Raw genomic sequence first — 288,358 nt, forward strand, 5'->3', positions numbered from 1 at the left:
ATTATTATATGTATCGTGGTACTTGCGGTGGCACTCTAACTGGTCTTTCTACTGGGGCCACTCTTGCTAGGTCCTCTGAAAGGACGGGATAAATACCAGCAACGTCAGTATTTCTTCCTCTGTCAGCCTGCACTCATTTCACCTGCTCCACTTCCTCCTGTAACATCTCTTCCTTGGCTTTTCCAGACTCCAGTCTACTTCTCTCTGCTTCGTGAAACACTTACTCTGTCCTCCTATGTGACTCCTTGCGCCAAAACTCAATGGCATCTTTCTGTTACTGTCTGGCTTTCTTTTTCCATAATTCTTCTTCTACTCTCATGATGCAATCTGCATCCCATGTCCCAACTGCGGGCCACCTCTGACTTTCGGCAAGATCCTTGGTGTAGTCCACCCATAAATCAAGAAATAATACGGCATCTAGGCCATGCTTATGGTACATAAAGTACCCTGGGGTGTCCCTAGGTGGAATGGGAACAGCTTCCTCGAGTACCCCTTTTCTAGTTTTGATCTGTCTTAATTTTGAAAAGAACGGCATCTTTAAACTTTGCTACTTGATTTTGAACACAATAAATTACAATAAACACAATAATGAACACTCATTCATACCACAATTTTTAAAACATATTAAAACATTTAGCATTTAACATTTAACGAACGATGATAACTAATAGGAAACTAGTTACTGACATAATACTAACACTAGAGAATACTGAATTATATGCAAGACATACTAGATATACTGCTAAACAGTACAGATACACTGCTGAAACAGTGCAGACCGGATTTGTGTACCCAAACCCGTCTTGACCGGCACAACCTAATGTGCACGTCTAACTGCCTCCCCAGCAACGGTACTCACCGGGTAGCACGGAACGGAAGGCCTCGGAACTGAACTGGACTAGACCAAACTGGACTGGACTGGACTGGACTCGACCCGTGACTTGGATACTTCGGAACTTCGGAATCTGGTGGGCCTCTGTATACCTCGGACACAGCTCTCTCGCAGGTGGGCTCTGGGTAGGACAATCTGCGTTCCTCACCGCCTCGTATGTATGCCTGGTCGCAGTCTGTCCCCTTCGTTGGCCTGAGGGAGTTGGCGGGAAGACCCGCGACGTGCGCGCTTGAAGTCCGTCACGGCTATGGAAGGGGGCAAAACTGGACCTTCATCTCCGGCGTGTGGGGAAAGAGATGTCCCTGTTCGGGCGCCATTATGTGGTAAATAAAATATTACGCTCTATGTATTTCAGAATATCAATAGGATCATGCATAAAGCAAGAGGCTGAGTCTGTGGTATCAGGTTCTAAAAGGGCTTTATTCCAATAACTCGAGTCAAAGGGAGAATATTACCATCACCAAAAAAGGATCTGGAAAGGGACTCAAAAGTATTCTCAATATTCTCAAAACATTATTCACAGAGTACAGTATATATACATTTCTCAATTGTACGTAAGCAAAAGAGCAAGAGAGAATGAGATAAGAGCATGTGGGCGTGTAAGTAGGCGTGAAGGTGGGCGTCCATGTGGGCGTCCACTTGATGATAATGGGTAATTTGTCATGTGTGGGTGGATACCTGGAGGGGGTTGCGTGATCTGCTGGAATTGTACTGGAACTTTGCCTTACTTGTGCTCAACTCGAGCATGACGTGTAACTGACGTGGGGAGGGTTGCTATGCAACCGGACAAGTCTGGAAGTGAGGCCTTCAGTGAGTGAGGCCTTCAGTGTCAAGACGACCAGCACATCTTGTATTATCTGATATCCGATGTCTGGAGCAGGGACTGATTTGTGACATAGGTTGCTCATCACCAAGAGCCGATGTGGCATCTATTTCTTCATTTACTTCATTTACTGCAGAGGCCTTACATGGGGGCTATGGGCTTTTTACTGACGTGAGCTTTGCAATCTCACAAAGAGAGACAGTAGGGCTGGGCTCCCTCCTTGCAGATGGGTCGCGTTCATTCCTCCTTCACCAGGCAAGAATGTGGTTTCAGTAAGAGTAAGCAGATAACCGTGCTCAATACTGTCTCGACACCTCGGTCGGGGCCCCTTTGGCTGAGGCCCAAGTGTGCAAGGCCAAGGATACGTAGCTGGAGCTTTCAGAGCGTTCTGAGGCATGAAACCTCTTTTTGGCTCTGGCTGAGCCATAAACATGGGCTTCATGAAAATGCAGGAAAACATGATGAAAAACGTGTAGGCCTCAATACAGATTTGTCGTTTCTCTCATGGGAGACTGGATGATGGCAGGCCACGTTATAGCATAAGCATCATGATAGAAAGGCCATGGAGGGGAAATACATAGGTTACATGTATGTGCACATAAGCGTTCGGGGGGGGCACATGGGGACACATAGGCCTCATAGATTTTTATTTTCCTCAATGCGGTCAGCTGATATATTGATATAGACAGTGATCCGGTCAGCTGATATATTGAAACAGTGATGCGGTCAGCTGATATATCGATACAGTGATGCGGTCAGCTGATATATTGATATAGACAGTGATGCGGTCAGCTGATATATTGATACAGTGATGCGGTCAGCTGATATATCGATACAGTGATGCGGTCAGCTGATATATTGATATAGATAGTGATGCGGTCAGCTGATATATCGATACAGTGATGCGGTCAGCTGATATATTGATACAGTGATGCGGTCAGCTGATATATCAATACAGTGATGCGGTCAGCTGATATATTGATATAGACAGTGATCCGGTCAGCTGATATATTGAAACAGTGATGCGGTCAGCTGATATATCGATACAGTGATGCGGTCAGCTGATATATTGATACAGTGATGCGGTCAGCTGATATATTGATATAGACAGTGATCCGGTCAGCTGATATATTGATACAGTGATGCGGTCAGCTGATATATCGATACAGTGATGCGGTCAGCTGATATATTGATATAGATAGTGATGCGGTCAGCTGATATATCGATACAGTGATGCGGTCAGCTGATATATTGATACAGTGATGCGGTCAGCTGATATATCGATACAGTGATGCGGTCAGCTGATATATCGATACAGTGATGCGGTCAGCTGATATATAGATACAGTGATGCGGTCAGTTAATATATCGATACAGTGATGCGGTCAGCTGATATATCGATACAGTGATGAGGTCAGCTGATATCTCGATACAGTGATGCGGTCAGCTGATATATCGATACAGTGATGCGGTCAGCTGATATATCGATACAGTGATGCGGTCAGCTGATATATTGATACAGTGATGCGGTCAACATCACTGTTGTTGGGAGTTCTCTGATACTTATTCTGTTACTTTGTTAACAACGCTGAATGTTTCTCAGCTGTGTATGCTGTCTGTGCAACTGTCACTTTGCTGGGACATGAATGTTATCTTTCCACTGGCTAGTTCAAGAAAACATTCAATAATGTAATTAGTGTCTGTAACTATTGCCGATGTGATTGTTTGGTAAACGCTGGCATCATAAACGTGGTTTACTCTAAAATAGATTTTTTTTTGCTGCTTTCTTTTAAAACTACTCTTAACATTCTTGATGTGTGTACATTACCATTTCGTTGTGCGTGTCAGTTTTGTTTACTGCTGCGTGGACCTGCTGATTACAGGTTTCCCTTCAGAAATGCTTGCTTCTGAGCTGTCCTGTAATGATGTGCAATAAAAGTGATCTGTGTCGATCACCTCCCTCTTGCCTCCTCTCCCTTTTCTGGGCTTGTGGTCTTTCTTTTTCATGTTTAACAAATGTTACTCTGTCGCAGTATGATCGCACCGCCCATTGTCCATGTTGCCTTTGCTCCCGCCCGCTCCCGTTGTCTGTGTCGCCATCATCCCTCCTCCTCTCTTTTTCCTGACTCACGTTTTAAATATTTTTGTTTACTTAATGTTACTTTTTTGCGGTAGGACAGTACATGATAGCGCGTCTGCTTACATCAATTAAGGTTTGCCGCTGAGCTCCTTCGGTAAGGGGTTTGTTTAAACCGAGACTGGGTGACAACAGCATATTTATAGAATAAATGATAGGGTAACAGTTCTTATGAAAGCGTCTCTCAGGGTGGAAACAGTGAGAGGGTCCAATTAAGGAAGTAGTGCCCTCACACACCCGTAGGGGTGTCATGCTTCATCAACGGGCTTGGCACCTCATGGGGTCAGCGCTGCAATACCCTACAGGCCCCGCTAGAGGGCTCTTTGGCAGAGATCTTTTCATCAAACAGCCGTGATGGTGAGTGCGGGTGTGTGGGGTTAGTGGAATAGTGAGTTAAAACTATCTAGGGCTACCAAAAAACGAATTTATCCAGAAGTCCTCTTGGCAGGGATAGAAGCATTGTGAGCCCTGTCAGTTCCTAATAAGGAGAAAAACACCTTTTTTACAGGTGTTTAAGGTTTTCTTGAAGGAGTTCTAACAGAATGGATGAAAAACGCTTCATTGTAAACACACTGGCGTGGCAGACCAAGAACAATGTGGGAACTCAGGTGCTTTCGTCAGGCGCCAGGGCGCATTCTTCCAGCCTGAAAGACTCCAGGTTTTGTACAGGGATATTTTTACTTCTATGTCATTGGAGGTGCTCCGAAGTGATTTGTATAAAAACGGGAAGTTGCTGGTATTTGTTCCTAAAATAGACCACACCCAATCTTCCACATGCTGGCCACTGGTATTGTATTTCAGCATTTCATCCCTTCGGTATCTCAATATACTCACCACGCTGATATCACAAGGGCCAGATAGGCTTAGAGCAGGGGGCCCCGTTAACTGTCTTTAAATGGCACCCATGATGTTAGTTCTCCCCTGCGTGTGTAACGCAACAGACAGCAGTGCAATTGTCTTTGTTATTTCTAGACCGGGTATTTTGCAAGTTCAGTAGCATATGAAAGCACTTCAAGATATGCAAGTTCAGGCTCCCAGTTACACAAAAATAACACTTTAAATACGCACTTCTCAACGCACTGCTATAACATACCTGTTAGTGTCAAAGCTTCCATATTAAAACAAGCATTTGCAATGCAATTGGTCTCGCCATTAGGACCTTATATGTATTTAGCTTTGCAGCACATTAGCCTGGGCGCTGAAACATCTACTGTTCTTTAACATGGAGGGAAAGTAAGCACCAAACTGCGTGACACTCCTCTGAACATTCTGGAACAGACAGTGCATCGATTTACACACAACAGGACAGATTTACAAGCCCCTTGCGCCTCTTTTACCGTCACTTTTGTGACGCAGCGGCAGCGCAAAACCAGCGCCATGCTGCAGGGTATTTACAACGTGATGCATCTGGGAGATGTGTCACGTTGTAAAGCCCTGTGCCAGAAGTAGGCGTTCCAGTGCAGGGGGGGGGGGGGCGTTTCGTCACAGGAACGCCTCCTACAAGTGGCTGAGTGAAATCTACAAGATTTCACTCAGTCACTTTTGAGCCCATGCTGCGTCAAAACCCTGCGCCTGCTTGAAGCGGGCGTAAAGATTGCTGCAGCATTGTAACGATAGGGCACCCCAGAGCCTTGCTGGAGCTGTGTCGCGCTTGCGATGCAACTCCAGGAATGCACCGCCTTTACGGCACAGATGCATCACGCATCTGTCCGTTTTGCCCCATGGTGCGCCGCATTGTAAATGCGGCGCATCCATGGTGGCGGAGCCATGACGCACAATAATTGGCGCATCCCTGCATAGCAGGGATGCGCCAGTTATTGTAAATCTGTGCACACGATAGCCTGGAGCACGCGGAGCTCTTTATAGAAGAGGCTGGTGCCTGAGGGACTTTTGAGGCAAAATCACACAAAGTAGGATTTGATTACAGCGGCGCTGAGGGCAAGTGGAGGTGAGGAGAAAGGTCTCTAGGTTCCCCTAATAGCAAGGTATCCTCAGGTCCATTTTCAGGCACCGACTATTGTTTATGGAGGGAAGGAAAGGAAACAAAAATAAACAGGGATGAATACATTGTGGGCAAATTACTTAATGTCCTGGTGCTTAACAAGATTAATGTGCCATTCAGTGACGCAACTGATGCTGATGTAAAGCGCTATAATACCTTTGGGTCGAGTTTGCGCAGTATAAAACAAAAACAAAAAAAATCCCTGCTGCCATCCCCATTTGCAATGGGCAAAAGAGTCGTTAAGATAGTGGTAATACTCACTTGATGAAGAGCTGTTTGTAACCTCATCACAGGTTCGAATCCGTCAAGGAGTGGATAAATAATAAAGGCCAGCAGGTTACATAATTATAAGACCTATTGTTCTGACAGTTAAGGACCGATTAGCCTTGATGTGTGCATTACAAATATGAAATATTATTATGCATCATTGAAATACAGTGGCACCTGAGATCAGTGCTAGGAAATCCCCGCGTGGTATACAGCGCTCCACCTTAAAGCATAGTGCCTGCGGCTGGCCTCCTCTGGGTGTGATTCAGGAAGAAGGGAAGGGTGCCTTGAGAGGCAGAGGGGTCTGTGGAAACAGCCTGTGCTTGTAAGAAGTGGGGGGCCTTCCTCGGACAGACCCCCTGCCCCGCAGGCACATCTGATATTGCTGCCACACTGATGCCTCATTTTTGCAAAGTATTCCTTTCCTGTTATCAGTGACCCCCACTCCACCCGAGTCCCTCCCTTTCATGCACAGCTCTCAAACATTCATTCCCTGCCATTTTAATTAAAACAATTGAACATGAATACATTTAAAGCTCGTTTATTGGTAAAAACATGACGGATTTCAGGGACTTGCTTGTTGTGATTAATCCTTGCCATGCACTAGTGCTGTCACTCCACCAACAGTAAAATGAACACTCGCCCGCTAAAAAGCAGGGCATTTTTAAACAAGGAAAGCTGTTACATATAAGAAACTTAAAAGCGCACGCTTTCAATTCAGGAAATACAACCGTGCGACAGGAAATAAAGATTAACATTTGTACAGACTAGAAAATCAGTTAGGCTTCCGCTATTCCCGTGTTTCAGTTTGTTAAGGTGCCGGGGACGAGTTCCTTTTGGGCAAGGATGGCTGCTAAAAATTATCCAGCAGGACTAGCCCGTTATGTCACTCTCACACAAGACTGAGGTCCAGCCAAACGGCGTTTAGGGGTAGAAATAGGCTGATCCGTACTTCCTAAGCCACACTTGCGCACACTCGAGCACGGCTCCTTCAGGCTTCTTCAGGCAGACCCATCAGGGGGGAATGCTCTGAGGCCATGGGCTTCGGGTCAATAAAATACAACAGTCCATAATCTGGAGGTTCGCAACAGTGATCCGGTAAACTGTACGTGATCACGCATCCCATTCCACAGCTACATTAGACTAATGTTAAAGTTCCAATGTGCGTCCACTCTACATTTAGCAACATGGACTTCCAGTGACCAGAACACGACATGCTGCACCCCACCTGTAATGGTTACACAAACATATGTCCGTTCCTTTTACTTTATTGGCTGGACCGCCGTTATCAGACTTTGCATGGGGACGAGATAAGATATGTGCTTCCTGAATAACCCTTGAACAGCTCACGTGAAGATGCTCCACCCCCTTCATAATTAAGTTAATAAAACAATGAAAAGTTACATGCATTTGTTTGCTGCAGGCAATGTTTGTGGTAATTTCAGGTAAACCAACCTTAAAAACCGGCAAACCTATCCATAGAGGTTCACAAACCTCTAAAAATTGCCCTACACACTGATCTGTCAAATATGCCCACCGGACACTGATAGATTGTGCTATAAACCACTCAGACCCTGGTGGGAATTCCTCCAACAACAAGGGCGTCTCACAAGCAGTAGCACCCTGTTATAGGACCGATTTGCAAAACGTTTGATTACACTTTGTTCGTGGCAAGCCACTTTTCTCTATATAGTTCTGTGATCTGTGGACGTTCACAAAACACAGGACTAGATACTTGGGGGAGATTTCCAAAAGGAAAAACACACTTCAACAACTTTCAATCCGCATACAGACATATTCATTAACAAAATTAGGGGTGCTATACGTCCTTGAAGGGAGCATCACTACACCCCCTTACTTCCCCTAGTGACCCTATTCAGTCCCGTTTTTAGTGTTATCGACTTCCCTCACATCCCTTACCTAATGCCTACCTACGCCCCTGGGACACGCCCAACAACAGCTGAAAAGCCCGGCAGTACGTGTGCTGCGCCTCCCTGAAGAATGCTTGTGTCTCGCGGGCTCTGCTGCAGGCGAGCACGGTACTTCTTGTAATGGATAAAGCTGCGACTCAGTTCCCTGGCCGGGCCAGACCTCCTGCCGCTGCTAGGCTCCAACTCCAGTCACTCCTCTGTGCTGCAAACACCGCAAACAAACCCCTAGCACCTTTATCTTGCGGGACCACTACAGCGCCTGCGCACCTCTTTTTGGGCCTGATAGCCTGTGTAGCCAATCTTCATTGACAGCACAATATAGGCAGCTGGCACGAATGCGCATGAACTTCCTGAGACAGATCTGCGCATGTACAGCCCCACACTGTATAACTAATCCTGCCGTGAAATTTAACGCATGCGCACCAATTCTATGTCAGAACAGGAGGCTCCGATTATGCTTTCTCATTTCTTTACTAGAAATGCTCAGCAGCCAATAAAAACACAGTATATGAAATGAAAAAACTACAATACCCATAAGCACCAGGGTATGACGTATAACCATAGAGTCCACAGTATATAAGGTATTATGGCAAGTACAACATCCTCTTTCTTTGCTGCTCCGCAGCCAGTTAAGTGCTTACTTCTTTTTCTATTATATTTCATTGTGATTTAAATGCCTGTTTGATACTGTGGCCTTTCGCTACCAACGTTTCATTACATTGTAGCGCTCATTGTTGCTTTATTGCCATGGCTACTGCTTGCGCATTGTTTACCGCTTCGCCCGCCGTGCGTGTCCTTTGAGGTGCGGGGAGCATGTGCTTCACCTCCCGTTGCCGGGCGCCTTGCGCCCGCGTCTCGGTTTGTTGTGGAGAGGGAGTCAGGGGCTCGGAGCACTCGCGCTCGCGCTGCGAGGGCTCCGGTTTTCGAAATACTGGGCGGCCGTTACCGCGCATGCGCGGCGGCCATATTTGTTGATTAAATCAGGTGTTTATCGCCTGTCAGAGCGGCCGCTTCGTGCCGCGAGCCCACAGCCTCAGTATTTGCCTCATTTACGCCCATTTTGCTACTTTAAAAATGTTTGGGCTGTATAATTATGCATAGGCATTGCCTAGAGTGCTAGTTTTTGTTTACAGCAAGCCCTCCCTCCACATTTGAATTTATTTATTTAAGGTGTTCAGATTTATCTGCACTTTGGCTTGCTGTGGGGTTTTTTCACTCCCCCTGCATTGTGCCTTTGGCCACTATTGATTTAATTTTATTGTGGGCATTGAATACTGTTACACTTTTGTGTCAGCATGGAAGACTATTATGAAGAGGATTGTTATTATTATGAGGAGGATCCTTCTGGCTCTTTGGAGCATGAATTGGTGGAAGCACTAGATCAAGGGGTGCAACACTCCGTGAATAAGGCGCTTGTGCGCGCTATTAATCCTTTGAAGCGACATTTGTCTCTTTATGCCCAACAGCAGGGTTGGTTACCGTCACATGCTTCAAAGTCCCCTGTCAATCCTCATAAGACTGATTTTCAGCGCTTGGCTAAAACACTGTCTTCGGACACGGCCTCTCCTAAAGGGTCGGCTGGGCCCTCTTTTTCTTCCTACCATGACCCTGATGCTGATGATGCACACTCCTCCTCGTCTGACTTTGATCCACCTCCTCGCAAACGGGCTCGCAAAGAGCATTTTGTTGACGCTCCTTCCAATCCTCCCATTCTTACCTTTGAACCTTCAGAAATTATGCATCCCCATTCCACTTCTTGGCTACCTTCCCCAGCAGTAGCGGATTATGTGCAATCCCATATTCGCCAACCTTTTCCTCAGGATGCCCGAGCTCGCATGCGATCTGAATGTCCCCGTCCTGATCTGGCAGATCATTTAGCTGACACTCCGGAGGTCGACCCTACCATGGTTACCTACCTGAAGAAGTACGCAAGAGACCCCAAAAAGGGTTTGGATAGATCATGGCGTTCCTGCCAGGATAAATTATTGGATTTATTGGGTCTTCTCACCAAAATGTTGGATTTGGGTGTTCTGGCTAAAGAATCATCAGCTCTTGTGAACCCGGATGAACTCATTCAATGGGCTCAGAGGGCCATTTGTCAATTGGGTAATGCCAATTGTGCGCTTTCTTGCGAAAGGCGCCGCTCCATCCTTCTCCGCCTGGATCCGAGGCTAGCGGAGCTCGCCTCTTCTGAGGCCGGTCCTTTGGCCCAGGGACTTTTATTTGGCCAACCATTCCTCAAAGAACTTTCCAGTTTCGTGGCCACTTTCAGTGGCCTTGACAAAGCCCAAGCCTCGCTGCGGCGGGCATTTCGGCCGGTTTTTGCAAAGGCCGGGCGTTTTAGGGGACGCTCGTCCGGCCGCGGATCCCAGCAAAATTCTCACCGAGGATTTCAGTCCCACGGTGGTGGAGGACAGGATTCCGGTTTCACCACCCCGTCAAACTTCTATCCCTCCCGCAAGGGAAGGGGACAGTTCCGGAAGGGTCGCTTCGGCGGACAGCAAGGAGGTCATCACGACTCCAATACTTCAGGTGAGGCTGATTCCTTTTTCCACTGTGGTTTTGGGGGGAAGGCTCCAGTTTTTTCTCCACAATTGGCAACTAATCTCCAGCGATGCTTGGGTTCTCGAAACGGTACAGGGTTACAAAATAGAATTTTATCAACCCATGCCTCAACCACGCCTTCCTACCCCGTTGATTTTTTCTCTTCAAGATCGAGAGATCATCTCATCGGAGATTCTCTCTCTTCTTGCGAAAGGGGCCATTATTCAAACTTCCCGCCATCCAAGAGGGTTTGTGAGTTCGGTGTTTCTCGTTCCGAAACGAGGAGGAGGATCCCGCCTAGTCCTCAATCTAAAGGAGTTCAACGGCGGAGTGGTTTACCGACATTTCAAGATGGAGGGAATCCATCTTTTGCGCGATCTTCTCCGTGCGGGAGATTGGATGGTTCGCCTCGATCTCAAGGACGCCTCTTTGTCAATCCCAATCTTCAAGCCACATCGGCGGTTTCTTCAGTTCCAGTGGCAAGGGAACTGGTTCGAGTACCAAGTCCTTCCGTTCGGCCTCTCGTCGGCACCCTGGTGCTTCACGAAGCTTCTGAAGCCAGTGGTGGAACACTTGCGCGCTCGGGGTCTCCGCATGATTGTCTATCTGGACAACATTCTGATCATGGCAGATTGTCCTCACAAATTGATCCTGCATCTCGATTGGACGATCGATCTTCTCCAATCCTTAGGGTTTCTTGTGAATCCGCAGAAATCTGTCCTCCTTCCCTCTCAGGTGATGGAGTTTCTGGGTTTCCAGGTCAATTCTCTGACCTGTCAACTTCTGTTACCCTCTCAGAAGATTCGTTATATCAAACGGGAGTTGGTATCGATTATCTCCAAACGGATTGTGTCATTGAGATCTATAGCTCGTGTAGTCGGTCTTTTGGCGTCCTCAATTCAGGCGATTTTCCCAGGCCCTCTGCATTACCGAGCATTACAACGGTTGAAAATCCGTTATCTTCAGCAGGGTCTTCGCTATTCAGATCAGATTCCTCTGTCAGAGGAGGCGAGGTGCGAGATGCAGTGGTGGCTGGACCACATGGAGGCCTGGAATGGTCGAGCCCTGTTCGGTTCTTCCCCGGAGATGGTGATCGAGTCCGATGCCAGCCGGTGGGGCTGGGGAGCCCGGTGCGGTCCAATTTCAACGGGGGGTCGTTGGTCCCCGCAGGAGTTGTCTCTTCACATCAATTGTCTGGAACTCCTGGCGGGATCCTTTGCGATTCGTTGCTTCACTCCTCTTCAAGCCAATTGTTGCATTCTTCTCCGCTGGACAATGTGTCCGCGGTTCGTTATGTCAACAAGTTGGGCGGCACGAGGTCCAAGCTCTTGGCAGAGATCGCCAAAGATTTTTGGCATTTTTGTCTTCAACGGAAGATCACTGTTATTGCAGAATATCTTCCAGGCCGCAACAATCTGATTGCGGATTGGCATTCACGTCACCTTCGGGATTTCAGCGACTGGAGACTTCATCCTCGCATCTTTCGTTCCCTCCGTCGGTTTTGGGGACAGAGTCACATCGATCTCTTTGCCTCTCGCCTCAACACGCAGCTTCCCCGCTTCTTCAGTTGGAGACCGGATCCGGCGGCTCTGGCCACGGACGCTTTTCTCCAGATCTGGCCTGCCCTTCTGTGCTATGCTTTTCCTCCGTTCATGATGATTCCGAGAGTCCTGGCTCGCACAAAGCGATTTCAGTCAGAGCTGATTCTGATTGCTCCTCTGTGGAGGGCTCAGGCTTGGTTCCCAGTTCTTCTGGAAATGTGTTGTGCGGTGCCGATCCTTCTTCCCCAGAAGTGGAATCTGTTGCTGGACCCTCTCGGGAATCCGCATCCCCTAATCCAGTCAGGCTCTCTCCGTCTTCTGGCTTGGCGTCTTTCGGGGACCGTTGGTCGGTCCCAGGCCTTTCAAGCGACGCTTGCAAATTCATCAGTGAATATTGGGCACCCAACACTCACAAACGCTACGCAGGTTCTTGGAAACGATGGCGTGATCGGTGTGTTCAACTGGAAGCTGATCCCGCTACAGCGGATGTCTCTCTAATTATTAATTTTTTGGCTTCTCTTGCCTCTTCCGGCTTAGCTTACCGGACTGTTAACAACTTCCGTTCGGCCATTTCCGCAGGCCATAGTCCTCTTGACGGTAAACCTGTTGGTGAGCATCCTTTGATTACTAAATTGCTCAAGGGTATTCGGCTGGCGACTCCCCCTTGTCCTAAATACACTTCTTTATGGGATGTCTCAATTGTCTTGAAGTTTTTGGACGCCTGGCCTTCCAACTCTTTGCTTTCCCGCAAACAGTTGTCAGCCAAACTGACCATGTTGCTCTGCCTTGTCTCTTGCAGACGGGTCTCTGATGTTCGGGCCTTAGATTTGGCTGGTCGTTCCTTTACTCCTGAGGGTGTCACTTTCCGGCTCTCTTGTTGTACCAAAACGAATACTTCATTTATCTCCTATCCTTCTTTTCCTCTCCATCCCAACCTTTGTGTGGTCCAATGTCTCAAGGATTATGAGGTATGTACTGCTTCTTTACGTACTGATTTCCAGGGTCAACTGTTGATTGCTTTGCAGAAACCTTTTCGTCCTGTTACCCCAGCTACTTTAGCTCGCTGGGTTCGCTGGCTTATGTCGGAAGCCGGCATTGATGTGTCCATTTTTGGTGCTCATTCGGCACGGGGAGCTATGGCTTCTAAAGCTTTTTCCCTGGGTGTGACTTTGTCTGACATTATGAAAGCCGCAGATTGGTCTTCTGATTCCATGTTTAAAGCTTTTTATTATAAACCTGTTGATCATGTTGCCTCAGTAGTGGTGGATAAGCTTTGAACAAGCATAATCGGAGCCTCCTGTCCTGACATAGAATTAAAAATTTGCAAACATTCGTGACAAGAATTTTCAATTCTATTAAGGACAAGGAGGCGAGGATTATCCCACCCATTATGTTTCTTCTGATGTATTAATTTGCATTTATACTGATGTTTGCATATGTATTATATATCTTCTGATGTTGTGTTGCTCTTTGATATTTTTCCCCCCCTTGTTATATTTTATCATATGGGATGTATTTTACGGCAGTCTGTCTCTTTTCAGGTTCTGACCCGAAGTGACACTATTACTGCATCTTTTGGTTTCATCTGCATCCGATGGCTTTCGGCTACCAGAGTCCTGTCGCCTTCCAGTGCTGTGCGTTTTGCCTTCTGGACTTCTGCGGCTTCTGATGGTGGTCCCTCCTGTTGGTCATCGTGACTCTTCATTTTGTTTCCTTCTGTTTGAACTGTTCTCCTCACCAAAGAAAGAGGATGTTGTACTTGCCATAATACCTTAGATACTGTGGACTCTATGGTTATACGTCATACCCTGGTGCTTATGGGTATTGTAGTTTTTTCATTTCATATACTGTGTTTTTATTGGCTGCTGAGCATTTCTAGTAAAGAAATGAGAAAGCATAATCCTCGCCTCCTTGTCCTTAATAGAATTGAAAATTCTTGTCACGAATGTTTGCAAATTTTTAATTCTCCCTCTAGTGTCTTAATCTTGTGCCTTTTTTTTCCCTAGAGGTTTCCGTAGTGTTTTCACCGAAATAGGAGTCTAAATCTGCACCACTGCATTCTTTGCATGTTAAAATTCCTCACTCTGTAAATTTGAATACGGCACCTCTGTGGTCACGAGAGAGACACAGAATAGTGACTTGTGTATTTATAGTGGTGCGAAGTTCCAGATTGAGACAAATAGAACGCACATTGGCAATGGTATTGCATTGCAAGCAGAGTGCGTGCGTGCGTGCAACAACGCACAAAGGCGGGGGGGGAGGCCGCGAGAAAGCATTGGGCTGCGGGAGGAGGGGGGCACGGGATAAAAGTAGTCTGTCCGGTAAAGGGGCTGATAGCCATGGAAGGACACAAATGACTTCGTCATAAGGAGGGTCCTGGGGGGACCGCAAAGTGCATTCTGATAGAGAAGCACTCTAGTAGGTCCCTGCTTTTGCCCCAGGGGCACTGTAAAGTGCGCGCAATGGAAACAAAGATAAACCCCTTTAAGGGGGCTTGTCTTGAAGCGAGGAGCAGTAGCGTAACATATAAAGCTGTTGGAGCTGGAGAGCAGAGTTCGATCCTAGACTTGGGCTGTATTAATTATAAATAATTAAAAGAAGGTCCGTGGCGTGGGCTGTATTAATCCTAAATAATTAAACAGAGATCTCAGATAAAACAAGCATTGTGGGGAAACAAATAGAACAAGCATTGGCAGAGACAAATAAAACAAGCATTGGCAGAGACAAATAAAGCAAGCATTGGCAGAGACAAATAAAACAAGCATTGGCAATGTGTGAGAAGGCATTGGAAGAAAGTAGTCTGTGCAGTAAAGGGGCCAATAGCCGTGGACACATGAATGAAGACATGTCCATCATAAGGAGGGACTAACAAGCCTACAACCAATCGAAAGGCACCATTTAGGACACCAGCCAATGAAAATGATGGGTGGAGAGTGGGTGGAGCTTATATTCACTATAGTGTATACTGCATGTCTCAACGAGACAGCGCAAGCGCTGCCTAGGCGAGACCTAAAAACGGTAGACGTTGTAGCGCGCCCAGGATAATGCACTGCATGGCTAACAACTTATGCGGTCCCTATTGTCTATGCCAATGCTTGTTTCTTCAGTCTCTGTGCTTTGATTTCAATGGTTGGTCGGTGTTCACCGCCACCCCCCCCCTAGCATACTGCCTGCACACCACACACTCTGCTGCACACACATCCTTTTCATAACCCTGGAGTATGCCCTATGCAGGATATCGGGGCTTGTGTTGACTTGTGATGTGTCTTGTTATGTTACGTTCTGCTATATAGTATGCTAGGCTATGTAATATTTTCCAGTTTAGAGAATGGCATATTGTGTCTTTCTGCTGATACACGGGCCATTTACACTGGTATGTTATGATGCACTATGTTATGCTGTGTCTACTGCTGGAATGTCACGCGCAGCTCAGTGACCCCGGAGAAGGCCACGAGGGGGCTCTTCGGATTGCTGACATGTGCCAGGGTATAATGAATAGTACGCTACAAACGGGTACAAACACACCAAGCACCTGAGTGTATGTGTCATGGACAGGAGCCCTAGTGCAAAGGCTGAGTGGAAGAACCCATTGTGTAGTACTGTATTGCACCTGCGTTTATATAGTGCTTACTCCCCCTGAAGGGGCTTTGCAGAGCTTTATGATGACTAGCACGCTACTGATGGACTCAAAGTTAGTGGTTAGTCCAATGAATATTGTTGGACTCATACCCCAAAGTCCAACTTTGGATTCCAGCTTACCCTCTGACCAAACTGGTTGCTCTTGGGAAACCACTATACATGACTTGTTATCTGCCGAAAACTTGGGAGCGCCTAGATGCGCTTGATTCCCCTGGGCGCGCTATACACATAGCACATACATTGCGAAGAATACCTTTAGATATGGGTGCTTTCTAATTTAGCCAAGGAGACTTTTTAAAATCAATGCCTCTGCAGCAATGTGAGGTTTACAGTATGCATGCACAGGACATTCCTGGCTGCCTTGCACCTGAAATGCTCATCTAATGTATGAACATTTTTGGTACACATTCTGCAAAACGCTGCACTTGATACCGAGGGGGTGCAGATTGCATCACTAAGTGCACTTTAAAACTATTTTGAGATACACATGTGAGATGTGGTCCAGTGGCTTCATTGAAGTGTTCGAAAGAAGAGACTTGAGCCCAAATCTTGGCTTCCCCCACTCGACCAAACATCTGTGATCCTGGACAGGTCTCGTTGATCGTCTGCCCTCGGTTCTCAAACATATGCCAGTTCCTAGAGGTGGATGGAGTCTGCAGGAAGTGCTGCACGAGAACATGAATTCCATGACTTAATTCATTAGCAACAAGCACAGGGAAGAAGCATTCCTAGTTCACCAGCCATACTTGGAGCAAGAATGAGCCCTTCTGTTGCAGGTTGGACAGTGCGCAGGGCAGCCCTAGAGCCAGTCTGCAGCCTTTGGAGTGTGGAACCAGACTGAAGCAATCTGCCCTCGCGCCTGCTTCTCCCTATTACTACCTTAGCATCCGTTCTCCAGATGCTTGTATGGAAGGCCGCCTTATCACTCCGCCTGCTGTTCAATGCGCACAGAAAAAACGCAATATGGGTTCCTACCGACTCTGGCGAGCATACTGCTTATTCAGCGGTGACTGCACGGATCCCAGATGAAATGCTTTGGAGACAAACAGAAATGTTTAATTCTCCTGCAGAATGTGGTCAATTACCTTCGGTAAGGCGGGTCGTCCAAAGATGGCTGTTTCTGAAATCCCTGAAAATCACCGGGCATATTTACAAGGACTGGCGCATCCCTGCAAATCAGCAGGAATGCGCTACAACACTTGTGACAGGCAAAACCACCCGTGCGCCACCACTGATGCGCCGCATTTACAATGCAGCGCGCCATGGCGTACGGATGGGCAGATGCGTGTCGCATCCTCTGTCGTAAAGGCGGCGCATTGCTGGAGTCGTGTCATAAGCGCGACGCGGCTCCAGCAAGGCTCGGGGGCGCCCTTTGCCTAACATGCTGCGTCACTCCTTGCGCCTGCTTCAAGCAGGCGCGGGGTTTTGACGCAGCATGGCCATAAAAGTGACTCCGTGAAATCTTGTGAATTTCACTGCATCACGTTTACGAGGCGTACCTGCGAGGGTACTCCAACCCTGCGCCGCAACGCCCACATGAAACCTGACGCAGGTTTCATGTGGGCGCAGGGCTTTACAACGTGACACATCTCCCTAGATGTGTCACGTTGTAAATAGGGCACAACGTGACGCAAGGTTTACGCCGCCGCTACGTCACAGAAGTGACGCAACGGTGGCGCAAATGAGGCGCAAGGGGCTTGTAAATCTGCCCCCACATTTGCAGCTCGTCTTGGGCTCCTGGAGATGTGGCGATCGTACTCGTGAAATGTCAGCTCGGCTGGTTGCTTGCTGCTAAGTTAAAACCAGGGGAGCCGGCGAGAGCAGAGGGAGACTGTGAAGTGAGATCCACGCTGTGTAGACAGCTGTTCAGAATTACAAACAAGCATTTGCAAAGCAATAGGACTCACATTTACGCGAAACCTATTGCATTACAAACAGGAGTGCGGGCGACCAGGCGGGGGGGGCCAAGGGGGTGAAAAGACATGGACAGCAGGAGTGTCGGGGAGGAGGCAAGGGGGCAGGGGGTCAAGAAGGCATGGACAGCGGGAGTGTAGGGGGGAAGAAGGCACAGGAGTGCTGGCGGGGGCTTTGGGGGAGAAGGCAAGGGCAACGGAGTGCAGGCGGGGGAGGGAGAAAAACTAGCGCTCTAAATAACACCTACTGTGCAGTGTAACACTCGAAGTAAAGGGGCCAATTTGCCATGGGATGACATTGCCATAATAAGGCAGGACTAACAAGCCTCATAATCAATCAGAAGACAGAATTTACAAAGGACAAAGACGGAAGTCAATGAAAAATATGGGCGGAGAGTGAGGGCAGCTTGTCTCCCCATACTGGACTACTGCATGCCTCGCAAAGCGAGCAGCGCATGCGTGCTGCTGCTAAAGCTCGACCTAAAAATAGACCAAATAAAAATAAAACACAGTAGATCGTTAGGGGAGGGACCAAAGGAGTAATTATATGGGAGTGAAGTGGTCTATAGATGAACTGGAGATTTTAACACACACCAATGAAATCACATGGGGAAAATTCCACAGTCAAGCAGTCCATGATAATGGTCGTTTTTAGGTCTCGCCTACGCAGCGCGCATGCGCTGCTTAGGAAAAAGACCTTTTGAAATCGATTCAGCTTTGCTGGCAAAAACGTGCACGCATTGCATTGCTTTGAATGCAACGCGTGTGCGATTTGGCGATTCCCTTGCGGGAGCGAGCTTTGAAACCATGTGTTTGTAATTAACATATGGTTCCTGCTCGCTCCCGCAAGGGAAACAGGAGCCAGCCCCCTCCTCCCTCCCCTCGCCCTGCTGCCTCCTCCTCTCCTGCCAAACCTGCTCTCAGCTAACATTCGCGATTGCGGGGCCGCGCTGGTCTTTCAGCGCTGGTTTATTATATTAAAACATTCCCTGGCTTTCTCTTCCTGCTGCATGACTTGTGCCTTTAATGCTTAATGATATTTTATTTTTATGTGTGCTTTTCAGTGTGCATCTTCCTCTCTCGGTTTTTACCAAACACCCTTGTTTTCATCTGGTTTTTGTTCCCAACTTGCTGAGATTCAGAGGGCCGTTTGATAGAGCATGTCTTCATGCAGCCATACACTGCCGTTTAGACATCATTTAAATGTTTTTCAGAAGAATGTTGTAAAATCATAACTTGAGTTACCCCGCATGCCATGTGAGATGAGGTCTTTAATTTAGTAAATAGTGAGGGCGGTAAAACCAACAACGCGCTTTACATTGCCATCTCTTCCAGTATTGCGTTAGATCGCGTTGCCACTAGATGGCGACCGTTGCATTTGACAAGGTTTTAGTCACTTACAAGCCGTCACAGAAAGCAGCGCTGACGTGTTTTTTTCTCCTCATATACGATACGAGCGTGCACAGACTGACGTTTGAACAATAAACAATAATTGCGTTATGATCGGTTGGTTACGGCACTGTTTCTTAGGGAATCTTCATTTGCTTTTGTGCCGCATGGAAATGCTGTGTTTGTATTTAACAAAATGAGCCCGAATAATAGCCCCTTATCCAGCGCACAGGGTTGCCACGTGCTGCCAGTTGAAGGATTCTGCGGTACATTCTCTCATTAGATGGTGGAGGGATATCAACCAGAGGTCACTGTGAATTTGCTAAGCACATATGAAGTGAAATGAGTCTTTGGTTACCACCTGAACTCCCCACCCACCGATAAAATCAGAAGTTTAACACTGTCCTTGCCGTATACACCCACCTCTTGGGGGAGGGGGGGGGTCACACACGATCGCGGTTGAAGTCAATTATTTCACAGTGTTTTGAGACTTTTTGGGGCAGATTTACAATAACTGGCGCATCCCTGCATATCAGCAGGGATGCGCTAGTTATTGTGCGTCACGGTTCCGCCACCATGGATGCGCCGCATTTACAATGAGTCGCACCATGGGGCAAAAACGGACAGATGCGTGACGCATCTGTGCCGTAAAGGCAGCGCATTGCTGGAGTTGCGGCGCAAGTGCGACGCAGCTCCAGCAAGGCTCGGGGGGGCCCTATCTTTACAATGCTGCATCAATCTTTACGCCCGCTTCAAGCAGGCGCAGGGTTTTGACGCAGCATGGGCTTAAAAGTGACTGAGTGAAATCTTGTAGATTTCACTCAGCCACTTTTAGGAGGCATTCCTGCGCCGGAACGCCAACCCCTGAGCCGGAACGCCTAAATGTGGCGCAGGGCTTTACAACGTGACACATCTCCCAGATGCGTCACGTTGTAAATACCCCACAGCATGGCGCTGGTTTTGCGCCGACGCTGCGTCACAAAAGTGACGCAATGGCGGCGTAAAAGAGGCGCAAGGGGCTTGTAAATCTGCCCCTTTGTTTTCTTTTTCCACTCAGGCTGCCTGTTAATTTATCGAAGCAAACGTCAGCCCGAGCAGCGTGCAGTCCCTTGTCTGTGCTGCGCAGTCCAGCCAGGCCTTGCCTGCATGTGTGGTGAGTATACACCTGGGCTTGTAAACCCGTATGCCTGTTAGATGACCCGGAAGGGGGAGTATTTGGAGACACGCGTGGCTTTCCGTAGAATGTATATCTCGTTGTATGTAAAGTTGCTGTGAATCTCTAGTACACATGTTTTTGATTTCGTAATTGCTGTAAAAAACAAGGAGTCTTTGGCGTGTCTGCTATCTGCCGTTTAATGGAGGTCGATACATTGGCATAAGTGAGGTGGGGGTCATGGTAGCTTAGTGCAAGTCATTAAACTAGCCCCCCCCCCGTTTGTTATTAAAATACTGTTATACATGAGGTGCATGGCGCCCATCACAGCCCCGGACTCCAGTGCCCCTGCACCTGCTACACTGGTATGATTCACCTCTGCAAGTTCCTCACTCTACTCCTCTTTCCTTCTCTTTTCCCTACTCCCCCCTCCCGCTCTCGCTCTCCTCATTGCTTTATTGTTCTCTCTGTCCCCTTTTCTTTTCCCCCTCTTCTGCCCCTCACTCATTCCCATCTCCTTCTCTCCTTAGATCGGGTTCCTTTCTCTTGCGCTCTTTGCTCCACCTTGTTTCCTTCTCCTATTCTGTCACCTTTTCCTGCCCGTCTCTGAGTTCTTTCATCGTCTCCTTACCCTTCATCTCTCTCCTCTCTCTTCTTAATGTTACTCCTTGAAAAGTAAACACAGCCAAGCCTCTGGCATGCACTGTGCGAAAAAACACAAACAATTCGAACAGGCAGCCTCTGAAATGACACCAGCTGGTGCGGGGAAGACGGGCCCCTCCCACCTGTGGGCCCCGGTGCACTGTACCTGCTGCACCCTTGGTAGCAGGGCTGACGCGATGTCTCTGGACTGATAACGGTTTCTGCACACATTGGGCACGGTTGAGGGCCGATCTGAAGAATCGCAGGGGGAGCGCCAGAAAAATGGCGAAAGATATTACAGTTAATTTCCATACAGTTTTCATTGAACCTGGTGTCATTTATGTTTCAGTAAAGGATTATCAAGTGTAAGGTTTATGTATATTTCCTGAATGCCCTTTTTGTCTCATATCACTGTTACTACACACTGTCTTGATCTCTTGTACCGTGTGTTGTAAAGCTAGATATTACTGATTTGGGGTATTTGTTAACCTTTGACCCTGCTTCAGGTAGGTCGCTCCCCTCACCGCCACGCAGCCCCCTGTGTGCCCTGCAGGCCGCCGTCTGCCGCTCGCTGCTGCCGCTTGCACTGGTTCCTGACTGCCTGTATTCGTTGTGCCTTTGTACCCCAGCTAACTTTTGCCTTTTGTACCCCAGCTAACCTTTGACTTCTGTACCCCTCAGCCAGCCCCGTTTTCTTCTGTATCCACCGCCCTGATTTTGCCTTCTGTACCCCTGCCCGGTTCTCCCCCTCGCACCCTTCCTTCTGCTCCGTTGCCCCCGCCGCTCCTTTCCCGCCGCTGCGTCCCTGCGGCCCCGCCCCCTTGATCCCCATTGGCCGCCCGCTCCCGCCTCCCAGCTGCTCCTCCCTCCCGCTCCCACTTATATGGAGGCCGCGCAGCGGTAGAGAGAGCGACCTTTGACCCTGCTTCAGGTAGGTCGCTTCCCTCACCGCCACGCAGCCCCCTGTGTGCCCTGCAGGCCGCCGTCTGCCGCTCGCTGCTGCCGCTTGCTCTGGTTCCTGACTGCCTGTATTCGTTGTGCCTTTGTACCCCAGCTAACTTTTGCCTTTTGTACCCCAGCTAACCTTTGACTTCTGTACCCCTCAGCCAGCCCCGTTTTCTTCTGTATCCACCGCCCTGATTTTGCCTTCTGTACCCCTGCCCGGTTCTCCCCCTCGCACCCTTCCTTCTGCTCCGTTGCCCCCGCCGCTCCTTTCCCGCCGCTGCGTCCCTGCGGCCCCGCCCCCTTGATCCCCATTGGCCGCCCGCTCCCGCCTCCCAGCTGCTCCTCCCTCCCGCTCCCACTTATATGGAGGCCGCGCAGCGGTAGAGAGAGCGACCTTTGACCCTGCTTCAGGTAGGTCGCTCCCCTCACCGCCACGCAGCCCCCTGTGTGCCCTGCAGGCCGCCGTCTGCCGCTCGCTGCTGCCGCTTGCTCTGGTTCCTGACTGCCTGTATTCGTTGTGCCTTTGTACCCCAGCTAACTTTTGCCTTTTGTACCCCAGCTAACCTTTGACTTCTGTACCCCTCAGCCATCCCCGTTTTCTTCTGTATCCACCGCCCTGATTTTGCCTTCTGTACCCCTGCCCGGTTCTCCCCCTCGCGCCCTTCCTTCTGCTCCGTTGCCCCCGCCGCTCCTTTCCCGCCGCTGCGTCCCTGCGGCCCCGCCCCCTTGATCCCCATTGGCCGCCCGCTCCCGCCTCCCATCTGCGCCCGTCCGCGCCTGGCCCGCGCCCAGCGCCCGAACCCCTGGCCCCCGTGGACCCCAGCCCACCCGCCAGACGTACGACGCCGCCACCCTCAACGCACTCAACACCGGCCGAACCCTGGGATGCTACCAAGCCACCCCGAGACGCACCCACGGACCCTTCAGCTGCCTCGCCTGCAAGTTCACCTGCATCCGGACCTGCCCCGTACCAGCACCCGCCAAGCCGAACACCAGCAGCAACCACCTCAAGTGCATCCTGCTCAACACCCGCTCCATCCACAGACACGCCATCGAACTCTGGAACCTCCTCGACACCACATCTCCAGACGTTGCCTTCCTCACGGAAAACTGGATGAATGACTCCTCAGCGCCCGACATCGCCATCGCCATCCCAGAGGGATACAAGATCACCCGGAGAGATCGCAACAACCAGACTGGAGGAGGCATCGCCATCGTCCACAAGAACACCATCCGCATCACGACCAACACCGACGACACCCTGACTACCGCCGAACACCTACACTTCCAGATCCACACCGACCCCAAGACCACCCTCAGAGGCACCCTGATCTACCGACCCCCGGGACCACGCACACCATTCAGCGAGGACATCGCCGACTTCATCAGCCCACACGCCATCCCCTCCGCTGACTACATCCTCCTGGGGGACATCAACTTCCACCTGGAGAACAACAACGACCGCAACACCACCACCCTGCTTGACAACCTCACCAACCTCGGACTCAAGCAGCTGGAGTCCACCCCCACCCACCTCGCCGGACACACACTCGACGCCATCTTCTCATCCAGCAAAGACATCACCTTCAGCCACGCCACTGGACTCCACTGGACGGACCACAGCTGCGTCCACTTCACCTTCAGAAGAACCACGATCCACCACCACCAGCAACAGGATGCTCGAAGAAGCTGGAACAAGATCACAGCCGACCAGCTCGCCGCATCCCTGAGCCAGCACCCTCCAGCCAGCTCAGCGAACACTTGCCAGGCCGCCGACAACCTCACGAAGTGGATCAGCACCTGCGCGGACGAACTCGCCCCACTGAGGACCCCGCCCAGCAGACCCGGCAGCAAGAAGGCCCCATGGTTCACCGACAAACTCAAGAGCTCCAAGAAGAACTGCCGAGCCCTCGAGAAAGCCTGGAGAAGGGAGCCTACCCCGGACAACATGACCACCCTCAAGCTCGCCACCCGGAAGCACCATCAACTAATCCACGCCACCAAGAAAACTGCATTCAAGGACCGGCTGGACAACAACGCACACAACTGCAAGGAACTCTTCAACATCGTGAAAGAGCTCTCCAACCCCAACGCCGGAAACAACGACATCACCCCGTCGCAAGACCTCTGCAACTCCCTCGCCTCATACTTCCACAAAAAGATCGCTGACATACACAACAGCTTCATCCCGCAAACAACGCCCCCCACGACCGAACCAACGCCCCCCACCACCACCCTCAGCGCCTGGACCCCGATCAACACAGAAGACACCATCCGCACGATGAACTCCATCCACTCCGGATCTCCGACCGACCCCTGCCCTCACCACGTATTCAACAAGGCCGACGCTGTCATCGCACCCCACCTGCGGGACATCATCAACACCTCCTTCGACACCGCCACCTTCCCCGAGAGCTGGAAGCACACAGAACTCAGCGCTCTACTAAAGAAACCAACAGCGGACCCCACCGAACTCAAGAATTACCGCCCCATCTCGCTCCTCCCTTTTCCAGCCAAAGTCATCGAGAAGACCGTCAACAAGCAGCTGGCCGCCTTCCTCGAGACGAATGGATCCCTCGACCCCTCACAGTCTGGCTTCCGAGCCAACCACAGCACCGAGACCGCCCTCATCGCTGCCACCGATGACATCCGAGCCCTGATGGACAACGGAGAGACAGCGACGGAAGGACACAGAGAGTCCGCCTACCACCGTACAAGTCGGAGGCCACCAAAGTCATCTGCGGCGTACCCCAAGGATCCTCACTCAGCCCCACCCTCTTCAACGTCTACATGAGCCCCCTCGCGGCCATCGCACGCCAACACAACCTCAACATCATCTCCTACGCCGACGACACCCAGCTGATCCTCTCCCTGACCAACGACCCCGCCGCCGCCAGAGCCAACCTCCACGAAGGGATGAAAGACGTAGCCGAGTGGATGATGACCAGCCGCCTGAAACTGAACTCAGACAAGACGGAAGTCCTCATCCTGGACTCCTCGCCCTCCGCCTGGGACGACTCCTGGTGGCCCCCCGCCCTGGGCACCGCACCCAAACCGACAGACCACGCACGAAACCTGGGCTTCATCCTGGACTCCTCCCTCTCCATGACCAGACAAGTCAACGCCGTCTCCTCGTCCTGCTTCAACATCCTGCGCATGCTACGAAAGATCTTCCGGTGGATCCCCACCGAGACCAGGAAGACGGTCACCCAGGCCCTTGTCACCAGCCGACTGGACTACGGCAACGCCCTCTACGCCAGAACCACCGCCAAGCTCCAGAAGAGACTCCAGCGGGTCCAGAACGCCTCAGCCAGACTCATCCTCGACACCCCCCGAAGCAGCCACATCTCCGGACATCTGAGAGACCTGCACTGGCTCCCCGTCAACAAGAGAATCACCTTCCGTCTCCTCACCCACGCACACAAAGCCCTACACGACCAAGGCCCGAGCTACCTCAACAACCGCCTCAACTTCTACGCTCCCACGCGCTATCTCCGATCAACCAGCCACGCCCTCGCCGCCGTCCCCCGCATCCGAAGAGAGACAACTGGAGGAAGGTCCTTCTCCTACCTGGCCGCCAAGACCTGGAACTCCCTCCCAACCGACCTGCGCCTGACCCAAGACCACCTCCCCTTCAGGAAGAAGCTCAAGACCTGGCTGTTCGAGCAGTAGTGGCACCCCCCCCCCACCTAGCGCCTTGAGACCCTCCGGGTGAGTAGTGCGCTTTATAAATGGCTTGATTGATTGATTGAACTTGAAATGCTTGGCTAATCTGATGTGCCTTGAAGCCAGCACTAACCGCAGGCCCACACACTTTATTAAATGATGACATATTCTGTGTGAGGTGATTCAATCTTTTAGACTCATTCTATTGCTTCTTCTTGCTCCCCAAATTGACATTTCCAAAGAGACCAGGGCTCTTCTGCTTATGACATTTCCAATGAGACCAGGGCCCTGCTGCTTATGACATTTCCAAAGAGACCAGGGCCCTGCTGCTTATGACATTTCCAAAGAGACGAGGGCCCTGCTGCTTATGACATTTAAATGAGACCAGGAACCTTCTGCTCATGACATTTCCAATGAGACCAGGGCTCGTCTGCTTATGACATTTCCAAAGAGACCAGGGCTCTTCTGCTTATGACATTCCAATGAGACCAGGGCTCTTCTGCTTATGACATTCCAATGAGACCAGGAACCTTCTGCTTATGACATTTCCAATGAGACCAGGGCTCTTGTGCTTATGACATTTCCAAAGAGACCAGGGCCCTGCTGCTTATGACATTTCCAAAGAGACCAGAGCTCTTCTGCTTATGACATTCCAATGAGACCAGGGCTCTTGTGCTTATGACATTTCCAATGAGACCAGGGCTCTTGTGCTTATGACATTTCCAAAGAGACCAGGGCCCTTCTGCTTATGACATTTCCAATGAGACCAGGGCCCTTCTGCTTATGACATTTCCAAAGAGACCAGGGCCCTGCTGCTTATGACGTTTCCAACGAGACCAGGGCCCTGCTGCTTATGACATTTCCAATGAGACCAGGGTTCTTGTGCTTATGACATTTCCAAAGAGACCAGAGCCCTTCTGCTTATGACATTCCAAAGAGACCAGGGCCCTGCTGCTTACAACATTTCCAAAGAGACCAGGGTCCTTCTGCTTATGACATTCCAAAAAGACCAGGGCCCTGCTGCTTATGACATTTCCAAAGAGACCAGGGCCCTTCTGCTTATGACATTTCCAAAGAGACCAGGGCCCTTCTGCAAGGAGACCAGGGCCCTTCTGCTTATGACATTTCCAATGAGACCAGGGCCCTTTTGCTTATGACATTTCCAATGAGACCAGGGCCCTTCTGCTTATGACATTTCCAATGAGACCAGGAACCTTCTGCTTATGACATTTCCAATGAGACCAGGGCCCTTCTGCTTATGACATTTCCAAAGAGACCAGGGCCCTGCTGCTTATGACATTTCCAATGAGACCAGGGCCCTTCTGCTTATGACATTTCCAATGAGACCAGGGCCCTTCTGCTCATGACATTTCCAATGAGACCAGGGCCCTGCTGCTTATGACATTTCCAATGAGACCAGGGCCCTTCTGCTTATGACATTTCCAATGAGACCAGGGCCCTTCTGCTTATGACCTTTCCAAAGAGACCAGGGCCCTTCTGCTTATGACATTTCCAAAGAGACCAGGGCCCTGATGCTTATGACATTTCCAAAGAGACAAGGGCCCTTCTGCTTATGACATTTCCAATGAGACCAGGAACCTTCTGCTTATGACATTTCCAATGAGACCAGGGCCCTTCCGCTTATGACATTTCCAAAGAGACCAGGGCCCTGCTGCTTATGACATTTCCAATGAGACCAGGGCCCTTCTGCTTATGACATTTCCAATGAGACCAGGGCCCTTCTGCTCATGACATTTCCAATGAGACCAGGGCCCTGCTGCTTATGACATTTCCAATGAGACCAGGGCCCTTCTGCTTATGACATTTCCAATGAGACCAGGGCCCTTCTGCTTATGACCTTTCCAAAGAGACCAGGGCCCTTCTGCTTATGACATTTCCAAAGAGACCAGGGCCCTGCTGCTTATGACATTTCCAAAGAGACAAGGGCCCTTCTGCTTATGACATTTCCAATGAGACCAGGAACCTTCTGCTTATGACATTTCCAATGAGACCAGGGCCCTTCTGCTTATGACATTTCCAAAGAGACCAGGGCCCTGCTGCTTATGACATTTCCAATGAGACCAGGGCCCTTCTGCTATGACATTTCCAAAGAGACCAGGGCCCTTCTGCTTATGACATTTCCAAAGAGACCAGAGCCCTTCTGCTTATGACATTCCAAAGAGACCAGGGCCCTGCTGCTTATGACATTTCCAATGAGACCAGGGCCCTTCTGCTTATGACATTTCCAATGAGACCAGGGCCCTGCTGCTTATGACATTTCCAAAGAGACCAGGTCCCTTCTGCTAATGACATTTCCAATGAGACCAGGAACCTTCTGCTTATGACATTTCCAATGAGACCAGGGCCCTTCTGCTTATGACATTCCAAAGAGACCAGGGCCCTGCTGCTTATGACATTTCCAAAGAGACCAGGGCCCTGCTGCTTATGACATTTCCAATGAGACCAGGGCCCTTCTGCTTATGACATTTCCAATGAGACCAGGAACCTTCTGCTTATGACATTTCCAATGAGACCAGGAACCTTCTGCTTATGACATTTCCTATGAGACCAGGGCCCTTCTGCTTATGACATTCCAAAGAGACCAGGTCCCTTCTGCTCATGACATTTCCAATGAGACCAGGTCCCTTCTGCTTATGACATTTCCAATGAGACCAGGGCCCTTCTGCTTATGACATTCCAAAGAGACCAGGGCCCTGCTGCTTATGACATTTCCAATGAGACCAGGGCCCTTCTGCTTATGACATTCCAAAGAGACCAGGGCCCTGCTGCTTATGACATTTCCAATGAGACCAGGGCCCTTCTGCTTATGACATTCCAAAGAGACCAGGTCCCTTCTGCTCATGACATTTCCAATGAGACCAGGAACCTTCTGCTTATGACATGTCCAATGAGACCAGGGCCCTTCTGCTTATGACATTCCAAAGAGACCAGGTCCCTTCTGCTTATGACATTTCCAAAGAGACCAGGGCCCTTCTGCTTATGACATTTCCAATGAGACCAGGGCCCTTCTGCTTATGACATTTCCAAAGAGACCAGGGCCCTGCTGCTTATGACATTTCCAATGAGACCAGGGCCCTTCTGCTTATGACATTCCAAAGAGACCAGGGCCCTGCTGCTTATGACATTTCCAATGAGACCAGGGCCCTTCTGCTTATGACATTCCAAAGAGACCAGGTCCCTTCTGCTCATGACATTTCCAATGAGACCAGGAACCTTCTGCTTATGACATGTCCAATGAGACCAGGGCCCTTCTGCTTATGACATTCCAAAGAGACCAGGTCCCTTCTGCTTATGACATTTCCAAAGAGACCAGGGCCCTTCTGCTTATGACATTTCAAAAGAGACCAGGGCCCTGCTGCTTATGACATTTCCAAAGAGACCAGGGCCCTTCTGCTTATGACGTTTCCAAAGAGACCAGGGCCCTGCTGCTTATGACATTTCCAAAGAGACCAGGGCCCTTCTGCTTATGACATTTCCAAAGAGACCAGGGCCGTGCTGCTTATGACATTTCCAGAGAGACCAGGGCCCTGCTGCTTATGACATTTCCAAAGAGACCAGGGCCCTGCTGCTTATGACGTTTCCAACAAGACCAGGGCCCTGCTGCTTATGACATTTCCAAAGAGACCAGGGCCCTGCTGCTTATGACGTTTCCAACGAGACCAGGGCCCTTCAGCTTACGACATTTCCAAAGAGACCAGGGCCCTGCTGCTTATGACATTTCCAAAGAGACCAGGGCCCTGCTGCTTATGACATTTCCAAAGAGACCAGGGCCCTTCTGCTTATGACATTTCCAAAGAGACCAGGGCCCTGCTGCTTATGACATTTCCAAAGAGACCAGGTCCCTTCTGCTCATGACATTTCCAATGAGACCAGGGCCCTGCTGCTTATGACATTTCCAATGAGACCAGGGCCTTGCTGCTTATGACATTTCCAATGAGACCAGGGCCCTGCTGCTTATGACATTTCCAACGAGACCAGGGCCCTGCTGCTCATGACATTTCCAATGAGACCAGGGCCCTGCTGCTTATGACATTTCCAAAGAGACCAGGGCCCTTCTGCTTATGACATTCCAAAGAGACCAGGGCCCTGCTGCTTATGACATTTCCAACGAGACCAGGGCCCTGCTGCTTATGACATTTCCAAAGAGACCAGGGCCCTTCTGCTTATGACATTCCAAAGAGACCAGGGCCCTGCTGCTTATGACATTTCCAAAGAGACCAGGGCCCTGCTGCTTATGACATTTCCAATGAGACCAGGGCCCAGCTGCTTATGACATTTCCAAAGAGACCAGGGCCCTTCTGCTTATGACATTCCAAAGAGACCAGGGCCCTGCTGCTTATGACATTTCCAAAGAGACCAGGGCCCTGCTGCTTATGACATTTCCAAAGAGACCAGGGACGTGCTGCTTATGACATTTCCAAAGACACCAGGGTCCTTCTGCTTATGACGTTTCCAATGAGAGAAGGGCCCTTCTGCTTATGACATTCCAAAGAGACCAGGGCCCTGCTGCTTATGACATTCCAAAGAGACCAGGGCCCTGCTGCTTATGACATTTCCAATGAGACCAGGGCCCTTCTGCTTATGACATTCCAAAGAGACCAGGGCCCTGCTGCTTATGACATTTCCAATGAGACCAGGGCCCTTCTGCTTATGACATTCCAAAGAGACCAGGGCCCTGCTGCTTATGACATTTCCAAAGAGACCAGGGCCCTTCTGCTTATGACGTTTGTGACAATGTGTGGGCCTAACGTAATTAAGGGGGTGGCTTGAACAGGTAAAGTCACCTCCGAGTTCCATAGGTGGGAGCGTCTATGAGCTTTCTATTTACTGACTGTCAGTTATTGTTAGCTCTTTAAGATGAAGTGCTGTACAAGAGTAACATACGACATGAAAAATTACAGAAAACAACCACCTGTAAATAGCTAACACTCTTATAATGTCTCAAAGGCGAGACCTATTGGCTATGCCAATGCTTGTTTAACCATTGAATGTGGCTTGGTCTCAGAACATGGCTGTAGTTCAAGCTCTGCAGCCAGCCGCTTTTGGTCACAGGTGAAGGCCATGCACAGCAGGGGTTGGTCTTCTGTGGAGTTTTTGCCAACGGTCAAGTCCTGCAGCCAACCCCCTGTGCACCGCCAAAGGCCATGGGCAGTGTGCGCAGGTTGCATACTAAGTAGGCCTGGGCGAAGCACTACGCTACGCTCGCGTAGTTTGCGAAGTTCGCGCTACTTCGCGCTACGCGAACTGCACGTAGCACAGTGCGAACACGCGTAGCGTAGTGTTGCGTAGTGCTGCGGTCATTTTTTGCTTGCTCGCGGTCCTCAACGTCAAGTTGGCGACCGCGAGCAAGTAAAATGACATCCTGGCGAGACTTTTTCCTTGTTCGCGATCGCGAGCATGGAAAATAAACCTCCCGGCGAGATTCCCAACGCGAGAAGGTCAGGTTTCTCATTGCGAGGGGTCGCGTATGCTCGCGACCGCTCGCGATGAGAAACTACCAGTTCGCGTTGAGAAAGCTGCAGCTCGAGTAAAAATCTACTCGAGCAGCAGAAAACTACAGCTCGCACTGTGCAAGATGCCATTTTCAATGATTGCACAGTGCCGGTTGCTTGTCCGCACTGTGCAATCATTGAAAACAACATCTTGCACAGTGCGAACATGTTACTTCGCAGTTCGCGAAGTGCTACGCGTAGCTCGCTTAGTGCGAACTTCACTTTGCGTAGCTTCGCGAAGTGCTACTTCGCGAACTACGCCCACCCTTAATACTAAGGGTTGGACACATTGCCTGTTTTTAGTCCTGCAGCCAACCCCCCTGTGCACCGCCAAAGGCCATGGGCAGTGTGCGCTGGTTGCATACTCAGGGTTGGACACATTGCCTGTTTTTATGGCTAAGCCCCTGGCCCGAAGCCAGGAGTAGAGGTTTTAAGGGGCATGGCCCCAGCTAATGGCATACAAAAGGGAGTGACTAGGAGCGCACACAGTTCCAGCACACACGCTGCTAAGGGGGTATGCGCCTCATTTTATGGCAAGTAGGGCAGGGGAAGGGGCTGCGATACCAGATGGAGGGCTCTGAGGGCTCAGGAGCGATGGCCCTCACACACCCACAGGAGGGTCACGCTTCATCACAGAGCAGCTCGTTGTTGGGCCAGCGCTGCAGCCCAACGGGCCCCTCAAGGGGGCTCTTTTCGAAGCTCTCGTTCTGCTGGGATGACAAGAGTCAGCGGTCCATGTGTCGTGATGAAAAGTAGATTTGTGCTGATGTGAGTCTACAAGTACCTACGGTGTGCCCTCGCGCCTTTAATGTCTCGGTCCCCTCGTTACGGTTAAACTAAGAGGTGGCTGGAGAAGGATGTAGTGATCCTAATCTAGTTCAAATCTGCTCAGCGTGTTTCTTGCAAAGTGCTGTCACTGACGGCCGCTCATCGGGGTGGGGATCTGATCTGCATGGCGCTGGTATGAGTCCACCAATCGCATCACAGGTGCGTGCAATGACCCCCTATTCAAAGAAGCCCACCCTTCCTTGGGGAGCGACAGCCCCATCAGGGGTGGCAGGGCCGGTCTGAAAACAGATTCCTCAGCACACAATCTCGCAACAACCTGCCCCAGTCTCTGCCACCAGCTAATGGCAGCCATATCAATGGGTTTCAGGAGAGGGGAGGGGATTCTCCAGAGGACATTTTTATAAAATGTTACACTATTGTCAGATTTCAAAGGGTACAATACAGTTATTGTTTTTTTTATAAATAATAATATTAGCATTTGCTTAAAACCTATTTGGCAGCATTTTAAAGTACTGCTTATTTTAAAGCACATCCTGCTAGGAACATTAGAGACAAAACATTGCAACTGGGATTTCTGGGTAGTTTGTGGCAGAACAGAGGCTTTAAAGAACTTCAGGCCCATTGGTGAATGCTAGGAGGAAGAAAAATACGAGTTTGTAAAACATACATGGATTCAACCCAGAGCTGAATGTACAAGTCTTGTGTGTGCATGCAGGGGGTTCACTGCCACAGGGGGCTTGAAACATGCAACGAGCTCCCTTGATTGGTCTCTTCAAGTGTGGTTTCTGCAAAGCGTGTGCACTTAGGATGGATAGAAAAGATTTCACACACTCTAGTTGTACGCACACCCTGAAACACCACACCAATTTAAACTCAGTGGATGTGATTTATGCCATCATTTGCCCCTGTGATAAACCATATGTGGGTCAAACCCGTCAGAAGGTAAAACCAGGATCCGTCAGCCTTGCTCCAGGCTCCGGTGCAGGGAGCTCCACTGGCTGAGCGTTTTGGGCGAAGGAATCACACAGCTGAAAGTTTAGGGTGATGGGTCCTAGAGAGTATACTACACAATCCAAGAGGGGGGGGATTTGTCAGCCACCATGAGCCGAAGAGAATGTAAGTGGATTCCCTTACTTGATACAGTAATCAATGGGCTCAATGAATCAGAGGACATTTTCAGACAATACTCTCTCCTGAATATGAGTTGATCAACTCTATCCAGCTCAGGGCTTTCCACTACACAGGTTTGGCAGCTTTAGTTGCTCACAGTTCTTTCCGAGCCCCCCCCATAGGTCCTACAGAACCTACTGATTTGTTATTACAGAGTAAGCATAGAACCCTGCTGTATTTGCTTAAATATGATCTGTACACAGGGCAGTTATGTCTGCATATGCTTATAGCGAACTCAGTTTGCATAACCTTGAGATATATAACCTCTGTAATGACTGCTATGTTGACTCAGTTATGTACCAAACGTACTTTGATTACAGTGGTTCTGTACCCCTATCTGTAATCTACATAACTAATTATATCTTTAACAGTTCTTATGAGAAATGTCAGGTATAGCTTAAGTGTTGATACACTTCGGTACCGAGTTAATGTGCAGTGTTAGACAGGTCATATCGGTGTTCATCTACAAGTAATACAATTTAGATGAGTAGTTTTATAATGGTTTCAATTCTGAAATTATGATAAACTGAATATCTGAATTACATAGCTGTAACACCTCTTTTGACTGACAAATGTTAGGTACAGCTTAAGTGTGGATACACTCCTGTACCCGTTCAATGTGACACATCTTTCCTCCATTCTGGTGCCGGCCATGAAGTTCCTATGGCAACAGACGCCGACGCAAGGAATGTGCACAAAGATGCCATTCAACCCCTTTATAATACTCGTGTCTCCTCTGCTTGGCAGCTTTCTTCTGACTGCTCCAAAGTGGAAGGAGAGTGGACTAATTCGCTCCTGTTCAGGTGAACTAAACAACTACTGTACCCTGTTCAACATGGATTACGCCAACCCCCTTCATTTTTTATTAGTAATTCTGGCTAATTTAATAGTTACACCTGGACTCTTTTTCACGTTTCTTTGTTTCACCAAATCTTTAGCCTCAGTTGTAATGATCAAGATCGTTTACACCCGCACTTTTTAGCTTGAGCCATATATGTGTTCAGAGACCATATTCAATAGTACGCATGTACTGGTCACCAGTGGTTTTTCACCATAACTCTAAACACGATTAATAGCAATTGCATTTTAGCATCTTAGACTTGAGCATTATTTCTTTTAGACTACGTTTTTTTGTATATACTAACTGTTGCACCCCCCTTTTTTAAGTTAACGGTGTGTTTTTCACCACGGCATCCAGATTTTTGTACATACACACTACATTTACAATAATGGTGCTTCACTATTTTTATGGCCAGTGAAGTATTAGAATGTGGCCTCCGTATTGATTATGTACTGGCTTTCCCACAGAGAATCTTGGGGGCATATGAACAATGAGGCAATAGAAAATTATCGCCAATTTTGTGGCCGTTTTCAGCCGAAAAGCGGCGATAATTTTATCGCCTAATTAGCAAGGTCACGCTAACGCGTGAAACCTTGCTTTAGTGTACAAAATCTTAACGCCCATCTAATGAGATGCAAAGTGGGCGTTCCTGACCCAACAAGACAGGAGCGACATTTCTCCTATCATCAAGCCCCACTTTGAAACTGACTTAGCCATGATATCCTATGGAAGGAGGATATCATGGCTAAGTTTGTGAGTCCCTATCAACAAGCTAACGCCACATTTCGTGAGATTATCACTGGGTTTCCAGCGATAATCTCACGTTAGGCAGTTAGCGCTAGGATTTTTATCGATTTGAGATAAGTGCTGCTAATAGCATGCTATCTCAGCGATAAAAATCCACGCTAGCCGGCGATAATTATCCTAGCGCTAAGTGCGCTTAGCGAAAATTATCGCCGGTTGTTGTTGATATGCCCCCTAATCGGATCTCTGGAAATCATTGCTCTAATTTAGAGCTACTTTAGGATCTCATTGTGTATGATTCCCTGGTAGATCAGTTCTCAGGCGTCTCAGGTAAGATCCACTGCTGGACTGAGCTGTTAAATCATTTTAGTCTAATCCACATGGGATTGATAGATTTCCTCCCGTTCCTTCCTTCCTCACCTTGTCTCTGCATTTATGTGAGAGTTATTGGTTCCCTTGTAGACTATCTGACACCTCATCTAAGGTGCGATACAGATAAGAAATATAAAGGCTACTACTAGCTATCTCTACAGGTGAGCCATACATGGAGTAATAACTAATCTCATTGTCTAAATTTGATTTTCCACCACTTGACACAAACACATATTCTCTAACACACAGGCTGTTTTTGTGACCCAGACCCAATCTGATGCTTGCGAATAACACACATAAGGGGTCGAAGTGTTGACAACAATCTCTGGTATTCCTGTAACCTGCTAAGCTAGTTCCACTTACAAATATAGAAAGACATCTGCTTGGATAGGCATCTGTTTCATTGGGATACCCTGAAAGATAATTGTTTATGTAATCATTGTAATTGTGTATGTCCAACGGTGTTTTAAGTCTACAATTCATATGTACTTCTATTTGGTATATGTCTCCAGTCCGTGTCTATCAATGTCTATGTCTCCCAATAGTCCTGTGCTCTTATGTAATTCATCATGATTTGTTATTCAGTCAATCACTTTATGATACATGATTATTAATATACCAGATTTCCATATTTTTGTGTGTTGGTGTCTGTGAGAAGTTGACTTGATATATGCTGTCCACTAATTAAAGTGGGCACCTTGAACCAGTCCAAACAACTCTTACGGTGATTTAAGAGGTCAAAGATAACCTTAGAAAGCTATCCAAGTGGTAGCCATGGAGAGCAGCCTTCAGGCTTAGTCTTGAAGGAATGTTAAGCAGCTTGCCAGAATGCAACCTTATAATATTGATTAAATGAAAGGAGAACCACACAGTAGTTATAAAAATATGTATTTATTAATATAACACTCTTTAGTACAACACAGAATCTCCTACACTGAGATAATCACAAAGCACACAATACTGTAGCACAGAAACACTAGTAAATAGCACTAATACACAGTTGGCTCCGGGGGAGACAAAACCATTTACTAAAATAGTGGTATAAGAACCACAACTCGAGTCAAGACATTGTCTAGAGGACGTAGAATCGCTGGGACCCCAAATAACATCCCAATGTGAGTAAGTAGGGACCCCATGGAGGACGTGTGCAGTGTGGGACCACAACCGCGTCCCCCGTACAATTTTATGGGGAAGTCGCGGTTGAAGTTTTAAAGGTTACGGACCCTTCCCAGTGTACTTGGAAGAAACACTGTGGACCATAGGAGGTTGGAGAGCCAACCCACCCATGGATACCAAAGTACCAGAGATATCTATCCCAGGGAAGCCGGGTGCATAGGGCTAAAGTGGCGACGGAAACCGCTGTCGATCTCAATGGGGGACTCCAAGAAAGTGTCACTGCTGGAAGGAAGAAATGTGTCTGTTGGAATCCAAAGGTGGATTCTTGTTTGAAGAATATCTTAAGACAGAGGGGGCAGGGTCTGGGTCACTCAGGAGTGACTAGGGGATTGGTAGTCGAATGCCCACCGATGTCGAGTGCTTCAGGTGCTTTGAGGCAGTCCTTGACTCTGCAGCTACGGGGACCAGGAGATGTCAAGGATGACCAGGAGCTGGGTATGAGCTGTCCCACAAAGGATGTTGAGTGCTGAGGGGTCAGTGTCCGGCCGGAGCACCAACAAAGCATTGGAAATGACAATCCAAGAAGAAGGTCAAAGAAGGTTATGGTCCAAACCAGCAAGGACCAGGAGACTCCCCACAGCAAGGGGAGTCAGGGCTGGTATGGAGCAAACAGGGGAGCCCAAGAAAAGCAAGGTTGACCCTCAAGTGGACTCACAGACCGGAGGCACAGGAGTCACAAGAGGAGCTCAAGCGAGTTCACAAAGCAGCAGCCAACAGAGCACTCAGTGCAGGGAGGCCGGAGTTATTTGTAGGAAATGATGCCAGAGGTTTGGTCTATTCGTAGCCCAATGAACTTGTTCAGGAAATGCCAACAAGCATATGCACTTGCAAATGTACGCTGTGCACAGGGGTTCGTGTATTGCAGCCCCCACGAGGGATTCTGACCTCAGACTTGGTGAGAGGGCATCTCAAATCTCAAAGTATGTAGAAACCTACCTCCTGTGTTGCTGGACCCTGCAGAGTCAACAGAAGCTCAGGATCAGCAGACTGGACATATGCGTTACGGTGCCTGCAAATGTAGAGGAGTGACTCCTTCACCCAAGGGAGATATCTTTGGTTGTCCTTGATGCTCCACAGGTCCTGCACAGAGCCTGTATGGTGCACGGGCACAGACAATGCTTCAGACTGAGAGGAAGATTAAGTAGGGCCCAAACGAAGTCCAGCAAATTCCAGAGTTTCCAGACGGTCAAAGTTCCCTGGTTTCTTGATCAGAATCTTGTCCTTGTGGAATTTAGGGTCCTACAGCCAGGTATGCCCTTAAGTACCCACATGAGAGGGTTGGACAGATTCAAGGGACACTCCCAGGGGAGGATTTGGACTGTGGGGAGGTTACTCCCTTTTCCTTTGTACAGTTTCGCGCCAGAGCGGGAGCCAACGCCCCCCAGGACTGTTTTGAACTGGACTTTTTACAGGGATACCAAATGTGCCCCTCTTGCAAGCTTTCAGTCACTGGCAAGTGCGCCCACCTAGCCCTAATACACTAAATCCTGGCTGAGAGGTAGTCACACCTCCCTGTGACAGGATGCCTATTGTTCCACCTTCCTCTGCTCGAGCTTGGTTTAGCAGCAGGAGGGCAGAAATGTGTCTCTGGTCAGCAGCAACCATTTTGTGCTGCCCAGGACAAGAAGGCTGGTACTGGGAACACCAGTGACCCAACAAAGTTCGCTTCTGAGGGGTGGAATCATACATACCACACACGTTACTAAACACATTTTAGAGTTGGTCATTACGCAGGGTTGCATAATGCCACTCTATATGTCGTATATAGCTGCTGCACTAACAACCTGGGAGAATGGACTCCATAGTCTTCAGGGGTGTCTTGCTCATGTAGTGGCACCCTCTCACTTAGAACCAAGTACCCTGCTTTCAGGTTTGTTAAGGTCTGCTATAGGAGTGCAAATAGGTGTAGTGACCCTTAAAGATATTAAACCTATCTTGCACCAACTTACACAGGCTGCAATGGCAGACCTGTAGTTCCATTTTGCATGGCCTCATGCGTGGCATAATACATGCTACTGCCCATGGGAGGCTTCTGGGGTACCTATGCCCTGGGTACATGTATACCATATACCAGGGACTGACAAGGGTACCCCAGTATCCAATCTGGAGTGTACCAAAGTACATGTTGTAACAGTTTAGGGAGAACATAGATAGACTGGGGTCCTGATTAGCAGGATGCCAGTCAGACTAGTCAAAAACAGGGCTACATGAATCAAAAAGTATCCATAAGAAGCAGATCCTACTTTCCTAAAGTGTCTTATAATTTGGGGTCTGTTTCAAGGCATGACTGGGTTATCAGACCTACATAAAATATTTGTGAATAAATGAATGTTCTTGAGAAAGAAATACTACTCCCCACATAACCAATTGTTATTGCATACCTATGCATACCTATGTGAACATTACAGCAGTTCTAGTTCCTGATGGAATAATTTGGGATACAGTTTCATATGATGTATTTGGTCCCACAGAACTTTTTAAAAATACTACATGTATTCAAAATGTCTTTAAACTATAGCATCACCTCCAGTACATACTCTGACTATTGGGATTTTGAAACTGTTAATAATATGTTCTCTGATTTAGAACTGTCTGCAGCATTTTCAAAAAATGATTTGTTTGATGGCTCATCTGATTTTGATACCATGTACTCTTACCAACATTATTTTCATCACTTTCTGCATAAAACAAGTGCACCATGTAATGTTTCCACATACCATCAATGGTAACATTGCCCAACACCACCGAAAGGTAGTTCACAAATGTTTGCACAAATGTTTGCTTATTTTTCTGGGTTTAATACATCAGATCCACACTCATATTATTATGAGGTTGCACCTACATCTGTGAAGAAAAATATGCTTCCTAACATGAAACAGATATATTCTGCCTCCTTCATTACCCAACTGTATGAACAGGGTTTTGACTTATGGAAAGACACCATTGACGTTAAATCAATCTGGGGTACTAAGGAATGACAGATTCAGGGAACACAGGCACTATTTAAAGCATGCCTTATCCGACAACACATGATTTTCCTGAACAACACAGTGCAACAGACTTCCTGTCATGGGTAAGCCAAGATTAAGGACCTAAATACGCCTCGTCTTCCCTCTCTAACACACTTTGTGGGGGATCACTAGGTGACATTGTGCATGACGATTTATACAATTCAATAGACCCCATTTGGAAGGGATGGTTAATTTGGCCAATCAACACAAATAGCTTTCAGTCAAGATTCAAGGGTACCACTGAAGGGTTTATTATCCCTAGGCCCTACTTGAGCTATGTACAACGAGAACATCGGGGATGGTGACATCATACAGTGTTGGGAAGCTGTGCCTAGATTGGCAAAGGACCTCAACTGTAACAGGTGAAACAACACTTGTCTCTACTGTCAGATGACATGGATCTTAGGGTGTTTTTATGAGGTCCCCGAAAGCCACGTCAGAAACGCTTTTTATATGCTGTTTATAATGACATTTGGAAAATCTCTCAACAGGAAAATGCGGAGAGATTGTGTGAAATTTACAGGATTAACCTAAATAAGACTTTGGCTGTGGTTGACAATGGCATGACCACACTAATATCCAGGATTTATTCACTGGGCAACATTGTGTCTTCTGCTATAGATATACTAGAACAAGACCTGTCCATCTAACTACATGGACAATCACATTTTTTTTTTATTTATAAAGTTTTCTATAGCGCAAACTTGACCCAAGAGGGTATCAGAGCGCTTTACATTTAAGATTGTTGCGTTAAAAGTTACATCAGTTACAAGAGCATTGTAAGGTACAATGTTGCAAGAATTCGTAGGAGGGAGGGGAAGAAGGAGTCATAGCAGGAAGACGAGGAGGAACTGTGCCCAATGTCTGGCTTGGTAGGTGATGGTCGAGGGGGAAAACCAGGGCCAATCTCCTCAATAGGTGTCCAGCAGCTCCACCGATCATCAGCTCTGGTTATGTGCTTTCACAATATATCAACAGTACGTTTCTGTTCTCTGCATATAATTTAACGGAAAAGCAGATAACAATGGCACAAAGGGATGTGAAATATACAATGCTGCACATTGAAAAATTAGACCAATTACCTTTCACTGTGGCAAAGCGACCGTCCAAAGAATGGTTAATTCATGGCCATATAACATTACCAATAACAACCTTCCAGTTTCAGTATTGCCTGGAACATCACCAGGTAGGCAGGTATGAAGCAATGGGTAGGGACTTCATCTATGGATCTTGGGAATTACCGTATAGATTTCGATGCAGGAACGGGGACACTGAAGTGATTCTCAGCGGTACAGACTGCGAGAATTCTTTGAGTGGATCTCTAATTTGCCAGGATATTATGTTTCACTGGGCCTCTAATGGTTCAGTAGCTAATTTATCCTGTCATTTGAAAGGTTCCCCAGCTGCTGTGATTAATCCAGTGTTCAGGCTTCTCTCAAATGGGAGTTACTTAATGCTGAATAATCTGGGTTGTTATGGGATGCGTCCAGGCATCGCATATCATGTTAATATAAGTTCCAGGGTTACTTATTGTATGCAAGTATTGTTACCACCAACCCAGACAGTCAGGAAGAACCTTTGCTGAGTGTTTCTTTTAAACGGTTTGATACTCTGAGCTGAATGAATGCCATGCTTTTACAGAAAGATGTGCCCTTAACCTCAGCCCAAGAGACTTTTGATCTCCAGGTTGCAAGGACTTCAGCTGAGATACAGGCACTGGTACGAACAAATTGCCCTTTCATTTTGGACAAATGGTACAACATATCTTTAACATGTCTGATATGAGGAGTATTGTCCATCTTTTTAAGACCATAGGTTCTGGACTGTTAAGCACCTTTCAGACTGTCTTCAGAGTGATTCCATCCTTCATACACTCTGTACTTTTAAGAATTTTTGGAGGGCGTCAGCTGATCCTTCAACTGATAGTGGGTATCCTGCTTTTAATTTTTCTGCTCTGCAATGGATGTCCCAGACACCAAGGAAATGGAAAAAGCCCTTTTGGAGCGACATTACTGTGATCGCATGGTACTCCATCCTGGCACACCTCGACGAGTCTTGGTTCCTATTGTTTCGACCAGTCTGGATTGACTGTGTTTTGCCTGTCTTCCGCTGCTTGTTTTGCAGCTATGAATGCGTGTTGGATCTCTGTCTAACACTTCCATCAGTTGTGCCACCAGACATAGAAGCATTGCTGGACCCGTTAACGACCCACGTGCTACAGTGTCCCAAGTGTATTCCAATGTTGATGTTGATATTCTTAGAGCCACCACAGGATGCTTTCGTTCCTGTTGGTTCTGATACCAGCTCTACTACAGGCACACAGGTTTTGGATGTTACAAATGCTTCCCCAGCATCGGCTGTGGGAACTGAGAAAGATCATCTTTGCTCAATTTACCTGATCTGTGAGGAGTTACAGGGACCGTCATATGCGAAAGCAAGCTGCAGTGATGTTGCTTTTCCCACAGAGGACACATAAACATTTGCTGGGAAAAATATGGCTTTTTTCCAAAACAACCGAAAATGGAATTTTAAACAAAAATGTTTCTCCTCTCGTATTTACCTTTACTGAGCATCATGGCTTTCAGACATACTCAGTTGCTCAGACTTTATATATGAACATATTTTAAAGGATTTTTATATAATTTTTTTTAGAGATTTTATGAAATGTTAGAAATTTTTGACAGCCTTTTTACAATGTTTAATGCTTGGTTTTTAGTATGTCATCCAGTCGGATGAGAAGTGGATGTTATGTTTCATAGGGTACCCCAATATAGGCTTCAGTAATTCCCTAACACTTCGCCTCCATTTACCGTACCATTACATTGCATAACGGGTTTTGGTACTGACCTTTGAACTAGTTAAGCGCTGCATAAATGTTGGGTGCTTTTCCCCGAAAACTAGCCTCATTAATTATGCATGAGGATTCTCAGAATCACAGCAGGATTACCATCTTCTGCATATTAACTATTTATAAGGGTTATTACTTCCGTCATCCTCGGCCGACATGACACAGCAAGGTAGAATCCCCTGAGGGTAACGTTTGGGTATATGTACACCATATCTTTGTTGGGGTTCACTGATAGAATACTGACACCCAAACTATCCCCATACACAAATATCGAGTCATAAATATTGATGTAAAAAATATCAACATCCTATATTTATAACGGAAGGTATAAAAATATTGAAAAAAATATATAGATTTACAAAATATCATTTTTTTGATATCTATATATATAACTAATGTTAAATATATTAAATAATACAATTAACTTACAAAATATATTTGGATTTAATTTACATTGTAAAAAATATAAGAAATAAATGTAATTAAAAATAAAATAAGCATACCTCCATAGAATGCAATATATATTGAGGGCTCCAACGTGTTGCTGGCAGTTACGGGACGAAGGAAGTACAGCGCCATTGCAGGGTGGTGCTGGCTTTAATGCACGGAGTTCACAACCACAAAGCGTGACAGGCTGGTTTGAGTACGTGGCTTCCACCCACTTGGATTTTATCTAGTTTTACTATTATTGAATTAAGAAGAGGCCGCCCCACAAGGGGAAGATTATAGCGCACTACAATGCCCAGAAAACCATGTGAATGGCCACGCCCACTGGGGGACGGCATTTGGAATATAAATTGTGTGCTTAGAGTGCTCGGACTATCTTCAAACAACGCCACTGAGGAAGGGATCTTTGTGATTCCTGAAACGCGTCTGGCGTAGAGAAACATTTGTGAAACCTGTACTTGAATGCTGACTGTTTGCAGGTTGTGAATTAAAGCAAGTGCGATTCAGCTTCGTGTGGAGTCACTCCTTGGGGCTTACCTGTACGATGTATATATATATATATATATAGATATAGATATAGATATAGATATAGATGCAGTGGAGTTCATCAGAACCCTGAATGTAAATGACCGTAACTTGCAATTTACCAGTTGCATTAGTAACAAAGAGGTTGTTTACCTAGATCTGAAGGTCTGAGGGAGCTGTCATCCTAGAAGTGTGGTAAACAATATTCCCCTAGGTGAATTCCTTAGGATGAAACGTAATTGTTCCACCCCCTCAGAATGTAACAACAGCTATAAGTCAGGCCAAATTGAGATTTCAGAAAATAGGCTATTGTTGGGGCATCTTAGATAAAGTGAAATAAAATGTGATGCTACAGAGAGAAGCCAACTACTCTTGGACAAGGAAAAAAGTAAAGACGAGAATATCAGGGTCATCACCAATTTCACTGAGAAATCATCAGAAGTGTTTCAAATTCTCAGAAGAAATTGGAAGATACTGAAATCTGACAATGTAGTGGGAAAAGCATTACCAGAGAATCCTTTAGTGACATACAGAGGAGGCCGTTCCTTGAAAGATCATTTGGTGAATAGTTATTATGAGCCTAAAAAGACGAAAGTAGCACCCATCAAGGTTTTTTTTCCCTGTATGAAGTGCAAGGCATGCAAAAACAGCCATAAAGTAAAAGATTACCTTATACCAGGGAAAAAGGTGAAAACCCCTATCTCAATACTCTTGAACTGCAACTCAGACTATACGGTCTACTGTTTAGTGTGCCCCTGTGGAAAACAATATGTGGGTAGCACTATCCATCCCACTAAAAAAAGAGTCCTTGAACATCTTAGGGCGATGAACAACAGGGATCACAACTATCCTGTTGCACGTCATTTCGAGATGGAACATAATAGCAACAGTAATCTTCTCACATTCTTCTGCTTAGATCAGATTATGAAATCTGAGAGGGGAGGGGATCATGTGAGAAAACTACGCACACTGGAATCTAAATATATTATCAAGTTGCAAACCAAAAGGCCTAGAGGGCTTAACAATGAAGAAAAAATGTGGGTCCATATAGCCTAAAATTTGACTCTAGCCAGGTGTAACATCGCTCACTATGTTCCGGAGTAAGAGAAAGGGGGTGGTAAATACTAATCATGGCCTCATAGTGACAAGGGGCTACTGAGCCAATTAGGTAAAAACTGTATATTCGAAGGATGACTCTTTTCTGGTATTCAATGTGTTGAGTGTACATAGACATGTACATTAAGGGCTGTTGATTTAAGTAAAATGAATTTACATTCACTATTGAAATGTCCACAAAATGAAAACAGGCTGCGAGACTGGCCCATACAGGGCGTAATGATGGTATGGCAGCTTTGAAAAAGGCCAGAAACTTTGGAGATTTAAAAGCGGAATATGAAATAAATTTCCGCTCATGGCGGCTTCTCGTAGATCAATGATTGAAGCTAAACTCTCGGTTTAAGTGACCGATATAAATTGTTTCTTAAGATATGTTTTTTGTATTATAATGTAAATATGAAAATCTGCTAATAATGACAGAGTAATTTAGTAAACAAGGAAAATGATGTATCAATATGAGTTTGGCAAATTTTCGCAAATCAGACCTTTACAATATGGCCGCCATAGAAATGAACCCTTTTTTTTCATTTACCTTTCAGAATCACAAGTCACTTTCTATGTCTATGAATTGTACAGCACATCTTTATTTAAACACACAATGTGAAATGTTAAGTTGACACTGACAAAGGCGGCAACGCCAAAACGCGTTTGTTAACTTTGATGTAGAAACGAATAAATAAATTGAAAATTAATCTTGGACATCGTATTTGGCTCAGAAGTGCGCTCTGTTGGAGAGGTTCCATGTATGAGAGAACCTATTTTGTGGAATAGAACGCGCATTTCCCCGTGCGCTGAGCAAGCACCCACGGCGTTGTGGTGCAACGGCTGGTGGACTCGTGTTTTGGAAAATATATATATATATATATATATATATATATATATATATATATATATATATATATATATATATATATACATAAATATATATATATATATTACCTACTGGCGGTCGCCAGTAGGTAGTTATAGTTAGGACCGTGTTTCCATAGGAAATCCGCAACATTCTATTTGGAATAACTTTGGCGCCGGTTGAGGAATCCTCGCAAATCTTTCAAAACTAATGGGGCGCTGCGCTCCGCTCCTACCCTGAAAGTCTCGGGGGGATTCGTCAAGCGGGGGCTGAGAAAAAAGGGGGGTCCCAAAACGCGTTTTCCCCATGCATTTTTCCATAGGACCTTTAGTCCGAGCTACAGCCCGAACGGCTGAACAGAATTACTTGTAATTTGGCAGAGAGTTAGTCCTCAGGTCAAGGATGTGCCTTTTGTAGGTCTGGTGTAAATCTGTTCAGTAGTTCCTGAGAAAATAGCATTTAAATCAATATATATATATCTGTAAGCGCGCTCCGTGCGCTTACGGTAAGCTTACCGTACGCGTACGGTGCCGTGCCATGCGCGAGCTCAAATCTGATTGGTTGTCACATGACTGTAAACATTCGAATCGGACGAAATCAGGAGGTGTCGGCCGCCATTTCGTGTGTTTCACACAGAAATAAAAAGGGAGATAACGTGAAAAGGGGGCAAGGAAAAGAGTTACAGACCCCCTAACATTTGAAAGGGGGTCAAAGAAGGACACAAAAGTACGATAAATACATTTTTTAATTTTTAAAAAAAATCGCGTAGTACGCGTACGGTAAGCTTACCGTACGCGTATGGTAAAAAAAGAAATAAAATTCAGATTTAAGTGTTTAGATATTAGGGGGCTCTAAAAAGAGCTGTTGTGTTTATGAAGTGATTTTTCAGTGGTACCTACAAGTAAGTACCGATGCAGAGTCTAAGGTTCAAGAGGAAGACTCTGTTCCCTTCATCAGTGAAGTATACACCATCTCCTCTATAAATGTCTTGCATGTTGTAACGCAAGTTGTTTTGGTAAATGGAACCCATACCATAGTCTCGGAGGAAAGCAGAAACAGATTTGTTGAAGTGCTTTCTTGCTTTGTCAATCTGTGGACAAAATTGATTGGACCAGTTCCATTTTTGCCTTTGGCATATGTTAGAATATACAAAGGCAGATTGAGGAAAAAGCGACATCAATTGCACAAAGGTGTCCTTCATAAGCATTTCCAGACCTACCCCAGTCAAAGTGCCTAGGTCATTGCCACCACAGTGCACTATTATGAGGTCAGGGTGTTGGATTTGCATGAAGGATTTCACCAATGGCATCAATTGGTGCCACTTTAACCCTCTCTGACCAATCCATTTAATGTCTACATTTGGCAAAGCAAGGTCTCTCACCATACCTGTTTTCTCTGCATACTTTTCACTCCAGAAGACATAGCTGTGCCCTACAATCCACACTGTGAACATCTTTCAAGGAGATCTGGATGCACTCAGGAGGTGTATTTCAGTAGAATGGGAAAAAGAAATGAAAGACAGTTTGGAAATGGAGGCATACATATTTATTTAAATTAAAAAGAACTCATTGGCTGTTTCATACCATTCTACACTAAAAACTAGGCTGTATGTGTAAATTTATAGAAGCATGTTTTGTATTTGTACAGAAAAATGTGTTACCAAAGAACATTACTATGGATTTGCTGTTAGGTTAGAAAAGTCAAGCACTCTTGCTGTTTGGAAATGAAACATTGTGTGGTGAACTTCTGACCTGACTCCACACAGCAGTGTTCCATGAGCTGTTGCTATGGTAGCAGGCAGAAGTCAAGTTGGGGGAAGGGTACTTTTGGAAAAGGGTTGGTTTTCAACCAATAGAAATGTGTGATTACATTTGAAAAAAAGGGGGAAGCACTGAGATTTTAAATTAACATGTATATGTGTGGAAAAAGAGAGGGAAACATTGCCATTATCTGGTTCTGCTGAGAGGAGAGAGGTGTACAGAACAGAGATCCTGGCTCTGATAATCTGCTGTTTGAGTGCCACATTTCTTTCACAACTAACTAATTTTAAAGATGAGTTATGAGTTTGAGAGGGGGTGTTTGTGGTTAATTTAGATATAAAAAAAAGAATTGTGATTATTTGTTTAAAGTTGTGATTTACATTTTCTGTTTTGGAAGATATTTAACTGTTTTGAATATGTAAAATATTATGGTGTATGTTTTCACCATAAGTTAATGTGTACTGGTAACAATGAGGAATACTGTTTTATGCCTACCATCAAACCATGAGTCTGTGTGCAGAGAAGAATTGTTGACAGAGATTTAATTTGTGTTGCTGTTGAAAAGTAAGACTTGCAGTTGAAAGAAAAGGACAGCTTCTTTTTAATTGTGATGGTTAGCATTTAGCAGAAATCACTTTGAAAGAAAAGAGAGGAAAATGGCAGCACATTTGAAAAAAGCATTAGTTCTGTAAGAATTGATAACCCAGGAAAGGGGCAGCCTGTGTTTTGTGCCTACCAACACATGAGTCTGTGTGCACACTGGAATTGTGGGCAGAGATTTAATTTGTGAAGATGTTGTTCAGTAAGAAATGCAGTCCCAGGAAAGGGGCAGCCTGTGTTATGTGCCTAAAATAATGGCAGGACCTTGTAATGTGGTAATTGTTTAGTGTTTTAAAAAAAAAAAAAATTACGCTTACCGTACGCGTACGGTAAAAAAAAAAAAAAAAAGTTTTAAAGAAAAAATTAAAAAAAGATGAAAGGTAAGGTTGGCTCTTAAAAGAGCCGTTGTGTTCATGCAGGGACAGAGGAAAGGAAGAATGGGAATATTAGCTGGTAGGGCAAATGTGCTGGTCTATTCTGTTGTTAATTAGGGGAACGCTGGTCTCCCCATGAACAATTAGACCATGGCAATTTGAGCACCGCATTGTAACCCTCGCAAATCAATGGTTAGTTTCCAGAGGACCAGAAAAAGGTGAATCTCCCCCCACAGATGAAGGGCTTAGCTGAGCTGCCGAAGATGGACTCGGCTGAGCTGCTGTGGATGTGCTCGGTCGACTTACTGAAGGGTTTCCTCCAGTATGTCGAGCATGTGTCCTAGGGTGTACATCCTCAAGGTGTCTTAACATAGTGTGATTCCCGAAGGAATACTTCTTGTTAGGATTACCTCTAGAAAGTACACGCTGGCAAAGCTTGCAAGTCACTAAAGCAGCATTTACTTTTTTCTGGCCCTCAGGAAACGTAAAATACTCCCATATAAAAGAGCTCTTCTGTTTCCTCCTTCTCTGCCTGATGGTGGTGCTGCTAGCCTTACTCTCAGAAGAAGATTGCTGGTCTGCCATCGTATCCCAAAGACAACTCAGCTCCTTCTCCTAAGGGATCACAAGCAGAAATGAGGGGAATGGGTGTGGTGTAGGAGAGTTCTAGAACTGAAAGTACTTTAAACCAATCAAAAGTGTTGTTTCTTGATCACATGACCCACCGTGCGCGTACGTTACGCTTACGTTACGCTTACGGAGCGCTTACGGTAAAAGTACGCATGCGCGTATAAAAGACACGCGCACGCGCGCATGCGCATAACAGGCACGCCCCAACACTTCCGCGTAACGTGCGCGTGTAACATATGCGCTTACGCGCCGCGTACGCAGCACACACGTCTACGTAAATTACGTAACCATACGCAAAAAGAGTAGAAATATTACGTACATTGCGCAAAACGTACGCTTACCGTAAGCTTACCGTACGTGCACGTAAAAAAAAAAAAAAAAAAATTAAAATTGGAAAAAAAGAATCACTATGTTATACTAATATATCTTACCTGTTTGGTAAAAAAAAAATTGAAAAAATAATATATTGCAGAATTTTTAAAATTTAAGCATAGTGTTTAAAGAGAATATAAAGTAAAAATAAAAAGATGTAAAAAACCTTGCAAAAAAAAAAAACACACGTTTAATAAAAGAATTTGTATTTAAAAAGCATACAAAATCACTGAAAAAACCATGGGTTTCACACACGTTATAGGTAAGAATTAGCATTTAAAAAACCATACAAATTCACTGAAAAAACCATGGGTTTCACACACGTTATAGTTAGGAATTAGCATTTAAAAAACCTTGCAAATTCAGTGAAAAAACCATGGGTTTCACACACGTTATAGTTAGGAATTAGCATTTAAAAAAACATGCAAATTCAGTGAAAAAACCATAGGTTTCACACACGTTATAGTTAGCTGGACATTTCACTCGTAAAAAACCAATGAAATTCCCCCGTTATAGTTAGTTAAGCTAACTATAACTCGCGCACCCGCAATCCACTGCTGATGACGTCACATATTACATCACTCATGACATGGTCAGTGACATCACTCATGACATCACTGATGACATCTCAAATGACGTCAGATATTACATCACTGTATTTAGACACTTATTTACCCATGTCTTCTTCCATTAATTTTTAGCTATACATATATTACAAATATTTTTTTTTCCAGAAAAGACACATATGTCATCAGTGATGTAATATCTGACGTCATCAGCAGAGGATTGTGGTCGCGTGAGTTATAGTTGCCTGCACTAACTATAACGGGGGAATTTCAATGGTTTTTCACGAGTGAAATGTCCAGCTAACTATAACATGTGTGAAACCTATGGTTTTTTAAGTGAATTTGCAAGGTTTTTTAAATGCTAATTCCTAACTATAACGTGTGTGAAACCTATGGTTTTTTAAGTGAATTTGTACGGTTTTTTAAATGCTAAGTTATGTATTTATTAATATTTTTATTTTTTCAGGTTTTTCACCGTACGGTGCGCGCACCCCGCGATTTTTCTCCCAAAAAAATATTTTTATTTTTATCATTGGGGGTCCTTCAGTGACCCCCTGACAAAGGCTAGGGGGTCAGGACCTGTCCATCCTGCCCCCTTCTCACGTTTTCCCCCTTTGTTTTTCATTGCCTCAGACTGCGAGAGACAAAATGGCGGCCGACACTTCCTGATTTCGACCGATTCAAATGTTTACTGACATCTAACAACCAATCAGAATTGCGCTCGCGCACGTCACCGTGCGCGTACGGTATGCTTACCGTACGCGCACGGTGCGCGCTTATAGATATATATATGCTTTTAACTGCAATTTTCTCAGGAACTAATGAACAGATTTACACCAGACCTGCAAAAGGCACATCCCTGAAGTAATTCTGTTCAGCCGTTCGGGCTGTAGCTTGAACTAAAGGTCCTATGGAAAAATGCATGGGGAAAACGTGTTTTGGGACCCCCCCTTTTTCTCAGCCCCCACTTGACGAATCCCCCCGAGACTTTCAGGGAAGGAGCGGAGCGGAGCGCCCCATCTATTTTGAAAATTTCGCGAGGATTCGTCAATCGGCGCCAAAGTTATTCCAAATAGAATGTTGCAGATTTCCTATGGAAACACGATCCTAACTATAACTATCTACTGGCGACCGTCATTTTAAAGAAGCACATAGTAGTGACAACAAGGGGTTAAGCTACTATGTCATTGATTCCATTGAGCCCAGCAGGAGGGGTGGTGATCGCGAGTCCAATCTCCGCAAATTGGAAACCCGATATATTCTGCAACTTAACACCAAGGTTCCGTTAGGACTGAACATGACGGAGGACTTGCATACATGTTTGGCTTGATCAAACAGGGTTGCTTAATATATTTTTGACTATCAGCCAAATATTATATCTACAACACCCTGTTGATGTTAGCATTACTCAGATGGCACACTGTGCTAGTCTTCCCCCCTTTGATCAAAAAGTTTTTACATGTGGTTGTGTCTACTTGGGAATTTTACCATGGGATACTTTTTATCTGATGTGTACATAGCAGTATTTTACATTTTAAGTCATTTGTCTTAACCTCAAGAAATGTGCAAATTTTTAGGTTATTTATTTGGTATTTTACTATTTATTATTGACAATTTGTACTTATATATGTGATTTTTGCGTATTTGCACATCCCAATCCCTCCATGAATCCCCGAGTATTATCTCTCTCCTTTTTTTATCTCTTGAGATTCAACTCTAAAACTTCCATCTATCAACCCTCCACACCCTACTCTGAGGAAGCTTCCTTGTTGAATAAACATTAATTATTTCGGATTAATTTAATCCGTGCTAATGCCTTATATGTCCCATATTACCCTAATATGAGTTTCATAAATAGAATACTATGTCCCTGTGTTACATCGGGGTGAGTTCCATTTCTCCATATGCATTGTTTAGGAAATATATATTTTTTTCTGAACATTTAAGCGCAGGCGCTTTAATTGTATTTCTTACTTTATTTCTTATTTTTTTTTTATTTACTGCACTATTCACTTTTCTGATAGCACTGGTCAGAGGGATAACCCGGAGTTTTTAAACATAACATGTTTTTATCACAATATTTATATATTTATATGAGGAGTGTTATGTTATGTTCTGAGGACTGGCTGAAACAGATTGATTCCGCATTTGGCAACTTGGTTATTAATTCAACTGTAATTCCGTGGAGTTTACAAATGCTTATTATGTATTTTTTAAGGCTGTATGGGCATTCATGCCGTCATTGCAACACACGACTTACTAAAGTATTCATTTACATGTCTTTTATGGATAACTTGTTAGCCTGTGATTTGATACTCCGGATCCATTGCCAGCGATTAATTGTACTTTTCTATCCATCCATGTCCTTGTACCCATGTGATTCCCCCATGTGACCTGCAATATCACTTTAAATTTGTGACATCACGAGCTAAACGCTGTCATGTGATCAAGGCTCCACGGAGCCGAAACGTTATGGCCGTCGCTCTGGGCATTAAATGAAAATTGCACTATTTCCAGGCTCGTGTACTTACTTCTTTGGCATTTGAAGAACCTTCAAGGCTGGTGGGAGTAGTCTATTGGATATATATATATATATATATATATATATCGAGCACGATCCAGCATTAATCCGTAGAACGAAAAGAGCAGGAACGGACCACCACACAGCCAAGTCTTTTTTCAATTTCGAGTGCTTTATTCCATACTTTCAGCCAGCATGACGCGTTTCGACCAGGGAACCCGGTCTTGATCACATGACATGCCCCGATCACCCACGTGTTTAAATACAGGTATAGTTGAACATTAGCTCCTCCCACGAGTGAATAGAGACAACAGACTAAAGACTCTAGAAATTTCTTATTTCCTGATCGCTGTTATGTATACACATTAGATCCAATATATATTTTTTGCAATTTCAGGAATAGATGTGTAAATATAAACAATTATAAATATAAATATAAATATAAACATAATAGCTTTTAGGTCATAGTGGGCAAGTGCCCATTGTTCAACATTTATACACTTGTTTGTATCAAAAAGGGAACACGAATATTCATATTCATGAACCAAAATTAATATAAATGTAATAACAATTATGTTATAATGGGCAAGTGCCCAATATTTAACATTTGTATCTTTGTCTGTACACAAGAAGGGGAGCATGTATATTTATATACCAGCATTCACTTTTTGATTATTTTTTTTGTATATATATACACGTGATATTCCAAGATTATATCTTTGTAAAAGTGCAAGTAGAATAAATTCTAAGAACTAATGTTCTGTGAAAATAAAACTTTCTTTTGGTATTAAAGAGGTATGCTGCATAGATCCGCAAATGAATACTAATTCATTTTGATTTCTGATTTTTTTCTTTTCTCTCTTAATTTCTTTCCGATATAAAGTGCTAAGTGCAAAAACAATAATTATCTAAGTGCAACACATTAAGAGTTTCCTCATTGGTGTTTAACATTCATACTGAGATACCAGTGATTAAATTCATAACAATTTGTTTCAGCGAAAATCATGTTTCATGCTCAGTTTCTCTAGTTCTTTTAAAGCTCCTTACCAGTACAGTACATAACAATGGTAATTAAATAAGGATAAAAAAACGTGTGCAAACAGCAATTAACAAAGCCACCCACCTCATAAATATCAGATAAAAACCAGTAAAAACAAGTAAAACTAGTTAATATCCAATAAAATGAAGATCGTAGCTCATATAAAAATCATCCTTACACGATTAAAATATCAATCCTAAAAACCATTGTCATAAATAGTTGTTAATAGACTTCTAATTCTTTGATCAAGGGTTTTGCAGCAAGTTTGAAATACAATGTTCAAAGATCAATTTTTACCCTTTCACGAAGTCCTTAAATAAAATTGTACAAGAAATACTCCATAAAATATCTACAAGAAGTTGTGTAGGTCTTCCCCAGTGTTTAAACCGTTTGGCATTTTAGTGTCTAATTGAACTATATATTGGCTTTCTAGTTTATGTAATTGCTCCTCTCTATTACCACCCCTGATGGATTTCGGTACGGCATCTATGACAAAATATTTAAGGTCATTTAAATTGTTCTGATGCACTAATTTAAAATGTCGGGCCACAGGGTAGTTGGAATCGGAGTTGACAATAGCCCGTAGATGCTGAAGAATACGGTTAAAAACTTGGAGTTTTGTACTGCCAACATATTTTAATTGACAAGTGCATTCCAGGACATAGACCGCATAATCAGTTTTACATGTAAACTGCCCTTTAAATTTACATGTATTTGTGGAGAAGGCGTCTAAAAACTCAATTTTGTTAATGCCAAATTTGCAAGCCCTGCACGAGCTGCATTTGTAAAAGCCTGTCTTATTAGTTAACCAGTTTGTTTTTTCTTTTTGTACTTCTGGACTAGTCTTTACAAGTGCATCCCTCATAGAGGGTGCTCTTCTAAATGTAATAGATGGTGAATCCTGTATTTCTGATGATAATGAAATGTCAGATTTTAAAATAGGCCAATTTCTTGTAATAATACCTCTGACCTGTTTATGATGACAACTATACATGGTTATTAATCTGACCGATGATTTTTCTTTATTGGATTCATCATTGATGCTCAAAGGAATCACATCTTTTTCAATGTTTGTTGTTGTGTCTGGAGGGCTTTGTATTTTGGCTAAAGCAGTTTTAAGATCATGCATTTTATAACCTCTTGCTAAGAATCTCTGTACTGATTCATTTAGGCAAATAGTTAAATCTTGTTCATTGCTGCAAATTCTTTTAATTCTAAGAAATTCCCCATAGGGAATACTTTTGATCAAATGTCCAGTGTGGGTGCTGCTAGCATGGAGAATCGAGTTCCCCGCAGTTGTTTTTCTATGTAATGTTGTGCATATAGTAATGTTAGTAATATATATCTCAACATCCAGGAACTCTACTCTCTCTTTGCTTATTTTTGCTGTAAATTCCAGGTTGAGATTGTTGATATTGATAGTATCAACAAACTTTTGTGCGGATTCAGTGGTGCCATGCCAGATTTTAAAGACATTGTCAATAAAACGCCACCATCTTACTATGTTTGACATGTCTGAATTTTCCAAGGTGTGGTTCAGGACATGCTCCTCCCACCAGCCTACATGGAGACATGCATAGCTTGGGGAGAAGCATGCTCCCATCGCCACACCTCGTAGTTGTTGATAAACTTCTTTGTTGAACAAAAAATAATTGTTATTTAGGCATATATGTATCAAAGTCAATAACATTTTGTTATGTTCATTACATTTCACATCCCTGCTTTCGAGATATTGTTTTGTAGCATTAAGGCCATCTTTATGATTGATGCTGGTGTAAAGGGAGCATATATCCATCACAATAAAACAATATTCACTGTCCCATGTAGTCTCCCTAAGTTTGTTTAAAAAGTGGCCAGTATCCTTTATATATGAAGGAAGCATTCCTACAAAGTCCCTAAGAAAGAAATCAACATACTTGGACATAGTTTCCAATAGTCCACGTTGAGCGGATATTATAGGGCGCCCAGGCACAGCGTTTATTTGTTTATGTACTTTAGGTATAAAGTACAACGTCGGAGTATATGGGTGATCAGTTTTCAGGAAATTGTATTCTTCTTTACTAATAAGACCCATTCTCTTCCACTGTGCTAGTTCCCTAAAGACCAGATCTTTTACTGCTCTTAATTCAGAAAAGGTTGCCTTCCTATAACATAATGGATCCCCAAGATGTCTATAGGCCTCTTTAATATAGGCATCACGTGGCCAGAGCACAATATTGCCCCCTTTATCTGCATTTTTCACAATTATGTTGTTATGCTCATTGATTTTCTTAATTAATCTCGAATATTGTTGTTCATTATAACTTCTGTGTTTATTTTTACATAATATATTTCTGTTCAACGTTTTCAATTCATCAACAACACAGTCACTGAAAATGTCTATAGCATCCCGTGGCATAATTGGGATAAAAGATGATGGGGGACGGAAAGGGCTGGTGGCGGGGCTGGTGCTGATAATCCCCATTTCACGAAGCTCCTTCTGTGTATTCCCCATTGTTTCATCTGCATGGCCTGCTAATGAATAGACATTTCTCAACATAGGCACATCTGATACCTGAAATTGGTTACTCGGTTGATTCTCTATATTGATCGCTGTAGCTGTGTTGGTTGCATTCTTAAGTTTGTGAAATTTTATGAGTTTCAGTTTTCGTATAAATTTAAAAACATCAATTCGCGATTGTATGTATTTAAATCCTGATTTGGGACAAAATGAAAGTCCTAAGGCTAAGAGTTGAGTTTCTGCCTTGTCAAGGTTCAAGTCAGTCAGGTTAATTACAGTGTTGTTGTTTTCTTGATTTTCTTCTCTATATATATATGTTTTCAAAGGTGCCCAGAAAAGGCCAGGCCAGGCCGTGGAAGACTGCACCGCCATGTAAAGAAATATGGGGCTGAGGCTTGAACCCTTCAATGCGCAAGGACAGTACAGTGGATGCCTTTGAAATACAAACCGGATTTGACTCCTGAGGCCCACTGGAGGGTAAAAAGGTTTGTTTTATTATGCTTTATTGTGGCAGAAATCACGGGACCCACCGAAGGGAGAAAAACACTTTACACATACTTCGAATCCCAGCATGCAGCACCAGCGCTAATTGAAAGAAAGACCCACCGGAGGGTAATTATTTATTTAAATGCAGAGGGGAAGAGAGGGTGTGTGAAGCACTCGTGAACTGCCAGCATGCCTTTGAGAAAAGAGCAAGTGCTCTGAAACGCGTCAGGCTACAAGATTCATTGGGAAGAAAAATGCCGGTTTTGAAAATTAAAGTTCGTGATGAATGCATCTACTGTGAGTGCGTCTTCATTTTCTGGGCACCTTTGGAAACATATATATATATATATATATATATATATATTTTTTTTTTTGTTTGTTTTTTTCACCAATTTCCTCAGAAAGGAAGCACTGCACGCCAAGGAAGTTGTTTGATTTAGGATTTATTTTCCGTGCAAATAGTCACCAGCCTCCACCACCACCAACGCGTTTCAACCACAATCGGTCTTGCTCACGGTGTGTGAGTCCGTTTTCAATGTTCATTATTTATAGTTAGACCCATATTATCCATTATGAGGAATTATGGGAGATGTAGTTTGGCTTCATTATACCATTTTAGGCATGGTTAAATTGTATTCCTTAGTGGATAGGTTATCATTTTAACATTGAGGGAACTTATTCCATCCGTGTTCTTCAGTTCTTCGCATACAGTAATATTTGACACGATTGTAATATATCCAGTAATTAATACTTAGTGTGTGATGTAACTGAATTCTTCTCTATCACAATCATGAATTGATCAGGTATATGCTCAGTGCATAATTCCTCATAATTGTTTGCTCAGTGCATGATATTTAACACGGATGCAAATTATTGATGAAATTGCCCTTGATTATTAGTCCCTTATAGATTCAAGTCGTGTAGCAGGTTCACAGATGGCTGTATAACTTCTCATCCCCATTGAGACCATGAGGGGCCTTTGTTTTAAATTGTATAATCATTTTGGATTCTAGTCTTCGTAGTTTCAGTGTTCTGTTTCCTCCCCGCTCATTCTTCGGCACAGTTGTCAGACCAAAGTATCTTATGTTCTGTTTCATATTTTCCTTGTGAGTTTTGAGATGTTTGGCAATTGCGTAGTTGGTGTCTTCATTCTGTACCGCTCGTAAATGTTCCAGAATTCGCTTTTTCAGCGGGCAGATGGTGCTGCCTATGTACCAGAGTCCACATCCGCAAACAATAACATACACAACATACGTGGATTCACAATTGATCTTTTCTGTGATGTTGAATGTGTTGCCCATGAAATCCACCGTTTGTTTCATGTTCATGCCATGTTTGCATGCTTTGCATGTGTTGCAGCGGACAAAACCTGTTTGTTTGGTCTCCAGCCAAGTTTTTGATTTCTTGATGGTTGACATGTGGCTCTTCACTAGTTTGTCCTTTAGAGAAGGTGCTTTGCGATATGAGATGTTGGGTTGGTTGCCAATTTTATGTCCAATATCCGGGTCCTTTTTCAGGATATCCCAATGTTTTTTTTAGGATATCTATGATTTGATAGTTTTCTTTGCTGTATGTTAAAAGTACTCGAATAATGGCATCCTCTTCTGTTTGTTCTTTTTGATATTTCAGAGTCTGTGCTCGTGGTGTCGCTCTTGCTCTTTCTAGACCCTGTTTTATATTTTTATCACAGTATCCTCTTTGTTGAAATCTAGTAGCTGTTTCTTTGAAAGTTTTTTCCATTTCTAGATCATCGGAGCAGTTGCGTCTCATACGCAAAAATTCCCCATAAGGCATGCTTTTTTTCAATTGAGGGGGATGGAAACTTTTCCCATGTAAGATGCTGTTGGTCGCCGTTGGTTTTCTGTATAGTTTTGTTTTGAATATTTCACTCTCTATGTATACAGTTACATCTAAGAATTGAATTTCTTTGTTGCTGATGTTATGGGTGAACTGTAGACCTATTTCATTGTTGTTCAGGATGATCTTCAAATTCCTTCTGGCTGCCACTCCAGATAAGGAATAGGTCGTCAATATAACGCAGCCACAATTCTGTTTTGGTGGTATATGTTTCATTTTCTTCTCTCCAAGCTATTAGTTTTTCCCACCAACCCATGGTGAGGTTGGCGTAGCTTGGAGAAAATGAAACTCCCATGGCAGTACCGCACTACTGGGAGTATATTTGGCCATCAAATATAAAGATGTTGTTGCGAAGGCAGAGCTCAATCATTTCTAGGAGCATCCTTTTATGTTTGAATTGTTGTATGCTGCGTTGTTTCAAGAAGTATACAACAGCTTGTAGTCCAATGTTGTGTTCAATGGAAGTATACAATGATACTACGTCGATTGTGGCTAGATAATAGCCCTCATGCCATCCCAGATTTGACAGAATTCTTAAAAAGTCCCCTGTGTCTTTTATGTATGATGTTAAGTCTGTGACTAGCGGCGCCAGGAAGAAATCCACGTAGTCTATTACATTCTCGTATAGTGCATTGCAACTTGACATTATTGGTCTTGCTGGGGGATTGATTAGAGTCTTACGTATCTTCGGTAAGAAGTACATCGTGGGCATCACTGGGCTTTCATTCCTTAGGAAAAGAGATTCTTCTGATGTCAGTAGCCCCTCGTCTTGCCACTTCTTAATCATTCTTTCTAGATTCAGAGTTAGTTCATTTAGTGGATTGTGGGTTAGTTTGACATACTTCCTGTCATCATCCAGTTGTCTTGTTGCCTCTTTAATGTAGTCGATTTTATTTTGAATGACCACATTGCCCCCCTTGTCCGCAGGTTTGATTATGATCCTGTCATTGTTCATGAGAGTGTCAATTGCTTGTCTTTCCATCTTATTCAGGTTTTCTTTCCTATGGTTGTTGTTAATTTTGGTCATTGTTTCTAGGTCACTGACCACTAGATCGTGGAACGTGTCTATTCTGTTGCCCGGACTCAGGACAGGACAGAATTTCGATTTTGGTTTGAAAGCAGTCGGTCCTCTTTCATTGGTGCGAATCTGTAGATTTTCCAGAACTTGAGATTCCGTTGTGTCATCGTTGTTAATCATCAGTTCATGTGAGGTAACTAGAGCAGGTATGTCTCAATTGTAAGGCCACTGGACTCTGATGTTGTCTTTCTTTTGATTGGAGTTTTTGAGTTCGTGAATTTGGCAAGTTTCAACTTTCTGACGAATTTGAAGATGTCAATCCTAGTATCTACGTGATTATAGTGTTGTTCCGGAAGAAACTGAGTCCTTTGTTGAGTACATTCTGTTCATGAGAGTTCAGTTCGTAGTCAGATAGATTAATAATTAGATTCACCTTCTCCGTAATTTACTTTGGACTACAAGTCTGTTGTTACCTTTTATTGTTTAGTAGTTCAACACGTATTACGTTCACACGCAAAGCTTATAATGGCGGCAAAACTTTATGGAGACCGTTAGTGAACAAGCCTGCGGGACAAGCGAAACGCGTCTAACGTTGTAGCTGACTGAAAATAAAGGATATTTGCGCATTTGACACGGCGTCGACTCTCCTGCTTTGTAGGAACTTTGTCAAATATATATATATATATAATATATATATATATATATATATATATATATATATAGGTAGGACATGTGAATGATAACATGTACAAAGATGGTGCTCATAGAGGAGCAATAGTCCTTTGTTTGTTGTAATGAATTTGATTTACGATTTAAGTTGCCATGCCAATGACGCCCATCGACACTGATGGTGGCTGACGCTGAAACGCATTTGTTGTTAAATTAATTCGCGAATAAATCGATAAGAAGATTTGACCTAACGTGAGTGCTGGCCCTATTTTACTACAAAGTAAGGAGCTGGAGATATAGCGGTTTGCCACCGCTGGACCGGGCACCCGCTCACGAGTGCAGTAACCAAGGCAACATACGGAGCAAGGATATATATATATATTACCTACTGGCGTTTGCCAGTAGGTAGTTATAGTAGTTATAGTTAGGACCAAGTTTCCATAGGAGGAGCATTTTCTGTTTTGCTTATAACTTTGGCGTTGTTTGATGAATCTTCATGAAATTGTCCAAACTAATTCTTTGTTCATATATGTTGAAAGTTTGGGGGTGATTCCTCAAGGGGGGGCTGAGAAAAAAGGGGGTCCCAAAACGGGTTTTCTCCATGTTAATTTCCATAGGAAACTTCAGACAAGGCTACAGGTCGAACGGGTGAACGGAATGACCCCAAATTTGGCAGGGAGAAGGGTCTTGACCTAGAAAGAACGCTTTTGTTTATTTGGTGTAAATCCGTTGAGTAGTCTTGGAGAAATATCAAATTTTACAGATATCGATATTTGGGAATTCTGACTTCTGATTGGCTGAGGCGTTACGAGCACGAGCTTGCTGCTTATTGGCTGCAAGCGGTTGCAACTAGGAAGTGTTGGCAGCCATTTTGTGATTCAGTTGAAGTGAGTAAGGGAAAAAAGGGCGAAAAGAGTAGGAAAGAGGAGGGTAGGTGCGCTGTGAGGTCTGTGGGGTGGTTAGGGTGTGCTACACAGGGAGTGTGAAGCGATGTATTCACCCCTACCGGTGTGAATGTGCTATTTTGCTCAGAGTGAGATGGTGCAACCAGGAAGTGTTGGCAGCCATTTTGCGATTCCGTTGCAGCGAGTAAGGGGAAAAAAGGGCGAAAAGAGGAGGAAAGAGGAGGGTAGGAGTGCTTTGAGGTCTGTGGGGTGGTTAGGGTGTGCTACACAGGGAGTGTGAAGCGATGTATTCACCCCTACCGGTGTGAAAGTGCTGTTTTGCCTAGAGTGAGATGGTGCTGAGGTGAGGTGCCGGTACACTCGGGGATGAAACCGTGAGCTGATTGCTGTAAACTGATGTGCTCTGGGCACTGTAGCATACTGGCCGCTGTAGCATAGCTGTGCAAGTGGTGTTAGTATGGGTATAGACTATAGTGGGAGTGGGAAGCAAGCTACTCACTCCCACCAGTCTGAAGACTTGAATTGAGTGTTTTAGCAAGCAGGAATAAAGAAATAATCGTGAAGAATATAATGCAGAATGTTGCAATGCCACAGAAGACAAATGGTGAAATCAGGTGTGTTTAAGATAGTGGGTGTGTGGGATAAAGTGATGGAGTCTGCAAGTTATATAAAAAGTGTCTTTATTTAAGTGCCATAAATGGACCCACTGGTGCAAGAGCTAAGGCATCCAGCTAAGGCAAACTGCAACCACTTCTGTTGTATTCAAACCTAAGCTCCTGCATCAGTCAATTCCACATTACATGTTACAGTTCCATGTGAAATAAACAATACCAATTAAAAAAGGGTTGACTCCAAATTGTAGAATGAAAATAAAGGTAGGATACGATTACCACACTGTGCCAACCAATTTCTAAACAATGCCGTGTTTTTTTATCTTGATCGCCAGTTCGTGAGCAGAGGCTGAGGATGAGTTAATTTGTGTAAAAGTGCTTTGTGGATAAGAGGCAGGCAGAGAGACGTGTGTACAAAGAATAGATATGGTTTCAAAATGGATGTCGGGTTTAGGCTAATTTAGCAAGTAAATAGCGTATTTTCATAGGCCATACATCATCCACCTTGGTTAGTGTGGAGAGGCACAAGCCAATAATGAAAACAGAGTTCAAATGCCTAAGCATACTTAATTGAAGTATATTAAAAAATTTAATAGGAAAAAGTAAAAAAAAGTTGGAAAAAATCAATCCAAGAATAAAGTGAATTCCTTACAAGTCTTGGAGATTGCAGTCCGGAATTTCTTCAACAGCTTGAGATGCATAATGTTCCAAGAGGTGATTGTTGCCATTGTGTGAGAAAAGCGAAGTGATCCAATTCATATCCTCGAATGTTGGAGCAGCAATTTGAATTGGTAGGCAATCTGCGATGTTGTCAAAGGTCGTACGTAGCCGGAGATCTTTCGCGGCTGCGTAGAAATCCCATTCCGCCAGTTTACCTTTTTGCGTTGCATCCGCCATTGCTCCACTGCCCGAACAATCAAGTTCATGGTTTTCAAGATACTCCATTACCTGCTGGATATTGGGAGCGTTTGCTGGGATGTTGGCAAAGCATAGATCCATTTGCCAGTCGATTGGGCAAGTTTTGCAATAAAAAGATGGTTGCACGCAGATTGTGTATGTGTAAATAAATGTCATCTTGTAGCTGGCTCCGAAAATAGATAGAGGCAGGCAGCCGAAAAGTTGTGCCATTTTTTCACGGTATTGATGTAGCTTCGCGTAGAGGCGTGTTCTGTTGGACATGCTTCTTACCACAGGGATCGTAGCCATTTTCAACAAGCTAAAATAGTAGTAGGATGGCCGCAAACAGAGCGAGAATTATGGGCACTGTTGCTGTTATTCCAGAGATGATCGAATGAATGAAGTTTGGTATTAGACTAAAAACAGTTTGAAAGCCTGTGAGAAGGCCAGAGGAGACAATGTTAAAAAAGTGTGCCAGACCTTAAATGTCAGATGTGTTGAAAATTGTGTAACAATTTACAAAGTGTAATGGGAGGTTCGTATTTAAAAGGGAGTGTAATTTACTTGAAGTTTGTGCTATCTGCAGTCGATAAATTACGTTTGGAGGAGTGAGGGACACTTCTGTTTGAAACAAAAGCGCTTAAAGTTTGCTCCGTTTAATAAAATCTGTTTTCAAAGTAGGTATTGAAGGCCAAGTTGAACTTTGGGAGTTACTTTGTGTGAAAGGGAATAGAGATTGCCAGAGGAAGTTATCCGGTTTGAAACAGTAAGGAAATATGGTATGCCAGCTCACATTGTGTAGCAGTCTCTGTTATTAAGAACCAGATAACTGCCGTTAGAAAGCTGTGTGAATGTTGGTCTGATTGTGGGAGTTTGCATGCTTTTAAGAAAGCACGCAAGATTAGGGGCTGTAAGCTTAGAAGCGTCGTGCAGTTGGACATTCTTGCATAGTAATGAATGATTGCCATTGTGGTCCCACTTTTCACCTGTGAGAAAAACTTCGGTATCCTCTTTAAGACAGCGATATGTAAATGGGAGAAACCACTGCTCATGAATAAACGTGCTACCCTTTATAATCACATACAACATGACAAACAACATGTACACCTAGCAAACACAACAACACTATGTACTGTGGGAACCGTGGCTAGCCATGTACACAAACCAAACAGGGCATGGCAGCTCTGCCACACAATGCAGAATGCGTGGAGAGATGGGAGCAAAGTATGTGCGAAGGTGGCAAGTGATTCTCGATTATGAAAGTATACAATACACAGTGTTGAGGGGATGTGCCGGACAGACTTGAGTATGCAGAGCACAGACATGTACATGTCAACATACACTGATGGTCTATTGAGTGAAGTTGACAGTGGACGCAACCATGATAGTACAATACGTAGGGAAGATTATGAAAACATAGTGTGTATGTGCCCCCCCCCCCTAAATCTTTAGCGTAGTGGGCTGGCTCGGCGTACGCAAGGCTAGCGTAGGGGTATGAATAAAAGGCGCGCTTCTCTGGGTGTGGTTCTCTTCCGGAATGGCGAACATGTCTGTCAGGTCTGCGCACCTTACACCGCCACGAGGCTGACGCCGAGAGTGAAGGTGGTTGCAGGAATAATGCTCTCATCCTGCTGTTACCCACAAACCGTCATGGCCGCTGCGACGCACATATGCCCTACAGGTCACCTTTCTACACCGTCATAAGTGAAAGAGGGCCCATCACGTGCCGACGGAAGCTCCTGGGCCGAGGTCTGCGAGTTGGGAAGGCTCCTGAGATCAACGCTGGCTACCGCAACACAAGCAGACAGCGCCCAGCCTGAGGCCCAGCACCGTGGAGTGCTCTGTATACTACTAACACAGTAGTCCAACAGGTACCAACAGTGGAACGGTGTCTTGATCCCACAATGGAAGATGTTAGAACTGCATCTGAGAGTGCAGATGAAGGTACTCCTCTCGACCAGCTGTAACCAACTCTAGGTCCCAACAATGGAACAGTGTCTTGATCCCACAATGGACGATGTTAGAACTGCATCTGAGAGTGGAGATGAAGGTACTCCCTTCGACCAGGTGCAAGCAACTCTAGGTCCCAACAGTGGAACAGTGTCTTGGTTTTCACAGAACTCCCTCCGTTGAGGTGCATCGCTGGAGTACACCGCGGTACAACAGATCCGAAGAGTGAAACAGGGTCTTGATCCTACAATGTACGATGTTAGAACTGCATCTGAGAGTGGAGATGAAGGTACTCCCTACGAACAGGTGCAACCAACTCTATGTCCCAACAGTGGAATGGTGTCTTGATCCCAAAATGGATGATGTACAATATTACGTGCTGATTGGTTTTCACAGAACTCCCTCCGTTGAGGTGCATTGAACTCTGTGCTTCCGTAGCTAACTGCTGCACATGAATATTGGGCTTGGTTGACTGCAGTCGGTGGAGTACACCGTGGTACAGCAGGTCGGAACAGTGAAACAGGGTCTTGATTCTGTGATTGAGGATGTCAGAAGTTAAATTTTGTGATGATTTTTGTGTACCCCCTTGGATCAACTGCGTGCTTCCGAATCCAACGGCTCGTGGCTGTGAGCCGTTAATGACCACTGCCTCTGGCCTACACTGCGGTCAACAGGGCTCACAATCCAGATCGAGTGTTGATTGTTTAATTACAGAATCAAATAGGCAACTAACTACAACGTCTATTGAAATATACACAATAGCCTTCTAGTATACTTGCTTGAAGAAGTTTTTTAAGATGACTTATAGGTCTAGTACAATGACCAAATTCTTCTTGGTAGTGGTAAAGAACACTGAATAACAGTGTACACAGTGGACAGCAGAGATCACAATTTAAATTGTTTTGATTTATTCATTGCAGAGGTTTGTGTACTTTATGTTGTATTTTGTGTAGAGGAAGTGAGAAAAAGTATTCATGGAAGACTGCTCACTACTGCCTTCAATTTACACTGCAGACAGCAGTGTTCACAATTCAGATCGGGTCGCTATTGTAGATGACGCAGTCCTGTAGGCAAAAGACATTGCTCCAGTGCGCTCTGTCCGCACCACGCATACACATCATCACAGGGTCTGCACACAGTTTTTGTTGCTTCGCGTACGGCAAACTGGACAGCTCAAGTCAACGCCACGTTGCTGTGGGCCCTTGATGACCACTCTCTGGCCTACACTGCAGACAGCAGTGTTTACAATTCTGATTGAGTCGCTATTGCAGATGATGTAGTGTTGTAGGCAACAGATATTGCTCCAGTGCGCTCTGTCCGCCCCACGCATACGCATCATCACAGGCTCCACACACAGTTTTTGTTGATTCTGTAAAGGCAAATAGGACAGTTCAAGTCAACGCCACGTGGCTGCTGGCCCTTGCTGACCACTTTCTAGCCTACACTGCAGACAGCAGTGTTTACAATTCAGATTGAGTCGCTATTGTAGATGACGCAGTCCTCTAGGCAAAAGACATTGCTCCAGTGCGCTCTGTCCACACCACGCATACACATCATCACAGGGTCTGCACACGGTTTTTGTTGCTTAGTGTACAGCAAACAGGACAGATCAAGTCAACGCCACGTGGCTGCTGGCCCTTGCTGACCACTTTCTAGCCTACACTGCGGACAGCAGTGTTTATAATTCAGATCGAGTCGCTATTGCACATGATGTAGTGTTGTAGGCAACAGACAGTGCTCCTAGTACGGCTCGCTCGCAGCACGCATCGTCGCTGGATGTGCACATGCTGAATGCTTTTGATGTGGCTATCTGAGTGCACTAAAACTGATGGACCCTTTATGATACAAACTTTTTGTGTATTATTTCAGATCTACTGCCTGTATCTTAGTATACCACAAGTTATGGTTCTTTTACGATAGAATCTTTTCTGTATTATTTCACATCTAGTGTCCCTACCTTACTGCAGCACAAACTATTGACCCTTTTATTATTTAATCTCTGTGTGTGATCCAATGTTTACTGTTGTAGTTGATGCTAGCAGCAACCATTCCCTGAGGGCTGGTTTACACTCACCCCACACGCATCCAGCACAGACGTCACTGGATATGTGACCCTGGTAATAAAAACAAGTCGAGAACACATGCCCGTACCCACTTCCACTATCTATCTGTGTCCGTGTGTTCATTAGTTATGCATGATACTGCCCCTGGGCCGTGCATTGTGCTGTGGACAACGTATGCAACCATGTTACCTATGGCAGTGGGAAAAAGTTCTGTAATGTAGCTTTTAGATGCATGAATATTGATGAAGATGATGGTTGTATGTTGTATGTAGTGTCAGATATGTGTACACAGCAAACAGTTTTCAAAAAAGCTCTGTAAGCAGAAGAGGAGTCTCTCATCAAACGCTGTAGAGAGAATGGCTAAAATGGGTGGGGTCCTCCAACTGTTACAATGGGAAATGTTATGAACCAATCAAATGCTTTTCTTTAAGGTCACATAGCAATCGAGCGCGTAAGGAGGCCGCACCCGTCGTGATTTTGAGAAAATATTACCATAATATAAGTTTATTACAGTTAGAAATATATAAATCTTTGAAATATTTTAGATTATCACTTCTTCTCATATACACTATAAACTTATTTAGACTTAGTTTTGAGACAAAAAAAAAATGAGGGAACGGCATTCCCGGCACGACACCATACGTCTATGATGTAACACAGGGCCTGGCAGCGTGCTCTCGTTGTATATGTAATGCGCAGCGAGCATGACCCCATACGTACATGACGTAAGGCGCGGCTTGGTGCTGCGTACCCGTCGTATACCAAAGTAGCAGCTGGCACGACCACATACGTTATGATGTTACGCAGGGCGCGATGCCACAAACCCGTCGGATACGAAATGCACATCCTTTACGAGTTTGGCAATATGGCGGATAGGATTCACTTGCTAAAGGAGCTTGGTACACTACTGGTACGGGACTTCAGTTTTCTAAAAAAAAACAAAATAAAAACGATATACATACTTTTTTTGAAGATATAAACATTACATACTTTTCAAATTAAAAAAAAGGATAATAGAGTTCCAAAATATTACAAAAAAAATAGTAAAAGTTTAGGTTTTATAAATATTAAAATATGAAATTAGTATTTAATAAACCTATGAAATTCACTGAAAAAATCATAGGTTTTACAGACATTCTAGTTAGGAATTAGCATTTAAAAATGTTTAGAAATTCACTGAAAAAAACCATAGGTTTCAGGGACGTTATAGTTAGTTGGTCATTTGACTCATATAAAACCAGAGAAATTTGCCCGTTACAGTTAGTTGAGCTAACTATAACTCGCGCGCCTGCAATGCACTGGTGATGACATCACATATTACATCACTCATGACATGGTCAGTGACATCACTGATGACATCACTGATGACATCTCAAATGACATCACTGATGACATCATCCACCTGATAATCTGATGCACATACTGATGGCCTAATATAAACTTTGATACACGCACTCTAAAATACAGACTACTATTTTTGAGATCATACACACAGCAATGCCAGATACTACATACCACCCACTATTTCCTAGTTCTAGACTCACATCCACTCACTTATACATGCAGTTACTCATCAATACAGTACTATAATATGCAGTCATACACCTATACACACAATCACAGTCCGCCACTCATCCATAGAGTTGATCACACACCTAGTCAGTCATGCAAAGAATCAATCACATACCCATTTGCGTTATTTATACACACACCACATCACTTATTTATGCAGATACTAACACATATATTTACTGTCTTCTACAATCACTGATACAAGCAGACACTCTTTTATACACCCACTCATTCAAATAACGTACTCTCACGTATAGTCGTTTATATACTCCAACACTCACATATACTGCCTTAAAACATATGTATAACAAAAAGTTACTCACACATATACCAGTGAGACATTCATTCACTCACCAACACACCCATACACACACTAACTCACACATACAGCCCTTCCCAGATGTACTTTTGAATCCATACAACCAGTGAATCACCCACTCAGACATGTATGGACAGAGTCACACAAACCCCACCCACCCACACAGACACTCAGGCACTCATACAGATACTCAGACAACAAATCAATATCCCATATAGACACTCATGTAGCTACTCACCAACCCATGCAGCTGCTTATACACCAACTGAGACACAAATACAGACTTTCACACACTTTAGTCACTAACCCATACATTCAGTAACACATGTTCAATCACTCACTTATACAGTCAGTCATGCACCTACTGAATAATCCATTCATGGACTTGTAAATTCACTCTTTCTTCAATACACCTTCGCATAGATATATATGATAAATATTTAAACTTTACAGAAACACACATTTACTGGATGATGTCATCAGTGATGTCATCAGTGATGTCATTTGAGATATCATCAGTGATGTCATCAGTGATGTCACTGACCATGTCATGAGTGATGTAATATGTGATGTCATCACCAGTGCATTGCGGGCGCGCGAGTTATAGTTATCTCAACTAACTATAACGGGTGAATTTCTCTGGATTTATATGAGTCAAATGTCCAACTAACTATAACATCCCTGAAACCTATGGTTTTTTCAGTGAATTTCTAATTTTCTATATATATATATTAATATATATCCAACATCAGAGTTACCCCATTTAGAAGAGCCAACTTGCAGGTAGGTAAAATCTTCATTTATTGTGCAGATTGTCAGCGCAGTGGAGGGAAACAATGTCCAAATGCATTAGTGAGTCTGAAGCGTTTCATGATTCTTGAGCATTTCTTCAGAGGCTTTTGTGAACATTTCGTGGAGCACCGGCTGATTAAATCCTAAACACCTGCCCCAGTGGGAACTACTATATTTGGGGCTGCCGGTTACCCCTGCAGGGACCGCCCTGTCAGACAGCCTTTATCTGTATCGGCATTGTGTTGCCATATATACATATACATATATATATTCACTTAAAAAACCATAGGTTTCACACATGTTATAGTTAGCTGGACATTTCACTCTTAAAAAACCAATGAAATTCCGCCGTTATAGTTAGTGCAGGCAACTATAACTCACGCGACCGCAATCCTCTGCTGATGACGTCAGATATTACATCACTGATGACATATGTGTCTTTATGAAAAATAAATATTTGTAATATATGTATAGCTAAAGATTAATGGAAGAAGACAAGGGTAAATAAGTGTCTAAATACAGTGATGTAATATCTGACGTCATCAGCAGAGGATTGCGGTCGCGTGAGTTATAGTTGCCTGCACTAACTATAACGGGGGAATTTCATTGGTTTTTTAAGAGTGAAATGTCCAGCTAACTATAACATGTGTGAAACCTATGGTTTTTTAAGTGAATATATATATGTATATGTATATATGGCAACACAATGCCGATACAGATAAAGGCTGTCTGACAGGGCGGTCCCTGCAGGGGTAACCGGCAGCCCCAAATATAGTAGTTCCCACTGGGGCAGGTGTTTAGGATTTAATCACTACTACTCCCTCTACTACTCACTCTCTACTACTCTCTACTACTCTCTACTTCTCACTCGCTACTACTCTCTACTACTCACTCTCTACTACTCACTACTACTTTCTCCTACTCACTCTCTGCTACTCTCTCTACTACTCTCTACTACTCTCTCTACTACTCTCTCTCTACTCTCTACTCTCTATTACTCATCCTCTACTCTCTACCTCTCTACCTTTCTCTACCTCTCTCTCTACTACTCTCTACCTCTCTACCTCTACCTCTCTACCTCTACCTCTCTACCTCTACCTCTACACCTCTACGTCTCTACCTCTACATCTCTACCTCTCTACCTCTCTCTACCTCTCTCTACCTCTCTCTACACGCACACATATGCACATATATGCATTTATATATATGTATGTGTATATATATGTATATACATACATATATAAACATATATATAATCTGCATATCTATATAAATACAAATATAAATGCATGCATAATCAATCAATCAAAGACATTTATAAAGCGCACTACTCACCCGGAGGGTCTCAAGGCGCTTGGGGGGGGGGGGGGTGCCGCTACTGCTCGAGCAGCCAGGTCTTGAGCTTCTTCGTGAAGGAGAGGTGGTCTTGGGTCAGGCGCAGGTCGGTCGGGAGGGAGTTCCAGGTCTTGGCGGCCAGGTAGGAGAAGGACCTTCCTCCTGTTGTCGCTCTTCGGATGCGGGGGACGGCGGCGAGGGCGTGACTGGTTGATCGGAGATGGCGTTTGGGAGCGTAGAAGTTGAGGCGGTTGTTGAGGTAGCTCTGGCCTTGGTCGTGTAGGGCTTTGTGTGCGTGGGTGAGGAGACAGAAGGTGATTCTCTTGTTGACGGGGAGCCAGTGCAGGTCTCTCAGATGTCCGGAGATGTGGCTGCTTTGGGGGATGTCGAGGATGAGTCTGGCTGAGGCGTTCTGTATCCGCTGGAGTCTCTTCTGGAGCTTGGCGGTGGTTCCGGCGTAGAGGGCGTTGCCGTAGTCCAGTCGGCTGGTGACGAGGGCCTGGGTGACCGTCTTCCTGGTCTCGGTGGGGATCCACCGGAAGATCTTCCGTAGCATGCGCAGGATGTTGAAACAGGACAAGGAGACGGCGTTGACTTGTCTGGTCATGGAGAGGGAGGAGTCCAGGATGAAGCCCAGGTTGCGTGCGTGGTCTGTCGGTTTGGGTGCGGTGCCCAGGGCGGGGGGCTACCAGGAGTCGTCCCAGGCGGAGGGCGAGGAGCCCAGGATGAGGACTTCCGTCTTGTCTGAGTTCAGTTTCAGGCGGCTGGTCGTCATCCACTCGGCTACGTCTTTCATCCCTTCGTGGAGGTTGGCTCTGGCGGCGGCGGGGTCATTGGTCAGGGAGAGGATCAGCTGGTGTCGTCGGCGTAGGAGATGATGTTGAGGTTGTGTTGGCGTGCGATGGCCGCAAGGGGGGCTCATGTAGACGTTGAAGAGGGTGGGGCTGAGCGAGGATCCTTGAGGGACGCCGCAGATGACTTCGGTGGCCTCTGACTTGTACGGTGGTAGGCGGACTCTCTGTGTCCTTCCGTCGAGGAAGGAGATGATCCATTCCAGTGCCTTCTCCTGGATTCCGACGTTGCTGAGGCGCTGCACTAGGGTGCGGTGGCAGACAGTGTCGAATGCTGCGGAGAGGTCTAGGAGAGGTCTAGGAGGATGAGGGCCGCTGTTTCTCCGTTGTCCAGCAGGGCTCGGATGTCATCGGTGGTAGCGATGAGGGCGGTCTCGGTGCTGTGGTTGGCTCGGAAGCCAGACTGTGAGGGGTCGAGGGATCCATTCGTCTCGAGGAAGGCGGCCAGCTGCTTGTTGACGGTCTTCTCGATGCATGCATACATATACAGATATGCATGTTATTTACATGAAATTTTGAAAAACACTAATAAAAGCAAAGCTAAAAAGCCACCTAATTACAAACAGAATTGCTTTAACTTAAACGAGGGCGAGACCTATTGCATATAGAATTTTGAGATTTCCTACCGCCAGTAGATAGTTATAGTTAGGACCGAGTTCCCATAGGAAATCTGAAAATTCTATTTTGAATAACTTTGGCGCCGGTTGACTTATCTTCGTGAAATTTTCAAAACTAATGGGGCGCTCCGCTCAGCTCCTACCCTGAAAGTCTCGGAGTGATTCGTCAAGCGGGGGCTGAGAAAAAAGGGGGTCCCAAAACGCATTTTCCCCATGCATTTTCTAATAGGACCTTTAGTCGAAGGTACAGCCCGAACAGCTGAACAGAATTACTTGAAATTTGGCAAAGAGGTAGTCCTCAGGTCAGGCATGTGCCTTTTGCTTAAATGGTGTTAATCCGTTCAGTAGTTCCTGAGAAGTTCAAAAGTAAAATCACATATATATCTGGGCGGAGCCTAACCACACATCTCGTCATGAGATCTGATTGGCTGTCAGCACTTCATCCAAGAAGTGTTGGCAGCCATCTTGGGACCAATATACATGATAGCACCTCATTAAAAAGCATTGCAGTTAATAGAAGGTTTTAAGACTTTAGTTACATTATAAATCATTTGTTGATGGTACCATACTCATTTTAGGAATTGTGGTGTGTTCTAAGGTGATTTTACCATGTGAAAATGCCTTCTGCTGTGATATCACGAATCATGTTTGAGAGAAAACTATTTTCTCATGCTTTTCTCACAGAGGTTTGGAAGGTGATCTATAAGCTAACTGAGAGCACATTTTCTATAAATTCACATTATCTTTCTCAGTCCTATGAGTATGAAGTCTGACATTCTCAGTAAAACATGTACATCCAACAAGGGCAGAGACTGTCAGTTGATTCCTTTGTGTTCTACTGCAGCTTCCCAGAGTGTTCTAAAGAACAACTAGAGCGCTAACAGTCCTACTTATGACAAAAGTATGGCACACCTGAAGCCATCTTGAATGGAATAAAGTGGTACCACTTAAAACATTTAATTTACAAAGGAACACAATGAGGGGATTCATTTTGCCATAGAAATTATGATTAGTGCTGCAGAAAGAAAAATTAGGGCACGTTTTGACTTCTCAAATCCTCTTCTATGTCATAAAAAAATTCTGACTTGCAGACTGAAACATGCACTTTGAATACCAGCAGCAGACTTCCCTGGTGAGCAGTAGCTTTACTACAGTGATCTAATGAGCAACTAGAGTGCTAACATTCAGAATGTATGGCAAATGTGTGACACATCTGAATGCCTTCTTGATGGAACCAAGTTAAAAACTGAAAGTATTTCCTACTGAGGAGACTGCAGTAAATGAGGAAATTAGGAAACTTCATAAGAAATAAATCTCCCAAGATGGCCACCAGTAACAGAAGAGCCCAAATGTAGCCCAAATATCACCCAGATGTAGCCCAAGTATAGCCCAATGACAGAATGTCCCAGAGTGTTCTAACGAACAACTAGAGCGCTAACAGTCTTACTTATGACAAAAGTATGGCACACCTGAAGCCATCTTGATTGGAATAAAGTGGTAACACTTAAAACATTTAATTTACAAAGGAACAAAATGAGGGGGCTCATTTTGCCATAGAAATTATGATTAGTTCTGCAGAAAAAAAAATTAGGGCACATTTTGACTTCTCAAATCCTCTTCTATTTCATAAACACATTCTGACATGCAGACTGAAACATGCACTTTGAATACCAGCAGCAGACTTCCCTGGTGAGCAGTAATTTTACTACAGTGATCTAATGAGCAACTAGAGTGCTAACATTCAGAATTTATGGTAAATGTGTGCCACATCTGAATGCCTTCTTGATGAAACCAAAATAAAAATCTGAAAGTATTCCCACTGAGGAGACTGCAGTAAATGAGGATATTAGGAAACTTCATAACAAATAAATCTCCCAAGATGGCCACCAGAGACAAAAGAGCCCAAATGTAGCCCAAATATCACCCAGATGTAGCCCAAGTATAGCCTAATGACAGAATGTCCCAGAGTGTTCTTAAGAACAACTAGAGCGCTTACTGTCTTACTTATGACAAAAGTATGGCACACCTAAAGCCATCTGGATTGGAATAAACTGGTAACACTTAAAACATTTAATTTAAAAAGGAACACAATGAGGGGGTTCATTTTCCCATAGAAATTATGATTAGTGCTGAAGAAAGAAAAATTAGGGCACATTTTGAGTGACTTCTCAAATCCTCTTCTATTTCATAAAAAAATTCTGATATGCTGACTGAAACATGCACTTTTAATACCAGCAGCAGACTTCCGTGGTGAGCAGTAGCTTTACTACAGTGATCTAATGAGCAACTAGAGTGCTAACATTCAGAATTTATGGCAAATGTGTGACATATCTGAATACCTTCTTGATGGAATCAAAGTAAAAAACTGAAAGTTTTTCCTACTGAGGAGACTGCAGTAAATGAGGACATTAGGAAACTTTGTAACAAATAAATCTCCCAGGATGTGCCACCAGACACAAAAGAGCCTAAATGCAGCACAAATATCACCCAGATGTAGCCCACATGTAGCCCAATGACAGAAGTGTGCAAAACACCTATTTTTTGTGTATTTGCAGTTTTATATAGTGCAGACTTGTCAGGTGTTGGAATGCTTTACATGAGCATTGGTTACATCATACAAGATCAAATTCATTTTGGTTGTAGACATGGGGAGATTAAGTGATTTGACCACAATCACAGAATGTTGAGCTGAAGCAGAAACTCCAACAAGGTTCCCCAGTTGTAAAGTCTGCAGCTCTGGAAGTAACACCACATCATCTCGCCAAGGTGCAACATTTAATCAAGTGGTCAACTGGATAACAAAACATAAAGATTACAAATAATTTAAAAGTTCTTTGGCGCTATTTGAAAACTCAGAAAATATGTCCTCATTTTAGTTTTTTAGAGCACTAACCATAATTTTGATGCAAATACGACCCTCTCATATATGTAATTTCTAAAGGAAATGCTCTAGGCATTACAGTTTTGATTACATCAAGATGACGTCAGGCGTTCCACACTTTTGTAATAAATATAGAATGTTAGCAATCTAGATATTCATTGGGATAGTTTTGAGAGGCAGAGGCCAGGGGCACGGACTCTGAAAATTGAAGGCAGGTAGGAGAGTGCAGAGGCAACAATTTGACCACACTGGGCAGGCAGGAAGGGCAGTGGCAGCACAACAGACTATGGAGGGCAGTGGAAAGGGGGGCAGGGGCAACAAATCAACAATACAGGACTGGCAAGAGAGGCTGTGGCAATATAATAGTCCATTGTGGGCAGAAGGAAGAGGCAGTGGTAGTACAACCATACATGCCAACAGACCCGTTTCAGCCAGGAAACATCCAATGTTTTTAAGCTCAGATGGGCTTTATTTGATCTGTCTTCTGTCTACAATCTCCTCTTTTTCAATGTAACTCAAAGGGGAAAATCAATACCCCAGTTTTTTTCCAAAATCTCCCTCTTACCCAGTTCAAAATGTTCACAAGTATGGTACATTGAATCATGGTAGGCAGGAGGAATTGGGGTAGGGACATGGACTCGGATAACAGAGGACAGGAGGGACATGGAGAGGTGCACCAAACTGACCCTACAGGGCAGGCATCAGGGTTTGAAGCAGCACAATACACCACACAGCGCATGCGGGACGGGAGTGCAGCACAACAATCCATAGAAAGCAATAGGGAGGGGACAGGACCATGCACATGGACAACAGAGAACAGATGGGAAAGAGGCAATGGTAGCTAGCTGACCATAATGGACAGACAGGAGAGAAAGCTGCAGCATAACATACCATAAAGGGCAGGAGGGACGGATCAGGGACATTACAATGGAACAGACAAGCCAGGAGGGAGGGAATAGGGGGTCTGCACATGGAAACAGAGGGCTGGGGGCAAGGTGGCAGGGCAGGAGCAGCAAGATGACCATGGAGGTCAGGCAGGATGAGCACTAGAAACAAGACACACCATGGAGAGCAACAATGAGACTATGGTGGCATACACACAGACCATGGAGGGAAGATGGGAGGGGGTCAAGGGCAGCTAGCTGACCACACAGGGAAGGTGGGAGGGGCCATGGCAGCACAGAAGACCATGCATGGCAAGCGGGAGGGTTAGTGGCAGCACAATGGCTATGATGGGCAAGAAGGAGGGTGCAGGGGCATGCACAAAGGACCATGGAGGATAGAAGGGAGGGTCAGGAGCTGGGCACAGACAAGAGAGTTCAGGGGAAGGGGCCTCACAACAGACCGCGCGGGGCAGGCAGGAGGAGCAGTTGCAGCACAGCAGATCAGGGAGGGCAGAAGGGTGTGGCAGTAAAATGGACCATGGAGGACAGGAGGAAGGGGATAGGGCATGGCATGTGGACAGGCAGGGTGGAGGTGGCAGGGACAGGTTACAGTCATCTGACAATGCTAGGCAGGTGGGAGGGGAGTGGCAGCTCAACAGAACACTCAGAGTAGATAGGAGTGGCAGGTCCATGGAACATAGTGGGCAAAAAGGATGGAGCAGAGGCATGCACAAAGACATCGGAGGGCAGGGGGAAGGAGAATAGGAGCAGCAAGCTAAGCACAGAGGCTAAGCAGGAGGTCAATGATGGGCCATAGAATTGGGCAATGGAGGGCAGGAGGAGTGGACTGGTACATCATGCTAAATGGAGGGCAGTGGCAGCACATCAGACCATGCATGGCAGGAGGGAGGAGGCTAGTCCATGGATTCAGACAACAGAAGATAGGGAGGAGGTGGATGGGGCAGCAAGCTAACTGTTCAGAGAAGGTGGGTATTAGGAACTTTATTGTTTTTAAAATGTGTGTCGGTGCGAACTACTTAAAATATGAACAAGTATGCAGCATAATCTCACTTTTATTCAGGAAGAAGAGGACGTTTGTGACTGTGACTCCGGGCTCACTTGGCAGAAACACCCCCTGACCCTCCACCCCCATCGCAAAATGTAATGCCCGTGAAAAGGGTAGGTATACGCAGTGTTATATAGAACATAGTCCTGAGAGCACGATTGAAAATGAAAACTAGATGTAGTATATGGTATAAACTATGCACCAAAAAGTGTGATATAAGATGAACCGGGGCGTGAAATATAATATGCAATACATTGTGCGCAATCACAGATTCATTGGAGAGCGCGAGATAGCACAGGCACTAGCGCGTGCTATGCGATATGCGCCTTGGAGTGTAATATGCACAGGGCAGTGTTGTGTAACATAACTAGTCACTAAAGTTGTAATATAAAATATGTGCTGAGGAGTGTAACATTGCATATGCACTGTGACAAAGATATGGATCCCAGATTGTAATATGTATGGCATAGCGCTGTGCGTTATAACATACACATTAAGGAAGGCACGTTAGATGGGGCAATATAACCCGTGCGAAGGCAAGTGTGGCATGACATATTCACGGGGTGGTGTTACAGTGCACATGGGCTAGAGAGTGTCATAGCATACGCACTAGCTGGTGGAATACAACACAGACGTGTGAGGCAATCGGCGGGCACTGGTGGGTGTAACACAGCATTGGGCTCAGCCAGTAGCACGCTGTGACTCTCAAGTGAGGTTCGTCTCCTTTCCAGAGAGTAAAATAAAAAGTATTACACATCCGGCACTGGATGTGTTTTTTATTAACCGTGAGGGGGGTTTCTTGCATAGTTTGGTCGAATTTTTGGCGAATCCCCTTTGAATGGCTTGGTGTGCGTGTATATTAAATGTGCCCGTCAATAGCTACCCATGTTTGTATAAATAAACGACAAGGGTGCCTACTTGGATAGTACCCACTGGCGGGGGCACCGGGATTAGGCAGGGTAGGGCGTCAGACACGTCAGAGCTTAACTAGCGGTGTAAATACATTCCATGTGGATTCATTCTATGCATAGTCGCCTTTTAATGAATATCACGCAAATCGTCATGGTGATAGGTACATAATAATAAAAAACAAAGGCCGGCCCCGGGGGATGGGGTCCCCGGAGCCATAAGTGGCCTGAGTTGGGGGCAACGCAGCCCCCTCCTAAAGAATTTAAATAAAAAAAGGCCATGACCCGGGGGTTGGGGTCCCCGGGGCCGATAAAGGCATTGGGAGGGCCAAATTAATTTTTTTCAACAAAAAAAAAAAAGGTGCAGGCCCTGGGGGATGGGGTCCCCAGGGCCAGTAAATTAGAAAAAGAAGGGGGGCCACACAGCCCTCCTTCTTAAAAAAATAAAATAAATAAAAGACCGACATCCCGCTGGAGGCCACGCCCCCTCCTTGCAGCACTCTGCAAACGCGCCCCCTGGCCAGTTGTAAGTTGGGGAATTAATTTCCCTTTAATACTGAGGGTCCCAGTGTGCGCCAGGGACCTGCGTTGCAGACAGGTGTTCTGAGGCAATGCCCCTTTTTACACCTCTATGCAACGCAGCTCTGTGGCGCTTACTGGAGGTACCTAGTGGGCTAGTTTGACCCTAGGGACCCTTAGGATTCAAGGGGACTTAATCTCTCAACTTAGAACGGCCACAGGGCGTGTTTACACAGTGGTGAAGGGAGGGGACGGGGCTTGAGTTAACATGTGCAAACAAGCCCTGTAGCGCGTTTTAAGTTGGGGAAATAATTCCCCTTCAATCCAGAGGGACCCTGGGGGCCAACTAGCCCACCAAGTGCTTCCAGTAAGCACCACTCCGCTGCGTTGCAGAGAGGTGGTCTAGGCCGTGCCCCTTTTTACATCTCTCTGCAATGCAGCTCTGTGGCGCTTACTGGAGGTACCTAGTGGTCTAGTTGGACCCTAGGAACCCTCAGGATTCAAGAGGACTTAATCTCCCAACTTAAAACGGCCACAGGGCGTGTTTACACAGTGGGGAAGTGTGGGGACGGGGCCTGAGGTGACGTGTGCATACACACCCTGTGGCACGTTTTAAGAGGTAGTTTTAATCCCCTGCCCTATTATATACTAGGGGCTTACAGAGGAGGTCATGCTGATCACAGGGGGACCCCCACTCATAGTGTTCCCTAGTGTATGTAGGTGTTTTCACTGTATTCTGCGTGTCTTTTAACATAGCACTGGCTCTAGGACTGGTTAGTCAGACTCAGTTACCACCAGTATCCGTCTGAAAAAGTTGAGGGTACAGGATGATTTTGCAACAAGGCTTCTTTCTGCTCTTCTGTTTGTTCTTTCTGCACGTTATCCTTCTTCCTGCACTTTTCTTCGTCTTTGAGGACTTCTGTTGCTTCTTTCTGCATTTCTTTTTTTTTCTTTATGTGCGTTTCTCTTCTTTCTTCACATGTCCTATCTCTGTAGGCCTAGTTAGAAATTAGCATTTAAAAAACCTTTGAAATTCACTGAAAAACCATAGGTTTCAGGCATGTTATAGTTAGGAATTAGCATTTAAAAAACCTTAGAAATTCACTGAAAAAACCGTAGGTTTCAGGGGCGTTATAGTTAGCTGGACTTTTCACTCGTACAATACCATTGAAATTCCCCCGTTATAGTTAGTTCAGCTAACTATAACTCGCGCGCCCGCAATGCACTGCTGATGACGTCACATATTACATCACTCATGACATGGTCAGTGACATCACTCATGACATCACTGATGACATCTCAAATGACATCACTAATGACATCACTGATGATATCATCCTTGTGATAGAGTGTCAGACCTCCTCTTCCCCTAATATAACCTTTGATACACACATTCAAAAATAGAAACTACAATGTTCAAAACAATGGACATACCAATACCAGTTACAACAACCTATTCAGTAATTCTAAGATCCACATACACATCCACTCATTCACCAACAGTCCTATACAGTCACTCATACATGTACTCACTCATCATATGCACTCACACACCTATACTTCCTGTTACACAACGCCACTCATCCATAGAGTTACTCACACACATATTCACTCATGCTAATAAAGAATCAAATATTCATTTACTTGCATATACAGTTATACACATACCACCACACTTACTTCTACAGAAACTTACACATACAAAGGTGCCGATTCCGATCCGTTAAAAATATTCCCCGTACGAATCGGATCCGGATTTTTTTACGTACGAATCGTACAAGTCCCGTACAAACTGGCAAGTACGATTCGTATGTTAAAAAATCCATACGAATCGCATTGGGAAAATTCCCCGACACGTCCTCGGGTCGGAAAAATTGTCCGACACATCCCCGGACAGTTTTACGTACGAATCGGTAAAATGAAAGTCCGAGCGCGCAAGTACGATCGGTCCCGTCCGTCCGAATGCACAACCGTATGGAAAAAACACCGTACGGAGCGAACTCCCATGGCAACCATGGAGATGTCCAAACATGTGCCCGCATACGCGCCGAACACCCCCCCAGCCCACCCCCCCAAGTACGCGCCGTACCCCCAGCTACCCCCCCATGTACGTGCCGTACCCCCACCCCACCCCCGTAGGCACGGAGCGTACCCCCACCCCCGTAGGTACAGTGCGGACCCCCACCCCCGTAGGTACGGAGCGTACCCCCAACCCCGTAGGTACGGAGCGTACCCCCACCCCCATAGGTACGGAGCGTACCCCCACCCCCGTAGGTACGGAGCGTACCCCCACCCCCGTAGGTACGGTGCGGACCCCCACCCCCGTAGGAACGGAGCGTACCCCCACCCCTGTAGGTACGGAGCATACCCACACCCCCGTAGGTACGGAGCGTACCCCCACCCCCGTAGGTATGGAACATACCTCCACCCCCGTAGGTACTGTGCGGACCCCCACCCCCGTAAGTACGGAGCATACCCCCACCCTGTAGGTACGGAGCGTACCCACACCCCTGTAGGTACGGAGCGTACCCCCACCCCCATAGGTATGGTGCGGACCCCCACCCCCGTAGGTACGGAGCGTACCCATACCCCCCGTAGGTATGGAGCGTACCCCCACCCCTGTAGGTACGGAGCATACCCCCACCCCCGTAGGTACGGTGCGGACCCCCACCCCCGTAGGTACGGAGAGTACCCACACCCCCGTAGGTACGGAGCGTACCCCCACCCCTGTAGGTACGGAGCATACTCCCACCCCCGTAGGTATGGTGCAGACCCCCACCCCCATAGGTACGGAACGTACTCCCAACCCCATAGGTACGGAGCGTACCCACACACCCATAGGTACGGTGCGTACCCCCACCCCCCGTAGGTTCGGTGCGGACCCCCACCCCCGTAGGTACGGAGCATACCCACACCCCCGTAGGTACAGAGCGTACCCCCACCCCCGTAGGTACAGAGCGTACCCCCACCCCCATAGGTACGGAGCATACCCACACCCCCGTAGGTACGGAGCGTACCCCCACCCCCACCCCTGTAGGTACGGAGCGTACCCACACCCCCGTAGGTACGGAGCGTACCCCCACCCCCGCTACGCGCTGGGGGTCTGCACCGTACCTACGGGGGTGGGGGTACGCTCCGTACCTACGGGGGGCTGGGGGTACGGTGAGTACATGGGGGGGCTGTGGGTACGGTGCGGACGTGTAGGGTTGGGGGTACGGTGCGTTCCGGGCCCCCTTTTCGTCGTGCATCGCGGCGTACTTAGCTTTTCCGGCACTTTTTGGGTCCCGTAAAAATGTTGCCGTGCGAAGTGCTGTGGGTACGAATCGTACTTGCTGATCCGTAAAACGCTGCCTGTCCGGGATCCGAATTGTGGGCATCTTTTAGCAGGTCGGTGTTTTTCACGATTCGTATGGAAATGGTGTTTCTGTACGAATCATACTTGCGGGTTTGTAAGGTGTTTTTCCCGGGTACGAGTCGGACGGAGAAAACGCTCCGTCCGACGGTTCGTACCCGGGTTTTACAGGATCGGAATCGGCACCTAAATGTCAATTAACTAAATATTAGTTCAGTGTAAAAAGTAATACTGTTATTATTATTAAATTACTTCCCACCCTATTCCCCTATAAATACACAACCAGCTCCTAAAAACAATGACACAATTAACACAATTACCAATTAATTAAGTAATAATATTTACCAACTAGTTAATAATTAATTAATAATAAATACATTCCCACAATTAACACTATACAATCTACATTACATAAATACTAATAAATAAAAAATAATAATTAATTTATTATAATTAAATTACTTCTTACCCTATTCTCCTATAAACCAACAACCGGCTACAGAACCATAAAAATGCAAAATGTTATTAAAATAAAATTAATAACTACTAAAACTTTAGCACATATATTAAAAAACAAAAGAAATACTTAGACAAAAAATAGTTCACATACTTTTAGAATATATACTACATAACACTAATTAAAACATCGATATTTTTAACAAATATATTTTTGCAAATGATATTAATGACTTCGATATTTTCAGAAACGATATTTCTTACCTCCAAGTCAATATTCTTGGCCACAATATTCTTACTGTTGATATTTCTGTATCACGACTCAGGTACACGGTACAGGCAGAGGAGAAAGGCTTCCATGCTGACACACTGATGCGAGACGCTGAGGTTCCTGCACCCAGATACTACAGCTCGCAGTGGTCTGAAATCCCTTGCGGGTCGTCCATCTCAAGACCAAGACGGGGTCCCACAGTCTTTCACTACCGGTAATGGGGTTAGCTTCAGTCTAGGGGGATTCTTTGCTGTACACCTACATACATACTAGGTTTCGTAGGTACATCTAGTTAGTATCGCATCATAAGAGTACGCATCATTACTGTCATGTATTTTTATAACTGCCTGTATTCATTGTTTTAGCACTATGGTAGGAATTTACTATCCTTTAACTCTATTGGTTCTTATATTCATTTATATCTGTTTCTGTCTGATAGTTGTTTCAGCACACATATTGTACCCTAGAATGAAGCTGGTTCAATAAATACTTATTGAAAATGTCACCACCGTTTATTCTGTGTATCTCTCTGAGAGAAAGTGAGCATGAGTGACTGAGCAAAAGGTACTGCACTGTTTCCACAATCCCTGATGGGACAGGGTTGTCATGTTCGATATTTGCCAACAACTATTCTCTCCTGTGAACGAGGAGTCTACAGTGACACTATGAGCTAGCTGGTATACAGGTGAGCACACCCGGTGGAGGTGTCTGGAATCAGACTGGACACGAATCCCATAGTCTTTGTTGTTTAAACATGCAGATCCATTATAGGTTAACAGGCACAACACGATAGTTTTTAGTAATTTTTTTGCATCTTTTATATTGTTTATTTAATTGGTAGAAGTTTTCTATTGGCTGCTGTTGTTTCTAGTTTGTTATGATTGGTTGTAATAGTGTCTGTTTAATTGTTATATCAGTTATGTCCTTATTTAGAAAATGCTAATTATTTATAGTTTAAGAAATGTATTTAAAACAAATGAGGATGTTTATGAATGTTATTTGGGAAATACTGCAATGTTTTAAAAAGTGAAATGCATTTATTTGTATTAATGATTTTTTTTATATTTGTATTTATTTTGTAAATGAGAAATTTAATGTTTTATAGTGGTAAATTTTATGTGATTATGCAATATTTCAGTAGTTGATATTTTCAGTCTTGATATTATTGTTATGTGCTATGTTTATTTGATGTTGACAATATTTTTATTAACGATATTTCTGTATTCAATATTAGTGATATTGATGTTTTTCATCAATCTTTGTGTATTGTTTTGATTAAATATAGGTTTACGATAGTTTTGTTGTCTATATTAGTGTCATGATAATTTTGTAGGTCGATATTTGTAGTCACAATATTATGTCAGTGAACCAGCTCTCCGGTCAGCATCTACCGACCTAGCAGTGGTGCCTACGCTTTTGCGCATGAGAAAGGGGGCAGCTTCTGCTCTTACCTATCTATGAAGGCCTGCTACCAGCTTCCTTTGGAACTCCTAATTATTGGTTCTGAAAGTCCATTTCACAAAAAAACTCAAGAGATGGATCTTCCCCTGCCCTAATTGCCTGGTCCTCCTTTTGCTTCTTGACCTGCGAACCCTCGGCTTCAGAACACTCCCAGGAGTAGCCATGCGCTTTACTAAACCGTACATTCATTCATTTATTTAAGGTGACAAGGCACCCAATTCCACAGGATACAAAGCACAATGGTGATGGCCACCTAGGTAGCAATTCTGCAAAGGGTGGACTGTCAAAGACTTTTTTCCAATTTAATACAATTTGAGTATTATAATATCTACATTATAACCATCTGATTTATTTAATGAGAAAGACTTTTTCCCTTTTTGTGTGGTGTATAATTATTTGCATTTTGGACACCCCACCCATCGTCTACACGTACCTATTTTTAGAAGGCATTTGCTCTAACAAAGCATTGTTGCACTTTTAAGATTGGTTTGGTATGCATGACTTATTCTTGTCACAATTGTGCACTGAAGACATGGATAGTTATGGTACATGTGCAAAACATGCGTGTTCACATCTGAGGAAACTGTAAACATGTGATTTGAGCTTTGTAACACAGTGGATTATAATCAATGTTGGTTGTGGTCATGGTTGCAGCAGATGTCTGATTCAAGGTGGCAATGCACATGTTTGGAGCTTAATTTTATTTTTAATTTGTACCAATCATCCTTTTTAAGGTGTTTTTGTTATGGTTGTACAACAGAAGCCCTACTAACACTGGTGGTGTGCATATGATGGTGTTATGCTCCATAACAGTGAATTTTAACTTCAAATTGATTTCAGTATAATGTGTGTTGAATTGTGCATCCTCACTTTGTTGATGTATTACCACTGTTAGGTCTAATGGTAATTGCCCTTGGAATAGAACACTTCAGATAGCCCCTGTCTTCTATTTTTAGAAACATCAGTAAATAATGTTTTGTGTTCACTCTTTAATGTCAGAGGTCAAGAAATCATGTAAATAATTATTTCAAAACTGTTTCACGATGGTTTTGTGAAAGTGCATTTTGTAGTAACAAATTCACATGTGGTGGAAAAATTAGCCACTCCAAATGGAATAATTTAGCCAATGTTTATTAATCAGAAAATAAATATGACAATTTTTGACAACACTAGGGTCTTGGTCACAAAACCTGTAATGTTGTTCAATGCATTTATAAATGCCATCACGTTAACAAAAAGTGAAACAAAAAGACTTGATCAGTAAATGAGAGGTACTCAGATTCAAAACATTCCAAAATTGATAGGTCTACATAATAAAATGCACATTGAATTGCATCAAGTTACAATAACAACTAATTAAATCTTGTTGTCATTATTATATTTGTGACAATTATAAAGACATATCTTTATGTTGTGTCTCAAGCTAAAAGTTGCCAATACATCCATGAATGTCAATAAGTCAAAAATTTGAAAACTGCTTTGTTAAGGCTCACGGACTATCTAAATTTACCCTATATAGTGGATAAATCAACATAGTAAAGTGCATATCAATTTGCATGGCGTTACAATGACAGTTTGGAACCTGTTGTATTAACATATTTCACAGGCTCAAATCTTATAGCCACCTTAGATAATGTTTCACTGCAACAATGATTTATGATCAAATGAATTCAACAGGGTAATTATTCGGTGAAAATCAGTTTATTCTACTTATAGTGCTCACAAATCATTGTTTCACTACTTGAGAGTAGCCTTACAATTTGTTTGTATCCTCCCATTTTACAATGGAGTCCATTTCAACAGGAAGTCCATTCCTTAATTGCACCCTTGTCGATCTGAACAAATAAAATAAACAATGAAAAAAGAAGAAAAAAAATGTGTTACAAAAATACAGTACATAACTTAACTTAAAATGATCTCATTTCACACATTTACTGATCATATTTTTAAACAGGGGTCAGGAAGCTTTCTTCTATCTTTAGTATTCATACTTGTTACAAATGAACAAAAAAGTCTTCATCCATGTTTATCCCTGCCAGTGCAGTGCATCCAGCTTCCGGGATGAACCTGGTTTCTACTCTTTGAAGGGATAATACTCTATTCTGTCCTCTTGTGTGCTTAGGTACCAAGTCAATGTCAAAGCATAACCTTTCCCCAATCATCTTCATGAATTTCACTGAACTATACTATAGTTTGCATTCTGGTAAAAAACAAGCTGCTTTACACTCCTTCCAGACTAAGCCTGAAGGCTGCTCTCCACGGCTACAACTTGGAGAGCGTTCTAAGGTTGACCTCTTAAATCACCATAAGGGTTGTCAGGACTGTTGCAAGGTGCCCACGTACATTAGTGGACATCATATACCAGGCCAGCTTCTCCCACTTGTGGCAGCAGTGGGATTCAAGCCTGCATTGTTTTACCAGATAAATCTTTGTATTGATTAACTGAAAAAACTATCACTAGTACTAGGCACATATAAATACAAGCTTAGAATAAGTAAGTTTTACTAAACTTAGGGTTGGGTAAGACAAGGATCTAGCACACCCTTTCTCCAACCTCAGGTAGTTTAGTTCCCACTAGGTTACGTAGGTTCAATAACACACCTCACTTATTATGTATATTAAAGGAGAAGCCAGTGTCTCTCTTCCTACTAGATACAGTGAACTTTCATTCCAAGAACTGAAAGCACTGTAATCAAATAGGAAGCTGAAGACAGGGAGAAGTGCCAACACTCAACACCTCAATCTCCATTTAGTTTTTCACTGTTGCAAGGCCATCTTGCCCATAGGACAGAATGGGGAAGGCTGTGTAATATGTTTCCAGCCTATCTTGTAGGGGTGTTACTGTTGGATGACGTGAGGAAAGCCTCTGGGTCAGATGAACAGGATAGAGTGGGTGGGCCAGGGAATGAAGATAGTGCAGGAGGGGAACCCCTATTTGACCTAGAATCTCAACCTGACCAGGTGGAGCCTGATGATTCCACCTGGACAGTTCAGACCTCCCAGAGGATAACCCAGAGGGCCAAGAGGATGCCTGTTGGACTTGGCCCTTTGTGGCTAAAGTTCCTTAAACCTGTTGCCCTCCTCCTAGACCTTTTTCTGACATTATGTTGCCAACTGAGGTGCTTTGGGCAAAGTGCAAGTGCTCCCTGTATAAAGTGTTATGATAATTGATTGTCCACAATTGGTATGTTTGCCTTACTAGTAAAGTCACTGGTAAAGTGGAATAAGTGTGCCAGGGCTGATAATGCAAATGCTACTAGTGGGCCTGCAGCACCAATTGTGCCACCCACATACATAGCCCTAAAGAGAGAACTCAGGCCTGCCACTGCAGTGTCTGCTCACAGTTTGCAAACTGCCATGTTGTCCTGACAAATGTCACCCACTTGCCAGACCTTACCCTTCCCTTTCCCCGCACTTCCAACACCCCTATAGTAGGCCCAAGGTACCTCCCTGGGCAGGGTGCATTGTCTGTGAAAGGTAGGACATGTACTCAATTGTGTACCATGTCCTAACAGTGAAATTCTCATTTAGTTGTTCACTGTTGCAAGGCCATCTTGCCCATAGGACAAAATGGGGAAGGCTGTGTATTATGTTTCCAGCCTATCTTCCCATAGGCTTAAGATGGAGAGGTGAAGTTTAGTATGCCTGAAATCACAATTTAATAAGACATCCTTCTGTGAAGTTGGTTTTTGAATTGTGTGTTTAGAAACCACGCTTTTAGAAGTGGCTTTTTTTATTTCCAACAATTTTGTGCGTCTCTGCCTGGCTGCGGATTGACTGTCTGGATTTGAATGTTATAGGATCTAGGAAAAGTCTTGACCCAGGGGAGGCATAGGTGAGACAGCACCAGGCTGACCTGCATCTGAATTGTAATGGGGAGGAGTAGCCCCCTGGATGTGAAGAGGCCTGGGCTGCTGCCATAAAAGAATGGCTCCACCTTCCGCTGAGTGATTGAGAAACCAGACCCGCACTATCAAAGGAAGAAGGTGTCACTGGCAGGGAGACACCCAGAACTGGTCTGGACAGGGGTCAGTGCCCCCTGAACACAGAGACTTCCAGGGGTATACCTATGAGAGCTGAAACCCCTGAATGTTGGACTGATCAAGACTGAAAAGGATTGAAACTACTTTGTGGTCAAGAGGAACCTCTGCCAAGGAAGAACAGCTGAAGAGACTAAAGAGAAGGACTGACCTTTGCTGTGTGTCCTGGGGCTGGCCTGCAGTTTGCTGATTTAACTAAGGAGAGGTTAAGGGATTTTGCTGTGTGCTGTGTCACTCTGCCCTGAAAGGACTTTGCGTTGTGCTGTGTCCCAAAGTAACTTGTCCCCAAGGGCTTGAGGAGAGCTAGCTCCCTGCTGTGGAAACTCAGGATTATCAATGTTTCCAAGTGTGTCTCAGGTACGCTGTGTGCGTGTGCTTTTTGCAGCCTGAGACCTTCGTAAGCATTGCCCTAGGACTGTGTGGGCCGAAACCCAGCTGAGTTTCAGCATCGGTTTGTGCGTGTGAAGCCTGAGACTGCCGTAGGGTCTGTGGTGCTGGTTGGAAAGTGCCCCGTGACTGTTATTGTGATTAATGTTCAAAAGAGGAATCTGCCCAAGATCGTCAGCAACGGAGAAGGCAGCGCCGTAACCTGTCCGGCTACAGCATCGCCTTGCATCGGACCTGCGTCGTCATCGGGAGTGCCCAGCAGGATGACCGATGATCGGGGAGAGAGAGAGAGCGATGCAGCACATCCCTCAGGTAAGGCTTGGACTCCGGTTGGGAGCAGCAAGCGTGTGCGGCCTGGGGAGGCGTGCAGAAGGAGTACAGGAGTGCTCCCGTCTCTCTCCTGCTGCATCGCGTTAGACACGCTGAGTCCTCGAGCGGCCTGGACCTGCCTGGCAGTACCGGGGCCGCCCTCGGAAGTTCAGGACTGTTGTCTGTGGTTGGGGCCTAGTGGTGCCCGCGCTAATGGCATTGATTGGCCTGGAGTTATTCCTGCATTACGAATTGCCTTATTACTTTCATTAGGGATTGTATTATTCCTGCATTACGAACTGCCTGATTACGTGCATTGAGGATTGAATTATTCGCGCATTACGAACTGCCTTATTACTTCCATTAAGGAGTGTGTTATAGGTACACTACGAACTGCCTGATTAGGTGCATTGAGGATTGTATTATTCCTGCATTACGAATTGCCTGGTTACGTGCATTGAGGATTGAATTATACTTGCATTACGAACTGCCTGATTACATGCCTTGAGGATTGCATTATTCTTGCATTACGAACTGCCTGATTATGTGCCTTAAGGATTGCATTATTCTTGCATTACGAACTGCCTGATTACGTGCATTGAGGATTGCACTATTCTTGCATTACGAACTGCCTGATTACTTGCATTGAGGATTGCATTATTCTTTCATTATTAACTGCATTAGTCTGATAATACGACCGCATTACGAACTGCATAGCATTGCATTAGGATATCATTTGAACATCGTGAACTGCTCATTAATACCGCAAGAACCTACAAGTGTTTGTTGGCTTAATAACCGGCAATGGGAAATATTACAAATAAATATATGTTGGATGTTTATCATTTGGTCTTACCGTATTTTTTTTCTTGATAAAGATAACGTTATTTTCATACATCAGAGTGGTGCCCATTTGTAGTGTTATCACTGTGTCACTGGGAGTGTGGTTGCAAATACTATACACATTGCCTTGAAGATAAGCCCGGCTGCTCGTGCCAAGCTACCAGGGGGTGAGCAGGGTTTATCCAAGAGGGTGTCCCTCCTAACCCTGACTAGAAGCAAGGGTCCCTATTTGGACTAAGGTAACTGCCTCTGCCAACTAGAGATCGCCAGTTCTAACAATGCCCTTTTCTGAACCTTCTGTGAAGGTGCAGAGTAGACCCATGAGGTCTAGATCCTCCTCTGTAGAATCCAATACTTCTAACCAATCAGTAGGGGCCTTCATTTCTAGTAACGGAGGGAACACTTTTGATAGGTAGTACCAACTGCTTGAACTTGAGAAAGCTAGGCTTAGGCACAGTAAAGAAGTATTGGCCCTTGACAGAGAGTCCCGAGAAATCCAGAAGGCTAGGAAGAAATTAGGACAAGATTTCCAAGGAGGCAGCAACTGTGTACCTAGAATTAAGGAACATTCCTTTGACAATAGGAACCTAAGCAAGATTGTCCCTCCCTACCATGTTGGGGGTGATATCCACTAATGGATAACTGCCTTGGAGAGGGCCTGTAAAGTGCAGAGGGTCTCTCAAGAGCAGTGGGTAGCTATCTTCTGGCTCTCCTTTGGCGACAAAGGTAGAGATAGACTCCTCACTGTTAGAAAAGAGGATGCTGACAATTAATCAATCTTGAAGAGTGCTCTCATTGATGGGTTTTGATTAACCACTGAACAGTACAGGATTAAATTCAGAGACACGCAGAACGCAGAGAATCAGGACTGGGTAGACTTTGTGGATAGTGCTATTAAGGCTCTGGAAGGTTGGTTTCTTGGCAGCAAAGTGCATGATTTTGAGGGATTATACATTTTGATTATGAGTGAGCAGATCCTAAATAATTGCCAAAATCAGCTATTGCATCAGTTCCTGGTAGACTCAGATCTGACTATTCCCCAATAATTGGGAAAGAAGGCAGATGAATGGGTCAGGACCAGGGTGAAGCAGAAAAACCAGGACAATAGTGGTGAATCAAGATAAGGGTGGGGACAAGAGTAAAGTCAAAAAGGAGTCTTTGTCAAGGCCCAAAAAATCTGCATCTGGGGGGGGGGAGTCAAAATCCAACAAGGCGAAAGGCAAACAGAGACCTTGGTGTTACGTTTGTAAGGTAAAAACCCATTGGACAAAGGATGCTGATTGTCCAAAAGCCAAGGAGACAATGCCTACCACCACTGCCCCTAAGATAACTGCTCACCCTAGCACAAGTGGTGATACAGGGAACAAGGGAATAGTGGGGTCAACCTTAGGATCTGAGGTGGGTTCTGGCTTAGTCAGAACTCCAGCTCGGCTGTATTAGTCTGTGATGGTGGCATAGATATTGCCACCTTACTTGTCAGTCCCAGTAACCTGGGAAAGTACAGACAACAGCCTTTGATCAATGGAACAGAGGCAATTGCTTGCAGGGCCATAGGGGCCAGTGACACAATGGTGACAGATAAGTGTGCGTCTCTTCGACAAATTAGTTCTTGGGGAAATGTACCAAGAGACCAATACAAACAATGTCAGGAATTACCATTCCTTGGCATTTGTTAATTTCAGCTGAGGAGGGGTAACTGGCCCTAAAAAGCTTGTTTGTTGGGCAATGATGTGGAGACTTCAGCCTGGGCTGAAGTTGAATTTGGGACTCAGGTAGCAATGTTGGGGATCTCTGCAGATGTGTTTGCTGTGACCAGGTCACAAGCCAAACTGACATCCACTGAACAGGCCCTGGATCCAGGAACAATGGACCAGGTAACTTCCAAGTGAACTCAAACTCAAAGTGAGGATCAGTCTCTTGAGGGAGATGATCTTAGTCCCTATAAAGGGACTGCCCCAGATGAACTGGAGCCTGATCAGGTTGAGTTCTTGGGGGCAGGGGCCCTTCCAGGGCAGACTTAAGTTTGGAGCAGCAAACCTGCCCCTCTTGAACCCTTAAGACAGCAAGCTGCTGCTGAGGCTGGTGGGAATGTCACTGGGTCCCACAGGATCTACAGGGATAGGGGATTCCTTTACCCAGAGACTAGAGAGCTCAAGCCTGGTGCCACCAGGAGGCTGGTTATACACCTGACATTTAGGGGCTTACTACTCACCCTAGCATATGATATTCCCATGGCATGACACTTAGGCCAAAGTAAAAGTTGGGACAGGCTTGTCTCTCACTTTCACTGGCCTCACATGTCTGAGGACACAAAGGAGTTTTGTCACTCCTGTGCCACTTGCCAAGCCAGTGGTAAGGCAAGTGGCACTACAAAGGCCCCCCTAATATCACTCCCAGTGGTGGGGGTTCCCTTTGAGAGGTTTGGGATTGATATCATTGGCCCCATGAACCCTCCTACAGCATCTAGGCGCAGTTACATACTAGTGGTAGGGGACCATACCAATAGGTACCCTGAAGCAATTCCCCATAGGACCACTACAGCTCCTGTGGTAGCAAGAGACCAATTGGCAATTCTTTGCAGGATGGGCTTCCCTAAGGAGGTTTTAACTGACAGTTATATTACTGCAATGTGAAAAGAGTATGGTGTGAATTACAAATTCACCACACCCTATCATCCTCAATGCAATGGGTTAGTTGAAAGGTTCAACAAAACCCTGATGGGCATGATCATGGGTCTCCCAGAAAAGCCTTGGTGAAAATGGGATGTCCTTCTGCCCTGCCTTCTCTTTGCCTATAGAGAGGTCCCTCAGAAGGGGGTTGGCTACAGCCCTTTTGAACTTCTGTTTGGGCATCCAGTTAGGGGTCGCTTGTGGTTGGGGAAGGATGGGAGTTACCCCTCAAACCTCCCAAAAAAGACATAGTGGATTTTGTACTTGGTCTCCACTCCAGGATGGATGAGTACATGAAGAAAGCAAGTAAAAACCTGGAGGCCAGCCAATAAGTACAAAAAGCTTAGCATGACCAAAAGGATGTCCTGACTGTTTACCAGCCAGGTAAGAAGTTGTGGGTGTTGGAGTCTGAGGCCCCAGCAGATCTCTAAGACCCCATGATAAAATTGAGCAAAAGGGTGAGGTCACCTCTCTGGTGGACCTTGGAACGTCCAGGAGTCCTGATAGGGTGCTCCAGGTGAACAGGCTAAAACCTTTTGTGGACAGGGCTGACATGGGCTTGCTCATGGCAACTGATGAGAGACAGGAGGAAGAGAGTGACTGATCTCCTCCCACAAAACCCTCATGATTGGTCAGTTGATGGTGTAGCCTTGCCAGGCAGCCTCAATGACCAACAGCAGATTGAGTGCAGTAAAGACCTCAATCAATACAGGCATATGTTCTCTCTGACACAGTCAAACCACCTGGTGTAGCTATGAAGTGGACACATGTAAGAGTCTACATGTCAAGAGTAAAATCTACAGGCAGCCTAAGCATGTAATAGAATGCAACAGGACAGATATCCAAAAGATGCTGGGATTGGGAGTGATTGAACACTCAGAAAGCCCTTGGGCTAGTCCAGTGGTCCTGTTATCAAAACCTCACACCTCGGGTGGTTAGAGAGAGATGATGTTTTGGGTTGATTACAGGGGACTCAATGCAGTCACTAGGGCTGATGCTCATCCAATTCCTAGGGCAGATTTGCTTATTGACACTTTGGCCTTATGGAGGTTCATGAGCACATTTGACCTAACTGCCAGCTATTGGCAAATCAGACTAGCTGAGGATGCCAAACCAAAACAGTATTCTCAGCCCCTCGTGGGCATTATCAAATTATTGTGATGCCCTTTGGTTTGAAGAATGCACCTGACACATTCCAAAGGCCGGTGAATAAAGTTCTCACAGGTCTGGAAGCCTATAGTGCAGCATATCTTGATGATATAGCTGTCTTTAGCTCCACCTGGGAGGATCACCTAAACATTTTTTGGAGGTTCTGCAGAAAACAGGCCTCACTATCAAGACCACCAAGTGCCAGATAGGGCTGAGCAAGGTTGTGTACCTGGGCCACCTTGTGGGTGGAGGCCAGGTTCAACCATTGCAAAGCAAAATCCAGACCATTATGGACTGGGTTACTCCAACTACCCAGGCTGAGGTCAGAGGTTTCTTGGACCTGATTGGGTACAGCAGAAGATTTGTCAAAGGCTATGGGTCCATAGTGACCCCTTTGAATGATCTGGCATCCACGAAAATGCCCAAGAACGTTCAGTGGACAGTTCGCTATCAGAAGACATTTGATGATCTCAAGCAGGCCATGCGCACTGCTCCCATTCTACAGATTTATGACTACTCTAAGCAATTCATTCTCCAAACAGATGCATCTGATATGGGGGTAGGGGCAGTGTTGTCACAACTTAATGCAGAGGGCCAGGATCAACCAGAAGATTTTATTAGCAGAAGGTTGACCCCCAGAAAGAAAAGTTGGTCAGCCAAAGGGAGGGAGGCCTTATCTGTGGTCTTGGCCCTGAAGAAGCTGAGACCATACTTGTTTAGCACTCACTTATTGTTCAGACGGACAATAAGCCCCTCTTATGGCTCAAACAGATGAAGGGTGAAAATCCCAAATGTTTGAGGTGGTCCATTTCCCTACAGGGGATGGACTATACAGTGGAAGAGAGACCTGGGAGAAACCATGACAATGCAGATGGACTCTCCAGATATTTTTAAGTAGAAAATAAAGACTCATCTGGGAAAGATTAGTCAATGTCCTTACGTTTGGAGAGGGGTGTAGGAAAGTAGGATCAGCTTCTTATGGTTACCCCCACTTTTAGCTTGATGTGATGCTGTTTTTGACTAGTCTAACTGGGATACTGCTAATCAGGACCCAAGTATATGTTATGTTATGTTCATCTGGAATTTATACAGCGCGCGGCTACTCCCAGGAATGTCCCGGCGCTAAACAAAAAAGACCATGCAACAGAAACAGAAATACTCCCAAGGCAGAGACAGCGAAAACACATTTATAGTTGAAAGAGGCATGTTTTCAGTTTTTGGTGAGAACCCCATCACACCAAATACAGTGATTCAGGGATGTGTATATTCCCTAGTTCAAGATGGCCATGACATCGGAATTGAAAAAGTATGCATTTTGACTATGTCAATAATAACGACATACACAAGCCCCTAACTGGGAGGATACAGAGAGTGACACAAACATATGATTTTCTTCACGACACCAAAACACCGTTTTATTACTATACTTGAACATCGACAGATAAACGAATAACTAAAGGGAAATGAGTCCGCACCATGAGAACTACTCGTTTCACGAAAACTTCATGTACCATAATCCCCGTAGCGATACATGCGCAGTACACACTTCCGCTAAGGGGCGTGGCCTCGGAGCTCCGGAAACAGACGGGATCATCCATCGAGGCCCGAATAGAAGCTTTAAACCATGGCCACGAGAACGGGAGTGATTCCAAGCTGTGGGAACCAATACCGAATAGGTGTCTACACGGGGCAGGACCCTTGGTGGCGTGAGTAATATGAATGTGTGATTTAAGTAGACGAGGCAGCGAGTTGAGACACAGAATGATTACGAATGAGTAGTTGCCCACTTTGCCTCGTTTCCTTCTCTCTCTTTTTCTTTCATATTTCGACCACGATGTGTGGGACTGGACTTCCTCGCTATGAACGGTAATGTCAAAAACCTTGGTCGTATGGTCGGGGATGCACTGGTTTGCATACAATTTTTATGTTGCGAATTCACAGTGTGTGACTACAGGGCTACCCTACGTATAGAGGTCCCACATGATGTTTATCCTCTCCTAGATTGGGGTAAGCGACATTGTGTGACATATGCGAGAGTGTTAATGCGTATTCACCACATAGGAATGAATTAGGAGTGGATTTGTTTTAAACTTGTGTTGATGCACTGAAAGTTCGACTGATAAGACTGATGTCTTATAATTACACGCAAATGGATATGTGTAGATAGGATGCGGTATAATACCGCCACCTTAATTATCACACGCCACAAGTATGAGTGAAAATAGGATGCGGAAAATTTCCGCCACCTAAAAATATATATACGCCACAATGCTGTGTGTTACTTCTACGAGTGGCTATGCCCTAATCACGCGCACATTCTATTTCATGGATTCACGTATGATGATGTGGAGAGTATAGAGACAATCACATTATTTTTGATGATATGTTTCTTTGCTAAAGGGAATTGACGCGCTATATATGTTGTTCGTCTTCTTTTATGTTTTTCACAGATGGAGTGAATTCATTTACGGAACAATAGAATTTAATAAGGAGCAGCTACCTGCCCTTACTGCACATTAGTATAGGGAACTTCCCTTCTACTTTTCTAAATCTTACAGGGGGTACATGCCCTGATGAATGTCCGTACACCCTTCATGGGGCATTAAGGACAGAAACATGTTGGCAAAAGGGTCCTAGGACCATAATATCCCTGGACACCCTCTTCTTCTGTTTTTAATGCCAGTGCCAAACCCAAGAAAAAAGGGAAACTGGGGTCTGACACAGATTTTTAATCTTTATACCCCCTGGCCAAAATCATCTTATTAAGTGCTCCCTGAAACATTGGTCGAGCCCACCCTGACCTCTAGGCGTCAGGGTGTCCCGATGATGAAGCATGACACCACTAGGGTGTGTGAGGGAATATAATATAAAAAGGACTTGCTTCCTTCCCCACACTTAGGTGGTGCTATATACTTCAGATAGGGCATACCATCATCTGAGTTAGCAATAGATATTTATTGCTGACTGGTCCATCACGGGAGTACTTATAGTGATTCAGTGTTTACCCACGGGAGGGCGTACTCCCTCATAGAGTTCCTCTCGGCCCCTTGCCTAACTAGGAGTCTTTCCTAATATAGGTTTGTGTATTATCCTAGTACATGGTACCCATGTTCCCAGGGAATAGGTACCTCAGAGGTTCCCCATTGGCCGAAGCATGTATTATGCCACCCATGTGGGACCATTCAAATTGGAACTACAGGCCTGCCATTGCAGCCTTTTTAAGTTGGTGCTTGCACCACTTACTAAAGATATAGGTTTTCTATAAGTGTTCTGAAGTCCTCCATTGGGTTCAACTGTGGTTTCCAACACCTCTTCACCGCTATGCACCCGGCTTTCCTGGTATAGGTAACTTGGTTGCTAGGGTATCCACAGGTGCAGTGCCTCTCCAACCTTCTGTCTTCTACGGGGTTTCTTCAGTGTAGACTGGGAAAGGTTCTTCATTTTTAAAACTCTAACCACGAATTATATGTAGAGTTGTATGAAGCTCGGGTTCATGTTCCCACACTGCACACGCTCTCCGTGGGCTCCCAATCTACACACCTTGGGTGGTTCCTTGGGGTCCCAGCGATTCTACATCCTCTTGACACTGTCCCGACTCGAGTCGTGGTTCTTATACCACTTTCTCAGTATTTGGTTTGGTCCCCCCTTGGACCCACTGTGCATCAGTGCTATTTACTGTGATTTCTTTGCTAAAGTAATGTGGGCTTTGTGTCCAAATAGTGTTATTTAATAAATACATATTTTAAAAAAACTTTGTGTGGTTCTTTTTCATTTCATCTATACTATAAGATTGCATTCTTGTAAAACAAGCTGCTTTACACTCCTTTAAGACTTACCCTGAAGGCTGCTCTCCACAGCTACCACTTAGAGAGCTTCAAAGGTTGTCCAAGACCCCTTAAATCACCATAAAGGTTGTCTGGACTGGTGCAAGTGCTGTGTGTCAATTTAGATGGCCGTACATAGGTTTACTGAATCATGTCCTTATATGGGCACACTTCAACTTGCCCTTATTTAGGCACAGAATCCCAGTCCTTATTTAGGCATTGGCAATACAATCCAAATACAGGCATGGACACTTACATCCTTCCATCCCACGTCACAACGAGTTCTTAGAAACCAGACCCTTAAGCTCTTGGGATTTTCCCTGCTTGGATTATTGATTTCTCCAACAACTCATATATTATGCATGAACTACTATTCCTTAGGGGTTCATTCATGACGTCTTCCTCTGCCCGACTTTACATCAATGCTATCATTCCTAGACACCTTCCAGGTATAAATATACCTTCACTTGCCCTGGCAAAGCACGCATGGCACACCTCGGATATCCGGCTCGCCACGGCAAGTCCAGAAGGAGTTCGAGTCCCCGCCTGACGCACTGAACAGACGCTGTCTTCCCTGCATGCAGAGATTCCAGCTTCCAGTGTTCTAACTCCCCTTTTGGGGTGTTAGAGCTCGAGATCCAGAAAGAGATTCCCACCTCTCTCATTCTAAGGTATGGAGCTGACTAGAACCTAGGAAAACTCTTGGCATATCATATAAATATAATATCATATACCAACTTAAGCTCATACCAACCATAGCTTAAACCAGCACCTACTTCTTACTTCGTACTGCACCTCGGTTAGGTACACTGGGGTAGAATTATTTACAAGCATCAGATGAGTATCCACCTTTAGCCTGTGTATTTATGTGTATGTGTATAGATATTGATCATAACTAAAAGACAATGCTGTTGCAGTTTTATTTCTTCCTACTGCTGACGCTGTGCATATTATATCTTGCTTACTGTCTAATGATCGTAAAAGCTCATATCACTTACACGAGAACTAAGACTGTTCAATAAATCCTTATATTGAAAACGCCCGTCTTTCTATTTCTGTGTAACTCTGCAGAAACTAGGCATGCACGATTGACTGAGTGAAACTTATCTATTGTTTCCACGATTATGAGACATGTTCCAATTCCAAAGGGAAACAAAGTTGTCATGTTTATGCGGTTGTCAGAAACTAATCCCTTCTTGTTCATTCAAGAAGTTTCTAGTGACCTCTGCGTTACCTGGCAAACAAGTAATTAAGCTTAATATACTCGATAGGAGCATACTGACTTCAGTCCAATGCAAAGAACTATAGTGTATATTATTCAAATGTGCAGAGCCTATAGGAGAAATAGGAATGACATTACACAAGTTGCTCACTTACATTAGTGAACATCATATACTAGGCCAGCTTCTCACAGAAGGCCATACAGGTGATGCCAACTCTGAAGTTTTCAAAGTCAAACTTTCCTGTACCACATAGAAAGTATGGTGGAGACCATTGTGTCACTACTTTTGTATGTGAATTTGACATGCACTCCACAAAGAGAGGGATTTCGCTGTACAAATCTAGTCAATCGTTTGATATTTCAAATTAGCCTCAACTGTTTTACAAGAAACTGGAAATTGAAAACACAGACGTCCTTCTTCTTAGCACCTTACCGTTCGGCTGAAGTGGATTGAAGCACCAGATGGTTCCCGGTTTACTGTCATCATAGCAGCAGCCTTTTACATTGCACTGCTCTTTGGTGATTCCTCCGTAGCCACAATTGACTCTTGATTTTGGTTCAATGGCACATTTGACTGTGGAAAACACGTTTGTTTAAATAAAAGATACATCTTGCAATTACAGGTTAGCAAACGAAACTGGAGATTGTCTATCAAAATCCATCAGGTTGAATTTATATTATGCGTAACTCATTTGAAGATATGTTGGCAAATCCAGAGATTACACACATTGTGGTTAATTTTCCTTCTCTGCCAAGACAGAGTTGGAAACTCCAACAAAGATAGAGTTGTCCTGCATCAGTAGTTTTATTTTCACCTAAGGAGATCTAAGCACCATGGACAAAGATACTTCAATGGAAAATCCACTAATGCCCTCCTCTGCCAGTGGATTTTCTGCGCTAGTGGAATTTGCATCTCAAAGTTTGGACACTACAGATGCACCCTGGGAGTACACTGTCAATGACTGCATGTCTACTCTGTCTAACATGCTGGGTGAAGTAGATGATACTAAGCCTTAAGTGAAAGTCCACTCCCTTTGTTCAGCAGACTGCCAAGGTAATGACTCCAACAGACATAGAGGCAGACCCCTCACTCACTCAGGCAACTGATATTCAACAATATTTAGCATCATTTACTCAACAATGACACCATGGGTGAAGCAGCTAAAGTATTTTATGTGGTGGAATATCAGCCATATGCAGCACCCCAAAGTGTCTATGCAACTAGAAGTCCACGCAGGAAATCAACCATTTCCTGTCAGATTTTATTTACTGTTCTCCTCCAAATGAGAACGTGAGTCTATTACATAAATGCAACGATAGTTTGCTCTAGAAATCTGCTGAAAAGTACTCCTTACATTGGACAAATACTTGACAGTTATGTCCTGAGCAAACTAGTGCTGCAATAATTGGCAGAAAAATTAGATGAGCTGTTCTGGGGAATGTGTAGTGGGTTACATATGCGTCAGATTCAGAGAATCTCTTCTCTTTACATTTTAGAATTATTGCTCATATCCTACAAAGCACTCATTGCAAAGCTTTTTTTATTTAGTCCTACTTTTCACTAAGATTTTTCCAAATTCAAATTATCTTTCGCTTTGAGTAGATATTTCTCAATTTGGCTATCTTACGAATATTTACCTGATGTCATCTGACAAAGTTGTTTTGGGGATTTTCTGTTATATCATTGTGGCGTACAATGCTTGCTTAGTTAAATGTCATATATGAAAGCATGGACATTTGAAATATTGCCTCACACAACAGCTTCAAAGCCCAATCACAGTTGAAATTTGAGGTGGTAAAGCAAAGTTAAGCATGAAAACTCTACCTTTCTCAATCTTTATTGTAAGTTCAGCGAAGGTAGATGTGAATCACTATGATTGTTGTTCTAGTCCAAGATATTTTTAAACTAGCAAGCCGTTTAGGCTTAAAGAGGAGAAATGTATCTATTTCTCCCTGTGACTTCCTTTTGCTTTGTATGATGCATTCCACACCCCATATAGCAAAAGGAAAATGCCTTTAAGGATTGGTTTTGGGCAGGAAGGTGTCCCTTCATGCAGGAAAACATTCCCTACTGTAAGGCAGGCACACTTGCCTTCCAATAATACCTTCATGGGTTCCAGGCACAAGAAAAAGTAGGCAGCAGAAATGCACCACATCTCTGTAAACATGGTGCTTTATTGATATCTCAATAAAACGTAATGCAGCCACTGAGTTGCCTTGCTGCACTGCATGACATGTTTATAAATCTGGACCTTTGATTCTGTCAGTGAAAAGGACTAGAATTATTACTTATTTTTCAAATGTGTTTCTCCCAGTATGAAACTCATTTTATTAACGATGTGGACTCTATGGGGCATACTTACAAAGTACTATTGAGTAAGTAATGTAGTACTTCTCTGGTACTCATTAATACATGAACATTTACATTTGCACCAATACACTCAAAACTGGAATAAAAATTAAATATTCACGGTCTATTCATACACAAAAAGTAAAAAAATAATTAACTGAGCCCTATTTCCAATTTTATTAACAGGCAGTTGGACATTTAGACCTAAAAACAAACACATTTAAAAGTATATAAAACATAACGTTTAATGTTACTTCCCATACCAATAAACTCTTTTGTGATGCTTGTGATGTGTTTGAGTCACTAACTGATATTGATAACTAATAACTAACTGATAGAAATCAGATATGACTAATGATTATTGAACAAGCAACTGGTTTATGTGCAGAGACTGTAACATCTGTAATGAAACACGACACCCCACAGTCCCGGGTGGGGTTTGTTAAATGTGTGCAGCAAGCTGATGGGAAATGAGTATTGCCCTTTAGAAATGGATCATCAACAAATGTCCCTAGTGTATGGTATTGAGGTACCTAGGACATAGGTACACCAGGGGTCCCCCATGGTCTGAAGCATGTATTATGCCACCCATTGGAGACCAATCAATTTGTAACTATAGGCCCACCATTGCAGCCTGTATAAACTAGTACTAGCACCACTTACGAAAGATATAGGTTTCCCTATATCTAAGGTCACTGCACTTAAAACCTATAAGTCACCCCTAATGCAGGCCTTTCAATCCTGAAGGCAAGGTGCTCGGTTCTAAGTGTGGGGGTGCCCCTGCACGAGCAGGGCCACCCCTACAACCTTCAGAGTCCATTCTCCCAGGTTGTAAGTAAAACAGCCATATAACATATAGAGGGGCACAGCGTCATTATGCAGTGACCATCTCAAAACTGGATGTAACATACCCTATTATGTTTGGTATCAAATATGTTGGAATCATACCCCCACACCATAAATTGTGAAAACTAGCTCTGATGTGTCCCCACTCGAAAATTGATTTCCGGGCCATCTAGCTAAGTCAAAAACGTGAAGGATCGTGGTTGTAGGAGAGTAGGGTTTACACTTATGTTGCCCCCAATTTTTTTCTGATGTTAACACTGGTTTCTGGCTATAGTCTGGCTGGGTCCATGCTAATCAGGGCCCCAGTCTCTCTGTTCTCTCTAAACAACTTGGAGTGCATATTAGATGCACTAGTGATTGGATACTGGGGTACCTTATGAGCCCCCAGTATATGGTACCCTAGGTACCAAGGGCATAGGTACTTCAAAGGCCTATCAGGGGTTGAAGCATGTATTATTCCACCCCTGGGAAGCAGACTAAATCTGACAACACAGGCCTGCTACTGCAGCCTGGGTGAGGTGGTGTTAGCACTCCTCACTGACATATAGGTTCCCTGTATCTCACCTTACACACACATATAAGCCTATCAGTCACCCCTAAGGCAGGCCCTGTCAATCCTGAGGGCAGGGTGCTTGGTTTACATGTGAGGGGGTGCCTCTGCCTGAGCAGGGCCCCTCTACAGCTCTCAGAGTCTATTCTCTGTGGCTGTTTGTGGATGCGGTTAAACCATATACTCTTAAGTGCATTATAACCTCGCGGTAAATGCTAACTCTGGGATGGCTGCATCAAAACATGTCGTGTTTGGTGTAAAACGCTTTGGAATCATACCCCCACACCAGTAACTGCTGTGGGAGTATGATCCCACCCTTCTAGAGGGATAGGCATGTACCTACTGTGGAAACACGGTAGAATCCTGAAAGAGCCCTGGCATCACAAAATGGATGACACCAGCACAGACACTGGGCTGCCCTCCTGCTGCTGACCGAAACTCACAGTGGAGGAGGCCCAACAATAGGCATCCTGTCACAGGGAGGTGTCACCACCTTCCAGACAGGATTTAGTGTGTTGGGGCTGGGTGGGTGCACTCCTAGAGTGCTTTGAAGTCCTGCACTGGGGGAGCAGTAGGCTCCTCTGTGCATATGCCAGCTCAAACCAGTTGAGGGGCTACCTGCCCCTGCTCTGGCGTGAAACTGGACAAAGGGAAGTGGGTGTAACCACCCACTCCCCTGACCCTCCCATAGGAGTGGTCATAGAGCTAGTCCCTCCCTTTCCTTTATTATAAGATAGGGAACCCTTGCCATTGTAAACTAGATATCCCTAGATGATGCTCTACAAGAAGAATCCTGGACCTGCGACATCCCACTACCTTTGGAAGACTGAAGAATCTCCCTTGGAGTCAAGGAGTGACTCCCCTGCTTGGCAGGCACCAAAACTTTGAATCAATGGTCACAAACTTTCCCGCTCCCGCCAGAGTCTGAAGTCCCTGCAGCCCCAGAAGTGGATTTCCTGACTTCTCGATGGCCCCGTGAGTCTCCAGCAGAGCTGATATGAGTGGACCCCATGAATGATGAGGAACAGCAATACCCAGGTACCATTCACTATTTTCAAGTGCAATCCCTTCACGACATTCTATGAACTTGTGCATTGGACCACGTGTGGTCCCAGCCTCCAGCAGTATTTCCACCGAAGATCAGAGGCCTACTTCGCCCGAGTGACCGTGGGCTCCTGAGAAGTGAATCCTCATGAGGCGTCTTTGCGATCCCTTTCCCATTGGCTTGTGGGTCCCCTGAAGACTTTGTCATCAAACCAAAGGGCTCCCCTGGTTGCTTCAGGCCTGCCCTGACTTACCCTTGCTGGGTGAGTCCCTCAGACCTTACTGGTCTGCACCGCTGACTTTCTTCACTTTCCATGAGACATGCTGTTGCCAAGGCTTGTTGGCTCCAATCCGGTTGCCGACAACTCAGTAAGCTGCAGACTTAGTGTGACACACCGAATCCAGCTCCTGGTTGTCGTCAACACCTCCTGGACCTCGTGCTGAAGAGTCAAGACACCCATGATCACCTGAAATCACCCGACGACTGTGGGCATCCATCTTCCTAGGCCCGGGTCACTGGCAAGTGACTTTAAATACTATCTCCTCTGCTTTCAGGTCTTCTTTCTTAATAATACATCCTTGGATTCCACCGGACACTTCTCCTGTCTTCACAAGCAGCAAGCCTTCTTTGGCTCCCATTGAAAATGACGCCGCGACCTGACACCAAAAGACACCTATGCACCCGGCTTTCCTGGGTGAAGTAACTCGTGCACTCCGGTGCTCCTGTGTGTGATGGCTCTAGAACTACTTACCCTGTAAGTGACTTGCTCATAGACTCTTCCGAAGTACCCTAAAACTTTAAAATTCCAACCGCAACTCGCTCCATTGAAGACGATTGGGATCCGTGGCTGTGTTCTCACACTGCATGCGTCTCCCGTGGGTCCTTTACTTACCTGCCTTGGGTGTATTAGTGAGGCCCCAGAGGTTCTGAAGACCTTAGGCCTTCTCCCTTCTCAAGTCATTCTTCTTATACCTCTTTTTTAGTATATGGTCTGGTACGCCCCTAGGGCCCCAGCCATATAAGTGCTTAATTTGTTGTGAAACATTGATTTGTGCATATGTTCCTGACTTCTAATCTCATAAAGAGATTAATAGAGTGTGTCTAGAAATAAATACATATATATATTTTGTATATATACCTGTGTGGTGTCCTTTCATTTGGTAATTCAAGAGATTATAAGGTAAAACAAGCTGCTTTACATTCCTCAGAGACTTAGCCTGAAGGCTGCTCTCCACAGCTACCACTAGGATAGCTTTCTTTAAAATGTTGTCTTAAACCTATCTACCATAAGAGTCGAATTGCACTGGTGCAAGGTGGCCACTTTAACTAGTGACCAGCATAAGCCAGGCCAACTTCTCACAGTGGTGATAGGAGAAAGTTAAGATTTCCTTCACTCCTTCTTGCTGCCAAGGTGTCAAAATTTTTCTGATATTTGATATGTGCCCACAGTGTTTGGTCACTCCAGCATTTATCAGGACCCTTCGGATCCCCAATTGTATGAACCTCTCTACCTGGCTTAGGTGCAGAGGATTCCCTTAAATAACGCACACTTGTTCACCTGTGGGGAAAAAATAACAGAAGGGGGAAAACACAGTTACTTATAGCTAGGCTAACTGTGCCCTTAAAATGTATCCATAAGCGGAGAATCACCATCCCCTAATGGTTTATTCCCATATTACACCACTATCATGATCCACCACGATGCTCGCTATACACAATATGGTTTAGATAAGTAGCACCGAGTCCTAAATTGGTACAAAACATTCAAAACGGAACAATGTTTGCAAAATATTATCTGCAGGAAACACCAGGGCAGTAAGCAGGAGTGAAGGAAATCTTAATCTTCTCCTATCACCACCATTCTTCATGTTTTTAACTTAGCCAGATAACCCAGGATTTTGTTTTTCGAATGGGGACACATCAGAGCTAGTTTTAACCTTCATTGCACTTTTCTTCGGTGATCTCAATTAATATGTTAGCATTGTTTTTCTCACCCTTTTGCTCCACCCCAGGCTATGGTCTGCGCAAGGGTGTATTGAAGGAAGCCCAATATAGAAGCATGTCACAATTTTCTGAAGGAGGGCAGTATTTTCTCACTGAGCATGTGCCACCTTTGTTAATGCATTTCCCTACTCCTTTGTATGTGTTGTGTTTAGTGTATTCAGGCCGGGTGGAAGTGCTTGCTAGCGTCACTCAAGCTGCTTGAAGGGCACACTTGGTGCCCTCCTTGCATAGTCTAGTTCAAACCAGCTCAGGAAGCCGTTGGCTCCTGCTCTGGCATGAAACTGGACAAAGGACATGGGAGTATCCTCCCCACTGTCCAACTCCTCACCTGGGAAGGCACCTTAAATCATCCCATCCCTTTCCTTAGGGTACTTAAGGGCTTACCTAAGAGTGGGTCCCTGGATTTGAAGTGAGACAAGATTCATTTCAAGACACCACTTCTACTTTGACCGTTTGGACAGTCTGGATTTCGCTGGACTTTACTCTGGGCATCCAGGCTGCAACTGGGAAGATTCCTGCTGCTTCTAATCTCGTTGCCCTACTCGTCTGCTGCAATGCATGTTCTTGTGCTCCATACAGGAACCAAGAATCTTCATCCTCACCGCATCACTTGCATCGTGGGCTTGCTCCTTTGATGGGCTGCACTAGGTCCTCTTGCAGTTCCAGTGTTCCAGCCTCTGGGTCCTTTTGAGGGTCACCTCTGAATTCTGTGGGCTCCCCTGATTGCTCGGTGCCTGCCCTGACTCCCCTGCTTGTGGTGAGTCACCTAGACCTTGCTGGTTCCGACACTGCTCCTTCTTCACTTTCCACATTGTTTGCAGTTGCCAAGGTTTGTTGGTGCTCTCGATGGACATCGACCCCTCAACTCTCCACATACAAGGTGGGACAGCTGATGAACAGCTCCTGGTCTTCCTGGTCTTCCACAGCATTGCCTGGTCTTCACAGCTGCAGTTACAAGGTCACCGTCATCTTTCCTGCTTTACCAGACATCAGTGGGCATTCATCTTCCGTGCCTCCTGGTCCCTTCTGAGTGGCATAGGCTCTATCCCCTCAGCGTGCAGGTACTTCTCAGCTTGAATCCACCTTTGGGTTCCACTGGACACTTTCACCTTCTCCAGCAGCGTCTTCTTCCTGGAATCATCCTTTGAGTTCGACTACGGTTTCCGAGACCACTTCACACCTATGCACCTCTCTTCCCTGGGATAGGTAACCTGGTTCCTAAGGTATCCATTGGTGGGGTGGCTCTCCAACCTTCTGTCTTTCACAGGGTTTCTTCAGTGTCCACTGTAGAGGGTCCTTCTTTAAAATTGCAACCACGTCTTTCTCAATGACTTGCATTGATACTGCGGTTGTGTTCCCACTCTGCACATGGCCTCCGTGGGGCTCCTGGTTACTTACCCCGGGTGATTCATTGGTCCCCGGCACTTCTGCATCTTCTGGGTTGTGGTTCACACATGACTATTTTACAATATGGTTTGGTCTCCCCCTGGTGACCTCTATTGAAAACTATTGTGTGCATTTTGTGTATCTGCAGCTTGGAGATATCGGTATGTGTTAGTGAGTGTCTTATAATAAGTACATATTTTTTATAAATACAATGTGTGGTTCTTTTTCACTTAATCTATACCTATAAGATTATGTTCTGGTGAAACAATCTGCCTTACACTCCTTCTGGACTAATCCTAAAGGCTGCTCTCCACAGCTACCACTTGCAGATGTTTCTAAGGTTGTATAAGACAACTAAAATCACCACGGGGGTTGTCTGGATTCGTGCAGGGTGCCCACTTATATAAGTGAACAAGGACACTCACAAGAGTAGCCATGCGCTTTACAAATACCCCTATAACATAACATAACATAACATCTGGAATGATGTGTCAGTCAAGGACCATTTAATGCAACAGAAGCAGCTAAATTATGCAGCTAAAAGGCAAATCATCTATATATTACAATACATTTCTGGCAGTATTATTCCTCTATATTGTAATTTTAACACATATTAATATTGCTTCAGCAACAGTTTCTCCTAATTTGCTCCAGTTTTACACAGGATTATAGCATTTTGCAGCTGTGGCACTGTTTTTAATGGTTTTTTTCAGTAAAATTTGATCCTTCTGAGATAGATGAAAATTACATTGTGATTTAAGTTGCAAGTGTTCATCCATACATTTGGGAAATACATTGCAACAATAGAATTGCATGATTTCATGCCCATGACATTAGGCAAATGATTCAACATTCATAGCAGTGAAGAGCCGTACACTTTGTAGCAGTCATGCAGACAAGTATCTTAAAAGGGGTTTCGAGCTCCTGCAATCTGCAATGATATTCACTGCTTCCCCAATGTCCTTTCGTTTGGAGGTTTTACAATTAAACCAAGGTTTTTCTCCTCCATATAAAAAAATGATATTGACTGCTGATGTAATTTACTTGTCACCATAACGTGATCTGAAACACCTCTATTTTGTAGAGGACTCAGACTTTTGTGACTTGTCTAGTCACAATCAACAAGTCCAGTAAATTTCAACCCGCTGACCAATATTTACAGAACTGCTGTGTAGTGTAGGTTAGAAAGGTTTAAGAATGCGGTTTAATTATCAGTGGTACATTAAAGTTATCTTTTGAAGTCACAAATTCCCAGATCGATCTATATAGCAAAGTTTATTTTTTAAATGAAAAAAACATGATAGAACCTTTTTATAATCAAATGAATTTCTAGTTCAAGACACAGATCCCCAATGAAGTTTGTTATTGGAAATAGATCTAAATGAAAGCTTGCTAATATTATGAATGAATGAATGAATGAGGGATTTATAAAGCGCACAGCTACTCCAAGAGTGTCCCAGCAATAGGCAGGTAGCACATATCTGGGCATGTGATTGACTAGTCTTTGAACTTTGAACATGGAAGCAGTTTAATTCATCTGCTCGGCATACAGAGGATACAGCAAGACTTTGCGACCACTACAGAGATCTGAGACTTGAGGGTTGACTTATGATCCATTAGGACCCCTACATTTCTCACTTTGTCATTTGGGTTAGGACCCAGCAAATGGGTAGGCCAGTGCACTAGACAGCCCTGATTGTGGTCAGGTCCAGATAACAAGACCTCCGTCTTGTCAGGGTTGCAATATAGACCCATGACCCATGGCCAGTTCTCCTGCCTCCACTGCCCCAGACCATCACCGAAACCCCGGCCTCCAACATTGCTGACGCCTGCACCGGCGACACCCTAAAATGCATCCTCCTCAACGTACGCTCCGTACACAAACACGCCATGGAAATCTGGGGCCTATTCAACTCTCTCTCGCCCGACATCGCCTTCTACACAGAGACCTGGACCAACGCATCCTCTGCCCCTGCCATTAGCACCGCCATCCCAGACAGATACAAGATATACAACCCCAACCACCCAGGAGGGGGCCTCACCATCACCCACAAGAGCACCCTCCGCCTCACCACCTCCAGTGAAGCCTTCTCCTCCGCTCAACACCTGCACTTCCAGATTCAGACCACCCTCAAAGCCACAAACAGAAGAACCCTCATCTACAGTCTCCCCGGCCCCAGAACACCCTTTGTCATCACCAACTTCATTGCACCCCACGCCATTGCCTCAACAAGCTACATACTCATTGGAGACCTGAACTTCAACCTCGACAACCGCAGCGACCACAACTCTGCTATCCTTCGTGACAACCTCGCCAGCATTGGACTTAAACAACATGTCAACACACCAACCAACAGAGCAGGACACACCCTCGACACCATCTTCGCGGCAGGAAACAGCGTCCAATTCAGCCACACAACACAGCCACCATGGACCGGCCACCACTGGGTGCACTTCATCATCAACAAACCAAAGGCGCCTAAATCAGCCCCACGACCACCATGGAGGAACTTGACTCCACCCTCACCCAAGACAACCACACCTGGGCATGGGACGCAAACGACGCAGCCAGAGAACCTCTTACCTGGATCTCCAACTGCGCTGATGAGCTCGCTGCGCAATGCAACCCTGATAGACAACGCCCCAGGAAAGCCGCCTGGTTCACCACTGCTCTCCAAGAAGCCAGACGCAGCTTCAGACGCCTGGAGAAACACAAAGACAACCGAAAACCACACCACCTACAAGGACGCCATGAGGCACTACCACAACCAGATCAGAGCCACCAAGAGGAACTTCATCCACAACAAAATCCTGATCAACTCCACCAACTCCAAGGAACTTTTCACTGTCATTCAAGATTTCACCAACCCATGCAGCGAAGCCACAGACATCACCCCAACCCAAGACCTCTGCGACAAGCTTGGAACCTATTTCCACCTCAAGATCAAAAACCTCTATGACAACTTCATTGACCATCCACCAGGCACCACAGATGGCCCCTCACCCCCCAAAAACACCATCCAGCTCACCATCTCCAAATGTACACCGATCACGGTCGAAGAAACTGCCTCAACCATGAAAAGCATCCACTCAGGGCCCCCACCAACCCCTGTCCCCCTCACATCTTCCACAGAGCCGCGGCCGCCATCGCACCCGAACTACAACACACCATCAACACCACCTTTAAAACAGGCACCTTCCCTGATGACTGAAAGTGCGCAGAAGTCAGACCCCTGCTCAAGAAGCCCACAGCTGACCCCACTGACCTCAAGAACTATTGGCCCATCTCGCTCCTCTCCTTTACAGCCAGAGTTGCAGAGAAAACAGTCAACAGGAAACTGACACAATTCATTGAAGAGAACTCCGTTCTTGGCCCGTCCCAATCCGGACTCGGAAGCAACCACAGCACAGCGACCACCCTACTCGCTGCCACAGATGACATCCGAACCCTCCTGGACCAAGGCCACTCTGCAGCCCTCATCCTACTTGACCTATCAGCGGCATTCGACACTGTCTCCCACTGCACACTAGTTGCCAGTCCTAACGATGCAGGCATACAAGCAACAGCCCTGGACTGGATCCGATCATTCCCCACCGGAAGAAGTCAAAGGATCAGTCTCCCACCCTTCCTCTCTGACCCCACAAAAATCACCTGCGGAGTCCCACAGGGATCATCACTGAGCCCCACCCTCTTCAACATCTACATGGCCCCCCTCGCAGCCATCGTCCCACAACACAGCCTCAACATCTTCTCCTACCCCGATGACACCCAGCTCATCCTCTCCCTCGCCAAAGACCCCACCACTGCCAAACTCGACTTCCAGAAAGGAATGCAAGATGTTGCAGTCTGAATGACAAACAGCTGCCTGAAGCTCAACACCGAGAAGACAGAAGTCCTCAGTACCACCCCTTCAGCATGGGACAGCACCTGGTGGCCGACCGCCCTCAAAAGCCCACCTACCCCCTCAGACCACGCCAAGAACATGAGCATCAAACTCGACTCATCACTCACCTTGAACCGACACGTCAACGCAGTCACCTCCAGCTGCTTCAACAACGTCTGCATCCTGCGCAATACCTTCAAGTGGATCCCCCCTGAGTCAAGGAAGACATTCACCCACGCACTCATCACCAGCAGACTGGACTATGGAAACGCACTCTACGCCGGCATCAACAAGTCGCTACTCCGCAAACTCCAGACTATTTACAACACCGCCAACAGACTTGTCCTCAGCATCCCCCAACACGAACACATCAGCCAACAGCTACGAAGTCTCCACTGGCTCCCAGTGGAGAAAGGAGTCACTTTCAAAATCGTCACTCACGCCTACAAATGCCTACACAACAACGGACCCAAATACCTCAATGTCAGAATCAACTTCCACATACCCAAACGAAACCTCTGATCTTCCAACCTCGCACTGGCCAAAACACGGCGCATCCACAGAGCCAGAGCAGGCAGAAGATCCTTCTCTCACTTTTAGCCAAGACCTGAAATGAGCTACCGGCATACATCAGACGTGCCCCCTCCCTGAACACCTTCAGGAAGACCCTTCAGACCTGTCTCTTCGGCTAAACAGATCTGCGGACCGCCTCCCCCTCAGCGCCTTTAGATCCTCACCGGTGAGTAGCGCGCTTACAATTCCTTGATTGATTGATTGATCGAGCGTTGGATTTGAGCCAGTCTAATACTGCCGTCATGCAGGCTGCAAAGTTTCCTTAGCCTTAAGGTCATTTTTGTTATATGTAAGCAGCAGTTCATCCATGTAGGAAACTTCCTGGATGCCGAAGGACTCCATGAGGTTACCCAGTGGGATCACATATATAATAAAAAGAGTGGGGCTCAGGGCCGATCCCTGGAGAATGCCGTATTTGATTGATTTTGATTCAGAGCGGAATGGTTTGAGCCAGATATCTGTTCTCTATCGTTTATAAAGGATTCTAGCCAGGCTAAGGCCTCGTCCTCCACCCCAATAGTGGTGAGGTGATTTTCCGAGAGGATCAGTTCAGGGTGGCATTGATCTTGGCGTCTAGTGTGAATTTAATGGAATCAATAATCTCCATCAGTGCGGATTCAGTGCAAAGCAGGGGTCTGAAGCCAGATTGTGAGGTTTGAAGAAGGTTGAAAGTTTCTTGGAACGACGTTAGCTGAACATTCACTGTTTTTATACTATCTTAGAGGCTCCTGGGAGCAGGGACATTGGTCTAAAATTACAAAGAGTTTCTGGGTTTGAGTTAGGCCTTTTCAACAGAGGGATGAAGTTTGCCCTTTTCCATGCAAGGATACATGACATGTACAATCCAAATTGAGGGACCCTATTACAGACAGACAGTCATGCTGCACTCAGTTATCTTCAGGACATTGGGTATTCCACAGATATGATCTGGATCACCTTTCCAGATTTTCAAGAAAGCATTAAGTATACAAATTAGATATTTTGTTTGTTAGCGTATTTTATGTGAATATTGTAGAAATTTGGCTGAATCCAGCATTCCTGGACCTTAGAGGGAAACAACAGTTTTACACCTTTCATGAGGATGTTTACATGTATATTCATGTTAGCAATGTAAGAAATAGCCATTAACACATCAGTTACTAAACCTTTTAGAAAGGTAATTGGTCATGTAAAATGAACTTCTGCCATATGTTTTAGACTCTCAAAATAATTGCCTGGCTATTTATTATTAAATACACTTTTCTGTAGTGCTTCATATCACACTCCTGCCATTTCTGAGCACTGGAAATAACATCTGTTACATTGACCAATTTATTGGGATCCGGTTTGCTAACTGCAGAACAAAGTTCAGAACAAGTGATGGCCATATTTAGAGTTTGGAGGCTAGGATACTCCGTTAAAGCGTGAGGAATATCTTGTTTGCTTTATTACATGTGCCATAAGCTTTGGTAGAGTGCATAAATTGATTAGTCAATCCCTAAAATATTAGTAAATAGAGTGCACTCGATACATTTTCATTGGTCTTAGAAGATTCTTTAACTGTTTGTAGGCAAGTGAGACACTCAATGGGTCGAGCCTTACAACAGAGACTCTACTGCTGAATCAGAAGACGTATGCTATTAGTTTCAAGAGCTGATATGAAATGTGCCAACAGAGAAATCAGGCCACCAAAATGACTTTAATTGTTAAAAGGTTCGTCTTTTTCTAGCTAACTTTGTGATAGTAAGCAAGACAATTCATATTAGAAACAACTATCATAACAAGTCTGTTGTTTGGTCTCCACATTATCTTCCCCTTGGATGTTATGGACTTTTGCTAGCACCATCCAGATTGCACCCCTAAACACTTCTTATTATGACATACCAGTTTGTATATGCCTTCAAATCCTTATAATACTAAATGTAAAGATTTCATTCTTTAATGAACATACTGTCAGAACCCATCTTTGCTCGGGACTAAGCAAGAGATCAATAAATACCATCACTCTAAGAGCCCCCCGTCATAGTAAACCAAGGGTGCAGAGCAATTTAAGACATATCAGGCGGAATACTAAGATGGCCGCCATTAAGGAAAATCAGGGTCAGCAGTCTAGTGTTGTGTCAGAGGTGGCCCTATCAGAATGTCACGAGGTGCTCCCTCTGGAATCTCGCACTTCACCTAAGTTTCCAGAGGGACCGGCAGCGGAATTTGGTATGGCGTAAAACCAGTTTGTCAGGGTAGAGGGCGTCGTTTCCATCAATTAGTTTCCATTGTGTCAAGTCTTTATCTCTTCAGTGCCGGTTGTGGAGCAGTTACCAAAGTCCACGTAAGACTGTTCTGTTGTTTTGAGTATTAAAGCATTGTAAATTTACCGCGTAATTGGTTGCGCAGTAGTAGTCGGCCCAGCGTTTTGAAAGAAGTTCTCTGTGAAGTAACAGTGTTGCCGTGTGTTTATAGAGCTGCGTTTTTAGAGGAATTTACTGTGAAGCAACAGTGTTGTCCTGAGCAATTAAGCAGCGCTTAAGAGGAATTCTCTTTTTAAAGAAACTATTATTGCACTTACGATTAGTTGAGTAAGGAGGCTTAACTGGAAGGAAGCCAGAATATAGAGTTGCATTTAGGTACCAAGAAGAATATACTTACTGTTATCTGGGTTTCTGGTTGTTAAGGATTCTCTGGAAATTCTTTCTAGAAGAAAAAGGGCAAGATAAATATATTAGACTAAAAAAAGGATATACTGAACAAGATATTAATTAAAGCTTAACACAAAAAGATATAAAGGTAAGAAATATAATTCACTACGTAAATAGAAAGACAAATTACAATAAATCAGGAATTCATGAGTATTGCTGTTTACAGAAATACCAAGGTGATTACCACTAACACCATTTAAGAAGAGAGTCACATACCAAGTAAACACCACATATGTAATGAAGTATAAAATGACTACTGATAATTAGAGCTTATTGTATAACAGTGTTACTTGAAAATTCTGAAATCTGTTCCAGATTCACCCAGAACACACTAGGGCAGAACCAGACCTAGACACATGTTCAGAAAGAAAGGAAGACCGGGTAAAACTTGGCAGTCTCTTCTCTTTCCCATTCCCCTTTCCCCCCCTGAGGGTCTCCTTGTCGTGTAAGTTCACCTCTTGGCGGCAGGAGAGTCTTGGAGTGGCATTGGGACCTGCGTCATTCTATTCCCTTGCAAGTGGGCTGAAAGGCTATTCTGACACATAACCCCTTAATTGAACCTGAAGCTGTCCTTCTTTTGGCTACCCTTCCATTGAACAGTCCTACAGAATTCTACACTGTCACAAAAGGGAGCAGCTAGCTACGGGTATTTGACACAGGTCTCACTCTTTTCAAGGCCCCTCACTGTCACTGTCAAATCAATTGATATTTTGTGATACTGTCTCAAAACGGCGGGTAACTTTAGACACCAATAGTTGTCATCATGAGACCATCATATTTGTGAAATGAGACTGATAAAACATATAAAGAAGGTGTAGGAAAGTAGCATCTGCTTCTTTAGGTTACCCCTTATTTTTGCTTGATGTGATACTCTTTTTGACTAGGACCCCAGTCTATCTGCTTTCTCCCTTAACTGGTGAGCTCAGTACTTAGGTACATCCCAGAATGGATACTGGGGTACCCTTGTCAGTCCCTAGTATATGGTACCCATGTACCAAGGGCATAGGCACCCCGAGGTTTTCCATGGGCTGAAGCATGTATTATGCCACCCTTGGGAGACCATTCAAATTGGAACTAAATCCCTGCCATTGCAGCCTGTGTAAGTTTGTGCTTGCACCACGTACTAAAGATATAGGTTTTCTCAGTGCTTAATTTGTGCCGGTGCTTTCCGGTGCTCAGCACCGGCACTTATTTCTAAGGACACGTTGTGGCTGCCAATGCTTGATGGCTGCTCTGGTACACTGTATGTTTCATGGACCATTTTAAGTCTCTTGCATTCCTCAGTATTATCTCTGCCTCGGAAGGGAAGCGGAACATGGGTGGTTACCTTCAGTGAGATTGAGAGGAAAGGAGAAGTTCTGCTGCCCGGTCAGGGCACTGTGCATATTTGCGCCGAGCTCACTGACGAGGGAGAGGAGAGAGCATTGCAACATTAGGCCCCAAAGTGCGGGGGGGATGGAGGGGGGGCAGGTCACCTAGGCCCTCTCTGCCTGTATTGTGCATGGCAAAATTATACAATTTGCATCCGCTGCTGTCAGGCTGGATCCTGTTTTTTCAGACACTGAAATGTATCTATTTCGTGAGGCAGGAGGCCCGGGATTTTCTTTCCAGGAGTGGATGTGGCCTGGCCTCCCTAGTGTGTGGATGAACTGAAGCTACAACTTAGTTTCACAGACAGCTCTGTGTACCAGTCTAACCTCCAAACTGTCGAGCTGTGCTGTGCTTGTAAAGCATATGGCCTGACATTCAGGCGCTCTTTCCATCGGCGCTGCACTCAGAGGTGCTGCAAGAGCCTGTGTTCCGCCTTCCTTCAGGCGCTCTTTCCATCGGCGCTGCACTCAGAGGTGCTGCAAGAGCCTGTGTTCCGCCTTCCTTCAGTCGCTCTTTCCATCGGCGCTGCACTCAGAGGTGCTGCAAGAGACTGTGACCCGCCTACCTTCAGTCGCTCTTTCCATCGGCGCTGCACTCAGAGGTGCTGCAAGAGCCTGTGACCCGCCTACCTTCAGTCGCTCTTTCCATCGGCGCTGCACTCAGAGGTGCTGCAAGAGCCTGTGACCCGCCTACCTTCAGTCGCTCTTTCCATCGGCGCTGCACTCAGAGGTGCTGCAAGAGCCTGTGACCCGCCTACCTTCAGTCGCTCTTTCCATCGGCGCTGCACTCAGAGGTGCTGCAAGAGACTGTGACCCGCCTACCTTCAGTCGCTCTTTCTATCGGCGCTGCACTCAGAGGTGCTGCAAGAGCCTGTGTTCCGCCTTCCTTCAGGCGCTCTTTCCATCGGCGCTGCACTCAGAGGTGCTGCAAGAGCCTGTGTTCCGCCTTCCTTCAGTCGCTCTTTCCATCGGCGCTGCACTCAGAGGTGCTGCAAGAGCCTGTGTTCCGCCTTCCTTCAGTCGCTCTTTCCATCGGCGCTGCACTCAGAGGTGCTGCAAGAACCTGTGTTCCGCCTTCCTTCAGGCGCTCTTTTCATCGGTGCTGCACTCAGAGGTGCTGCAAGAACCTGTGTTCCGCCTTCCTTCAGGCGCTCTTTCCATCGGCAGTGCACTCAGAGGGACTGCAAGAGCCTGTGTTCCACCTTCCTTCAGGCGCTCTTTCCATCGGCGCTGCACTCAGAGGTGCTGCAAGAGCCTGTGTTACGCCTTCCTTCGGTCGCTCTTTCCATCGGCGCTGCACTCAGAGGTGCTACAAGAACCTGTGTTCCGCCTTCCTTCAGGCGCTCTTTCCATCGGCAGTGCACTCAGAGGGACTGCAAGAGCCTGTGTTCCACCTTCCTTCAGGCGCTCTTTCCATCGGCAGTGCACTCAGAGGTGCTGCAAGGGCCTGTGTTCCGCCTTCCTTCAGGTGCTCTTTCCATCGGCAGTGCACTCAGAGGTGCTGCAAGAGCCTGTGTTCCGCCTTCCTTCAGGTGCTCTTTCCATCGGCAGTGCACTCAGAGGTGCTGAAAGAGCCTGTGTTCCGCCTTCCTTCAGGTGCTCTTTCCATCGGCAGTGCCCTTCAGAGGTGCTGCAAGAGCCTGTGTTCCGCCTTCCTTCAGGCGCTCTTTCCATCGGCGCTGCACTCAGAGGTGCTGCAAGAGCCTGTGTTCCGCCTCCTGCTTTTAAATCAGGTAAATCAAAGTAGGGACAACTCCGTCCTGCTGGCCTCATTTTTTTAATTTCATGTTTCTTGACTCTGCGTTGCCAACCTTAACAGAGAAAAATACTAATCATCTCTTCATGTTTTAACATTCTGCAAGGGCCTGGATAGGATTCTTACGAAAAACTTCATATAAAAAGGTCTCTACTAATTCTAACATGGGCTTTCTGTATTTGTTTACGTTAATTACTAGTCGGGGTCAGTAGAACACATTTCTGCATGTGGAGAAGTAAGATGTTCAGGCCACACTATTGTTTCCACTTTTGGTGGTATTTGGTTTCCAGCTCACTAGTACTCACATTTAAATCAATGAAAGCATGACGTAGCGCCTTAAAGATTACACTGTATGTCTTGTGTTATGAAAGCTATGCATGAATCACAGCAGCAAGCACATGAACTTGCTAAACTATGATACTTGGAAGATGGCGAATGGCATTTTCTTACTCACTGCTCTTCTGCAGCAAGGGCATTAGGAAGGGCATTAGCCACCCTAGCTATCCTGGGGGTGTACGTCTATCATGAACCTTCTGACTTCCTGGATGGGAACATTGCCCGCGGCACTCGAGCACTTCGAGGCAGTATGGACTTCTGGGCCACGCTACCGCTCTCGGTGGCAGGGCGGATTGCCTTGCTTAAAATGGTGGCGCTTCCCCGGTTGTTATATTATTTCCGGACACTACCGATCTGGGTCCCACCGGCCACGTTTCGACTATTACGATCAATGATAGTCGGATTCCTCTGGGGCTCGGGCCGCCGGCGGGTGGCCCTCAAGACCCTGATGAGGCCGAAGGATGAGGGTGGGCTTGCGGTGCCGGACTTCGAAAAGTATTATTTAGCGGCGCAGCTCCAGACCTTCACCCAGGAGATCACCCGGGAATTCCGGGGCCCAGAAGACAGGAGGGGAACGGGTATGGCCAGGCATGTTCTCTCCTTCATAGCGATGCGACAACGGTTGGCCTTACAGGACTTGTCGATGGAGGAGCGGACCGTTCGCCTGTGCTGGAACCGAGCTCACGCCCGGGGCCACCTGAGAACACCGTATGCGCCCAAAATACCTCTGGGGATGCTAACGGCTTTGCCCCATGGTGGCGATTGGTCACGGTTGGCGAACTGGGAGGACGCCGGCCTACAGCTAATAGGTGACCTATACGAGGACGGGGCGCTCTTGCCCTTTCAGGAGCTCATTGATCGCTTCGGGATTCCCCGCGGCGACTTTCTGCTGCACTCGGCCCTTGTCCGAGCGATCCAGGCGCACTGGAAATGCGGGCAGGAGGAACCTCCTTTATCCCCGGTATGCCAATACGTGATGATGTCTGCGGGCACGGTGAAGGCGGTCACTTGCCTTTACGGCAGACTGATCAATGAGGGGCTGGCTCCCCTCACTACTCTGAGAAACCGTTGGGAGGAGGACATTGGCAAGGAGATCCTGGAGACGACCTGGTCCCAGCTGGTGCGGCGAGCCTGGAAGGGCACACGCCACGCCCGCTTTCAATTGGTCCACTACTACGTGCTCCATAGAGCATATCTGACCCCGGTGAAAATCAGGCGATATTTTGCTACGAATTCGGCGGAATGCCCCAGGTGCCCGGCCCAGGAGGCGGACCTTCTCCACATGCTGTGGGCCTGCCCGGGATTGTCATCCTATTGGGTAGAAGTGGGGAAGACCCTGGAGGAGACGACGGGGAGATCCTTATCGTTTGACGCGGCGGTGGGACTCCTGCACTGGTTCCCTCATACCCCCAAGAACAAAATATCTAGCAAGTTCATTGATTTAGGGCTGCTCCTTGCTAAACGAGAGGTGACCAGGAACTGGAAGGCACGAGCTGGTCCGACAGGAAGCCGGTGGCACAGCGAACTTTTGAAGTGGGCGGCGGGGGAGAGCACGCTAAGATACCAGCTAGCTTGGAGGCAGCGTAATGAGAAGGCACAGGAGGCAGCGCTGGAGTGGGAGACGTTAGTGCAGGCCCTTAGGGATTATTGCGCCCCCAGCGACTCTGAAAGTGAGGAAGCAGCTCGCCCCAAGTCCCGATAGACGATTGCACTTTTCAGCTCTGTTGCTTTCCCCATGGGTCCTTTAGCAGATCCTGTTGAGGTTGTTGCCGTGCGCTGATGGCGGGGTTGGGTGGGTTCTCTTTGGTTCGTAGCGTTTTTGAGGGTGGGGTTTTTCTTTCTGGGTTTATAGGCTTGTTTGGAAAAGCAGATGACGGACAGTGGATCATCCGGACCAGCCTCGACATCCTTCTGAGCCCCCATTGAATTTCGCCGCCCGACCCCAGGGTTGTGGGCTGAATGGCTGTGTAAGAAACTTACGGCGGGGGGACGGAGGGGTGTGTCTCATTGATCTTGCTTGTTATATAATGCTGGTCGATTATGTAACGATTTACTGATTCCTGCAATAAAAATATATTTAAAAAAAAAAAAAAAAAAATTAGCCACCCTAGCTATCTTACCAGAAGACCAAAGACCTGCTTCATACAAACCAGTTGCTGCAATGGGCACTTTAACCCTTTGGGCTAGTCCTCTACAGATTTATTTATGTCCCACAGTGTACTGCTTGAAGGGGACAGCCGAAAGGTTGCACATTTGAATCTCGTTGTGGTAGCACAGCCTTTCATGCTTCTAGGATCGATAAATGTGATTTTGGCAGTTGGATAATAATTTTAAAAAACTATCATTTACACTGCCACTCAACTGTGGTACTGATTGCTACGTAAAAGAAAAAGTAGTGCCAGTGTGTGACTCGCCTATGAATATTTATATAATGATTGGTTTGTTTTAGCCCATTTGCAGCTTTGAAATTTACGAAGCTGGGAACAAATGCTGGCGGTAGAGAAGAGCAGAAATGGTGGCACAGAGGGCAGAGAGAAGTGAGGGGCCGAGATCGGCAGAGAGGAGCAAAGAGTGACAGAGGAGCAGAGAGTTACAGAGAGGAGCAGAGAGCAGCGAAAAGGGGCAGAGAGAAGTAAACAGGAGCAGAGAGCGGCAGAGAGAAGCAAAGAAGGCAGCGAGGAGTAGAGAGAGGCAGAGAGCTGCAGGGTGCCTAGAGAGCTCTGAGGGCAGACACTAGCATGCTGCAAAGATAAGCACAGGGTCTAAAGGGGATAGAAAACACTGCCTGGTCTAGGGTGGTGAAGGGGAGAGAATACTGCATTGTCCAGAGAGGTGGGAGAGCAGCATGGGGTATAAAGGGAGATAGCGGACAGTGCCTGGCCTAAGACAGTGGAGGGGCGAGACCACTGAAGGGTTCTAAGGGGTAGGAGACCAGGACAGGTCGGATATGGGGTCAAAGAGCAACACAGGATAAAGGAGGGTTGGAGACCAGTACGTTTAAAAGACAGGTGCATACCATGTGTGCTCATGATGGGCCTTTGTAACTCTACTTTGAGCTCAGGGTCATAAATCTAAATCTTGGTGTGGTCACCCAGTCTTTCATCTTTCTGAGGTCGCTAAGATTAGTGCCATTGAGTTGGATAACAACATTTTTTATGTGGTGTCACGACCCTCTTTGGTGAATATGTGCTTTACAACATACATAGTGTGGTAAGGACAAAGAAATGCATTTTATTATTTTGTTTAGCAAAGTCTTTGCAATATTAAACTGTCATTATTCCCTCTGTCCCTCTTTGACCTTGTACCTTTCATACCTGTCTCCATTCCCTTGACCTCCTTTCTTTCCTTCATACCATCTTTTTCCTTTCCTTTTTCTCTTCCTCAGCACCTCCATCCATGCCTCCATTCTTCTTTCCATTATTGCTTTCTTACATCCTCTTTCTTTCCCCATTCTTCCTCCCTTGGTGCATTATTTCCTTCTTCCTTCATTCGTTCCTTCCTTTCTTTTTTCCTGCTCCTTCCTTAATCCCTTCTTTAATTTCTTCATTTCATATCCTCAACCCTTCCTTCTGATTTTCTTCCTCCTTTCTTCTTTCAATTCATCCATCACACATTGTTCACTTCCTTTCTCCCTCTATCCCTTCATTTCTTCCTTACACATTATTTTCTTAGTTTCTCCTTTTTTAATCCATAAAAATGTCCTCACTCCAGTACTCCCTTTCCTGCCTTCATTTGTTTCTGCCTTCTTTAATGTATTCCTTCTTTCCTTCAACACTTCCTTTCTTTTAAACAGCACGGTACAAGCACATTTTCTTTAGTTTGAAAATTTGAGACGTACACACATTCTCTAACTAGAGTTCACTTTTGAGTTGTTGTCCATATTATATATTATGTTATGTTATATTGATTTATATAGTGCACTAATAACCCGAGAGGGTATCCAGGTGCTTGGGCAGGTGTGTAGGTGTGAGGTCCCAGAGGTGCTTTTATGAAGAGCCAGGTCTTCAGCTTCTTGAAGAACTGATGTGTTGAGGCTTGTGGATGTGGGTGGAGCAATTAAAGGAAGTGGGTGGAGCCAGTGGAAGAAGTGGGTGGAGCCGGGGAGGTGGGTGTGACCTCCTAAAAAATGTGAGCACCTGCACTTAATATTTTACAAATTAAGCACTGGGTTTTCTATATCTTGGGTCACTGCACTTAAAACCTAAAAGTCTCCCCTATAGCAGACCTTCATAATCCTGACGGTAGGGTGTTTGGTTCTAAGTGAGAGGGTGCATCCAGTATAAGAAGGACACTCCTGCAGCGTACAGAGTCCATTCTCCCGGGTTGTCAGTGAAGTCACCATATTCTATATAGAGGGGTACCACGTAATTACGTGATGACAATCTCGAAACTGGTTGCAATGAAAACCTATCATACTTGGTATCAAACATGTTGGAATCGTACCCCCACACCATAAACGGTGTGGGAGGTATGATTCCAAGCACTGGAAGAGCCCTCCATTCGGCTCTCAGTGTATCCAGTACCAGCCTTCCTTTCCCAGACAGCAACAAATGGTTGCTGCCGACCAGAGACACATTTCTACCCTCCTGCTACTGAGCCAAGCTTGAGCAGAGGAAGGTGAAACAATTGGCATCATGTCACAGGTAGGTGTGACCACCTCCCAGACATGATTTAGTGTATTAATGCTTGGTGGGTGCACTTGCCAGGGACATAAAGTCTGCATGAGGGGCACATTTGGTGTCCCTGTTCACGGTCCAGTTCAAACTAGTCCAGGGAGCAGTTGCTCCTGCTCAAGCCCAAAACTAGATGAAGGACATGGGAGTAATCTCCCCCCTGCCTAGACCTTCCCCTGGGAGGGTTCCCTGAATCATCTCAACCCTTTCCCTAGGTTACTTAAGGGCGTACCTGGGTGTAGGTCCCTAGATTCATCGTGGGACAAGATGCAATTCCAATACCACTTCAACTTTGACCGTCCGGACACTCTGGACTTCGCTGGACTTTGCAAGGGCCCGAATTTGTTCCCCTGCTTGTCTGCTGCATTGTCTGTGTCTGTGCTTTATACAGAAACCCTCCAAGGCCTGTGGAGCATCAAATACACTTGAAGGAATCTCCCTTGAAGTGAAGGAGTCACTGTCCAGCATTCACAAGCACCTCAACACTGCTGACAGGTCTGCTGATCCCGACCTCCTGTGTACTCCGAAGGGTTAAACAACACAATTGGTGCTTTTCTATGTCCCTCGAGGCCCGAGCTGTCTTCTCACTGCGTTTGAGCCCAGTATCCCTCGTACAGGCTGCAATAACTGAACCCCTAAGCACTGAGTACTTTTGAAAATGCAAACGCTTATTGGCAACAAGTGCATCGAGCTCCAAGTAGCCTAAACCTCCAGAAACTTCTTCCTTCAAGATCTTCAGCCACATCACATTGTGTACACCCTGGCCTGCTGCTTTGATAAGCAGCCCGAGGTCCTCCTGCGACTTCAGTGCCTCCGGCCTGTGAGTCTTGTGGAGGGTCATCTATGACTTCTTTGGGCTCCCCCGATTACTTGGGGCTTGAACTGACTCTCCTGCTCTTGGTGAGTCTCCTGGACCTTGCTGGTCCCACCTTTGTACTTTCTTAGCTTCCTGCTTTGATTGCATCTACCAAGGCTTATTGGTGCTCCCACCTGAAACAGACCCCTCAGCACTTGACATCCTTTGTGGAACAGCTTGTATCCAGCTCCTGGTTATCCTAAGCATCACTTGGTCCCCACAGCTGCAGAGTCAAGGTCATCAACATCATCCGTGAAGCGCCTGACAGCGGAGCGGATTCGTCTTAAATGTCTCCTGGTCACTCCTGAGTGACATAGACTCTGTCTCTGCTTTCAGGTACTCTTCTTCAAGAATCAACATTTGCATTCCCACAGCCAGTATCTCCTCTTCCAGCAGCAGCACTTTTCTGAAGTTCTCCATTCGGTTCAACAGCGGTTTCAGACACCACTTCACACCTATGCACCCGGCTTCCCTGGGATAGGTAATGTGGGTACTAGGGTATCCACGGGTAAGGTGCCTCTCCAACCTTCTGTCTTTTATGGTGTTTCTTCAGGGTCCACTGGGAAAAGTCCTTAATATTTAACAATCCAACCACGACTTTCACGTAGAGTTGTACGGAGCCCACGGTTGTGTTCCCACACTACAAGCGCTCTCCGGGGGGTCCCTATCTACTCACCTTGGGTCGTTTCCTTGGTGTCCCAGCGATTCTATGCCCTCTCGACATTGTCCTTATTCGAGTCGTGGTTCCTATACCACTTTCTTAGTATATGGTTTGGTCCCCATCTGGGGCCAACTGTGCCTTAGTGCTATTTACTGTGATTTATTTGCTAAAGTATTGTGTGCTTTGTGTTTATCTCCATGTAGGAGATACTGTAACATAGAGATAGTGTTATATAATAAATACATATTTTTAATAATACTTTGTGGTTCTTTTTCACTTACATTAGTGGACATCATATACCAGGCCAGCTTCTCACAGAAGGCCTTACTGGTGATTTCAACTCTGAATTATTCAAAGTCAAAGTTTCCTGTACTGCATAGATAGTATGGTGGAGGCCATTGTGTCAGTAGTTTCTTATGTGAATTTGGCATGTACTCCACGAAGAGGGGATTTCGCTGTCCAAATCTAGTCAATCATTTGATATTTCAAAATAGCCTCAATTGTTTTACAATAAAACGGAAATTGAAAACACAGACATCCTTCTTCTTAGCACCTTACCATTTAGCTCAAGAGGATTGAAGCACCAGATGGTTCCCGGTTTACTGTCATCATAGCAGCAGCCTTTTACATTACACTGCTCTTTGGTGATTCCTCCGTAGCCGCAATTGACTCTTGATATTGGTTCAATGGCACATTTGACTGTGGAAAACACGTTTGTTTACATAAAAGATACATCTTGCAATCACAGGTTAGCAAATGAAACTGCAGATTGTCTATCAAAATCCATCAGGTTGAATTTATATTATGCGTAACTCATTTGAAGATATGTTGGCAAATCCAGAGATTACACACATGGTGGTGCATTTTCCTTCTCTGCCAAGACAGAGTTGGAAACTCCAACAAAGATAGAGTTGTCCTGCATCAGTAGTTTTATTTTCACCTAAGGAGATCTAAGCACCATGGACAAAGATACTTCAATGGAAAATCCACTAATGCCCTCCTCTGCCAGTGGATTTTCTGCGCTAGTGGAATTTCCATCTCAATGTGTGGACACTACAGATGCACCCACAAAGTGGGAGTACACTGCCAATGACTGCATGTCTACTCTGCCAAACCTGCTGGGTGAAGTAAATGTTACTAATAAAATGTTCCCACAGTGCATGCACTCTCCGGGGGGTCCCCATCTCTTCACCTTGGGTGGTTCCTTGGGGTCCCAGCGATTCTACTTCCTCTCGACATTGTCCTGACTCAAGTCGTGGTTCTTATACGACTTTCTTAGTATATGGTTTGATCCCCTCTCGGGACCAATGTGGATTAGTGCTATTTACTGTGATTTATTTGCTAAAGTATTGTGTTCTTTGTGTCTATATCGGTGTAGGATATTTTGTAACATACTAGATAGTGTCATATAATAAATACTTAATATTAAAAATATTTTCTGTGGTTCTTTTCCATTTTATCTATCCTATAAGATTGCATTCTGGAAGGAAAAGCTGCTTTATACTCCTTCAAGACTTAGCCTGAAGGCTGCTCTCCACAGCTACCAATTAGAGAGCTTTAACGGTTGTCTAAGACCTAATGAATCACCATTAGGGTTGTTTGTATGGACTGGTGCACGGTGCCCACTTACATTAGTGGACATCATATACCAGGCCAGTTTCTCACAGAAGGCCATAGAAGTGATAAAAACTCCGAAGTACTCAAAGTCAAACATTCCTGTACCGCATAGAGAGTATGCTGGAGGCCATTGTGTCAGTAGTTTCTTATGTGAATTTGGCATCTATTCCACAAAAAGGGGGATTTCGCTGTACAAATCTAGTCAATCATTTGATATTTCAAAATATCCTCAACTGTTTTACAAGAAACCGGAAATTGAAAACACAGACGTCCTTCTTCTTAGCACCTTACCGTTCGGCTGAAGTGGATTGAAGCACCAGATGGTTCCCGGTTTGCTGTCGTCATAGCAGCAGCCTTTTGCCTTACACTGCTCTTTGGTGATTCCTCCGAAGCCACAATTGACTCTTGATTTTGGTTCAATGGCACATTCGACTGTGGAATACACATTTGTTTACATAAAAAAATACATCTTGCAATCACAGGTTAGCAAATTAAACTGCAGATTGTATATCAAATTCCATCAGGTTGAATTTATATTATACATAACTCTATTGTAGATATGTTGGCAAATCCAGAGATTACACACATGGTGGTGCATTTTCCTTCTCTGCCAAGACAGAGTTGGAAACTTCAACAAAGATCGAGTTGTCCTGCGCCAGTAGTTTTATTTTCACCTAAGCAGATCTAAGCACTATGGACAAAGACACTTCAATGGAAAATCCACAAATGCCCTCCTCTGCCAGTGGATTTTCTGCGCTAGTGGAATTTCCATCTCAAAGTGTGGACACTACAGATGCACCCACAAATTGGGAATACACTGCCAATGACTGCATGTCTACTCTGCCAAACATGCTGGGTGAAGTAAATGTTACTAATCCTTAAGTGAAAGGCGACTCCCTTTGTTCAGCAGACTGCCACAGTAATGACTCTAACAGGGTTAGTGGCAGATCCATCACTCAGATCAGGCAACTGATATTCAACCAGTTTTAGCATCATTTACTCAACAAGGACACCATGGGTGAAGCAGCTGGAGTATTTTACATCGTGGAATATCAGCCATATGCAGCACCCCAAAGTGGCTATGCAGCTAAAAGTCCACGCAGGAAATCAACCATTTCCTGTGAGATTTTATTTACTGTCATCCTCAAAATAAGAAGGTAAGTCTCTTACATTAATGCAACAATATTTTCCTCTAGAAATCTGCTGAAAAGTCCTCCTTACACTGGGCGAATACGTTACAGTTATGTCCTGAGCAAACTAGTGCTGCAATAATTGGTAGAAAAATGAGATGAGCTGTTCTGGGTAATGTGTAGTGGGTCACATATGCGTCAGATTCAGAGACTCTCGTCTCTTTACATTTTAGAATTATTGCTCATTTCCTACAAAGCACTCATTACACTGGTATTTTGTTTAATCCTACTGTTCACTAAGACTTTTTCAAAATTCAAATTGTCCTTCTCTTTGTATAGATATTTCTCAAATTGGCTATCTTATGAATATTTATCTGATATGATTTGACAAATTTGTTTTCAGGATTTTCTGTTATATCATTGTGGCATACAATGATTGCTTAGTTAAATGTCATATATGAAAGCATGGACATTTGAAATATTGTCTCGCGCAGCAGCTTCAAAGCCCAATCACAGTTGAAATTTGAGGTGGTAAAGAAAAGTTTAGCGTGAAAACTTTACCTTTCTGAATCTTTGTTGTAAGTTCAGCAAAGGTAGATGTGAACCACTATGATTGTTGTTCTAGTCCAAGATATTTTTAAACTAGCAAGCCGTTTAGGCTTAAAGAGGAGAAATGTATCTATTTCTCCCTGTGACTTCCTTTTGCTTTGTATAATGCATTCCACACCCCATTGAGAAAAAGGAAAATGCCTTTAAGGATTGGTTTGGTGCAGGAAGTTTCCCTTTTTCACGCAGAAAAACATTCCCTACTATAAGGCGGGCACACTTGGCTTCCAATAATGCCTTCATGGGTTCCAGGCATTAGAAATGTAGGCAGCAGAAAAGCACCACATTTCTGTAAATATGGTGCTTTATTGATGTCTCAATAAAACGTAATGCAGCCACTGAGTTGCCTTGCTGCACTGCATGAAATGTTTATAAACCTGGACCTTTGATTCTGTCAGTGAAAAGGACCAGAATTATTACTTGATTTTCAAACGTGTTTCTCCCAGTTTAAAACTCATTTTTATAAAGATTTGGACTCTACAGAGTTTAATTACAAAGTAATGCTGAGTAAGCCATGTAGTACTTCTCTGGTACTCATTTATACATGCACATTTAAATTTGTGCCAAAACACTCAAAACTGGAATAAAAATGAAACAATCACTGTCTATTCGTACACAAAAAGTAAAAATATAATGAACTGAGCCCTATTTCCAATTTAATTGACAGGCAGTTGGACGATTTAGACCTAAAAACAAACACATGTAAAAGTAGGTAAAACATAAAGTTTACTGTTACTTCCCAGACCAATAAACTCTTTTGTGTCTCTTGTGATGTGTTTGAGTCACTAACTGATATTGATAACTAACTGATAGGAATCAGCTATGACTAATGGTTATTGGACAAGCAGCTGGTTTATGTGCAGAGACTGTAACATCTGTAATGAAGCACGACAACCCACAGTCCCGGGCGGGGTTTGGTAAATGTGTGCAGCCAGCTGACGGGAAATGAGTTCAGCCCTTTAGAAATGGATCATCAACAAATGAGTGTTCATTTGGGCAAAACACAGTAGCTGACATGACTTTTTTTTTTTTTGATATAGTTAAACAATTTTGTCAATGGGACTTTTTAGGTCCAAAGACTTATTTATGACGCTGCAAATATATTATATCTTAATATTATATCAATTGTGTGAAGTCTGCTGAGCCTGCTGCCATCTGAGTTGCGACTGTGCGTGTGGAGCGACCAGGGAGAGGAGGAACTACCCTACCCTGCCTGCCCTGCGGCCCATTTCGCACTGAAAAGTATGCCACTGTCCTGCGGCGCTGGTGAAGTCTGTGGAGCCTGCTGCCATCTAGGGTGCCACTCTGTGTGTGGAGCAACCAAGGAAAGGTAGAACTACACTCCCAAGCATGCCCTGCGGCACCTCTCATGCTGCAAATTGTGCCGCTGTCCCGCGGCAACGGACGCATGCTGCCCACAATCTGGCAGATCCCAGAAGAGCCTGGGCTGGGCCACCAAACTTGGCTCTCGGAATAATGCTATGGGTTTTTGATGTAAACTAATTTGCTGAAGCACAAATGCAGCAGGTACTGTAGTCCTTTTATTCTTTCATTATTGTTTGGGTCAGCTGTCATAAAATCAAAGGGAATGTTTTACCCATTTATCTGCTACTGTTCTCATAAGGTTTGCTCCTTGGTTTATGTGTCGTCTGGTTATCTGATAGAGGTCTCCTTGGAATATGGGCAAATGGAAGGCTAAGGGTAGCCCTAGTGAAGTCCCTGAAGTCAGCCAAAAAGATTGCATCACTCACACAAGCGAACTGTGTGGCTATTGATATACCAAACATTAATACAAGAAGTTGGAAGTTTACTTAGTGGCTGTGATAATTTATCCAAATCAAGGTGGGGAGTGGCTGGTAGTTTCCTGAAGTAGAAACTCTAGAGGAAATCTACATTATATCTCCGACCCGTAATCAAAATATTGAAAAAAACAAGGACAAAGACAAGGAACAACCACAAACGCGCACAATGACAGCCAAGATCTCGGATTACCATTTCAAGGACATCGAATTAAAAATTCTTCAAAAAGGTACATCCTTTGTACCAACTACGGGCACCAATTCTCTTGAACTCAACATCAGTTTTTTTAAATTGATGAGAAAACTCAGACTACGTCACTTTTTTGACAATGTGTTTGAATCCTCCAAAGAACAAGAAGAAGATCTTCTTAAAGGGTTACATGTAAAAACCACCTTTGTCTCACCGATCAGTCACAAAAGTCTGGACTTGTTTGAATCACTGGTTAAAAATGATATAGCCAAACTCAACAGTCGGAAAAGATCCAAACAGAATAACCTTTCATCTAAAGAACTAGGTATTCTAAAAACAATAGCACAGAAAGCAGACATAACTTGTACTAAAGCTGACAAAGGAGGAGCCCTGGTCATTCTAAACACCAGTTATTACAACTCCCAGATAACAGCACACCTGCAGGACTCGAATACCTACATGAAACTGGAATCCAACCCCACAGTACAATATATGCAAATTTTACAAACCATTGTTCAAAATGCCATGGAAAGGGGTATCATCAATGAAAAAGTTAAACAATTTCTACTACACCCGAATCCTAAAAGTCCTACACTATTTTTGGTACCAAAAATTCACAAAAATCCTATAAAACCACCATGTCGACCAATTGTCACTACATGTGGGAGTCTTCATGAACCAGTAGGAAAATTCCTTGATCGTTATTTACAGCCCAGTGTCAACACCATGAGATCTTTTATCAAAGACACCACCGATTTTATCTTGAAACTAAATCAAATCATCATTACAGAGAACGAAGAAATCACTCTATGCACAGTGGATGTCAATTCACTATATACTTCTATCCCCCATCAATTAGGACTGGAGGCTATTGAACAAGCTTTGTTACACACTGATTACCAACACAATCTACAAGTCTTTCTCATGGAACTAATGCAATTTACCCTCCTACACAGCTATTTCAAATGCAATGACGAATGGTTCCAACAACTAACCGGAACTTCTATGGGAAATTGCGCAGCACCCGCCTATGCGAATATCTTTATGAATCATTTCGAGGAGGACAACATCTTAACAATACAAACATGGAAAAATCATCTGAAATTATACCTCAGATTCATAGATGACATTTTCATCATATGGAAAGGCTCTGTGAACATTCTCCAAAATCAATTAGAGAAACTCAATCAAGTGGATCAACGCATACAATTTACCTTCAACATCCATCCACATTCTATTTCATTTCTGGATGTGCAAATCACCAAAAAATCCACTGGATTTGAAACAGACCTATACAGAAAAACTACAGACAGAAACAATACCCTCCACTATCAAAGCTTTCATCCTCAACCTCTTAAACAACACCTTCCCTACTCACAAATGTTGAGAGTCAAAAGAATAGTCTCCGATCCTAACAAAGTCACAGACCAACTCAACACCCTTGAACAAAGATTCAGGTCTCGCGGTTACCCAGACCAAGTACTACAGCAAGCGAAGGAACGTTCAGCATCCATGAGTAGGAACCAACTTCTCAATACTCAAATCAAACCTACCAAAAACCAACTCACGGTCGTCTCCAAATTCTCTACCATGAGTCTCCCTTACAAACGTATAATCAAAAAACATTGGCAATTACTAAGGTTGGAACAAGACTTCAATCACATCTTCGACCAAGAACCCATTTTTGCTTATACTAGAAACAGAAACATTGGAGAAATCCTAAAACATACCGAACAAGCATCTACATCTTCTACACACAAAGGCACCTTACCATGTTTAAATTGCAACAACTGCAACAGCGTCATTAAAGGTGATTACATTACCCATCCCATGAAAGGGAACAAAATCAAAATCAGATTAACAGCAACATGTGACACTGCCAACGTTGTTTACATGCTCAAATGCCCATGTGGGAAAACTTACGTAGGGCAAACCGAGAGGAAAATCAAGATTAGGTTGAACGAACACAAATCTAATATCAGAACCAAACAGATGAAATCTACTGTGACTCAACACTTCTTAGAAGCCGGCCACAACATCAGCCAGCTCAAATTCTGTATTCTCGAAATAATTTCCAGAAAAGAAGGAAGAGACAACCATAACTTCCTGTTACAGCGAGAGAACTATTGGATTTATCTCTTAAACTCTATGAAACCGTTCGGAATGAACGATCGAATGGAATTTTTATGTTACCTATGATGAATTGTTCTTATTTTCTGTTTCCTAACTTTACCATGTTGATACGTTTTGTAATATGGTCCAGATGTCAATACTGCCCTTCAATACATATCATAGTCATGTTCAGTAATTGTCTATGAAAATGTTCCCATATTCTCACTTTCACAACATTTGCAGTTACAGGTTACACACTATCATCTCCTTTCTGTTCCCGTGCGACATTCTCTCACCATTTTTTTAACATCCTTCTCGCTTTATTTTTCATATTTACATGTATGTTTTTTCCCATAGTTCACAACACATCCCTCTTATTAAATTTTTTTGATTTATAACTCGCAACCCAATCACCCTTTCCATTAGTCTTTTTTCTATATCTTTTTTTCTATCCCTTCACGCTATAACAAGTCGAGCATACACAGCCACATCATTCGACACATCGCGAGATTACGATCTCGACACGGAAGTCAACAACGGCGGTCTCGCTCTCTTTGACTAACACACGGTAAGCGTTAATTCCTTAAAAAAGCACTTGCACGATGTCTTAAGACGCTAATAAAATTACCCTATGCCCTAGTAAACTTATGCATGACCACACGCGTAATGTCGTTTTGCAAAACTTAATCTTTCAACTTCAAATCAGGTCACTCCTCTTTACTTTTTTTTGCATCTTATTTACCGTTCCCACCCGTAACCGTCTTAACATTGCACATGACTTTATTACTAGTTTGCACCAAATATCGCCTGGATAACCACAAGTTACAGTCCTATTATAAGCCCCCAAAAATTTTTTACTCCTTCACTTTTCTAACTCGCAATAACTCTAATATCACGGACTATTCACCTAGGTCTTGCACTTTTTCCAAAACGCCTCCCGCTTCTAGATCATTTTACCTCGCCATTTTTCTTCATTTCTCTTTACTTTCTCGCACCTTCACCACGTCTGGGAAAAAACAAACCCTCGTGTAATACACACATGATAGTAATCATCTACATTTATTATTTTTAGAAAATCCCCTGACGAAGGCATTAGTGCCGAAATGCATTGGGATCACATATTATCACAATGAACTCGAATGACATGTTTTTCCATAAAGGATTATGGGAAATGAAGTTCTTTGCATAATGTCAAAACACCAATAAAGTTTTCATTGAAATTTCATAAAAAAAACCTTCCTCATCCTACTTTTTATCTTGAGAAACCTTTTCGAAGGACTTCACATCTGATGCCCGGGGGACATACCCCACGTGTTTGGGAATGCGCCAATCATTCTTGTAAAAAAACCTGCTTTACACTCCTTCAAAACTTAGCCTGAAGGCTGCTCCCCACCACTACCACTTAGAGAGCTTCTGAGGTTGTCTAAGACCTCTTACATCACCATAAGTGTTGTCTGGACCGGTGCAAGGTGCCCACTTACATTAGTGGATATCATATACCAGGCACGCTTCTTACAGAAGGTCATACAGGTGATGCCAACTCCGAATTATTCAAAGTCAAACTTTACTGTACCACATAGATAGTGTGGTGGAGACCATTGTGTTAGTAGTTTCTTATGTGAATTTGGCATGTGTTCCATAAAGAGGAGAATTTGGGTGTCCAAATCTAGTTAATCATTTGATATTTCAAAATAGCCTCAATTGTTTTGCAATAAAACGGAAATTGAAAACACAGACGTCCTTCTTCTTAGCACCTTACCACTTGGCTGGAGAGGATTGAAGCACCAGATGGTTCCCGGTTTGCTGTCATCATAGCAGCAGCCTTTTACATTGCACTGCTCTTTGGTGATTCCTCCGAAGCCACAATTGACTCTTGATTTTGGTTCAATGGCACATTCGACTGTGGAAAACACATTTGATAACATAAAAAATACATCTTGCAATCACAGGTTAGCAAATGAAACTGCAGATTGTCTATCAAAATCCATCAGGTTGAATTTATATTATGCGTAAATCAATTGTAGATATGTTGGCAAATCCAGAGATTACACACATTGTGGTGCATTTTCCTTCTCTGCCAAGACAGAGAAGGAAACTCCATCAGATATAGAGTTGTCCTCCATCAGTAGCTGTTTTTTCAACTTAGCAGATATAAGCACTATGGACAAAGACACTTCAATGGAAAATCCACAAATGCCCTCCTCTGCCAGTAGATTTTCTGCGCTAGTGGAATTTCCATCTCAAAGTGTGGACACTACAGATGCACCCACAAAGTGGGAGTACACTGCCAATGACTGCATGTCTACTCTGTCAAACATGCTGGGTGAAGTAAATGTTACTAATCCTTAAGTGAAAGGCGACTCCCTTTGTTCAGCAGACTGCCACAGTAATGTCTCTAACAGAGTTAGTGGCAGATCCATCACTCAGATCAGGCAACTGATATTCAACAAGTTTTAGCATCATTTACTCAACAATGACACCATGGGTGAAGCAGCTGGAGTATTTTACGTCATGGAATATCAGCCATATGCAGAACCCCAAATTAGCTATGCAGCTAAAAGTCCATGAAGGAAATCAACCATTTCCTGTGAGATTTTTTTTACTGTCATCCTCAAAATGAGAAGGTAAGTCTCTTACATTAATGCAACAATATTTTCCTCTAGAAATCTGCTGAAAAGTCCTCATTACACTGGACAAATACGTTACAGTTATGTCCTGAGCAAACAAGTGCTGCAATAATTGGCAGAAAAATGAGATGAGCTGTTCTGGGTAATGTGTAGTGGGTTACATATGCGTCAGATTCAGAGACTCTCGTCTCTTTACATTTTAGAATGATTGCTCATTTCCTACAAAGCACTCATTACACAGGTGTTTTATTTAATCCTACTGTTCACTAAGACTTTTTCAAAATTCAAATTATCATTCTCTTTATATAGATATTTCTCAAATTGGCTATCTTACGAATATTTACCTGACGTCATCTGACAAAGTTGTTTTGGGTATTTTCTGTTATATCCTTGGGAAGACAGGGAAGGGTCCTTAATCTTTAAAACTCCACCGCGACTTATGCGTAGAGTTGTACGGAGCCCGCAGTAGTGTTCCCAAAGTGCATGCACTCACCGGGGGGTCCCTATCTACTCACCTTTAGTGGTTCCTTGGGGTCCCTTAGATTCTATATCCTCTCGACATTGTCCTGACTCGAGTGGTGGTTCTTATGCGACTTTCTTAGTATATGTTTTGATCCCCTCTGGGGCCCACTGTGCATTAGTGCTATTAACTGTGATTTATTTGATAAAGTATTGTGTGCTTTGTGTCTATCTCGGTTTAGGAACTTTTGTAATGTACTAGATAGTGTCATATAATATATACATATTATTAAAAATACTTTGTGTGGTTCTTTTCCATTTAATCTATCCTATAAGATTGCATTCTGATACAACACACTGCTTTATACTCCTTCAAGACTTAGCCTGAAGGCTGCTCTCCACAGCTACTACTTAGAGAGCTTTAACAGTTGTCTTAAGACCTCTTAAATCACCATAAGGGTTGTATGGACTGGTGCACGGTGCCCGCTTACATTAGTTGACATCATATACCAGGCCAGCTTATCACAGAAGGCCATAGAAGTGATACCAACTTCGAAGGATTCAAAGTCAAACTTTCCTGTACTGCATAGAGAGTATGCTGGAGGCCATTGTGTCATTAGTTTCTTATGTGAATTTGGTATGTGTTCTACAAAGAGGGGTATTTCGCTGTTCAAATCTAGTCAATCATTTAATATTTCAAAATATCCTCAACTGTTTTACAAGAAACCGGAAATTGAAAACACAGACGTCCTTCTTCTTAGCACCTTACCGTTCGGCTGAAGTGGATTGAAGCACCAGATGGTTCCCGGTTTGCTGTCATCATAGCAGCAGCCTTTTACATTGCACTGCTCTTTGGTGATTCCTCCGAAGCCACAATTGACTCTTGATTTTGGTTCAATGGCACATTCGACTGTGGAAAACACATTTGTTTACATAAAAAATACATCTTGCAATCACAGGTTAGCAAATTAAACTGCAGATTGTCTATCAAAATCCATCAGGTTGAATTTATATAATGCGTAAATCAATTGTAGATATGTTGGCAAATCCAGAGATTACACACATTGTGGTGCATTTTCCTTCTCTGCCAAGACAGAGAAGGAAACTCCATCAAAGATAGAGTTGTCCTGCATCAGTAGCTGTTTTTTCAACTTAGCAGATATAAGCACTATGGACAAAAACACTTCAATGGAAAATCCACAAATGCCCTCCTCTGCCAGTGGATTTTCTGCGCTAGTGGAATTTCCATCTCAAAGTGTGGACACTACAGATGCACCCACAAAGTGGGAGTACACTGCCAATGACTGCATGTCTACTCTGTCAAATATGCTGGGTGAAGTAAATGTTACTAATCCTTAAGTGAAAGGCGACTCCCTTTGTTCAGCAGACTGCCACAGTAATGTCTCTAACAGAGTTAGTGGCAGATCCATCACTCAGATCAGGCAACTGATATTCAACAAGTTTTAGCATCATTTACTCAACAATGACACCATGGGTGAAGCAGCTGGATTATTTTACGTCATGGAATATCAGCCATATGCAGAACCCCAAATTAGCTATGCAGCTAAAAGTCCATGAAGGAAATCAACCATTTCCTGTGAGATTTTATTCACTGTCCTCCTTCAAATGAGTAAGTAAGTCTCTTACATTAATGCAACAATATTTTCCTCTAGAAATCTGCTGAAAAGTCCTCCTTACACTGGACAAATACGTTACAGTTATGTCCTGAGCAAACTAGTGCTGCAATAATTGGCAGAAAAATGAGATGAGCTGTTCTGGGTAATGTGTAGTGGGTTACATATGCGTCAGATTCAGAGACTCTCGTCTCTTTACATTTTAGAATGATTGCTCATTTCCTACAAAGCACTCATTACACAGGTGTTTTATTTAATCCTACTGTTCACTAAGACTTTTTCAAAATTCAAATTATCATTCTCTTTATATAGATATTTCTCAAATTGGCTATCTTACGAATATTTACCTGACGTCATCTGACAAAGTTGTTTTGGGTATTTTCTGTTATATCATTGGGAAGACAGGGAAGGGTCCTTAATCTTTAAAACTCCACCGCGACTTATGCGTAGAGTTGTACGGAGCCCGCAGTAGTGTTCCCACAGTGCATGCACTCACCGGGGGGTCCCTATCTACTCACCTTTAGTGGTTCCTTGGGGTCCCTTAGATTCTATATCCTCTCGACATTGTCCTGACTCGAGTGGTGGTTCTTATGCGACTTTCTTAGTATATGTTTTGATCCCCTCTGGGGCCCACTGTGCATTAGTGCTATTAACTGTGATTTATTTGATAAAGTATTGTGTGCTTTGTGTCTATCTCGGTTTAGGAACTTTTGTAATGTACTAGATAGTGTCATATAATATATACATATTATTAAAAATACTTTGTGTGGTTCTTTTCCATTTAATCTATCCTATAAGATTGCATTCTGATACAACACACTGCTTTATACTCCTTCAAGACTTAGCCTGAAGGCTGCTCTCCACAGCTACTACTTAGAGAGCTTTAACAGTTGTCTAAGACCTCTTAAATCACCATAAGGGTTGTATGGACTGGTGCACGGTGCCCGCTTACATTAGTGGACATCATATACCAGGCCAGCTTATCACAGAAGGCCATAGAAGTGATACCAACTTCGAAGTATTCAAAGTCAAACTTTCCTGTACTGCATAGAGAGTATGCTGGAGGCCATTGTGTCAGTAGTTTCTTATGTGAATTTGGCATGTGTTCTACAAAGAGGGGTATTTCGCTGTTCAAATCTAGTCAATCATTTAATATTTCAAAATATCCTCAACTGTTTTACAAGAAACCTGAAATTGAAAACACAGACGTCCTTCTTCTTAGCACCTTACCGTTCGGCTGAAGTGGATTGAAGCACCAGATGGTTCCCGGTTTGCTGTCATCATAGCAGCAGCCTTTTACATTGCACTGCTCTTTGGTGATTCCTCCGAAGCCACAGTTGACTCTTGATTTTGGTTCAATGGCACATTCGACTGTGGAATACACATTTGTTTACATAAAAAATATATCTTGCAATCACAGGTTAGCAAATGAAACTGCAGATTGTCTATCAAAATCCATCAGGTTGAATTTATATTATGCGTAAATCAATTGTAGATATGTTGGCAAATCCAGAGATTACACACATTGTGGTGCATTTTCTTTCTCTGCCAAGACAGAGAAGGAAACTCCATCAAAGATAGAGTTGTCCTGCATCAGTAGCTGTTTTTTCAACTTAGCAGATATAAGCTCTATGGACAAAAACACTTCAATGGAAAATCCACAAATGCCCTCCTCTGCCAGTGGATTTTCTGCGCTAGTGGAATTTCCATCTCAAAGTGTGGACACTACAGATGCACCCACAAAGTGGGAGTACACTGCCAATGACTGCATGTCTACTCTGTCAAATATGCTGGGTGAAGTAAATGTTACTAATCCTTAAGTGAAAGGCGACTCCCTTTGTTCAGCAGACTGCCACAGTAATGTCTCTAACAGAGTTAGTGGCAGATCCATCACTCAGATCAGGCAACTGATATTCAACAAGTTTTAGCATCATTTACTCAACAATGACACCATGGGTGAAGCAGCTGGATTATTTTACGTCATGGAATATCAGCCATATGCAGAACCCCAAATTAGCTATGCAGCTAAAAGTCCATGAAGGAAATCAACCATTTCCTGTGAGATTTTATTCACTGTCCTCCTTCAAATGAGTAGGTAAGTCTCTTACATTAATGCAACAATATTTTCCTCTAGAAATCTGCTGAAAAGTCCTTCTTACACTCGACAAATACGTTACAGTTATGTCCTGAGCAAACTAGTGCTGCAATAATTGGCAGAAAAATGAGATGAGCTGTTCTGGGTAATGTGTAGTGGGTTACATATGCGTCAGATTCAGAGACTCTCGTCTCTTTACATTTTAGAATGATTGCTCATTTCCTACAAAGCACTCATTACACAGGTGTTTTATTTAATCCTACTGTTCACTAAGACTTTTTCAAAATTCAAATTATCATTCTCTTTATATAGATATTTCTCAAATTGGCTATCTTACGAATATTTACCTGACGTCATCTGACAAAGTTGTTTTGGGTATTTTCTGTTATATCATTGGGAAGACAGGGAAGGGTCCTTAATCTTTAAAACTCCACCGCGACTTATGCGTAGAGTTGTACGGAGCCCGCAGTAGTGTTCCCACAGTGCATGCACTCACCGGGGGGTCCCTATCTACTCACCTTTAGTGGTTCCTTGGGGTCCCTTAGATTCTATATCCTCTCGACATTGTCCTGACTCGAGTGGTGGTTCTTATGCGACTTTCTTAGTATATGTTTTGATCCCCTCTGGGGCCCACTGTGCATTAGTGCTATTAACTGTGATTTATTTGATAAAGTATTGTGTGCTTTGTGTCTATCTCGGTTTAGGAACTTTTGTAATGTACTAGATAGTGTCATATAATATATACATATTATTAAAAATACTTCGTGTGGTTCTTTTCCATTTAATCTATCCTATAAGATTGCATTCTGATACAACACACTGCTTTATACTCCTTCAAGACTTAGCCTGAAGGCTGCTCTCCACAGCTACTACTTAGAGAGCTTTAACAGTTGTCTAAGACCTCTTAAATCACCATAAGGGTTGTATGGACTGGTGCACGGTGCCCGCTTACATTAGTGGATATCATATACCAGGCCAGCTTATCACAGAAGGCCATAGAAGTGATACCAACTTCGAAGTATTCAAAGTCAAACTTTCCTGTACTGCATAGAGAGTATGCTGGAGGCCATTGTGTCAGTAGTTTCTTATGTGAATTTGGCATGTGTTCTACAAAGAGGGGTATTTCGCTGTTCAAATCTAGTCAATCATTTAATATTTCAAAATATCCTCAACTGTTTTACAAGAAACCGGAAATTGAAAACACAGACGTCCTTCTTCTTAGCACCTTACCGTTCGGCTGAAGTGGATTGAAGCACCAGATGGTTCCCGGTTTGCTGTCATTATAGCAGCAGCCTTTTACATTGCACTGCTCTTTGGTGATTCCTCCGAAGCCACAGTTGACTCTTGATTTTGGTTCAATGGCACATTCGACTGTGGAAAACACATTTGTTTACATAAAAAATACATCTTGCAATCACAGGTTAGCAAATTAAACTGCAGATTGTCTATCAAAATCCATCAGGTTGAATTTATATAATGCGTAAATCAATTGTAGATATGTTGGCAAATCCAGAGATTACACACATTGTGGTGCATTTTCTTTCTCTGTCAAGACAGAGAAGGAAACTCCATCAAAGATAGAGTTGTCCTGCATCAGTCGCTGTTTTTTCAACTTAGCAGATATAAGCTCTATGGACAAAAACACTTCAATGGAAAATCCACAAATGCCCTCCTCTGCCAGTGGATTTTCTGCGCTAGTGGAATTTCCATCTCAAAGTGTGGACACTACAGATGCACCCACAAAGTGGGAGTACACTCACAATGACTGCATGTCTACTCTGTCAAATATGCTGGGTGAAGTAAATGTTACTAATCCTTAAGTGAAAGGCGACTCCCTTTGTTCAGCAGACTGCCACAGTAATGTCTCTAACAGAGTTAGTGGCAGAACCATCACTCAGATCAGGCAACTGATATTCAACAAGTTTTAGCATCATTTACTCATCAATGACACCATGGGTGAAGCAGCTGGATTATTTTACGTCATGGAATATCAGCCATATGCAGAACCCCAAATTAGCTATGCAGCTAAAAGTCCATGAAGGAAATCAACCATTTCCTGTGAGATTTTATTCACTGTCCTCCTTCAAATGAGTAGGTAAGTCTCTTACATTAATGCAACAATATTTTCCTCTAGAAATCTGCTGAAAAGTCCTCCTTACACTGGACAAATACGTTACAGTTATGTCCTGAGCAAACTAGTGCTGCAATAATTGGCAGAAAAATGAGATGAGCTGTTCTGGGTAATGTGTAGTGGGTTACATATGCGTCAGATTCAGAGACTCTCGTCTCTTTACATTTTAGAATGATTGCTCATTTCCTACAAAGCACTCATTACACAGGTGTTTTATTTAATCCTACTGTTCACTAAGACTTTTTCAAAATTCAAATTATCATTCTCTTTATATAGATATTTCTCAAATTGGCTATCTTACGAATATTTACCTGACGTCATCTGACAAAGTTGTTTTGGGTATTTTCTGTTATATCATTGGGAAGACAGGGAAGGGTCCTTAATCTTTAAAACTACACCGCGACTTATGCGTAGAGTTGTACGGAGCCCGCAGTAGTGTTCCCACAGTGCATGCACTCACCAGGGGGTCCCTATCTACTCACCTTTAGTGGTTCCTTGGGGTCCCTTTGATTCTATATCCTCTCGACATTGTCCTGACTCGAGTGGTGGTTCTTATGCGACTTTCTTAGTATATGTTTTGATCCCCTCTGGGGCCCACTGTGCATTAGTGCTATTAACTGTGATTTATTTGATAAAGTATTGTGTGCTTTGTGTCTATCTCGGTTTAGGAACTTTTGTAATGTACTAGATAGTGTCATATAATATATACATATTATTAAAAATACTTTGTGTGGTTCTTTTCCATTTAATCTATCCTATAAGATTGCATTCTGATACAACACACTGCTTTATACTCCTTCAAGACTTAGCCTGAAGGCTGCTCTCCACAGCTACTACTTAGAGAGCTTTAACAGTTGTCTAAGACCTCTTAAATCACCATAAGGGTTGTATGGACTGGTGCACGGTGCCCGCTTACATTAGTTGACATCATATACCAGGCCAGCTTATCACAGAAGGCCATAGAAGTGATACCAACTTCGAAGTATTCAAAGTCAAACTTTCCTGTACTGCATAGAGAGTATGCTGGAGGCCATTGTGTCAGTAGTTTCTTATGTGAATTTGGCATGTGTTCTATAAAGAGGGGTATTTCGCTGTTCAAATCTAGTCAATCATTTAATATTTCAAAATATCCTCAACTGTTTTACAAGAAACCGGAAATTGAAAACACAGACGTCCTTCTTCTTAGCACCTTACCGTTCGGCTGAAGTGGATTGAAGCACCAGATGGTTCCCGGTTTGCTGTCATCATAGCAGCAGCCTTTTACATTGCACTGCTCTTTGGTGATTCCTCCGAAGCCACAGTTGACTCTTGATTTTGGTTCAATGGCACATTCGACTGTGGAATACACATTTGTTTACATAAAAAATACATCTTGCAATCACAGGTTAGCAAATTAAACTGCAGATTGTCTATCAAAATCCATCAGGTTGAATTTATATAATGCGTAAATAATTTGTAGATATGTTGGCAAATCCAGAGATTACACACATTGTGGTGCATTTTCTTTCTCTGCCAAGACAGAGAAGGAAACTCCATCAAAGATAGAGTTGTCCTGCATCAGTAGCTGTTTTTTCAACTTAGCAGATATAAGCTCTATGGACAAAAACACTTCAATGGAAAATCCACAAATGCCCTCCTCTGCCAGTGGATTTTCTGCGCTAGTGGAATTTCCATCTCAAAGTGTGGACACTACAGATGCACCCACAAAGTGGGAGTACACTCACAATGACTGCATGTCTACTCTGTCAAACATGCTGGGTGAAGTAAATGTTACTAATCCTTAAGTGAAAGGCGACTCCCTTTGTTCAGCAGACTGCCACAGTAATGTCTCTAACAGAGTTAGTGGCAGATCCATCACTCAGATCAGGCAACTGATATTCAACAAGTTTTAGCATCATTTACTCAACAATGACACCATGGGTGAAGCAGCTGGATTATTTTACGTCATGGAATATCAGCCATATGCAGAACCCCAAATTAGCTATGCAGCTAAAAGTCCATGAAGGAAATCAACCATTTCCTGTGAGATTTTATTCACTGTCCTCCTTCAAATGAGTAGGTAAGTCTCTTACATTAATGCAACAATATTTTCCTCTAGAAATCTGCTGAAAAGTCCTCCTTACACTGGACAAATATGTTACAGTTATGTCCTGAGCAAACTAGTGCTGCAATAATTGGCAGAAAAATGAGATGAGCTGTTCTGGGTAATGTGTAGTGGGTTACATATGCGTCAGATTCAGAGACTCTCGTCTCTTTACATTTTAGAATGATTGCTCATTTCCTACAAAGCACTCATTACACAGGTGTTTTATTTAATCCTACTGTTCACTAAGACTTTTTCAAAATTCAAATTATCATTCTCTTTATATAGATATTTCTGAAATTGGCTACCTTACGAATATTTACCTGACGTCATCTGACAAAGTTGTTTTGGGTATTTTCTGTTATATCATTGGGAAGACAGGGAAGGGTCCTTAATCTTTAAAACTCCACCGCGACTTATGCGTAGAGTTGTACGGAGCCCGCAGTAGTGTTCCCACAGTGCATGCACTCACCGGGGGGTCCCTATCTACTCATCTTCAGTGGTTCCTTGGGGTCCCTTAGATTCTATATCCTCTCGACATTGTCCTGACTCGAGTGGTGGTTCTTATGCGACTTTCTTAGTATATGTTTTGATCCCCTCTGGGGCCCACTGTGCATTAGTGCTATTAACTGTGATTTATTTGATAAAGTATTGTGTGCTTTGTGTCTATCTCGGTTTAGGAACTTTTGTAATGTACTAGATAGTGTCATATAATATATACATATTATTAAAAATACTTTGTGTGGTTCTTTTCCATTTAATCTATCCTATAGGATTGCATTCTGATACAACACACTGCTTTATACTCCTTCAAGACTTAGCCTGAAGGCTGCTCTCCACAGCTACTACTTAGAGAGCTTTAACAGTTGTCTAAGACCTCTTAAATCACCATAAGGGTTGTATGGACTGGTGCACGGTGCCCGCTTACATTAGTGGACATCATATACCAGGCCAGCTTATCACAGAAGGCCATAGAAGTGATACCAACTTCGAAGTATTCAAAGTCAAACTTTCCTGTACTGCATAGAGAGTATGCTGGAGGTCATTGTGTCAGTAGTTTCTTATGTGAATTTGGCATGTGTTCTACAAAGAGGGGTATTTCGCTGTTCAAATCTAGTCAATCATTTAATATTTCAAAATATCCTCAACTGTTTTACAAGAAACCGGAAATTGAAAACACAGACGTCCTTCTTCTTAGCACCTTACCGTTCGGCTGAAGTGGATTGAAGCACAAGATGGTTCCCGGTTTGCTGTCATCATAGCAGCAGCCTTTTACATTGCACTGCTCTTTGGTGATTCCTCCGAAGCCACAATTGACTCTTGATTTTGGTTCAATGGCACATTCGACTGTGGAATACACATTTGTTTACATAAAAAATACATCTTGCAATCACAGGTTAGCAAGTTAAACTGCAGATTGTCTATCAAAATCCATCAGGTTGAATTTATATAATGCTTAAATCAATTGTAGATATGTTGGCAAATCCAGAGATTACACACATTGTGGTGCATTTTCCTTCTCTGCCAAGACAGAGAAGGAAACTCCATCAAAGATAGAGTTGTCCTGCATCAGTAGCTGTTTTTTCAATTTAGCAGATATAAGCACTATGGACAAAAACACTTCAATGGAAAATCCACAAATGGCCTCCTCTGCCAGTGGATTTTCTGCGCTAGTGGAATTTCCATCTCAAAGTGTGGACACTACAGATGCACCCACAAAGTGGGAGTACACTGCCAATGACTGCATGTCTACTCTGTCAAATATGCTGGGTGAAGTAAATGTTACTAATCCTTAAGTGAAAGGCGACTCCCTTTGTTCAGCAGACTGCCACAGTAATGTCTCTAACAGAGTTAGTGGCAGATCCATCACTCAGATCAGGCAACTGATATTCAACAAGTTTTAGCATCATTTACTCAACAATGACACCATGGGTGAAGCAGCTGGATTATTTTACGTCATGGAATATCAGCCATATGCAGAACCCCAAATTAGCTATGCAGCTAAAAGTCCATGAAGGAAATCAACCATTTCCTGTGAGATTTTATTCACTGTCCTCCTTCAAATGAGTAGGTAAGTCTCTTACATTAATGCAACAATATTTTCCTCTAGAAATCTGCTGAAAAGTCCTCCTTACACTGGACAAATACGTTACAGTTATGTCCTGAGCAAACTAGTGCTGCAATAATTGGCAGAAAAATGAGATGAGCTGTTCTGGGTAATGTGTAGTGGGTTACATATGCGTCAGATTCAGAGACTCTCGTCTCTTTACATTTTAGAATGATTGCTCATTTCCTACAAAGCACTCATTACACAGGTGTTTTATTTAATCCTACTGTTCACTAAGACTTTTTCAAAATTCAAATTATCATTCTCTTTATGTAGATATTTCTCAAATTGGCTATCTTACGAATATTTACCTGACGTCATCTGACAAAGTTGTTTTGGGTATTTTCTGTTATATCATTGGGAAGACAGGGAAGGGTCCTTAATCTTTAAAACTCCACCGCGACTTATGCGTAGAGTTGTACGGAGCCCTCAGTAGTGTTCCCACAGTGCATGCACTCACCGGGGGGTCCCTATCTACTCATCTTTAGTGGTTCCTTGGGGTCCCTTAGATTCTATATCCTCTCGACATTGTCCTGACTCGAGTGGTGGTTCTTATGCGACTTTCTTAGTATATGTTTTGATCCCCTCTGGGGCCCACTGTGCATTAGTGCTATTAACTGTGATTTATTTGATAAAGTATTGTGTGCTTTGTGTCTATCTCGGTTTAGGAACTTTTGTAATGTACTAGATAGTGTCATATAATATATACATATTATTAAAAATACTTTGTGTGGTTCTTTTCCATTTAATCTATCCTATAAGATTGCATTCTGATACAACACACTGCTTTATACTCCTTCAAGACTTAGCCTGAAGGCTGCTCTCCACAGCTACTACTTAGAGAGCTTTAACAGTTGTCTAAGACCTCTTAAATCACCATAAGGGTTGTATGGACTGGTGCACGGTGCCCGCTTACATTAGTGGACATCATATACCAGGCCAGCTTATCACAGAAGGCCATAGAAGTGATACCAACTTCGAAGTATTCCAAGTCAAGCTTTCCTGTACTGCATAGAGAGTATGCTGGAGGCCATTGTGTCAGTAGTTTCTTATGTGAATTTGGCATGTGTTCTACAAAGAGGGATATTTCGCTGTTCAAATCTAGTCAATCATTTAATATTTCAAAATATCCTCAACTGTTTTACAAGAAACCGGAAATTGAAAACACAGACGTCCTTCTTCTTAGCACCTTACCGTTCGGCTGAAGTGGATTGAAGCACCAGATGGTTCCCGGTTTGCTGTCATCATAGCAGCAGCCTTTTACATTGCACTGCTCTTTGGTGATTCCTCCGAAGCCACAGTTGACTCTTGATTTTGGTTCAATGGCACATTCGACTGTGGAAAACACATTTGTTTACATAAAAAATACATCTTGCAATCACAGGTTAGCAAATTAAACTGCAGATTGTCTATCAAAATCCATCAGGTTGAATTTATATAATGCGTAAATCAATTGTAGATATGTTGGCAAATCCAGAGATTACACACATTGTGGTGCATTTTCTTTCTCTGCCAAGACAGAGAAGGAAACTCCATCAAAGATAGAGTTGTCCTGCATCAGTAGCTGTTTTTTCAACTTAGCAGATATCAGCACTATGGACAAAAACACTTCAATGGAAAATCCACAAATGCCCTCCTCTGCCAGTGGATTTTCTGCGCTAGTGGAATTTCCATCTCAAAGTGTGGACACTACAGATGCACCCACAAAGTGGGAGTACACTGCCAATGACTGCATGTCTACTCTGTCAAATATGCTGGGTGAAGTAAATGTTACTAATCCTTAAGTGAAAGGCGACTCCCTTTGTTCAGCAGACTGCCACAGTAATGTCTCTAACAGAGTTAGTGGCAGATCCATCACTCAGATCAGGCAACTGATATTCAACAAGTTTTAGCATCATTTACTCAACAATGACACCATGGGTGAAGCAGCTGGATTATTTTACGTCATGGAATATCAGCCATATGCAGAACCCCAAATTAGCTATGCAGCTAAAAGTCCATGAAGGAAATCAACCATTTCCTGTGAGATTTTATTCACTGTCCTCCTTCAAATGAGTAGGTAAGTCTCTTACATTAATGCAACAATATTTTCCTCTAGAAATCTGCTGAAAAGTCCTCCTTACACTGGACAAATATGTTACAGTTATGTCCTGAGCAAACTAGTGCTGCAATAATTGGTAGAAAAATGAGATGAGCTGTTCTGGGTAATGTGTAGTGGGTTACATATGCGTCAGATTCAGAGACTCTCGTCTCTTTACATTTTAGAATGATTGCTCATTTCCTACAAAGCACTCATTGCACAGGTGTTTTATTTAATCCTACTGTTCACTAAGACTTTTTCAAAATTCAAATTATCATTCTCTTTATATAGATATTTCTCAAATTGGCTATCTTACGAATATTTACCTGACGTCATCTGACAAAGTTGTTTTGGGTATTTTCTGTTATATCATTGGGAAGACAGGGAAGTGTCCTTAATCTTTAAAACTCCACTGCGACTTATGCGTAGAGTTGTACGGAGCCCGCAGTAGTGTTCCCACAGTGCATGCACTCACCGGGGGGTCCCTATCTACTCATCTTTAGTGGTTCCTTGGGGTCCCTTAGATTCTATATCCTCTCGACATTGTCCTGACTCGAGTGGTGGTTCTTATGCGACTTTCTTAGTATATGTTTTGATCCCCTCTGGGGCCCACTGTGCATTAGTGCTATTAACTGTGATTTATTTGATAAAGTATTGTGTGCTTTGTGTCTATCTCGGTTTAGGAACTTTTGTAATGTACTAGATAGTGTCATATAATATATACATATTATTAAAAATACTTTGTGTGGTTCTTTTCCATTTAATCTATCCTATAAGATTGCATTCTGATACAACACACTGCTTTATACTCCTTCAAGACTTAGCCTGAAGGCTGCTCTCCACAGCTACTACTTAGAGAGCTTTAACAGTTGTCTAAGACCTCTTAAATCACCATAAGGGTTGTATGGACTGGTGCACGGTGCCCGCTTACATTAGTGGACATCATATACCAGGCCAGCTTATCACAGAAGGCCATAGAAGTGATACCAACTTCGAAGTATTCCAAGTCAAGCTTTCCTGTACTGCATAGAGAGTATGCTGGAGGCCATTGTGTCAGTAGTTTCTTATGTGAATTTGGCATGTGTTCTACAAAGAGGGATATTTCGCTGTTCAAATCTAGTCAATCATTTAATATTTCAAAATATCCTCAACTGTTTTACAAGAAACCGGAAATTGAAAACACAGACGTCCTTCTTCTTAGCACCTTACCGTTCGGCTGAAGTGGATTGAAGCACCAGATGGTTCCCGGTTTGCTGTCATCATAGCAGCAGCCTTTTACATTGCACTGCTCTTTGGTGATTCCTCCGAAGCCACAGTTGACTCTTGATTTTGGTTCAATGGCACATTCGACTGTGGAAAACACATTTGTTTACATAAAAAATACATCTTGCAATCACAGGTTAGCAAATTAAACTGCAGATTGTCTATCAAAATCCATCAGGTTGAATTTATATAATGCGTAAATCAATTGTAGATATGTTGGCAAATCCAGAGATTACACACATTGTGGTGCATTTTCTTTCTCTGCCAAGACAGAGAAGGAAACTCCATCAAAGATAGAGTTGTCCTGCATCAGTAGCTGTTTTTTCAACTTAGCAGATATCAGCACTATGGACAAAAACACTTCAATGGAAAATCCACAAATGCCCTCCTCTGCCAGTGGATTTTCTGCGCTAGTGGAATTTCCATCTCAAAGTGTGGACACTACAGATGCACCCACAAAGTGGGAGTACACTGCCAATGACTGCATGTCTACTCTGTCAAATATGCTGGGTGAAGTAAATGTTACTAATCCTTAAGTGAAAGGCGACTCCCTTTGTTCAGCAGACTGCCACAGTAATGTCTCTAACAGAGTTAGTGGCAGATCCATCACTCAGATCAGGCAACTGATATTCAACAAGTTTTAGCATCATTTACTCAACAATGACACCATGGGTGAAGCAGCTGGATTATTTTACGTCATGGAATATCAGCCATATGCAGAACCCCAAATTAGCTATGCAGCTAAAAGTCCATGAAGGAAATCAACCATTTCCTGTGAGATTTTATTCACTGTCCTCCTTCAAATGAGTAGGTAAGTCTCTTACATTAATGCAACAATATTTTCCTCTAGAAATCTGCTGAAAAGTCCTCCTTACACTGGACAAATATGTTACAGTTATGTCCTGAGCAAACTAGTGCTGCAATAATTGGTAGAAAAATGAGATGAGCTGTTCTGGGTAATGTGTAGTGGGTTACATATGCGTCAGATTCAGAGACTCTCGTCTCTTTACATTTTAGAATGATTGCTCATTTCCTACAAAGCACTCATTGCACAGGTGTTTTATTTAATCCTACTGTTCACTAAGACTTTTTCAAAATTCAAATTATCATTCTCTTTATATAGATATTTCTCAAATTGGCTATCTTACGAATATTTACCTGACGTCATCTGACAAAGTTGTTTTGGGTATTTTCTGTTATATCATTGGGAAGACAGGGAAGTGTCCTTAATCTTTAAAACTCCACCGCGACTTATGCGTAGAGTTGTACGGAGCCCGCAGTAGTGTTCCCACAGTGCATGCACTCACCGGGGGGTCCCTATCTACTCATCTTTAGTGGTTCCTTGGGGTCCCTTAGATTCTATATCCTCTCGACATTGTCCTGACTCGAGTGGTGGTTCTTATGCGACTTTCTTAGTATATGTTTTGATCCCCTCTGGGGCCCACTGTGCATTAGTGCTATTAACTGTGATTTATTTGATAAAGTATTGTGTGCTTTGTGTCTATCTCGGTTTAGGAACTTTTGTAATGTACTAGATAGTGTCATATAATATATACATATTATTAAAAATACTTTGTGTGGTTCTTTTCCATTTAATCTATCCTATAAGATTGCATTCTGATACAACACACTGCTTTATACTCCTTCAAGACTTAGCCTGAAGGCTGCTCTCCACAGCTACTACTTAGAGAGCTTTAACAGTTGTCTAAGACCTCTTAAATCACCATAAGGGTTGTATGGACTGGTGCACGGTGCCCGCTTACATTAGTGGACATCATATACCAGTCCAGCTTATCACAGAAGGCCATAGAAGTGATACCAACTTCGAAGTATTCAAAGTCAAGCTTTCCTGTGCTGCATAGAGAGTATGCTGGAGGCCATTGTGTCAGTAGTTTCTTATGTGAATTTGGCATGTGTTCTACAAAGAGGGGTATTTCGCTGTTCAAATCTAGTCAATCATTTAATATTTCAAAATATCCTCAACTGTTTTACAAGAAACTGGAAATTGAAAACACAGACGTCCTTCTTCTTAGCACCTTACCATTTGGCTGGAGAGGATTGAAGCACCAGATGGTTCCCGGTTTGCTGTCATCATAGCAGCAGCCTTTTACATTGCACTGCTCTTTGGTGATTCCTCCGAAGCCACAATTGACTCTTGATTTTGGTTCAATGGCACATTCGACTGTGGAAAACACATTTGTTTACATAAAAAATACATCTTGCAATCACAGGTTAGCAAATGAAACTGCAGATTGTCTATCAAAATCCATCAGGTTGAATTTATATTATGCGTAAATCAATTGTAGATATGTTGGCAAATCCAGAGATTATACACATTGTGGTGCATTTTCCTTCTCTGCCAAGACAGAGAAGGAAACTCCATCAGAGATAGAGTTGTCCTCCATCAGTAGCTGTTTTTTCAACTTAGCAGATATAAGCACTATGGACAAAGACACTTCAATGGAAAATCCACAAATGCCCTCCTCTGCCAGTAGATTTTCTGCGCTAGTGGAATTTCCATCTCAAAGTGTGGACACTACAGATGCACCCACAAAGTGGGAGTACACTGCCAATGACTGCATGTCTACTCTGTCAAACATGCTGGGTGAAGTAAATGTTACTAATCCTTAAGTGAAAGGCAACTCCCTTTTTCAGCAGACTGCCACAGTAATGTCTCTAACAGAGTTAGTGGCAGATCCATCACTCAGATCAGGCAACTGATATTCAACAAGTTTTAGCATCATTTACTCAACAATGACACCATGGGTGAAGCAGCTGGAGTATTTTACGTCATGGAATATCAGCCATATGCAGAACCCCAAATTAGCTATGCAGCTAAAAGTCCATGAAGGAAATCAACCATTTCCTGTGAGATTTTTTTTACTGTCATCCTCAAAATGAGAAGGTAAGTCTCTTACATTAATGCAACAATATTTTCCTCTAGAAATCTGCTGAAAAGTCCTCATTACACTGGACAAATACGTTACAGTTATGTCCTGAGCAAACAAGTGCTGCAATAATTGGCAGAAAAATGAGATGAGCTGTTCTGGGTAATGTGTAGTGGGTTACATATGCGTCAGATTCAGAGACTCTCGTCTCTTTACATTTTAGAATGATTGCTCATTTCCTACAAAGCACTCATTACACAGGTGTTTTATTTAATCCTACTGTTCACTAAGACTTTTTCAAAATTCAAATTATCATTCTCTTTATATAGATATTTCTCAAATTGGCTATCTTACGAATATTTACCTGACGTCATCTGACAAAGTTGTTTTGGGTATTTTCTGTTATATCCTTGGGAAGACAGGGAAGGGTCCTTAATCTTTAAAACTCCACCGCGACTTATGCGTAGAGTTGTACGGAGCCCGCAGTAGTGTTCCCACAGTGCATGCACTCACCGGGGGGTCCCTATCTACTCACCTTTAGTGGTTCCTTGGGGTCCCTTAGATTCTATATCCTCTCGACATTGTCCTGACTCGAGTGGTGGTTCTTATGCGACTTTCTTAGTATATGTTTTGATCCCCTCTGGGGCCCACTGTGCATTAGTGCTATTAACTGTGATTTATTTGATAAAGTATTGTGTGCTTTGTGTCTATCTCGGTTTAGGAACTTTTGTAATGTACTAGATAGTGTCATATAATATATACATATTATTAAAAATACTTTGTGTGGTTCTTTTCCATTTAATCTATCCTATAAGATTTCATTCTGATACAACACACTGCTTTATACTCCTTCAAGACTTAGCCTGAAGGCTGCTCTCCACAGCTACTACTTAGAGAGCTTTAACAGTTGTCTAAGACCTCTTAAATCACCATAAGGGTTGTATGGACTGGTGCACGGTGCCCGCTTACATTAGTGGACATCATATACCAGGCCAGCTTATCACAGAAGGCCATAGAAGTGATACCAACTTCGAAGTATTCAAAGTCAAACTTTCCTGTACTGCATAGATAGTATGGTGGAGGTCATTGTGTCAGTAGTTTCTTATGTGAATTTGGCATGTGTTCTACAAAGAGGGGTATTTCGCTGTTCAAATCTAGTCAATCATTTAATATTTCAAAATATCCTCAACTGTTTTACAAGAAACCGGAAATTGAAAACACAGACGTCCTTCTTCTTAGCACCTTACCGTTCGGCTGAAGTGGATTGAAGCACCAGATGGTTCCCGGTTTGCTGTCATCATAGCAGCAGCCTTTTACATTGCACTGCTCTTTGGTGATTCCTCCGAAGCCACAATTGACTCTTGATTTTGGTTCAATGGCACATTCGACTGTGGAAAACACATTTGTTTACATAAAAAATACATCTTGCAATCACAGGTTAGCAAATTAAACTGCAGATTGTCTATCAAAATCCATCAGGTTGAATTTATATAATGCGTAAATCAATTGTAGATATCTTGGCAAATCCAGAGATTACACACATTGTGGTGCATTTTCCTTCTCTGCCAAGACAGAGAAGGAAACTCCATCAAAGATAGAGTTGTCCTGCATCAGTAGCTGTTTTTTCAACTTAGCAGATATAAGCATTATGGACAAAAACACTTCAATGGAAAATCCACAAATGCCCTCCTCTGCCAGTGGATTTTCTGCGCTAGTGGAATTTCCATCTCTAAGTGTGGACACTACAGATGCACCCACAAAGTGGGAGTACACTGCCAATGACTGCATGTCTACTCTGTCAAATATGCTGGGTGAAGTAAATGTTACTAATCCTTAAGTGAAAGGCGACTCCCTTTGTGCAGCAGACTGCCACAGTAATGTCTCTAACAGAGTTAGTGGCAGATCCATCACTCAGATCAGGCAACTGATATTCAACAAGTTTTAGCATCATTTACTCAACAATGACACCATGGGTGAAGCAGCTGGATTATTTTACGTCATGGAATATCAGCCATATGCAGAACCCCAAATTAGCTATGCAGCTAAAAGTCCATGAAGGAAATCAACCATTTCCTGTGAGATTTTATTCACTGTCCTCCTTCAAATGAGTAGGTAAGTCTCTTACATTAATGCAGCAATATTTTCCTCTAGAAATCTGCTGAAAAGTCCTCCTTACACTGGACAAATACGTTACAGTTATGTCCTGAGCAAACTAGTGCTGCAATAATTGGCAGAAAAATGAGATGAGCTGGTCTGGGTAATGTGTAGTGGGTTACATATGCGTCAGATTCAGAGACCCTCGTCTCTTTACATTTTAGAATGATTGCTCATTTCCTACAAAGCACTCATTACACAGGTGTTTTATTTAATCCTACTGTTCACTAAGACTTTTTCAAAATTCAAATTATCATTCTCTTTATATAGATATTTCTCAAATTGGCTATCTTACGAATATTTACCTGACGTCATCTGACAAAGTTGTTTTGGGTATTTTCTGTTATATCATTGGGAAGACAGGGAAGGGTCCTTAATCTTTAAAACTCCACCGCGACTTATGCGTAGAGTTGTACGAAGCCCGCAGTAGTGTTCCCACAGTGCATGCACTCACCGGGGGGTCCCTATCTACTTATCTTTAGTGGTTCCTTGGGGTCCCTTAGATTCTATATCCTCTCAACATTGTCCTGACTCGAGTGGTGGTTCTTATGCGACTTTCTTAGTATATGTTTTGATCCCCTCTGGGGCCCACTGTGCATTAGTGCTATTAACTGTGATTTATTTGATAAAGTATTGTGTGCTTTGTGTCTATCTCGGTTTAGGAACTTTTGTAATGTACTAGATAGTGTCATATAATATATACATATTATTAAAAATACTTTGTGTGGTTCTTTTCCATTTAATCTATCCTATAAGATTGCATTCTGATACAACACACTGCTTTATACTCCTTCAAGACTTAGCCTGAAGGCTGCTCTCCACAGCTACTACTTAGAGAGCTTTAACAGTTGTCTAAGACCTCTTAAATCACCATAAGGGTTGTATGGACTGGTGCACGGTGCCCGCTTACATTAGTGGACATCATATACCAGGCCAGCTTATCACAGAAGGCCATAGAAGTGATACCAACTTCGAAGTATTCAAAGTCAAGCTTTCCTGTACTGCATAGAGAGTATGCTGGAGGCCATTGTGTTAGTAGTTTCTTATGTGAATGTGGCTTGTGTTCCATAAAGAGGAGAATTTGGGTGTCCAAATCTAGTTAATCATTTGATATTTCAAAATAGCCTCAATTGTTTTGCAATAAAACAGAAATTGAAAACACAGACGTCCTTCTTCTTAGCACCTTACCATTTTGCTGGAGAGGATTGAAGCACCAGATGGTTCCCGGTTTGCTGTCATCATAGCAGCAGCCTTTTACATTGCACTGCTCTTTGGTGATTCCTCCGAAGCCACAATTGACTCTTGATTTTGGTTCAATGGCACATTCGACTGTGGAAAACACATTTGATAACATAAAAAATACATCTTGCAATCACAGGTTAGCAAATGAAACTGCAGATTGTCTATCAAAATCCATCAGGTTGAATTTATATTATGCGTAAATCAATTGTAGATATGTTGGCAAATCCAGAGATTACACACATTGTGGTGCATTTTCCTTCTCTGCCAAGACAGAGAAGGAAACTCCATCAGAGATAGAGTTGTCCTCCATCAGTAGCTGTTTTTTCAACTTAGCAGATATAAGCACTATGGACAAAGACACTTCAATGGAAAATCCACAAATGCCCTCCTCTGCCAGTGGATATTCTGCGCTAGTGGAATTTCCATCTCAAAGTGTGGACACTACAGATGCACCCACAAAGTGGGAGTACACTGCCAATGACTGCATGTCTACTCTGTCAAACATGGTGGGTGAAGTAAATGTTACTAATCCTTAAGTGAAAGGCGACTCCCTTTGTGCAGCAGACTGCCACAGTAATGTCTCTAACAGAGTTAGTGGCAGATCCATCACTCAGATCAGGCAACTGATATTCAACAAGTTTTAGCATCATTTACTCAACAATGACACCATGGGTGAAGCAGCTGGAGTATTTTACGTCATGGAATATCAGCCATATGCAGAACCCCAAATTAGCTATGCAGCTAAAAGTCCATGAAGGAAATCAACCATTTCCTGTGAGATTTTTTTTACTGTCATCCTCAAAATGAGAAGGTAAGTCTCTTACATTAATGCAACAATATTTTCCTCTAGAAAGCTGCTGAAAAGTCCTCCTTACACTGGACAAATATGTTACAGTTATGTCCTGAGCAAACTAGTGCTGCAATAATTGGCAGAAAAATGAGATGAGCTGTTCTGGGTAATGTGTAGTGGGTTACATATGCGTCAGATTCAGAGACTCTTGTCTCTTTACATTTTAGAATGATTGCTCATTTCCTACAAAGCACTCATTACACAGGTGTTTTATTTAATCCTACTGTTCACTAAGACTTTTTCAAAATTCAAATTATCATTCTCTTTATATAGATATTTCTCAAATTGGCTATCTTACGAATATTTACCTGACGTCATCTGACAAAGTTGTTTTGGGTATTTTCTGTTATATCATTGGGAAGACAGGGAAGTGTCCTTAATCTTTAAAACTCCACCGCGACTTATGCGTAGAGTTGTACGGAGCCCGCAGTAGTGTTCCCACAGTGCATGCACTAACCGGGGGGTCCCTATCTACTCATCTTTAGTGGTTCCTTGGGGTCCCTTAGATTCTATATCCTCTCGACATTGTCCTGACTCGAGTGGTGGTTCTTATGCGACTTTCTTAGTATATGTTTTGATCCCCTCTGGGGCCCACTGTGCATTAGTGCTATTAACTGTGATTTATTTGATAAAGTATTGTGTGCTTTGTGTCTATCTCGGTTTAGGAACTTTTGTAATGTACTAGATAGTGTCATATAATATATACATATTATTAAAAATACTTTGTGTGGTTCTTTTCCATTTAATCTATCCTATAAGATTGCATTCTGATACAACACACTGCTTTATACTCCTTCAAGACTTAGCCTGAAGGCTGCTCTCCACAGCTACTACTTAGAGAGCTTTAACAGTTGTCTTAAGACCTCTTACATCACCATAAGGGTTGTATGGACTGGTGCACGGTGCCCGCTTACATTAGTGGACATCATATACCAGGCCAGCTTATCACAGAAGGCCATAGAAGTGATACCAACTTCGAAGTATCCAAAGTCAAGCTTTCCTGTACTGCATAGAGAGTATGCTGGAGGCCATTGTGTCAGTAGTTTCTTATGTGAATTTGGCATGTGTTCTACAAAGAGGGGTATTTCGCTGTTCAACTCTAGTCAATCATTTAATATTTCAAAATATCCTCAACTGTTTTACAAGAAACTGGAAATTGAAAACACAGACGTCCTTCTTCTTAGCACCTTACCGTTCGGCTGAAGTCGATTGAAGCACCAGATGGTTCCCGGTTTGCTGTCATCATAGCAGCAGCCTTTTACATTGCACTGCTCTTTGGTGATTCCTTCGTAGCCACAATTGACTCTTGATTTTGGTTCAATGGCACATTCGACTGTGGAATACACATTTGTTTACATAAAAATACATCTTGCAATCACAGGTTAGCAAATGAAACTGCAGATTGTCTAACAAAATCCATCAGGTTGAATTTATATTATACATAACTCTACTGTAGATCTGTGAGCAAAATCCAGAGATTACACACATTGTGGTGCATTTTCCTTCTCTGCCAAGACAGAGTTGGAAACTCCATCAAAGATAGAGTTGTCCTGCATCAGTATCTGTTTTTTCACCCAGGCAGATCTAAGCAGTATGGACAAAGACACTTCAATGGAAAATCCACAAATGCCCTCCTCTGCCAGTGGATTTTCTGCGCTAGTGGAGGTTGCATCTCAAAGTGTGGACACTACAGATGCCCCCACAAAGTGGGAGTACACTGCCAAAGACTGAATGTCTACTCTGTCTAACATGCTGGGTGAAGTAAATGTTACTAATCCTTAAGTGAAAGGCGACTCCCTTTGCTCAGCAGACTGCCACAGTAATGACTCTAATAGAGTTAGTGGCAGATCCATCACTCAGATCAGGCAACTGATATTCAACCAGTTTTAGCATCATTTACTCAATAATGACACCATGGGTGAAGCAGCTGGAGTATTTTATGTGAGGGAATATCAGCCATATGCAGCACCCCAAAGTGTCTATGCAGCTAGAAGTCCATGCAGGAAATCAACCATTTCCTGTCCGATGTTATTTCCTGTCCTCCTCCAAATGAGAACGTAAGTCTATTACATAAGTATAATAATAGTTTTCTTCAGAAATCTGCTGAAAAGTACTCTTTAAATTAGACAAATACTTTACAGTTTTGTCCTGAGCAAACTAGTGTTGAAATAATTGGTAGAAAAATGAGATGAGCTGTTCTGGGGAATGTGTAGTGGGTTACATATGCGTCAGATTCAGAGACTCTCATCACTGTACATTTTAGAATTATTGCTCATATCCTACAAAGCACTCAATGCAAAGCTGCTTTATTTAGTTCTACTTTTCACTAAGGTTTTTCCAAATTCAAATTATCCTTCTCTTTGTATAGATATTTCTCAAATTGGCTATCTTATGAATATTTATCTGATATGATTTGACAAATTTGTTTTCAGGATTTTCTGTTATATCATTGTGGCATACAATGATTGCTTAGTTAAATGTCATATATGAAAGCATGGACATTTGAAATATTGTCTCACACAGCAGCTTCAAAGCCCAATCACAGTTGAAATTTGACGTGGTAAAGAAAAGTTTAGCGTGAAAACTCTACCTTTCTGAATCTTTGTTGTAAGTTCAGCAAAGGTAGATGTGAATCACTATGATTGTTGTTCTAGTCCAAGATATTTTTAAACTAGCAAGCCGTTTAGGCTTAAAGAGGAGAAATGTATCTATTTCTCCCTGTGACTTCCTTTTGCTTTGTATAATGCATTCCACACCCCATTGAGAAAAAGGAAAATGCCTTTAATGATTGGTTTGGTGCAGGAAGTTTCCCTTTTTCACGCAGAAAAACATTCCCTACTATAAGGCGGGCACACTTGGCTTCCAATAATGCCTTCATGGGTTCCAGGCATTAGAAAAAGTAGGCAGCAGAAAAGCACCACGTTTCTGTAAATATGGTGCTTTATTGATGTCTCAATAAAACGTAATGCAGCCACTGAGTTGCCTTGCTGCACTGCATGAAATGTTTATAAACCTGGACCTTTGATTCTGTCAGTGAAAAGGACCAGAATTATTACTTGATTTTCAAATGTGTTTCTCCCAGTTTAAAACTCATTTTTATAAAGATTTGGACTCTATAGTGTTTAACTACAAAGTAATGCTGAGTAAGCCATGTAGTACTTCTCTGGTACTCATTTATACATGCACATTTAAATTTGTGCCAAAACACTCAAAACTGGAATAAAAATGAAACATTCACTGTCTATTCGTACACAAAAAGTAAAAATATAATGAACTGAGCCGTATTTCCAATATCATTGGCAGGCAGTTGGACGATTTAGACCTAAAAACAAACACATGTAAAAGTAGGTAAAACATAACGTTTAATGTTACTTCCCAGACCAATAAACTCTTTTGTGTCTCTTGTGATGTGTTTGAGTCACTAACTGATATTGATAACTAACTGATAGGAATCAGCTATGACTAATGGTTATTGGACAAGCAGCTGGTTTATGTGCAGAGACTGTAACATCTGTAATGACGCACGACAACCCACAGTCCCGGGCGGGGTTTGGTAAATGTGTGCAGCCAGCTGACGGGAAATGAGTTCAGCCCTTTAGAAATGGATCATCAACAAATGAGTGTTCATTTGGGCAAAACACAGTAGCTGACATGACTTTTTTTTTTTTGATATAGTTAAACAATTTTGTCAATGTGACTTTTTAGGTCCAAAAACTTATTTATGACGCTGCAAATATATTATATCTTAATATTATATCAATTGTGTGAAGTCTGCTGAGCCTGCTGCCATCTGAGTTGCGACTGTGCGTGTGGAGCGACCAGGGAGAGGAGGAACTACCCTACCCTGCCTGCCCTGCGGCCCATTTCGCACTGAAAAGTATGCCACTGTCCAGCGGTGCTGGTGAAGTCTGTGGAGCCTGCTGCCATCTGAGTTGCGACTGTGCGTGTGGAGCGACCAGGGAGAGGAGGAACTACCCTACCCTGCCTGCCCTGCGGCCCATTTCGCACTGAAAAGTATGCCACTGTCCTGCGGCGCTGGTGAAGTCTGTGGAGCCTGCTGCCATCTAGGGTGCCATTCTGTGTGTGGAGCAACCAAGGAAAGGTAGAACTACACTCCCAAGCATGCCCTGCGGCACCTCTCATGCTGCAAATTGTGCCGCTGTCCCGCGGCAACGGACGCATGCTGCCCACAATCTGGCAGATCCCAGAAGAGCCTGGGCTGGGCCACCAAACTTGGCTCTCGGAATAATGCTATGGGTTTTTGATGTAAACTAATTTGCTGAAGCACAAATGCAGCAGGTACTGTAGTCCTTTTATTCTTTCATTATTGTTTGGGTCAGCTGTCATAAAATCAAAGGGAATGTTTTACCCATTTATCTGCTACTGTTCTCATAAGGTTTGCTCCTTGGTTTATGTGTCGTCTGGTTATCTGATAGAGGTCTCCTTGGAATATGGGCAAATGGAAGGCTAAGGGTAGCCCTAGTGAAGTCCCTGAAGTCAGCCAAAAAGATTGCATCACTCACACAAGCGAACTGTGTGGCTATTGATATACCAAACATTAATACAAGAAGTTGGAAGTTTACTTAGTGGCTGTGATAATTTATCCAAATCAAGGTGGGGAGTGGCTGGTAGTTTCCTGAAGTAGAAACTCTAGAGGAAATCTACATTATATCTCCGACCCGTAATCAAAATATTGACCGTAATGTAGAACCTAGAGGCATAACTAACAATGAGCTGGTGGTGTACAACTCTCCAACAGTAACAAGTGATTCTGCCAAAACCAATTCTAACTTTTGACTAACTGTGGCTCTTTATATTGCATGTGCTAATTTGTTTGATCCCGCTGCTCCTTTGAGCTCAGAAGTTAAAGACACTGATTGTGGGTGAATTAGTGATAATGTAAATTCTCATACTACTACTAGGGATAAGGCTAAGAAAGTGAATGGGAGCTGTACATCAAATATAGGTAACATGGGTGCTATGGTAGGCATGGGTGAGGTGCCTCTCCAACCTTCTATCTTCTACAGTTTTTCTTCAGGGCCCACTGGGAAGTGTCTTTCATTTTCAAAATTCCTATCCTGACTATAATTCCTATACTCCTCTCAAAATTGTCCTGACTCGAGTCGTGGTTCTTATACCACTTTCTTAGGATGTGGTTTGGTCACACCCTTGGTCCCACTGTGCATTAATGCTATTTACTGTGATTTCTTTGCAAAAGTATTTCGTGCTTTGTGTCTATCTCGATATAGGAGATACTGTAACATACTAGATAGTGTCATATAATAAATGCATATTTAAAAAAATAATGTATGTGGTTCATTTTCATTTAATCTATACTATAAGATTGCATTCTTGTAAAACACTGGACAAGGGGTATAGTGAGCGCACTACCTAGGTTGTTGAAAGATGTATCGTGCTCCAGGGTATCACTCACCGAATGAGAGTGTAGCTATGGATGATTGGCGCATTCCCAAACACGTGGGGTATGTCCCCCAGGCATCAGATGTGAAGTCCTTCGAAAAGGTTTCTCAAGATAAAAAGTAGGATGAGGAAGGTTTTTTTATGAAATTTCAATGAAAACTTTATTGGTGTTTTGACATTATGCAAAGAACTTCATTTTCCATAATCTTTTATGGAAAAACATGTCATTTGAGTTCATTGTGATAATATGTGATCCCAATGCATTTCGGCACTAATGCCTTCGTCAGGGGATTTTCTGAAAATAATAAATGTAGATGATTACTATCATGTGTGTATTACACGAGGGTTTGTTTTTTCCCAGACGTGGTGAAGGTGCGAGAAAGTAAAGAGAAATGAAGAAAAATGGCGTGGTAAAATGATCTAGAAGCGGGAGGCGTTTTGGAAAAAGTGCAAGACCTAGGTGAATAGTCTGTGATATTAGAGTTATTGCGAGTTAGAAAAGTGAAGGAGTAAAAAAATGTTTGGGGCTTATAATAGGACTGTAACTTGTGGTTATCAAGGCGATATTTGGTGCAAACTAGTAATAAAGTCATGTGCAATGTTAAGACGGTTACGGGTGGGAACGGTAAATAAGATGCAAAAAAAAGTAAAGAGGAGTGACCTGATTTGAAGTTGAAAGGTTAAGTTTTGCAAAACGACATTACGCGTGTGGTCATGCATAAGTTTACTAGGGCATAGGGTAATTTTATTAGCGTCTTAAGACATCGTGCAAGTGCTTTTTTAAGGAATTAACGCTTACCGTGTGTTAGTCAAAGAGAGCGAGACCGCCGTTGTTGACTTCCGTGTCGAGATCGTAATCTCGCGATGTGTCGAATGATGTGGCTGTGTATGCTCGACTTGTTATAGCGTGAAGGGATAGAAAAAAAGATATAGAAAAAAGACTAATGGAAAGGGTGATTGGGTTGCGAGTTATAAATCAAAAAAATTTAATAAGAGGGATGTGTTGTGAACTATGGGAAAAAACATACATGTAAATATGAAAAATAAAGCGAGAAGGATGTTAAAAAAAAATGGTGAGAGAATGTCGCACGGGAACAGAAAGGAGATGATAGTGTGTAACCTGTAACTGCAAATGTTGTGAAAGTGAGAATATGGGAACATTTTCATAGACAATTACTGAACATGACTATGATATGTATTGAAGGGCAGTATTGACATCTGGACCATATTACAAAACGTATCAACATGGTAAAGTTAGGAAACAGAAAATAAGAACAATTCATCATAGGTAACATAAAAATTCCATTCGATCGTTCATTCCGAACGGTTTCACAGAGTTTAAGAGATAAATCCAATAGTTCTCTCGCTGTAACAGGAAGTTATGGTTGTCTCTTCCTTCTTTTCTGGAAATTATTTCGAGAATACAGAATTTGAGCTGGCTGATGTTGTGGCCGGCTTCTAAGAAGTGTTGAGTCACAGTAGATTTCATCTGTTTGGTTCTGATATTAGATTTGTGTTCGTTCAACCTAATCTTGATTTTCCTCTCCGTTTGCCCAACGTAAGTTTTCACACATGGGCATTTGAGCATGTAAACAACGTTGGCAGTGTCACATGTTGCTGTTAATCTGATTTTGATTTTGTTCCCTTTCATGGGATGGGTAATGTAATCACCTTTAATGACGCTGTTGCAGTTGTTGCAATTTAAACATGGTAAGGTGCCTTTGTGTGTAGAAGATGTAGATGCTTGTTCGGTATGTTTTAGGATTTCTCCAATGTTTCTGTTTCTAGTATAAGCAAAAATGGGTTCTTGGTCGAAGATGTGATTGAAGTCTTTTTCCAACCTTAGTAATTGCCAATGTTTTTTGATTATACGTTTGTAAGGGAGACTCATGGTAGAGAATTTGGAGACGACCGTGAGTTGGTTTTTGGTAGGTTTGATTTGAGTGTTGAGAAGTTGGTTCCTACTCATGGATGCTGAACGTTCCTTCGCTTGCTGTAGTACTTGATCTGGGTAACCGCGAGACCTGAATCTTTGTTCAAGGGTGTTGAGTTGGTCTGTGACTTTGATAGGATCGGAGACTATTCTTTTGACTCTCAACATTTGTGAGTAGGGAAGGTGTTGTTTAAGAGGTTGAGGATGAAAGCTTTGATAGTGGAGGGTATTGTTTCTGTCTGTAGTTTTTCTGTATAGGTCTGTTTCAAATCCAGTGGATTTTTTGGTGATTTGCACATCCAGAAATGAAATAGAATGTGGATGGATGTTGAAGGTAAATTGTATGCGTTGATCCACTTGATTGAGTTTCTCTAATTGATTTTGGAGAATGTTCACAGAGCCTTTCCATATGATGAAAATGTCATCTATGAATCTGAGTTATATTTTCAGATGATTTTTCCCTGTTTGTATTGTTAAGATGTTGTCCTCCTCGAAACGATTCATAAAGATATTCGCATAGGCGGGTGCTGCGCAATTTCCCATAGAAGTTCCGGTTAGTTGTTGGAACCATTCATCATTGCATTTGAAATAGCTGTGTAGGAGGGTAAATTGCATTAGTTCCATGAGAAAGACTTGTAGATTGTGTTGGTAATCAGTGTGTAACAAAGCTTGTTCAATAGCCTCCAGTCCTAATTGATGGAGGATAGAAGTATATAGTGAATTGACATTCACTGTGCATAGTGTGATTTCTTCGTTCTCTGTAATGATGATTTGATTTAGTTTCAAGAGAAAATCGGTGGTATCTTTGATAAAAGATCTCATGGTGTTGACACTGGGCTGTAAATAACGATCAAGGAATTTTCCTACTGGTTCATGAAGACTCCCACATGTAGTGACAATTGGTCGACATGGTGGTTTTATAGGATTTTTGTGAATTTTTGGTACCAAAAATAGTGTAGGACTTTTAGGATTCGGGTGTAGTAGAAATTTTTTAACTTTTTCATTGATGATACCCCTTTCCATGGCATTTTGAACAATGGTTTGTAAAATTTGCATATATTGTACTGTGGGGTTGGATTCCAGTTTCATGTAGGTATTCGAGTCCTGCAGGTGTGCTGTTATCTGGGAGTTGTAATAACTGGTGTTTAGAATGACCAGGGCTCCTCCTTTGTCAGCTTTAGTACAAGTTATGTCTGCTTTCTGTGCTATTGTTTTTAGAATACCTAGTTCTTTAGATGAAAGGTTATCCTGTTTGGATCTTTTCCGACTGTTGAGTTTGGCTATATCATTTTTAACCAGTGATTCAAACAAGTCCAGACTTTTGTGACTGATCGGTGAGACAAAGGTACTTTTTACATGTAACCCTTTAAGAAGATCTTCTTCTTGTTCTTTGGAGGATTCAAACACATTGTCAAAAAAGTGACGTAGTCTGAGTTTTCTCATCAATTTAAGAAAACTGATGTTGAGTTCAAGAGAATTGGTGCCCGTAGTTGGTACAAAGGATGTACCTTTTTGAAGAATTTTTAATTCGATGTCCTTGAAATGGTAATCCGAGATCTTGGCTGTCATTGTGCGCGTTTGTGGTTGTTCCTTGTCTTTGTCCTTGTTTTTTTCTTTGGCTCCTCCTGGGTCGTCTTGTTCTGTGTGGCCTGCCTCTAAAAAAGGCACGTCTTCAGACAATGAATTCACCCAACAGCCAAGAAAAAATCCCAACAGAGACAAAACTCCAACAAATTCTTCTATCAGCATACCATCTACATCTACATCAAGTACCAACTTAACCACTAAAGACGTGCCTTTTTTAGAGGCAGGCCACACAGAACAAGACGACCCAGGAGGAGCCAAAGAAAAAAACAAGGACAAAGACAAGGAACAACCACAAACGCGCACAATGACAGCCAAGAAAGACAAGTCCAAGAGAGGGAATCAATAGAGAATCTGGTCATCAACATCTCGGATTACCATTTCAAGGACATCGAATTAAAAATTCTTCAAAAAGGTACATCCTTTGTACCAACTACGGGCACCAATTCTCTTGAACTCAACATCAGTTTTTTTAAATTGATGAGAAAACTCAGACTACGTCACTTTTGTTGACAATGTGTTTGAATCCTCCAAAGAACAAGAAGAAGATCTTCTTAAAGGGTTACATGTAAAAACCACCTTTGTCTCACCGATCAGTCACAAAAGTCTGGACTTGTTTGAATCACTGGTTAAAAATGATATAGCCAAACTCAACAGTCGGAAAAGATCCAAACAGAATAACCTTTCATCTAAAGAACTAGGTATTCTAAAAACAATAGCACAGAAAGCAGACATAACTTGTACTAAAGCTGACAAAGGAGGAGCCCTGGTCATTCTAAACACCAGTTATTACAACTCCCAGATAACAGCACACCTGCAGGACTCGAATACCTACATGAAACTGGAATCCAACCCCACAGTACAATATATGCAAATTTTACAAACCATTGTTCAAAATGCCATGGAAAGGGGTATCATCAATGAAAAAGTTAAACAATTTCTACTACACCCGAATCCTAAAAGTCCTACACTATTTTTGGTACCAAAAATTCACAAAAATCCTATAAAACCACCATGTCGACCAATTGTCACTACATGTGGGAGTCTTCATGAACCAGTAGGAAAATTCCTTGATCGTTATTTACAGCCCAGTGTCAACACCATGAGATCTTTTATCAAAGACACCACCGATTTTATCTTGAAACTAAATCAAATCATCATTACAGAGAACGAAGAAATCACTCTATGCACAGTGGATGTCAATTCACTATATACTTCTATCCCCCATCAATTAGGACTGGAGGCTATTGAACAAGCTTTGTTACACACTGATTACCAACACAATCTACAAGTCTTTCTCATGGAACTAATGCAATTTACCCTCCTACACAGCTATTTCAAATGCAATGACGAATGGTTCCAACAACTAACCGGAACTTCTATGGGAAATTGCGCAGCACCCGCCTATGCGAATATCTTTATGAATCATTTCGAGGAGGACAACATCTTAACAATACAAACATGGAAAAATCATCTGAAATTATACCTCAGATTCATAGATGACATTTTCATCATATGGAAAGGCTCTGTGAACATTCTCCAAAATCAATTAGAGAAACTCAATCAAGTGGATCAACGCATACAATTTACCTTCAACATCCATCCACATTCTATTTCATTTCTGGATGTGCAAATCACCAAAAAATCCACTGGATTTGAAACAGACCTATACAGAAAAACTACAGACAGAAACAATACCCTCCACTATCAAAGCTTTCATCCTCAACCTCTTAAACAACACCTTCCCTACTCACAAATGTTGAGAGTCAAAAGAATAGTCTCCGATCCTAACAAAGTCACAGACCAACTCAACACCCTTGAACAAAGATTCAGGTCTCGCGGTTACCCAGACCAAGTACTACAGCAAGCGAAGGAACGTTCAGCATCCATGAGTAGGAACCAACTTCTCAATACTCAAATCAAACCTACCAAAAACCAACTCACGGTCGTCTCCAAATTCTCTACCATGAGTCTCCCTTACAAACGTATAATCAAAAAACATTGGCAATTACTAAGGTTGGAACAAGACTTCAATCACATCTTCGACCAAGAACCCATTTTTGCTTATACTAGAAACAGAAACATTGGAGAAATCCTAAAACATACCGAACAAGCATCTACATCTTCTACACACAAAGGCACCTTACCATGTTTAAATTGCAACAACTGCAACAGCGTCATTAAAGGTGATTACATTACCCATCCCATGAAAGGGAACAAAATCAAAATCAGATTAACAGCAACATGTGACACTGCCAACGTTGTTTACATGCTCAAATGCCCATGTGGGAAAACTTACGTAGGGCAAACCGAGAGGAAAATCAAGATTAGGTTGAACGAACACAAATCTAATATCAGAACCAAACAGATGAAATCTACTGTGACTCAACACTTCTTAGAAGCCGGCCACAACATCAGCCAGCTCAAATTCTGTATTCTCGAAATAATTTCCAGAAAAGAAGGAAGAGACAACCATAACTTCCTGTTACAGCGAGAGAACTATTGGATTTATCTCTTAAACTCTATGAAACCGTTCGGAATGAACGATCGAATGGAATTTTTATGTTACCTATGATGAATTGTTCTTATTTTCTGTTTCCTAACTTTACCATGTTGATACGTTTTGTAATATGGTCCAGATGTCAATACTGCCCTTCAATACATATCATAGTCATGTTCAGTAATTGTCTATGAAAATGTTCCCATATTCTCACTTTCACAACATTTGCAGTTACAGGTTACACACTATCATCTCCTTTCTGTTCCCGTGCGACATTCTCTCACCATTTTTTTAACATCCTTCTCGCTTTATTTTTCATATTTACATGTATGTTTTTTCCCATAGTTCACAACACATCCCTCTTATTAAATTTTTTTGATTTATAACTCGCAACCCAATCACCCTTTCCATTAGTCTTTTTTCTATATCTTTTTTTCTATCCCTTCACGCTATAACAAGTCGAGCATACACAGCCACATCATTCGACACATCGCGAGATTACGATCTCGACACGGAAGTCAACAACGGCGGTCTCGCTCTCTTTGACTAACACACGGTAAGCGTTAATTCCTTAAAAAAGCACTTGCACGATGTCTTAAGACGCTAATAAAATTACCCTATGCCCTAGTAAACTTATGCATGACCACACGCGTAATGTCGTTTTGCAAAACTTAACCTTTCAACTTCAAATCAGGTCACTCCTCTTTACTTTTTTTTGCATCTTATTTACCGTTCCCACCCGTAACCGTCTTAACATTGCACATGACTTTATTACTAGTTTGCACCAAATATCGCCTGGATAACCACAAGTTACAGTCCTATTATAAGCCCCCAAAAATTTTTTACTCCTTCACTTTTCTAACTCGCAATAACTCTAATATCACGGACTATTCACCTAGGTCTTGCACTTTTTCCAAAACGCCTCCCGCTTCTAGATCATTTTACCTCGCCATTTTTCTTCATTTCTCTTTACTTTCTCGCACCTTCACCACGTCTGGGAAAAAACAAACCCTCGTGTAATACACACATGATAGTAATCATCTACATTTATTATTTTCAGAAAATCCCCTGACGAAGGCATTAGTGCCGAAATGCATTGGGATCACATATTATCACAATGAACTCGAATGACATGTTTTTCCATAAAGGATTATGGGAAATGAAGTTCTTTGCATAATGTCAAAACACCAATAAAGTTTTCATTGAAATTTCATTAAAAAAACCTTCCTCATCCTACTTTTTATCTTGAGAAACCTTTTCGAAGGACTTCACATCTGATGCCCGGGGGACATACCCCACGTGTTTGGGAATGCGCCGATCATTCTTGTAAAAAAACCTGCTTTACACTCCTTCAAAACTTAGCCTGAAGGCTGCTCCCCACCACTACCACTTAGAGAGCTTCTGAGGTTGTCTAAGACCTCTTACATCACCATAAGTGTTGTCTGGACCGGTGCAAGGTGCCCACTTACATTAGTGGATATCATATACCAGGCACGCTTCTTACAGAAGGTCATACAGGTGATGCCAACTCCGAATTATTCAAAGTCAAACTTTACTGTACCACATAGATAGTGTGGTGGAGACCATTGTGTTAGTAGTTTCTTATGTGAATTTGGCATGTGTTCCATAAAGAGGAGAATTTGGGTGTCCAAATCTAGTTAATCATTTGATATTTCAAAATAGCCTCAATTGTTTTGCAATAAAACGGAAATTGAAAACACAGACGTCCTTCTTCTTAGCACCTTACCACTTGGCTGGAGAGGATTGAAGCACCAGATGGTTCCCGGTTTGCTGTCATCATAGCAGCAGCCTTTTACATTGCACTGCTCTTTGGTGATTCCTCCGAAGCCACAATTGACTCTTGATTTTGGTTCAATGGCACATTCGACTGTGGAAAACACATTTGATAACATAAAAAATACATCTTGCAATCACAGGTTAGCAAATGAAACTGCAGATTGTCTATCAAAATCCATCAGGTTGAATTTATATTATGCGTAAATCAATTGTAGATATGTTGGCAAATCCAGAGATTACACACATTGTGGTGCATTTTCCTTCTCTGCCAAGACAGAGAAGGAAACTCCATCAGATATAGAGTTGTCCTCCATCAGTAGCTGTTTTTTCAACTTAGCAGATATAAGCACTATGGACAAAGACACTTCAATGGAAAATCCACAAATGCCCTCCTCTGCCAGTAGATTTTCTGCGCTAGTGGAATTTCCATCTCAAAGTGTGGACACTACAGATGCACCCACAAAGTGGGAGTACACTGCCAATGACTGCATGTCTACTCTGTCAAACATGCTGGGTGAAGTAAATGTTACTAATCCTTAAGTGAAAGGCGACTCCCTTTGTTCAGCAGACTGCCACAGTAATATCTCTAACAGAGTTAGTGGCAGATCCATCACTCAGATCAGGCAACTGATATTCAACAAGTTTTAGCATCATTTACTCAACAATGACACCATGGGTGAAGCAGCTGGAGTATTTTACGTCATGGAATATCAGCCATATGCAGAACCCCAAATTAGCTATGCAGCTAAAAGTCCATGAAGGAAATCAACCATTTCCTGTGAGATTTTTTTTACTGTCATCCTCAAAATGAGAAGGTAAGTCTCTTACATTAATGCAACAATATTTTCCTCTAGAAATCTGCTGAAAAGTCCTCATTACACTGGACAAATACGTTACAGTTATGTCCTGAGCAAACAAGTGCTGCAATAATTGGCAGAAAAATGAGATGAGCTGTTCTGGGTAATGTGTAGTGGGTTACATATGCGTCAGATTCAGAGACTCTCGTCTCTTTACATTTTAGAATGATTGCTCATTTCCTACAAAGCACTCATTACACAGGTGTTTTATTTAATCCTACTGTTCACTAAGACTTTTTCAAAATTCAAATTATCATTCTCTTTATATAGATATTTCTCAAATTGGCTATCTTACGAATATTTACCTGACGTCATCTGACAAAGTTGTTTTGGGTATTTTCTGTTATATCCTTGGGAAGACAGGGAAGGGTCCTTAATCTTTAAAACTCCACCGCGACTTATGCGTAGAGTTGTACGGAGCCCGCAGTAGTGTTCCCACAGTGCATGCACTCACCGGGGGGTCCCTATCTACTCACCTTTAGTGGTTCCTTGGGGTCCCTTAGATTCTATATCCTCTCGACATTGTCCTGACTCGAGTGGTGGTTCTTATGCGACTTTCTTAGTATATGTTTTGATCCCCTCTGGGGCCCACTGTGCATTAGTGCTATTAACTGTGATTTATTTGATAAAGTATTGTGTGCTTTGTGTCTATCTCGGTTTAGGAACTTTTGTAATGTACTAGATAGTGTCATATAATATATACATATTATTAAAAATACTTTGTGTGGTTCTTTTCCATTTAATCTATCCTATAAGATTGCATTCTGATACAACACACTGCTTTATACTCCTTCAAGACTTAGCCTGAAGGCTGCTCTCCACAGCTACTACTTAGAGAGCTTTAACAGTTGTCTTAAGACCTCTTAAATCACCATAAGGGTTGTATGGACTGGTGCACGGTGCCCGCTTACATTAGTTGACATCATATACCAGGCCAGCTTATCACAGAAGGCCATAGAAGTGATACCAACTTCGAAGTATTCAAAGTCAAACTTTCCTGTACTGCATAGAGAGTATGCTGGAGGCCATTGTGTCATTAGTTTCTTATGTGAATTTGGTATGTGTTCTACAAAGAGGGGTATTTCGCTGTTCAAATCTAGTCAATCATTTAATATTTCAAAATATCCTCAACTGTTTTACAAGAAACCGGAAATTGAAAACACAGACGTCCTTCTTCTTAGCACCTTACCGTTCGGCTGAAGTGGATTGAAGCACCAGATGGTTCCCGGTTTGCTGTCATCATAGCAGCAGCCTTTTACATTGCACTGCTCTTTGGTGATTCCTCCGAAGCCACAATTGACTCTTGATTTTGGTTCAATGGCACATTCGACTGTGGAAAACACATTTGTTTACATAAAAAATACATCTTGCAATCACAGGTTAGCAAATTAAACTGCAGATTGTCTATCAAAATCCATCAGGTTGAATTTATATAATGCGTAAATCAATTGTAGATATGTTGGCAAATCCAGAGATTACACACATTGTGGTGCATTTTCCTTCTCTGCCAAGACAGAGAAGGAAACTCCATCAAAGATAGAGTTGTCCTGCATCAGTAGCTGTTTTTTCAACTTAGCAGATATAAGCACTATGGACAAAAACACTTCAATGGAAAATCCACAAATGCCCTCCTCTGCCAGTGGATTTTCTGCGCTAGTGGAATTTCCATCTCAAAGTGTGGACACTACAGATGCACCCACAAAGTGGGAGTACACTGCCAATGACTGCATGTCTACTCTGTCAAATATGCTGGGTGAAGTAAATGTTACTAATCCTTAAGTGAAAGGCGACTCCCTTTGTTCAGCAGACTGCCACAGTAATGTCTCTAACAGAGTTAGTGGCAGATCCATCACTCAGATCAGGCAACTGATATTCAACAAGTTTTAGCATCATTTACTCAACAATGACACCATGGGTAAAGCAGCTGGATTATTTTACGTCATGGAATATCAGCCATATGCAGAACCCCAAATTAGCTATGCAGCTAAAAGTCCATGAAGGAAATCAACCATTTCCTGTGAGATTTTATTCACTGTCCTCCTTCAAATGAGTAAGTAAGTCTCTTACATTAATGCAACAATATTTTCCTCTAGAAATCTGCTGAAAAGTCCTCCTTACACTGGACAAATACGTTACAGTTATGTCCTGAGCAAACTAGTGCTGCAATAATTGGCAGAAAAATGAGATGAGCTGTTCTGGGTAATGTGTAGTGGGTTACATATGCGTCAGATTCAGAGACTCTCGTCTCTTTACATTTTAGAATGATTGCTCATTTCCTACAAAGCACTTATTACACAGGTGTTTTATTTAATCCTACTGTTCACTAAGACTTTTTCAAAATTCAAATTATCATTCTCTTTATATAGATATTTCTCAAATTGGCTATCTTACGAATATTTACCTGACGTCATCTGACAAAGTTGTTTTGGGTATTTTCTGTTATATCATTGGGAAGACAGGGAAGGGTCCTTAATCTTTAAAACTCCACCGCGACTTATGCGTAGAGTTGTACGGAGCCCGCAGTAGTGTTCCCACAGTGCATGCACTCACCGGGGGGTCCCTATCTACTCACCTTTAGTGGTTCCTTGGGGTCCCTTAGATTCTATATCCTCTCGACATTGTCCTGACTCGAGTGGTGGTTCTTATGCGACTTTCTTAGTATATGTTTTGATCCCCTCTGGGGCCCACTGTGCATTAGTGCTATTAACTGTGATTTATTTGATAAAGTATTGTGTGCTTTGTGTCTATCTCGGTTTAGGAACTTTTGTAATGTACTAGATAGTGTCATATAATATATACATATTATTAAAAATACTTTGTGTGGTTCTTTTCCATTTAATCTATCCTATAAGATTGCATTCTGATACAACACACTGCTTTATACTCCTTCAAGACTTAGCCTGAAGGCTGCTCTCCACAGCTACTACTTAGAGAGCTTTAACAGTTGTCTAAGACCTCTTAAATCACCATAAGGGTTGTATGGACTGGTGCACGGTGCCCGCTTACATTAGTGGACATCATATACCAGGCCAGCTTATCACAGAAGGCCATAGAAGTGATACCAACTTCGAAGTATTCAAAGTCAAACTTTCCTGTACTGCATAGAGAGTATGCTGGAGGCCATTGTGTCAGTAGTTTCTTATGTGAATTTGGCATGTGTTCTACAAAGAGGGGTATTTCGCTGTTCAAATCTAGTCAATCATTTAATATTTCAAAATATCCTCAACTGTTTTACAAGAAACCTGAAATTGAAAACACAGACGTCCTTCTTCTTAGCACCTTACCGTTCGGCTGAAGTGGATTGAAGCACCAGATGGTTCCCGGTTTGCTGTCATCATAGCAGCAGCCTTTTACATTGCACTGCTCTTTGGTGATTCCTCCGAAGCCACAGTTGACTCTTGATTTTGGTTCAATGGCACATTCGACTGTGGAATACACATTTGTTTACATAAAAAATACATCTTGCAATCACAGGTTAGCAAATGAAACTGCAGATTGTCTATCAAAATCCATCAGGTTGAATTTATATTATGCGTAAATCAATTGTAGATATGTTGGCAAATCCAGAGATTACACACATTGTGGTGCATTTTCTTTCTCTGCCAAGACAGAGAAGGAAACTCCATCAAAGATAGAGTTGTCCTGCATCAGTAGCTGTTTTTTCAACTTAGCAGATATAAGCTCTATGGACAAAAACACTTCAATGGAAAATCCACAAATGCCCTCCTCTGCCAGTGGATTTTCTGCGCTAGTGGAATTTCCATCTCAAAGTGTGGACACTACAGATGCACCCACAAAGTGGGAGTACACTGCCAATGACTGCATGTCTACTCTGTCAAATATGCTGGGTGAAGTAAATGTTACTAATCCTTAAGTGAAAGGCGACTCCCTTTGTTCAGCAGACTGCCACAGTAATGTCTCTAACAGAGTTAGTGGCAGATCCATCACTCAGATCAGGCAACTGATATTCAACAAGTTTTAGCATCATTTACTCAACAATGACACCATGGGTGAAGCAGCTGGATTATTTTACGTCATGGAATATCAGCCATATGCAGAACCCCAAATTAGCTATGCAGCTAAAAGTCCATGAAGGAAATCAACCATTTCCTGTGAGATTTTATTCACTGTCCTCCTTCAAATGAGTAGGTAAGTCTCTTACATTAATGCAACAATATTTTCCTCTAGAAATCTGCTGAAAAGTCCTCCTTACACTGGACAAATACGTTACAGTTATGTCCTGAGCAAACTAGTGCTGCAATAATTGGCAGAAAAATGAGATGAGCTGTTCTGGGTAATGTGTAGTGGGTTACATATGCGTCAGATTCAGAGACTCTCGTCTCTTTACATTTTAGAATGATTGCTCATTTCCTACAAAGCACTCATTACACAGGTGTTTTATTTAATCCTACTGTTCACTAAGACTTTTTCAAAATTCAAATTATCATTCTCTTTATATAGATATTTCTCAAATTGGCTATCTTACGAATATTTACCTGACGTCATCTGACAAAGTTGTTTTGGGTATTTTCTGTTATATCATTGGGAAGACAGGGAAGGGTCCTTAATCTTTAAAACTCCACCGCGACTTATGCGTAGAGTTGTACGGAGCCCGCAGTAGTGTTCCCACAGTGCATGCACTCACCGGGGGGTCCCTATCTACTCACCTTTAGTGGTTCCTTGGGGTCCCTTAGATTCTATATCCTCTCGACATTGTCCTGACTCGAGTGGTGGTTCTTATGCGACTTTCTTAGTATATGTTTTGATCCCCTCTGGGGCCCACTGTGCATTAGTGCTATTAACTGTGATTTATTTGATAAAGTATTGTGTGCTTTGTGTCTATCTCGGTTTAGGAACTTTTGTAATGTACTAGATAGTGTCATATAATATATACATATTATTAAAAATATTTTGTGTGGTTCTTTTCCATTTAATCTATCCTATAAGATTGCATTCTGATACAACACACTGCTTTATACTCCTTCAAGACTTAGCCTGAAGGCTGCTCTCGACAGCTACTACTTAGAGAGCTTTAACAGTTGTCTAAGACCTCTTAAATCACCATAAGGGTTGTATGGACTGGTGCACGGTGCCCGCTTACATTAGTGGATAGCATATACCAGGCCAGCTTATCACAGAAGGCCATAGAAGTGATACCAACTTCGAAGTATTCAAAGTCAAACTTTCCTGTACTGCATAGAGAGTATGCTGGAGGCCATTGTGTCAGTAGTTTCTTATGTGAATTTGGCATGTGTTCTACAAAGAGGGGTATTTCGCTGTTCAAATCTAGTCAATCATTTAATATTTCAAAATATCCTCAACTGTTTTACAAGAAACCGGAAATTGAAAACACAGACGTCCTTCTTCTTAGCACCTTACCGTTCGGCTGAAGTGGATTGAAGCACCAGATGGTTCCCGGTTTGCTGTCATCATAGCAGCAGCCTTTTACATTGCACTGCTCTTTGGTGATTCCTCCGAAGCCACAGTTGACTCTTGATTTTGGTTCAATGGCACATTCGACTGTGGAATACACATTTGTTTACATAAAAAATACATCTTGCAATCACAGGTTAGCAAATTAAACTGCAGATTGTCTATCAAAATCCATCAGGTTGAATTTATATAATGCGTAAATCAATTGTAGATATGTTGGCAAATCCAGAGATTACACACATTGTGGTGCATTTTCTTTCTCTGCCAAGACAGAGAAGGAAACTCCATCAAAGATAGAGTTGTCCTGCATCAGTCGCTGTTTTTTCAACTTAGCAGATATAAGCTCTATGGACAAAAACACTTCAATGGAAAATCCACAAATGCCCTCCTCTGCCAGTGGATTTTCTGCGCTAGTGGAATTTCCATCTCAAAGTGTGGACACTACAGATGCACCCACAAAGTGGGAGTACACTCACAATGACTGCATGTCTACTCTGTCAAATATGCTGGGTGAAGTAAATGTTACTAATCCTTAAGTGAAAGGCGACTCCCTTTGTTCAGCAGACTGCCACAGTAATGTCTCTAACAGAGTTAGTGGCAGAACCATCACTCAGATCAGGCAACTGATATTCAACAAGTTTTAGCATCATTTACTCATCAATGACACCATGGGTGAAGCAGCTGGATTATTTTACGTCATGGAATATCAGCCATATGCAGAACCCCAAATTAGCTATGCAGCTAAAAGTCCATGAAGGAAATCAACCATTTCCTGTGAGATTTTATTCACTGTCCTCCTTCAAATGAGTAGGTAAGTCTCTTACATTAATGCAACAATATTTTCCTCTAGAAATCTGCTGAAAAGTCCTCCTTACACTGGACAAATACGTTACAGTTATGTCCTGAGCAAACTAGTGCTGCAATAATTGGCAGAAAAATGAGATGAGCTGTTCTGGGTAATGTGTAGTGGGTTACATATGCGTCAGATTCAGAGACTCTCGTCTCTTTACATTTTAGAATGATTGCTCATTTCCTACAAAGCACTCATTACACAGGTGTTTTATTTAATCCTACTGTTCACTAAGACTTTTTCAAAATTCAAATTATCATTCTCTTTATATAGATATTTCTCAAATTGGCTATCTTACGAATATTTACCTGACGTCATCTGACAAAGTTGTTTTGGGTATTTTCTGTTATATCATTGGGAAGACAGGGAAGGGTCCTTAATCTTTAAAACTCCACCGCGACTTATGCGTAGAGTTGTACGGAGCCCGCAGTAGTGTTCCCACAGTGCATGCACTCACCGGGGGGTCCCTATCTACTCACCTTTAGTGGTTCCTTGGGGTCCCTTAGATTCTATATCCTCTCGACATTGTCCTGACTCGAGTGGTGGTTCTTATGCGACTTTCTTAGTATATGTTTTGATCCCCTCTGGGGCCCACTGTGCATTAGTGCTATTAACTGTGATTTATTTGATAAAGTATTGTGTGCTTTGTGTCTATCTCGGTTTAGGAACTTTTGTAATGTACTAGATAGTGTCATATAATATATACATATTATTAAAAATACTTTGTGTGGTTCTTTTCCATTTAATCTATCCTATAAGATTGCATTCTGATACAACACACTGCTTTATACTCCTTCAAGACTTAGCCTGAAGGCTGCTCTCGACAGCTACTACTTAGAGAGCTTTAACAGTTGTCTAAGACCTCTTAAATCACCATAAGGGTTGTATGGACTGGTGCATGGTGCCCGCTTACATTAGTGGATATCATATACCAGGCCAGCTTATCACAGAAGGCCATAGAAGTGATACCAACTTCGAAGTATTCAAAGTCAAACTTTCCTGTACTGCATAGAGAGTATGCTGGAGGCCATTGTGTCAGTAGTTTCTTATGTGAATTTGGCATGTGTTCTACAAAGAGGGGTATTTCGCTGTTCAAATCTAGTCAATCATTTAATATTTCAAAATATCCTCAACTGTTTTACAAGAAACCGGAAATTGAAAACACAGACGTCCTTCTTCTTAGCACCTTACCGTTCGGCTGAAGTGGATTGAAGCACCAGATGGTTCCCGGTTTGCTGTCATCATAGCAGCAGCCTTTTACATTGCACTGCTCTTTGGTGATTCCTCCGAAGCCACAGTTGACTCTTGATTTTGGTTCAATGGCACATTCGACTGTGGAATACACATTTGTTTACATAAAAAATACATCTTGCAATCACAGGTTAGCAAATTAAACTGCAGATTGTCTATCAAAATCCATCAGGTTGAATTTATATAATGCGTAAATCAATTGTAGATATGTTGGCAAATCCAGAGATTACACACATTGTGGTGCATTTTCTTTCTCTGCCAAGACAGAGAAGGAAACTCCATCAAAGATAGAGTTGTCCTGCATCAGTCGCTGTTTTTTCAACTTAGCAGATATAAGCTCTATGGACAAAAACACTTCAATGGAAAATCCACAAATGCCCTCCTCTGCCAGTGGATTTTCTGCGCTAGTGGAATTTCCATCTCAAAGTGTGGACACTACAGATGCACCCACAAAGTGGGAGTACACTCACAATGACTGCATGTCTACTCTGTCAAATATGCTGGGTGAAGTAAATGTTACTAATCCTTAAGTGAAAGGCGACTCCCTTTGTTCAGCAGACTGCCACAGTAATGTCTCTAACAGAGTTAGTGGCAGAACCATCACTCAGATCAGGCAACTGATATTCAACAAGTTTTAGCATCATTTACTCATCAATGACACCATGGGTGAAGCAGCTGGATTATTTTACGTCATGGAATATCAGCCATATGCAGAACCCCAAATTAGCTATGCAGCTAAAAGTCCATGAAGGAAATCAACCATTTCCTGTGAGATTTTATTCACTGTCCTCCTTCAAATGAGTAGGTAAGTCTCTTACATTAATGCAACAATATTTTCCTCTAGAAATCTGCTGAAAAGTCCTCCTTACACTGGACAAATACGTTACAGTTATGTCCTGAGCAAACTAGTGCTGCAATAATTGGCAGAAAAATGAGATGAGCTGTTCTGGGTAATGTGTAGTGGGTTACATATGCGTCAGATTCAGAGACTCTCGTCTCTTTACATTTTAGAATGATTGCTCATTTCCTACAAAGCACTCATTACACAGGTGTTTTATTTAATCCTACTGTTCACTAAGACTTTTTCAAAATTCAAATTATCATTCTCTTTATATAGATATTTCTCAAATTGGCTATCTTACGAATATTTACCTGACGTCATCTGACAAAGTTGTTTTGGGTATTTTCTGTTATATCATTGGGAAGACAGGGAAGGGTCCTTAATCTTTAAAACTCCACCGCGACTTATGCGTAGAGTTGTACGGAGCCCGCAGTAGTGTTCCCACAGTGCATGCACTCACCGGGGGGTCCCTATCTACTCACCTTTAGTGGTTCCTTGGGGTCCCTTAGATTCTATATCCTCTCGACATTGTCCTGACTCGAGTGGTGGTTCTTATGCGACTTTCTTAGTATATGTTTTGATCCCCTCTGGGGCCCACTGTGCATTAGTGCTATTAACTGTGATTTATTTGATAAAGTATTGTGTGCTTTGTGTCTATCTCGGTTTAGGAACTTTTGTAATGTACTAGATAGTGTCATATAATATATACATATTATTAAAAATACTTTGTGTGGTTCTTTTCCATTTAATCTATCCTATAAGATTGCATTCTGATACAACACACTGCTTTATACTCCTTCAAGACTTAGCCTGAAGGCTGCTCTCCACAGCTACTACTTAGAGAGCTTTAACAGTTGTCTAAGACCTCTTAAATCACCATAAGGGTTGTATGGACTGGTGCACGGTGCCCGCTTACATTAGTGGATATCATATACCAGGCCAGCTTATCACAGAAGGCCATAGAAGTGATACCAACTTCGAAGTATTCAAAGTCAAACTTTCCTGTACTGCATAGAGAGTATGCTGGAGGCCATTGTGTCAGTAGTTTCTTATGTGAATTTGGCATGTGTTCTACAAAGAGGGGTATTTCGCTGTTCAAATCTAGTCAATCATTTAATATTTCAAAATATCCTCAACTGTTTTACAAGAAACCGGAAATTGAAAACACAGACGTCCTTCTTCTTAGCACCTTACCGTTCGGCTGAAGTGGATTGAAGCACCAGATGGTTCCCGGTTTGCTGTCATCATAGCAGCAGCCTTTTACATTGCACTGCTCTTTGGTGATTCCTCCGAAGCCACAGTTGACTCTTGATTTTGGTTCAATGGCACATTCGACTGTGGAATACACATTTGTTTACATAAAAAATACATCTTGCAATCACAGGTTAGCAAATTAAACTGCAGATTGTCTATCAAAATCCATCAGGTTGAATTTATATAATGCGTAAATCAATTGTAGATATGTTGGCAAATCCAGAGATTACACACATTGTGGTGCATTTTCTTTCTCTGCCAAGACAGAGAAGGAAACTCCATCAAAGATAGAGTTGTCCTGCATCAGTCGCTGTTTTTTCAACTTAGCAGATATAAGCTCTATGGACAAAAACACTTCAATGGAAAATCCACAAATGCCCTCCTCTGCCAGTGGATTTTCTGCGCTAGTGGAATTTCCATCTCAAAGTGTGGACACTACAGATGCACCCACAAAGTGGGAGTACACTCACAATGACTGCATGTCTACTCTGTCAAATATGCTGGGTGAAGTAAATGTTACTAATCCTTAAGTGAAAGGCGACTCCCTTTGTTCAGCAGACTGCCACAGTAATGTCTCTAACAGAGTTAGTGGCAGAACCATCACTCAGATCAGGCAACTGATATTCAACAAGTTTTAGCATCATTTACTCATCAATGACACCATGGGTGAAGCAGCTGGATTATTTTACGTCATGGAATATCAGCCATATGCAGAACCCCAAATTAGCTATGCAGCTAAAAGTCCATGAAGGAAATCAACCATTTCCTGTGAGATTTTATTCACTGTCCTCCTTCAAATGAGTAGGTAAGTCTCTTACATTAATGCAACAATATTTTCCTCTAGAAATCTGCTGAAAAGTCCTCCTTACACTGGACAAATACGTTACAGTTATGTCCTGAGCAAACTAGTGCTGCAATAATTGGCAGAAAAATGAGATGAGCTGTTCTGGGTAATGTGTAGTGGGTTACATATGCGTCAGATTCAGAGACTCTCGTCTCTTTACATTTTAGAATGATTGCTCATTTCCTACAAAGCACTCATTACACAGGTGTTTTATTTAATCCTACTGTTCACTAAGACTTTTTCAAAATTCAAATTATCATTCTCTTTATATAGATATTTCTCAAATTGGCTATCTTACGAATATTTACCTGACGTCATCTGACAAAGTTGTTTTGGGTATTTTCTGTTATATCATTGGGAAGACAGGGAAGTGTCCTTAATCTTTAAAACTCCACCGCGACTTATGCGTAGAGTTGTACGGAGCCCGCAGTAGTGTTTCCACAGTGCATGCACTCACCGGGGGGTCCCTATCTACTCATCTTTAGTGGTTCCTTGGGGTCCCTTTGATTCTATATCCTCTCGACATTGTCCTGACTCGAGTGGTGGTTCTTATGCGACTTTCTTAGTATATGTTTTGATCCCCTCTGGGGCCCACTGTGCATTAGTGCTATTAACTGTGATTTATTTGATAAAGTATTGTGTGCTTTGTGTCTATCTCGGTTTAGGAACTTTTGTAATGTACTAGATAGTGTCATATAATATATACATATTATTAAAAATACTTTGTGTGGTTCTTTTCCATTTAATCTATCCTATAAGATTGCATTCTGATACAACACACTGCTTTATACTCCTTCAAGACTTAGCCTGAAGGCTGCTCTCCACAGCTACTACTTAGAGAGCTTTAACAGTTGTCTAAGACCTCTTAAATCACCATAAGGGTTGTATGGACTGGTGCACGGTGCCCGCTTACATTAGTTGACATCATATACCAGGCCAGCTTATCACAGAAGGCCATAGAAGTGATACCAACTTCGAAGTATTCAAAGTCAAACTTTCCTGTACTGCATAGAGAGTATGCTGGAGGCCATTGTGTCAGTAGTTTCTTATGTGAATTTGGCATGTGTTCTATAAAGAGGGGTATTTCGCTGTTCAAATCTAGTCAATCATTTAATATTTCAAAATATCCTCAACTGTTTTACAAGAAACCGGAAATTGAAAACACAGACGTCCTTCTTCTTAGCACCTTACCGTTCGGCTGAAGTGGATTGAAGCACCAGATGGTTCCCGGTTTGCTGTCATCATAGCAGCAGCCTTTTACATTGCACTGCTCTTTGGTGATTCCTCCGAAGCCACAGTTGACTCTTGATTTTGGTTCAATGGCACATTCGACTGTGGAATACACATTTGTTTACATAAAAAATACATCTTGCAATCACAGGTTAGCAAATTAAACTGCAGATTGTCTATCAAAATCCATCAGGTTGAATTTATATAATGCGTAAATCAATTGTAGATATGTTGGCAAATCCAGAGATTACACACATTGTGGTGCATTTTCTTTCTCTGCCAAGACAGAGAAGGAAACTCCATCAAAGATAGAGTTGTCCTGCATCAGTAGCTGTTTTTTCAACTTAGCAGATATAAGCTCTATGGACAAAAACACTTCAATGGAAAATCCACAAATGCCCTCCTCTGCCAGTGGATTTTCTGCGCTAGTGGAATTTCCATCTCAAAGTGTGGACACTACAGATGCACCCACAAAGTGGGAGTACACTCACAATGACTGCATGTCTACTCTGTCAAACATGCTGGGTGAAGTAAATGTTACTAATCCTTAAGTGAAAGGCGACTCCCTTTGTTCAGCAGACTGCCACAGTAATGTCTCTAACAGAGTTAGTGGCAGATCCATCACTCAGATCAGGCAACTGATATTCAACAAGTTTTAGCATCATTTACTCAACAATGACACCATGGGTGAAGCAGCTGGATTATTTTACGTCATGGAATATCAGCCATATGCAGAACCCCAAATTAGCTATGCAGCTAAAAGTCCATGAAGGAAATCAACCATTTCCTGTGAGATTTTATTCACTGTCCTCCTTCAAATGAGTAGGTAAGTCTCTTACATTAATGCAACAATATTTTCCTCTAGAAATCTGCTGAAAAGTCCTCCTTACACTGGACAAATATGTTACAGTTATGTCCTGAGCAAACTAGTGCTGCAATAATTGGCAGAAAAATGAGATGAGCTGTTCTGGGTAATGTGTAGTGGGTTACATATGCGTCAGATTCAGAGACTCTCGTCTCTTTACATTTTAGAATGATTGCTCATTTCCTACAAAGCACTCATTACACAGGTGTTTTATTTAATCCTACTGTTCACTAAGACTTTTTCAAAATTCAAATTATCATTCTCTTTATATAGATATTTCTGAAATTGGCTACCTTACGAATATTTACCTGACGTCATCTGACAAAGTTGTTTTGGGTATTTTCTGTTATATCATTGGGAAGACAGGGAAGGGTCCTTAATCTTTAAAACTCCACCGCGACTTATGCGTAGAGTTGTACGGAGCCCGCAGTAGTGTTCCCACAGTGCATGCACTCACCGGGGGGTCCCTATCTACTCATCTTCAGTGGTTCCTTGGGGTCCCTTAGATTCTATATCCTCTCGACATTGTCCTGACTCGAGTGGTGGTTCTTATGCGACTTTCTTAGTATATGTTTTGATCCCCTCTGGGGCCCACTGTGCATTAGTGCTATTAACTGTGATTTATTTGATAAAGTATTGTGTGCTTTGCGTCTATCTCGGTTTAGGAACTTTTGTAATGTACTAGATAGTGTCATATAATATATACATATTATTAAAAATACTTTGTGTGGTTCTTTTCCATTTAATCTATCCTATAGGATTGCATTCTGATACAACACACTGCTTTATACTCCTTCAAGACTTAGCCTGAAGGCTGCTCTCCACAGCTACTACTTAGAGAGCTTTAACAGTTGTCTAAGACCTCTTAAATCACCATAAGGGTTGTATGGACTGGTGCACGGTGCCCGCTTACATTAGTGGACATCATATACCAGGCCAGCTTATCACAGAAGGCCATAGAAGTGATACCAACTTCGAAGTATTCAAAGTCAAGCTTTCCTGTACTGCATAGAGAGTATGCTGGAGGCCATTGTGTCAGTAGTTTCTTATGTGAATTTGGCATGTGTTCTACAAAGAGGGGTATTTCGCTGTTCAAATCTAGTCAATCATTTAATATTTCAAATTATCCTCAACTGTTTTACAAGAAACCGGAAATTGAAAACACAGACGTCCTTCTTCTTAGCACCTTACCGTTCGGCTGAAGTGGATTGAAGCACCAGATGGTTCCCGGTTTGCTGTCATCATAGCAGCAGCCTTTTACATTGCACTGCTCTTTGGTGATTCCTCCGAAGCCACAATTGACTCTTGATTTTGGTTCAATGGCACATTCGACTGTGGAAAACACATTTGTTTACATAAAAAATACATCTTGCAATCACAGGTTAGCAAGTTAAACTGCAGATTGTCTATCAAAATCCATCAGGTTGAATTTATATAATGCTTAAATCAATTGTAGATATGTTGGCAAATCCAGAGATTACACACATTGTGGTGCATTTTCCTTCTCTGCCAAGACAGAGAAGGAAACTCCATCAAAGATAGAGTTGTCCTGCATCAGTAGCTGTTTTTTCAATTTAGCAGATATAAGCACTATGGACAAAAACACTTCAATGGAAAATCCACAAATGGCCTCCTCTGCCAGTGGATTTTCTGCGCTAGTGGAATTTCCATCTCAAAGTGTGGACACTACAGATGCACCCACAAAGTGGGAGTACACTGCCAATGACTGCATGTCTACTCTGTCAAATATGCTGGGTGAAGTAAATGTTACTAATCCTTAAGTGAAAGGCGACTCCCTTTGTTCAGCAGACTGCCACAGTAATGTCTCTAACAGAGTTAGTGGCAGATCCATCACTCAGATTAGGCAACTGATATTCAACAAGTTTTAGCATCATTTACTCAACAATGACACCATGGGTGAAGCAGCTGGATTATTTTACGTCATGGAATATCAGCCATATGCAGAACCCCAAATTAGCTATGCAGCTAAAAGTCCATGAAGGAAATCAACCATTTCCTGTGAGATTTTATTCACTGTCCTCCTTCAAATGAGTAGGTAAGTCTCTTACATTAATGCAACAATATTTTCCTCTAGAAATCTGCTGAAAAGTCCTCCTTACACTGGACAAATACGTTACAGTTATGTCCTGAGCAAACTAGTGCTGCAATAATTGGCAGAAAAATGAGATGAGCTGTTCTGGGTAATGTGTAGTGGGTTACATATGCGTCAGATTCAGAGACTCTCGTCTCTTTACATTTTAGAATGATTGCTCATTTCCTACAAAGCACTCATTACACAGGTGTTTTATTTAATCCTACTGTTCACTAAGACTTTTTCAAAATTCAAATTATCATTCTCTTTATGTAGATATTTCTCAAATTGGCTATCTTACGAATATTTACCTGACGTCATCTGACAAAGTTGTTTTGGGTATTTTCTGTTATATCATTGGGAAGACAGGGAAGGGTCCTTAATCTTTAAAACTCCACCGCGACTTATGCGTAGAGTTGTACGGAGCCCTCAGTAGTGTTCCCACAGTGCATGCACTCACCGGGGGGTCCCTATCTACTCATCTTTAGTGGTTCCTTGGGGTCCCTTAGATTCTATATCCTCTCGACATTGTCCTGACTCGAGTGGTGGTTCTTATGCGACTTTCTTAGTATATGTTTTGATCCCCTCTGGGGCCCACTGTGCATTAGTGCTATTAACTGTGATTTATTTGATAAAGTATTGTGTGCTTTGTGTCTATCTCGGTTTAGGAACTTTTGTAATGTACTAGATAGTGTCATATAATATATACATATTATTAAAAATACTTTGTGTGGTTCTTTTCCATTTAATCTATCCTATAAGATTGCATTCTGATACAACACACTGCTTTATACTCCTTCAAGACTTAGCCTGAAGGCTGCTCTCCACAGCTACTACTTAGAGAGCTTTAACAGTTGTCTAAGACCTCTTAAATCACCATAAGGGTTGTATGGACTGGTGCACGGTGCCCGCTTACATTAGTGGACATCATATACCAGGCCAGCTTATCACAGAAGGCCATAGAAGTGATACCAACTTCGAAGTATTCCAAGTCAAGCTTTCCTGTACTGCATAGAGAGTATGCTGGAGGCCATTGTGTCAGTAGTTTCTTATGTGAATTTGGCATGTGTTCTACAAAGAGGGATATTTCGCTGTTCAAATCTAGTCAATCATTTAATATTTCAAAATATCCTCAACTGTTTTACAAGAAACCGGAAATTGAAAACACAGACGTCCTTCTTCTTAGCACCTTACCGTTCGGCTGAAGTGGATTGAAGCACCAGATGGTTCCCGGTTTGCTGTCATCATAGCAGCAGCCTTTTACATTGCACTGCTCTTTGGTGATTCCTCCGAAGCCACAGTTGACTCTTGATTTTGGTTCAATGGCACATTCGACTGTGGAAAACACATTTGTTTACATAAAAAATACATCTTGCAATCACAGGTTAGCAAATTAAACTGCAGATTGTCTATCAAAATCCATCAGGTTGAATTTATATAATGCGTAAATCAATTGTAGATATGTTGGCAAATCCAGAGATTACACACATTGTGGTGCATTTTCTTTCTCTGCCAAGACAGAGAAGGAAACTCCATCAAAGATAGAGTTGTCCTGCATCAGTAGCTGTTTTTTCAACTTAGCAGATATCAGCACTATGGACAAAAACACTTCAATGGAAAATCCACAAATGCCCTCCTCTGCCAGTGGATTTTCTGCGCTAGTGGAATTTCCATCTCAAAGTGTGGACACTACAGATGCACCCACAAAGTGGGAGTACACTGCCAATGACTGCATGTCTACTCTGTCAAATATGCTGGGTGAAGTAAATGTTACTAATCCTTAAGTGAAAGGCGACTCCCTTTGTTCAGCAGACTGCCACAGTAATGTCTCTAACAGAGTTAGTGGCAGATCCATCACTCAGATCAGGCAACTGATATTCAACAAGTTTTAGCATCATTTACTCAACAATGACACCATGGGTGAAGCAGCTGGATTATTTTACGTCATGGAATATCAGCCATATGCAGAACCCCAAATTAGCTATGCAGCTAAAAGTCCATGAAGGAAATCAACCATTTCCTGTGAGATTTTATTCACTGTCCTCCTTCAAATGAGTAGGTAAGTCTCTTACATTAATGCAACAATATTTTCCTCTAGAAATCTGCTGAAAAGTCCTCCTTACACTGGACAAATATGTTACAGTTATGTCCTGAGCAAACTAGTGCTGCAATAATTGGTAGAAAAATGAGATGAGCTGTTCTGGGTAATGTGTAGTGGGTTACATATGCGTCAGATTCAGAGACTCTCGTCTCTTTACATTTTAGAATGATTGCTCATTTCCTACAAAGCACTCATTACACAGGTGTTTTATTTAATCCTACTGTTCACTAAGACTTTTTCAAAATTCAAATTATCATTCTCTTTATATAGATATTTCTCAAATTGGCTATCTTACGAATATTTACCTGACGTCATCTGACAAAGTTGTTTTGGGTATTTTCTGTTATATCATTGGGAAGACAGGGAAGTGTCCTTAATCTTTAAAACTCCACCGCGACTTATGCGTAGAGTTGTACGGAGCCCGCAGTAGTGTTCCCACAGTGCATGCACTCACCGGGGGGTCCCTATCTACTCATCTTTAGTGGTTCCTTGGGGTCCCTTAGATTCTATATCCTCTCGACATTGTCCTGACTCGAGTGGTGGTTCTTATGCGACTTTCTTAGTATATGTTTTGATCCCCTCTGGGGCCCACTGTGCATTAGTGCTATTAACTGTGATTTATTTGATAAAGTATTGTGTGCTTTGTGTCTATCTCGGTTTAGGAACTTTTGTAATGTACTAGATAGTGTCATATAATATATACATATTATTAAAAATACTTTGTGTGGTTCTTTTCCATTTAATCTATTTTATAAGATTGCATTCTGATACAACACACTGCTTTATACTCCTTCAAGACTTAGCCTGAAGGCTGCTCTCCACAGCTACTACTTAGAGAGCTTTAACAGTTGTCTAAGACCTCTTAAATCACCATAAGGGTTGTATGGACTGGTGCACGGTGCCCGCTTACATTAGTGGACATCATATACCAGTCCAGCTTATCACAGAAGGCCATAGAAGTGATACCAACTTCGAAGTATTCAAAGTCAAGCTTTCCTGTGCTGCATAGAGAGTATGCTGGAGGCCATTGTGTCAGTAGTTTCTTATGTGAATTTGGCATGTGTTCTACAAAGAGGGGTATTTCGCTGTTCAAATCTAGTCAATCATTTAATATTTCAAAATATCCTCAACTGTTTTACAAGAAACTGGAAATTGAAAACACAGACGTCCTTCTTCTTAGCACCTTACCATTTGGCTGGAGAGGATTGAAGCACCAGATGGTTCCCGGTTTGCTGTCATCATAGCAGCAGCCTTTTACATTGCACTGCTCTTTGGTGATTCCTCCGAAGCCACAATTGACTCTTGATTTTGGTTCAATGGCACATTCGACTGTGGAAAACACATTTGTTTACATAAAAAATACATCTTGCAATCACAGGTTAGCAAATGAAACTGCAGATTGTCTATCAAAATCCATCAGGTTGAATTTATATTATGCGTAAATCAATTGTAGATATGTTGGCAAATCCAGAGATTATACACATTGTGGTGCATTTTCCTTCTCTGCCAAGACAGAGAAGGAAACTCCATCAGAGATAGAGTTGTCCTCCATCAGTAGCTGTTTTTTCAACTTAGCAGATATAAGCACTATGGACAAAGACACTTCAATGGAAAATCCACAAATGCCCTCCTCTGCCAGTAGATTTTCTGCGCTAGTGGAATTTCCATCTCAAAGTGTGGACACTACAGATGCACCCACAAAGTGGGAGTACACTGCCAATGACTGCATGTCTACTCTGTCAAACATGCTGGGTGAAGTAAATGTTACTAATCCTTAAGTGAAAGGCGACTCCCTTTTTCAGCAGACTGCCACAGTAATGTCTCTAACAGAGTTAGTGGCAGATCCATCACTCAGATCAGGCAACTGATATTCAACAAGATTTAGCATCATTTACTCAACAATGACACCATGGGTGAAGCAGCTGGAGTATTTTACGTCATGGAATATCAGCCATATGCAGAACCCCAAATTAGCTATGCAGCTAAAAGTCCATGAAGGAAATCAACCATTTCCTGTGAGATTTTTTTTACTGTCATCCTCAAAATGAGAAGGTAAGTCTCTTACATTAATGCAACAATATTTTCCTCTAGAAATCTGCTGAAAAGTCCTCATTACACTGGACAAATACGTTACAGTTATGTCCTGAGCAAACAAGTGCTGCAATAATTGGCAGAAAAATGAGATGAGCTGTTCTGGGTAATGTGTAGTGGGTTACATATGCGTCAGATTCAGAGACTCTCGTCTCTTTACATTTTAGAATGATTGCTCATTTCCTACAAAGCACTCATTACACAGGTGTTTTATTTAATCCTACTGTTCACTAAGACTTTTTCAAAATTCAAATTATCATTCTCTTTATATAGATATTTCTCAAATTGGCTATCTTACGAATATTTACCTGACGTCATCTGACAAAGTTGTTTTGGGTATTTTCTGTTATATCCTTGGGAAGACAGGGAAGGGTCCTTAATCTTTAAAACTCCACCGCGACTTATGCGTAGAGTTGTACGGAGCCCGCAGTAGTGTTCCCACAGTGCATGCACTCACCGGGGGGTCCCTATCTACTCACCTTTAGTGGTTCCTTGGGGTCCCTTAGATTCTATATCCTCTCGACATTGTCCTGACTCGAGTGGTGGTTCTTATGCGACTTTCTTAGTATATGTTTTGATCCCCTCTGGGGCCCACTGTGCATTAGTGCTATTAACTGTGATTTATTTGATAAAGTATTGTGTGCTTTGTGTCTATCTCGGTTTAGGAACTTTTGTAATGTACTAGATAGTGTCATATAATATATACATATTATTAAAAATACTTTGTGTGGTTCTTTTCCATTTAATCTATCCTATAAGATTTCATTCTGATACAACACACTGCTTTATACTCCTTCAAGACTTAGCCTGAAGGCTGCTCTCCACAGCTACTACTTAGAGAGCTTTAACAGTTGTCTAAGACCTCTTAAATCACCATAAGGGTTGTATGGACTGGTGCACGGTGCCCGCTTACATTAGTGGACATCATATACCAGGCCAGCTTATCACAGAAGGCCATAGAAGTGATACCAACTTCGAAGTATTCAAAGTCAAACTTTCCTGTACTGCATAGATAGTATGGTGGAGGTCATTGTGTCAGTAGTTTCTTATGTGAATTTGGCATGTGTTCTACAAAGAGGGGTATTTCGCTGTTCAAATCTAGTCAATCATTTAATATTTCAAAATATCCTCAACTGTTTTACAAGAAACCGGAAATTGAAAACACAGACGTCCTTCTTCTTAGCACCTTACCGTTCGGCTGAAGTGGATTGAAGCACCAGATGGTTCCCAGTTTGCTGTCATCATAGCAGCAGCCTTTTACATTGCACTGCTCTTTGGTGATTCCTCCGAAGCCACAATTGACTCTTGATTTTGGTTCAATGGCACATTCGACTGTGGAAAACACATTTGTTTACATAAAAAATACATCTTGCAATCACAGGTTAGCAAATTAAACTGCAGATTGTCTATCAAAATCCATCAGGTTGAATTTATATAATGCGTAAATCAATTGTAGATATGTTGGCAAATCCAGAGATTACACACATTGTGGTGCATTTTCCTTCTCTGCCAAGACAGAGAAGGAAACTCCATCAAAGATAGAGTTGTCCTGCATCAGTAGCTGTTTTTTCAACTTAGCAGATATAAGCATTATGGACAAAAACACTTCAATGGAAAATCCACAAATGCCCTCCTCTGCCAGTGGATTTTCTGCGCTAGTGGAATTTCCATCTCTAAGTGTGGACACTACAGATGCACCCACAAAGTGGGAGTACACTGCCAATGACTGCATGTCTACTCTGTCAAATATGCTGGGTGAAGTAAATGTTACTAATCCTTAAGTGAAAGGCGACTCCCTTTGTGCAGCAGACTGCCACAGTAATGTCTCTAACAGAGTTAGTGGCAGATCCATCACTCAGATCAGGCAACTGATATTCAACAAGTTTTAGCATCATTTACTCAACAATGACACCATGGGTGAAGCAGCTGGATTATTTTACGTCATGGAATATCAGCCATATGCAGAACCCCAAATTAGCTATGCAGCTAAAAGTCCATGAAGGAAATCAACCATTTCCTGTGAGATTTTATTCACTGTCCTCCTTCAAATGAGTAGGTAAGTCTCTTACATTAATGCAGCAATATTTTCCTCTAGAAATCTGCTGAAAAGTCCTCCTTACACTGGACAAATACGTTACAGTTATGTCCTGAGCAAACTAGTGCTGCAATAATTGGCAGAAAAATGAGATGAGCTGGTCTGGGTAATGTGTAGTGGGTTACATATGCGTCAGATTCAGAGACCCTCGTCTCTTTACATTTTAGAATGATTGCTCATTTCCTACAAAGCACTCATTACACAGGTGTTTTATTTATTCCTACTGTTCACTAAGACTTTTTCAAAATTCAAATTATCATTCTCTTTATATAGATATTTCTCAAATTGGCTATCTTACGAATATTTACCTGACGTCATCTGACAAAGTTGTTTTGGGTATTTTCTGTTATATCATTGGGAAGACAGGGAAGGGTCCTTAATCTTTAAAACTCCACCGCGACTTATGCGTAGAGTTGTACGGAGCCCTCAGTAGTGTTCCCACAGTGCATGCACTCACCGGGGGGTCCCTATCTACTCATCTTTAGTGGTTCCTTGGGGTCCCTTAGATTCTATATCCTCTCGACATTGTCCTGACTCGAGTGGTGGTTCTTATGCGACTTTCTTAGTATATGTTTTGATCCCCTCTGGGGCCCACTGTGCATTAGTGCTATTAACTGTGATTTATTTGATAAAGTATTGTGTGCTTTGTGTCTATCTCGGTTTAGGAACTTTTGTAATGTACTAGATAGTGTCATATAATATATACATATTATTAAAAATACTTTGTGTGGTTCTTTTCCATTTAATCTATCCTATAAGATTGCATTCTGATACAACACACTGCTTTATACTCCTTCAAGACTTAGCCTGAAGGCTGCTCTCCACAGCTACTACTTAGAGAGCTTTAACAGTTGTCTAAGACCTCTTAAATCACCATAAGGGTTGTATGGACTGGTGCACGGTGCCCGCTTACATTAGTGGACATCATATACCAGGCCAGCTTATCACAGAAGGCCATAGAAGTGATACCAACTTCGAAGTATTCCAAGTCAAGCTTTCCTGTACTGCATAGAGAGTATGCTGGAGGCCATTGTGTCAGTAGTTTCTTATGTGAATTTGGCATGTGTTCTACAAAGAGGGATATTTCGCTGTTCAAATCTAGTCAATCATTTAATATTTCAAAATATCCTCAACTGTTTTACAAGAAACCGGAAATTGAAAACACAGACGTCCTTCTTCTTAGCACCTTACCGTTCGGCTGAAGTGGATTGAAGCACCAGATGGTTCCCGGTTTGCTGTCATCATAGCAGCAGCCTTTTACATTGCACTGCTCTTTGGTGATTCCTCCGAAGCCACAGTTGACTCTTGATTTTGGTTCAATGGCACATTCGACTGTGGAAAACACATTTGTTTACATAAAAAATACATCTTGCAATCACAGGTTAGCAAATTAAACTGCAGATTGTCTATCAAAATCCATCAGGTTGAATTTATATAATGCGTAAATCAATTGTAGATATGTTGGCAAATCCAGAGATTACACACATTGTGGTGCATTTTCTTTCTCTGCCAAGACAGAGAAGGAAACTCCATCAAAGATAGAGTTGTCCTGCATCAGTAGCTGTTTTTTCAACTTAGCAGATATCAGCACTATGGACAAAAACACTTCAATGGAAAATCCACAAATGCCCTCCTCTGCCAGTGGATTTTCTGCGCTAGTGGAATTTCCATCTCAAAGTGTGGACACTACAGATGCACCCACAAAGTGGGAGTACACTGCCAATGACTGCATGTCTACTCTGTCAAATATGCTGGGTGAAGTAAATGTTACTAATCCTTAAGTGAAAGGCGACTCCCTTTGTTCAGCAGACTGCCACAGTAATGTCTCTAACAGAGTTAGTGGCAGATCCATCACTCAGATCAGGCAACTGATATTCAACAAGTTTTAGCATCATTTACTCAACAATGACACCATGGGTGAAGCAGCTGGATTATTTTACGTCATGGAATATCAGCCATATGCAGAACCCCAAATTAGCTATGCAGCTAAAAGTCCATGAAGGAAATCAACCATTTCCTGTGAGATTTTATTCACTGTCCTCCTTCAAATGAGTAGGTAAGTCTCTTACATTAATGCAACAATATTTTCCTCTAGAAATCTGCTGAAAAGTCCTCCTTACACTGGACAAATATGTTACAGTTATGTCCTGAGCAAACTAGTGCTGCAATAATTGGTAGAAAAATGAGATGAGCTGTTCTGGGTAATGTGTAGTGGGTTACATATGCGTCAGATTCAGAGACTCTCGTCTCTTTACATTTTAGAATGATTGCTCATTTCCTACAAAGCACTCATTACACAGGTGTTTTATTTAATCCTACTGTTCACTAAGACTTTTTCAAAATTCAAATTATCATTCTCTTTATATAGATATTTCTCAAATTGGCTATCTTACGAATATTTACCTGACGTCATCTGACAAAGTTGTTTTGGGTATTTTCTGTTATATCATTGGGAAGACAGGGAAGTGTCCTTAATCTTTAAAACTCCACCGCGACTTATGCGTAGAGTTGTACGGAGCCCGCAGTAGTGTTCCCACAGTGCATGCACTCACCGGGGGGTCCCTATCTACTCATCTTTAGTGGTTCCTTGGGGTCCCTTAGATTCTATATCCTCTCGACATTGTCCTGACTCGAGTGGTGGTTCTTATGCGACTTTCTTAGTATATGTTTTGATCCCCTCTGGGGCCCACTGTGCATTAGTGCTATTAACTGTGATTTATTTGATAAAGTATTGTGTGCTTTGTGTCTATCTCGGTTTAGGAACTTTTGTAATGTACTAGATAGTGTCATATAATATATACATATTATTAAAAATACTTTGTGTGGTTCTTTTCCATTTAATCTATCCTATAAGATTGCATTCTGATACAACACACTGCTTTATACTCCTTCAAGACTTAGCCTGAAGGCTGCTCTCCACAGCTACTACTTAGAGAGCTTTAACAGTTGTCTAAGACCTCTTAAATCACCATAAGGGTTGTATGGACTGGTGCACGGTGCCCGCTTACATTAGTGGACATCATATACCAGTCCAGCTTATCACAGAAGGCCATAGAAGTGATACCAACTTCGAAGTATTCAAAGTCAAGCTTTCCTGTGCTGCATAGAGAGTATGCTGGAGGCCATTGTGTCAGTAGTTTCTTATGTGAATTTGGCATGTGTTCTACAAAGAGGGGTATTTCGCTGTTCAAATCTAGTCAATCATTTAATATTTCAAAATATCCTCAACTGTTTTACAAGAAACTGGAAATTGAAAACACAGACGTCCTTCTTCTTAGCACCTTACCATTTGGCTGGAGAGGATTGAAGCACCAGATGGTTCCCGGTTTGCTGTCATCATAGCAGCAGCCTTTTACATTGCACTGCTCTTTGGTGATTCCTCCGAAGCCACAATTGACTCTTGATTTTGGTTCAATGGCACATTCGACTGTGGAAAACACATTTGTTTACATAAAAAATACATCTTGCAATCACAGGTTAGCAAATGAAACTGCAGATTGTCTATCAAAATCCATCAGGTTGAATTTATATTATGCGTAAATCAATTGTAGATATGTTGGCAAATCCAGAGATTATACACATTGTGGTGCATTTTCCTTCTCTGCCAAGACAGAGAAGGAAACTCCATCAGAGATAGAGTTGTCCTCCATCAGTAGCTGTTTTTTCAACTTAGCAGATATAAGCACTATGGACAAAGACACTTCAATGGAAAATCCACAAATGCCCTCCTCTGCCAGTAGATTTTCTGCGCTAGTGGAATTTCCATCTCAAAGTGTGGACACTACAGATGCACCCACAAAGTGGGAGTACACTGCCAATGACTGCATGTCTACTCTGTCAAACATGCTGGGTGAAGTAAATGTTACTAATCCTTAAGTGAAAGGCGACTCCCTTTTTCAGCAGACTGCCACAGTAATGTCTCTAACAGAGTTAGTGGCAGATCCATCACTCAGATCAGGCAACTGATATTCAACAAGTTTTAGCATCATTTACTCAACAATGACACCATGGGTGAAGCAGCTGGAGTATTTTACGTCATGGAATATCAGCCATATGCAGAACCCCAAATTAGCTATGCAGCTAAAAGTCCATGAAGGAAATCAACCATTTCCTGTGAGATTTTTTTTACTGTCATCCTCAAAATGAGAAGGTAAGTCTCTTACATTAATGCAACAATATTTTCCTCTAGAAATCTGCTGAAAAGTCCTCATTACACTGGACAAATACGTTACAGTTATGTCCTGAGCAAACAAGTGCTGCAATAATTGGCAGAAAAATGAGATGAGCTGTTCTGGGTAATGTGTAGTGGGTTACATATGCGTCAGATTCAGAGACTCTCGTCTCTTTACATTTTAGAATGATTGCTCATTTCCTACAAAGCACTCATTACACAGGTGTTTTATTTAATCCTACTGTTCACTAAGACTTTTTCAAAATTCAAATTATCATTCTCTTTATATAGATATTTCTCAAATTGGCTATCTTACGAATATTTACCTGACGTCATCTGACAAAGTTGTTTTGGGTATTTTCTGTTATATCCTTGGGAAGACAGGGAAGGGTCCTTAATCTTTAAAACTCCACCGCGACTTATGCGTAGAGTTGTACGGAGCCCGCAGTAGTGTTCCCACAGTGCATGCACTCACCGGGGGGTCCCTATCTACTCACCTTTAGTGGTTCCTTGGGGTCCCTTAGATTCTATATCCTCTCGACATTGTCCTGACTCGAGTGGTGGTTCTTATGCGACTTTCTTAGTATATGTTTTGATCCCCTCTGGGGCCCACTGTGCATTAGTGCTATTAACTGTGATTTATTTGATAAAGTATTGTGTGCTTTGTGTCTATCTCGGTTTAGGAACTTTTGTAATGTACTAGATAGTGTCATATAATATATACATATTATTAAAAATACTTTGTGTGGTTCTTTTCCATTTAATCTATCCTATAAGATTTCATTCTGATACAACACACTGCTTTATACTCCTTCAAGACTTAGCCTGAAGGCTGCTCTCCACAGCTACTACTTAGAGAGCTTTAACAGTTGTCTAAGACCTCTTAAATCACCATAAGGGTTGTATGGACTGGTGCACGGTGCCCGCTTACATTAGTGGACATCATATACCAGGCCAGCTTATCACAGAAGGCCATAGAAGTGATACCAACTTCGAAGTATTCAAAGTCAAACTTTCCTGTACTGCATAGATAGTATGGTGGAGGTCATTGTGTCAGTAGTTTCTTATGTGAATTTGGCATGTGTTCTACAAAGAGGGGTATTTCGCTGTTCAAATCTAGTCAATCATTTAATATTTCAAAATATCCTCAACTGTTTTACAAGAAACCGGAAATTGAAAACACAGACGTCCTTCTTCTTAGCACCTTACCGTTCGGCTGAAGTGGATTGAAGCACCAGATGGTTCCCAGTTTGCTGTCATCATAGCAGCAGCCTTTTACATTGCACTGCTCTTTGGTGATTCCTCCGAAGCCACAATTGACTCTTGATTTTGGTTCAATGGCACATTCGACTGTGGAAAACACATTTGTTTACATAAAAAATACGTCTTGCAATCACAGGTTAGCAAATTAAACTGCAGATTGTCTATCAAAATCCATCAGGTTGAATTTATATAATGCGTAAATCAATTGTAGATATGTTGGCAAATCCAGAGATTACACACATTGTGGTGCATTTTCCTTCTCTGCCAAGACAGAGAAGGAAACTCCATCAAAGATAGAGTTGTCCTGCATCAGTAGCTGTTTTTTCAACTTAGCAGATATAAGCATTATGGACAAAAACACTTCAATGGAAAATCCACAAATGCCGTCCTCTGCCAGTGGATTTTCTGCGCTAGTGGAATTTCCATCTCTAAGTGTGGACACTACAGATGCACCCACAAAGTGGGAGTACACTGCCAATGACTGCATGTCTACTCTGTCAAATATGCTGGGTGAAGTAAATGTTACTAATCCTTAAGTGAAAGGCGACTCCCTTTGTGCAGCAGACTGCCACAGTAATGTCTCTAACAGAGTTAGTGGCAGATCCATCACTCAGATCAGGCAACTGATATTCAACAAGTTTTAGCATCATTTACTCAACAATGACACCATGGGTGAAGCAGCTGGATTATTTTACGTCATGGAATATCAGCCATATGCAGAACCCCAAATTAGCTATGCAGCTAAAAGTCCATGAAGGAAATCAACCATTTCCTGTGAGATTTTATTCACTGTCCTCCTTCAAATGAGTAGGTAAGTCTCTTACATTAATGCAGCAATATTTTCCTCTAGAAATCTGCTGAAAAGTCCTCCTTACACTGGACAAATACGTTACAGTTATGTCCTGAGCAAACTAGTGCTGCAATAATTGGCAGAAAAATGAGATGAGCTGGTCTGGGTAATGTGTAGTGGGTTACATATGCGTCAGATTCAGAGACCCTCGTCTCTTTACATTTTAGAATGATTGCTCATTTCCTACAAAGCACTCATTACACAGGTGTTTTATTTAATCCTACTGTTCACTAAGACTTTTTCAAAATTCAAATTATCATTCTCTTTATATAGATATTTCTCAAATTGGCTATCTTACGAATATTTACCTGACGTCATCTGACAAAGTTGTTTTGGGTATTTTCTGTTATATCATTGGGAAGACAGGGAAGGGTCCTTAATCTTTAAAACTCCACCGCGACTTATGCGTAGAGTTGTACGAAGCCCGCAGTAGTGTTCCCACAGTGCATGCACTCACCGGGGGGTCCCTATCTACTTATCTTTAGTGGTTCCTTGGGGTCCCTTAGATTCTATATCCTCTCAACATTGTCCTGACTCGAGTGGTGGTTCTTATGCGACTTTCTTAGTATATGTTTTGATCCCCTCTGGGGCCCACTGTGCATTAGTGCTATTAACTGTGATTTATTTGATAAAGTATTGTGTGCTTTGTGTCTATCTCGGTTTAGGAACTTTTGTAATGTACTAGATAGTGTCATATAATATATACATATTATTAAAAATACTTTGTGTGGTTCTTTTCCATTTAATCTATCCTATAAGATTGCATTCTGATACAACACACTGCTTTATACTCCTTCAAGACTTAGCCTGAAGGCTGCTCTCCACAGCTACTACTTAGAGAGCTTTAACAGTTGTCTAAGACCTCTTAAATCACCATAAGGGTTGTATGGACTGGTGCACGGTGCCCGCTTACATTAGTGGACATCATATACCAGGCCAGCTTATCACAGAAGGCCATAGAAGTGATACCAACTTCGAAGTATTCAAAGTCAAGCTTTCCTGTACTGCATAGAGAGTATGCTGGAGGCCATTGTGTTAGTAGTTTCTTATGTGAATGTGGCTTGTGTTCCATAAAGAGGAGAATTTGGGTGTCCAAATCTAGTTAATCATTTGATATTTCAAAATAGCCTCAATTGTTTTGCAATAAAACAGAAATTGAAAACACAGACGTCCTTCTTCTTAGCACCTTACCATTTGGCTGGAGAGGATTGAAGCACCAGATGGTTCCCGGTTTGCTGTCATCATAGCAGCAGCCTTTTACATTGCACTGCTCTTTGGTGATTCCTCCGAAGCCACAATTGACTCTTGAATTTGGTTCAATGGCACATTCGACTGTGGAAAACACATTTGTTTACATAAAAAATACATCTTGCAATCACAGGTTAGCAAATGAAACTGCAGATTGTCTATCAAAATCCATCAGGTTGAATTTATATTATGCGTAAATCAATTGTAGATATGTTGGCAAATCCAGAGATTACACACATTGTGGTGCATTTTCCTTCTCTGCCAAGACAGAGAAGGAAACTCCATCAGAGATAGAGTTGTCCTCCATCAGTAGCTGTTTTTTCAACTTAGCAGATATAAGCACTATGGACAAAGACACTTCAATGGAAAATCCACAAATGCCCTCCTCTGCCAGTAGATTTTCTGCGCTAGTGGAATTTCCATCTCAAAGTGTGGACACTACAGATGCACCCACAAAGTGGGAGTACACTGCCAATGACTGCATGTCTACTCTGTCAAACATGCTGGGTGAAGTAAATGTTACTAATCCTTAAGTGAAAGGCGACTCCCTTTGTGCAGCAGACTGCCACAGTAATGTCTCTAACAGAGTTAGTGGCAGATCCATCACTCAGATCAGGCAACTGATATTCAACAAGTTTTAGCATCATTTACTCAACAATGACACCATGGGTGAAGCAGCTGGAGTATTTTACGTCATGGAATATCAGCCATATGCAGAACCCCAAATTAGCTATGCAGCTAAAAGTCCATGAAGGAAATCAACCATTTCCTGTGAGATTTTTTTTACTGTCATCCTCAAAATGAGAAGGTAAGTCTCTTACATTAATGCAACAATATTTTCCTCTAGAAAGCTGCTGAAAAGTCCTCCTTACACTGGACAAATATGTTACAGTTATGTCCTGAGCAAACTAGTGCTGCAATAATTGGCAGAAAAATGAGATGAGCTGTTCTGGGTAATGTGTAGTGGGTTACATATGCGTCAGATTCAGAGACTCTCGTCTCTTTACATTTTAGAATGATTGCTCATTTCCTACAAAGCACTCATTACACAGGTGTTTTATTTAATCCTACTGTTCACTAAGACTTTTTCAAAATTCAAATTATCATTCTCTTTATATAGATATTTCTCAAATTGGCTATCTTACGAATATTTACCTGACGTCATCTGACAAAGTTGTTTTGGGTATTTTCTGTTATATCATTGGGAAGACAGGGAAGTGTCCTTAATCTTTAAAACTCCACCGCGACTTATGCGTAGAGTTGTACGGAGCCCGCAGTAGTGTTCCCACAGTGCATGCACTAACCGGGGGGTCCCTATCTACTCATCTTTAGTGGTTCCTTGGGGTCCCTTAGATTCTATATCCTCTCGACATTGTCCTGACTCGAGTGGTGGTTCTTATGCGACTTTCTTAGTATATGTTTTGATCCCCTCTGGGGCCCACTGTGCATTAGTGCTATTAACTGTGATTTATTTGATAAAGTATTGTGTGCTTTGTGTCTATCTCGGTTTAGGAACTTTTGTAATGTACTAGATAGTGTCATATAATATATACATATTATTAAAAATACTTTGTGTGGTTCTTTTCCATTTAATCTATCCTATAAGATTGCATTCTGATACAACACACTGCTTTATACTCCTTCAAGACTTAGCCTGAAGGCTGCTCTCCACAGCTACTACTTAGAGAGCTTTAACAGTTGTCTTAAGACCTCTTACATCACCATAAGGGTTGTATGGACTGGTGCACGGTGCCCGCTTACATTAGTGGACATCATATACCAGGCCAGCTTATCACAGAAGGCCATAGAAGTGATACCAACTTCGAAGTATCCAAAGTCAAGCTTTCCTGTACTGCATAGAGAGTATGCTGGAGGCCATTGTGTCAGTAGTTTCTTATGTGAATTTGGCATGTGTTCTACAAAGAGGGGTATTTCGCTGTTCAACTCTAGTCAATCATTTAATATTTCAAAATATCCTCAACTGTTTTACAAGAAACCGGAAATTGAAAACACAGACGTCCTTCTTCTTAGCACCTTACCGTTCGGCTGAAGTCGATTGAAGCACCAGATGGTTCCCGGTTTGCTGTCATCATAGCAGCAGCCTTTTACATTGCACTGCTCTTTGGTGATTCCTTCGTAGCCACAATTGACTCTTGATTTTGGTTCAATGGCACATTCGACTGTGGAATACACATTTGTTTACATAAAAATACATCTTGCAATCACAGGTTAGCAAATGAAACTGCAGATTGTCTAACAAAATCCATCAGGTTGAATTTATATTATACATAACTCTACTGTAGATCTGTGAGCAAAATCCAGAGATTACACACATTGTGGTGCATTTTCCTTCTCTGCCAAGACAGAGTTGGAAACTCCATCAAAGATAGAGTTGTCCTGCATCAGTATCTGTTTTTTCACCCAGGCAGATCTAAGCAGTATGGACAAAGACACTTCAATGGAAAATCCACAAATGCCCTCCTCTGCCAGTGGATTTTCTGCGCTAGTGGAGGTTGCATCTCAAAGTGTGGACACTACAGATGCCCCCACAAAGTGGGAGTACACTGCCAAAGACTGAATGTCTACTCTGTCTAACATGCTGGGTGAAGTAAATGTTACTAATCCTTAAGTGAAAGGCGACTCCCTTTGCTCAGCAGACTGCCACAGTAATGACTCTAATAGAGTTAGTGGCAGATCCATCACTCAGATCAGGCAACTGATATTCAACCAGTTTTAGCATCATTTACTCAATAATGACACCATGGGTGAAGCAGCTGGAGTATTTTATGTGAGGGAATATCAGCCATATGCAGCACCCCAAAGTGTCTATGCAGCTAGAAGTCCATGCAGGAAATCAACCATTTCCTGTCCGATGTTATTTCCTGTCCTCCTCCAAATGAGAACGTAAGTCTATTACATAAGTATAATAATAGTTTTCTTCAGAAATCTGCTGAAAAGTACTCTTTAAATTAGACAAATACTTTACAGTTTTGTCCTGAGCAAACTAGTGTTGAAATAATTGGTAGAAAAATGAGATGAGCTGTTCTGGGGAATGTGTAGTGGGTTACATATGCGTCAGATTCAGAGACTCTCATCACTGTACATTTTAGAATTATTGCTCATATCCTACAAAGCACTCAATGCAAAGCTGCTTTATTTAGTTCTACTTTTCACTAAGGTTTTTCCAAATTCAAATTATCCTTCTCTTTGTATAGATATTTCTCAAATTGGCTATCTTATGAATATTTATCTGATATGATTTGACAAATTTGTTTTCAGGATTTTCTGTTATATCATTGTGGCATACAATGATTGCTTAGTTAAATGTCATATATGAAAGCATGGACATTTGAAATATTGTCTCACACAGCAGCTTCAAAGCCCAATCACAGTTGAAATTTGACGTGGTAAAGAAAAGTTTAGCGTGAAAACTCTACCTTTCTGAATCTTTGTTGTAAGTTCAGCAAAGGTAGATGTGAATCACTATGATTGTTGTTCTAGTCCAAGATATTTTTAAACTAGCAAGCCGTTTAGGCTTAAAGAGGAGAAATGTATCTATTTCTCCTTGTGACTTCCTTTTGCTTAGTATGATGCATTCCACACCCCATTGAGAAAAAGGAAAATGCCTTTAAGGATTGGTTTTGGGCAGGAATGTTTCCCTTCAGGCAGAAAAACATTCCCTACTATAAGGCAGGCACACTTGGCTTCCAATAATGCCTTCATGGGTTCCAGGCATTAGAAATGTAGGCAGCAGAAAAGCACCACATTTCTGTAAATATGGTGCTTTATTGATGTCTCAATAAAACGCAATGCAGCCACTGAGTTGCCTTGCTGCACTGCATGAAATGTTTATAAACCTGGACCTTTGATTCTGTCAGTGAAAAGGACCAGAATTATTACTTGATTTTCAAATGTGTTTCTCCCAGTTTAAAACTCATTTTTATAAAGATTTGGACTCTACAGAGTTTAATTACAAAGTAATGCTGAGTAAGCCATGTAGTACTTCTCTGGTACTCATTTATACATGCACATTTAAATTTGTGCCAAAACACTCAAAACTGGAATAAAAATGAAACATTCACAGTCTATTCATACAAAAAGTAAAAATATAATGAACTGAGCCCTATTTCCAATTTAATTGACAGGCAGTTGGACGATTTAGACCTAAAAACAAACACATGTAAAAGTAGGTAAAACATAACGTTTAATGTTACTTCCCAGACCAATAAACTCTTTTGTGACTCTTGTGATGTGTTTGAGTCACTAACTGATATTGATAACTAACTGATAGGAATCAGCTATGACTAATGGTTATTGGACAAGCAGCTGGTTTATGTGCAGAGACTGTAACATCTGTAATGACGCACGACAACCCACAGTCCCGGGCGGGGTTTGGTAAATGTGTGCAGCAAGCTGATGGGAAATGAGTTTTGCCCTCTAGAAATGGATCATCAACAAATGACTATTCATTTGGACAAAACACAGTAGCTGACATGAATTTTTTTTTTTTTGATATAGTTAAACAATTTTGTCAATGTGACTTTTTAGGTCCAAAGACTTATTTATGACGCTGCAAATATATTATATCTTAATATTATATCAATTGTGTGAAGTCTGCTGAGCCTGCTGCCATCTGGGTTGCGACTGTGCGTGTGGAGCGACCAGGGAGAGGAGGAACTACCCTACCCTGCCTGCCCTGCGGCCCATTTCGCACTGAAAAGTATGACACTGAATGCGGCGCTGGTGAAGTCTGTGGAGCCTGCTGCCATCTAGGGTGCCACTCTGTGTGTGGAGCAACCAAGGAAAGGTAGAACTACACTCCCAAGCATGCCCTGCGGCACCTCTCATGCTGATAATTGTGCCGCTGTCCCGCGGCAACGGACGCATGCTGCCCACGCCAAGGGTGTACCCGTCCACATCTGGCAGATCCCAGAAGAGCCTGGGCTGGGCCACCAAACTTGGCTCTCGGAATAATGCTATGGGTTTTTGATGTAAACTAATTTGCTGAAGCATAAATGCTGCAGATACTATAGTCCTTACATTCTTTCATTATTGTTTGGGTCTGCTGTCATACAATCAAAAGGAATGTTTTACCCATATACCTGGTACTGTTCTCATAAGGTTTGCTCCTTGGTTTATGTGTCGTCTGGTTATCTGATAGAGGTCTCTTTGGAATATGGGCAAATGGAAGGCTAAGGGTAGCCCTAATGAAGTCCCTCAAAGCAGCCAAAAAGATTGCATCACTCACACCAGCGAACTGTGTGGCTATTGATATACCAAACATTAATACAAGAAGTTGGAAGTTTACTTAGTGGCTGTGATAATTTATCCAAATCAAGGTAGGGAGTGGCTGGTAGTTTCCTGAAGTAGAAACTCTAGAGGAAATCTACATTATATCTCCGACCCGTAAACAAAATATTGACCATAATGTAGAACCTAGAGGCATAACTAACAATGAGCTGGTGGTGTACAACTCTCCAACAAGAACAAGTGATTCTGCCAAAACCAATTCTAACTTTTGACTAACTGTGGCTCTTGATATTGCATGTGCTAATTTGTTTGATCCCGCTGCTCCTTTGAGCTCAGAAGTTAAAGACACTGATTGTGGGTGAATTAGTGATAATGTACATTTTCATACTACTTCTAAGGAGGAGGCTAAGAAAGTGAATGGGAGCTGTACATCAAATATAAATATAGGTAACATGGGTGCTAGGCATGGGTGAGGTGCCTCTCCAACCTTCTATCTTCCACAGGGTTTCTTCAGGGTCCACTGGGGAGGGTCTTTAATTTTTAAAACTCCAACCGCGACTTACACATAGAGTTGTACAGAATCTGCAGTCAGGTTCCCACACTGCACATACTCTCCATGGGGTGCCTATCTACTCACCTTGGATGGTTCCTTGGGGTCCCAGCGATTCTACATCCGCTCAAAAGTTTCCTGACTCGAGTCGTGGTTCTTATTCCACTTTCTTAGTATGTGGTTTGGTCACCCCCTTGGTCCCACTGTGCATTAATGCTATTTACTGTGTTTTCCTTGCTTTTGTGTCCATCTCAGAGTAGGAGATACTGTAACATACTAGATAGTGTCATATAATAAATGCATATTTTTAAAAATACTTTGTGTGGTTCTTTTTCATTTCATCTATACTATAAGATTGCATTCTGGTAAAACAAGCTGCTTTACACTCCTTCAAAACTTAGTCTGAAGGCTGCTCCCCACCGCTACCACTTAGAGAGCTTTTAAAGTTGTCTAAGATCTCTTAAATCACCATAAGTGTTGTCTGGACTGGTGCAAGGTGCCCACTTACATTAGTGGACATCATATACCAGGCCTGCCTCGCACAGAAGTCCATACAGGTGATGCCAACTCCAAAGTATTCAAAGTCAAACTTTACTGTACCGCATAGCTAGTGTGGTGGAGACCATTGTGTTAGTAATTTCTTATGTGAATTTGGCATGTGCTCCACAAAGAGGGGAATTTCACTGTCCCAAACTAGTCAATCATTTGATATTTCAAAATAGCCTCAACTGTTTTACAACAAACTGGAAATTAAAAACACAGACGTCCTTCTTCTTATCACCTTACCGTTCAGCTGGAGAGGGCTGAAGCACCAGATTGTACCCGGTTTGGTGTCATCATAGCAGCAGCCTTTTTCATTGCACTGATCTTTGGAGATTCCTCCATAGCCACAATTGACTCTTGATTTTGGTTCAATGGCACACTTGTCTGTCCAAAACACGTTTGTTTACATAAAAAATACATCTTGCGTTCACAGGTTTGCAAATGAAACTGCAGATTGTCTATCAAAATCCATCAGGTTGAATTTATATTATACGTAACTCTTTTGTAGATATGTGGGCAAATCCAGAGATTACACACATTGTGGTGCATTTTCCTTCTCTGCCAAGACAGAGTTGGAAACTCCATCAAAGATAGAGTTGTCCTGCATCAGTAGCTGTCTTTTCACCTAAGCAGATCTAAGCACCATGGACAAAGACACTTCAATGGAAATTCCACATATGCCCTCCTCTGTCAGTGGATTTTCTGCACTAGTGGAATTTCCATCTCAAAGTGTGGAAACTACAGATGCACCCTCAAAGTGGGAGTACACTGCCTATGACTGCATGTCAACTCTGCCAAACATGCTGGGTGAAGTAGATGATACTAATCCTTAAGTGAAAGTCCACTCCCTTTGCTCAGCAGACTGCCACGGGAATGAGTCCAACAGACATAGAGGCAGATCCATCACTCAGATCAGGCAACTGATATTCAACTGCTTTTAGCATCATTTACTCAACAAGGACACTATGGGTGAAGCAGCTGGAGTATTTTATGTGGTGGAATATCAGCCATATGCCGCACCCGAAAGTGTCTACGCAGCTAGACGTCCATGCAGGAAATCAACCATTTCTTGTCAGAGTTTTTTTTATGTCTTCCTCCACATGGGAACGTGAGTCTATTACATAAATGCAACAATAGCTTGCTTTCGAAATCTGCTGAAAAGTACTCCTTATATTAGACAAATACTTTACAGTTATGTCCTGAGCAAATTAGTGCTGCAATAATTGGCAGAAAAATAAGATGAGCTGTTCTGGGCAATGTGTAGTGGGTTACATATGCGTCAGATGCAGAGACTCTCGTCTCTTTACATTTTAGAATTATTGCTCATATCCTACAAAGCACTCATTGCACAGCTGTTTTATTTAATCATACTTTTCATTAAGATTTTCTTAAATTCAAATTATTCTTCTCTTTGTATAGATATTGCCCAAATTAGAACACATTCCGGGTGATCTTTATCTCTCGGAACCCACAATTTGGGTTGTGATTCTCCATCATATTTTTAATGCTATTTTAAAGGGAGCAGATATACCATATTCTTGGTTAGGTGCCGTGGTAGTACCCATATTCAAAAAGGGGGACAAAATCAACCCTGCGATTTACAGGCCCATTAGTCTGATTGAAATAGCACAATAACTATTTTGCAGGCATTTGCTGGAGAGGCTTTGAGAATCGATGAGAGGAGGGAATATACTGTCACCCCTGCAGGCAGGTTTTAGATAAAATACGAGTACCATAGACCAATTGTCCCATTTTTTAATGATTTTATGGAAACATGTGACAAACAATAGGGAGCGTGTATATGTTGTGTTTGTTGACCTGAGTGCTGCATTTGATCTACTCCTCCAGAAGAAGTTATGGGAAGCCCTGAATAAGATGGGGGTCCGACTAATTTATTGAAGATATTTATTAGACTAATTAGATAATGACGCTCAAGTCAGATGGGGGGGGGGAGGCAGGTTGACTGACTGCGTTAGGGTGAACAGAGGCATGCGTCAAGGATGTGTACTTGGGATTACTCTGTTCACCCTTTACATTCATGGATTGATTGAATCACTAACCAATTGCAAAGGCAATCCCCCCTCCCTTGCTGGTCAAGCAGTGGCCGCACTCATTTTTGCCAATGATACCCTATGCATTTCTAGGACCCCGATGGGGCTTCAAAATCTAGTGGACTGGTTTTCAGCAGCTTGTGGGGAATTTGGCTTAATAATCAATACCACAAAAACAGTTTGTTAAAGCAGGTGAAGCAATTCAGCTATTTGACAGTGAGGCTGGCAAATTCACTATCATGGGCCTCACAAATTGCAAAACGCCATCTTTCACTCCGACATGTAAACTCTGCTTTCAATACAAAAATTTAAAAATTGGATTTATGGACCAGTTGGTCAAGTAATTCCAGTGTATCAAGCAAAGGGCATTGGAGCTGCAGTGTATGGCGCGGAGTTGTGGGGCAAGAATAATGTAGGGGCCATTGTGAGATCAGTCCTGGAACTTCCTTGAAATGCCCCCCTGAATCCTATGCGCTTGGACTTTGGTTTAAAAAATGTAGCAATGAGCAAAAAATGGGTATGGTGGCTACTAGTTTAAGGATCTATGTAGAGTATATTTGCACTTCCAGTTGATCCCATGTATGTGTCTTCAGAATATCCTGAGACTCAAATACTCACCCTAGGATGGGTACCCAGGAAAGGTCATCCTTAGTGGAAGAGGAAACCTCACACATTGAATTGTGTCATGCTTCGTCACAGAAGTCCTCTCCCCACCTCGATAGGACAGTGCCACTGAGGCGCACTCAACCTCCTCAAAGACGGTAACAGAAGGTGGCAGTTCTTAACCTTACTGGACAACACCGACAAGAAAGGGGATCCAGATGGAAAGTAAAAATATCTAAGTGTTCCATGGATAAAACCTTTATTCAACTGGACGCTAGCTATGTTTAAAAACTAAAGTGAATGGGTCATGGAGATCAATGGTGTACACCCAATTCCCTGTCTGCCAACATGTTTCCGCCCAACTAAGCTAGCCTAAGACATTCTGGGGCATTCGTCAGGGCATGTGGATCCCTAATGCTAGTGAGGGTGATATTGTTCCTAATACAACTAAACATGCTTGAGTGGGAGGGAATATTATCAAATTACTCAAGTTCGATCCTACCCAAACATCTGTTGAATAGGGGATTGCTAGCCTAGATATTAATCAAATTGTATGAGTAAACATGTGTGTGCATGACAATTATTAATATCATTTTTAGACTGGGTGACTTGATAATATTGTTTATGTCTGTATAATTTGATGAGCTTTTATGTTTTTTTCAAAATCAAATAAAGATATTTCTACTACCTAACTATTATGATTTTTTTAATGTCTTACTTTTCTGTACTTGATTTTATAAAGTGTTTGGAGACTTTACAAATAACAGGTTTGATCTGAAAATAAGCTACTAGTATATGTCACTCTTCTTTTCATTCAGTGTGGCTGAACACTGTACACAGGACAAATTGGGAAGCCACCATCCTATCTGTTTATTGCTTGCGCCACTGTTTTTATATTTGAAACTTGTTGTGCTCACTGTAGAGCTGTGATTAACAAGTCACTAACTGCAACTCCTTTAGACATTGTCCTGTGAATAGAAAGTTTGCTACTACAATATATTGTAGGTAATCTGGTGTCTGAAGTATTTCAGAGAGAGTTGCAGAGGGGATTAAAAAAAATCTAATTATGCTATGAAGTCAAGTCAAGTCAAGTCAATGAAACTTTATTTGGATCAATAATAATCCATAAAAGCACAGTAAATAAAATAAGCGTTACAAAATACTCAGTGTGATGCTATTAACAAGTAAAAACAACAGATCATACAAATTTTAAGACATTGTTAATCGAGCACGAACCGCAGTTTTTAAGAAAGAGCTCACTCGGAAGACAAGTTCATGGTCGTCCAGGGTCAAAATCATCGAAAATGCGAGTTCCAGGCTAATTGGTTTTAATTTTTTAAAATACGGAGTTAAAAACCATTTAATATACTTGATATAAAATTTACAGAAAAATAAAAAGTGTAAAATTGTTTGCTTGCTCCGACAGTCACACGGGCATGGCTCAACACATTGATCATTATAATTCCATAGGGGAAATCTAAGGGCGTATTTGATGGTACCTGCCCTAAGACGGAATATAAGGCCACGCTCCCAGCGACTCATTGGGAGAGTTAAATAACTGGGTGTAGGGTGAGTTAAAAGATTGTGAGCTAGGTATCTAGAAATGCTAGGGTTCAAAGACTCCCTCGCTGCCCTTTCGGCACTGAACAACATATAAAGTGCTTTTTTAAGTTCGCATTTCGATGGAATCATGGTGGGTTTTAAGAAAACATTTTGGGAGTTCACGCTGCGAAGTGCACTCAGCACCCCTGAGAGCCAGGGGATAGCCATGCCCTTATCACAATGTAAACAATCCTCAATAATGTCCCTGGTCAATTTGGCGGCAGGATTTTTCCAAATCGCCAGCCAAAAAAGGGCAGGGCGGGCACGAATAAAATCCCCTATAAAATGCAACCCCAATTCCTTATGGCATATGTAGTGTGGGGAGGAAATGGGGGCACAGAGGAGCTTCCTGCAAAATCTGTTTTCCTCGGCAATTATATGAGGACATCTAGCAGTTCCCCAAACCCCAGCACCGTATGTGGCAACCGGGACGCATTGGGCTTTGTATATTTGTAAGGTAGCAGCCAGCTCACCGGTCTTCTTGGGGCGGGGGAGGCTCAGAATTGAGTTAATGGCCTTTGAGAACTTACTCCTGGAGTGGGCAATATGCCCACTCCAGGAGTTGTTCGCAGCAAAGACCACTCCCAAATACGGGAAGCTGCTAGTTGACCCCAGTCTCTCTGCCCCCACAACAATGCTTTCAATATGTCGCTTCTGTGGGCCACATGACATTACAAAGGATTTTTTAAAATTAGTCTTTAGGTCTAGGGAGTCCATATGGTCAACAAAGCCATTCACTAAAGTGCGTAGTGCGTTAGGGGTGCGGCCCATAAGGACCGCTTCATCTGCATATAGCAGGGCGGGGAGATGGTTACCGTTTATTAACGGAACGTTGCCAGTTAGGGAGACCAGGTGTTTGTGTAGGCCATTGATATAAATGATAAATAAAAGAGGGGCTAGGACGCAGCCCTGTCTAACCCCTCTATTGATTCTTACCATCTCAGTTACCTCACCCCCATGGCCAATCCTGACACAAGCCTTCAGATCTCTATGCAGATAGGCCAGGAAGAGGACCATGGATTCGTCCAGACCGTATTTCAATAAGGCCCTCCAAAGCAGTGACCTGTTGACAAGGTCGAAGGCAGTAGATAAATCCATAAAAGCAAGGTAAATTGGGCATTTACGTTCAACAGTGTATTTGCCCAAAATAAGGTTGAGATTGAGGCACTGCTCTGCAGTGCCAACCTTATTATGAAAACCCAGCTGGCAACTCTCCAAAATGTGGTTATCCTCGGCCCATGTTAGGATTTTATTATACAATACTCTGCCTAAAATTTTTAAGGTGTTATCAATAAGGGAGATTGGCCTATAATATGATGGTTGGGACCGATCGCCCTTCTTAAAAATAGGCACTATTATACTCGATGACCAAGTTGGTGGTGGTGGAGAGGTGAAAGTTAAATTTTTAAAAACGTTCAACAAGAGAGGGGCCCATAAATCGGGGTAGGCTTTAATAATGTCAATGGGAAGGCCATCTGAGCCTGGGGCTTTTTTCCCCGCGCTCTGTGCGATGGCCTCTTTCACCTCAGATAATGATATGTCTACCCATGGAGGGTGGTTGAATATTGGAGTAGCCGTCGATGAGGATGGGACAGCATAAATCTTAGAAAAATGGTCCACCCAGGCAGCTCCGGGAATGGTACAATCCATTGGGGTCGAGAGCTGACCTGAGTAGCGCAGATCTTTAACCGCAGCCCAAAAGATATCCCCCCTTCCACGGGCAGCGGTTTGCGCTAACGCCTCCCAGCGTTCCTCGAGGATCTCCTCCTTCCTTCTAATAATGGCCAGTTAATATCGAGTCCTAGCATTTTTCACATCGGTCAAATTCCTCGGGCAGGAAGATAAGACACGCCGCAAATCACGGTTGGCCAGAGAACACTCATGATCAAACCATCCCTGGTCAACCGTGATTACAAGCGGCGGAGTCATAAGCTGGACTCGAAGAGCTGAACAAATCTTAACGAAATCCTCAACTGCCCCAGGATTCGGGTTTAGATCAGACAGACATGAGAAAAAAAGGAGTAGGTTATCTCTGACCAGGGTCTGGAAAGTTGCCGTAACATTAATACCCCTCCATTTTAATGTGAGGTTATTTGAACTAATGGAGAGGTTCCTAGCACCACATTCCTTGTTATAGACTGGGCGGTAGATTGCTTTTAAGCAGATCTTAATGGGGTTGTGATCCCCCTGCGGCATAGGAATTACCATAGCCTTACTGATACGATCGGCCAGCCCAGGGGAAATAAAAATATAATCAATTATTGATGAGCAATCTCTACCTCTAAATGTGGGCACTAGGGAGGCTGTTGGGAAACAGTTAGCCATTATGTCCATGGCATTCTCCAAATTATGTGTGCTCAAAAAGGAAGTTAATTCCACGCCCCTTTGACACCCAGGTGCCGGATTACAGTCCTTCATGGTTGAGCAATCAACATTAAGTCTTGCATTAAAATTATCTCCCAACACAAAGCCACTGGTGTCATCAAAATCGGGCCTAGACTCCAGGGTGGTAATAAAATTAAAAAGATTCCTAAAATGTATATTTGGTGATGAGCTAAAATCATTATTATAAAAATTAACCAGAAAAAAAAATTATGCTATGTACTTGTGTGGTCGAATTGTATAGCTCACTTGCGAATGAATTCTCAATTCTAACACAAACCCACTGACATTTTAATCACTGAAACTGTCTCAGCCATTTTTCTTGTTTCCTGTGGTCATTGATGGAACTCATGAGACTGTAGATATATAAGTAACAGTGTAGTACACAGAGGTGCTGACATGTATATGTACAAACCGTGTGTATTTTATAAATGGAACAGGTTCAAACAAGGCATAGCTATTTATTGGGCTACAAGTACATCATTGTCCAATGTAAAAACACGGTATTTGGCAGTCACTGCCTAAGTCTTTTTTTCTTAATTCAATCTCATTGATCAAGACTGACTGAGCAAGACAGGCATTTTCGTGCATGTATGCGTGCCGAAAGCCACAAGGTTCACGCACGCTGCTCTGAAAATTGAAAACAGTTTTTTAAACTGTCACCTGTTGTCCTGACTTCGCTGCTAGCGCACTCTGCATTTTGATGAATGTGACACGCTTTTAAAAGTTTTAACTGGTGCACATTATTTGTTTTAAGCTGCACATAACTCGCTTTAAAAAAAAAAGGATTGCACTAAATACCTCCATACTCATTTGCACTTGACTCTCCCCGGTCCACCACAGCTACAGTAGCTGATTAGGTGGAGGGAGAAGTACACACCGGAAATACTCACTTCCACGAGGTCACTAGACGGACGCCATCTTTAGAGTTGGCGGTCTAGTTCTCTCGCAAAGGCACTTCCCGGGTCTGGATTTAAGACTGGGATGGCGACGACACGCAGTGGGCGAGGTGCTGGGGTGACGGAGGCACGCATATGGCAAGCCGTCTGCACCCGTCTGCGCCAGTCCGGGACCAGGGGCTAGAAACCCTGCCCAAACCACCCAGGTTCCTCCAAAACCTTTAACATAAAAAAACAAAGAGCTCCGTGCACTTGATACAGGAGCACACCCCACCTGCCAGCACGCTCTGGTCCCCGATGAGCCTCTGAGCTGCTCGGTCTGCGGAGATATAGAGGTGACCTAGTTGCAGCAGGTAAATGGTGCAGTGGGAAAGACAGAACACATTAATTACTGGAAGATGGGACTAATAAACAGCAGATCCCTCCCCAAACATGCAATCGAGATCAAGCTCCTAATAGAGGAGGAAGAGCTGGAGAATCTATTTCTGATAGAAACCTGGCTCCGAGAAAGCTCTATGCCAGACATTGTAAACACTCTTCCCCAGGGCTTTTATATCCATCGCCATGATAGAGTGGGGACAATAGGAGGGAGCATCGCTATCATTTGGAAATCTCACCTAGCCTGTGTTTTTCAACCCTCTCAACATAGCTAAGTGTGAGGCCTTTGCTCTCAGACTGTCTCCCACCCCTGCTTGCTCCTTTTCAGGCTGTCTTATTTACAGACCGCCAGAGTCCTGTACACCATTTTTAGAAGCTGCCCCAGACATTTTGGCACGCATGATAATAGGAAAACGCGCCTTTATCGTCCTAGGTGACTTCAACATCCACCTGGACGATCACTCTTATCCTTCGACTAAGAGATGTGTAGCCGACGTGGATGCCATACAGCTCACACAACTGGTACACCTGCCCACTCACGAAAAGGACCACATTCTGGACCCCATTTTCTCAAATGACACCAGACTGGAATCACTAGCCACCTTACGTATGCCTTGGACAGACCACTTCTTCAGTCCAATCCAGTTTCTAAAACCCCAATTTACAGAGCCCAAAAAAGTAAGCCCTGTACTGGGACGTAAACGGCCAAGGCAGGCCCCCGAAGCCTGGACTACAGACCTTGAGTCATCTTCCCCACTAGAATCAAAAGATGTAGAAGAAGCCCATAAAAATTGGGTATCCTGGATAAACAGATCCATAGACCGTAACTTCAGGAAACCAGGTCCAATAAAGCCAAAAGACTCCAATGGATCGTCCTGGTTCAGCCCTGAGTTGGTCGCTCAAAGGAAAAGCTGTAAAAAGTTAGAACAAAACTGGAGAAAAACCTACGACCCGAGCTTAAAATAGCCTACAAATTAGCTATCCAGCAATATCATAAGGAAATTAGGAAAGGGCAAGCCATTTAAAATTGTAAAGTCCCTCTCTACAATCGACCCAGGAACAAACGTCTCCCAGTGCTCAAAAGAGAGATGCAATGAGCTAGCCTCGTTTTTTAAGAGCAAGGTAGAAAACATCTATAACCCCCTTAACATCAGCATGACATCAACAGCTACCGAAACTCTCAGCATCCCCCCTGAACCTCCTAGGAATACAGACCAGCCACTACCCTCCCCCCCTGTTCTGCGCACTTTCCCCAAACTGAGTGAGGAGGAGGTTGGGTCCCTGCTACAGAATATCGAATCAGGGTCCCCTCTAGACCCGGCTCCACCCCATATTCTTGTCAAAGGGGGGAAAGGCGTCCTAACCCAATTCGCCCACCCCATTTCCCTATCCCTGGAAAGTGGGCCAGTACCCAAAGAGTGGAAGCATGCCATTGTAAAACCTCTACTGAAAAAACCCCACCTTGACCCCGCCTCCCTGGCGAACTACCATCCGATCTCACTGTTACCCATCCTGAGCAAGATTGCCGTGAAACCCGTGAACTGCACCATCTCACACTTCCTAGAAGACAATGGTATCATTCATCAGACACAGATTGGATTTCGACCAAAACACAGCACTGAGTCAGCTTTGCTTGTTGTCACCGAAAAACTAAAAAGCATTTTAGACCAGGGAAGAGCCGCAGCAATCGTGCTACTGGATCTAAGCGCGGCCTTTGATACGGTAGACCATGCCGTACTGGTCAATAGACTGAAGGGGATTGGAATCAGGAGTACAGCCATCAAATGGCTGGCCTCTTTCCTGAATGGTAGATCTTTCCAATGCATGGAGGCGGAAATCTTCTCAGACTCCTTTTCAGCCCCATGGGGGTTCCACAGGGATCTTCCCTGAATCCGACCCTCTTTAACATATGCCTAAGTCCATTAGCCCACATAGTACAGGAGTTCGATCTGTCCATTGTGTCATATGCCGATGACACACAAATAGTGGTCTCAATCTCAGACGCCACAAACTCAGACCATAGGCAACTAGCCCCGTGCCTGGAAAAGATTGGATCCTGGATGGCCGAATGCAGTCTTAACCTCTTCTGTGCCCATGACGAGATAGTCTCGTCATGGAGCACGGTTGCGCTGTGCCCATGACGAGACTATCTCATCATGAACCCCGCCCGCTAATGTAACGCCCGGCACAGGAGGGGGAAAGGGCGAGGCACTGAAGGGGTTAAGCTGAATGGGGACAAAACCAAGCTTATGATCCTAGGTAGCAACCTCAGCCCACGCTCGGAGCTACCCTGGCCAGCTAAATGGGGTACCCCCTCCTCCCCCAAAAAACTCCATAAAAAATCTTGGGATGCGGATGGACCAGAACCTAGCAATGGCGATCCAGGCCAAAAAATTGGCAAGCACCTGCTTTGGGATGCTCCGAATGATCAGGAAAATTTTGAGCCTGCTCCCAGAAAACTCAAAGAAGGGAGTGGTTCAAGCCTCCCCCAAATATGTCACAGACATACTGTAGGTGGTACAGAATGCAGCAGCCCGACTGCTTCTGAAGATACCCAGGCATCAGTCAGTTAGAGCTTCCCTTGAGGAGCTACACTGACTTCTGGTCCAAGCCAGGATCAAATTCAAGTCCCTCTGTCTGGCTCATAGAGCTATGCACGGGAAAGGCCCCGCGTTGGTACGAGAACTGATCTCTCAGTACTTGCCCCGTCGCCATCTCAGATCAGGATCAAACATCCTGATGAACACCACGAGAATCAAAAGATCGAGATGGGGTGGGAGGTCATTCAAACACCTGGTACCCAAGCTGTGGAACAGTCTGGACCCTGAGCTGTGAATGATCGAGAACAAAATGACCTTTAAAAAAAGACTGACAACGTGGCTGTTTCCCTAAAGCCAATCTGCTGGGATTCCCCCTGTCTTGTTTCATACCAGCCTTGGGATGCCCGAGGGTAGCCATGCGCTCTATAGGTCCCTAAACCTAAACCTGTGCTATATCCAGGGTAACTGGAGCCATGAGTCAGTCAAGGGCCCATTCATGCAGCATACTCAACCAAATGGAGCAGCAAGAAAAGGCAAATTATCTATATATTACAGCACATTCCTTGCAGTATTATTCCCCTAATTGTAATTTTAACACATTTTAAAACTGCTGGGGGCAACAGCGTCACCTACTTTGCAGCTGTGGTACTATGTGTAATGCTTTCTTGTAGTATCTTTTTATCCGTCTGAGATAGATGCAAATTACACAGGGTTTTAGGTTGGAAGTGTTCATCCATACATTTGGGAAAAATGCGGCAGCAAAATAATTGAATACTTCCAGTACCATGACTGTAGGCAAATGACTCAACATTCATAGCAGTGAAGCCCCATAGACATCCAGCAGTCATGCATCCAAGGATCCCAGATCCTAGCTCATGCAATGTGCAGTGTTATTCTCTGCTTCCCCAGCGTCTTATAATTCGGAGATTTTACAAATAAAACAAGGCTTTTCTCCTCCTGATAAAAGATGGAATAACTTAAAAAATGCCTGTCTGCTAGTGACTGCTGAGATAAGTTCCTTGTAACCTTAACACATTCTGAAACAGCTCTATTTTGTAGAGGACTCAGACTTTTGTGACTTGTCTAGTCACAATAAACACATTCAGTAAATTTCAACCAGTTGACCAATATTTACAGAGCTGCTGTGTAGTGTAGTTTGGACAGGTTTAATAAAGTGTTGTAACAACCAGAGATACATTATAATTATCAAAGTTACCCTTTGAAGTCACAAATTACCAGAGCCATCTATACAGCCAAGTATCTTTTTTTGAAGAAACAAACAAGATAGAACCTTTTTATAATCAAATGAATTTCTAGTTCAAGTCACAGATCCTCATGAGTTTGTTATTGTGAATAGATCTAAATGAAGCTTGCTAATATTATGACGTGTACAATAGTCATCGAGGGACCCTATTACAGAAAGACGGTCGTGCTGCCCACAATTATCTTCAGGACATTGGGTAATCCGCAGATATGATCTGGATCACCTGTCTAGATTTTCAAGAAAACCATTAAGGGGCTCATTTATGAGCCCTTGCGTCACTTTTGCGCCGCTGGTGCATCACTTTTTGTGACGCATCAGCAGGGTATAAAATGTCTCATGTTGCTTCATATTTACAAAGTGACGCATCTATCTAAACGCCTCACTTTGTAAACCCCTGCGCCACATTATACCTGCGCCAGGTATAATGTATGCAGAGGGGGCGTTCTAACGCCTCGTAGAAGTGACGCAGTGAAATCTATGAGATTTCACTGCATCACTTGTAGGACACAATTGCGTCAATTTCTTAGGCCTGCCTCACAGCAGGCGTAAGACTGACACAGGCACATTTGAAATGGGACTTGCCCATGTGAAATGACACACTCCAGCGATGCGTCATTTTTGCGCCTACAGATACATCAGAAATACTGACATATCTGTAACTCCTTGCGACATGATGTGTCATACTGTAAATATGACGCATCACTGGTGTCGCAATGAGGGCGCAATGAAAAGTGACTCATCGCTGTTTTCACGCTTGTCATAAATGAGGCCCTAAGTATAAAAATGAGGTGTTTTGTTTGTTAGTGTGTTTAGGTGAATATCACAGAAATGTGGCCGGATCACGCAGCCCTTTCATGAGTGTATTTACATTAATATTTTTAATTAACAATTCAAAAACAGCCATAAACACATCAGTTACTAGCTATGTTAGAAAGGTAATTGGTTACATAAAATTAACTCTGGCCATATATTTTAGACTCACAAACTTATTTCCGTGCTATTTTAATTATAAATACACTTTTCTGTAGTGTTTCATATCACTCTCCTGCCATTTCTGAGCACTGGAAATAACATCTGTTACATTGACCAATTTATTGGGATCCGGTTTGCTAACTGCAGAACAAAGTACAGAACAAGTGAGGGCCACATTTAGAGTTTGGAGGCTAGGATACTCCGTTAAAGCGTGAGGAATATCTTGTTTGCTTTATTACATGTGCCATAAGCTTTGGTAGACTGCATAAATTGATCAGTCAATCCTTAATATATTAGTAAATAGAGTGCACTCGATACATTTTCATTGGTCTTAGAAGATTCTTTAACTGTTTGTAGGCAAGTGAGACACTCAATGGGTCGAGCATTACAACCGAGACTCTACTGCTGAATCAGAGGACGTATGCCACTAGTTTCAAGAGCTGATATGAAATGTGCCAACAGAGAAATCAAGCCCCAAAAATGACTTTAATTATTAAAAGGTTCCTCTTTTTCTAGCTAACTTTGTGATAGTAGGCAAGACAATTCATATTAGAGACAACTATCATAACAAGTCTGTTGATTGGTCTCCACATTATCTTCACCTTGGATGTTATGGACTTTTGCTAGCACCATCCAGACTGCACCCCTAAACACTTCTTATTATGACATACCAATGTGTATATGCCTTCACATTCTTATAAAACGAACTGTGCGGATTTCTTTTTTAATTAACATACCTCCTCAATTGACCCTGAAGCTATCTACCATTGGGGAAGGAATAGGGAACGTTGATCCAGTCTATGAACGTGCGTGGTAGACCAACTCTGGACAACAAAGCGAAGCAAGCCTTCGACATCTCTGGACAGTGTGATGTTGCGGAACTCACAATAAAAAACTGTCCTTTACTAGCAAGGTGTGTCGCTGTCTCTCACAGATCATCGCATAAAGGTGCGGGGAGTCCAGTGAGCACCTACCAGATGGGGTCGTACATCCGTGCAAGTGGTTTATGGAATACAATTAAAACTTCTGCCGGAGACAGACCTGCCTACAAAAACTCATGCATCACACACAAAGTCGTCCATCAAAATGCACCACCTTACCTTGCCGATAAACTCTGCAAAGCGGGCAGCGCATGACCCCTAAAAAGTATCCGTTTACATGGCATGTATAACCTCAAGCCTTTTGCTATTCTCTGTCTTAACTGGTGTTTATCCTATAATGATGTTGTAAAGGTTGTAATTTTGTTTTACCATCTGTATCTCAGTCTTGTAAAGCGCTCTGATGTTTTTGTTATTCTGTGATGCTGTCATTTGTCTCTTAGCATTACTAGCTCTATCGTGTAAATCGCTCTGATACCTCTGGGTACAGCCAGCGCTGTATAAAACCTCTAAAATATCAGCGATTGAGGGTTTATAGAGAGAATCTTCCCCCATAAGGTGTTGTAAACATACAGGTTGTCTATATTAAGACTATAGCAACTTACTATTCAGATCCATGTCATCCCAGCCTTTCCCACAGATTGGCAGTGAAGGGTGCGCCTTATTTTTGTTTGGTTTGTGCTAAGTCTGATTTCCAAGGGGATGGAATTCCATGGTCGAGGTACTGGTGGTGACTGACTCTGACTGCCCCTGGGCTCTGCCTACCCAGGGTCTGTGCCAGTGCCATCTTGAGAACACTTAGACCACAGTGAAAACACCTCCATACACTGGGGTGCAGTATGAGTTAGGGTTCCCCTATTATTGGCATGACCTACCCTATAAGTCCCTAGTACATAATAGGGCAGGGGGAATAAAACTACCTTTAAGTCTCTGGGGTAAAATGGGGCGGGCAGTTTAAAGGACCACAATGCAAGTGAGGGTAACCAGCCGCCTGTCCTCATCTGGGAGGTGAAAGATAAAAGCAATTGGGGTTTCATCGGATGCCTGTAGGCCTGCTGCTCTATCCCTTATTTGAGATATCTGGTTCTTCCAACTCTAAATGCATACAGTTTAATTCACAAGCCTCTCATACCAAGTCAAATTTGAAAGACTTACTCACTCGCATATCTGGGGTTGAGCTTGGAAGGCATCCACGGGCTGTTGGTGAACAAAAAATGTAAATATTTATTTTGTCATGCGGGTAATGGGCTTAAAAATTAAAAGAGTTATAATGAATGACTTATTAAAAGACACCAAAATGAGAGTATGGTTGGAAAAGTTCTCTATACAACCCCTTAGCTCTGACTCTATTAGTATATTTTGCCCATAGAACAAATTCATTTAATATATTATAGCTCAATAGACTCCTGATTTAAACATCAAAGATTTCTTGTTAATACAGACCAATCAGACAATAACATAAAAGTTTATTACATATAAGTTTATAACAGTGCATTAAAGGCTCAGATTTCACTCATACAAAACAACTGAAATTCAGCCGTTATAGTTACCTCAGCTAAGTCTAACTTACCCCCCGCAATACACTTCTTATGACCTCACATATCATGTCACTGATGACATCATCCACAGAATCACTCACACACCCACCCACACACCAACTCACACACTCATACACCCACTCACCCAACCACATAACCAATCACACACCCATCCACAGATCCATACAACCACATTTAAACAAATTTACAGATGTCAGCATGCCCAGTGGCCATCGCTAAACGTAGAAGAGAACCACTATGATATTGGCATAAAACAATTGATGGGTGGCTGCCGTAGATTTGGAAGCCCATTTACAAATCTTTTCAAAAGGAGGGAGTTTGCATTAGAAGAAAACAACCCCTGGTGACCTCCACACCCTAGGAGCTTTCTACCAGGGTGTGGGGCCATTATCATCTCTCCACTAGGTTTTTTTCTGGTGGTGATGAACAGAAAAGAAACAATGCCCCCCCCCCCCCCCCAGCCTGGTACTGGTGCAATTCTCCTAGGGTGTGGAGATCACTGGGTGCTGTTTCTTTCCTGGCACAAACTCTCACAAGAAATTTCCTGGTGATGACAGATTGGAAACACATAAATCACATTATTTACTCAAAATAGGTCATGCAGTGTAATGTCCTTCCTCTGACAGTCCCTACTATGTCTCACTGTCGGGGGAAGTCACTGTCAAAGAATCCAACTGATACTGAGTCTATGGACAAATTAAGGTTGGCATTCCTCTAAATGAGGCAGGTGGACTAAGGCTCTGTCGGACATTGCACACTGTTTCTTTTGGAACGGAGTGCCCTCAAACTCTGTATGGGTGAAAGCATGGACGTCATTTAGGAGTCACCAGGCGTCACAGCTGTGACCCCTGGCTAGCCCTTGGCAACCCCTGGGACTGTCTTTGTGACCCCTGGCCTCGGAGGTGAAAAGGTCAGTACCAAGAACTCGGGGGGGGGCACATTCCTTATTTTCTGCCTGTTTTTCAATATTGTAATATTGAATAATGTTCTATTTTTTACTGTTAGTATAATAAGCAGAGGAGCACACATAGGCCCTGTGGTGGCAGCTGTAGTAAGTAAAAATGGTTTTAAAAGTATGGTATGGTGTGTGCAATCTTTTGAGGCAGAGTATATTTATGTGAAAGAGCATGTTTATGTGCGAGTGCATCTTCATGTGTAAGCATGTGTGTGTGTGTGTGTGTGTTTGTGTGTGTGTGAGTGAAAATGAGGGAGAGTCAGTGACATGCAGTGAAGTGAGATTGTGTATGATTTAGTCCCAAAGTTGAGCTCTGCATTGCACAAGGGGAGAGTGAAATAAATGTGCCATCTGAAAAAGGACTTGGTGCATTTTTTTCTCTCCCTATGTGCACAGCACACACCTCTGTTCCATAGTGCAAGGGGAGTAGAGCAAGCCTGTGTGTATTCTCAGAAACATAGGTTTTATAATTGAAGGTGTCCCTTCCGGTACAAAAACTGTGCTTTAACCCACTGTGCATGTATGGTATAGAACGCAGCACACATGCAAAGTTGTAAAAACAAAGAGAAATTAAAACCTCTTTACGTCTGCCTCAAGGAGGCACAATATAATGGGTCAAATTCCTATCCACCAATGTTTGTATATATTGATGAGTGTCAACACCCATGGACTGCCTTCATGATGCAAAATAACGCAAAGCAACTCACATTGCAACTTTGCATTACTTTGGGACACTACTCATCTGAAATCCTGATTTGTGTTGGCTAGCCAACCCTCTCTCTACACTTTCTGCAATGTTTGCGTCACAAAAGCGACGCAATCCAGGCACAAAGATTTAGGTAACCTGGGTCTGAGTGTCAGAAAGGAGGAGTGTGAGAGATTGAGTGTGGCTCAGAGTGAATGTGAGTGAGAATGAATAAGAATGAGTGTAAGCGGATAAAAGAGAGTGCGAGTGAGAAACAAATTAGTGAGTGTGAGAGATTGAGTGTGGCTCAGAGTGAATGTAAGTGAGTGAGAATGAATAAGAATGAGTGTAAGCGGATAAAAGAGAGTGTGAGTGAGAATGAATGAGTGAGTGTGAGAGAATGAGTGTGGCTCAGAGTGAATGTAAGTGAGTAAGACTGAATAAGAATGAGCGTAAGCGGATATAAGAGAGTGTGAGTGAAAATGAATGAGTGAGTGTGGGCGAATGAGTGTGAGTGAGTGAATGTGTATGTCAGTGACAATGTGATGTGAAGCTTGCGAGTTTGTTCTTGGCCCTGGCATACTGAAGGTAACTATTGTCTTATAGAGACACCCAAGGTAAAGAATACTGGTTCTGGCACACTTGCAGCAATCCTTAGCATGGCACACACTTGTGACAAAATACTGGCACTGACACACTGGCGGTAATTCTTGCCCTAAAGAGCGCCAGTGGTAAATTACTGGCACTGGCATACTAGACATAATTCACGGAATATAGGGCACCCATTGAAAAATGCTGACAGGAGAGTGATATATCCTTTTACCAAAGAGGCCCCCATTGCTCCCCAGAAGTTGGAAAGATGCACAATTATCACAAACTTACCTGCTAGGATCAGCATCACAGTCACAGAGAGGACCTTCATGGCCATGGTGAGATATCTGTGATCTCCAGGAAACACTGCCACCTTTTATACTGCAGCACCTGCCATCATCCTGCTGATCAATCAATGAAGAAAGACAAACATGCCCTCGAAGAGAGACACATCCCTCTTCACTCTGCACTTGTCACTTCTCACTTACTGGTTCCTGTTCAACTGGGTGTCTGGAGAATATGCTCGTATTTTACTAAAAACAGGACTGTGGAATGTCACTCTTTACACCACAAAAGCCCCACTCTAGTAACCTTGCTTTTAGCTTACAAGTTTGAAATTCTTATCTAAATTTAGAGAAAAAAGGGTAGCCAGAGGTGCCTCAAAAGGTAATATAAAAAATCTATAGGTTAACACTCCTACTCATTGAAGGGAGGGCCGGGAATGGACACCTTTGCATTGGGAATGAATTATCCCAGCCGCCTTGGAATGGACCCCCGATGCCACCCTGTAGAAGAGAGATTGAGGAAAAGTGATGGGGATGGACCTTCACACAGCAGTGCCCCCCTTGCAATGGACCCCCGATGCCACCCTGTACCAGAGAGACAGAGGGACTTTGGTGGGGACGGACCTTCACACAGCAGTGCCCCCCTTGCAATGGACCCCCGATGCCACCCTGTACCAGAGAGACAGAGGGACTTTGGTGGGGACGGACCTTCACACAGCAGTGCACCCCTTGCAATGGACCCCTGATGCCACCCTGTACCAGAGAGACAGAGGGACCTTGGTGGGGACGGACCTTCACACAGCAGTGCCCCCCTTTCAATGGACCCCCGATGCCACCCTGGACCAGAGAGACAGAGGAAAAGTGATGGGGATGGACCTTCACACAGCAGTGCCACCCTTGCAATTAACCACCGATGCCACCCTGGACCAGAGAGACAGAGGAAAAGTGATGGGGATGGACCTTCACACAGCAGTGCCACCCTTGCAATGGACCACCGATGCCACCCTGTACCAGAGAGACAGAGGAAAAGTGATGGGGATGGACCTTCACACAGCAGTGCCACCCTTGCAATGGACCCCCGATGCCACCCTGTACCAGAGAGACAGAGGAAAAGTGATGGGGATGGACCTTCACACAGCAGTGCCACCCTTGCAATGGACCACCGATGCCACCCTGTACCAGAGAGACAGAGGAAAAGTGATGGGGATGGACCTTCACACAGCAGTGCCACCCTTGCAATGGACCCCTGATGCCACCCTGTAGCAGAGACACAGAGGCATAGTGGAGGGGACAGGCCTTCACACAGCAGTGCCCCCCTTGCAATGGACCCCCGATGCCACCCTGTACCAGAGAGACAGAGGGACCTTGGTGGGTACGGACCTTCACACAGCAGTGCCCCCCTTGCAATGGACCCCCGATACCACCCTGGACCAGAGAGACAGAGGAAAAGTGATGGGGATGGACCTTCACACAGCAGTGCCACCCTTGCAATTAACCACCGATGCCACCCTGGACCAGAGAGACAGAGGAAAAGTGATGGGGATGGACCTTCACACAGCAGTGCCACCCTTGCAATGGACCACCGATGCCACCCTGTACCAGAGAGACAGAGGAAAAGTGATGGGGATGGACCTTCACACAGCAGTGCCACCCTTGCAATGGACCCCTGATGCCACCCTGTAGCAGAGACACAGAGGCATAGTGGAGGGGACAGGCCTTCACACAGCAGTGCCCCCCTTGCAACAGACCCACTTGACCCCCTGTAGCAGAGGCACAGAGGGACAGGGGTTGGGACGGACCTTCACAAATAAGTGGCCCCCTTACAGGGTACCCCTGATGACACCTTGTAGAATTAAGACAGAGGGAGGACTTTCATACAGCAGCAGCCTCCTAGCAGTGGACCCCTGATTCCACCTTCTAAAAGAGCCACAGAGAGACAGTGGTGGGGACGGGCCTTCACACAGAAGCATTCACATTACAATGGACCCTGATGCCACCCTGTCAGAGAGGCACCTTCACACATTGGTGGCCCCATTGCAATGGACAACCAATCCCACCCTGTAGCAGACAAAGGGGGACAGTGGTGGGGACAGACCTTAACAAAATAGAGGCCCCTTGCGATTCCACCCTGTAGTCGAGGCACAGAGGGACAGTGGTGGGGACGGACCTTTTCAGAGCAGAGGCCACCTTGCAATGGACCCCCATCGCAACCCTGCAGCACAGGGACAGGGGGACAGTGGTGGTGTCGGATCTTCACACAACAGCAGCCCCTTGCACTGGACCACCAATGCCACACCGAGGGACAGTGGTGGAGACAGTTCTTCACACAGCTGCGGCTCCCTTACAATGGAGCCCGATGCCATCCTGTAGCAGAGACACAGGGGACCGACCTTCACAGGTGCAGTTGCCTCCTTGCAATGGACCCCGATGCCACCCTGTAGAAGAGGAACCAAAGGCAGTGGTGGAACCTTTCAATGCACCACTGATGCCTCCCTTTAGAAGAGACACAGAGGGACAGTGGTGGGGACAGATCTTCAGACAGCTGCGGCTCCCTTACAATGGACCCCAAGGCCACCCTGTAGTAGAGACACAGGGGACCGACCTTCACAGGTGCAGTTGCCCCCTTGCAATGGACCCCTAATGCCACCCTATAGAAGAGGAACCAAGGGCAGTGGGGGAACCTTTCAATGGACCACTGATGCCTCCCTTTAGAAGAGACACAGAGGGAGAATGGTGGGGACAGATCTTCAGACAGCTGCGGCTCCCTTACAATGTACCCCAAGGCCACCCTGTAGTAGAGACACAAGGGACAGACCTTCATAGGTGCAGTGGCCACCTTACAATGGACACCGATGCCACCCTGTAGTAGAGACACAAGGGACAGACCTTCATAGGTGCAGTGGTCACCTTGCAATGGACCCCCATGCCACCCTGAAGCAGAAACACAGAAGGACAGTGGTTGCGGTGGACCTTCACACAGCAGCGGCCATCTTGATTACAGCCAAGCCTCTCTTCCTTAAGTCATAGAGAGCACATGTTGCTAAATAGCATTTCTATTCGTGAAAGTGTTGGCAGAGTTCAAGGACAGCCCAAAATATGATATGGATAATAAGAATAGGCACACGGCTAAGCACAGTGAGAACCATACACATCGATGCTGCATTAAGTGAAGTGCTACTGGGGCCCAAAGGGGTGAGCATACATGCCAACATTGAAGAAGAGGAAAGTGGGGCAATTAAAAAATATATCAGAGGAGTGTATTTCTCCTATTGACTTCTATTGAAGCAGACGCAAGTTCAGACGGGAGACAACCTTTTCTATCTTCAAAAATGTGGTGTCTCTCCTGAATCGGGTTTGTTGGCATGTATGGGTGTGGGGTCCAGTCCATAGCTTGCAAGTTTCCCATGTCCAGGAGTGATTAGTTAAGCCAGTCGTGGCATTTTCTTAGACTTCTGGAACTCGTAGTCTTACTTGACCCATTAAAAAAACAGGTCTACACTCAGCCTGCCATGCACTAGCTACAGGTTAATTATCAGGTCATCCACACCTATTCTTTTGAATAAAGTGCCTGCCTGGCATCTTGCAAGGGTAGAGGAGAGCGTAGAAGTTGGGAGTCGGTGGGGCACTGTCACTGAGAGCAAGACAGGTACCTAACAAGCACTCAAGCAAAGGACTAAATGAAGCTTTCCAGTATCTATCTATCTATCTATCTATCTATCTATCTATCTATCTATCTATCTATCTATCTATCTATCTATCTATCTATCTATCTATCTATCTATCTATCTATCTATCTATCTATCTATCTATCTATCTATCTATCTATCTATCTATCTATCTATCTATCTATCTATCTATCTATCTATCTATCTATCTATCTATCTATCTATCTATCTATCTATCTATCTATCTATCTATCTATCTATCTATCTATCTATCCATCCATCAATCCATCCACAGAACTGCTGGAGAGGAGCTTTAGTATATCGCCCTCCAGGACCTTTGAAAGACTTCTCTTAAATATTGATGGAAAAGATTGCCCCACATGTTATGGCTTCCAAATACTTCATCCTTCTTGGGGATTTTAATTTACATAGCGAAATTAAAGATAATGTCGATGCTGTACAATTTTTAGAGGACATAACTTCGATGGGGTTAGTTCTGAACAACACTGGGCCTACCCATATAGCTGGGCACACCCTGGATCTCATTCTTACTAACTCCCCTAATTTATCTTCTTTACCTCCAGAACCTGTGATCTGGTCGGACCACTCCGTTAGTAATTTCCTTTGAGATGTGAGCTAGAGAACTTCTTCAGAAAGATTCGGCTCCACTTTTTCTTTAAAGACAGAGAGATGGATAATACTGTGTCCCCTAGTAACAACACGAACACCGGTCTACGTCTTAAATCCAACTTTACACCTTTGTCACATCAGGTTCCCTCCCAGGTCATCACTTTTGAGAAGGCAGTAACTCATGATGTGATGGCATTATGCGACATACGATTGACTAATTATAGCAATTTTACTAAGAAGGACAGATTGGCCCCCCAGAACCTGACAAGAGATGCGTCCGTTACTATCAAGCCAGCGGACAAAGGGGGCGCTACGGTCCTTCAAGATACTGCAGTATACCGGACCGAGTGCTTAAGACAGCTGAATGACACCAAATCCTATCGGATTTTGGATACAGATCCCACACCAAGGTTAACCTTGGAGATAAAACATCTAGTCGAGGAAGGTGAGGCAGAAGGGTGGATCGCGCCACATGAGGCCAAATTTTTGGTAACCAACAACCCTGTGATGCCATACTTTTATTGCCTCCCCAAAATCCACAAAAGTCAACGACCACCTCCGGGACGACCCATTACATTTGGGATTGGCTCATTACTTGAGCCTTTGTCCAAGTTTGTGGATTTCTTCCTACGGCCTATGGTCATTGAGATGCCCACCTATCTCAAAGATACTTCTGATGTATTACGGATTTTGCCTGAGATCGAGTTCAACACCAGTACCGATATTCTGGCCAGCTTTGACGTGGAGACTCTTTACACGTGCATTCCCCAACAAGAAACCTTAGACTCCATTAGGGGTCTTCTGGAGGCACAAGAGTTGGACAGCATGACTCCGGTCACCTTCATTATGGAGTGTGCCAGAATGGCAATGATGGGGAACTTTTTCAGGTTCAAGGATCAGATCTTTCTCCAAGTCTCTGGCACCTCTATGGGCAGCGTTTTTGCGCCCAGCCTCGCCAACCTTTATGTCCATCTTTTTGAGCAAAACTATGTACTGAACCACAGCAACCCTTATCGTCAACATCTGGTGCTGTGGAAGAGGTACATAGATGATATACTGGTGGTTTGGCGGGGTACTAGCCAAGAGATCCTGGCCTTTTACACTTGGCTTAACCAACAAAATGCCTTCTTGAAATTTACCATCGAGTTCAGTCAGCAACGGCTATCTGTCCTTGACATCTCCATCTTTTCCCATGAAGACACATTGCAGTGCGAACTGTTCAAAAAGCCCATGTCGAGGAATTCTCTTCTATCCTTTGACAGTCATCACCCGAGGGCTCTCAGGGAGAATCTTCCGGTGGAACAGTTCCTACGTGTGCGAAGGAATTGTTCCATCAGGGACCTCTTTGACAAGCATGCCGTTGAACTGGCACTCCAACTACGGTCACGCGAGTACCCGAAGCGACTGGTACGTCAGGCCTGGAAGAGAGCGTCGAACAATAATCGGGATGCGCTGCTGGATGACAGCACTCCGAAACTATCTGTAGGGGTTTCTTAGCATTTTTCACAGCGTTCAGTGGTTTTCTGTTCTCCGCGAACGGACGGAGCATCTCCTGCTAGTTGTTAGGTACGCCCAGTGACGCCCACTTTGCATCTCATTAGAGATGCAAAGCGAGGCGTCGGCAAAACGGCTGATAACATGCGCTAATGCATGTTAGCACCGGCTTGCAAATAGGGCGAAAAGATAATGTCCGCTTTTTTGGCATTAAAAGGAGATAAGGTCCTTAATAATATGATCCTAAATCGTAAAAAAAACGGGCTATGTGGTTCTCTCAAGATTTACGCAGAGAAAAATCACAGTGCAAAAAAATTCGAAAGATCTTGGCGCAAGTCTCACCTCCAATCAGAGAAAGAAATTTTCAAGGCTGCATCCAACATGTACCATAAAAACATTAAACTGGCACAAAAAAAATATATATTGGCCCAATGAACTGAAGCAGGGAACTCAGGGAAACAGCTATATACAATACTCAAATCTTTTACCGCTCCTAAAGCATGCAGTAATTATATCCCTGCCTCCCAGATCTTATGCGACAATATTTCGAATTTCTTCATTGATAAGATAGAAAAAATGTATGATGCTTTCCCCAATAGATCAGATGGGGACACTGGGAACATCCCCATTGCAACCCATATGGAGCCTAGAACAGGTGATCTGCTTGCCCATTTTTCCCTCTTAAAGTAGAGGAATTGCTGAAAACAGCAAAATCAGGATCGCCCAGTGATATAATGCCGGCAAAATGGTTTGCCGTACTGGCACATCCCCTTGCCTCTGCCATCGGCTCACTCATCAATTACTCTAAGAGTGAGGGCAAAGTAACCAGGGCGTGGAAAGCTGTGCAAATTTTACCAATCACAAAAAAAAAACATAGCACCTTCAGAGTTATCTAACTATCGTCCTATCTCCCTCCTCCCCCTTATGAGCAAACTCATGAAGGGACAGGTCAATAGGTAGCTCATGAAATTTATGGAGGCGCAGCAATGTTTGTATTCTTCACAATCTGGATTCCGACCCAAACACTCTACGGAAACGGCCCTGCTTGGTGTCACAGATGCTGTTAAGCTGGCCATGGATAGGGACAAAGCTGTAGCCCTGCTGCTGCTGGACTTGTCCACAGCTTTTGATTCTGTGGCACATCAGAGACTGCTACAAAGATTAATGGAAATCAGCATAGCGGGGTATGCCCGTCAGTGGTTCTCAAGTTTTTTGGAACAACGCATTCAAACAGTGAAACTGGAAATTTTCCACTCCAGAGAAAAAACACTGAATAAAGGAGTGCTCCAGGGATCATGCCTTAGCCCAACGCTATTTAATTTATACATGGCACCCCTGGCGAAGATCATCAGAGACCATCATTTTGTACCTTTTTCATACGCGGATGATACGCAACAGCTATCTCCATTTGATAGCAGTTCAGAGGATACTAAACAAAAGACTGCCGCAGGCATGCGTGCAATCTCCAACTGGATGTCAAAGAATTTCCTCCAGTTGAATGCCAACAAGACTGATATTCGCTCCTGTACCCACTTTCAAGGCAAAAAACTTAGGAGTGCACATAGACCTCTCGCTCGCCATGAAGGAGCAGGCGACAGCTGTGTCAGGTAGCTGTTTTGGCTTACTAAAACTCCTACGGAGAGAGTTCGATCTTCTCCCTTTATCGGCAGACAAGACCCTGCTTCAAGCCTTGGTGGTTAGTAGATTAGACTATTGTAATGCTCTACTGGGTGCTGCGAATGAGAGAACACTAAATAGGCTCCAGGTGGTTCAGAATACGGCAGCACGTTTGGCCTTGAATAAACCACTGAGAACTCCCTCTTTGCCACTACTAAAAAGCTTACATTGGCTTCCTATTCATAGCCGAATAAAGTTTAAAATATGCTGTCTGACTCACAAAACCCTCAATGCAAGCGGCCCTAGCTACATGACCGACTGTCTTGTCCCTTACCACCAAAACAGACAGCTAGGCTTCAGTAGAAAGGCGCTGCTTGTGGAACCACGGGTTAACAAGATACGTACTTGCGGCAGAACCTTTGCCTATGTAGCACCTCGTCTGTGGAATAAACTTCCAATGGCACTAAGGGTGTGTGCGGAAATTTTTCAGTCAGACTAGCTCTCCACCCACGTATGTTATGCTTTGCAGATAGCGTGTAGATACCCCTTTAGGGGTGAATTCCAGTGCTCAATAAATACCTTATTCATCTATCTATCTATCTATCTATCTATCTATCTATCTATCTATCTATCTATCTATCTATCTATCTATCTATCTATCTATCTATCTATCTATCTATCTATCTATCTATCTATCTATCTATCTATCTATCTATCTATCTATCTATCTATCTATCTATCTATCTATCTATCTATCTATCTATCTATCTGTCTGTCTGTCTGTCTGTCTGTCTGTCTGTCTGTCTGTCTGTCTGTCTGTCTATCTATCTATCTATCTATCTATCTATCTATCTATCTATCTATCTATCTATCTATCTGTCTGTCCGTCCGTCTGTTTGTCTGTCTCCCTGTCTGCCTGTTTCTCTGTCTGTCTCTTTGACTGCCTGTCTTGTTACTAGCTTGGGTAACAACTTCCTGTTTTGACTTGTAATGTTTTTCTAGTGTGACAGAATAGAGCAGTCTTTGTACAGTAGCAAAGCTTTTAAATGTGAAGGATGACAAAGTTCACTCTCTGGCTAACTCATCATATTCCCTCTCAAGTTCAACCTCCGACATAGCGTACTGACCCATAGAGTCACCTACTGACAGTGTCACATGCTCACAAGCTCACTCACTGACAGAACCCACTCACCAACAAGCTCACTCTCTCTCACTCCACACTCAACCAAAGGTTCAGTCACTCACAGCACTCTCTTCCCACTTGCTCATTCACTCACTGCCACTATTCCCTCTTGAAAACACGTACAACTCACCAACAAGATCACTTGTACTCACTCCCTCACCATCTCATACTCCTTCACGGTGCTCCGTGACTCATAACCCATTTGCTCACGACACTTATGCACTCGATCCCTCTCTAAGGGGTCGATTACGATGTAATTGGGAAACGTTTCCGACCAAATCGATTTCAGCCTCGTTTCTGACCGAATAGGGTTCTGTGAGTCCGAACGACTGATTATGATGCTTCCAAACATTGTTCTGTCGGACTCGCATTAACCTCAATGGGGGCGCGTGTTCTGAGAACACAGGCTGCCATTGAAAAAAGGGGTGGTTGGGGAAAACCATGCACCCTGTGACGGGCACCCCATGGTGCCTTCCACAATGTTCATGGTTGTAATGAGGGGTAACCCCAGGTGCCCCAACCAGAGGCCTAAGGGTGAAGGGGGGCCTGCTACAGGACCCCAAAGTCGAATTTGGACAGCTGTTTCATTTCAGACAAACTGATTCGGAACGGCTGTCAGAATAGGACATTGTAATCACTTGCTCGGTAACAGTGTCCATAGAGCTGTACGAATGCCAATCAGAACTGATTCGGACAGCCGAAACAGTTTCCTTGCCTCATAATCGGTCTGTCGGACATATATCTGATTCAGTCGGAAACATTGATTCCGAATCGGATTCGCCCAATCTGAATCCCGCTTGGAGCCTTTCCGACTGCCATCATAATCGACCCCTAAGTTAGTAATGTTTATTGAAATCCCTCTTCCATTTCTTCTATCAAAGAATGTGCCTGAAAGAACAGAAAGTGCTTTAGGATTACACACCCTGACTCTCCTAGCTATTATAACCTTGCAGAACTCAGCTCAGGCCAGAATTTGTCTCTGTATCTTACTGTGAAAGGTACTTACTTCTTCCAAGCCTCAGTGTTTAGTAAAAGCCTCTAACAGCTATGTGCCTTACCTGTGTGTTTAACTTAAAGAGTGGCTAAATTGAAAAACAAGGAGTTCGTGGAAATAGGGTGCAGTGAGATGAGGGGTTTAAGAACCTGCTGTGGTAACTCGGCTGCTTTCAACACAAAGAAACGCTTTTCAGAGACCTTATGACCAGCTGCATTGATGATACGAACAACACTATAGAGAGGTGAAAACTGTTTCATCATCCAAAAACAAGTCAGCCCTGCGATTCAAAAAGGCATGCAAACATGTCATAATTGCATACTAAAACTGGACAACCTATCAAATCAGACACCTGTGGGATTGTAATTTACAAAACAATCATCATATATGACAATAAATGCCCATGCTCCTATTGTATGAGGGGAAAACAGAGAGGAAAGTCAAAGTTTGAATCACTGAACACAAAAGCACGATCAGGAAGAAAACAAGAACTCTAGCTTGATTGTGCGTCGGAAGTGCTCATTTGCGGCTTCTTCGCTAAGGTGGAGGAGCGTCGACCCACTGAGCAATTCCAAACGAGAATAAACACAATGTTATTATAATTTCTGTTTAACCATACTGGCTCAGTTGTGTGGCGGGCTGGGCTGCTTAGAGCTGGGGAGGAGTGGTATGTATTTTGTAATTGCGCAAGACATTTTGGCTGGCCCGATAGCCATGCTCACATTGCATGTTTTCCACCCAGGCTGCATTGCGGCCTGGGTGGAGAATATGCACATCCTCCCACCCCTGTGTGAGCGCCGAACCACGGAGCTCAGACCAATCACAATGCCGCCCCCATTTTGTAGCAGCCGCTACTGGCAGGACTGTAACCATAATATCGCACAGCTATGTTCCACAATACTGGAAGCTATCAGAGGTAACCCTGATAATAAGACACAGAAACTTCTATCTCAAAGGTAGACATTTTCAATTAAATATCTTGACATCCTTTAACCTAATGGACTTATGGTCAAGGTGGAAATGGCCTGCTTCTTACCGTGTCCATTACTTGTCATATGTTTCAGTTACACACAACCTAACCGCATTACCCAAACTACACATAATTTACTGTTCAGGCTTCACGCTGTTAAAATTCAACCCACTGTCACTCAGGGATAGAAACTGTTTTTGCCATAATGAATATGTGTTTGGATATGTTATTCCCCATTTCATTTTTGAAACACATGACTGCTGTTCTTCACTTGAATCTTGTCATATTTCCCATAACGCGATCCGCATTTGTTTTTTTAAACGTGTGTGTATTGAACACCAGTGAAGGATGCTGTTGTAATTTGAGAAAGCACCTTCCCCTCTTTTTCCCCCCTCCTTTCCCTCGCCAGTTGGGAGTGCCCTGTTGTAGAATGTTGGAGCGGGCGCTCCGTTTAGAACGTTGACAGTATGCTGGCATCTCACTAGGAGAGGCTGAAGGATCCGACGAATAAACAACTTCTCCCGTCTACATCCCTTTGGGAGTGAATATTTCTACATTAATTTTTGGCGACGAGGGCAGGAGGATGGAACCTTACTTTGCAAAAATAACATCCTGGAGCGCCTGTAATAACATATAGTGCAAAGGAAATACACAAAATGACATTTCAATAAGAACATGCATCAAGGATCGGGGGCAAAAGGATGGAACATTGTTTTGAAAAAATAACATCCTGGAGCGCCTGTACTAACATATACTCCCAACAAAGGTTATAAGAAGAGATATAAGATTGCACTCCCTTCACAGCCCTCCCCATAATGGCAGCCAAATGACCCAAAAGATGGAGGAAGGCTTAAGGCCCCATTTTGTAGTCCAATTGCCAACTCGGAGGTTTCCGTACCCTAGCCACTTTGAGTTCCCTCCCATCAGGCGTATCAGGACTGCGAACTTCCTCATAGGTAGGTTTGGAACCAGTGCTAGGACACCTCGCTATGTTGTCCATACTCCACGTGCCTCCATCTTCCAGCACCACTGAATTGTTGTTAACCCGAGTTATCCTCAGTGCTAATCCATTGTGCTTTGCACGCGTGGGTTCGGATCCCATCCTCGTCGCCAAAAATTAATGTAGTAATAATCACTCCCAAAGGCCACCATTTCAATTTCGCTTGAAGTGTCATTTGTGATTTGGTTCGATGTCCCATTCAGCTTTTGCTGAGCGCGTCATTATTGTGCAGAAAGCACAGTGACGGTTTCCTTAGCTATGTTTATTTTCTGTTTTCCAATTTGGTTTCTAGCCAATTTCCTCTAACTCTGGTAAGCCTCGTAGTTCTGTTTTCCTCAGTGAGCCCACGTTGGCATACATCTCAGCATCTTGAATCCCTAGCGCGTGAATATAGATCTCAGTACTTAGCGCTGCCAAGTACCACGCATTGAGCGTTCGACTAAATTATTTCAGTGTGGTCGTGCGCATCACTGCACTGCAATGCATTGTCACGCATGGCGCTCGGTGGTGATACGCTGTGACGCGCGGCTGCATTCGCGGGGTAGCAATGACACCCTGTATGAATTCTTCACTTTAATTGACATGTCTGCAGCAGTAATATCTTGTCCAGATTGGGTTTTTACTAAAGCTCTCTGTCCCTGTCCTCTGTCTCGTCAGGTTGACCGGTTTATTGGTTGCGGCTCCAGTGGCCTCATCTCCAACGTCACGAGTGGTCGTGTTTTTTTACGCGCGCTGTTCCTGGGCGTGTTCCGCTAAACACAGTTAACCTGAGTATTAATGACTTATTTTCCTTTCAGCTCTCTTCACGGGTCTTATTTGCATGCTTAATAATTTTAGACATTAGTTATTGATCTCAAGGTTTTATTATTTAATGTTTTCAAGATTTGACACGTGTCGAATATACCATCACGTCATGAAGTTTTGGCGGGCTCTTCCCAGATTTCAGTCTCTTCGCCTGGTGTTGAAAGTAAGTGGAACCCTTGTGGACTGTTCTATTGTGTTACATGCCGGACAGCGTCACGGTGATTAAGCACGTTTTTAATGGGTTTTGTTTCTTGGCCATTGTCCATCACGGTTCGGGTCTTTAACTTGGCCCCATTTCCTAACCGCGGTGTCTGACGCTCGGGCGCTTTAACGAGCAGCGTCACCACTGAGCCCGTCGCCGGGGAGCTCCTGCCACCTGCTTCGACTCAGCTTCTCGATAAGTTTTGCATCTTGGCTTCCTGCCTCCTCTTTAGCATGAACTCATTTGCATGTTTCCTTTTTCCTGTTTCCTTTATTGTACACTGCTGTCCTCTGATGTCCACGACGTCTCTTGTCGCTCATTCTTACCCCTGACGAAGAGAGAGGGCTTCACCAGAAACTCGCGCTGGGTCATATCAGCAAAACAAACGTGGACTTTCAGCCTCTAACTGTGCACCGTTGTAACTTTCATCCACAAGTGTGGAGCCACACCCGTGTTTACTCTGGACATGTGTCAATAGCGCTGTTTCGGAGTCACCTGTGCGTAACAGTATAATGACGCTTCTGTCTAAACACGTTCAGAGCTTGTTGAAGCTCGTGTTTGAGTTTAAGCCCCCAGGCCCCTGGCTGTGAGCTGTGGGTCTGGTTCACCATCGGGTGGACCGGCTGTGGGTCTGGTTCACCATCGGGTGGACCGGCTGTGGGTCTGGTTCTCCATCGGGTGGACCGGCTGTGGCTCTAGTTCTCCATCGGGTGGACCGGCTGTGGGTCTGGTTCTCCATCGGGTGGACCGGCTGTGGGTCTGTTCACCATCGGGTGGACCGGCTGTGGGTCTGTTCACCATCGGGTGGACCGGCTGTGGGTCTGGTTCTCCATCGGGTGGACCGGCTGTGGGTCTGGTTCTCCATCGGGTGGACCGGCTGTGGGTCTAGTTCAGGGCTCACCATCCTTTCATCGGAGTCGCGGCGGGACCGGCCCCAGCACTGCGCGTTCTTTCGTGGTTTACTTCGGTTGGGATTTGGTTTGTGTCGATGAATGGATTAACTGAGTGCGTTATATCAGTCTCCATGATGATGATACATTTATAAAGCGCGACTAATACCCTGAGGCGTGTAGGAGGTGCTGCCCTCGAACATGCAGATCTAAATGGACTAGATTGGCACTTTCAAAAGTCAGGTTTTGCGGCCCTTTCTGCATTTTGTGAGATTGGCGGAGAAGTCCAGCGTTTGGCCGCGGTGACGGTGAACCTCCTGCCACCCCGTTTGGCCCTGCACACTCTGGGGACAACAAGGTTTCCCTGCGCGGCTGATCGGAGGGATGTAGCCAGAGGGTGTGGCTTAAGATGCATGGCATCTGCACTGGCCCTCGTTTATTCAAAGACTTGAAAGCTATGCAGAGGCATTTGAACGGGGTCCGTTTGGCCACCGGCAGCCGGTGCAGCTGGGACAGGGCCAGAGAGGCGGAGTCCAATCCGGTGGACCCCAGGAGCGCTCGCGCTGCCGCACTTTGTGCAGTCTGTACCTTTCGGACTCTGCGTTTCGAAACGCTGCTGAGAAGGGCCTAGCAATAATCCAATCTGGATGATATGAGTCCAGACACCACGGTTTATCTACGACCCGTAGAGATTGAGGGGAGGGCCTTCATTAAGATTTTGAGGATAAAGAAGCAGGCGGAAGTGGTGTAATTAGTTTCTGCATCAAAAGATAATTTTGTATGGAAGGTAACTCCACCGTTTTTGGCTTTACACGCTGGTTTGGCAGAGGGCCGAGTTGGGCTGACCACCAGCTCTCTGTCCACATACACGGATTGTTTCCAAATAAAAGAACCTCAGTCTTGGAGAAGTTTAGTTTTAGGCAGTTCTCTGTCATCCGGTTCCCTATGTGCCTCATACAGTCATGGACTCTGGTGGCCACAGAGCTAGACGAACCGTCACCAGAGCCGATCATCTGCAGATCGCCCCCGTAGGACACTGACGCAAAGCCATAGCTTGCAATCCATCGAGCCAGGGGGGTGACAGAGAGATGGAACAGCGTTGGACTCAGTGAAGATCCCTGAGGGACACCTCAAGGTCATGAAAAGGAGGGTGAAACACAGTCTCCCATCGCTACTACCTGAGACCGCTCAGGAAGAAAGGAACAACGCAGGGTCAGCGCATTATCCTTCATCCCGAGGAGCGCGAGACGATCTATCAGCAGCTCGTGGTTGACCACATCAAACGCTGCTGATAAGTCCAGGAGGATCAGGGCAGCATCCCCCGACCATCCAGATTCTGTCTGAGCTCCTCGGTGGCAGTCATGAGAGACAACTCCGTTATTCAGTGAGCACGAAATACAAGTTGGGATGAGTCCAAAGTTGTGATGGAGCAGGGTTTTCTACAAACAAAACCTGCTTGGATAAAACCTCTCATGGTGTGAATTATTACCAACAAGTGTCGTGCAAAAAGAACTAAGAAAAAACCTAACACAGGGTACTTGGAAAGGGGAAAAAGGGAAAATGTGCTGGGTAAATGACCAGTGCTTCATGTAGGCCGCAAATGATTAATGCACAAATAACAGTTGAAGAATTATACTAGAAGAAAGAGACATATCTTTTTCTCTCAAGTCATTTGAAATATGCACTAAGATGTGATGAAGTGCAATGTGAAGAGTAATGCAATAATAATTAAGCAGTATTATGAAGCATTAACTCATTTTGTATTTGTCTTTCCTAGAGAAAATGGCACCTTTTACAGTTTGCAGAGAAGACCTCAAAAATGTAGTTAGGTTTAAATTGCTTTCTAAAAAGTAGGCTGCAAAGAAATGTATTTTGTAATTCATGAATAGATGTTCTATTCTTGTTGACCGGGGGAATATTTATTTTTGTGGATAGCTGTGCTGAGAGGTTTGTTACAAAAACTACGAGAGACACTCGCAAGCTACTGAAGAGATTAATGTGGTTTTGATTTGAACAAAAAAGGATCGAAGACGGAGCGTGGAGTAGGATCAGCGCGGAGATACTTTGTTGCATCAAGCGCGTCTGCTGTCAGCTCACCCAAGTAAGGATGACCGGCAAGGGGGTGAGGGCTGGAAAGACCGTTCTTGTGCCTTCTCAGTCAAAAACAGCGCTGGCACTCACACGCCAAAAAAGAATGGATACTTTAAGCGCGAAAGGCAGAGGTGGGGGTGAAAATGTTGATGGTGCAAAAAAAGACCTCTCAGGAGAAAGACTCGACATTGTCGGCCATTGTGAAGAAGAGTACCACTCGCGTACTTAAGGAAGCTGATGGTTCGCAACCTTTAATTACCAGCAGTTTTGCAGCAACAAGTGGGACAGAGAACAATATGTCTGTCAATGGTTCAGATAGTCAGAGTACAGTAGGTTCAACAGGTTCGTCAAGGCAGCCTCCAGATACTCCTTTATCAGATGATGCAGGAAAAACCCTCACCCTTCTACCGGTAACCTTGCCAGCAGAGGACAACCTGACCAGCATGCACAATAACCCCACTACTTTGGCGAGTAACACGACGGCTCATAACAACACAGCAGTCACAGCTAACCCTCCTCCACTAGCGCCTCTTGACGATTGTACACTTATTGACTGGAATTCAAAAACGCCAGACAATCAGGATAAGTTTTATTCTCTGACAGAGGAATCTGAAATGTCAGATATCAGCATCTCGTTGTCCAGTGGGGAGGAAGGAAAGAAATGGTAGCGCAGCCCGAACACTGAAACCCAGGGAACCCGCTTTAACAGTTGTTTTGCAGTCCATCAAAAGCTTCCAGGAGGAAGTCAAGGCGGACAGTCGTAGATCCCACATGGCATCCAAAAAACTACAAGGGGCAGTCAGAAAGGTTGGCAAAACCTGTGCCGATATTGCGGATCGAATGGCTATGGTGGAGGGAAGGACGGAACAACTGGAAAAAGATGTTGCCTCACTTCAGACTCAGCATGATGAACATGAGGGGGTGGTGAAAGACATGAAGTGGAAACTGGAGGAGCAAGAAAACCGGCAGAGACGCAACAACCTCCGCTTCTTAGGAATTCCAGAAGGGGTAGAAAAAGATGAACCCAGGAAATTTATGATTACCTTCCTGAAAGGGGCTTTTCCAGAACTGCAATCATGGGATTTAGACAGGGAAATTCAAAGAGCCCACAGATTCCCTTTGTTTCCTGGTAAACATGCATCGGCATCACAGCACCCTCGTGCCATGCTTTTATTTTTTGGAAACTTCCTACTCCGCCAAATGCTGTTTGACTTGGCCACACCCACAAAGAAACTAACCTTTGACGGAATATCCTTCTTTACCAGATCTGATTTTGCTCATGCCACTCTTGAGCACAGGTGGAGGCTCCGGCAGCTCTTTGAACCGTTTCAGAAGCAGGGGGCCCAGATGTACTTACAAAATATGGCCAGGCTGAAAATAGTACACAAAGGAACCACCCGCATCTTTGTTTCTGAAATTCAGGCGCAAAAATACTTAGAGGAACTCTCGGGGCACAAATAATGTAGCTAATAATCTTAAATACACATGGGAGGGCGTCTTGAAGAAAATGTGCCAAGTATGTTTAGATAATGCATGAATAATATGTTGAAATTGAAGGCGGGCTATAATTGCTTAGTGGTTCTTTCTTCTGCCGAACCCGTTTTGTTGTTCATGGTTTAGTTTGGTTATTTTTTCCCACATGAGATTAAGGAAGGTGGGGTTGTCTGGGGGTAACCGCTACCAGAGGCCATTGAGGGGTCACAAACGCATATCTTAAAATCATTAGGATATAGGTTGATCTGTGCCACATCACAAGGAGCTAGGTTAAGGGGGGTTGCTATTTTAGCCAGGGGAAGTGGGCTTGTTTTTAGTCACTCTAAGGCAGATACATCTGGACGCTGGGCAATTACAGAATGGCAGTATGGGAGTGGACAAAATATGACTCTATGTGCCATCTATGGCAGCAACAGCGACGAGGCATCCGTTTTTGACGAGATCTCAAACGAACTGATGCATTGGCCATTACCTTTAATGATTTGCGGGGATCTCAACATCAACCTGCCAAATAACTGGTCCTTAAAGGATGGGTGGCACTATACTGGCCACAAACCCAAAGTATTTAAAGCATTAAGACAAATGTGTTGCATACATGGGTTGGTGGATGGTTGGCAGACCTGATGATCCAGGGTTTACGTATTTCTCTAATCCACATCTCACCCATGCAAGATTGGATTATATTTATATATATATTATGTCTAATGCAATAAAAACCAAGTGCCAAATAATGAAACTTCCCAGGATCCTATTGTATCATAATCCTCTCATTTGTTCCTTGGAAATAGACAATAGAAGCGACACACCTAGCTCATGGACTTTCGAGAAATCCCTGCTCTTGGATGAGAATTATTGCAGCCATATGAGAGAGTGGATCCCTAATTTTTTAACTGACAATGAGGGAAGCTCTTCAATTGAAGTAATCTGGGACACGTTAAAAGCTGGGATCCGCGGGTAGACCTAGCAATATTCTTTAAAAGCTAATAAACGAGTCAGGGAAACTATGCAGGGGCTACAAGATGACCTGAGGAAGGCTGAGGAAGGTTTAACAAGTGTTTCAACGGGAAATTTTCCAGCAGGGAAGGAGGAAGTAGAAAAAATGCAGAACCAGGTGGCGATTGCTAAGGCTCTAATTATGAATATCTTCACGGAAAAAACAATTAAAAAAGCACTCTCTCAAAAGGGGATGCTACATGAAGTGAACGAGCAAATTTGACACCAGCTAGCCGTTCGTATGAGACAACAGGCCTCATCAAATTTAATTTGAGAAATTCAGGATCCTCCGGTAGCCCAAGTAGCAGACCCTAAACTCATAAGAGAAGCTTTCTGGCGGTTTTACCAAGATTTATACACTGAAACTGGGAGTGGTGACCAGGCAAGCATTGAGGATTACCTAGATAAGTCTTGTATTGAGAAATTTAAAGATGAGGATGCAAATCTTTTACAGGAATCCCCCACAGAGGGAGAAATCATTGTCATAATCAAAGATCTTCCAAGAGGGAAAGCTACGGGGCTAGATTGCATCCCATCGGAGTTCTATCCCTCTTTCTTAGATCAAATTAAAAGCATCTTGTTAGAACTTATTATACACATCTTTAAAGGAGGCCATCCCCCGGAATCTTGGTCTCAGATGAAAATAGTCATCTTTCCCAAAAAGAACAAACCGCCGGAACAGCTTGGGTCATATCGTCCCATTACCCTCATTAACTCAGACTCCAATTTTTTTTCTAAGGTCCTGGTCAATAGAATTGCTCCTATTATCCACAAGGTGATTGCTCAGAGCCAACATGGCTTCGTTCCGGTAAACAACGTTTACAACAAAACTTTTTTTCCGCAGGGAATCACAATGTGGTCTTTACAACGACCGCGTTGTGATTCCACATACCATTACTCTGCAAGTCGGAACAATGACTTGCGGGGGGGGGAAGGTGTTGGATTTACAATCCAACACCTACCCTACTGTCCGTACAGACTGGAGTTGGAATAGTAAATATACTATTCCAACATCCAGTGCCCCCCCTCTGCAAGTCGTTGTTCTGACTTGCGGAGTAATGGTATGCGAAATCACAAAGCGGTCGTTGTAACGACCGCGTTGTGATTCTCTGCGGAAAAAAAGAATGCAGGATAAGGAGGCATATTCCCTTCTTTCCAGGTAGATCCACTATCAACCACATCCAGCGAGTGATCACCTTGTTCAATGGCATGGATGTTACAGGAGACCCTATGGCGCTGGTTCTGCTTGATGCAGAGAAAGCTTTCGATAGGGTCTCCTGGCAATTCCTGTGGACTGCAATGTCCAGAATGGGTATCAAGGGAGGTTATATACAGGCAGTCCAAAAACTGTACGTGAACCCAAGGGCTGTAGTGATGGTTAATGGTAGTTTAACTGAAGAGTTGATAATATTGCGTGGAACACGGCAGGGATGTCCTTGCTCGCCATTGCTCTTCGCAATTTATATAGATCCATTTATCCAGCGATTGGAAGAGGACGGAGAAATCAAACCTATAATGTCACAGGGTTATCCCTCTAAATCACTGGCCTATGCTGATGGCATCGCTATCGTGACATCCGATCCAAGCACGACTATGATTGCTATCGAAGGAGAGGCTAAGCAGTTCGGAGATGTGTCTGGCTATGCACTTAATCAGGGAAAAACTCAGATTGTTTTAAATAGGAAAAGTGAATTGAGGGATGCTCGAGTTGTGGAACAAGCTACTTATTTAGGAGTGTGCATTACATCCGATCTTGAAAATCTGGTTAATATAAATCTGAAACCAATGACAGTTGCAATGCAGAAAGATCTCCAACGCCTAGACAATTTACACCTCTTTATCATTGGAAGAGTGAACACGATTAAAATGGTCTTCTTTCTTAAAATTCTGTATATGTTTAGAGCGATCTGCCAAGAATTCTCCCCATCCTGGCTCAAATCAATAGAACGGATGTTCTCTAGTTTTCTCTGGGCATACTCAAAACCTCGGCGGGCCTATAGTTCCTCACTCTTCAGAAGGATCGAGGTGGACTAGCTCTTCCAAACTTGAAGGCATATTATTGGGCAACCGTGCTATTCTATAGCGTTGAGCTACTCCAGAATAACCGGGAAGGGGTGCTTGGAGAGACCTATACGCCATCTATATTTCAATTACTGTTAGGCAGGGAGAGCAGAGGATACTGGTGGAGACATTTGCACGACAGTTATCACAAAAAGGTTACATTTAAAACACTATTTATTGGATTTAAGGTTTGGAAGACCTTCAGGAAAATGCTTGATATAGGGAGACTGTCTTGTTATACTCCCTTAAAGAATAACCCAGAACTGCCCGAAATTTTTAATGATAGTTATATACATAAGTGGCACGAGGTAGGAATCGTCCAGTTAGGTTGCCTCTTTTCCTCCATCGGGATTTGTTCCTTTAAAGAATTAAGAAACAATTTTGGATTAGATTGGCGGGACTTCTTCAAGTACCTTCAAATTAGAATTTTATTGTCACGGAAGGTAGGCGGGAGGGGGGGGGGTAAAAAAAGTCAATCTAGTAGAAACACTTTGATCTGGCACAAAAAACACGATTTGGGGTATTTATTCACACATTAATGTTATGTTTCCAGATGATATGGAGAAAATTTTGCAGATATGGCTAGAGAAAGCAAAAATTCCAAAGGCGGATATTAATTATACTTAAGAAATGTCGCAAACGATCTTAATGTCAACCAAACTCCAAGCACAATTTTTTTAAACCTGTTTTTTTCTATATTATACATCGGACAAAATAGCCAAGTGGGGAAGTGGTAAGAGTACATGTTGTCCTAGATGTATGCTTTATAATGCTGATTGTATACATATTTTATCCGCCTGTGAAGGTTTAAAATCTGTCAAACAAGAGATAGGGAAATTCCTATCTACAGTGGTGCACATATTTTTATCGAGCGGTGTTATTCTACTAGGGGCAACAGACCCTGGAAACGCTAGAATAGGGAATGAACTTATTTTCATAGCAATGGCTGTTTCCAGGTTGTGTGTTGCATCATCGTGGCTGGATGCTACTGCCCCGACTTTCCAACAATGGTTAGCCAGATTTCTCGCCATTTCAAATATTGAAATTGCCATCTATAAACGTAAGGGCAGTAGGCGACGGAAAAGAGGTTTAACAATTTGGACCCCTCTAATAGAATGGTGCCAATCTGAAGGCCGTACGGAATGAATCTTAGGCTTAAGGTGCAACCAGATTTGGGTGTACCAATGTATACATTTTTTCTTTTCTGTTAATGTAGTTTATTTTATATAACTGTATGTATACTTGTCTGACCAGGAGGGAGGGGGGCGAGGGGAGAGCGAAAAATGTGCTGTTAAAAACTGAATAAAGATATTTTAAAAAAAAAAAAAAGGAAAGAATTTGAGAATAACCATATTTACTGAGAGTCAATATTGTTTTGGGGCTGGCCATGATTTTGGGCAATTGTGGTCAAAACGTGTTTTTTAACGTCATCAGGTTGACCAATTTGAAATCGAAATTATGTAAAATAATTGTTGGTGGCACTACAATTGCCCAAAGAAATTGAAGTTGGAAACCGTTCAGCACATAAGTCAGGCAATGATTACATTACAATTGGCAATAAGTATGTAGACCACGTTGCATGTTTTTGTGCTCAACATTCACTTTCAATCAATCAAGGCTTATAAAAATCTGATCAAGAAAAATGTAATCTGATGGTTTCATCTGTTGAGACATGGGAGGAAATAAAATGGTTACAGGAGGAAGCAAGTGAAGAAGAAAAAGAAAACCTGGATCAAGATAGGTCGTACACGTATGTCTGAAAATGAAGTATGGATCTATACTGATGGAAGACCAATAATGCCAGATAGTTTGTTGTAGAAAGAGGTGCAAAGATTGGGTTGTTTAAACAGACATGGTACAACCCTAGGTTTAGGGTCGTTGCAGAAATGCTTTGCCAGAGATGCACTACTTGTCAGTAGCAAAATGCAGGGAGAAAGACTGTTGTCAGTTGGGAACGAATTGGAAAAGCAGCAGGTCCATTGACACGATTGCAGGCTGATTTAATAGCACTACCTCCATGAAATGGACTAAAATATGTACTGGTGGTGGTTTGTTTGTTCTCTCGTTGGGACAGGACGAAATGATAGCCTAACTGTTGCTAAATTACTACTGAGGGAGATAATCCAGAGATTTGGATTTCCAGTTTCTTTAGCAAATGATAGAGGGACACAGTTTTAATAAGTAAATAATTTGGATGATTTGCGCAGCATTACAAAGTGAGCAAAAATTACATTGTGCCCATCGTCCAGAAGCATCATGCGTGGTCAAACAAATAAATGGTACAATAAAGTCGAGACTTGCTAAAGTGTGTGCATCCACTGCACTGAAATGACCAGATACTTTTCCTCTAGTCCTGATGAGTTTGAGAAGTTTCCCTGATCCGAAAACTGGATTATCGCCCCATGAAGTCATTATGGGCAGAGCATTGAGACAGCCAATAGTTCCAGCAAATCAACTGATGAATATAGCTGATGATATAGTGCTTGATTATTGCAAAGGATTGGCTGATGTGGTGTATTATGTGTTTCATCAGGTTGGAGAAGTTGCAACCATAACAGAGCAAGAACAAGCGCACAACTTGAGCATAGGAGATTGGGTACTAGTCAAGAAGCACATGAAAAAATTGTGTTTGGATCCTTGTTGGCATGGGCCATATCAAGTGATACTGGTGACAATGACAAGCAAGTGTGGGGCTTTCCGAACTAGATACATGCCAGTTACACACGAAGAGTCCCAAGTCAACTTGAAAGAACAGAATCAATTGAAGTTGAGCAGGAAAGAAGAAAAGAAATTGATCTAGAGAATCGTGAAAGCCAAAGAGGGTCTGAACAGACTTAGAATCAAGTGAAGTGGGCATCCAGCTACTGGGTCCCATGAGGCTGTTGACAATGTTGATACAGAAAATAATTTGATTCCAGAACAAAACAGAAAAGATGAAAAAAGGGAACAAATAAAAGGAATTTTGAGTCAAGTCTCGAATCAGGTGACACTGTGCCAAAAAAAAGCAAGAAAAGGAGCTCTATGGCTAAAGGGAATAGAAAGCCTGAAATACAATCTGAATAAAGGAGTTCCAAATACAATAATTGAAGTATCAAGCCAGTGTGAAGAAAGTGACTCTGAAAAAGATACAGTTCAGAGATCAAAAAGAGTAGGAGTTCCGAACAAGAAGTATAAGACACCCAAATTGACATACCTGATTGCTGAAGCTTTATTCGGACAGAAACTTAAGAAAAAGAAGTTGTTATTGAATCAAGCTACAGAAATAGCTATGATCCACCCTAAATGAACTGTGTTGAAAAACAGGGTGCAGAAATTTGAAAGAACTGTTCTGAAAAGTGTATAAAATCAAAAACTGAAACAGAAGCAAAGGGCTTCGAAAAATACGTAGATATATATTGGTGGTTGTATTGGTGATGGTGGTATTGGTGGTGGTATTGGTATTGGTGGTGGTGGTATTGGTGGTGGTGGTATTGGTGGTGGTGGTGTTGATGGTGGTGGTGGTGGTATTGATGGTGGTGGTATTGATGGTGGTGGTGGTGATGGTAGTGGTATTGGTGGTGGTATTGTGGTGGTATTGGTGGTGGTGGTATTGGTGGTGGTGGTGGTATTGGCGGTGGTGGTGGTATTGGTGGTGGTGGTATTGGTGGCATTGGTAGTGGTGGTATTAGTGGTGGTGGTATTGGTGGTGGTGTTGTTAATAAAACAGGCTTTGAAAACAACCCATCAGGTGGCTTTAGTACAGACGATATGTAACACAGATGTGCTGTTGTCAGCTTCAACGCAGGATTATGTGCTATCTAGAATTCCCAAGACTTAATTCGCTAATTATTTCTAAAAACCATTTTACTTGGGGGGGGTTGAAACAGACACAAGATAATGCTGGGTTAAAGTGATTGAAAACAGGCACCCATGTTACGGGGTGGCCTGCTGCTTAAAAAAACATAAACGGTTTCAGCTGAAGCAGCGCATGTCGGGCCTGCAGTAAAATAAACTCGGTAAAGTAAATAGTGCTTACAGACTAAATAAGAGGTCCACCGAAGTAAAAGGGCCAGTCGCCATGGGAGGTTACAAATGAAGACAAGGACTTACTAAGGAGGGACTAACAAGCCTATTAACAAATCCAAAGGCAGCATTTACGAAAGACAATGACACAATCCAATGAAAAATATGGGAGGCGAGTGGGCGCAGCTTCTCTCCCATACTTTATTACAGCAGTCTCGCTGAGTGAGCGGCGCATGCGCACTGTCACTAGGCTTGACCTAAAAATCACGTAGCATTGGTAAGAAAAATAGACTCTCAAGTCCATTAATGCAGTAAGTTACATTCTTCTGTCCTGTCACCTTTCTTTACTTCAAAAAATGGGGTCGTTTCTAAAGAGGGCTAAGCATACAAAGCCACATGTCAAGTAGGCAGTTCTAAAAGGAAACAGATTTCCTAACACCCTGGGTCCGTGGAAAGCATGGGTGGAAAAACATACGTTATTTACCCAACAATTCAATGGTACTTATCTTTACGTTGATCTGGCATAACTAAAGTTAGGGGTGTGTATTTCTTAAGTGGTCAACTGTTGGAACAGAAAACATTTTTTTTTTAAATCTGTTTCCCACCTTTCACAACAAACAGCTTGTGGGAAAACCACCTATCATTTCTCATGTCTTTTAACAAATAAAGCGCTCCGAAGCTCCGAAGCAGTCTAGCCCGCGGAACTAAGGGCTACATCCTGTATATTTCAATCATGTGTACTGTTCTTATGTTGTAGGTGAGTTTGGACATTTGCACTCAATATCAGCGGCACTGACCCTGCAAAGCCCTCACTCGTGCAGCACCGAGAGAATTGGGCTACAGGCCAATATAGTACAACAAATATGATGGTCTCTGCAGCCCCAAGCCTAGCGTTTTAGTGGCAAAAGGCTCCCTTTTTAGGTCAAACCTAAAGCGGCAGTGCGCATGCGCTGCTTGCTTTGCGAGGCATGCAGTTATCTAGTATGGAGTGAAAGCGAAGAGTGGAAGCTCCGCCCATTCTCCGCCCATGTTTTTAATCAGCTTGTGTCATTGTCTTTCGTAAATTCTGTCTTCTGATTGAGTATGAGGCTTGTTAGTCCCGCCTTATTATGCCATGTCGGCATTTGTATCCTTCCATGGCTACTGGCCCCTTTACTTTGAGTGTTAGACTGTAAGGTACGTGATATTTGTTATATTTAGTGCACTATTTTTATGCGCTAAGAATTGTTTTTTCGACGCCCTCCTCTCCCAATATTGTTCGAAATAACCTATATTGAAAGAAGGAGTTGATGGGGTGAAAAAGACACACCCTGCCTTTGCTGTCTCATTCACGGACTCTGAAAGCAGCCGGCAAACTGCCAGGGCTCTCATGAGAGAACAGAAAACCACTGCTTGGGATAACTGAAGTGTTACGTAATCCATATGGATCAAAGAACAATATGGAGCAGTGGGGCTCGAGCTGGCGGTTTTGCGGGGCTGGTGGAGGGTGGACAGAAAGAGGTTATGAAGGGGGGCTGTTGTCACTTCACGATCAAATCAACACCTTTGCAGAGATGTGAGAGTCGTGTCTTGTTGGGCAGTGAGGGCTGTGCAGTTGGAAAGGTTTTTTTTTATTAAGGAGGCATGCTGGAAGTTGCTGGAATATGTCATAGAAGCAACAAACTCTGCTTTTTAATCCAGTGTTTGTGTACATATTCACTGAATGTTTCACCACTTTGTGTAGCACCTTTAAGTACATTAGCTGCTTTAATGGTCAGCATGGTGTCTTTCACATTTTCTTTCCAGTTTCAAAACTCCCTAAGGAGAGCTCTGTATGACACTGGCCAGCCACCAGTGTGATCTAAAACACATATTATCGTTAGTTAAACAAATGTAGGATTCATGAAAAGGATCTTTTGCAGTACTGTGTGCCATCAAGAGACAAACTCACTGTGAATGCTATCGATTTAACACAGACACACAGACAAAATCAAGGATGCAGATCTGAATGCCCTTGAAGGCACCCACATGCACAAAGACACACATGCGCATTAAGAAAATGGAAATACACACAATATGAAATAACTGAGCTTTACAGAGCTGCTAGTCAAGGACTGGTGTCGCCTCAAACTTCACCAGCCCAATTTCTTGCCCAATTCCCGCCGCTGGACTCAGAAGCTCTGGCCTTCCTGATAAATAAAATCAAATCCGGCTCACCGGCTGATCCCTGTCCTCCTAGGATTTTCCAGCTGGCTCGCCCAATCTTGGAATGTCAGATTCTCTCGCTCCTTAACAACTCCCTGGCCACTGGTCAGATGCCAAGTAACCTGAAGGAGGCCCGAGTTATCCCTCTACTGAAAAAGCCAGGAGCTGATAAGGCTGAATTGAAAAACTACAGGCCTATTTCACAACTCCCCTTTTTGGCTAAAGTTATGGAGCAACATGTCCTAAAACACCTTTCTAATTTTCTGGACACATTTAAGCTTCTACATTCACGTCAGGCAGGTTTTAGAGCCTACCATAGTACGGAGTTAGTCATGCTGTCCGTCCTTGACGACCTTAGATTGAATGCTGATAAGAGAGAGCCGAGCGCACTTGTGCTCCTGGACCTCTCCGCAGCATTCGATACGGTCAGCCATTCCATCTTGCTGACCCGTCTGTTGGATCTGGGACTCAGGGGCTCGGCCCTTGACTGGCTAAAATCCTTTCTCTCTGGTCGCTCGCAAAGGGTGCAGCTTGGCGATTGTTCCTCTAAGAAAGGTGTCATCCCATGCGGCGTACCCCAGGGCTCTGCGCTGTCCCCTTTGCTTTTTAATATCTATTTGCAACCCTTAGTGGCCTGTGGAAATATGGATTTTTCTGGTCAGTTATGTCCCCTATCTTGGACCCCAACGGTTCTATGTGCATGTTACAAGTACATGTATGTTCCCTCCAGTTCCAGTTATGAAGACGCAAATACATGTGCGTCCACCGTTAACATGTCCTCTTTCAGATCCGCCATGAATAGGCCGGATATTCCATTCCTAAGTACGAAAGGCCACTGCCTTTATATGGTTCACTTATGCCATTTTACAGTCCAGGCAAGTAGACCCTGATTCTGTCATCGAACTTTTCTTGCTTTCTGTCTCTGAAGCTCCAGTCCGAGCCTGCATCTGTGACCATGAACTTTGTCTCATTCTCTGCGCGGCTCACGAAGCCTGACATCAGCTTGCTGCCTGCCAAGAACTGTATTTCACCTTCGAAAATTATCTGCTCCGCTCCCTGCCCAATGCATTCCTGTCTAGTAGCTTAAGTAAACATTCTTCCGGCTACCAAGCAAAGGCCCGACTTCTCTGTCTTCATACAAGTAATTCATAGCCCTGTTACTATGGAAGATTCCGCCCTCGCATCTAGTGTAGACACTTAGACGCTTGTACACGCACTAACCGTCAGTATAGTCAGTATAGAATAAGATTCTGCTCTAAGAGACCTCTCTTTTGGATAACATAGTTCTTTAAACATAGGATGTTAGATATGATTTGGGATTAGGTTGACTTGACCCTTCAGACTTCTGTCGCCACATGTAGAGCTAAATGTCAAGTCCCCTTCACCCCCTAGTTGCACGTCAATCACACGTCATACTGCTGCGCGCGCATATCTGCCAAATATTTCGGCTGACATTGCGAAATTCTTTCATGTAACCACCCTCTTATGACATCACATCTGATGACGTTCTTTCATCACTCCCAGTTACGCCTATTTTTGCTATGTATGAATATATTATCACCACTATCAATTGTTACGCCTCTTGTATTGGCCTCACTGTAATGCTTATTGTATAAAAGTAATTGATTGTCAATAACGTATGTACTTCACTTCCTGAACCTTCGTGGTGATGGAACCTGGAGCAACCGATTATAATCGACCATTGGAATAAAGCCCATTTACAACCTCTAATACCACGGATTCTGCCTCTTATTTACTGAGCTATTTTTATTATGTTTCCGTATCAAATTAAGTCCCGGTAATTAAATTATTTACCACATGAATGGCGCCCGAATAGGGACACTTTCTCATCTCACGCGCCGGCGGTGCGTTGCAGGCCCGGTCTCCTGCCACAGCTGGACGGACAATAACGCGTACCAGCAGGATTTCCTGTGTCTCCCTCCGGTCAAGCGGGGGCGACTGAGGCTGCGATCAACACCCAGACGAGGCGGTGAGAAGTGCGAAGTATCCCGACCAGAGCCTAGCTGAGAGAGCAAGATCCGAGGTATATAGAGGCCCACCAGTTTCCGAAGTCCCAAGTCGAGTCCAGTGTCCGAAGCGTTCGAGTCGAGTCCAGTCCGGTTCAAGTTCAGTCCAGTTTCTGAGGCCTTCCGTTTCCGAGCTACCCGGTGAGTACCATTACTGGGGAGGCGTTCTGGCGTGCACATAAGTTGTGCCGGTCCAGACGGGTTTGGGTACACAAATCCGGTCTGCACTGTTTTAGCAGTGTATCTGTACTGTTTAGCAGTATATCTAGTATATCAAGTATATAAATTCAGAATAATTCAGTTCAAGTCGAGTATCATGTTTAATGATTAAGTTTTCCTTAGATCGTCATCATTATTGTTGCTCAGTTAAATGTTAAATATTAAATGTTTATAGTACGTTCTGCATATTGTGGTATGAATGACTGTTCATTGTTGTGATTGCTGTATTAAGTTTGTTCAAGATCAAGTATCAGATCAGTTCTCAATATGCCACTCTTTTCGAAACTAAGACAGATCACAACTAGAAAAGGGGTACTCGAAGAAGCTGTTCCCATTCCTCCTAGGGACACTCCAGGGTACTTCATGTATCATAAACATGGCCTAGACGCCATATTATTTCTTGATCTATGGGTAGACTACACTAAGGAATTACCAGAAAGTCAGAGGTGGCCCGCAGCGGGGACCTGGGATGCAGAGTGCATCGTGAAAGTAGAGGAAGAATTATGGAAAAAGAAAGCTAGACAATCACAGAAAGACGCCATTGAATTATGGCGTAAAGAATCATATAGACGTACAGAAAAAGCACGTAGACAGGAAGAGAAGAGTAAAGAGAATTCCAATGAAGTCCGAGAAAATCTATTAATTGAAGAAGGTGCACGAGTGAAATCAGAACAAGTAGACAGACAAAGAAATGCCCTTATGAATGGTATGTATCCCCTTCTGGCTGAAGGATTACCTAAGGCTACTCCGGGGATACCAAAAGACTTGCCAACCCCATTATTTCCAATAAAGGTACATCCTAAGGGGCATCCTAGAACCGCAGAAGATGTTTTTCTTTCCTCATATTTAGATGACGCAGCTCCCGAGTATGCTCATCCCGCCCCACATAGACCGCCTGCCAGGGAGGTTCAACGCCAAGATCCAGTACCCGTATCGCTACAGCAACAAGTTCTGACACAAGTTCCGGCAAGCACATCTGTTTCTGCATCTGTTCCTACAGCTACTTCTATAGCTGTATCCACGCCTATAGTTGCTGTATCACGTTCAACGAATCCTTTCACACCCGATACCCCAGATGGGGCTACCGGAGGTGCTACCAATATCTTTTCTACGCCACCTAGAATAAATAAACTTACTTTTCAAGAGTCAGCACATTCACGTACCCCCAAACTCATAAATGCCCGTACGCTTAAGGAACTTCTTATAGATTGTAGATATGACCCTGTGCCCGGAAAAGAGGACGAAATGACCCTAGCATCATTACGTATCAGACGAGCCGCAGTGTATTTAGGGAAATTACCAGGAATGACTGCACATCTAGATAATATATATCATTTTGTCCAAACTGGGCGAGATTCTGAATGTATTAACAGAGCTATGGAATACCAGAAAGTGGAAATACAGGGGGAACTGTTGCGTTTCCTCATAAATTGTGTGATCAGAAATCAAGACCGACCGGGGGTAGACCCGGAAGCAATGCAGATTCTTACCAGATGGAGCCAGAATATATCAGAAGGGAGACATGATAAGCAAAACTGTATAATAGCCATGTGCCGAAAGATCCGTAAAGAAATAGAACGCCTACACGAAGAAAGATTAGCGGTAGACCAGTTCGAACAAAGCGAGGAAGAAGCATCAGGACTGCCCACAGGACAGTCAGAAACTATAGCCTATGTAGGTAAAAGAAGATCTTGTAATAGTACTAGATGTCTTACTGATCCGATACGTCCGATGTGTCTAGAAAATAACAGGAAATTTCAAACACCAATAATAAATATAAGGTCTAACGAGCATTCATTCCAAGCAGCAGATAAATTACTCCGAGAACGAAGGGGTTATCATTTTCTCGATTCTATGGATGAACAAGAATTAGCCAGGTCAGCTGTCCATTGGGTTGACAGTCCCGGGAAGTATAGTGATGACACAGTAGCACACACATTTTTGAATCTCACCCCAGATGAACAGCGTTTAGCTGGGATTTATATGATTCAACAACTTCTTATACTATATAAAAGCCAACATTCAGATCCTGGTCCCTTACCTGATATATTGACCGAATTACTCACGAATAGATGGAGAGGTTCAGGTACTAAGCTAATTAAAGAAATACTAGAATCAAGAAAGCAGTACATTCTTTTTATATGCCCAGAACATGTCTCACTGCCCATCAAGGAAAGAACCACGTATTACATGGACAGACAGAATCCCTTACGAGAAGTGCACCCAATAAAGGGCGAGGACAATGAGTTTAAACGTGTATATGTATATACGCCCATATCGAAAATAGAATTGTTGGAAATGAAGAAAGTGGTACCCAGTCATGACAAAGACCCAGCGGGTTTCCACCGAGAAATTAAAGACATGTTACTCATGGGAGAGTATACCTATCCCGACATTATGACAATATTAAAGGTATTGATGCCTGCTGGCATTTATGAAAAACTCAAGGAAAAAGAGTGGGAGGTAGGAGACCAAAAGATAGATTGGACAGCATTAGAAGCAGAAGAAAAGGCCCGAGGTCCAGGTTCGGGGCTTGGGGACAAAACTAAAGCACTACCAGGTCTACTAGTACAGGTACTGCCACGTTTATTAACCACGAAAAAGGAAGACTGGGGTGCAATTTCAGCCTGTAAACAAAAGCAAGATAAAGACACTAGTGATTTCTATGCACGATTTGAAAAATGTTTTGGTATAAATAGTGGTATAAAAGCAAGTAGCGAATCATACCCACATCTGTTTGTGACAAAATTAGTTGAAAATTCCTTGCCCCAAGTGAAGAATAGAGTATTAAAATTCGAGAGTACCTGGCAAGGTAACACTCCATCACAAATGTTACAAATGTTACACTATCATCACAATAGAATTAGAGAGGAACAAGATCATGAACAAAGACGCATGAAAGACACGAAAATGAAAATGCTAGTCTCTCAGACAGTTCCAGTTGAAGGACATAAAAAGGGTACGACACATTCTGGCGATTTAGCGGGACCTGTAAAAGGGACATGCAACTATTGTAAACAACTAGGTCATCATGTACACGATTGTCCAGTCCTGAAGCGTAATATCGCCACGGGCATTACAAAAGAAAGACCACGACCACTTAGACAGGATCAGAATGAACAAGGAGCCTTGCAGCATGCACAGTCCATGCCAGCTCCACAACAGACTATACAGTTTGTGCCAGCTGCACCAGCACTGCCTGTTGCTGCCACGCAAACCACGACACGACAACTGTACCAGACCGCACAGTATGACTATCCTGATTATCAACGATATGCATGAACCAGCCTAGAGAGGGAAGTTGACTTACCCCTTATCGAGATCCCTGTAGATCAAGAAGGACCTTATGTACATAGTGAATTATTAGGCCAAGACAGGAAATTTTTACTCGATACAGGGGCAAGTCGAACAACCATAAAACGTAGTGAAGTTCCAGGGGCACCCCTCTCAGGCTCACAGAATATTTCCCTTGGTTTTTCAGGAAAACCTATTGTTAATGAAGTGTCACAACCTCTTCCACTTACGATAGGACCTTTGACCCGAACTACAGATTTATTGCTTACTAAATCATGTCCAGAAAACCTGTTAGGAATAAAAACACTGAAGGCTCTAGGAGCTATAATATGTTGTTCTCCGGAAGGAGTAAGATTGTTTTTACGTGATTTTAAAGGTCATTATGTGTCTAGAGACATGGATCCCCGATTGCAGACTTTACCTACACATTTATGGGCACAAGGCCCTACTGATGTTGGTTGTATGAATATTACACCATATCGAGTCACACTAAAGGCAGGAGTGGTACTACCACGAATGCGACAATACAAGTTACCACCAGATGCTGTAGTGGCTTTACTGCAAATCATTGACGAACTCATTGCCCAAGGAGTGGTTGTAGAAACCGACTCCAATATATGTAATTCACCGATAATTCCGATTCTCAAACGAACAGATCCGAAGGCCCCGCCAGTATATCGATTGGTTGTTGATCTGCGCGAATTAAATAAGTGTATTGTGCCACAATTCCCTGTGGTCCCCGATATCTCATCATTACTGACAGCTATTGATTCCGAAGCAACATTCTTTACTGTAATTGATCTCAAAAATGCCTTTTTCAGCGTCCCAATAGATCCGGAAAGCCAATATTTGTTCGGATTTAGTTTAAATGGACGTAGCTTCAAATTCTCACGCGCACCTCAAGGATTTACAGAAAGCCCCAGCATCTATAGCCAAGCACTGAAACGAGAACTCGACAGCATCCACATGCCAGTTAACACTGCCTTGCTTCAATATGTCGATGATCTGCTGATCACCGCCCGAAGCGAACCTGAATGTGAAAAAGCATCACTGACAGTTTTACAATTTCTAGCCGAAAAGGGGCACAAGGTGTCCCCTTCTAAGCTGCAATTCTGTGTCCAGCGAGTTATTTACCTTGGTCACTCGCTGTCCAAGGAGGGAAGGCAGCTTACACCAGACCGCATTCAGTTAATAGCTAACATGCCAATACCCAAGACACAAAAGGAGGTGCGGGCTTTTATAGGCCTCACTTCATATTGTAGACAGTGGATCCCTCAGTATGCATTTCTAGCAAAACCACTCATTCAGTTGACAACACAGGAGGCAGCCACATCGACTGTTCTCCCTTGGACTCAGGAACATACACAAGCTTTTGAAAGCTTAAAGAAAGCTCTATGCCAAGCACCTGTTTTAGCAACACCATGTTACAGTAAACAGTTTACACTCTTTATTACAGAACGCGAAGGTACTGCCTTGTCAGTACTCACACAGGAACAGGCAGGATCACACAAACCATGTGCTTATTTTTCTAGTACATTAGATCCCGTAGCTCAGGCTCTGCCTGCGTGCCTAAAATCAGTGGCAGCGACAGCTTTAGCAATCAGACAAAGCGATGCCATAGTGTTAGGACATCCATTGACAGTACAAGTACCACATGCAGTGGAGGTTCTTGTGAATCGAACGCAAACACAACATTTGACTATAGCAAGACTTACAGGGTATGAACTAACACTGTTTCAGCCACATATAGAAATCAGACGTTGTAACACATTGAATCCTGCCACACTTTTACCTGTAAATGGAACAGACCCACTAGCCCATGACTGTATTGATGTTATTACAATCACAACGAAACCCAGACAAGACTTGACAGATGTCCCATTGTCAGACCCAGACCTGACGTTGTATGTAGATGGTTCATGTATGAGAACAAGTACAGGAGAGTTAGTGGCCGCTTACACAGTCACAACAGATACTGAAATCATTGAAACAAATTGCATAAATACCTTGTCCGCTCAAGCAGCAGAGCTCGTCGCTCTGACACAAGCCTGTATTCGAGCCACAAATAAAAAAGTCAACATATACACTGATTCACGTTATGCATTCGGAGTCGTACATGACTTCGGCGTGCTGTGGCGAGAGAGAGGTTATTTAACTTCTCACGGTGCCCACATTCAGCACGGACCCCTCATTCATGCCTTATTAGATGCAATACATTTACCCATTGCAATATCGATTATGAAATGCAAAGCACATACGAAAGTTACTGATATCATTTCTCAAGGCAACGATCTAGCTGATAGAACAGCTAAACAGACTGCTCAAACTCAAACATCCGATATGACAAAGACAATAGTCCCGACGCCAACACATTGTATGACGGTTAAAGATCCTACTCTTGACGTAATTGATATACAGACACATGCTACACCAGAAGAAATAAAGAAATGGACGGAATTAGGAGGGATCCAAACGGATCAAGGATGGTTGATGAAGGAAAAGTCTGTGTGGTTCCTTCCTGATTCAATGGTCCAAGTCATTATTAACACTATCCATAGTCCAGCGCATCTAGGAGAGAAAGCTATGCTAGACAGCATTCAACATATTTGGTTCAACAAGCATTTACGAGCTGCAGCCAAACAAAAGGTTCGTACCGGTCTGATCTGTTGCCAGTTCAACCCAGGAAAAAGCGTTCCCGTAGAACAGGGTGGATTTCAGCCTCCTGATCACCCTTTTGAAGTCCTCCAGATGGATTATATCCAGATGGAACGATGCAGAGGATTCAAATATGTTCTCGTAGTTGTGTGTGCTCTTTCCCGTTGGACGGAGGCATACCCGGTTTCAGATTACACTGCCCCGACTACTGCCAAACAGTTGGTTCGAGAATTCTTCCCACGATACGGTTTACCACGTGTTGTTCACTCAGATAACGGCCAGCCGTTCTCATCCGAATTAATGAGACACGTTTCACTTTTGTTAGGCTATCAGTGGAAATTCCACTGTGTCCGACACCCCGAAGCAGCGGGTCTCGTAGAAAGACATAATCAGACTCTGAAAATAAGATTATCCAAAATATGCAGAGAAAAAGGTGTCGACTGGGTAGTAGCATTACCAGTTGCACTCTTTTACACAAGAATGGTAGCACACTCTCGAACAGGGCTATCCCCGTATGAAGTGATCTTCGGCAGACCACCAAATATGTGGGGGACGCCTATACCACGCAAAATAACTGATATTGACTGTAACATGCTGACAGATTACTTGGCTTCCTTGATGTCTGCACTACAATCTTGTCGTTCACAGGTAGCTGCAGCTTTTCCTGACAACACTGAGGTGAAACCCCATGACGTGGTTCCGGGAGACTTAGTCCTCGTGAGGAACTTTGATCGAAAGACGCAGCTGGAACCTAGGTGGAGGTCACCTCAGCTGGTGTTGCTCACAACAAGAACAGCCGTGAAGATCGAAGGCAGAAAAGGATGGATTCATTCAAGTCATATCAAGAAATTTCATGGACTGAAATCAGATGTGAATAGCACACCTTGTGTGTCTTCACCCATTGACTCAAAACTTCCTTTTGTGGAAAAAAGTGACTCCGAACTTTATAAATTAAAGCTCAGGCCCAATCAGTCGAGCAATTTGATTGTTTAAGTCCTCTCCAAGGTGAAGCGGTTGAATTGTCTCTGACATGTATCCCTTGGACCTGAATAGAGAAAGCACCCGAAAAATGTCGAAACGACAGGCGTACTGTAAATCACTGCGTAGTCATTGCATAGTGACGTTATTAATTTTGTTTTTCTCAAGTCTTTTAATAATTACTGCAAGTATATTGTTGCACATATATTATCCTATTTCTAGACATGTTTACAATGTTACTGCTGAACATTCTTTTAGTGAATTACCTCCGCTTGAATTGTCATACAGATTTGCGCTGCGCAATAACACTTTTATTAGTATGTTACATCATTCCCATCAGGTTAGCAATGCTACAAATTGTTGGATATGTGGCCGACTCCCTCCCCATCAGAACTATAAAGGAATTTTACCTCTTTTTCCATACCCGTTCACACACAACGGCTCCTGTGGAGCATGGTTTAGCCTAATAAATTCTCTGGATTCGAATTCTGCAGTTTATCAAGATAACTGGGTATGGGGACATTTGAATTTAGTTTTACTTAAAGTCTGCTATCCTAACAAGGAGGGACTTCCCAAAAGAACAGGAACTGATCTAGAAAATGAAGTATATGGATTAGGTAATTTTACGCTTAATCTTATGATCCTAAATGTCGAATCCGAAGCTACTCCAATTTTGCCTGCTATGTCAATATTTCCAGTAAAGGGTGAATTATGTGTAAGAAAGAATGGTTCCATACATATGGGCCATAGTAGATGCACCACTGTAGTAGAATTTAGTGATCAAGGCAAGTCTACATTTAGAGCTTCCCGCCATTCCTATTTTATATGTGGTCAGACGGCATATGTACGTTTGCCTCTAGATTGGGATGGTACCTGCTACATTGGATTCCTTTTGCCACCTGTTTTCCTAGCTCCTCCTGATTATCACAGAAATACTCATTTAGTACACAATAGAGAAAGGAGAGATCTCCCAATAGTCGATTACACTGAAACGGCATGGGAAAAATACACAGATTTCAATAAAGGTCTCTTTCCCTATATAGGTACCGTTACTAATAGTAAGCTGATACGTAGATTGACTAGAACCCTTGAAGCAGTAGTGAACGAAACTATTTCCGCCTTAGGCAATTTAACAGAAGAGCAGTCTGCTATGCGGATTGTTGTGCTTCAAAATCGTCTTGTCCTTGACGTCATCCTGGCCGATAGGGGCGGAGCTTGTAGGGTCATCGGATCAAGCTGTTGCATATTCATACCAGAAAATTCGCCATCTGTATATAAGGCCATAACCCGCCTTCATAAGATTGCAAGCCAGATACACCAGAATCCAGGCACCTGGACTTGGTCCGGTTGGTTTTGGAGCGTGATATCAGCCTGGGGATGGAGAGTTCTATCCTTCCTAGGTATTGGCCTTCTCATATTATTCAGTTGCTGCTTATGCCTGCAATGTGGACCAGCGATTTGTGGTCTGTGTGCCACATCGTGCATTCCACATCAAGATTTTCATTCAAGATCCCGGAAGAAGAAAGAAGAACAAATGATGCTATATGAACAGATCAATGGATTAATGAAGATTGATATCTCTTTACGGGCAAGTAGGGGACAAGGAGGGAATGTGGAAATATGGATTTTTCTGGTCAGTTATGTCCCCTATCTTGGACCCCAACGGTTCTATGTGCATGTTACAAGTACATGTATGTTCCCTCCAGTTCCAGTTATGAAGACGCAAATACATGTGCGTCCACCGTTAACATGTCCTCTGTCAGATCCGCCATGAATAGGCCGGATATTCCATTCCTAAGTACGAAAGGCCACTGCCTTTATATGGTTCACTTATGCCATTTTACAGTCCAGGCAAGTAGACCCTGATTCTGTCATCGAACTTTTCTTGCTTTCTGTCTCTGAAGCTCCAGTCCGAGCCTGCATCTGTGACCATGAACTTTGTCTCATTCTCTGCGCGGCTCACGAAGCCTGACATCAGCTTGCTGCCTGCCAAGAACTGTATTTCACCTTCGAAAATTATCTGCTCCGCTCCCTGCCCAATGCATTCCTGTCTAGTAGCTTAAGTAAACATTCTTCCGGCTACCAAGCAAAGGCCCGACTTCTCTGTCTTCATACAAGTAATTCATAGCCCTGTTACTATGGAAGATTCCGCCCTCGCATCTAGTGTAGACACTTAGACGCTTGTACACGCACTAACCGTCAGTATAGTCAGTATAGAATAAGATTCTGCTCTAAGAGACCTCTCTTTTGGATAACATAGTTCTTTAAACATAGGATGTTAGATATGATTTGGGATTAGGTTGACTTGACCCTTCAGACTTCTGTCGCCACATGTAGAGCTAAATGTCAAGTCCCCTTCACCCCCTAGTTGCACGTCAATCACACGTCATACTGCTGCGCGCGCATATCTGCCAAATATTTCGGCTGACATTGCGAAATTCTTTCATGTAACCACCCTCTTATGACATCACATCTGATGACGTTCTTTCATCACTCCCAGTTACGCCTATTTTTGCTATGTATGAATATATTATCACCACTATCAATTGTTACGCCTCTTGTATTGGCCTCACTGTAATGCTTATTGTATAAAAGTAATTGATTGTCAATAACGTATGTACTTCACTTCCTGAACCTTCGTGGTGATGGAACCTGGAGCAACCGATTATAATCGACCATTGGAATAAAGCCCATTTAGAACCTCTAATACCACGGATTCTGCCTCTTATTTACTGAGCTATTTTTATTATGTTTCCGTATCAAATTAAGTCCCGGTAATTAAATTATTTACCACAGGCCGCCTTATCCAATCTTGACTGTCGTGTTTTTAATTATGCTGACGACACCCAGCTCATTCTGAGGATTGACAATTCAGCCCAGGCCCAAGAGATGGCTCAAAATATTTTAAGATTCACAACTAGCTGGATGACAGCTAACTCTTTAAAAATCAACCCCGATAAAACGGAGGTTCTCGTCATCCCAACCATTAACAACTCCTGGGGTGGCCTGTTTTGGCCCAAAGAACTTGGGACTCCTCCACGCCCATCCCCAGTTGTGAAAAGCCTGGGAATCAAGATTGATGCAGAACTTTCGCTAAGTTATCAAGTCTCCTCTGTGGTGGGCACCTATTCTGGTATTTTGAGGCAACTGAGGAAACTGGCACCCATTCTTTCTACTTCCTCCATGAAATCCATAGTCTCGGCTACTATTCTATAACGCCTTGACTATGGGAATGCGTTGTACCTAGGTCTTCCTCTGAAACTCACTAACCGGCTCCAGGTGGTACAGAATGATGCCGCTAGGCTAGTCTTCAGCCTTCCCAGAAGGTCTCATGCATCACCTCTGCTTCTAAAGCTACACTGGTTGGCCGTTAGACAACGCGCTAAATTTAAGGCCCTGTGTATCGCCCATAAAGTCCCTCTATGGTCTCGCTCCCAGCTACATTAGGGATCGCCTGGCTAAGTATATTCCAGGACGCCTACTTCGATCTACTGATGCTTTTCAGCTGGTCTGTCCCCGAAGCAATTTGGCCTCCAAGGGCGGGCGAGCTTTCTCTGTGATCTTGCCACGCCTTTGGAATCAACTGCCGGATGCCGTACGGAAAGAACCAGGCTTATTCCCTTTTCGAAAGCTACTAAAAACGCTGCTTTTTAGAGACACTTCTTAAGATCCCTGCGACCAGGACTGTCTTTGCCGGGCTAATTTTTGCAAATCTCCTTCTGTCAGCGCTAAGAGACCTGTCTGTATACATGCGCTATATAAATTCCCCTACAAATACAAATACAAATACAAATATTGTTTGCAGTGGTCAACTATTTTTATTTATATATTGAACACGTGTATATAGCGCCAAGCAATACAGTTGCAGTGGGCACTTTACAAGTATTCAACACTTTCATCTACTGCTCATAGTGTATTGAATTCATGGTGTTTGGGTCAAAATGTATTTGTATCACAGGAGCTGAAATCAATGTGAATTGAGGTTGTGTGAAGGCTACAGCGCCAACCAGTGTGACTTGACTGAAGCGCATCTTGCACCGGGCGGCACTGTTCTCACACATCACGCCGGCGCTTTTTTCAGGAAGGATTATTTCAAGAATATATTTTCAGAAGATGTTTCAGTGACCTCCCGACAACAGTGATGCGGTCAGCTGATATATTGATACAATGATGCGGTCAGCCAGTGATGCGGTCAGCTGATATATTGATACACTGATGCGGTCAGCTGATATATTGATACAGTGATGCGGTCAGCTGATATATCGATACAGTGGAGCTGATATATTGATACAGTGATGCGGTCAGCTGATATATCGATACAGTGATGCGGTCAGCTGATATATTGATATAGATAGTGATGCGGTCAGCTGATATATCGATTCAGTAATGCGGACAGCTGATATATTGATACAGTGATGCGGTCAGCTGATATATTGATACAGTGATGCGGTCATCTGATATATTGATATAGACAGTGATCTGGTCAGCTGATATATTGATAAAGTGATGCGGTCAGCTGATATATCGATACAGTGATGCGGTCAGCTGATATATTGATATAGATAGTGATGCGGTCAGCTGATATATAGATACAGTGATGCGGACAGCTGATATATCGATACAGTGATGTGGTCAGCTGATATATTGATACAGTGATGCGGTCAGCTGATATATCGATACAGTGATGCAGTCAGCTGATATATTGATATAGACACTGATGCGGTCAGCTGATATATAGATACAATGATGCGGTCAGCTGATATATTGATACAGTGATGTGGTCAGCTGATATATTGATACAGTGATGCGGTCAGCTGATATATCGATACAGTGATGCGGTCAGCTGATATATTGATACAGTGATGCGGTCAGCTGATATATTGATATCGACAGTGATGCGGTCAGCTGATATATTGATACAGTGATGCGGACAGCTGATATATTGATACAGTCTTGCGGTCAGCTGATATATTGATATAGACAGTGATCCGGTCAGCTGATATATTGATACAGTGATGCGGTCAGCTGATATATCGATACAGTGATGCGGACAGCTGATATATTGATACAGTGATGCGGTCAGCTGATATATTGATATAGACAGTGATCCGGTCAGCTGATATATCGATTCAGTGATGCGGACAGCTGATATATTGATACAGTGATGCGGTCAGCTGATATATTGATATAGACAGTGATCCGGTCAGCTGATATATTGATACAGTGATGCGGTCAGCTGATATATTGATACAGTGATGCGGTCAGCTGATATATTGATATAGACAGTGATCCGGTCAGCTGATATATTGATACAGCGATGCGGTCAGCTGATATATCGATACAGTGATGCGGTCAGCTGATATATTGATATAGATAGTGATGCGGTCAGCTGATATATTGATACAGTGATGCGGACAGCTGATATATTGATACAGTGATGCTGTCAGCTGATATATTGATATAGACAGTGATCCGGTCAGCTGATATATTGATACAGTGATGCGGTCAGCTGATATATAGATACAGTGATGCTGTCAGCTGATATATTGATACAGTGATGCGGTCAGCTGATATATTGATACAGTGATGCGGTCAGCTGATATATTGTTATAGACAGTGATCCGGTCAGCTGATATATTGATACAGTGATGCGGTCAGCTGATATATAGATACAGTGATGCGGACAGCTGATATATTGATATAGATAGTGATGCGGTCAGCTGATATATAGATACAGTGATGCGGACAGCTGATATATCGATACAGTGATGCGGTCAGCTGATATATTGATACAGCGATGCGGTCAGCTGATATATCGATACAGTGATGCGGTCAGCTGATATATTGATATAGACAGTGATCCGGTCAGCTGATATATTGATACAGTGATGCGGACAGCTGATATATAGATACAGTGATGTGGTCAGCTGATATATTGATACAGTGATGCGGTTAGATGATATATAGATACAGTGATGCTGTGGTAAATAAAATATTACGCTCTATGTATTTCAGAATATCAATAGGATCATGCATAAAGCAAGAGGCTGAGTCTGTGGTATCAGGTTCTAAAAGGGCTTTATTCCAATAACTCGAGTCAAAGGGAGAATATTACCATCACCAAAAAAGGATCTGGAAAGGGACTCAAAAGTATTCTCAATATTCTCAAAACATTATTCACAGAGTACAGTATATATACATTTCTCAATTGTACGTAAGCAAAAGAGCAAGAGAGAATGAGATAAGAGCATGTGGGCGTGTAAGTAGGCGTGAAGGTGGGCGTCCATGTGGGCGTCCACTTGATGATAATGGGTAATTTGTCATGTGTGGGTGGATACCTGGAGGGGGTTGCGTGATCTGCTGGAATTGTACTGGAACTTTGCCTTACTTGTGCTCAACTCGAGCATGACGTGTAACTGACGTGGGGAGGGTTGCTATGCAACCGGACAAGTCTGGAAGTGAGGCCTTCAGTGAGTGAGGCCTTCAGTGTCAAGACGACCAGCACATCTTGTATTATCTGATATCCGATGTCTGGAGCAGGGACTGATTTGTGACATAGGTTGCTCATCACCAAGAGCCGATGTGGCATCTATTTCTTCATTTACTTCATTTACTGCAGAGGCCTTACATGGGGGCTATGGGCTTTTTACTGACGTGAGCTTTGCAATCTCACAAAGAGAGACAGTAGGGCTGGGCTCCCTCCTTGCAGATGGGTCGCGTTCATTCCTCCTTCACCAGGCAAGAATGTGGTTTCAGTAAGAGTAAGCAGATAACCGTGCTCAATACTGTCTCGACACCTCGGTCGGGGCCCCTTTGGCTGAGGCCCAAGTGTGCAAGGCCAAGGATACGTAGCTGGAGCTTTCAGAGCGTTCTGAGGCATGAAACCTCTTTTTGGCTCTGGCTGAGCCATAAACATGGGCTTCATGAAAATGCAGGAAAACATGATGAAAAACGTGTAGGCCTCAATACAGATTTGTCGTTTCTCTCATGGGAGACTGGATGATGGCAGGCCACGTTATAGCATAAGCATCATGATAGAAAGGCCATGGAGGGGAAATACATAGGTTACATGTATGTGCACATAAGCGTTCGGGGGGGGCACATGGGGACACATAGGCCTCATAGATTTTTATTTTCCTCATTCCCTCCTTGTACCTTAGTGAACCCCCTATGTAACGTCTATTTTCATGAGACAGTCGATCTGTTCTTGCAGCATTATTTTTCCATTTTCAATGCTTTGTAAATAGGGATGTGGAACACATGCAGTAGCACACAGGCCACAAATGGCCGGGCCACACTGCAGACATAGGCAACAACTGAATATCATTAATAGTATCAACCCACAGACGGTCAACACTTTCCATCCCCAAGCCGATATTAATCCCCAGAGCCAACCGGACCATGTCCACGTGCCTGGGTCTTGATGTATGTTTTGGGCAATCTTGTGGAGCCTTGTTATTGCTTTGTATTCTTTGGCATCACCGTTGATGGATGTCATTTAAGGCAAACCATGCTCCGCAAGAACCATTATGGGAGAACGGAAAAGGAAAAAGAGGCAACACTCCCTTTACCTTCTGATACGGGGGAAATCAACCACAGACCCAGCAGTCTGATGTGAATGGTGCAGTATCTGAATAAAGGTATTGTTGCGTAAGGCAAGTCGATATGATAGCTCATAGGATGGCAGATCACTAAATGTGTGCTTTATGGTATCATTAGTGGAGGAGTATAAGAGTGAGGCAATAGGAGGAAAAATAGCATGTAGTATTAAGCTGATACATATTATCGTGATGCACATCTTGCTCTTTTTATCAATGTTATTGTCCAAGATCTTATGCAAGCCAGAATACATGTTCAACCGCTTCACCACCTAGTGGACTTAATTGATCAAACGGGTTCTGACTTTTTAGATCTAAGTTTAGCTTTGTGGAAACTGCTGGGGAGTCTCCTCTAGAAAATGGTGTTCAAAGTCTTTCCTTTGTAAAAGAGTGGTGAAGGTGCAACCATCCTTTCCGCCCTTTGACTTTAACGGCCGTCCCCGTGGTCCAGAGCACTGACTTTGGCGCCTTCCATCCAGGAGCGATGGAGTATTCTTTGACCTGGGTGTTGTCAGGGAAGGCGGCAGCAACCTACGAACAACAAGAGAGTAGTGCAGACATCAAGGAAGCCAGGTAATCTGTCAGCATCAGTAATCTTTTAGGCATTGGAGTGCCCCACATATTTGGTGGTCTACCAAAGACCACTTCATAGGGAGATAAGCCTGTTCTAGAATGAGCTACCATTCGCATGTAAAAGAGAACCATATATTCTGTAAGCTGTCTAGCATTGCTTTCTCTCCTAAGTGTGCAGGACTATGTGAGGTATTTATGATTATTTGTACCATTGAATCAGGAAGAAACCATGTGGATTTGCCCTTTGTCATCCAACCCTGATCAGTCAGTACCCCTCCTTGTTCCGATCATTTCTTTAATTCGTCTACAGTAGCATGTGTCTGTATGTCTTGTACATCCTTGGAAGGATCCCTAACTGTCATGGCTTTGGACAGTGATAGTATCTGTGATTTTGTCATGTCTAGTGGGGTCTGAGCTGTCTGTTTAGCTGTTCGGTCTGCCAGATCATTGCCTTGGGAAATGGTATCTGTGGCTCTAGTATGTGCTTTACATTTCAGGATAGCTATGGCTGTTGGTAAATGTATTGCTTCCAGTAGGGCTTGAATAAGGGGGCCATGCTGTATCTTGACCCCATGAGAGGTCAAGAAACCTCTTTCTCGCCACAGAATCGGTGTAAATGTTTACTCTCAGGTGCTTAGCTCTTATGCACGCTTGTGTCAGGGCGATGAGCTCTGCTGCTTGTGCTGACAATATGTCTATTCTTTTAGTCTCTATTATTACAGTATCAGTAGTCACTGCATATGCTGCCACTAATTCTCCCGCCCCTGTCCTTATGCATGAGCCGTCAACTTATAGTGTTAGGTCGGGGTCTGGAAGTGCAACGCCTGTCAAGTCTTGTCTTGGTTTAGTCACGGTATGTATTACTTCAACACAGTCGTGTGGTGAAACGCTTTCTGTACTGGAGGGCAAAAGGGTAGCAGGATTCAGTATGTTGCATCGTCTGATCTCTATGTGTGGTTGAAATAACGTTGGCTCATAGCCTGTCAGTCTAGCTACAGTCAGGTGTTGTGTTTGTGTCCGGTTCAAGAGAACCTCTACTGCGTGTGGTACTTGTACTGTCAGAGGGTGGCCCAGCACTATCGAGTCACTTTGTCTTATGGCTAAGGGCGTTGCTGCAACTGATTTTAGGCACGCAGGCAAAGCCTGTGCTACTGGGTCTAATGTACTAGAAAAATAAGCACAGGGCTCGTGTTTTCCTGCATGATCTTGTGTTAGGACAGATAGTGCTGTTCCATCCCGCTCTGTCACAAAAAGCATAAACGATTTGTTGTAATCAGGGTTTGCTAAAACTGGTGCTTGACATAAAGCTCTCTTTAAATCTTCAAATGCCACAGTGTGTTCTTGTGTCCAAGGGAGGACTTTAGTAGAAGCTGTATTAGGGGCTTGGACTAATACCCCTGAAAGATCACAATAAAACATGAGAAAAAGGGGAAAACACCATACCTATTTCCTCGGCTTAATTTCTAAGGGGGCTAATTTCTAAGGGGCTTAATTTCTTAAGGGGCTAGCGGGAAGCGAACATCCTCAGGGGCCAGCAGAAAGCCAATATTCTCCTCCTTCCCCCCCTTTTTGACAGGAGGAAATCTGAAACAGATTTCACTGCTGTCAAACACTATCAAACCCTGTGTCTTGTCAACACTATTAATCCCTGTGTGTAGCTACTGGGCGTAAGCAAAATTATAGGAGATACACAGCCTAATAGGAATGCTAAATTACCTAAATATTCGGAAAATCAAGTTTAAGAACAGTTGTTAATGTTGATAATTAATAATTCATCTGCTAAAGAAATCAGTAATTCTGCAATAATTTCCACCTATACAATAAACAGCCTAATTTAAAAACAAGTCAACTTTTGGGGCCACCACTTACAAGAATGAGCTTACTAAAGCAAACTTTAAAAAGGAAATCCTGTCAGGTATTTTCTCATTACCCTAAATACCGAGCCTCATTTGTCACTCTGGGGTGGCAGTCCTTATTTAAAACAGGCCTTTCAAGAGGTAAGATGCGAGTGCACAGATCATAATGGTTCCTTAATGTCCAATCTGGAAACATATGACCGAGGCTGCCTGTCTATAAGAGAAAGGCAGTCATGTGATACATATTTAAGTCTTGCATAACTATTTTCTTCTTTTATTCATCACCAATACCAATTAGACATACACTGATAACGTGTTGTCCGCTATTTTGACAGCATGATAAAGGTAATATCATGTCTGTGAAATTTAGTAATTGTGAACAAGTTCCAGCCAAGCGCTGCGCAAAGATTTACGTCGTCGCGTCCATCTCCGTAACGCCCAGGAGAACTTGTATTAATGCCAAACATACTGGTCAATACAACACAAAAACAAAACATATATAAAATACATATGCCAAGCCATCAGTATACCAAGCACAGAAAGCATAGACAATTACACTAACATATATAAATGAGCAGCGATGCGCAATTATAGTACCTACAGCTCAGAGGCGAACACTCTGGCCTGCTTAATTTGTCAGGCTTATAATCAATAACTTATTTACCTGCCCTATACACCCCCATCTGAAATCACCGTGTCAAGTCTGACACACAGAATCAGCAAGAATAATCAAAAACGAAGAACACACGAACCTGTTTGTTTTTTTTTTTTATAAAAATGAGCTATGCATCTTCGTCAACACAATGTACCCTAATGTCCCAGACGAAGACGCACCTCTCATCTCTCCTCACAGACTTTTAACCACTGGATCATTTATCCAATGCAACTGGTGGCAGCTTGTGGCCACAATTCAAAAATGTCTGAATTTGAAAATCGTTTTTATATAGGCACATAGCCCTTAAAATTCCAAGCAAGAGCAACATTTTACTTTCTGGCCAGAAGCAATATAACATTTGCTAAAAAATAAAACAAATCTTCTCCATAGACATTTCCCCGGGGCACTGGTTTAGCACAGAATAGACCAAGGGAATCTTTCTCGACTTACATTTCTCAGCTGCCCTGTCTTATCAGAGAAGCTAAAAATAGCCCCTCAGCGCGGCCTGAGCCTGGGCTGCCAGCCAACTTTTTTGTTGTTCCGGCTGCAGGCATTACACAGATGCGATGTCAGAGAAGCTTTCTAAGCAGTGCCTCTGTTCTGCTCCTCTCACCGGCCCCCACCTACACTGGCTACAAGGTCAGAATCTGTCTCCGATTTCTGTATCACATACTGCTCTACACAGCCCCCACCTTCTCCTCACTCTGAAGCTGTCAAAGACAAAAAGACTACTCAATTCCATAAAAACTGCAATAATTCGCCCAATTGAAAAATTATTTTTATATACAATTTGCTCTCAGGGGGTCATAATCTTACCGTCTTGACCCAGCACATTGGCTCACTGGACCACCAAGAACACAAACCTGGATTCTGGAACAATTTTGCAAATTCGAAATACCCACAATTTTTCTCAAGCTAAACTTTTCACTAATTATTTTTCATTAACACTTTGTACATTAGGGGTGTCATCAAATCACAGGTGTTGCTCCTTCTCTAGCTACACCCCTCTCAATTTCCTATTGACAACATAGTCAAATGTTGGACCATGTAAACACCGGCTATGCGCTGTTCGTTTGGTGGGAGGCTCAAGAACCTTTGGGCTACTATATCATTATTATATGTATCGTGGTACTTGCGGTGGCACTCTAACTGGTCTTTCTACTGGGGCCACTCTTGCTAGGTCCTCTGAAAGGACGGGATAAATACCAGCAACGTCAGTATTTCTTCCTCTGTCAGCCTGCACTCATTTCACCTGCTCCACTTCCTCCTGTAACATCTCTTCCTTGGCTTTTCCAGACTCCAGTCTACTTCTCTCTGCTTCGTGAAACACTTACTCTGTCCTCCTATGTGACTCCTTGCGTCAAAACTCAATGGCATCTTTCTGTTACTGTCTGGCTTTCTTTTTCCATAATTCTTCTTCTACTCTCATGATGCAATCTGCATCCCATGTCCCAACTGCGGGCCACCTCTGACTTTCGGCAAGATCCTTGGTGTAGTCCACCCATAAATCAAGAAATAATACGGCATCTAGGCCATGCTTATGGTACATAAAGTACCCTGGGGTGTCCCTAGGTGGAATGGGAACAGCTTCCTCGAGTACCCCTTTTCTAGTTTTGATCTGTCTTAATTTTGAAAAGAACGGCATCTTTAAACTTTGCTACTTGATTTTGAACACAATAAATTACAATAAACACAATAATGAACACTCATTCATACCACAATTTTTAAAACATATTAAAACATTTAGCATTTAACATTTAACGAACGATGATAACTAATAGGAAACTAGTTACTGACATAATACTAACACTAGAGAATACTGAATTATATGCAAGACATACTAGATATACTGCTAAACAGTACAGATACACTGCTGAAACAGTGCAGACCGGATTTGTGTACCCAAACCCGTCTTGACCGGCACAACCTAATGTGCACGTCTAACTGCCTCCCCAGCAACGGTACTCACCGGGTAGCACGGAACGGAAGGCCTCGGAACTGAACTGGACTAGACCAAACTGGACTGGACTGGACTCGACCCGTGACTTGGATACTTCGGAACTTCGGAATCTGGTGGGCCTCTGTATACCTCGGACACAGCTCTCTCGCAGGTGGGCTCTGGGTAGGACAATCTGCGTTCCTCACCGCCTCGTATGTATGCCTGGTCGCAGTCTGTCCCCTTCGTTGGCCTGAGGGAGTTGGCGGGAAGACCCGCGACGTGCGCGCTTGAAGTCCGTCACGGCTATGGAAGGGGGCAAAACTGGACCTTCATCTCCGGCGTGTGGGGAAAGAGATGTCCCTGTTCGGGCGCCATTATGTGGTAAATAAAATATTACGCTCTATGTATTTCAGAATATCAATAGGATCATGCATAAAGCAAGAGGCTGAGTCTGTGGTATCAGGTTCTAAAAGGGCTTTATTCCAATAACTCGAGTCAAAGGGAGAATATTACCATCACCAAAAAAGGATCTGGAAAGGGACTCAAAAGTATTCTCAATATTCTCAAAACATTATTCACAGAGTACAGTATATATACATTTCTCAATTGTACGTAAGCAAAAGAGCAAGAGAGAATGAGATAAGAGCATGTGGGCGTGTAAGTAGGCGTGAAGGTGGGCGTCCATGTGGGCGTCCACTTGATGATAATGGGTAATTTGTCATGTGTGGGTGGATACCTGGAGGGGGTTGCGTGATCTGCTGGAATTGTACTGGAACTTTGCCTTACTTGTGCTCAACTCGAGCATGACGTGTAACTGACGTGGGGAGGGTTGCTATGCAACCGGACAAGTCTGGAAGTGAGGCCTTCAGTGAGTGAGGCCTTCAGTGTCAAGACGACCAGCACATCTTGTATTATCTGATATCCGATGTCTGGAGCAGGGACTGATTTGTGACATAGGTTGCTCATCACCAAGAGCCGATGTGGCATCTATTTCTTCATTTACTTCATTTACTGCAGAGGCCTTACATGGGGGCTATGGGCTTTTTACTGACGTGAGCTTTGCAATCTCACAAAGAGAGACAGTAGGGCTGGGCTCCCTCCTTGCAGATGGGTCGCGTTCATTCCTCCTTCACCAGGCAAGAATGTGGTTTCAGTAAGAGTAAGCAGATAACCGTGCTCAATACTGTCTCGACACCTCGGTCGGGGCCCCTTTGGCTGAGGCCCAAGTGTGCAAGGCCAAGGATACGTAGCTGTAGCTTTCAGAGCGTTCTGAGGCATGAAACCTCTTTTTGGCTCTGGCTGAGCCATAAACATGGGCTTCATGAAAATGCAGGAAAACATGATGAAAAACGTGTAGGCCTCAATACAGATTTGTTGTTTCTCTCATGGGAGACTGGATGATGGCAGGCCACGTTATAGCATAAGCATCATGATAGAAAGGCCATGGAGGGGAAATACATAGGTTACATGTATGTGCACATAAGCGTTCGGGGGGGGCACATGGGGACACATAGGCCTCATAGATTTTTATTTTCCTCAATGCGGTCAGCTGATATATTGATATAGACAGTGATCCGGTCAGCTGATATATTGAAACAGTGATGCGGTCAGCTGATATATCGATACAGTGATGCGGTCAGCTGATATATTGATATAGACAGTGATGCGGTCAGCTGATATATTGATACAGTGATGCGGTCAGCTGATATATCGATACAGTGATGCGGTCAGCTGATATATTGATATAGATAGTGATGCGGTCAGCTGATATATCGATACAGTGATGCGGTCAGCTGATATATTGATACAGTGATGCGGTCAGCTGATATATCAATACAGTGATGCGGTCAGCTGATATATTGATATAGACAGTGATCCGGTCAGCTGATATATTGAAACAGTGATGCGGTCAGCTGATATATCGATACAGTGATGCGGTCAGCTGATATATTGATACAGTGATGCGGTCAGCTGATATATTGATATAGACAGTGATCCGGTCAGCTGATATATTGATACAGTGATGCGGTCAGCTGATATATCGATACAGTGATGCGGTCAGCTGATATATTGATATAGATAGTGATGCGGTCAGCTGATATATCGATACAGTGATGCGGTCAGCTGATATATTGATACAGTGATGCGGTCAGCTGATATATCGATACAGTGATGCGGTCAGCTGATATATCGATACAGTGATGCGGTCAGCTGATATATAGATACAGTGATGCGGTCAGTTAATATATCGATACAGTGATGCGGTCAGCTGATATATCGATACAGTGATGAGGTCAGCTGATATCTCGATACAGTGATGCGGTCAGCTGATATATCGATACAGTGATGCGGTCAGCTGATATATCGATACAGTGATGCGGTCAGCTGATATATTGATACAGTGATGCGGTCAACATCACTGTTGTTGGGAGTTCTCTGATACTTATTCTGTTACTTTGTTAACAACGCTGAATGTTTCTCAGCTGTGTATGCTGTCTGTGCAACTGTCACTTTGCTGGGACATGAATGTTATCTTTCCACTGGCTAGTTCAAGAAAACATTCAATAATGTAATTAGTGTCTGTAACTATTGCCGATGTGATTGTTTGGTAAACGCTGGCATCATAAACGTGGTTTACTCTAAAATAGATTTTTTTTTGCTGCTTTCTTTTAAAACTACTCTTAACATTCTTGATGTGTGTACATTACCATTTCGTTGTGCGTGTCAGTTTTGTTTACTGCTGCGTGGACCTGCTGATTACAGGTTTCCCTTCAGAAATGCTTGCTTCTGAGCTGTCCTGTAATGATGTGCAATAAAAGTGATCTGTGTCGATCACCTCCCTCTTGCCTCCTCTCCCTTTTCTGGGCTTGTGGTCTTTCTTTTTCATGTTTAACAAATGTTACTCTGTCGCAGTATGATCGCACCGCCCATTGTCCATGTTGCCTTTGCTCCCGCCCGCTCCCGTTGTCTGTGTCGCCATCATCCCTCCTCCTCTCTTTTTCCTGACTCACGTTTTAAATATTTTTGTTTACTTAATGTTACTTTTTTGCGGTAGGACAGTACATGATAGCGCGTCTGCTTACATCAATTAAGGTTTGCCGCTGAGCTCCTTCGGTAAGGGGTTTGTTTAAACCGAGACTGGGTGACAACAGCATATTTATAGAATAAATGATAGGGTAACAGTTCTTATGAAAGCGTCTCTCAGGGTGGAAACAGTGAGAGGGTCCAATTAAGGAAGTAGTGCCCTCACACACCCGTAGGGGTGTCATGCTTCATCAACGGGCTTGGCACCTCATGGGGTCAGCGCTGCAATACCCTACAGGCCCCGCTAGAGGGCTCTTTGGCAGAGATCTTTTCATCAAACAGCCGTGATGGTGAGTGCGGGTGTGTGGGGTTAGTGGAATAGTGAGTTAAAACTATCTAGGGCTACCAAAAAACGAATTTATCCAGAAGTCCTCTTGGCAGGGATAGAAGCATTGTGAGCCCTGTCAGTTCCTAATAAGGAGAAAAACACCTTTTTTACAGGTGTTTAAGGTTTTCTTGAAGGAGTTCTAACAGAATGGATGAAAAACGCTTCATTGTAAACACACTGGCGTGGCAGACCAAGAACAATGTGGGAACTCAGGTGCTTTCGTCAGGTGCCAGGGCGCATTCTTCCAGCCTGAAAGACTCCAGGTTTTGTACAGGGATATTTTTACTTCTATGTCATTGGAGGTGCTCCGAAGTGATTTGTATAAAAACGGGAAGTTGCTGGTATTTGTTCCTAAAATAGACCACACCCAATCTTCCACATGCTGGCCACTGGTATTGTATTTCAGCATTTCATCCCTTCGGTATCTCAATATACTCACCACGCTGATATCACAAGGGCCAGATAGGCTTAGAGCAGGGGGCCCCGTTAACTGTCTTTAAATGGCACCCATGATGTTAGTTCTCCCCTGCGTGTGTAACGCAACAGACAGCAGTGCAATTGTCTTTGTTATTTCTAGACCGGGTATTTTGCAAGTTCAGTAGCATATGAAAGCACTTCAAGATATGCAAGTTCAGGCTCCCAGTTACACAAAAATAACACTTTAAATACGCACTTCTCAACGCACTGCTATAACATACCTGTTAGTGTCAAAGCTTCCATATTAAAACAAGCATTTGCAATGCAATTGGTCTCGCCATTAGGACCTTATATGTATTTAGCTTTGCAGCACATTAGCCTGGGCGCTGAAACATCTACTGTTCTTTAACATGGAGGGAAAGTAAGCACCAAACTGCGTGACACTCCTCTGAACATTCTGGAACAGACAGTGCATCGATTTACACACAACAGGACAGATTTACAAGCCCCTTGCGCCTCTTTTACCGTCACTTTTGTGACGCAGCGGCAGCGCAAAACCAGCGCCATGCTGCAGGGTATTTACAACGTGATGCATCTGGGAGATGTGTCACGTTGTAAAGCCCTGTGCCAGAAGTAGGCGTTCCAGTGCAGGGGGGGGGGGGCGTTTCGTCACAGGAACGCCTCCTACAAGTGGCTGAGTGAAATCTACAAGATTTCACTCAGTCACTTTTGAGCCCATGCTGCGTCAAAACCCTGCGCCTGCTTGAAGCGGGCGTAAAGATTGCTGCAGCATTGTAACGATAGGGCACCCCAGAGCCTTGCTGGAGCTGTGTCGCGCTTGCGATGCAACTCCAGGAATGCACCGCCTTTACGGCACAGATGCATCACGCATCTGTCCGTTTTGCCCCATGGTGCGCCGCATTGTAAATGCGGCGCATCCATGGTGGCGGAGCCATGACGCACAATAATTGGCGCATCCCTGCATAGCAGGGATGCGCCAGTTATTGTAAATCTGTGCACACGATAGCCTGGAGCACGCGGAGCTCTTTATAGAAGAGGCTGGTGCCTGAGGGACTTTTGAGGCAAAATCACACAAAGTAGGATTTGATTACAGCGGCGCTGAGGGCAAGTGGAGGTGAGGAGAAAGGTCTCTAGGTTCCCCTAATAGCAAGGTATCCTCAGGTCCATTTTCAGGCACCGACTATTGTTTATGGAGGGAAGGAAAGGAAACAAAAATAAACAGGGATGAATACATTGTGGGCAAATTACTTAATGTCCTGGTGCTTAACAAGATTAATGTGCCATTCAGTGACGCAACTGATGCTGATGTAAAGCGCTATAATACCTTTGGGTCGAGTTTGCGCAGTATAAAACAAAAACAAAAAAAATCCCTGCTGCCATCCCCATTTGCAATGGGCAAAAGAGTCGTTAAGATAGTGGTAATACTCACTTGATGAAGAGCTGTTTGTAACCTCATCACAGGTTCGAATCCGTCAAGGAGTGGATAAATAATAAAGGCCAGCAGGTTACATAATTATAAGACCTATTGTTCTGACAGTTAAGGACCGATTAGCCTTGATGTGTGCATTACAAATATGAAATATTATTATGCATCATTGAAATACAGTGGCACCTGAGATCAGTGCTAGGAAATCCCCGCGTGGTATACAGCGCTCCACCTTAAAGCATAGTGCCTGCGGCTGGCCTCCTCTGGGTGTGATTCAGGAAGAAGGGAAGGGTGCCTTGAGAGGCAGAGGGGTCTGTGGAAACAGCCTGTGCTTGTAAGAAGTGGGGGGCCTTCCTCGGACAGACCCCCTGCCCCGCAGGCACATCTGATATTGCTGCCACACTGATGCCTCATTTTTGCAAAGTATTCCTTTCCTGTTATCAGTGACCCCCACTCCACCCGAGTCCCTCCCTTTCATGCACAGCTCTCAAACATTCATTCCCTGCCATTTTAATTAAAACAATTGAACATGAATACATTTAAAGCTCGTTTATTGGTAAAAACATGACGGATTTCAGGGACTTGCTTGTTGTGATTAATCCTTGCCATGCACTAGTGCTGTCACTCCACCAACAGTAAAATGAACACTCGCCCGCTAAAAAGCAGGGCATTTTTAAACAAGGAAAGCTGTTACATATAAGAAACTTAAAAGCGCACGCTTTCAATTCAGGAAATACAACCGTGCGACAGGAAATAAAGATTAACATTTGTACAGACTAGAAAATCAGTTAGGCTTCCGCTATTCCCGTGTTTCAGTTTGTTAAGGTGCCGGGGACGAGTTCCTTTTGGGCAAGGATGGCTGCTAAAAATTATCCAGCAGGACTAGCCCGTTATGTCACTCTCACACAAGACTGAGGTCCAGCCAAACGACGTTTAGGGGTAGAAATAGGCTGATCCGTACTTCCTAAGCCACACTTGCGCACACTCGAGCACGGCTCCTTCAGGCTTCTTCAGGCAGACCCATCAGGGGGGAATGCTCTGAGGCCATGGGCTTCGGGTCAATAAAATACAACAGTCCATAATCTGGAGGTTCGCAACAGTGATCCGGTAAACTGTACGTGATCACGCATCCCATTCCACAGCTACATTAGACTAATGTTAAAGTTCCAATGTGCGTCCACTCTACATTTAGCAACATGGACTTCCAGTGACCAGAACACGACATGCTGCACCCCACCTGTAATGGTTACACAAACATATGTCCGTTCCTTTTACTTTATTGGCTGGACCGCCGTTATCAGACTTTGCATGGGGACGAGATAAGATATGTGCTTCCTGAATAACCCTTGAACAGCTCACGTGAAGATGCTCCACCCCCTTCATAATTAAGTTAATAAAACAATGAAAAGTTACATGCATTTGTTTGCTGCAGGCAATGTTTGTGGTAATTTCAGGTAAACCAACCTTAAAAACCGGCAAACCTATCCATAGAGGTTCACAAACCTCTAAAAATTGCCCTACACACTGATCTGTCAAATATGCCCACCGGACACTGATAGATTGTGCTATAAACCACTCAGACCCTGGTGGGAATTCCTCCAACAACAAGGGCGTCTCACAAGCAGTAGCACCCTGTTATAGGACCGATTTGCAAAACGTTTGATTACACTTTGTTCGTGGCAAGCCACTTTTCTCTATATAGTTCTGTGATCTGTGGACGTTCACAAAACACAGGACTAGATACTTGGGGGAGATTTCCAAAAGGAAAAACACACTTCAACAACTTTCAATCCGCATACAGACATATTCATTAACAAAATTAGGGGTGCTATACGTCCTTGAAGGGAGCATCACTACACCCCCTTACTTCCCCTAGTGACCCTATTCAGTCCCGTTTTTAGTGTTATCGACTTCCCTCACATCCCTTACCTAATGCCTACCTACGCCCCTGGGACACGCCCAACAACAGCTGAAAAGCCCGGCAGTACGTGTGCTGCGCCTCCCTGAAGAATGCTTGTGTCTCGCGGGCTCTGCTGCAGGCGAGCACGGTACTTCTTGTAATGGATAAAGCTGCGACTCAGTTCCCTGGCCGGGCCAGACCTCCTGCCGCTGCTAGGCTCCAACTCCAGTCACTCCTCTGTGCTGCAAACACCGCAAACAAACCCCTAGCACCTTTATCTTGCGGGACCACTACAGCGCCTGCGCACCTCTTTTTGGGCCTGATAGCCTGTGTAGCCAATCTTCATTGACAGCACAATATAGGCAGCTGGCACGAATGCGCATGAACTTCCTGAGACAGATCTGCGCATGTACAGCCCCACACTGTATAACTAATCCTGCCGTGAAATTTAACGCATGCGCACCAATTCTATGTCAGAACAGGAGGCTCCGATTATGCTTTCTCATTTCTTTACTAGAAATGCTCAGCAGCCAATAAAAACACAGTATATGAAATGAAAAAACTACAATACCCATAAGCACCAGGGTATGACGTATAACCATAGAGTCCACAGTATATAAGGTATTATGGCAAGTACAACATCCTCTTTCTTTGCTGCTCCGCAGCCAGTTAAGTGCTTACTTCTTTTTCTATTATATTTCATTGTGATTTAAATGCCTGTTTGATACTGTGGCCTTTCGCTACCAACGTTTCATTACATTGTAGCGCTCATTGTTGCTTTATTGCCATGGCTACTGCTTGCGCATTGTTTACCGCTTCGCCCGCCGTGCGTGTCCTTTGAGGTGCGGGGAGCGTGTGCTTCACCTCCCGTTGCCGGGCGCCTTGCGCCCGCGTCTCGGTTTGTTGTGGAGAGGGAGTCAGGGGCTCGGAGCACTCGCGCTCGCGCTGCGAGGGCTCCGGTTTTCGAAATACTGGGCGGCCGTTACCGCGCATGCGCGGCGGCCATATTTGTTGATTAAATCAGGTGTTTATCGCCTGTCAGAGCGGCCGCTTCGTGCCGCGAGCCCACAGCCTCAGTATTTGCCTCATTTACGCCCATTTTGCTACTTTAAAAATGTTTGGGCTGTATAATTATGCATAGGCATTGCCTAGAGTGCTAGTTTTTGTTTACAGCAAGCCCTCCCTCCACATTTGAATTTATTTATTTAAGGTGTTCAGATTTATCTGCACTTTGGCTTGCTGTGGGGTTTTTTCACTCCCCCTGCATTGTGCCTTTGGCCACTATTGATTTAATTTTATTGTGGGCATTGAATACTGTTACACTTTTGTGTCAGCATGGAAGACTATTATGAAGAGGATTGTTATTATTATGAGGAGGATCCTTCTGGCTCTTTGGAGCATGAATTGGTGGAAGCACTAGATCAAGGGGTGCAACACTCCGTGAATAAGGCGCTTGTGCGCGCTATTAATCCTTTGAAGCGACATTTGTCTCTTTATGCCCAACAGCAGGGTTGGTTACCGTCACATGCTTCAAAGTCCCCTGTCAATCCTCATAAGACTGATTTTCAGCGCTTGGCTAAAACACTGTCTTCGGACACGGCCTCTCCTAAAGGGTCGGCTGGGCCCTCTTTTTCTTCCTACCATGACCCTGATGCTGATGATGCACACTCCTCCTCGTCTGACTTTGATCCACCTCCTCGCAAACGGGCTCGCAAAGAGCATTTTGTTGACGCTCCTTCCAATCCTCCCATTCTTACCTTTGAACCTTCAGAAATTATGCATCCCCATTCCACTTCTTGGCTACCTTCCCCAGCAGTAGCGGATTATGTGCAATCCCATATTCGCCAACCTTTTCCTCAGGATGCCCGAGCTCGCATGCGATCTGAATGTCCCCGTCCTGATCTGGCAGATCATTTAGCTGACACTCCGGAGGTCGACCCTACCATGGTTACCTACCTGAAGAAGTACGCAAGAGACCCCAAAAAGGGTTTGGATAGATCATGGCGTTCCTGCCAGGATAAATTATTGGATTTATTGGGTCTTCTCACCAAAATGTTGGATTTGGGTGTTCTGGCTAAAGAATCATCAGCTCTTGTGAACCCGGATGAACTCATTCAATGGGCTCAGAGGGCCATTTGTCAATTGGGTAATGCCAATTGTGCGCTTTCTTGCGAAAGGCGCCGCTCCATCCTTCTCCGCCTGGATCCGAGGCTAGCGGAGCTCGCCTCTTCTGAGGCCGGTCCTTTGGCCCAGGGACTTTTATTTGGCCAACCATTCCTCAAAGAACTTTCCAGTTTCGTGGCCACTTTCAGTGGCCTTGACAAAGCCCAAGCCTCGCTGCGGCGGGCATTTCGGCCGGTTTTTGCAAAGGCCGGGCGTTTTAGGGGACGCTCGTCCGGCCGCGGATCCCAGCAAAATTCTCACCGAGGATTTCAGTCCCACGGTGGTGGAGGACAGGATTCCGGTTTCACCACCCCGTCAAACTTCTATCCCTCCCGCAAGGGAAGGGGACAGTTCCGGAAGGGTCGCTTCGGCGGACAGCAAGGAGGTCATCACGACTCCAATACTTCAGGTGAGGCTGATTCCTTTTTCCACTGTGGTTTTGGGGGGAAGGCTCCAGTTTTTTCTCCACAATTGGCAACTAATCTCCAGCGATGCTTGGGTTCTCGAAACGGTACAGGGTTACAAAATAGAATTTTATCAACCCATGCCTCAACCACGCCTTCCTACCCCGTTGATTTTTTCTCTTCAAGATCGAGAGATCATCTCATCGGAGATTCTCTCTCTTCTTGCGAAAGGGGCCATTATTCAAACTTCCCGCCATCCAAGAGGGTTTGTGAGTTCGGTGTTTCTCGTTCCGAAACGAGGAGGAGGATCCCGCCTAGTCCTCAATCTAAAGGAGTTCAACGGCGGAGTGGTTTACCGACATTTCAAGATGGAGGGAATCCATCTTTTGCGCGATCTTCTCCGTGCGGGAGATTGGATGGTTCGCCTCGATCTCAAGGACGCCTCTTTGTCAATCCCAATCTTCAAGCCACATCGGCGGTTTCTTCAGTTCCAGTGGCAAGGGAACTGGTTCGAGTACCAAGTCCTTCCGTTCGGCCTCTCGTCGGCACCCTGGTGCTTCACGAAGCTTCTGAAGCCAGTGGTGGAACACTTGCGCGCTCGGGGTCTCCGCATGATTGTCTATCTGGACAACATTCTGATCATGGCAGATTGTCCTCACAAATTGATCCTGCATCTCGATTGGACGATCGATCTTCTCCAATCCTTAGGGTTTCTTGTGAATCCGCAGAAATCTGTCCTCCTTCCCTCTCAGGTGATGGAGTTTCTGGGTTTCCAGGTCAATTCTCTGACCTGTCAACTTCTGTTACCCTCTCAGAAGATTCGTTATATCAAACGGGAGTTGGTATCGATTATCTCCAAACGGATTGTGTCATTGAGATCTATAGCTCGTGTAGTCGGTCTTTTGGCGTCCTCAATTCAGGCGATTTTCCCAGGCCCTCTGCATTACCGAGCATTACAACGGTTGAAAATCCGTTATCTTCAGCAGGGTCTTCGCTATTCAGATCAGATTCCTCTGTCAGAGGAGGCGAGGTGCGAGATGCAGTGGTGGCTGGACCACATGGAGGCCTGGAATGGTCGAGCCCTGTTCGGTTCTTCCCCGGAGATGGTGATCGAGTCCGATGCCAGCCGGTGGGGCTGGGGAGCCCGGTGCGGTCCAATTTCAACGGGGGGTCGTTGGTCCCCGCAGGAGTTGTCTCTTCACATCAATTGTCTGGAACTCCTGGCGGGATCCTTTGCGATTCGTTGCTTCACTCCTCTTCAAGCCAATTGTTGCATTCTTCTCCGCTGGACAATGTGTCCGCGGTTCGTTATGTCAACAAGTTGGGCGGCACGAGGTCCAAGCTCTTGGCAGAGATCGCCAAAGATTTTTGGCATTTTTGTCTTCAACGGAAGATCACTGTTATTGCAGAATATCTTCCAGGCCGCAACAATCTGATTGCGGATTGGCATTCACGTCACCTTCGGGATTTCAGCGACTGGAGACTTCATCCTCGCATCTTTCGTTCCCTCCGTCGGTTTTGGGGACAGAGTCACATCGATCTCTTTGCCTCTCGCCTCAACACGCAGCTTCCCCGCTTCTTCAGTTGGAGACCGGATCCGGCGGCTCTGGCCACGGACGCTTTTCTCCAGATCTGGCCTGCCCTTCTGTGCTATGCTTTTCCTCCGTTCATGATGATTCCGAGAGTCCTGGCTCGCACAAAGCGATTTCAGTCAGAGCTGATTCTGATTGCTCCTCTGTGGAGGGCTCAGGCTTGGTTCCCAGTTCTTCTGGAAATGTGTTGTGCGGTGCCGATCCTTCTTCCCCAGAAGTGGAATCTGTTGCTGGACCCTCTCGGGAATCCGCATCCCCTAATCCAGTCAGGCTCTCTCCGTCTTCTGGCTTGGCGTCTTTCGGGGACCGTTGGTCGGTCCCAGGCCTTTCAAGCGACGCTTGCAAATTCATCAGTGAATCTTGGGCACCCAACACTCACAAACGCTACGCAGGTTCTTGGAAACGATGGCGTGATCGGTGTGTTCAACTGGAAGCTGATCCCGCTACAGCGGATGTCTCTCTAATTATTAATTTTTTGGCTTCTCTTGCCTCTTCCGGCTTAGCTTACCGGACTGTTAACAACTTCCGTTCGGCCATTTCCGCAGGCCATAGTCCTCTTGACGGTAAACCTGTTGGTGAGCATCCTTTGATTACTAAATTGCTCAAGGGTATTCGGCTGGCGACTCCCCCTTGTCCTAAATACACTTCTTTATGGGATGTCTCAATTGTCTTGAAGTTTTTGGACGCCTGGCCTTCCAACTCTTTGCTTTCCCGCAAACAGTTGTCAGCCAAACTGACCATGTTGCTCTGCCTTGTCTCTTGCAGACGGGTCTCTGATGTTCGGGCCTTAGATTTGGCTGGTCGTTCCTTTACTCCTGAGGGTGTCACTTTCCGGCTCTCTTGTTGTACCAAAACGAATACTTCATTTATCTCCTATCCTTCTTTTCCTCTCCATCCCAACCTTTGTGTGGTCCAATGTCTCAAGGATTATGAGGTATGTACTGCTTCTTTACGTACTGATTTCCAGGGTCAACTGTTGATTGCTTTGCAGAAACCTTTTCGTCCTGTTACCCCAGCTACTTTAGCTCGCTGGGTTCGCTGGCTTATGTCGGAAGCCGGCATTGATGTGTCCATTTTTGGTGCTCATTCGGCACGGGGAGCTATGGCTTCTAAAGCTTTTTCCCTGGGTGTGACTTTGTCTGACATTATGAAAGCCGCAGATTGGTCTTCTGATTCCATGTTTAAAGCTTTTTATTATAAACCTGTTGATCATGTTGCCTCAGTAGTGGTGGATAAGCTTTGAACAAGCATAATCGGAGCCTCCTGTCCTGACATAGAATTAAAAATTTGCAAACATTCGTGACAAGAATTTTCAATTCTATTAAGGACAACGAGGCGAGGATTATCCCACCCATTATGTTTCTTCTGATGTATTAATTTGCATTTATACTGATGTTTGCATATGTATTATATATCTTCTGATGTTGTGTTGCTCTTTGATATTTTTCCCCCCCTTGTTATATTTTATCATATGGGATGTATTTTACGGCAGTCTGTCTCTTTTCAGGTTCTGACCCGAAGTGACACTATTACTGCATCTTTTGGTTTCATCTGCATCCGATGGCTTTCGGCTACCAGAGTCCTGTCGCCTTCCAGTGCTGTGCGTTTTGCCTTCTGGACTTCTGCGGCTTCTGATGGTGGTCCCTCCTGTTGGTCATCGTGACTCTTCATTTTGTTTCCTTCTGTTTGAACTGTTCTCCTCACCAAAGAAAGAGGATGTTGTACTTGCCATAATACCTTAGATACTGTGGACTCTATGGTTATACGTCATACCCTGGTGCTTATGGGTATTGTAGTTTTTTCATTTCATATACTGTGTTTTTATTGGCTGCTGAGCATTTCTAGTAAAGAAATGAGAAAGCATAATCCTCGCCTCCTTGTCCTTAATAGAATTGAAAATTCTTGTCACGAATGTTTGCAAATTTTTAATTCTCCCTCTAGTGTCTTAATCTTGTGCCTTTTTTTTCCCTAGAGGTTTCCGTAGTGTTTTCACCGAAATAGGAGTCTAAATCTGCACCACTGCATTCTTTGCATGTTAAAATTCCTCACTCTGTAAATTTGAATACGGCACCTCTGTGGTCACGAGAGAGACACAGAATAGTGACTTGTGTATTTATAGTGGTGCGAAGTTCCAGATTGAGACAAATAGAACGCACATTGGCAATGGTATTGCATTGCAAGCAGAGTGCGTGCGTGCGTGCAACAACGCACAAAGGCGGGGGGGGAGGCCGCGAGAAAGCATTGGGCTGCGGGAGGAGGGGGGCACGGGATAAAAGTAGTCTGTCCGGTAAAGGGGCTGATAGCCATGGAAGGACACAAATGACTTCGTCATAAGGAGGGTCCTGGGGGGACCGCAAAGTGCATTCTGATAGAGAAGCACTCTAGTAGGTCCCTGCTTTTGCCCCAGGGGCACTGTAAAGTGCGCGCAATGGAAACAAAGATAAACCCCTTTAAGGGGGCTTGTCTTGAAGCGAGGAGCAGTGGCGTAACATATAAAGCTGTTGGAGCTGGAGAGCAGAGTTCGATCCTAGACTTGGGCTGTATTAATTATAAATAATTAAAAGAAGGTCCGTGGCGTGGGCTGTATTAATCCTAAATAATTAAACAGAGATCTCAGATAAAACAAGCATTGTGGGGAAACAAATAGAACAAGCATTGGCAGAGACAAATAAAACAAGCATTGGCAGAGACAAATAAAGCAAGCATTGGCAGAGACAAATAAAACAAGCATTGGCAATGTGTGAGAAGGCATTGGAAGAAAGTAGTCTGTGCAGTAAAGGGGCCAATAGCCGTGGACACATGAATGAAGACATGTCCATCATAAGGAGGGACTAACAAGCCTACAACCAATCGAAAGGCACCATTTAGGACACCAGCCAATGAAAATGATGGGTGGAGAGTGGGTGGAGCTTATATTCACTATAGTGTATACTGCATGTCTCAACGAGACAGCGCAAGCGCTGCCTAGGCGAGACCTAAAAACGGTAGACGTTGTAGCGCGCCCAGGATAATGCACTGCATGGCTAACAACTTATGCGGTCCCTATTGTCTATGCCAATGCTTGTTTCTTCAGTCTCTGTGCTTTGATTTCAATGGTTGGTCGGTGTTCACCGCCACCCCCCCCCTAGCATACTGCCTGCACACCACACACTCTGCTGCACACACATCCTTTTCATAACCCTGGAGTATGCCCTATGCAGGATATCGGGGCTTGTGTTGACTTGTGATGTGTCTTGTTATGTTACGTTCTGCTATATAGTATGCTAGGCTATGTAATATTTTCCAGTTTAGAGAATGGCATATTGTGTCTTTCTGCTGATACACGGGCCATTTACACTGGTATGTTATGATGCACTATGTTATGCTGTGTCTACTGCTGGAATGTCACGCGCAGCTCAGTGACCCCGGAGAAGGCCACGAGGGGGCTCTTCGGATTGCTGACATGTGCCAGGGTATAATGAATAGTACGCTACAAACGGGTACAAACACACCAAGCACCTGAGTGTATGTGTCATGGACAGGAGCCCTAGTGCAAAGGCTGAGTGGAAGAACCCATTGTGTAGTACTGTATTGCACCTGCGTTTATATAGTGCTTACTCCCCCTGAAGGGGCTTTGCAGAGCTTTATGATGACTAGCACGCTACTGATGGACTCAAAGTTAGTGGTTAGTCCAATGAATATTGTTGGACTCATACCCCAAAGTCCAACTTTGGATTCCAGCTTACCCTCTGACCAAACTGGTTGCTCTTGGGAAACCACTATACATGACTTGTTATCTGCCGAAAACTTGGGAGCGCCTAGATGCGCTTGATTCCCCTGGGCGCGCTATACACATAGCACATACATTGCGAAGAATACCTTTAGATATGGGTGCTTTCTAATTTAGCCAAGGAGACTTTTTAAAATCAATGCCTCTGCAGCAATGTGAGGTTTACAGTATGCATGCACAGGACATTCCTGGCTGCCTTGCACCTGAAATGCTCATCTAATGTATGAACATTTTTGGTACACATTCTGCAAAACGCTGCACTTGATACCGAGGGGGTGCAGATTGCATCACTAAGTGCACTTTAAAACTATTTTGAGATACACATGTGAGATGTGGTCCAGTGGCTTCATTGAAGTGTTCGAAAGAAGAGACTTGAGCCCAAATCTTGGCTTCCCCCACTCGACCAAACATCTGTGATCCTGGACAGGTCTCGTTGATCGTCTGCCCTCGGTTCTCAAACATATGCCAGTTCCTAGAGGTGGATGGAGTCTGCAGGAAGTGCTGCACGAGAACATGAATTCCATGACTTAATTCATTAGCAACAAGCACAGGGAAGAAGCATTCCTAGTTCACCAGCCATACTTGGAGCAAGAATGAGCCCTTCTGTTGCAGGTTGGACAGTGCGCAGGGCAGCCCTAGAGCCAGTCTGCAGCCTTTGGAGTGTGGAACCAGACTGAAGCAATCTGCCCTCGCGCCTGCTTCTCCCTATTACTACCTTAGCATCCGTTCTCCAGATGCTTGTATGGAAGGCCGCCTTATCACTCCGCCTGCTGTTCAATGCGCACAGAAAAAACGCAATATGGGTTCCTACCGACTCTGGCGAGCATACTGCTTATTCAGCGGTGACTGCACGGATCCCAGATGAAATGCTTTGGAGACAAACAGAAATGTTTAATTCTCCTGCAGAATGTGGTCAATTACCTTCGGTAAGGCGGGTCGTCCAAAGATGGCTGTTTCTGAAATCCCTGAAAATCACCGGGCATATTTACAAGGACTGGCGCATCCCTGCAAATCAGCAGGAATGCGCTACAACACTTGTGACAGGCAAAACCACCCGTGCGCCACCACTGATGCGCCGCATTTACAATGCAGCGCGCCATGGCGTACGGATGGGCAGATGCGTGTCGCATCCTCTGTCGTAAAGGCGGCGCATTGCTGGAGTCGTGTCATAAGCGCGACGCGGCTCCAGCAAGGCTCGGGGGCGCCCTTTGCCTAACATGCTGCGTCACTCCTTGCGCCTGCTTCAAGCAGGCGCGGGGTTTTGACGCAGCATGGCCATAAAAGTGACTCCGTGAAATCTTGTGAATTTCACTGCATCACGTTTACGAGGCGTACCTGCGAGGGTACTCCAACCCTGCGCCGCAACGCCCACATGAAACCTGACGCAGGTTTCATGTGGGCGCAGGGCTTTACAACGTGACACATCTCCCTAGATGTGTCACGTTGTAAATAGGGCACAACGTGACGCAAGGTTTACGCCGCCGCTACGTCACAGAAGTGACGCAACGGTGGCGCAAATGAGGCGCAAGGGGCTTGTAAATCTGCCCCCACATTTGCAGCTCGTCTTGGGCTCCTGGAGATGTGGCGATCGTACTCGTGAAATGTCAGCTCGGCTGGTTGCTTGCTGCTAAGTTAAAACCAGGGGAGCCGGCGAGAGCAGAGGGAGACTGTGAAGTGAGATCCACGCTGTGTAGACAGCTGTTCAGAATTACAAACAAGCATTTGCAAAGCAATAGGACTCACATTTACGCGAAACCTATTGCATTACAAACAGGAGTGCGGGCGACCAGGCGGGGGGGGCCAAGGGGGTGAAAAGACATGGACAGCAGGAGTGTCGGGGAGGAGGCAAGGGGGCAGGGGGTCAAGAAGGCATGGACAGCGGGAGTGTAGGGGGGAAGAAGGCACAGGAGTGCTGGCGGGGGCTTTGGGGGAGAAGGCAAGGGCAACGGAGTGCAGGCGGGGGAGGGAGAAAAACTAGCGCTCTAAATAACACCTACTGTGCAGTGTAACACTCGAAGTAAAGGGGCCAATTTGCCATGGGATGACATTGCCATAATAAGGCAGGACTAACAAGCCTCATAATCAATCAGAAGACAGAATTTACAAAGGACAAAGACGGAAGTCAATGAAAAATATGGGCGGAGAGTGAGGGCAGCTTGTCTCCCCATACTGGACTACTGCATGCCTCGCAAAGCGAGCAGCGCATGCGTGCTGCTGCTAAAGCTCGACCTAAAAATAGACCAAATAAAAATAAAACACAGTAGATCGTTAGGGGAGGGACCAAAGGAGTAATTATATGGGAGTGGAGTGGTCTATAGATGAACTGGAGATTTTAACACACACCAATGAAATCACATGGGGAAAATTCCACAGTCAAGCAGTCCATGATAATGGTCGTTTTTAGGTCTCGCCTACGCAGCGCGCATGCGCTGCTTAGGAAAAAGACCTTTTGAAATCGATTCAGCTTTGCTGGCAAAAACGTGCACGCATTGCATTGCTTTGAATGCAACGCGTGTGCGATTTGGCGATTCCCTTGCGGGAGCGAGCTTTGAAACCATGTGTTTGTAATTAACATATGGTTCCTGCTCGCTCCCGCAAGGGAAACAGGAGCCAGCCCCCTCCTCCCTCCCCTCGCCCTGCTGCCTCCTCCTCTCCTGCCAAACCTGCTCTCAGCTAACATTCGCGATTGCGGGGCCGCGCTGGTCTTTCAGCGCTGGTTTATTATATTAAAACATTCCCTGGCTTTCTCTTCCTGCTGCATGACTTGTGCCTTTAATGCTTAATGATATTTTATTTTTATGTGTGCTTTTCAGTGTGCATCTTCCTCTCTCGGTTTTTACCAAACACCCTTGTTTTCATCTGGTTTTTGTTCCCAACTTGCTGAGATTCAGAGGGCCGTTTGATAGAGCATGTCTTCATGCAGCCATACACTGCCGTTTAGACATCATTTAAATGTTTTTCAGAAGAATGTTGTAAAATCATAACTTGAGTTACCCCGCATGCCATGTGAGATGAGGTCTTTAATTTAGTAAATAGTGAGGGCGGTAAAACCAACAACGCGCTTTACATTGCCATCTCTTCCAGTATTGCGTTAGATCGCGTTGCCACTAGATGGCGACCGTTGCATTTGACAAGGTTTTAGTCACTTACAAGCCGTCACAGAAAGCAGCGCTGACGTGTTTTTTTCTCCTCATATACGATACGAGCGTGCACAGACTGACGTTTGAACAATAAACAATAATTGCGTTATGATCGGTTGGTTACGGCACTGTTTCTTAGGGAATCTTCATTTGCTTTTGTGCCGCATGGAAATGCTGTGTTTGTATTTAACAAAATGAGCCCGAATAATAGCCCCTTATCCAGCGCACAGGGTTGCCACGTGCTGCCAGTTGAAGGATTCTGCGGTACATTCTCTCATTAGATGGTGGAGGGATATCAACCAGAGGTCACTGTGAATTTGCTAAGCACATATGAAGTGAAATGAGTCTTTGGTTACCACCTGAACTCCCCACCCACCGATAAAATCAGAAGTTTAACACTGTCCTTGCCGTATACACCCACCTCTTGGGGGAGGGGGGGGGTCACACACGATCGCGGTTGAAGTCAATTATTTCACAGTGTTTTGAGACTTTTTGGGGCAGATTTACAATAACTGGCGCATCCCTGCATATCAGCAGGGATGCGCTAGTTATTGTGCGTCACGGTTCCGCCACCATGGATGCGCCGCATTTACAATGCGTCGCACCATGGGGCAAAAACGGACAGATGCGTGACGCATCTGTGCCGTAAAGGCAGCGCATTGCTGGAGTTGCGGCGCAAGTGCGACGCAGCTCCAGCAAGGCTCGGGGGGGCCCTATCTTTACAATGCTGCATCAATCTTTACGCCCGCTTCAAGCAGGCGCAGGGTTTTGACGCAGCATGGGCTTAAAAGTGACTGAGTGAAATCTTGTAGATTTCACTCAGCCACTTTTAGGAGGCATTCCTGCGCCGGAACGCCAACCCCTGAGCCGGAACGCCTAAATGTGGCGCAGGGCTTTACAACGTGACACATCTCCCAGATGCGTCACGTTGTAAATACCCCACAGCATGGCGCTGGTTTTGCGCCGACGCTGCGTCACAAAAGTGACGCAATGGCGGCGTAAAAGAGGCGCAAGGGGCTTGTAAATCTGCCCCTTTGTTTTCTTTTTCCACTCAGGCTGCCTGTTAATTTATCGAAGCAAACGTCAGCCCGAGCAGCGTGCAGTCCCTTGTCTGTGCTGCGCAGTCCAGCCAGGCCTTGCCTGCATGTGTGGTGAGTATACACCTGGGCTTGTAAACCCGTATGCCTGTTAGATGACCCGGAAGGGGGAGTATTTGGAGACACGCGTGGCTTTCCGTAGAATGTATATCTCGTTGTATGTAAAGTTGCTGTGAATCTCTAGTACACATGTTTTTGATTTCGTAATTGCTGTAAAAAACAAGGAGTCTTTGGCGTGTCTGCTATCTGCCGTTTAATGGAGGTCGATACATTGGCATAAGTGAGGTGGGGGTCATGGTAGCTTAGTGCAAGTCATTAAACTAGCCCCCCCCCCGTTTGTTATTAAAATACTGTTATACATGAGGTGCATGGCGCCCATCACAGCCCCGGACTCCAGTGCCCCTGCACCTGCTACACTGGTATGATTCACCTCTGCAAGTTCCTCACTCTACTCCTCTTTCCTTCTCTTTTCCCTACTCCCCCCTCCCGCTCTCGCTCTCCTCATTACTTTATTGTTCTCTCTGTCCCCTTTTCTTTTCCCCCTCTTCTGCCCCTCACTCATTCCCATCTCCTTCTCTCCTTAGATCGGGTTCCTTTCTCTTGCGCTCTTTGCTCCACCTTGTTTCCTTCTCCTATTCTGTCACCTTTTCCTGCCCGTCTCTGAGTTCTTTCATCGTCTCCTTACCCTTCATCTCTCTCCTCTCTCTTCTTAATGTTACTCCTTGAAAAGTAAACACAGCCAAGCCTCTGGCATGCACTGTGCGAAAAAACACAAACAATTCGAACAGGCAGCCTCTGAAATGACACCAGCTGGTGCGGGGAAGACGGGCCCCTCCCACCTGTGGGCCCCGGTGCACTGTACCTGCTGCACCCTTGGTAGCAGGGCTGACGCGATGTCTCTGGACTGATAACGGTTTCTGCACACATTGGGCA

General features: G+C 43.6%; 1 protein-coding gene across 1 annotated transcript; it reads right to left on the reverse strand.

The window, feature by feature from the left end:
- Positions 1 to 84,102: 84,102 nt before the first annotated feature.
- LOC146829994 (uncharacterized) lies at positions 84,103 to 220,078 on the reverse strand. Its single transcript, XM_085604237.1, has 35 exons — positions 220,024 to 220,078; positions 217,098 to 217,139; positions 198,070 to 198,210; positions 195,974 to 196,114; positions 193,879 to 194,019; positions 191,785 to 191,925; positions 189,690 to 189,830; positions 187,595 to 187,735; positions 185,501 to 185,641; positions 183,406 to 183,546; positions 181,311 to 181,451; positions 179,216 to 179,356; positions 177,121 to 177,261; positions 175,026 to 175,166; positions 172,931 to 173,071; positions 170,836 to 170,976; positions 168,741 to 168,881; positions 166,645 to 166,785; positions 154,652 to 154,792; positions 152,556 to 152,696; positions 150,461 to 150,601; positions 148,367 to 148,507; positions 146,272 to 146,412; positions 144,177 to 144,317; positions 142,082 to 142,222; positions 139,987 to 140,127; positions 137,892 to 138,032; positions 135,797 to 135,937; positions 133,702 to 133,842; positions 131,606 to 131,746; positions 124,301 to 124,441; positions 122,951 to 123,091; positions 112,691 to 112,735; positions 97,864 to 98,004; positions 84,103 to 84,822 (listed from the first exon to the last, which is right to left on the reverse strand). Exons 1-35 carry the CDS (start codon positions 220,067 to 220,069, stop codon positions 84,803 to 84,805), a joined length of 4,524 nt encoding a protein of 1,507 aa, XP_085460363.1. The 5' UTR covers positions 220,070 to 220,078; the 3' UTR covers positions 84,103 to 84,802.
- Positions 220,079 to 288,358: the final 68,280 nt, after the last annotated feature.

This window comes from Triturus cristatus, chromosome 5_1, assembly GCF_964204655.1.
Source record: "Triturus cristatus chromosome 5_1, aTriCri1.1, whole genome shotgun sequence".
Classification (NCBI taxonomy): Eukaryota; Metazoa; Chordata; class Amphibia; order Caudata; family Salamandridae; genus Triturus; species Triturus cristatus.

Bases quoted from the DNA above. Each gene is read 5' to 3' on its own strand.
- LOC146829994 (XM_085604237.1), bottom strand. From the start codon at position 220,069: ATGGCCATGAAGGTCCTCTCTGTGACTGTGATGCTGATCCTAGCAG. The intron at 185,642-187,594 runs GTAAGGTGCTAA...TGTTTTCCACAG, and splicing joins CAATCCACTTCAGCCGAACG to TCGAATGTGCCATTGAACCA. The intron at 183,547-185,500 runs GTAAGGTGCTAA...TGTTTTCCACAG, and splicing joins CAATCCTCTCCAGCCAAATG to TCGAATGTGCCATTGAACCA.